At 46.1% G+C, this 281462-nt stretch overlaps 6 protein-coding genes, 1 long non-coding RNA gene and 2 pseudogenes across 22 annotated transcripts; 7 read left to right on the top strand and 2 right to left on the bottom strand.

Annotated features, from left to right (window-relative positions):
• Positions 1-28190: 28190 nt before the first annotated feature.
• LOC128778037 (uncharacterized) lies at positions 28191-38066 on the top strand. Its single transcript, XR_008423361.1, has 2 exons — positions 28191-28506; positions 37921-38066. It is a non-coding gene; the product is annotated as an uncharacterized LOC128778037 (long non-coding RNA).
• An 8636-nt stretch (positions 38067-46702) lies between these two features.
• LOC109251583 (holocytochrome c-type synthase-like) lies at positions 46703-47668 on the top strand (annotated as a pseudogene).
• A 34308-nt stretch (positions 47669-81976) lies between these two features.
• PDCD5 (programmed cell death 5) lies at positions 81977-88147 on the top strand. The gene is made up of 6 exons (XM_019423327.2): positions 81977-82147; positions 83000-83037; positions 85667-85728; positions 86547-86638; positions 87569-87640; positions 87958-88147. The coding sequence occupies exons 1-6, from the start codon at positions 82082-82084 to the stop codon at positions 88003-88005; spliced, it is 378 nt and encodes a 125-aa protein (XP_019278872.1). The 5' UTR covers positions 81977-82081; the 3' UTR covers positions 88006-88147.
• A 2149-nt stretch (positions 88148-90296) lies between these two features.
• On the bottom strand, positions 90297-141871 carry ANKRD27 (ankyrin repeat domain 27). Of its 5 annotated transcripts, none has more exons than XM_019423320.2 (29): positions 141737-141870; positions 131037-131168; positions 124796-124906; positions 122784-122940; positions 121660-121814; positions 121170-121229; positions 121027-121080; positions 120858-120923; positions 120693-120769; positions 119902-120023; positions 118209-118287; positions 117573-117705; positions 113181-113273; positions 111952-112079; positions 111311-111393; positions 110832-110947; positions 110338-110430; positions 108568-108765; positions 106849-106908; positions 106634-106750; positions 105265-105309; positions 102793-102915; positions 97928-98125; positions 96294-96413; positions 95795-95956; positions 94446-94557; positions 93176-93254; positions 92916-92988; positions 90297-91650 (listed from the first exon to the last, which is right to left on the bottom strand). In XM_019423320.2, the coding sequence occupies exons 2-29, from the start codon at positions 131136-131138 to the stop codon at positions 91414-91416; spliced, it is 3153 nt and encodes a 1050-aa protein (XP_019278865.2). In that variant the 5' UTR covers positions 131139-131168; positions 141737-141870; the 3' UTR covers positions 90297-91413. The 5 variants fall into 5 exon arrangements, with proteins under 5 accessions (XP_019278865.2, XP_019278864.2, XP_019278866.2 ...); XM_019423319.2 differs by having other exon boundaries at positions 97928-98122; XM_019423321.2 differs by having other exon boundaries at positions 91532-92281; positions 141737-141871.
• Positions 141872-142021: 150 nt separating this feature from the next.
• Positions 142022-144981, top strand: RGS9BP (regulator of G protein signaling 9 binding protein). Its single transcript, XM_019423326.2, has one exon. The coding sequence runs from the start codon at positions 142929-142931 to the stop codon at positions 143634-143636; it is 708 nt and encodes a 235-aa protein (XP_019278871.2). The 5' UTR covers positions 142022-142928; the 3' UTR covers positions 143637-144981.
• A 9087-nt stretch (positions 144982-154068) lies between these two features.
• NUDT19 (nudix hydrolase 19) lies at positions 154069-163607 on the top strand. Of its 3 annotated transcripts, none has more exons than XM_019423330.2 (3): positions 154069-154972; positions 155358-155412; positions 160698-160845. In XM_019423330.2, exons 1-3 carry the CDS (start codon positions 154271-154273, stop codon positions 160721-160723), a joined length of 783 nt encoding a protein of 260 aa, XP_019278875.1. In that variant the 5' UTR covers positions 154069-154270; the 3' UTR covers positions 160724-160845. The 3 variants fall into 3 exon arrangements, with proteins under 3 accessions (XP_019278875.1, XP_019278874.1, XP_019278873.1); XM_019423329.2 differs by lacking the exon at positions 160698-160845 and adding an exon at positions 162315-163607 and having other exon boundaries at positions 154074-154972; XM_019423328.2 differs by lacking the exon at positions 155358-155412 and adding an exon at positions 162315-163607 and having other exon boundaries at positions 154090-154972; positions 160698-160905.
• Positions 163608-168115: 4508 nt separating this feature from the next.
• Positions 168116-168214, top strand: LOC128778128 (U6 spliceosomal RNA; annotated as a pseudogene).
• A 6732-nt stretch (positions 168215-174946) lies between these two features.
• On the top strand, positions 174947-245614 carry TDRD12 (tudor domain containing 12). 5 transcript variants are annotated; one of them, XM_019423331.2, is made up of 32 exons: positions 174948-175268; positions 182956-183114; positions 185281-185417; positions 187093-187212; positions 190132-190187; positions 191492-191577; positions 197029-197218; positions 198003-198095; positions 206572-206669; positions 207498-207574; positions 210003-210083; positions 211842-211902; positions 212235-212342; positions 213997-214182; positions 215747-215903; positions 216365-216492; positions 217864-218055; positions 218305-218433; positions 219330-219447; positions 220074-220213; positions 220347-220567; positions 223253-223352; positions 230592-230779; positions 231540-231750; positions 232750-232842; positions 234715-234887; positions 241858-241967; positions 243431-243491; positions 243580-243693; positions 243777-243930; positions 244015-244084; positions 245345-245614. In XM_019423331.2, exons 1-32 carry the CDS (start codon positions 175245-175247, stop codon positions 245434-245436), a joined length of 3927 nt encoding a protein of 1308 aa, XP_019278876.2. In that variant the 5' UTR covers positions 174948-175244; the 3' UTR covers positions 245437-245614. The 5 variants fall into 5 exon arrangements, 4 of the variants coding, with proteins under 4 accessions (XP_019278877.2, XP_019278878.2, XP_019278879.2 ...); XR_008423360.1 differs by lacking the exons at positions 234715-234887; positions 241858-241967; positions 244015-244084; positions 245345-245614 and having other exon boundaries at positions 174947-175268; positions 243777-243878; XM_019423332.2 differs by lacking the exons at positions 241858-241967; positions 243777-243930; positions 244015-244084; positions 245345-245614 and having other exon boundaries at positions 174947-175268; positions 243580-243692.
• Positions 245615-246345: 731 nt separating this feature from the next.
• On the bottom strand, positions 246346-274578 carry SLC7A9 (solute carrier family 7 member 9). 6 transcript variants are annotated; one of them, XM_019423342.2, is made up of 14 exons: positions 274464-274578; positions 273752-273909; positions 271864-272011; positions 271340-271582; positions 270843-270968; positions 270513-270612; positions 269744-269788; positions 269161-269284; positions 267492-267595; positions 261150-261246; positions 259921-260070; positions 249844-250018; positions 247973-248086; positions 246346-247869 (listed from the first exon to the last, which is right to left on the bottom strand). In XM_019423342.2, the coding sequence occupies exons 2-13, from the start codon at positions 273845-273847 to the stop codon at positions 248022-248024; spliced, it is 1473 nt and encodes a 490-aa protein (XP_019278887.1). In that variant the 5' UTR covers positions 273848-273909; positions 274464-274578; the 3' UTR covers positions 246346-247869; positions 247973-248021. The 6 variants fall into 6 exon arrangements, with proteins under 6 accessions (XP_019278887.1, XP_019278888.1, XP_019278889.1 ...); XM_019423343.2 differs by having other exon boundaries at positions 246346-247626; XM_019423344.2 differs by having other exon boundaries at positions 246346-246514.
• Positions 274579-281462: the final 6884 nt, after the last annotated feature.

The raw sequence follows: 281462 nt of genomic DNA, 5'->3' as shown, positions 1-281462 counted from the left end.
TCATTTTTGAATCACGTGTACTTCTTGATTAAATTGTCAATCTTTAGTAATTCGGGAAGATTGGTGGTAGTCCATTTTGGTCAGAGTTTATAGACAACAAATGTGCTTGACTGTTACATTGTCCAGAGCAGATACTGAAATTCCAAATAGAGAGGCCAGTACACTTCCAAATAGAAGAAACTGTCAGTGGGAACTCAAATACTCTGTGCTGACTCTTAGAAAGCTCTTAAGCTATTGAGTACACCCCGTGGGAATGGCCTCTAGCACCGGAAGTGCTACCAACGGTACAGATAAGTGAGAGACTCAGGATCCGAGTGAACGGAGCAAGTGTAATGTTGGCACGTGACACCAGGCACGCAGCAGTCGAAATGCTGTTTCTCTCGCCTCTTCTTTCAAAAGCGGTATCTGAAACTCATCTCAAACCTTTTCATCTAATTTAATACTTAGCCATTTGCTTTATAGGATTGTTTTTCAAAGTGCAGATAGAACTATAGTGTAATGTGAAATCAGCTTAGTGGGTTGCAACCAGCATCAGAAGCTTGAGAGAAAGAAAAGAAAGGGAGAGGAGAAGGGGAAGGCACAGTCCATGTGGGAAGTGTAAGGATTGCTTTGTGAAGTAGTTGTTTGTTTTTTTAATTTTCTTAACGTTTATATATTTTTGAGAGAGAGACAAAGTGCGAGCGGGGGAGGAGCAGAGAGAGAGGGAGACACAGACTACAAAGCAGGCTCCAGGCTCTGAGCTGTCAGCACAGAGCCCAATCTGGGGCTTGAACCCATGAACCGCGAGGTCATGACCCGAGCTGAAGTCGGACGCTTAACCGACTGAGCCACCCAGGAGCCCCAGTAGTTGTTTGTTACATGTGAAAGCATTATTGTACTGAGGTGCCAAATAAAATGTATTTCTTACTGATTGAAAGCCACACCCTTACAGCACAGAGTAATCTGAGAGGATTGCATCTTGAATTTGGCTCTGTCCTTGTCCCCCCAACTCTAGTAAACCCTTCGAACAGTGATGATATTGAAGAAGTATTATATATTTTTAGGTGTGAAATGGACATTGTTATTTTCTGAAAGTCCTTATCTTTTAGAATATATGCAGCCATACCTTGGAGATACTCTGGGTTGGGGTCCAGACCACCACAATAAAGTGAACATTGCAATAAAGCAAGTCAAATAAATTTTTTGGTTTCCTACTGCATATAAATGTTAAGTTTACATCGTACTGTAGTCTACTAAATGTGCAACAGTATTATGTCTAAGAAGGCAGTGCGATCTGAACTTTCATCAAGTCCTACTCATTGATCACAGATCATTATAAAAAATACGATGAAGGGGCGCCTGGGTGGCGCAGTCGGTTAAGCGTCCGACTTCAGCCAGGTCACGATCTCGCGGTCCGTGAGTTCGAGCCCCGCGTCAGGCTCTGGGCTGATGGCTCGGAGCCTGGAGCCTGTTTCCGATTCTGTGTCTCCCTCTCTCTCTGCCCCTCCCCCGTTCATGCTCTGTCTCTCTCTGTCCCAAAAAAATAAATAAAAAACGTTGAAAAAAAAAATTAAAAAAAAAAAAATACGATGAAAAGTTTTTAATATTGCAAGAATTATCAACGTGACACAGAGACACAAAGTGAGCAAATGCTGTTGGAAAAATGGTGCCAATAGAATTGCCCAAAGCAGGGTTGCCACAAACCTTCAATTTGTTAAAAAAAAAAAAAAAAGTATCTGCAAAGTGCAATAAAACAAGCTCAATAAAACGAGGTGGGCCTATACTCAAATATTCACAGATTGAAAAGACTAATAAACACCTGGTAAATCTGATTAAGAAAGATAAAAAATATATGATTTAAGAATGTGAAAGGAGGGGCACCTGGGTGGCTCAGTTAAGTGACTCTTGGGTTCCAGCTCAGGTCATGATCTCAAGGTTCATACGGTCCATGAGATCGAACCCCACATCAGGCCCTGTGCTGACAGCGCAGAGCCTGCTTGAGATTCTCTCCCTCCCTCTCTCCCTGCCCCTCCCCGGCTCTTGCTCTCTCAAAAGTAAATACACATTAAAAAAAAAAAAAAATGTGTAAGAAGATACAATCCCAGAATCAGAACTGTAAAAGAATTATAGGAAATAATGTCTGCAATTCTGTGGCAAAAAATGAATCGGTAGCAGAATTACTTGAATTACTGTAGTGGCAGGAGGCCAGGAGCTCCTGGAGGCCACATCTCTTCATTCAGTTTACACATGGCTGGTTTCCTCTGAGGCCTTTCACTTGAGTAAATCACACCCCCCCAGGATAATCCCCACTTCTATTAAAATCAACGGACTTGGGACCTGAATTACATCATCAGCAAACTCCCTTCATTTTTGCCATACAGTGTAACACAATCATGAGAATGACATCCATCATAGTCACAGGACCCACTCCTCTTCAAGGGGAGGAGATTATATAGAGCATGTTACCGGGGGGAGCGGGGGGAATGTTGGGGGCCATCTTAGGATGCTGCCTACCAGAAAGTTAAAAAGAAAACTAGGGTCTAGCCAAAACTGAGCATTTGATAGCACCTAACCCAGGACTACAAACTTATGAGAAGGGAGGCACACAGGAGAGTGCCAATCTCACCCTGGCTTTCTTCCTTGGAGTCTTTCAAGCCATGGCACGAGGAAATGGAGCTCAAGCAGAGAGTGGCAAATGGATTGGAGTTCACAGCTAAGATGGCTGGGATCTGGTGGGATTTGGTAGGAGCTGGAGGAGCAGGGCACCAGGGAGGAGGGAGTTGGAGGAAAAAAAAAAAAATCCGAGAAGTTCCCTTCAGGTCCTCCGGTAATTCCTAACCTTCACATGTGTGGCTTAGCAGAGAAGCTGAACAGAGGTTTCAGAGGTTCCACGGTGCTGAGGAAACATTAGAATTGTGGTCCAACCAGTGTGGAGAGATTATGGTGAACCTCTCTAGCCAGTGAACTGACACACCAGAAAGGCTATACCTTACCTAGGAATAGAAGCTGTTATCCTGCCTGTCAAAAGCAAATGTAAGACAGCCTTGAAGGGTGATAAGCTAATCACCTCAAGTTATCTCTACGTTTCCAAATATATAATATATAGCACTCAATCAAAAACAACAAGGAATATGTGCTTTGCAGATACTGTCTGATTTCGGCTCAGGTCATGATCTCATGGTTTATGAATTCGAGCCCCACATCAGGCTCCCTGTTGTCAGCACAGAGACTGCTCTGGTCATCTGTCCCCCTTTCTCTCTGCCCCTCCCCCACTAGCACTCTCTCTCCCAAAAATAAACATTAAAAAACATTATAAAAAAACAGGAATAATAAAAAAACAAGACAAACAATTGAAATAGAAACAGCCACAGTCTAATCAGATATTGGAGATTAAAGCACAGACTGTAAAATAACTACACTTACTATATTTAAGAAATTAAATGACAAAGAGAATTGAGGTGAACTGAAAACCATGAAAAAATAACAAAATGGAAATACTAAAACTGAAAAGCGTAATAAATTGGAGCATCTGGGTGGCTCAGTCAGTGAAGCATCTGACTTTGGCTCAGGTCATGAGCTGGTTCATGAGTTCAAGTCCCGCATGGGACCCTGCACTGACAGAGCTGAGCCTGCTTGGGATTCTCTCTCTCTCCCTCTCTCTCTCTCTGCCCCTCCCACACTTTTGCATGTGCACTCTCTCTCAAATAAACTTTGAAAAAAGTAATAAGTTAATCAGTAATAGCAAATTAGATGCAGCCGAAGAGAGAATTGATCAACTGGACAATAGGTTAGAAGAAAATATGCAGACCAAAGCCTGGGAGGAAAAGATGAAAATGGAAAGAGCATGAGTTGTATTAGAGCATGTCACTTTATCCTGGAAGTGTAACCGAAGTCCCACAAGGGAAGGAAAGAGAATGGATCTATATGACTTTGGGCAAGCTACTTATACTCAGCTCCAGTTTCTTTTTTTTCGCAAATGCAAGTGCAGTAATAATCTACAGATGGGGTTCAATGAGTGGATTGAATGAGCTAACACTTAAAACACTAGGCCCAATACTTTGCCCGTGGTAAGTACAGTAGTGGGAGCCATAGGATATCATCATTGTCCTCCTTATCATCAAAATTAGAACGTCAAGGAAAACTGAAGAGCAAACTTATATGAGTCATACAGATACTAAAGGGCCCTTAGTAATTTTATGTGAACTGTTCTTGCTGTAGAAAAGATATTAAAAAATAAATAAAACCCTTTACAGGCTTAGAAGATTAACAAGAACAGTTTGTCAGGAAACCAACTTCTCAGTAATCTTTCAGGTATGTATTTACATCACAAAGAGAGATGTGTCTGTGTCTGCGTGTGTATATGGTGGGGGGGGGGGGGGGAGGCGGGGAAGCCATGGACAAAGACTAAAGCTGTTGACTGAATGGTTTTGGAAGAGACGTTATCATTGTTGAAGATAAATGTCAAAGCCCTGCCAAGATACACATATAAAGAACGTAGAAGCATCTGATCTGCTTTAGGGAAGAGAAAGAATAAAATAACGTGATTTCAGGGCTGGCACAGTAATTAGAGCAGCAGTGTGCTAATTAGGGCTCATACATTTAATGAAACTATTAGCATTTCCTCCTGTGAGAAAAGGCGGATTTTCTTCCCCAGGAAATGACACCTGTAAACAATTATCTCTCTTATCATTGCTATTAAGATTATTTACATAAGTTGTGCTCATTTAGCATTCACTGCTGTTAATTATTTTTTTTACAACACCTGATCTCACAGTAGATTCCCTCTGGCTAGAGAAGTACTTTGGGATTATTGATAATTAATGGTGTAGGACAAATAGTTAAGACCATTATAGGGGACCTACCGTCCAATTATTTTGCTCTTTGTGGGCAGCATTTTTGTTTCTTTAATACAGTATGTTTCAGAATCTGAGTATCTGTAAGAGCCTGGTGAATGACAAACATCACAAACACAACCCTCCCTGTGTCATTCAGCTCAGCGATTCCTTCCAGGAGAACTTACAGAGCACCTACTCTACAGAAGGGTGAGACCGGAGAATAGGAAAGGCCCTGGCTATAAACACAAATTTTAAAATTTCTGTCATTGTATTGAATACAAATGTTGTGGTGACGTGTTTTGACAGAGTTCTAAAAACTCCTCTAAGAGAAAAAGAAAGGATGTGCCAGTTAGGAATTTTCACGTTGGGAGTTCCAGAATACCTAACTCAAATTGGTTAAAATCATAAAAGGATTTATTAGCATGTTTCACTATTTTTTTAGGCCTTCAGGTGAGACTTAATCTAATGTCCGACTGACTGAATTCATTCACGCGATATTTATTGAGACCTCTAGGCCCTGGGAACACATCAGTGTACAAGAGAGACAAGGTCCATAGGCTCATTGAACTCACGTTTTAGTGGAGGATACAGACAACAAACACATAAGAAAACGCCAAATGTTTGAAGGGAATTAAAATAAGGCACTGTGACAGAGTGTAACTCAGTGGTTACTTGGTTCTAAGTGCTCAGAAAGCCTTCCCGACCTTTGGGCTCTAAGCTGACTGGCAAGAAGGACGTCGCCATGCTAAAACCCGAGGGGAGAAGGGTTGCAAGTAAGTGGGAGGAGCTTGGTGCAATTAAGGGTCAGAAATAAGAATATGGGGAAGGGAGAGAGGAGTCGAAGTATGCAGAAGTCAGACCACGTGTGCCTCAGTAAATAGGTTGAATTTTACTCCAAATGCGATAGAACAACACATTTTGGAGGATTTTGAGCAGAGTAGTGGCATTATTTATGTTTCATAAAACATGGCGGTGGATGCTGTATTCGTTCATTTTCTATTGCTGCCATATCAAATACCAAAAGCTCCTGTGCTAAGACATTACAGATATATTGTCTCTCCGTCTCGTAGCCAGAAGTCAGCATGGCTCAGCTGTGTCTCTGCCCGGAGTCTCATGAGGAGGAAAACTAGCCCCGCTCTGAGGACTGGGGGGATGAGTCTACTTCCAGCCTCATTCAGGTCACTGGCAGAACTCAGTTCTAGGTGTTTGTGGAGCCAAGGTTCTCGTTTCTTTGCTGTCTCTCAGCTGGGGACCATCCTTAGTTCCTAGAAGCCTTCCCGGGGTCCTGGCACACAGCCCTCGACCTCTCAGACCAGCAACAGGGATCGGGTACCCACCTGCTGCACCTCTCCTTACCCCCCCCCCCCCACCCCGCTGTATCTTTTTAAGTACAGCTGGGAGAAGTTCTCCACTTTTAAGGGCATGTAGCATTAGATTGGACCCACCAACAAAGACGGGGTGATCTCCTCATCTCAAGGTTTGTAACCTTTGTCACATCTGCAAAGACCCTTCTCCCAAGTAACATGACAGAGTCACAGGTTCTGGAGATTCGGAAGTGGAGATTGGGGACGGGGACAGATTCAGCCTCCCACAGATGCTGTGTGGAAATTAGACTTGGGTGGGCAGAGGTAAGATTGCATTAAGGGTCTCTCAGTCATCCAAGTAAAAGGTTATGGTTTGGGGAGCAGAATGGTAGGGGCGGAGAAGGAAGAGAACCAGGGTTGATAGAACTTGCTAGAGGGTTATACACTGGGAATAAGGGAAAGTGAGATCAAGGGTAACACCTCGATTTGTTTTAACTTGGGTAACTGGGTATATGATGGTAGTGCCTTTTCTTGAGATGGAGAGGATTGGCCTGGGAGTCATTGGTGTTCAACAAGTATTTCTGGTTCTCTCTTCCTTCCTCTTTCTGGTTGAATGTGAACTTATGACTAGTTCTGGCCAATGAGATGTGTCACTTCTGGTCAGAATGGCTCAAAATCCTCAAGATTCTTTCTCTCCCAGATGGTGGCTGCTTCTCCATCAGCCTGGGTCCTGGAGGAAGGGTGACGTGGAACAGAGAACTTCCTGCTAACTTGCATTCAACATGCAATTTAAACATTAACCTCTGTTTTAAGTAACTGAGATTCAAGACTGTTTGTTATTGTACCTCAACCTTGCTTATCCTGACCTAACATATGGAGGAGGAGCCGGCCTTTTTACAGGAACAGGAATCAAGTGTTATGAATTTGCATGTTAAACTTGAGATGTTGGGGCGCTGGGTGGCTCAGTCAGTTGGTTCCATCAAGTACCCCCGTTACCCTTCCGATAAATTGCTTCTTTGACTCTTGATTTTGACTCACGTCGTGATCCCAGGTTCATGGGATCGAGCCCCACATCGGGCCCTGCACTGACCGTGGCGTCAGCTTAGGATTCTCTCTCCCCCTCTCTCTCTCCCCTTGCCCTTTTTCCCTTCTCTCTCACTCTCTCAAAATTAAAAGAAGAAGAAAGGTGAGATGCTTAACCAACAGTGTGTCCAGGACGTGTGTGTGTCTCTGCCCAGTTCACTGCTCTGCTTCAGTGAGTATTAACATACTCCCTCCATTCTCATAGACTTGTTCCTGTTTCTAGAATAGCTGCCAGCTGCTCTCAAGGTCTATATGCTCCATGGTCCGGGTTCAGAGGGGAGAGAGCGTACTTCCCAGATAACTCAAAGGTCTCAGAGAATCTTTCTGACGTGACCTCCTTCATGTGTCCACCTTACGGCCAATCACTAAGACCACGGGGATGAGTTATGTTGACAATTTAGGCCAATTTCTCCCTCTGGAGTTGAATGTGAGGCCAACCCCACGTAAACCACATGGCTAGGAAAACCAGAGTATTATTAGGAAGAGAGAAGGTGGGAATTGATGCTGGAAATGCACGTCCCATTTTCAAGTTCCTGTTACAGGTCTGGCACCATCCTTGGTACTTTGCATGTATCATTTTATTGGTAATCCCATCCTTCATGGAATCCATGTGAACACTGGTAATCTCAGCTAAAATTGACAGAGATGCCATGCACGTAGCCTTTATTCGCCTACAGATTTATCTTGACAAGCTCAAGGTAGAAGCTGTGAAAATAAGTAATTTTTCTCCCACTGTCATGACTGTAACAGCCCTATGGAGACCCTGCAAACCCAGGGCCTGCCCGTCTGTAGCAAGTGTGTGTTGCCTGCATGGCCCATATCTCCTTCCCAAAGAGTTTGTCCCCTCAGCCTCTGCCTAATAGGCAAGAGACCACATTCGTGACCCCTGCCCACAGCTGTCTTCCCCAAAGACTCTTAGCCAGATTCTTCTTTTGGCCTTTGGCATAAGACTTAAGGACCCTGATCACTCTCTGGTGACGACGTGAATTACCAAATCACAAGACCGGAGCAGCTGTGTGCATGCCAAAGCAAACAAAGCCAGCCTGCTGAATGCGAGAAGCAGACACAAAGAAGTAGTGAGAAGAAGCCATGTGTCGTTCTCTACCCGCCCCCCCCCCCCCCCCGGAGAGGAAAGAGAACTCCAAAGTTGCACACTCCCAGCACCTACTCACATCGCCTTCTGAGGCTGGCCTCCCTCACTGTTCCTGGGTTCCGTGAAGCACCCGTTACCTTTCCAATACACTATTTCTTTGACTTGACCTAGTGTGAGTGTCCATTCTTTATAACCAAATGATCCCTGATGAAGACACTAATGAAGGCCAAGAGGTCTCACGAGTCTGGTTTTCTTGAGGCAGGCATCTTTTTTTCATGTTCTTTATTCTCATAACACCCTTTCCACCTGTTTCTCATGGCACTTACCACCCTGAATGCTGGTCAATTACACACGTTTCTACCCTTCTCCCTGTGCTGTCAACTTCCTGAGGACAGGGCTATTTCTTTTTCATCTTCAAGTTCCCAATGGACGCTTAGAACGAGTGTGTCATAAAGGTTTGTTGCATTGGATTCTGCGGTGGAGGTAAGGGTCATCTGATTAAATAATATTCAGTGAGCTATAGTCAGCCGACTCCTCCCAGGGAGAGAAACGGAATGAGAGCATGAGCCATGATGCCTGGCAAGCTAACTTTCCTTTTTCGCTACCACCTGAAGAAACTGATCCACCATACGTTCCAAGAGGATTGTACGACATGGAAGTTCCACTCAAAAATTATCCAGGCATTCAAGCCAACAGTCGGCAAAAATAACCAACCCTGCTGGTGACAGCCTATCTATCCACTTAAATAGGAGATCTATTATGTCATGATTGGGTGCACGGCTCTAATATTTATTAATTAGGCCAAATTTAATTTTTATATTTTATATACTTATATATACTTATATAATTACTTATTTCTTTATTATTTCTTATTTGTGGTCAGTTGTTGAGAAAGGTGTTAGAAGCTCCCATTGTGATTATGGATTTGCATATTTCTTGGCTTAGTCCCATTAATTTGCTTTATATGTCTTGAAGCAAAGCTATTGGATACATTAAGATTTAGAATTGCTATTACTTAATGGTGGACAAACCTCTTTAACATTGTGAAATGCTCCACTTAATGTCTGAGGAGTGCTTACTGCCTTAGCTCACTTGGTCTGACATTAGCAGAGCCATACCAGTAGTCTGCATGTAGAAATATATATATTTCTACCCTTCTTCCTGGAACTCTTCTGTATTCCTATATTTGTGGTATGTCTCATAAACATGTAGCTGGAGGGGATCTCCATTCTGATTATTTTTTCCCTTTAATAGGAGTGGTAGGTCTGTTTAGATTTTAATGTAATCATGGATTGATACATTGGGGGTACCAACTTTGATCACTTAATTAAGGTTGCCCAATTACTTACTATATAGTTATTAATTACAAGAGGATCAGTAGTTAAGTGGTGTGTGGAGACAGATTTTGAGATCAAAACCCCTGTGCTTCGCCAAGCCCCGCTCCTCCTACTAGATTTACCACCCATCACTGATCTTATTACTGCCATGTTCACATTCTCCCAGATTTGAACAGTGGGAGTCCTTCAAGCTGGCTCTCGTGTCTTTTTTACATCATTTATCTTAGCCTTTCCTCTCTTTCCGGTACAAGACCTCCCATGCTTATTTCGTATATTCCTTTCTCTAGCCCTGTAATCAACCATTTCTCCAAGAAGCCCTCACCATTTTAGTGGGAAATAATATTTAGAAATCGAAATCTGAATGCTAGATGGCTCACTGCTATGAAGTGTCCTGGGGTTCTAGGCATCTTGGTGGACGATGTGAGGAAATTGACAGAGACATACATCCAAGCACAAGAACATTTGTATACGTGTATGCATCCACATGGATACATACATGCATATACACACACATATGCACACACCTAAGTTTGCGTTGATGCAACTCCACAAGATTCTTCCTTGACTTCTCTAAATAAAAAATCTCTATTTGTATCTCCCTATTTCCACATCAGGAACCCTGGCTCCCAATACTATCAATTCAAAATCACACAAAATAGGGGCACCTGGCTGGCTCAGCACAGCAGATGACTCTTGATCTCAGGGTCATGAGTTCGAGCCCCATGTTGGGTGTAGAGACTACTTTAAAAAATTTTTGGTGGTGGGGGGCTCAGTTGGGTGTCTGACTCTTCATTTTGGCTGAGGTCATAATCCCAGGATCGTGGGATCAAGCCCCGCATCAGGCTCTGTGCTCAGCAGCGTGGAGCCCACTTGAGATTCTCTCTCTTTCCCTCTGCCCCTCTCTCCCACTCGTGCTCTCTCTCTCTCTCTAAAATAGAAAAAAATATTTTTAATGTCTTTTTTAAAAAGTCACAAAATAGTTTCATAATTGCTATCCTTATAAATCATTATGAAAATCACACCTACTAGGGGCACCTGGGTGGCTCAGTCAGTTGAGCGTCCGACTTCGGCTCAGGTCGTGATCTCACAGTTTGTGGGTTCGAGCCCTACATCGGGCTCTGTGCTGACCGCTTGCTAGGCGCCTGGAGCCTGCTTCAGATTCTGTGTCTCCTTCTCTCTCCGCCCCTCCCCCGCTCACGCTTTGTCTCACTCTGTTTCTCAAAAATAAATAAATGTAAAAAAAAAAAAAAAAAGATCACACCTACTCAAAAGAGTTCAATATTTTGCTTTTTTTTTTTTTAAAGTTTACTTATTTATTTTTCAGAGAGAGAGAGAGAGAGAGAACACAGCAGGGGAGGGGCAGAGAGAGAGGGAGACACAGAATCGGAAGTAGGCTCCAGGCTCCGAGCTGTCAGCACAGAGCCTGACACGGGCTCAAACTCATGAACCGTGAGATCATGACCTGAGCTGAAGTCGGACACTTAACCGACTGAGCCACCAGGGCACCCCTGCATTTCTTTTATTATTTCTTCTTCTCCTTTTTTTTTTTTTTTTTTTGAAGTGAGGGTGTATAGTCAAAGTACTATGTTTAAATGTTAACTTGAATTAATTCTACTCCCCCCACTTCATCTAATTATTTAATATTGAGAACATTAAAAGTCAAAAACAATCAAAACAGTATACTCAGAAAAGCGTCAGTCCCTCCATTACCCCTTCCGTTCCACTCTGCCCTCCTTGTACACAATCCATTTTACAAATTTCTGGTTTATCCTTTGTTTCTTTTTGCAAAAACAAGTAGATGCATGTATATTTTCTTATTTTCCATTTTTCTTTCCACAAAGTAAGTATGTATTCTTTTGCACTTTTCTTTTTGTGTACCCAGTATATCCTAGAAATCATCCCGTATCTTCTCAGATTTTACTCATTCTTTTTAATAGCTGTTTAGTCAAATTAAACTCATTAACATTTACTGATATGTTTTGTCTAATGCTCTCATGTTGTTTTGTTATTACTGTGTGGATCGTATTTACTGTGTTTCATTATGTGGTGTGTCAGCTTCTCTCTAAGATTATTTTCTATATTTAGGAAAACTTGCGTTCGGGTCCCCTGGTTACCTTGGTGTTTGTACCTTTGGTGCTGTTTATTAGGCATAAGTGAGAAAAACTCATGGAACTTTTGCTATCCAGTACCTCAGTTTTAAAGATTTGTGTCGGGGCGCCTGGGTGGCTCAGTCAGTTGAGCGTCTGACTCTGGATCTCAGCTCAGGTCATGATTCCAGGGGTCATGGGATCGAGCCCCATGTCAGGCTCCACACTGGGCATGGAACCTGCCTAGATTCTCTCTCTGCCCCTCTACCCTGCTCACGCGCGCTCTCTCTCTCCCTAAAAAATAAAAAAATAAAGATACATGTTGATTCTCACCCATTATCTACTCGCCAATCAGTGATCACATCCTACTTTTCCCTTTCTTCTTTCTCTTCCAATATTTAGCTGTTGGTCTTTCTACTTTGCCATAACATATTCCATTTACTGCTCTTTCTCCGCCCATGTCTCCACCTGTTGTAAGGTTCTTATAATCCACCTGAAGTGATACAGTATTATTTGAAGGTGTAAAGATGCATAGTGTAAACCTTAGAGCAATTTCTCTCTCCCTCTCGATAGACAGATGATATAGATAGATGATAGACGGATGGATGCAGACGTAGCTATGCACCGTACTTTGAGAATCAGTGTCTTCATAAAATTGCATTTGTTATTAACAACCTCTGCAGAGGGTTCTAATCCCACAGAGGCAGCAGGAGGAATCTGCGAACCTGCTGCTCAGTGACACGGGCGTAACTGGGAACATTATTTTTAAAAACCAACCTTTTAAAGTCTTACCTGTATCTTAAGGAGATTATCTTAAGGGCCTACAGAAAACAAAGATTCATTCGAGAAAATCTATTGAAACTTGGCGTTTGAGCCACAGCCGGTTCCCCCTCCTCCCTCCCAGTTCAGAGTGACAGAAGCCGCTCCAGGCAGGTGCCGCCAAGACCGCGGGGCCCCTTGTCCTCCGGCTCCCTTCCTGCCGCGTGTCTTTCCAGGAGGGGCAGCTCACCAGGATTTCTCACCTGCAGCCCCAGTGACAGGTTGCAGAGTTGAAGTTCCAGGCAAGCGTGGCCAAGAGGGTGGAGGCTCAGGACGACACACAAAACGCCAGGCCCTGTTTATAGGCAGAGGTTCCATACCAGGAAGGGCAGGCTGGGAAGACCAGAAGCTACTCCCCTTACCCGGTGTCCTGCTCCTAACGCAGGGGTGTCACTCAGAAGTGGGCCGCTCTCTCTCTGCCTCCCAGTCCCACCACCCAGCGCACACGCGCCTCGGTGTTTACCCAGATGTGTCGGCAACTTATGTCCACGCACAAACCTGTGCGTGGAAGTTTCCAGCAGCTATATTTGTAGTTGCCAAAACCCGGAAGCAACCGACACCAAATGTGGCACATCCAGCCAATGGAAGACTATTCAGCGCTAAGAAGTGAACTGCTGGGGTGCCTGGCTGGCTGCATCAGTAGAGCACGTGACTTGTAATCTCAGGGTGGCGAATTCAAGTCCCACGTTGCTCGTGGAGGGAGGCTTCTTAAAAAGGAGGGGCACCTGGGTGGCTCGGTCAGTTCAGCATTTGACTCTTGGTTTTGGCTCAGGTCATGATCTCACAGTTCATGAGTTGGAGCCCCACATCAGGCTCCATGCTGACAGTGGACTGAGATCTCTCTCTTTCTCTCCCTCTCTCTTTGCCCTTCTCCTGCTCGTGCTCTCTCTCTCTCTCTGTCTAAAAATAAAATAAAATTGGGACACCTGGATGGCTCAGTCAGTTAAGCATTCGACTTCGGCTCAGGGCATGATCTCGTGGTTCGTGGGTTCGAGCCCCACGTTGGGCTCTGTGCTGACAGCTCAGAGCCTGGAGCCTGCTTCGGATTCAGTGTCTCCCTCTCTTTCTGCCCCTCCCCAGCTCGTGCTCTGTCTCTCTCTCAAAAATAAATAAACATCAAAAAATTAAAGAAAATGAAAAAAAAAAAAAAGAAATGAGTTATCAAGCCATAAAAAACATGGAGGAACTTTAATGCACGTTACTAAGAAAAAGAAGCCAGTCTTAAAAGGTTACATACTGTATGATTCCAACTATATGACATTCTGGAAAAGGCAAAACTACGGAAACAGCAAAAGGGATCCGTGTTTGCCAGAAAGCAGGTGGGGAGGAAGGATGAATAGGAAGAACACAGGGAATGTTTAGGGCAGTGAGACTCCTGCATGATGCCGTAATGGTGGATACTTGTCATTACACATTTGTCCAAACCCACAAATGCACAACACCAAGACTGAACCCCAACGTAAACTATGGACTCAGGGTGATCCCTGGGTGGTGGTGATGTGTCGTTCACCTTGTGTAACAAGCGCACCTCTCTGGTGGGGGATGTTGATGGCTGACGAAGCCGGGGGGGCGGGGGGGGACGGTGTTAGGGGGAGGGGGTGCTGGCCAGGGGAGGCGCATATGGGAAATCTGTACTTTCTGTTCACTTTCACCATGAACCTCAAACGGCTCGAAAAAAGTGAAGTCTATTTTTTTTTTTTAAGTTAAATGAAAATCAGTCATTAACAGACTGAGCTCAAAACTAACAAAGAAAATAAAATGCACGGTACTGGAACCTGATAGGTAACAGCAAAAACTATGAAACATTAAGAATTTGGGGCGCCTGGGTGGCGCAGTCGGTTAAGCGTCCGACTTCAGCCAGGTCACGATCTCGCGGTCTGTGAGTTCGAGCCCCGCGTCGGGCTCTGGGCTGATGGCTCGGAGCCTGGAGCCTGTTTCCGATTCTGTGTCTCCCTCTCTCTCTGCCCCTCCCCCGTTCATGCTCTGTCTCTCTCTGTCCCAAAAATAAATAAAAAAAAAAAAAAAAAAAAAAAAAAAAAAAAAGAATTACTGCCATCCATGCTCAGTTTGAGTTCTTCCAGATTGGCAGTATTTTATTTACTTATTTTTTATTTTTTTTTAACGTTTTTATTTATTTTTGAGACAGAGAGAGACAGAGCATGAAGGGGGGAGGGGCAGAGAGAGAGGGAGACACAGAATCGGAAGCAGGCTCCAGGCCCTGAGCCATCAGCCCAGAGCCCGACGCGGGGCTCGAACTCACGGACCGCGAGATCGTGACCTGAGCTGAAGTCGGACGCTTAACCGACTGCGCCACCCAGGCGCCCCTGGATTGGCAGTATTTTAAAGGATTCAGCATATTAGCTGAGATTTCGACATAAATCATTAGCCCATTAATAACCTAATCTTTTAGGGTAATATGGAAACTCAGCGTGTGATATTTTAAGAATTCTAACACAAAACAAGTAGTGAGTCGTCTGGAAAATCTAAGCTGCCTTCTGACTACCAAGAATCTAACAGTACTTGTTACATTAAGATATTTGAAATTAGGTTTCCCTTCACATATATAATGCACTCCCTCAAAGTTATAATGCACATTATTTGCTAATATTTTCTAATATTATCCCAAGAGATTTGGAGGAAGGCAACGCAATGGTGAAGGATTCTGCCCTGCGTGATCTCTTGCCAGCAAGGTCCCGGTGACCTTGGGCACACTATCTGTGTCTCAGTTTCCTGAATTGTAAATAGATTAGATCAATAGTCTCATCCCATAAGGTTTTTGAAAGGATTAAATTAGTTAATAATTTAAAGCTCCTAGAACAGTGCCAGGCACGGACTAAGCACCTAATAAATATTTATTGCTGTTATTAATGCAATTTTGACACTTCTTAAAAGGCAGCCTGGCTCGTGTGATTATTCTTTTCACACTATGGTATAAAATGTTTACCCCTCATGTGGCTGAACCGTCCATTCATAGACACTTCTGCCTGCCCCCCCTTCCTACTCCACGACCACTCTGAAGCGCCTCGCGCCATTAGTGCAGAGCAAATCTGACTTCCCAGAGCACTGGCCACCACGGGAACCCTCCGAGCCTGGCCCCATCCGAGAGCACTTCCACGGGCCAACCCCTCCACCTGTGATTACCTTCCCTCTCACTTGCCGGCTCCTTCCCCCGCTGCACTCACCTCTGCTCAGACACCGCAGCCTTCTGGGAGAGGCCCGCCCTGCTCAGCCCAAGTCGGCCCCCTGCCATGGCTCAGCGCCTACGAGTCCGCTTGGCTTGTTCTATTTTCTGTTTCCTCTTCTAGAATGTAAGTTTCAGCAGGCCAAGGACTTTGTCTTGTTCACTGCTCTTTTGTCTGTTTCCGGATCCCACTGTGGGCTGTCCTGGCCCTCGAGGACACAAGACCGCCCCCCCTCACTTTATCCCTTATTCTCCTTTTCTTTTTAGCACGCATTACCATCTTGCTTCCTGAGAGCTATTTTCCATGCCCCATGCTAGAATGGTGTCCAGAATGCCTGGCACCGGTTAGTCACTCCATAGTACTTCTTGATGAATAAAGAGGGTCTGGTACATAATAGGTCCTCAGCGAATGTGCTGAATGAATAGATGTCCCTAAAGAGGTCACGGAAGGACTAAGGGGGCTGTATTTCCCGTGGCCCACCAAGGCATAGCAGAAGTTCCCGTTAGAAAAAACTTAATAGCAACCCACGATATCTGACATGGCAAGCTGGTTCGACCCGAAAGCCACGATGGCTAAGCGCATATGGAATCTCCTTACAGCCGAGAAATCCGATTGTGTTACACTTTGTCTCACTTTGCACAACCACTTCAAGTCTCCCCTCTTTTTTTTTAAACTTAATTTTATTTTAAGTAAACTCTACCCCCAACATGGGGCTCAAACTCACGACCCTGAGATCAAGAGCCACAAGGCCTATCGACTGAGCCAGCCAGGCACCCTTCAAGTCTCCCCTCTTTAAACTTCTAGCCACCACCGCCGCCCCCCTGCCCCCACTCCATCCTACACTCCCAGGAGATAAAACTGTGTAGCAGTTATCTACTGCTGTGTAACAAATGACCCTAAAACTTAGTGGCTTAATGCATAAAAATCACCTTGTCGTCTCATAGTTTCTGTCCTTCATGAGCCCAGGCCTGGATTAGCTGGACGCCCCCCGCCAAGGGCTCACGAGGTTTCAGCCAAGCTGTTGGGGTCCGTGGTCTCCGCCGAAGGTCTCTTCTGGGGCAGGATCCTCTTCTGCGCTCGATCCCATGGTGTTTGGCAGTCTTGCGCTCCTTGCAGGCTGCTGGCGAGAAGTCGCCCTCAGTTCCTCGCCGTGTGAGCCTTTCCACAGGGCAGCTTACGACACGGCGGCTGGCTTTCCTCAAGCGCACATGCACGTGACAGAGTCGGAGACAGAAGCCCCCGCCTTGTAGATTACCTGCCGTCGGAAGTGGCAGCCATTACCCTCCCACACTGTATTTGGTGAGACCAAGTCACTAGGTGCAGCCCACACTCCAGGGAGGGATCAGACAGGCCCACAGCGCCCGGAGGCCTCACTGGGGGCCTCCCACGCCTCACTTCCTATTTCACAGAAAAGACAGGAGCCTCAGCCCGAGAACGTTCTCCTCTCCTCCTTGCTCCTCTGCACCACCAACCTACTGTGCTTTCCTCCTGCGGCAAGAGCTGCCCTTCCTTCCACCTGTGGCGCGGTTCCCGTTTGGATCCTTCCTCTCAGGACGCCGGCATAATCGATTATCCCTCTTTTGTTACACGGTCAGCCCCTCACGTCAGCTGGGATCTTCTCCGTCAGCTTTTCCACGTGCTCATGACTCTTCCCGCGGAAACAAACAAACAGAAACCGCAAACCAATCTAAACCCTCACTTATCCTCTGTCTCCAACATCTATCTCTTTCGAACCTTTATTTAATGGTCCGAATGTCCTCTCTCTCCCCCCAGAGGGCCTGCCTGTTGTCACTTTCAAACCGCTGCAAGATGGCAGCATTACTTGACCAGCAGAGATCTTGCTGGTGTCACCGACTTTATGAGATCTAGTGACCATTTTAAATCTTTGTGTTCTCTTGTGTTTTGTTTTTTGTTTTGTTTTGTTTTGTTTGAGAGAGAGAGAGAGAGAGAGAGAGAGAGAGTGGAGGAGAGGCAGAAAGAGGGAGACACAGAATCCTAAGCAGGCTCCAGGCTCTGAGCTGTCAGCACAGAGCCCAGGCTCGAACCCACCAACGGTGAGATCGTGACCTGAGCCGAAGTCACACGTGTAACTAACTGGGCCACCCAGGTGCCCCGTGTTCTCTTCATTTAAAACGCTGGCACCACTCCATCCTTTCTGAAACACCCCTTCCCTTCTATTTCTAAGACCATGCTATTCTGCGTCTTCTTACCTCTCTGGCCTCCCCTTCTCCAGCTCTTGTGCAGGTGCATTTTCTACTACTCACTCCTTCACATGTTGGAGTCCTTCAGGCGGTGGTCCTAGGACCTCCCTTCTCACTCTGCGTTTCCTCTCCCTTGGTGCCCTTCCACATCCTGGCTCACAGACTGGCTGCTCCAGCCCAGACTTGCATCCGTACTGGCCCATTTGACGTCTCTTCCCTGATGTCTCAACATTTCAAGTTCGACATTTCCAAAACCAAGCTCATTATTTCTTCCACCAACCTGCTTCTTTTTCAGTGTTCTCTAGTGTATAGTGTATTGTTTCCTGGGGCCGTTGTAACAAAGCTACGAATTTGGTGGCTTAAAACAATAGGAGTTTATTCCCTGATGGCTTCAGAGGACAGAAGTCTGAAATCAAGCCTCCTTCCACAGGCTAGATCAGGGCGGGGGGGACAATCCTTCCTTGCCTCCTCCCACTGCAGGTGGCTCCAGCGTGCTCTCGGCCTACAGCTGCTCCTTCCATCATCACATGACTTTCTCCTCTCCTCCTTACATGTCTCAAATCTCCTTCTTCCTTCCTCATAGAAGGACCTGGGAAAACCCAGGAGGATCTCATCTTAAGATCCTAACTTGGGGCACCTGGGTGGCTCAGTCGGTTGAGTGTGCGACTTCGGCTCAGGTCATGATCTCACGGCTGGTGGGTTCGAGCCCCATGTCAGGCTCTGTGCTGACAGCTCAGAGCCTGGAGCCTGCTTCAGATTCTGGGTCTCCCTCTCTCTCTGCCCCCCTCCCGCTCATGCTCTGTCTCTGTCTCTCTCTCAAAAATAAACATTCAAAAAAAAAAAATTAAGATCCTAACTTAATTACACCTGCAAAGACCTTTTGTCCAAATGAGATCCCATTCACGGGTCACATGCAACCCACCGCGTCCAGCTCTGTGAATGGTGCCTTCTTCATCCATCCTTTTGTCCAAGCCAGAAACCATATGACCATCCTTGTTCCCAGGATCCAATGTACCCATAAGTCATTTTCCTTCCTCTGCATCTCTGGTATCCATCCACTTCTCCCTCTTCCCCACAACTTAGAATCCTCTTTACCAGACTAGTATCCCCTCTTGCCTGGAGTTCCTACAGCAGCCTTCTGTCTGTCTGCACCTACTCCTGAGTCCACCATCCAGCCTCCACACTGCAGAGCTGTTTCTAAATGCAAATCTGATCACGCTCCCTCTCCAGCTTCTTCTCCAACCTTTCACTGCTCTTAGGAACATGGTCTTTATTAAAAACCACATGCAGGGGCACCCGGGTGGCTCAGTCAGTTGGGTGTCCAACTTGGGCTCAGGTCATGATCTCCAGGCTCGTGAGTTCCAGGCCCACGTCAGCCTGTGCTGACAACTCAGAGCCTGGAGCCCACTTCGTATTCTGTGTCTCCTTCTCTCTCTGCCCCTCCCTCGATTGTGCTCTTCTCTCTCACTTTCAAAAATAAATAAACATTAAAAAAATTTTTTAAACCACATGCAGTAAGAGCATCGACCTTACAGAGTGAAGCCTTTAAGAAGACGGTGCATAGCAGGCAAAGAAACATTTTGTAGGGCAGCTGAGAGGAGTCACTACAAAAATTGATGACTTTGAACTTGGCCGGCTCCACACCCAACAATGGACTACACCATGACCTTACTCAGCCCCTTCTGTAGTGTACAAGAAAACCATCCCTGGACACTGATGTGCTAAAAAGCATTTGCCTTCCTTCAACACTCATCATGTAGTAAATGATGGCTGGGGTCCCCTCAGGGTGACGCCAGCAGAATTTAAACTCGACACGTGTGCTTTCCGCCCCCTCCTCCCCATCACTTCTTATAACTCTTCTGCTGTAACACCTGAATGGGAGCTGTCCGAATGGCTTCAAAATGAAGTGCCTCTAAGTTACCAACTTTTATATTCCTTGTCACCGCAAAGCAGCCTATTCCAATTTATGTTCTAATAATAGCTAAGTGGAGACCTTACAGGTCCAACGGAAGCAAATCTCAAGCATAAAATATATGACGTCCACCAATCATACACCAGCTTCTGGGTATCCACAGTGTGTTCACCACTGTGCGAATTCCACTCTGGCGAGGGTCTGGGCCCCAAAACGGGGAAATGGAGAGCAAGGTAATCTTATACAAGTGGAATGTTCCCTTCACAATTTCTATGTCTTCAGGATAGAGTTGATTCTGCTGCAGAAGCAAACAACCCTCAACTCTCAGTGACTTAAAGCGACGAATGGTTATTTCCCATTCTTGCTACATATCCAGCAGGTTGACTACTTTCCGTCATGCTGTCCCTCCTCCTAGACCAGTCGATGAAAAGGTCCTGTGGGGATGTGGCTGGTCACTTTGGTAGAGGGAGAGGGGCTTCGGGGGGGGCTTACACTAGGAATAAATGCTCTGCCCATGTTTCTTCTGCTCACAACTCATTGGCCACAATAGTGCCACGGCCCCATTCAACCACCAGGGGGCCCCAAAGTGCACCTTACAGTGTGCCTGGAAAGGGGGAGATGTGGAATCCAAAAGTTCCATCCAATCAAGTCCAGAACCTACGCGTGGTGCGCAGGAATTTCTAAGTTGGGTCAAAAGAGGCACTGTCTCCATCCAGAGAATTAGGAACTAAACACCAGGTTCTCCATCTCATCTCCAAAGTTATTCCTTCACTCTCAGTATATAAAGATAGAACAGCCACAGCCTGACGGAAATCAACACACCCTCTGGGAGGAGAAAAATGGAGGGCACTCAGGCACTAATTCTATTTCCTCTTCTCTGTTGTATTTACTGCATTTAACATTCACATGGCATCATTTATCTGCCAGGGATCCCTCTAAGCACCGTACATATATTAACTGATTTAATCCTCACCACAACTCTATGACAAAGGTGCTATTATAAATCCCATTTTCAGATGAGAAAACTCAACCACTTCCTTTGTTCAAGGGCCCGCAGCTAGTCCGGGCTGGAGCTGGGGTTCCCACTCAAGCGGCCTGACTCCAGAGTCCGCCGTTAACCATTAAGCTGCAGTGCCTTTGCAAGACATCTGCATCTTTCGAGATTCCTTTACGAGTACAAATTCTGAATTAAACTTGCAACCTCTGAGCGGGGAGATGTTTGTTATAAGAAGAACGTCTTAGCCTTGAAGGGAACAGATTTGTCATTGGAATCACCATTCCCTACTACTCCTTCCTGCCGTTGTCTCCACCCAGGACGAGCTGGTCGGACGCTCGGACCTCTCACAGAGGGGTCTCGCTGTCGGCTGGAACACAGATGGAACATTCCTGCTCTTTGCGGTCGGAGAGCCCCCACGTAGGGAGCACAGGCTGCACTGGTGTGTTGCCGGCAGAGTAAAATGACCGCAAAGGCGCGCGCACTGGCATGAGTAGAAATGGAAATGGAAATTCTGGATCCAAACCAGGAAGTCGGTTTTGAAGACAGACCTCATACGTAGCCCTTGGTTGCTGGCTTCAAAGGCACGAGCACAGTGCTGCCTGAGCCCACGCTGTCGTCCAAGGGAAGGAAGCCAGGGAGAAGTCAGAGCCAGCATGCAGAGAGGAGGTGGAGTGAGAGAATCCTAGCTGCATTTGTGACTCAGGTTCCAGTCCCACCTGGGGACCCCCACAGGGTGGTGAACCCTTTCCTTCTAAAGTTCCTTCAAGCTGGAATTCTTCCCCTTGCCATCAAAATGGTAGCTATACCACAATTCAGTTAACCGATCTTTCAATTTTTCTAATGTTTTTTGCTCATGCAAATAATGCTTGAAAAACTTTCTTGTTCTTTGAGCATGATTGACTACAAGAGCATGATCCCAAAAGTAGAATTGCTCTCTAATTTTTTTTAATGTTTGTTTGTTTGTTTGTTTGTTTGTTTGTTTTGAGAGTGAGCAAGCAGGGAAGGGGCAGAGAGAGAAAGAGAATCCCAAGCAGGCTCCGTACCGTCAGCGGAGAGCCTGATACAGAGCTAGATCTTACAGACCACGAGATCATGATCTGAGCCCATATTAAGTGCTGGACACCTAACTGACTGAGCCACCCAGGTGCCCCCACCATCATGTACTTTCGGGCACCAAATAACAGCATTGGAATGTGTGAAGAAAATCCACAAGGAGACAGTGGAGAGCGATGAGGATAGCAGCAGACAGGGACAATTTATCTCTCTCAAAACCAGTCAGGCCGAGTACATAAATGCATATGAAGATGGAGAAGCGATTTTCTTCTATTATTTCTACATATGTGGAAGGAACTTCTTAAAGTTTATGATTGTCTAAAATTAGGGTTTGACGGGAGCCTGGCTGGCTCAGTCGGTAGAGCCTGTGACTCTTGATGTCGGGGTTGTGAGTTCGAGCCCCACGTTGGGTGCAGAGATTATTTAAAAATAAAATCTTTAAAAATTTTTTGATTTAATAAAATAAAATTAGGGGTAGGTATGAAAAAGTCAACGCATATTTATTAGCTTTCAAAACCAACTACTAGCTTTGGATTCCCTGCTCTGGCATGAATGTTTGTGTCCTCCCAGATTCCTGTGCTGCAATCCTAGCCCCCCGAGATTAAGGTATTAGTAGATGAGAACTTTGGGAGGTGATTAAGTCATCAGGGTGGAGCCCCCATGAGTGGGATCCGGGTTCTTATCAAAGGGACATCCGAGAGCTCCCCAGCCCCTCCAACCATGTGGGGACACAGGGAGAAGAGAGCCTTCACCCAGCCATGCTGGTGCGCTCACCTCAGATTTCCAGCCTCCAGAACTGTGACCAAAAACATGTCTGTTGTTTATAAACTACCCAGTATGTGGTACTTTGCTATGACAGCCTAAACAGACAAGACATTCTCCTCCTAGAAAAAGCAAAGAGGCTAAGCTCTTCCCATTCTCTCTCCTTCCACTACTCCTGACGGCACCAGCAGGGAATTTTGTGATCTCTTCTGCTTCTTGAATTAAGTGACAGAATGTCAAACTGGTAACATTTTCACAGGAGATGCCGGTTTATGGCCATGACCGCCAGTCATGTTAACCTAATCATTTTGTTTATTTCTACTCAAGCCTCACCACAAACTTCATTCTCCAAATTCATAAGTTCTTTATTTTGATTCCTCTTCTAATATGTATTCCATCAACGCAAGCATGTCGTTCAAGGAGCATTTGCGAGTTGCCAGCTCGAAGGCCTTCCCCCGCCGCAGTCTGCAGATGACGGTTCCATCCTCTTCTGGCATCTTGAGTTTCGGAGGGAAGTCTGAAGCCCGCCGGAAATTCCCCACGACGAGCTGACCTTATCCTGCCCTGATGCTTACAGAATTTGCGCTGGGCCCGATGGCTTTATGCTGATTTGTCTCATTACAGGAAGAGAATCCTTTCTAGTGTGCAAACTACGTTCCTTCCTTCCGTCTTATCTGTACGTTTGGTTTTGCTACACGTGTCCTGCTCTGTCCAGGAAAATCTAGGGCTGTTGTCTCATCACATCAGCTTCTAGGCCGGCCACCCATACGCCGGCCCCGCCTTGGCCCCTTGCCCTTCCTGGGTTTCCCCCCCATCCCCGTGGCAGCCGCACAGATGTGATTCCGAGGCGCTCCCGAGGCAGTTTTCACCTCATAAAGCTACCCCCCCTCCCAACTCATTCTCCAAGATCGCTTTCCTTCTCTCTCTGCTGTTTGATGCTCTTGTATTGTTCCCTCTCTTGTTTGAACTCCTGCTACACAAACGCGTGTGCCTTGCTTAATTTCTTGGAGGGTTTGGGGAGGTTTCATCTCAGTGTCTCTTCAGTCGTGTGATCTAATTCCTGTTCAAGGGTGTGTCCTCGATCTGCACTCCCCGCCCCCATTTTCGTAACATGCATGCCTACGTCCCACGTGGGGTCCTTTCTGGTCCTCGCGGAACAGGTGGCTCTATCTGCACCTGCCCCAGAACCGCATGACATCGTCACCCTTCTTTCCCCGATAACCACAGCACTGTTTTCCCTCTTCCGGAAGAAAGAGAGGTGAAGAACTAGCTATGGGCCACTGACAATGAAATAGCTGTTCATTCCTTCCACTGCCGGAGCACGGGCGCGGGGGACGAGGAGTGGCCTGGAGCGACGGTCGGCGGTGACCTGCGAGTGCCACCTGCAGATGTTTCCACTGTTCTCTGATATTTCAGGCATTTCTCTCTTTGAGGGAAGCAGAGCAACTCTGCAGGTGTCCCCAGAACGCGGTAAAGGCTGAGAGCCCTGGCCTGGTTATCTGATGCGGCCTTACAGATCCCCCCCAGTACTGAAGTGCACTGAACAACTATTTATTTCTATGTCTCACAGTCTGTGGGCTGACTGAGCTCAGCTGCCTGGTCCTCCAGCCCCACGCTGCTGCATGAGGTGATGTCTCGGGCCGGCATCTTGTGAGGACTTCTCCACTCGCGTGTCTGGCAAACCTGGGCCAGGATGGCTACGACAGCGAGGTGCTGGTGGGGCACTTCTCTCTCCAAGTGGCCGAGAGGCTCCACGTGGCTCATGGGCTTTCTGGCCGTTCGGTGGTCTCCGAGTAGTTGGACTAACATGCAAACCGGCTTCCCGCCTGAGCAAGATCTCTAAAAAGCACAGGTTGGCTTTTGGACTGATCACCTGAAGGGTTCCTGTCCTTGATGTGCCAGTGACCCAAACTGGGGTGACAGGGATTGGAGGGATGTGACAGTTGATGGTTGGACAGGACCCTTCTCCCTCTGTCCTGGGGCTGCCAAAGAGGGGCAGGGCGCTCTGGGGATGTGGGTCATGGTGAACCTGCACTTGTCAAACTTAAAAGTGGACAGAAACCACCTGGTGGTTTTTGACAAATGCAGAGTGTCATATATCGACCCACTACCATTACAGTGTCACACGGAAGAGTGTCACGCCCTAAAAATCCCCTGCGCTTCACCCGTCCCACCCCCGACTCGAACCCCTGGCGACCACCGATCTGCTCACCATTTCCATAGCTTTGCTTCTTTCAGAACGTCACGCAATTGGGCTCATTCGGTATGTAGCCTTTGCAGACTGTCTTCTCTCAGCGATAAGCCTTTAAGATTCAGCCACAGCTTTGTCTGCTGGATAGTACGTTCCCTTTTACTGGTGAACAGAAAGGATCCCAAGTGGGTTGCTTCCAGTTTTGAGTGATTATGATTACAGTGTGCTATAAACATCAGTGGGCCAGCCTCTGTGTGGGCAACCATTCTCGAGTCATTGGGGAAACACCTAGCAGCACGATTACTGGATCATATGGTCCATGTTGCTTTGTTTTTGTTTTTTGTAAATTCTGTAGGATTTTCTTTTCTTTTTTTTAATGTTTATTTATTTTTGAGACAGAGAGAGACAGAGCATGAACAGGGGAAGGTCAGAGAGACAGGGAGACACAGAATCTGAAGCAGGCTCCAGGCTCTGAGCTGTCAGCACAGAGCCCGACGCGGGGCTCGAACTCACGGACTCAGAGATCATGACCTGAGCTGAAGTCAGACGCTTAACCGACTGAGCCATCCAGGCGCCCCTGTAGGGTTTTCTACATAGACAACCATATCATGTGTGAATAAAGATCATCTCATATCTTCCTTTCCAATCTGTATCCTTTTCTCCATTTGGGTCTTACTGCACTAGCTAGGACTTCCAATATGCTGTAGAACAGGAGTGATGAATGAGGTACCCTTGCCCTGTTCCCCATTTTAAGGCGGCAGGTGTCCAGTTTCTCCAGCGTCATAAGTATCATGTCATCTGTAGGTTTTTTGGTAGATGTCTTTCATCAGGGGGAGGGAGTTATCCTCTACTAATTTACTGGGAATTTTCATCATGAAAGGGTGTTAGATTTTGTGAAATGCTTTTTCTGCATCTGTGGATATGATCACATGATTTTGTTTTCTTTAGACTCTCAATATGGCAAATAGCAAATACCGTTGATTTACTGTCAAATGTGGAACCAGCCTTGCATACCTGGAGTAAGCCCCCCCTTCGTTGTGCCGTATAACTTTTTTTATTTATCGCTGAATTTGACTTGCTAATATCTGGTTAAGGATTTTTAAGTCCATAAGCATGAGAAATATTGGCCTACAGTTTTCCTGTTTTGTAATGTTTCACCTGGTTTATTTTGTTTTGTTTTCGAATGAGCTCAAGCGGGGGAGGGGCAGAAGGAGAGGGAGAGAGAGAATCTTAGGCAGACTCCATGCCTAGTGCAAAGCCCAACTTGGGGCTCAGTTTCACAACTGTAAGATCATGATCTGAGCCAAAATCAAGAGTCAGACACTTAAGCAACTAAGCCACCCAGGCTCCGCAGACCTGGTTTTGATATTAAGTTAATGCTGGCCTCGTAGAATGAATTACAGTGTTTCCACTACTTCTGTATTCTGGAAGAGATTGTTGAAAACTGGTATCATTTCTTCCTTAAATGTTTGGTAGAATTCACTAGTGAAATTTTAGACCAGCTGAAATTAGTGAACACATCAGTGAAGAAAGATACTAACACACAATACTAATACGCTAACACACGTAAAGTCTCAATTAAATTAATGTTCCCTATGACCTTAACAGGACAGGAAGGAGGAAGTAAAAGCTTCCAAGAGTCGTAGCTTGAAAGAGGGAACAATATGGATACTGGTGAATTTAATAATTCTCTTGGATCATGGATCCCAAGGAAGCCCAGATCACCAAGGGAGAGGATGTCTGCACAGTCTTCTGTTGAATGAGACAGTCATACTGAAAGCCTAAAGCGCTACGGAGACATCGGCCCCTGGCACAAAATCTTCTTAAAGTTAAACCAAGAGTATGCACATGAATGTGCCCAGTCAGGTGAGCTCTGCAGCATTGGGAGTTATTCAGTATGAGCCCCATCTGTCATGCCCTCTGTTTCTAGACCAGGTTCATGCTCTAAATCTTGAACTGAGCACGGGACAGAGCCCAGCCCTGTCCTACCTCAGCCACTTCCCATACTGCACATAGAAATAGCCAAGCAACCCGGAAAAAAACCTTCCACAAGGTTTTTTCCTAATTCTTGGTGACATGGGGCCATCTTCTTCCTATCAAATCATGATTTAAAAACATATGAAAAAAATGTTTTAAACATAGGTCAGTAAAACCTGATAAGTTGCTAAACATAGAATTTCTGGATCTGATGTATCATAAAACCTTAGCACAGCCATAAAGTAGTACAGAAAAGGGTAGTGTGATGGTAAATTTTATCTGTCAACTTTGAATTTCCAGTTTATAAAAGGATTTATAGCTTCATAATCACCAAACAGGTGAAGCACTTGTAAGACAAAAAAAGTTGACCTGGTTAAGATTTTAAAATTAAGTCCTTTTCTTTTGGCCAACATTCCAACATGGAACAATAAATGGAAAAGACCTTGATTGTAAGATTTCTTTTTTTTTTTTCTTTTTGGCACAAAATTCTCTTAAGTTCTTAGTCTCTGTATAAGATGGACCTGAATTGGCTCTATAGAGTTTTAGCTGAATAATTAACATAGAATTCAGTTTCCTATTTGTAATAAGATTGAAAAAGATAAGTAAATCAGGCCTGTGACCATTTTACCCCAAAATGCAATTTCTTCATTATAAGGAACCAAACACAAAGGAAGTTAAAGAACTTCTTTAATAAAAGCACTGAACTGCCACCAGTCTAATAGACTATTAGAGTCTAGATGAAGATGGAAAATTGCCTAATAAAAATTGCAATTTGCATAGATTTGCCCCATAATTACAAAACTTATTAAGCTCCATTTTGCAGATACTATAATGGAGTTCACCTTTCATTTAATGCGATTTGTGATCACTGACTACTGCAGGCAGCAAACGTGGGTAAAATCAAATCCATAATTACATTTTTGGTTCATATGTGAAAGACTGAAATATTCATTAGCTGAGATATATACTATTTGTTAAAATTAAGTAGAATGAAAAATTCTGGAAAGGGTTTTACCCAGTCCTTTAAATACCTTTTCCAGGGCTTGTGGTCCATCGAGGGTGCAAGGTAAGGTTCTGGAGGTTAGAAAACAAGAAGAAACACTCGGTTTGGGTCTAAATTCATTCAGTCTGGTTCAGTACAGTAAAGGTTTATTAAAATCCTCCCATATATGTGGCCCTGACTGAATTAAGCAGTAGCCTAAGTGCCTAATGCCTGGTTCATGGTCAACCCCATAACCACCAACTGGCGAGGATGAGACCCCCGCCCAACCCCGAGAACCGGGTCTTCCTCCCTGGGGCCACGCCCCCTCTCCATGTGACTTCGTGGCTCCTCCCATCAAGCGGTGGGGTCTATTTTTCCACCACTGAGACGTAGGCTGGTTTTGCAAGCTTGGCTGATGGAATGCAGCAGCTGTAGGGGGAGGGGGCGGTGGGGGAGATGCCTTGCAGCTTCCTCTTCAATTCTTGGGACGCTCCTGCTGCCACGTGAGCAAGTCTGCAAGAGACTCCCAAGCGACGCGGGACCCAGTGGAGCGAGACCCCCGCTGACAGCCAACACCGAGGCCCCAGCCGCTGAGGAGGCCATCTGGGACCCTCCAGCTGCCAGAGAACTATAGCACGTGGGAAAGCCCCGGTGACACCGGGAGAAGAATCCCCCCTCTGAACGCAGCCGACCCCTGGAACTATGAGAAATAGTAAGTCATAGTGTTGGGGGCTGGTTTGTGAAGCCGCCCTGGTAACTGACACCATCCCATAATGCCCGGTTTCCAGGAGAGAGTCTCTGTGGTAGGAGAAACCACCACACTGGGTGTGACTATCAAGAATAATTTATGGGGGCGCACGGGTGGCTCAGTCCGTTAAACATCTGACTTCGGCTCAGGTCATGATCGCATGGTTCCTGAGTCTGAGCCCCATAGCGGGCTCTCTTCTGTCAGCATAGAGCCCACTTCGGATCCTCTGTCCCCCTCTCTGCCCCAACCCCGCTCACTCTGTCTCTCAAAATGAATAAATAAACTTAAAAAAAAAAAAAAAAAGAATAGGGGCGCCTGGGTGGCTCAGTGGTTGAGCGCCCCGCTTCGACTCAGCTCACGATCTCATGGTTGGTGCTGTGCTGACGGCTCAGAGCCTGGAGCCTGCTTCAGATTCTGTCTCCCTCTCTCTCTGCCCCTCCCCTGCTCACAATCTGCCTCTCTGTCTCAAAAATAAACATTAAAACAAATTTAAAATAAGTAAATAAAATTTTAAAAAGAATAATCTCTGAAAGCACAAATGTGCCTCTTTCTCTTTTTATTTTTGCCCTAGTAATTATTGCTGCTAGTTCTCATAAAGTATCTCATTCTCTCCCTAAGTTACAATAACCTCTATGATTATAAAGATTTCTAGGACAAAGCAACACACTTTTTTTCTCTTTTTTTATGTTTATGAGGTGTCACATGTTTATTGCTGTTCGCAGATGGGGTCATACACCGAGCGTGCGCTCCTGGGCCCCCTCTACTGAGGACTCTGTAGAAGAAGCCTCTCTTTGGTTTGGGAACTGGGTGACACAGTTTCTCTTCTAGCTCTAAGGCCACATACTCTTCAGTGTCACTTTCGTTGATGTCCTTACAGCAACCCGGTTCGATCATCTCGTTCTGCCAGGGGATGGAGACAGAGCCTGTAGCAAACTGGCCACAGAAAGTATCATCCGTGGAGTCCAGGTGGACTCGTCTGACCGTGGAGGTCTGGTCCATTTCCACGACATCCCTGCCATTCGGGCAGAATGAATTTCAGGGTGTTTGTTTACCCGGGTGAAGTCCTGCAGAGCCGTCTTAGAGAACTTCCACACGGGTACACAGTTGACCCTTAATGCAGATTTGAACAGCATGGGTCCGTCCTACTAGGATTTTTTTCTTTTCTTTCTTTTTTTTTCCATTCAGTTTTGAGAGACAGCGAAAGACAGAGGACAAGCGGGGGAGGGACAGGGAGAGAGGGAGACACAGAATCCGAAGCAGGCTCCGGGCTCTGAGCTGTCGGCACAGAGCCCGACGCGGGGCTGGAACCCACGAACTGCGAACTGCGAGATCACGACCTGAGCTGAAGTCGGCCACTTAACCGACTGAACCACCCAGGCGCCCCCGGATTTTTTTAAATAAATACGGTACAGTCCTGTAAATGCATTTCCTTTCTGTTCTTTATGATCTTCTTAACAACATTTTCTTCAGCTCACCTTATTGTCATAATACGGTATGTAACATACGCAATATGTGTACGTGGACTGTTTATGCCTCATCGGTGAGGCTTCCAGTCAACAGTAGGCGATTAGCAGTTACGTGCGGGGGAGCCACAAGTCCTACGTGGATTTGCAACCGCATGAGGGTCAGAGCCCTGCCCCCGTGTTGTTCAAGGACCGACTGCACTTCCAACCTGGCTGTAAACACGAGGCGCATTCTCAAATACACCAGTTGCTTGATACTTTGATGGGTTAATTTATAATGACCTAAAAACCACTGATATTTGTCTGAATGTTCTCTTGGGGCTGGTGCTGGGTCAGCTGAGAATCCCTCTCCCTTCAGAAAGTCTTTGGTGCCTGGCTGCCTTGGCTGCTGGCTCCCCTTCCGTCCCACCAGTCCTGTAGGCTCTGAGCACCCAAAGTCCTCTCAGGTAAGATTAAAGGGGGGATTTATTTTTAAGCACTATGAAAGCTACTCAAAACTTGAAAATAGATGAAAGAGATTTGCTAGATGTCCTTCTATTGCCTTTCTGTTGAACTTGACTATTTTACAGCTCTGCTCGGGCAGATGTGAACTCAGAGACTTTTCTCAGTTAGATACGCAAATAATTGCCGACCAGTGGAAAAATCATCCCAGGGGATATGGCTATGGCCCAGTAAGAAATTAACCAGATAACTATCTAAACCAGCAATCCTACCCTAATTCCGTTATTAAAATCGCCCAGGGGAGCCTGGGTGGCTCAATCAGTTAAGAGTCGGTCCGACTCTTGATCAGCCCAGGTCTCGATTTCAGGGTTGTGAGTTCAAGCCCTATGTTGGGCTCCACGCTGGGCATGGAGCCTACCTTAAAAGAAAGAAAAGAAAAGAGAGAGAGAGAAAGAAAGAAAAAGAAAGAAAGAAAATGCCTAAAGTACCTGGTTCCTCAAATGCACTTTGAGTCACTTTTAGCATCTTCCTGGTCCCTACACTAACTAAGGTGTTAAAGAAAATCTTTGACACTGTTCTTTTTACTGTTATTCTATTATTTGATCTTCCATAAATGATATGTTAACATATGGTGAAAATGGGTATCAGACAACCCAAGGATGGGAGGAACCACTCTGCCTCCAGAAGCAGCCTCTGTCTGGGTCGCTCTGGGACATCATGTCTGTCTGTCTCTCCCTGTGGTCCCCACACCTGCTGCCGTCTCCCCTGGGAAGAATGGCTCCCTCCACACCCTTATGGAAATTGGCCATCCACGGCTCTCCGGTTTGCATGTTCTCGATTTCCAGGAAGAGCCCAGACTGACCTGAGCCACAGAATCTTAAATTCACTTCCAGGAGGGAGGCTGTGTCCTCTCCAGTTCTACTCCAGCCTGTGGCCTGTGACGACTGGAAGATGAGGACACTGCTGTCCCTGCCTGTGCATTACGACATACGGGAGTGGACCTCCCCCCAGAGCAGCAGAGGCACCCCAGAGCTCTCTCTCTCTGCCCATGCCCCAGAGCCAGGCCCGAGTACAGAATGGGACAGGGACCAAGACTGTGTTGAAATGCCATTCATTCCCCTTTATTGCTGTGGTTCATGCCCCTTCACCAATGACAGTGCTTTCTCTTTCTTTTTCTTGATTAGCATTGCCAAAATTTGAGTCCTTTTTATCTTTTCCAGAGAACCATTCCCTGTATTAAAAATTCTACTCTTGGGCACCTGGCTGGCTCCATCACTGAAGCATGTGACTCTTGATTTCGGGGTTGTAGGTTCAAGCTCCATGTTGGGTGTGGAGACTGCTTTAAAAAAATAAAATCTTAGGGGCGCCTGGGTGGCTCAGTCAGTTCTAAGTGTCCGACTCTTGATTTCAATGCAGGTCATGATCTCACGGTTCATGTGTTTGAGCCCCACGTCGGGCAGAGCCTGCTTGGGCTTCCCTCTCTCCCTCTCTCTGCCCTTCCCCACTCACGCTGTCTCTGTCTCTCTCAAAGTAAATAAAAAAAAAAAAACTTTAAAATTAAAAAGTAAAGAAAAAATAAAGAAAATCTTTAAAAAAAAATTCTACTCTAGTTCTTTAATCTCTCCTTCTCTCGCTTTGTCTCCAGTAGTTACCTTTGTATTCTTCTTGGCTTTAGTGCTTTCCTAGGCTTTTGTTGAATCGTTCATTGATTTTCACCCTTTCTTGCCTGATAATGGAGACCTTTCATTCTCTTACTCAGAGCTAAGTGTTGGCCGCACTTCTCCTAGGTCTGGGGGCTCCGTGCTTTCCATGTTCCTAACTTCTCTACAGGAGCCCCTAACTGCTTGTTGGCAGAGGTTAACCCTTGTTTGTTTAACTTCCAGGTCTTGAATTTTTTTAATAAACTTTTTGTAATTGATTGCTAGTTTTATTACATCATTGTGAGAACATGTGCCCTGTCCTGCTCCCGCTGTGTGGAACTGGGGAGTTTCATGGGTTCTGAGGCAAGAAGGTGATTATGCACAGGGCACAAAGTCTGTGGCTCTGTAAGTCAGACTATTATGAAGCCTCGGACTCTGTTTTTTTGTTTTTTGTTTTTGTTTTGTTTTGTTTTGTTTTGAGAGAGAGAGAGAGAGTGTGTGAGCGGGGGAGAGGGACAGAGACAGAGAAAGAGAGAATCTCAAGCAGACTCCACGCTTAGCATGGGATCACAGGATCCTGGGATCATGACCTGAGCCAACATCAAGTCAGATGCTCAACCAGCTGAGCCACTTGGGTGCCCGTCTGACTCTTCTGTCTTCCCTGTTTGACCTGTCAAAGACTGAGAACAGTGTGTTCCAGAGTCTCACTCTGATTTTCCTTATGACAATTTATTCTTGAATTTCTTGCACTTTTGCTTTATGTATTTCAACTTCAGTACTTTGCTACATCTGTGGGAGGGGTATGATCGTCATCATGAATCATACCTTCTGTATCATTCGGACATTGATCCAAATCCATATCACATATTAATAACACAATCCCAGTTATTTTTAGTTGCATCTGTCTGAGTGTCATTCATTCAAATATCTGAGCACCTACCATTTGCCAGGCACCAAACCTAGTGCTGGGGACAAAGCGCTGAACGCCACCAACAGGGTCCCTGCTTCTAGTAGAGGAGAGAGACTCGTGAGCAAATTTACCAATGATGTTAGATTCACACTTGCACGCACACACTCACTCACACATCCTCACACACTCCAATCTGTAAGAGGATTCCTGTATTATTAGGAAGGGAATTTGGGAGTTGACAGTCAGGGGCATTTTAAATGGATACAACCTGCCACATTTACCATTCCCAAAGATGGGAAATTCTCTAGATTTTGACATTTAAGCTGGCCCAAGAGGTGACAATCAGATCTTTGCTAGTTTATTCATATTTGATTCATAAATGTAAGTACCTTTTACCACATATTTGTCTTATCTATATTCAGAAGCCCTTCAGGGGTGCCTGGGTGGCTCAGTCGGTCAAGTGTCCAGCTTTGGCTGAGGTCACGATCTCACAGTTCACGAGTTCGAGCCCCACGTTGGGCTCTGTGCCAACAGCTCAGAGCCTGGAGCCTGCGTCGGATTCTGTGTCTCCCTCTCTCTGCCCTTACCCCGCTCACACTCTTTGTCTCAAAAATAAATAAATATTTTTAAAATTTTTTAATAAAAAAAAAGAAGCCCTTCAGACATTATGGATACTACTACGTTGCCAAGTATCACAAGCATGTTTTCAGTTTTGTTATTTATTAACTGTATAACGTGGTTGTGTACACAAGTTTTAAAATATGGGATTCCCCTCTTTTTTTCTTCTGTTGCTTCTAGATTTCTTTCCAACTCTCAGATTATGAAAACATCCTCCTAGATCTTCTTTGGCTACTTTAGTTCTTTTATGTTTAAGTGTTTATTTATTTGGGGGGTGGGGGACAGAGAGGGAGAGAGAATCCCAGGCAGGCTCCGTGCTGTCAGCACAGCACGGATGCAGGGCTCAAACCCACAAACCATGAGATCATGACCTGAGCCCAAACCAACAGTCAGATGCTTAACCGATTGAGCCACCCAGGTGCCCCTAGTTCTTTTATGTTTGGATTTTTAACCCAGACAGACTTTTGTGAATAATGTGAAAGCAGAGAAATGACTTCACCCCAATGGGGAACCAGCTGTCCCAAGAAAATTGCTGAATAACCAATGGACCAGTCCACCAAGAGAAGTGAAATACTATTCCCAGAGAAAGGGGGAGAGGAGAAGGAAGAGAGGAAAAAACAACTGTTTGTCCCAGTGCATTATATTTTCTTTCCACTCTAAGAGCATATAGTCCAAGGGGAAGTGGTAACGACATAATGAGCCATACCCAGCCAACAGACAGAAAGCTTTATTTAGGGAAGACAGCTCTTGTTTCATGGAAGACACCAGGCTTCTGGCCTGAGTCAAACATGCAAGGAGGTGGCCACCCAGTCATGAGTTGAGCCCCCAGATCTTGGGAAAAATATACCCCAGGAGCAAAGGCGGCTGATAAAGCATGCATGCTGTGACGAACACTGCCATGGGGACCGATTTAACACAAAGCCAAGTCCTTCGTTTTGATAAAGCTCAAATGCTTACCTTGAAGAGGGAGGTTGTCATGGTAACTCTTTCAAAGACAATGTCCTCACCATGGACCAGCTGTCTAAACTCTGGAGAATAAGCATTCTCCTCTGTGATGACAATTAAAAACCCAATGGGGAGGCTGAAGCTGGCAGCCCCCGGGGGGGGAACCACAGAGAGCCTCCCTGGTTTTCAAAACACTTCAACAGTGGTACAACAAGAACTTAAAGTTATATGACACCGTTTGAAAAAGATAGTTGCTTAGATCAACTATTTTACTACACTGATATGAAGTGGTAATAGATAAAATGGCACAATGAATAGTGTGATAATTATAACAATGTTAGAACAACTTTTTTTCTTTTTTAAAACAAAGGGATATTCAATACTAAATTAAAATACACCCAACTAGGGGCACCTGGGTGGCTTAGTCAGCTAAGTGTCCGACTCTGGATTTTGACTCAGGTCATGATCTCACAGTTCATGAGTTCAAGCCCCACATTGGGCTCTGCACTGTTAGTGCAGAGCTTGCTTGAGAGTCTGTCTCTCTCTCTCTCTCTCTCTCTCTCTCTCTCTCTCTCTCCCTCCCTCCCTCCCTTTCTCCGCCCCTCCCCTGCCCATGCACTCTCTCCCCCCCCCCCAATAAATAAACTTTATTTTATTTTAATTTTTTTAATTTTTATTTCTGCACTGTCAGCACAGAGCCCGATGCAGGGCTCGAACTCATGAACTGTGAGATCATGACCTGAGCCAAAGTCGGACACAACAGACTGAGCCACTCAGGCTCCCCTAAATAACTAAACTTAAAAAAAAAATACACCATCCTAAACTTTCTCGATCCTCATCTTCTATGGCTTCTCAACTATTGTCTTCTTATGTCTTTAATCTATTTCTGGGTAACAGGCAGGCAGAGCCTGCCAGAAACAAACTGAATCCAAGCCCTGGCCCTCCCCAGACGTGACAGCATTGGTCACAATCTCTGCTGGGTGCTCAGAGTTTAAGGAAAGCAGTTTAATGAACTCTTTACAGAGGTGTGAGCTGGGTTGTGCGGAGCAAGCAGGGCGGGGGGGGGGGGGGGGTAAGGGGGGGGTGGTGGTGAAAGTATGGGGAACCAGCAACACTAGCAAGCTGTTATTCCGGGGCCCGAAGAGGGCAGGGGAGGGAGTGGTCTTTCCGGAACCCTGTGAGAATCAGGCTGTAGGTGGGGGGTCCTCAGCAGGAGCTGTCGCCTTGAGTAAAAGGTTGCCTTCAGAATGCATGTCCAGGGGCTCAGATCCTGCCTGGATGAGCAACACAGCTCTGTACCATGTGGATAATAATAATCACACACTTCACAGGACAAAGGATTAAATCTGATACTCATTAAAACACTCGGAACCGTGGTTAGCACTGTTCCGATCGGAAGTACTCAAATGTGAGCTCCAACGCATGGACCTTATCTGGAAACCAGTTACGACAGATGAACTAAAAAAAGCACTTGAATCATCTGAGCATGTGCTAATTAGATATTTGATCTTAAGAAATGGCAGAAGGGGATTAATGGAATGATGGTTCTGTGAATTTTTGTTTACAAGTCCTTCTTTTTTAGAATTACATATTGAAATACTTACAGATGAAATTGCATATGTCTGAGATTGCTCCCAAATCATCCAGGGAGAAGAGGGTACAGATGAAACCAAACCGGCTGAAAGCTAATAGTTACTGAAATGTGGGGCTCATCCTATTTTCTTAACTTGTGTGTTATGTGTGAAATCTCCCATGTTAAAGACAGACACAGAATAGGCATGTGTACACTGAGCATCAGACACATCTTCACATTTTATACTTCTTATTAAAAAATATAGGGGCACTTGGGTGGCTCAGTCGGTTAAGCGTCCAACTTCGGCTCAGGTCATGATCTCGCGGTTCTTGGGTTCAAGCCCCGTGTCGGGCTCTGTGCTGACAGCTCAGAGCCTGGAGCCTGCTTTGGACTCTGTATTCCCTCTCTCTCTCTCAAAAATAAATAAACATTAAAAAAATAATAATGCTTGGAGGGGGCACCTCAATGGCTCAGTCAGTTAAGTGTCCTACTCTTGATTTCTGTTCAGGTCATGATCTCACGGTTTGTGGGTTCGAGCCCAAACAGCGGGCAGCTGTCAGTGCAGAGCCTGCTTGGGATTCTCTCTCCTCTCTCTGCCCCTTAGCTGCTCATGTTCTGTCTCTCCCTCTCTCAAAATAAATTAATAAACATGAAAAAAGTTTTTTTAAATATAATGCTCGAGGGGCTCCTGGGTGGTTCAGTCCGTTAAGCATCCGAATCTTGATTTCCATTTTGGCTCAGGTCATGATCCCAGGGTCATGGGATTGAGCCCTGTGTTGGGCTCTGCACTGAATGTGGACCCTGCTTAAGATTCTTTCTCTCTCCCTCTGCCCCCGTCTCTCACTTGCACTATCTCCAAAATTTAAAAATAATAATAATAATAATAATAGGGGCACCTGGGTGGCTTAGTTGGTTGAATGTCCAAGTCTTGATTTTGGCTCAGATTCTTGGGATCAAGCCCCACGTCAGGCTCTTCACTGTCACACGTCAGGCTCTGCACTGACAGTGCAGAGCCTGCTTGGGATTCTCTCTCTCCCTCTCTCTCTCTTTGCCTCTCCCCTGCTTGCAGGCATGCTCTCTCTCTCTTTCAAAATATATATATATATATATATATATATATATATATATATATATATACACACACACACACACACACACACACACACACATACATACATCTGGGTCTTAAGATAAAGCCCTAATTAGGGCAGATTCTCCCCTTCTGAGGGATTTGCACATAAATTTCTGAACTGAAGGCTTGAAGTGTGGGCTTCACTGGCAGTACTCTGGCTCTTGGATAATGTGGAACAGAGACCAAAGCTCCAAGGAGCCTCCTGAAATAGCCCAAGTGCCCCCACCTCACCCCTACCCCTAGGGTCCAGCTCGATTCACTTGTCTGCCTGGCTGGCTGTGTAGGGCCAGTATGCCTCTCTGGGTGAGGACAGGAAAAAGAAGAAATAGGAGAGGGTGAGGGGCAAAATTTGGGAGCAAGAACCAGGGTGCAACAGTGCATCCAGTGGGCACTTAATAAATGTTTTGCCAGAGGGGATGGGAACCCAAAGCGCAGATACTGAAGAAAGGCAGTAACATTCTCCCAGAGGTGAAAGAAGAGGTGTGTCGAGAAAAGCCATAAAAAAAATCTATGTCATTTCTAGCAAAAAGCCAAGGGTTCCCTGGCAGGAGTGAGTGTCAATAATCCAAATACACTGTCACTCCTCTGAGTGAATTTTCCTTAAAGGAATTTCTGGGGCTGTTGTCTAAACTCATTTCTCATTGTTTACCTTTCAGATTTTCCATATTATTTTTCTACCGCATTTATTTGTTGACTTGCACGGTGTGGCCACAGCAAACTACCCAATGTCATAAATATGCACAAGGCAGCCACAATCATATTGAAGGAATTTAAGAAACGAAATAAAAAATCAAAAATGTGACTTTTTAGACATCAATGCATCGCAGACACGGCACAATTCCGAACGAATTGCTTCAGCTGAATTTAGACACTCAATTGGGCACTCAATTATCCTGAAGCTTTATTGATGCCCTATTAGAAGTGGCCCCACCCCTTAGAATCAAACGGAAGGGAGGCAGGTATCATTCCACCCACCGTGCACAGCCCCTCCGTACAAGCACGTTCCCCCTGACAGCCTCCCAAATCTGAATTTTAAATGTGCATTTTCCTCCAGGACTCCAAGCACACAACCACTTTGTGGCCCTGCTCTAAGGATGTCAACCTTCAGCGGCCTCGAACTCTCAGACCTTGCAGGGGTCACCCTTGAGCTGCTCTGTTAAGTGGCTGCAGGTGGGGTCCGACTGATGGGAGTCAGGAGGCATCCACGCCCCCTCCTCGTTAATAACTCCAGATCTCAGGCAGCCGGCAGCAGGTCCCTGCCCGGGTACCACATTATATGATAATTATGCTCAGATTAGTTTTTCATACCCTTTGGACAGAGACATGCTAATTTGGATTCTCAGACATTAAAATCGTATAAAGTTCACTAGTGATTTTAAGTCCCATTTCCTAATTCCAGCTCACTGATGGAGAGAAAAAGATGTGGCTATTGGCTTCCTATCAAGAGCTGATTCCTCAAGTGAGTTTAATCAGAAGTTCCTTGGAGGGGTGAGGATGTCGTGTCTCACACCGGATTGAACACCTTATTTTAAAATGTCTGTAACCTACTTACTGTCTGGCCACCTGCTCAACAGGCTTCACCTTCACAGCCCCACGTACAACATAAGCAGCAAGGACTGGAGAGCAATCAGCCGCCTCCGTGAATCATTTTTTTTTCCAAACTCATCACCATCAGAAACTGAACAGGACTGTCAAAAGTACCCCTGAATAACCTGCACAACTAGGGAAACATCAGCCACTGCTCTTTGTCCAGAGGAGCTGTAAACATCTCAGCCCCTAGAGGCAATACCAACTTCTCCTATCGCCAGCTGCTCAGCCTCTCTGGACTCCACTTCCTCATCTGTAAAATGGGACTGTGATAGGATTAAGGAAATAAAGGCTCCGGAAGCACACCACACAGTGCCTGGCCCACAGAGCCTTCAATAAATGTTAGGTATCTTCTATGAATATACAAATAGGAAAAAAAATGTGTACTGAATCATTCTAGACTGGTAAAGTATATATATGTATATATATGCGCATATATATGTACATATACATACATATACATATATACGTGTATATATACGTATATATGTGTATATATGTATATGTAAAGTATACATATGTATATGTATGTATACATATATATGTACATGTATATATACATGTATACATATATGTACACATATATATGTACACATGTATATATATACATATGTATACATATACACATATAAGTACATATACACATATATATAAGTATATATACACACACATATATATAATATGTATGAATATATTATGTAATACTATATATTATAAATGTATGGAATATGCTTCTTTTTTTTAAGTTTATTTATGTTTATTTTCAGTTAGAGAGAGAGGGTAAGGGGCAGACAGGAAGAGAGAATTCCAAGCAGGCTCCACACTGTCAGAGCAGAGCCCGATGTGGGGCTCGAACCCACGAACCGTGAGATCATGACCTTAGCCAAAATCGAGAGTCAGATACTCAACCCACTAATCCACCCAGGTGCTCCTCTGAACAGATTTTTTAAAGACACTTGAGGAAAACAAAGAAGTTAGGAATGCAGGAAGGGAGTGGAGAGGGCATGGAGGATGCTGTCAGGGGCGTCCCAACACAGATGACCAGGACTAAGAAGCTGGAAGGAACAGATCACAGAAGGTAGAATCTTCAGGACTTGTTTCGTGACCAGGAAAAAGGAAGGAGGGAAGGGAACCTAGGATACACCGGCCCCCCACATCATGTCTGGGGATACCGTGATTTGTAATAAGGAAAACATACTGGTCTTCTTCCCTTTTCTGCCTCAGAGCTCCTAAAACTCTTAGAATTTCCTAAGTGCTGAGAGAAATAAAGGTGTCTTTTGTTATGCTAATGAGGCAATTTGGGGGAACCGCCTGAGGCTGGAAGCTGGTTGCCAAGGGAACCACTCTGGTGAGAGGGTTGGACCTTTCAGCCCCACCCTCTGACCTTCCAGGAGAGGAAGGGGCGGGGCTGGGTGTTGAATCAATACCCAATGGTCAATGATTTCACCAATCTTGCCTATGTAATGAAGCCTCCATAAAAACCCTAAAAGGATGGGGTTCAGGAAGCTTCTGGGTTGGTGAACAAGTGGAGATTTGGGGAGAGCGGCACACCCATCCCCATACCTTGCCCTATGCGTCTCCTCCATCTGGCTGTTCCTGAGTTCTATCCTTTTATAATAAACTGGTAATCCGTTAAGTAAAATGCTTCTCTGCATTCTGTGAGCCACTCTGGTAAGTTAATCAAACCCAAGGAGGGGGGGGCGTGAGACCTCTGATCTACAGCCAGTCAGAAGCACAGGTGACACCCTGAACGCTTGATTGCGTCTGAAGGAGTCAGGAGGCAGTCTTGTGGGACTGAGCCCTTAACCTGTGGGATCTGATGCTGTGTCCAGGTAGACAGTGTCTGAATGGAGTTGAGTTTTAGGACACTCAGCTGGTGTCGAAGAATTGCTTGGTGGTGTGGACAAAAACGCACATCAGAACCAGTGCAAGAATCGGAGCAGGTAAGGAATGTGGTTTTAGACTTGAAGGCTTTGAGACACCTGCAGAAGATCCATGTAGAGAGAAGTCCCACAGGCAAGTGGATCTTCGGCTGGGAACCAGGAGCAAGACAGAGCTACCGGCACAGGTGTGGAAGCCATCAGCATCACAAGTGGCACATCATAGGCGATACCCTGTGCTAGAGATGAGACTTTCCAAGTCTGTTCAGGGAGAGAAGGCAGCCAAGAACAGAGCCAAGGTGGGGGTTTCCACCTGGGCATCCAGGTGAAAGCAGGTCGAGAAGAGCCCACCAAGAGACAGAGAAGAAACAGTGAAGCAAGAGGCCCTAAGGTTGCAGAACAGAAAGTGGAGACAGTGGTCAGCGGACTCACAGATCTCAGGTGTCGGGCAAGGTGAGAAAGGTGGGGACCTCAGCCTGAGCCATTTCTCAAGAACAAACCCAGGAATCATCCTTAGTTCCTCCTTATCCTTCACACCCCACATTGTCACACTGAATCCATCATTGGTTTTATTTCCAAACTGTAACTCAAAGTCATCTATTTCTCCTATTATCCTGATCCTGGACACCCTGGACTTAGCTCCCTAGAAGATACTCTATAGCCAATATCAAATGGGAAATTGATTTGAATTCCGTGAATAGATTTCTGACTATGGGAATTGTTTTCATGTCATTGAACCTAAGGAGAAATTATGATTGTTTCCTAAATGCTCAAAAGATACATTCATTGAATGCCATTCTTAATAAACACTGAAACAAGGGGATATCCATCTACTTCCAAAGTGATTTTTTTTAAAATCTCAACCCAAAGCCAACCCAAGTATCAACATAGTGCGGATGCACTGAGAACATTCCCACTAGAATCATGAAGAATATACCATCACTGCTGTCACATAGCATTGTCTTGGCAGTACTAGCCAATGAAATTAGTTAAGAGAAAGAAATCTGAAGTATAAAAGTTAGAAAGGAAGATGTATACTATCACTATTTGTAGATGGTATAATTGGAAATTTCAAGGGAATTCACTGAAAACTATAAGAATTCAATAAGCACCTACCAGCTATGCGAGAACGAGGTCATCTTAGACCATCCAGCCTCAGTGGAACACCAGATAACTACAACCACTTGAGTGACCCACAGAAGAACCACACAGGGGAGGCCAGCCCAGTTGCTAATCCACAGAATCATGAGCAAATAAAAGGTTGTTGTTCTAAGCCACCACGTTTGGGGGTGGTTCATTATAACTGATTCGCTGGGGAAGCCTGATATGATGGTCTGTTAACTATGCTTCTAGGCAACATTACTTACGATAAGAATGATCCCTGGTGGGTAAACTGCATCTGGACTAGAAAGAACTATAAATGAACTACAGATTCCCAAAAGAAAGCCAGACCTTTAGACTTTTCAGAGTGGGTCCCACCAAAATTCCTATGCTGAAACTCCATGCCCAGTGTGACAGTATTTGGAGGTGGAGACTTTGCGAGGCTCCACCCTCATGAATAGGATTATGTAAGAAGAGACACCAAGCTCTCCCGGGCTCCCTCTCCCTCCCTCTCCCCTTCCCCTCCCCTCCCTTTTCTCTTTCTCCCTCCTCCTCTCCCTTCTATCCCCCTCCCACTCAGGTTCTCTGTCCCTTTCTCTCCACCACTTGAGGACGCAGCATGAAGGCAGTCATCTATAAACCAGGAAGAGGGGCCTCACCAGGCACCAGATCTGCCAGTGCCTTGATCCTGGCCTTCCAGCCTCTAGAATATGGGAAATAAACGTGTGTTGTTTAAGCCACCCCATCTATGAATATTCCATTAGAGCAGCAGGAACTGACTACAATAAGCAGTGAACCTTGTATCTCAGTACTTCAGTTACAGGGCACCAAAGGTGGATTGTGACTCAGAGAAGAGGAACGAACATCACCTAAAGATGGGTACATGAGGGATAGTTGCTGGGTGACCGTGGTTCTGTTCCTCTTTGAGACTTAAGTGTAGGGAAAGGAAGTGCGTACGGATGCCAAGATGACAAAGAGAGGGGACGTGCTGGATATTCTCAACTTGAAACCACCAGTCTGGTCTAAGGCTGGGAAACCAGTTTCCTGCATGGCCCAGGGTTAAAGGTGGCCCAGAGAGGTTCGAAAGGACGGAAGTGAAGCAGACGCCATTTCCCTTGAAAGGTGTCGTTGGTGAAACACTTGCCGGTTTCGGGCACCATCAGCCAAGGGCCAGCCCGTTGCAGAGTGCCGGGCTACAGTGCCCGCACAGCCTGGCTCTCTCAGACCTCCTCCTTCACACACCCAGCTTCAAGCACTTTCCCGCAGGCTCTGATCCCCCGGCTGCACCAGCGTTTCTGCCGGTCGCCATTAGAGGCTTTCAACACCTCTGGTCCAGGCCTTTATCTTCCCACACATTTGAGGAAGTTCTAATTCCTCTACTAAACTCCTCATTCCCATAAGATATAATCAGATAACAAAGAGGCAAAAGATGCGAGCAAACAGCTCACAGAAAAGGTACTGCAAGTGCTTCTTCCACACAGGACACGATGCTCAACCTTACAGCAAAGGCAAATGAACGTTTCCTGAGATACACTTTTCCTCCATCCAACTGGCCAAAGTCCACAGCTTTGGCAGCAAGTGCTGTTGACAAGGCTACGGGGAAGGCAATTTTCCGCACTGGGGGTGGAACCGTATGTGAAGGAGCGCCGTGTCTCCGTTGGCGATAGCCACCGAAGTTGTAACAGCACATCCTTTGCCAGTTCCCATCTGATTGTTTCCCTCTGCGGATATTCGTGCCAGCAAGTGTGTGTGAAAAGGTGTCCGTGCACCGGTGCTGACTGTAGTATTGTTTGAAATGGCACAAGACAAGAAGCCATCTAGAGTCGGTCAAGAGCGAAACAGATGACGGCATGTTAGTACAGTAGATGCTACGCAGCTACAGGAAAAGATGCAGATGACAAAGCTCTCTGTATTTACACGGAATGATAGCTAAGATCTAAACAAAATTTTTTGAATGTTTATTTATTTTTGAGAGCGAGAGACAGAGATAGAGCGCAAGTGGGGGAGGGGCAGAGAGAGAGGGAGACACAGGCTCCAGGCTCTGAGCTGTCGGCACAGAGCCCCACGTGGGGCTTGAACTCACAAACCCCATGAGATCACGACCTGAGCCAAAGTCAGACGTTTAACTGACTGAGCCACTCAGGTGCCCCAATATCTAAGATACTGTTAGGTAAGATCCAGAACTATACGTAGAACGAGCTATCCTGAACAGCAAAGGAAGAAAAGCAAAATTTATGTTTCGTATTTATGTATACCCAATCTCTAAAAGGGTCCATAAGAAACCAAAGGCAGAGGGGCAACTGAGGCAGAAACAGAGGAGCTGGGGGTAAGGATGGAAGGAAATTTCTCTATGTACCTTTTTGTAAATCAGGTGAGCATATTTTTGCCCTAAAATTTAACATGCCTAGAGACGCCTGAGTGGCTCAGTCAGGTAAGCATCCAGCTATGGCTCAGGTCATGATCACAGGGTTCGTGGGTTTGAGCCCTGCATTGGGCTCTCTGCTGACAGTGTAGACCCTGCGTCGGATCCTGTCTCCTGCTCTCTCTGCTGCCCTCTCTCTCTCTCTCTCAAAAATAAAGTTACAAATTTTTTTTTTTTAATTTAACATGCCTAAAAATTTGTTCATTTAAGAAAAATAAGAATGAATTGCAATCCTATTGACATTAGTTTAAAAATGTGATTGCACCTAAATTCATTCTTTTTAAATTTTTTACATTTATTTATTTTTGAGAGACAGAGCACAAGTGGGGGAGGGGCAGAGAGAGAGAAGGAGACACAGAATCTGAAGCAGCACAGAGCCCGACACAGGTCTCAAACTCACAAATTGTGAGATCATGACCCGAGTCGGTCGCTTAACCGACTGAGCCACCCAGGCGCCACGAAATTCATTCTTTTTACTTAAAACTCATCTAACATAGAATCCCACTGATTCGGCTCACTTTTCTCCCTCAATCTTTACTTTTAACCATCTTCAAACCTTCAGAAAATTGAAATAATAGTATCATGATCAGCCACATATCCTTTGCTTAGGTTCACCACTCGTTAATGTTTTACTTTTGCTTCATCACTCTCTCGTCTTGTGAGAACAAAATGAGCCCTGTGCCTGCTCGCCAGGGCAGGATCGCGTGTGTGAGTCCATGGGATGTCCTGTTACGGGCGCTGTGGCCGAGAATAAGGAGCACCTAGATACTTTAGGGAGGCTAAAGTATCCAATATGAGTTGCAGACATCCACGACCCTTTACTCCTAAGGACTTCAGCCTGTGAATCCTAAGAACAAAGGACAGTTGACTATCTGACTTTTGATTTCGGCTCCGGTCATGATCCCAGGCTCATAGGATCAAGCCCTGCTTCAGGCCTCACGCTGGCTCTGGCTGTGGAGCCTCCTTGGGATTCTCTCTCTCCCTTTCTCTTTCTCTTTCTCTCTCTCTCTCTCTCTCTCTCTCTCTCTCTCTCTCTGTCTCTCTCCCCCTCTAAACTCAGTGGTTTAGCATCCACCAGTATAAGTTTTCTATGAATCCATTATGACAAAAACTTGTTGCAAAAGAGTGATTTTCTAGTTTTACCATTTCTTCTACATTTATTCATTGTCATTCATTTTAGGGGCATGAGGATCAGGATTAGTATGACTCAAACTATTTTTCGTCCAATGTGTTACAACCCCCAGATCTGCCCAGTGGGGATGTCTCCAAAGCTAGTTCCTGTGTCCTTTTGCCATGTTCTCATCAATCCTGGGGCATGTCCTTGCCTTTGGGAACAAGGCATTCCAGGTTTTGTTTGTACCTTTTCTGCTCCAGACCTGGAATCCACTATTTTCCAAGTAGCCTTGTTTCCTTTAGGTAGGGAATGGTATTTAGAGACCACAATCTGGGTGCTAGGGTTTTCACTGCTTCCCAGCCCCTCTTACTTACTCTGGTGAAGAACTGGTCTTTGCTGTTTTACCTCCCTACCCCTTCTCTACCCCACCCTCGTTTTCTTTTCCCCTTTCTCTGGCATCAATTCCTTGATGAAACGTCGGAAGCTCGAAAAACTAGCAGCTGCGAACATAAATGGTACAATATTTGAAGGGAGACAACCTCTTCATTTTTTTTCCCCAGTGTGTCCCCATCAAACTGAGTGGGTTACAGCTGAGCTATTTTAAGGACTACCTGTAAGATAAGCAGCCTCTGGCAGCCGTTTCCCATTCAGATCTTTTTCTGCGTGGGGGTAAAGAAGTGGAGAAATTTCATCTAATACAAATATGATTTGAATTTTAAAAGTCTATGTCTAATTACTACTTATGACTATAATAAAAATTGATTTTATACACTGTAATTTTGTGGTTTGAATATGTAATCAGAAATGTGAAGCTCGATGCCTTTGATTTTAATTTCCATAACCGATGCCTCTCAGTTCGCATATTTCAATGGTTTCTGGGCTGAAACACCTTTTTCCAATTAGCAATCAAGATGTGCACAGTAGTTCAAGACCTTCTCAGGGTTTGGACCACCCTGCATAATGCATTTTATTCTACGTCATGATTATGCTTGGCCCTTTATTGAACTGGTCATTACCTTGACCACAGAAAGACATCCCCCAGGGAATTCATTCTTGAATTCTTAAGCGGCCTCAGATTTGCATCTCTCTGGCAAGTAAACGGGTCACATTGAACCATCAATGAGCCAACATTTTCAGAAGACAAAAAAAGCTAATTACGGTTTGCCACAACTGGAGCGGTGCTCCAGTGTTTCCATAAAAGGTTCTTCACTCATTAAGAGTCCAGGGACACCACAGAAATCATGACACAGGACCAAGGACAAGCCATGCAGTCCCTCTCCTGTGAAAACTAAACTCTGGAGAGGTGTACTCGAGCGCCAGCAGTGACTGCGACAATGGTGACCGAGAGAGAGAAGGCAGTTAGAGGCTCCCGACAGCGGCCCAGGACAGGAGTCAGAATTGTTTGGATTCAGCGCCACGGTTCCAATCGTGGATTTGTCTGCATCTACCCCACTGTTACAGTTCAGACCTCACATGCTTCAGATCATCGGATGGCGTCCCCACCATCAGGATGTCCCATGCATGAAGGGAAAATGAAAGGCTGTCCAGTGCAGAGCATGTGACCCATCTTGTGAGAACAAAATGAGCCCTGTGCCTGCTCGCCAGGGCAGGATTGCGTGTGTGAGTCCATGGGATGTCCTGTTACGGGCACTGTGGCCGAGAATAAGGAGCACCTAGATTCTCATCTGATGCCACCACCTGATCGGACGCTGCCCTCCCCCACCCCCCCCACCCCCCACCGATGAGCCATTTGCACTGTTTACTCTGAGAGAGGACTCATCCATTCCGAGAGCAGATTCGGAGAATAAGTGGGTTTATCCTTCAGAACAGGTGCTCTGGAATGCGATGGTACGGGAAGGGTGGAAATGGAAGGATGAGGGTATTAGTCAGAAAGACAGCATAATATCATCAGAATTCACAATCAGAATAACGAGCAAGCCCGGAAGGAGATCCGGAAGTAGGAAGCCATTCATGCCGCCGAACATCCTTCGTGCTCCATCACTCATCCGGTTCGGAGGTATTCACCAAGGGCAAGAATTCATTCCTGGGTGGGGTACAAGTTGGCTTTTGACAGGCACGATTGGATCATCCACCCTTGTGGGCCAGAAGTCAGATAGGTCATCGGCTACTGCGATGGCGGTGAGGTCAAACGGGACTACCAGTTCACCACCCTGGACGCCCGGCCCGCTCCGGACCCTCTCTCGTGAGTGTGGGACAGAATGGAGGCTGCATGGCGGCGCTGGACCTCAGAGCCACCGCCTTGTTGGAGATGGGAAGACAGAAACAACTTTTGTTTCTGAGCAATACATTAAACTATTTTCCCCAAACTTGAATTGCTCTCATGATGTAGTGGGAATGTCAAGTGGGTAATGACACCTTACACTTCACTTAGTGAGGGTACCGTGCACGGCGCTCTTTGGTTTTTTGCCTTGCAGTTCGTAGCAGATCGTTATAGGTTTTCGTCCCACTCGGCTTACGTGGGAAGCAATCCCTTGGTTTCTCCTGCAGCTGCAGTATTGCCTCCGTATTTAATCTAGAAAAGCGAGCAACCTCTGAAAAAGAATTTTTCTTATAATGTGAAGAAATCTAAGAAATAATAATAAGAAAGAATTAGAAATGATTCCTCACTCTTTCTTATGAATACTTGAGATATAGACCTGAAGGCCCATGTGATGCTGAAGAGGTATTATCTGGCCAAATATTTGAACTAATACTATTCATTATAAATAAGTGGTTCTGCTTTTGAAAAAGTCACCAGCATTCCATTGTCCACACAACATAGTAGCTCACCCTTCAGAATCCCTACTATTCTGATACGTAACTGTGCTCCCAACAAGGTCTCGTTGCCTGTAGCATTTGCCAAGTTATCCCACCTCTAAGTCCCATTCCTTCTCCTGCCTGAAGCCCTCCCTCCAGTCAACCTAACCCGAACCTTGGCACAAGTCACAGCACAGGATGGTCCCTCTCAAAAGCACAATTTTATTTTGTTGAGTGTTAGAAGTCACAAGAAGAGTATTTTTCCCGGATACAGAATGTTTGCATCAACTCACTGTCTCAATGCGGATTTTTTTAAGGCAGCTCTAAGTTTGACATTGAAATTCTTTCTACCAGTCATTCATAAACTGTTTTTTCTACTTAGAGCAGTATGTTACAAATGACTGTTGGGTTCGTTCCTTCCTTCCTTCTGTCCTTCCTTCCTTCGTTCCTTCCTTCCTTCCCTCCCTCCCTCCCTCCTTTTCTTTCTTTTCAAAGAGTGTGTGCATGAGCAGGGGGGAAGCAGAGAGAGGGAGACAGAGAATCCCAAGCAGGCTCCTCAATGTCAGCATGGAGCCCAATGTGGGGCTTGATCCCATGAACCAGGAGATCATGACCTGGGCTAAAACCAAGGGTCGGATGCCCAACCGAGCCACCCAACTTATCTCTTTGGAAATAAGCCCTCCTATTACACTGGTTGTGATCACTGTTTTTTAAAAAAAATTTTTTTTAATGTTTATTTATTTTTGAGACAGAGAGAGACAGAGTGTGAGTGGGGGAGGGGCAGAGAGAGAGGGAGACACAGAATCTGACACAGGCTTCAGGCTCTGAGCTGTCAGCACAGAACCCGACACGGGGCTCGAACCCACGAACCGTGAGATCATGACCTGAGCCGAAGTAGGACGCCTAACCGACTGAGCCACCCAGGCGCCCCGGTTGTGATCATTGTTAAGAGTATAAAACACACGTACCTCCCCCCTACTCCAGAGATCCTCCTCCATCCCCAAATGGAAACCATTTCTTGATTTCTTTTAGCTCCTCCTCACCTACCCAACATAATGCATCCCAAGCCTGCCTGCCACAAGAGTCCTGTAGGAAAGTGCCAGGATACACTAGACAAGTGGATATAGGATATTTGAAAAATATAAAGTGATAAATCTATCAATTTCCTTATCTCTTCAACAACAACAAAAGACCCACAATCTTTTCAAAAGTCTATGGTAATAGACAAAAAATAACCATATACTATGCTACCAAAAACAAAAACAAAAACACCTAAATTAATTCCCCCAAATAACAGGGCTCATGCTCTTACCACTATGGAAAAAAAAAATAGCAAAATGATTAGTTAAACCAACAAAAATACCAGTAACCTGTAAACATACAGTCACTTCCCTGGTCCAACTGGAAACCAACAAAAGTCACCAGCTATAAACAGAGGACAGTAAGAGCATTATATGTCAAAATTTGGGAACATAGCTATACTTCGAAAAAACAGCTGTCCGGACTAAAAGCAAAGCCACAATATTTTATGCCTCCTTCCATAAAGAGGTAGTGTTCATTTGCTCAGCTCTTCATACCTGGGCTGTCCTCTAACTTACTTTGGCTAATAGAATGTGTGGGAGGGACATTGTGTGATTCTTGAGCACAGCAATTTCAATATTTGTTCTCCTGGAAGGTAGCTTCAACACTGCCACTTAAGAAAGACAAGCCACTGGATGGGGCCACTGGAAAAGAACCGAGGGGCCAGCACTAACTGCTTGACACTCGCTGGCCGTCAGCACACCTGACTCACCAGCTGAATACAGACCCATAAATGGTCTCAAGTGAAATCAGCGAAAGTACCAAGTAGTCAACCTAAAAAATTATAAGACATAATAAACTATTGAAAGTTTAAGCCGTAACTTTTACAGCAATAGTTAAACAAGTGAGAACTCTGTTTCTATTATAAATTATGGAGATTCCAAGAATTACGGTGGACATCTGCTGCTTTGGCCAATAACCCAAGTTGGTCCAACCAGTGAATCCTGAAACTTTTCTGGACACTTCCTAGCATCTGGCTTCACCTCAGGGCAAGAGGGCTGCAGCAGGTGCAGCCCTCCCAAGTTCAGGAAAGCCTCACCTTTCCTCCTTGGCCCCAGGAGGGTCCCTGTGGCCTGGACACCTGCAGGCTAGCTCAGTCCTAGGCTCTGTGCACTCCTGGAGTTGAGGGTGGAGTTCTTAGCTCACAGCCCATCAAGTAGTTGACCTTAATAGTGAAATAGTCAGGCTAAATAAATAAATAAGAACAGTTATTTTACTAGCAAAAAAAAAAAAAAAAGGGTTTATTCAGGAATAACAGAATCTGTAAGAGATGCCATGTACGTCTTTCCCTGATGGGACCTGTAATTGATCATTCTTTCCTGTTGAGGATTTTTCTGTAGGGCTCTGTAATTGACAATTCTTCCTGTAATTGATGTTGAGTGGTAAAGCTCCCCCTCCCAGCCTCGCTGCTCCATTTTACTGAATTTTAGGTCTATACAGTTTCACCACGTATTATTATCTATATGATCTTACTACCTGGAAAACACTTCGTTGGTTTTCCAGGCAACAAGGAGGTCCCTTTCAACGCGTCCCTGACTTTTACCTCTCTGGGGGCTGGGACACGGGACTTACATGGTGGGTGGCATCACTCCACTTCTGGTAAAACAATTCCTAGACAAATATCTGCTATCTCTAAAATGCGGACGTACCGGGAAAAATACTTTTGTCTTTTTCTTTTCTTTTTCCTTCCGAAAAGGATGTTTATGTAGCTACCAAGCAGCCAAATAATACTGCCTCTCTCTGGGTTTCCTCCCTGAGTCTCCTTACAGACAAGCCTGTGCCCCATATGGCTGAAGGCTCCTCAAAGAGCAAGAAGATGGTCCCCCTGTGTGCGGCAGGGCTGTGGGAGGGGGGCACCCACTCACCTGCCCAGCCTCTGCTTCCCCGACCACAGCAGAACCCTGGAGAAGAAGAAAGACTGGAAGGAGCCATAATTCTGAGGACAACTCAGAAACAAGAGTTTAGCCAGAGAAGGTTAGCCCCGATGTGAAAGAGAGACGTTTGGGGGCACCAGGGTGGCTCAGTCAGTTAAGCGTCCAACTTTGGCTTAGGTCACGATCTCTTGGTTTGTGGGTTCCAGTTCTGCGTTGGGCTCTGTGCTGACAGCTCAGAGCCTGGAGCCGTTTAGGATTCTGTGTCTCCCTCTTCTCTGCTCCTCCCCAGCTTGTTCTCCCTCTCTCTCTCTCAATAACAAATTAATTTTTAAAAATTATTTAAACAAAGACAGACCTTTGGACATTTCTGTGTGTTAAGGTCTCTATCCTCTCCTGCCCGTTCCTGCAGAGAACTGCGGATGCCGAGCCCAGGACAGAATCAGGGTGGCACCCACAGAACCTGGCTCCCCAACTTGGTGAGCTGGGGTTCCCACTGGAGGGAGGGGGCATTGTGCAAAACCTCTGACCCCCACTTGGCGGAGGGAGGGCTGAACACGGAAAACTGAGCACCACCCACATTCTGGAGATTCTGTCCGCAGAGCGTTTGTTAACCCCAGTTCATTTGAGAGGTCTGGATTAACCACTGGCATTTTGGATCTTATGACTTGGGAGAGTAACAGGTGCTACATAAAACTTAATGTGCTTTCTCCTCCCCCCCCCCCCCCCCCGCCCCAACGTTTGTTTGTTTGTTTGTTTGGAGAACAAGCGGGGGAGGGGCAGAGAGAGAGGGAGAGAGAGAGAGTCCCAAGCAGGTTTCAGGCTTCAGTGCAGAGCCCGAGGCAGGGCTCAAACCCACGAACCTTGAGATCATGACCTGAGCCGAAATCAAAAGTCAGACACTTAACTGCCTGAGCCACCCAGGTGCCCCCCAACGTGCTGTCTACTGTGCCAATGCCTCTGTTACAAAATTAATCCCATAAATGGCTGGTAAAGAGAAGTGCTGAGCGTGTCTTCCAGGTAAGTGACACCAGCGCTTTATGTCACTGTGCAACTTGGGGGGTGTCTGCTTGTTCCCAGTCCCCTCAGTCCACATCCCACCACTTCCAGCACCTGGCCAAGGGTCCCGGCCCCTTCCCTCTTCCAGGCCTTGCCAAGGTCCTAGACCACACACCTACGTGCCCTGGGCAGAGTCCAGGGAACCACTAGGCACCGCCCCTGCCTAATACCATGTGACCCCTGGGGGAAAGAGTCCTTACCACAGAGGAAACTAACTCCCAGTGGGGTCTCTGGCCTGGCATGCACTGAGCTCTCCTGTCCAGTAGCCAGAAAGCAGGAGAGCCAAGGATCTGAGACCTTTTGTCCCTCATTCAGCACTTGCTTCCCTGTCCTCAGTGGGTGGGAGGTGAAGGGAAGACAAGAGGGGGCCTCCAGGCAGAGGTGGACAGTGAGAAAGACTGTGGTGACTCCTCAGGCCCCACCCCTTTGGCCGTGTAACCTACCGCTTCCCTTTTCGGGGACCTGAAGACTAGGGCAGGCAGGAGACCCACACCAGACGTCACCTTTCTTGAGCACCTGGGCGTGGTGGATAAATAGGTAGCTTTCCAAACTGATACTCTTTTATTTTTATTATTTTTTATTTTTAGAGAGCGTGGGAGCAGGGCAGAGGGGCAGTGGAGGAGGGAGGGAGGGAGGGAGGGAGAGGGAGGGGGAGGGGGAGGGAGAGAGAGAGAGAGAGAGAGAGAGAGAGAGAGAGAGAGAGAGAGGATCTTAAGCAGGCTCCACACTCAGCACAGAACCCCACACGGGGCTCGATCCCATGACCCTGGGATCATGCCCTGAGCCGAAATCAAGAGTCGGATGCTCAACTGACTGAGCCGCCCAGGAGCCCTCTCTGATTTTTAAATAAAAAATACGAAATTTCTGTAGAAACAGAAATAAGTTCATGTCTATTTCCAAACCACACAACTTCTTTGGAGGCTTATTATACCAATTAAAATGTGGATCATAAATAACTCATTTGTTTCCAGCGAAAGGGGCCCCATCTGGCATGATCCCAGATGAGTGCAGGCACCGTCCAGCTGGCCTCAGGGGGCTCTGCACCGACAGCTGCAAAATGGGAGGCTGCCCCTGCATCAGGCGGATTCCCTCCACGACAGAAGCAATTTACATGTTGCCAGTAATGTGAAGAATTAAGTTCGCTGGCAGCACATTTCTGATGTGTTTCAGTGATATCTTCCCATTGCTTTTGGACTGGTACCTGGGAAGCTTCCTGGGCTATCTCCAACCCTTAATCAAGTTCTTATCCTGGGATGACTCTCCAATGTCTTCCAGATGGGTGTTCTGAGAACACCAGCCCAGCATTCCAGGCACACAGAGCACTGACCTCCCTGCATATTGGAAACCATAACAAAGGGTAAACACATCCTGGAGCCTCCACTAAGGCGGACAGAAAGGGTTCCAGGTGATAGATGTGAACTATCGCTCCTGAAAGATTTTATCACATAATATGTTCAAACGGTAGGATATCCAATGACCTCAGGCAAGGGCCAGAGAAAGCCCTCTGAAAGCTGGCTGTCCTGCTAGGCTGAGTTCCTGGAATAAGACTCGGAGCCTGTCAGAAAAACACAGGATAAAGAAAAGTCTGTGCATATTTCCAGTGCTCTGGTCCAACTGAGAATATCCCGGTTTTTCTTTGTAATACTCCATTCACATTCATTTTGCCCAGAAATAGATAAAGGGACAGAAGAACTGGATCCATCCAAGCATCTCTTGCCTTCAGGAAAGAGGAGAATGAAAAGAGAGAGGATCCACTTTCTTGGAAAGTCACTCTTTATAAGCAGTCTTACCGAACAAAATTCTTGAAATCAGAGAACGTGTCTGACACATGCATACACACAGGAGCAGAATTTAACTCGCTTTACAGACATTATTGCCATCCACTATAGACGCCGTGCTTAATGGAAACCCACAAAGGTGAATATGACACTCTGTTTTCTTACCGTCACCATGTCCCATTCTAGGACCTAACAACAAATCACTGGGAAACGATGTTTTAAAATAGCATCAAAAATAATCTATAGTGACAGGAATCAGATCAAGATAACATAAAATACTTAGGAATGAAATTTGTGCTGGACACCTACGTTGAAAACTGCAACATTTAAAGAAGATTGGAATACATGCAGAAATCCCTACCTCTAATGGGTGGGGAGACCCAATATTTGTTAAGATGTCCATTCTGCCCAAATTGATTTACAGACTCATGCAATTCAAGTCAAAACCCCAATAGGGCCTTTATGTAGAAATTTATAAGCTGATTCAAAAATTTATGTGGATATTCAAAGGATCTAGAAGAGCCAAAATAATTTTGAAAAAGAACAAAGTTGGAGGATTTATGGAGGCATAAAGATAGATGTATAGATAAATGGAACATAACAGAAATCCAGACATAGACCCACATGATGGTGATAAAATTGGGTATCTGAAGCTCTATCCTTACCTCACATTGTCCATAAAAACTGACTTGAAACGCATCAGAGACCTGCATGTAAAAGCTGAAACTAGAAAGTTTCTAGAAGAAAATACAGGAAGAACCTTTGGGACCATGGAGTAGGCAAAGATTTCTGACACACAGAAATCTCTCTGCCTGGAAACGGGCAAGCTTTACAAATCATGCCTTGATTTAATTTTTAAAATTGTCTAGACCAAACAAAGCGTTGGGGAAAATGCTAACCATGCCATTTGAACTGAAAAGTGAGTAGTGTGTATAGCTGTTACATTGTGACTTGCACCGCAAAATTGAGAAAATAGTCTTCCAACATTCAGAACTTATAATCTGATTCGGCAAAGAAGTTGCTTGTGTCATTGACAGACAAGCGATTTTTCCAACAAACGTTGTGTTTCCCTTTTGTCTTACTCCTCCTCAAAGTAAACGAAAGTGGCAACTACACCAGTTCCCTGAAACCACTGGCTGGCTAGAGATACAAGACTCTGGCAAAACTCAGCGAAAACAGTTTGTGATAATCAACTGAATATGTACAATTTACAATGAAGAATATCATACAGTTTATTACTATTTATCAATTATGGAACAAACATCCTCTACATCAGTAAAGTTTATACTTTTAGTATGTTCAATTATTTACGTTAAAGAAATAGATGTTAAAATAAAACATTTTTTCCCAGAGCCTGCTGTTAAATATTTACCAGTATACCACTGGACACAAGGCATATTTTAGGCGATGGGAGTGATCTATATATTGATTAGAGTGATGGTTTCATGGTAGATGCATTTGCCAAAACTCACCGAACCATGTATTTTAAATGTGTGCATTTTCAAACTGGTGCAGCCACTCTGGAAAACAGTATACAGTTTCCTCAAAAAGTTAAAGATGAAACTACCTTACGACCCAGCAATTGCACCTCTAGGTATTTACCCAAAGAATACAAAAACACTAATACGAAGGGATACATGTACCCCAATGTTTATACCAGCAGTGTCTACAATAGCAAAACTATGGAAACAGCTCAAGTGTTCACCGATAGATGAATGGATAAAGATGTGGTGTGTGTACAATGGAATATTATTCAGCCATAAAAGAGAACGAAATCTTGCCATTTGCAACGACATGGATGGAGCTAGACGGTATAAAGGCAAGTGAAATAAGTCACGGAAAGACAAATAACCATACGATTTATTTCAGTCATAGGTGGAATTTTTTTTGAGAGAGAGAGCGTGCAACTAAGTGAGGGACAGAGAAAGAGGGAGGGAGAGAGAGAGAAGCGGGGCTTGTGCTCACCCAAAGTGGGGCTCCAGCTCACCCCAAGTGGGGCATGAGCTCACCCAATGTGGGACTCGAACTCATGAACCATGAGATCATGACCTGAGCCAAAGTCAGATGCTTAATGACTGAGCCACCCAGGCGCCCACTCATATGTGAAATTTAAGAAACAAAACAAACAATCATGGGGAGGGTGGAAGCAAGAGAGAGGCAAACCAAGAAACGGACTCTTAACTACGGACTGATGGTTCCAACCAGAGAGGAGGTGGGTTGGGGGATGGGTAAATTAGGTGATGGGGATTAAGGAGTGCACTTCTGTGATGAGCACCGGAGGGAAGTGTTGAATCACTGTATCGTACACCTGAAACTAATATCACACTCTGTTAAATAACTGCAACTTAAAAACTAAAAAAAAAAAAAAAAAAAAAGTGTCCATTTTATTGTATGTAAATTGTACCTCAATAAATTTGATTCTTGAAAAGTAACACAAAATGAGGACTACCGACTGATAAACTCATGAACCTCAGCGAATTCCATAGTAGCTCGTCCTTGAGAAAACATTTCAGGGTTCATAACACACTTTATTTCTTAACTTGATGCCTAGAAAAGACAAAAGTCAAGGGGTGCCTGGGTGGCTCAGTCGGTTTAGCATCTGACTGCAGCTCAGGTCACCATCTCCTGGTTTGTGAGTTCGAACCCAGTAGCTGGCTCTCTGCTATCAGCACAGAGCCTGCTTCCGATCCTCTGTCCCCCTCTTTCTCCGCCCCTCCTCTGCTGGCACTCTCTTTCAAAAATAAACAAACATTTAGAAAAAAAAAAAAAAAGAAGAAGAGACAAGAGTGGAAACTGCTCCTCCCACCACCTACTGGTCCCGACGCCTACACGTTGCTGGGACCCTGGGTCGTTTGGTCCGGCCCAGCACACCTTTGCCTCATCCTCTGGAAATATCCAGGAACTCACTCGTCTATTAAAAGAATACCTGAATAAAAAATAAAAAATAAAATAATACCTGAGAGGAATGCCTTTGCAGGAGCTGGGAGTAAAGGAAATGTGTGTGTTGCACTTTCCAAAGCCTCTCTTATCTGGGTCTTTATGAATCACCCACAGAGCGACCCTTTGGTCCCAGCACATGGTGCAGGGGGTGAACAGGCACGAGCCCGTTCACCACGGAGGTGCCGTGGCCACCGCACGGACAGGAAAGCTGAGTCTGAAAGTCAAAGCCACAGATCTGGATGCTCTGTCTTCACGAAGTGAAACATTCACAGTGTGTTTGTCAGGAGTCGGCTCACTGAAGCTTTCCTTTTTTCAACCAGATATTTCACTGCCCCCAACCCTCTGTCCTACATGTTTGTACATATGTGACCTATACGTCATATACATATGTATGTAAGCATACATATGATCCATATCATACGTGTAAGCATACGTATCAAGATAAATGCTTGTTGGGAAAGAAGACAAATTGGTTTGCCCACGGTCCCTGTGAATTAAAATCCTACACTTGTCCCCAGCAGCCCAAGCTGAGAGGCTTGAGGTTTAGTATCAGTTAATCAATGAGCAGGCATTTATAGAATACAGGCTACATGTTTATGATGCCTTCCTGGAAAGATGGGCATTTATGGCTTTGCGTTTCTTTAATTGACGCAGGTAATCCCAGCCTATTGTTTCCATCATATTTCTTTTCTAGACCCAGCAGAAGTACGGGCCTTGAAATTGTGGCTTTATTGCTATTAATACATACTGGCTAAGACTGGTTTATATATACATATATATACATTTTAATTACGGGCTGCTCTTTGGATTTTCACTGTGACACAATTCTATCACAAAGGGAATCTTTATATTTTTAATTAATAGCAATGATTTAATATACAATTATGAATTTGGTGAATTTACAATAGCCAATTTTAGTAAATGCTCTGTTATGTAAGGAATAAGGGATAGATTTATCCTGAATAAAGCATTTTAATGCAAGCCCGGGAAGAAGCAGATGGGTGGACTGCTGGGAGACAAGTCAGTCCGGAAGTGACCCTGCTCTGTGGCATCACACAGGAGAGTGGGAGAGCCCAGCACAGAGCGTTGCTGCTCCTTATGGTTCAAAACCAGTCCTGCACAGTGTCCCATGTGTTCCCTGGGCCCGTAAACTCACACAGGCCCCGGACAAAGCCCAGGCTGTCCTATGGCCACCTGGATAGAGACGAGCACCCGGGAGTCCACCTAGAACTACGCGGAAAAACGCACCATCAGGGCATGGTGACAGGGCTTACAGCTGTCTAGGTATCAGGCTGTGGCCATAGGGCTCGTTCAAAACAGCCACTGTTGGGGTGCCTGAGTGGCTCAGTCAGTGAAGCGTCGGACTTAGCTCGGTTCGTGATCTCGTGGTTCGTGAGTTTGAGCCCTTCATCCGGCTCTGTGCTGACAGCTTAGAGCCTGGAGCCTGCTTTGGATTCTGTGTCTCCCTCTCTCTGTCCCTCCCCCACTCGTGCTCTGTCTCTGTCTTTCTCTCTTACAAAAATAAACATTAAAAAAAATAATAATAATAAAAAAACAACAACCCAGCAAATGTTTCATGGCCCTGGCACTGTCTCCTCACTCTGTCCCACTGGAAGCTTCCAGATGGTTCGTTTGTTTATTCACAACTCACAGTCTTACAGACCAGGGTCATTTGCTCACCATGCCTGCCCCTTCTGCTGCATCCACATACCGTTCTATTTCACCCAGAGGGCTGTTCCCCTAGCTGAGTGCTGGACCCAGCCCCTACTGGCTTGGAAGAGTCAACTGTTAAATTTCTGGAAAGTTTACGAGCTGGTTGTTAAACACGGTCATTATTAAAAATTAATACGCTCATATGAGCGTACAATTAAATTGTATTAAAATACAAAGGTAAGAAAGACCCCAAACATCATCCCTAGTTACCATGTTTCACGAAGTCCTTTCCTCTTGAGGCCACTTATGACTGTTGTCGCAGCTACTAGACATCTCTTCCCAATTCAGCTCCCCGTTCAGTGACCTCACATTGGCCACAATGGGTGTATTTACACCATGAAACGTGCCAAAGGAGACAACTTGGGGTTTTATTTTGCTTGGTTTTTTGAAGAGCCTTTGTCACACATCCACCAGCCTGTTGGGCCTTAGGCGTATCTCTCGTGGGACAGTTGCTGGCTGAGCAGCTGATAGGCTGGTGAACGCCAGAAGACACTCATAGCAGAGGGGACGGTCTGAACAGACCCTCGGAGCAGCAAGAGGCACCAAAGGGCAGGAGCCAGCCTGAGAGCTTTACAGGACCCGAGCACTGCCTGGGGGGTCAAGGAAAATGAGAAGTGAAAGTTCCCCCCAGCCTCAGCTGCAGGGGAGGGCAGCCCCCTCTCCTCAAGGAATAACAAAGAGGAAGCTCTAGAGAGAACCATGACTGTCGCCAAGGAAAGGGTACCCGGACCCAACCCAGTATCCTCAGCAAAATCCCCCAGGCACTACTAATCTGTCTGTCTACACCTGCAGGAAGCAGACCGAGAAGGAATGAGGCTGAAGAAGGTGTGGGCAAGGGCACCATGGGGTTGCCTTCCGGCAGAAGCTCTTGCCAGATGGAGGGGGAGCTGGCTGAGCATCCTCCTCCTTCTCTTGAGAAACACCCCAGTGTCTTCTGGGCCTCCGAGTGGGCTGGTGTGTGTGAGGCAACTCACTGTTGTGAGCACCACAGGCCGAGTGGTTTCAATAACAGAAACTTACTTCTCACCATTCTGAAGTCTACAAATGTAAGATCAACGTGTCCACAGGATGCCTTCCTTCTGAGGTCTCTCTCTTTGGTTTGTAGATGGGTCTGTACTAATTTCTCCTCCTAAGGACACCACTTTTGTTAGATTAGGGGCCACGTGATGACATCATTTAACCTTAATTATCTTTTTTTTTTTAATTTTTTTTTAACGTTTATTTTTGAGACAGAGAGAGACAGAGCATGAACGGGGGGAGGGCCAGAGAGAGAGGGAGACACAGAATCCGAAGCAGGCTCCGGGCTCTGAGCTGTCAGCACAGAGCCCGACGCGGGGCTAGAACTCATGGGGCGTAAGATCATGACCTGAACCGAAGTCGGGAGCTTAACCGACTGAGCCACCCAGGCGCCCCACCATAATTATCCCTTTAAAGGCCCTATTTCCAAATACAGTCACATTCTGAGGTACTGGGAGTTAGGACTCAAACATATGAATTTCTGGAGGATACAAATCAGCCAATAGCTAAGGGTGTCCGAGAAGGCTCTGGAGGCATAGGTGGGATCCTGAGGGCTGACTGAGAGCAGCCAGCTCTGGGAGAGAGGGACTGAGGGACTCTGGGCTCCTCAGGGGAGGCACTATGTCCTATCTGCCTTTGTTTCTTGAATGCCCAGCACTATAACTAGCACTTGGTAGTTTTTCAATGAAATGTTTCTTGAATGAGTCAATGAGTGAGTGAGCTTGCTGACAGAGAAAGAAAAGGAATCTCCTTCTCAGTACGTTTTTGCACACAGGTGAGAGTCCTTCCGGTTTACTGAAGGGCAGGTAAGGGTTTTCTTCATTTCCTCTAAGGTTGGTTCATTCTGGATCAGAGAGGTGAGGACTAGGGCCTCCGACCATTCAGGCCCCACCGTCTGCGTCAAATCCCCAAGAAGTAGGACCCAGAACCCAGAGCTCTCCAAAGACAACGCCTGGGAGGAAATAATGTACTGGGGCAGAACCACAGAGAAAAGAATTCAACGTCAAGATGAAGGCACTTGATGACACATAATATGTCAACTAGTTTCCACACCCATGTATTGTCACCTATTATTCACTCATATATCACCATCTTGCTGTGGGATGGCAGTGCATTTCTACATTTTTGACATTTTATGTCCCAAAGTAAAAGCCCCTGGGGCCCAGGAGGCTCTTAGATTGGTCCTGTGCCTTTTAGCTTTCCAGCTATGAAGAGCGTCCTAGATAGGGTGACACAGCCGAGGCCTCCAGCACAGAGGTTTCCTGCTAAGAAGGAAGCTGCCATTCAGCAAGTGGTCACAAAAGCCTGAGGGGGACCCACTCCTGCAGGAAAGGGCTCTACAACAGGCTTTAGATGAGAAATGCTTTTCTAAACATTTCCTGTTGCCCACCCCCGCCCCCCCGTCCCCACCAGGTATGGCCACAGCTGCTCTGTGGCTCAGGATACAGGAGTTGAGGGTTGTTTTTTTTTTCCCTCCTAAGAGTGCTTTCAGAACTTGGCCCGTCATTCTGAGAAGGAGATGAAGTGGCAGGAGTGTTTCATTAAAAAAGCGAACGTTTTCCTTTGCCCAGGAAGAGCACAGTGTGAGGAACACCCGCGGTGCGGCTTGGCCACAGCAATAACCCCGAATCCTGATTTCTGACATCAAGCCTAGCTTTAACAGTTTCCCCGAAAGGGGTCTGAAAAAATGCCATTCCATGTACCACATGCAATTGTATGTAAAATAGGCCTGCGCTGAGCAAAGAAGCATCAATATCTATTACTTAGAAACAGATGAGAAGGCAAATCGGCAGCTGCTAGGCAATGAGACGAAACCCCACTCTGTTGTGTTTTGTGCCTTTAGATTTTTTTTAATGGGCCCCACTTTCCTTCTGCCTCTGGCATCTTGTAATTGTCAGTGAGTCTGGTGGTACCGTCCCATGATATAACTAATCAACTGTAGGATCGTGGCTAATACACTGGTATAAAAGAACTTATTAAGACATAACCCTTAAATGTGTGAGTAACAATGTGCAATCCAACATGAGGCATAAACAGCTCTGGAGCCCAAGCTTGCCGTCAAGCTCGCTGTGGCTTTCTCCAAGCGAATCCGGGCATATGGTGCCATAATGGAGCATGAATTTACAGCAACAGAGATGTACGAGGGAGATTAAAGCATCATCTGTAAGGACATACTGCGTGGCAAAAAAACAACAATTATTGTATTTTCTGCTTTGTATTATGATGAGGAACTCAATCCCTTTCCGTAGAGTGTGGGCTCCCTCTGCTGCTGACAGGAGACACCAGGACTCCAGGCACACGGGGAATCCTTGGGGACTGCAGCAGAGCAGGTGGCCTGTCCTGGCAGGAGAAAAGAGGGGGCTGAACGTTGCGGAGGGACAGACTCCATTCGATGGTGCAGCTCCCGCAGGAAGGAGCAAGAAGCGAGCACAACAGAAAAACACAAAGGAGCCATCAGCTGTACTGACCACATCACCTGTGACCCTAGTGAAATGTGGCACAGAAGTGATGACATGGCACCCACCCAGGGTGGCCCCTCTATCCCGTTCTCTCTCTCTCTTCTTGTCTCTCCACACGGCCTTACCAGGAGCCCCTCCGGTTCCGTTTCAGACTGCTGCCGATACTTTTGCTAGTTCCCTGCGTTCTGCTTTGTCCGAGGAGGACTGCCTCACTGCACCAAGGAGACTGTACCACCCAGGTTTATCGCCTTCCACGCAACAGCAGGGGATGTGTCCCAGAGAGCCTGGCCTGCTCCCTCCCAGCCCCCACCATGGTTCCACTTCAATGGTCGCTTCTCAGCAACACGACTCTTATTTGTTTTAATGTCTTATTTAAACACTAAAGCCCCAATGTGGGGCTCGAACTGATGACCCCGAGATTAAGAGTCGTGTGTTCCTCCGACGGAGCCAGCCAGGCGCCCCTCGGCAACAGGACACTTTAATGCATCAGTAACCCCAGGAGAGCAGAAACGTGTTATTTTTTTTAATTAATTAATTAATTTCAAGTAATCCATCCACCCAACATGGGGTTCCAACTCACGACCCGGGGATCAAGAGTTGCATGCTCCACCGACTAAGCCAGCCAGGCACCCCTGTGGGTCAGAAACATTTTAATGCCACACCTTTGATATGTCCGTTTTGGCCAAACCAAAAATAAACGCTTAAACTCCAGCTGTTCCTATCAGCACGAGGTAAGTGACAGATCATAAAGCCTGTGGGGTCAGGGGAGATGGACTGGCGTGGGGTAAGTGGATGCGCTCAGGGGTGGGGGCAGACATACCCTTTGAAACAGGACCGCGCTCGCTCCTCCGAGAACTGTCAACCATCCTAAGCAAAACGGCTCCTTCTCTGATAGTTTGGTTATTTGCATGGTCGGTATCTCGAATTCTCTGATTTCCCTCTTATAATGGCCATGCTAATTTCCTTTCAGTTAGTCAGTAGAGATGCCATGTGTGTTTGCAGACTTCCTGGTGACACCAGCACTATTTTACTGGGCATAATTAGATGCTGGGTGACAGGGGAGCAGAGATACTGGCTAGTTCTCTGGGGTATATATGCTGACATATATAACCTGTGCATATATATATATATATATATATATATATATACACACACACATATATATATATATACATATACATAAATATATGCATACATACACATACATATTTGCACGTGTGTGTATATATATATATATACATATTTGTGTGTGTGTGTGTGTATATATATATATACACATATATATGCTGACACATGACACCTGTTCTCACCTGCAACCTGCATAGAAAAATGTTCAATTACATTGTTGACGGTGTCCTCAGGAATGTACATTTATATCTTGTATCATTAATTCCAACACCTATAGCATTTATTCATTTGTTTATTTAGGAAGGAAGCCACCACAATCATCCAGAAGAGAGAAGAAGGTGGTTTGGCCAAGGCAGGTAATGCAGGAGGAGGTGAGGAGGGGTAGGATTCTGGAGAGATTTTTAAAGAGAGAGAACACAGGATATTCAAGTGAGTTGGATGTGGGGTGAGATGGGAAGAGGGGAGTCAGGTGTGCAATGATGGGGGTGCCTACTTTTTGACCTGGCTGCAAGGTGGTGCCATTTACTGAGAGAGCGAACAATGGACGTGGCAGATTCTAAAGAAGTCAAGGGTTTACTTTGGGCATGCTAACTTTTGGATGCCGGTTAGACATCCTCATGACAACGTTGAGTGGGCAGGTGGCTGTCCCAGCGTTAAGTTCCAAAGGCGGGTGGGGCTGGAGATGGGACTTGAAACTCACCAGGGTACAGCCGGCGCTGGGTGAGGTTGCCACAGAGTGAGTGTGCAAAGTCCGAGGCAGAGGCCTGGGGTATCTCACAGACAGAATCAGGAGGAAGAGCAAACCACAACCAACAAGGCAGAAGCAAGAGGAAAATCAAGAAGCCAAGGGGCAAGTATTTCGAGAAGCGAGGGATCCAAAAAAATGCTGATGGGTCGGAGTTTCGGCAATGACTCACAACATAGCAGTTTCAGAAAATCCTGACTGGAATGGATTCAAGGAAAAAATGAGAAGTGAAGAAGTAGAGACAGCAAACAAACTACTCCTTCCAGGAGTTTTGCTCTCAAGCAGGGCGGAAGAATAGTGCCACGGTAGGAGGGGTGTGTCGCATCAAGGGCGGTGTTCTGTTTTAACTGTGGTAAAACATACATAAAATATACAATCTTAACCATTTTTAAATGTACAGTTCTATAGTGTTAAGTACATTTGCATGGTTGGGCAAAATCAATGTCCAGAACTCTTTTTGTCTTGCAAAACTTAAATACCCCCTAAACAGCTCCCATTCCTTTCTCCCCTCAGCCCCTGAAAACCAGCATTCTACTTCCTGTCTCTAGAAATTCGACTACTCTAGTGTATGAGTCTGCTCATGCTGCCATAACAAATTACCACAGGCTGGGGGGGGGGGGGCTCTTAAACAATAGAAATTCATTATCTAACAGTTCTGAAGGCAACAAGTCCACAATCAAGGTGTTTGCAGTGTTGGGTTCTCCTGAGGTCTCTCCCTTGGCTGCCTTCTCGCTGTGGCCTCACACGGTCTTCCCTCTGTGTGTATGCCTCTTCAGTGTCTCTTCTTATTAGAAGGACGTTCATCATACTGGATTAGGTCCCCACCAGTAAGACCTCGGTTAATCTTAATTACCTCTTTAAAGAACCTATCTCCACATACGGTCATATTGAGGATTGCACTTCCACATATGAATTCAAGGGGGACACAATTCAGTCCATAACATCTAAGTATCTTTTATAAGCGGTATCATCCTGTATTTGTCTTTTTGTGACTAATTTATTTCACTCCGCATACTGTCCTCAAGGTTCATCCATATTGTAGCCTGTGTCAGAATTCCTTTCCTTTTTACAACTAAATATACTCCATTGCATGTACATAGCACATTTTGTTTACCCATTCGTTCATCAATGGACACTTGCATTGCTTCCATTTTTGGCTATTATGAATAATGTTCCTATTAACATGGGCGTACAGATATCTTTTTGAGACCCTGCTTTCAATTCTTTTGGGTATATACGCAAAAGTGAGTTGCTGGATCATATGGTAATCCTGTGTTTAATTTTGTCCATAGCTGCTTTCCATAGCAGCAGCAGCATTTTACGTTCCCACCAACAGTACACAAGGGTTCCAATTTTTCCACATTCTCACCGACACTTGTTATCTTCTGGGTTTTGTTATTTGTTTGTTTTCATAGCAGCCATCCCAATGGGTGTGAGATGGTATCTTATTACAGTTTTGATTTGCATTTCCCTAAGGATTAGTGATACTGAGCATCTTCCCATGTGTTTGTTGGCTATTTGCATATCTTTGTACAAATGCCTATTCAAGTACTTTGCCCATTTTGGAACTGGGTTGTTTGGGGTTTTTTTTGCTGTTGAGTTACAGTTCTTTCTGAAGTCTAGATATCAACCTCTCATCTGACATATGATTTGCAAACATTTTCTCCCATTCTGCAGGCTGTCTTTTCATTCTGTTGATAGTGTCCCTTGATGCACAGATTTTTAAAAAAAAATTTTTTTAATGTTCATTTATTTTTGAGAGAGAGACAGACAGAGCATGAGCAGGGTAGGAGCAGAGAGAGAGGGAGACACAGAATCTGAAACAGGCTCCAGGCTCTGAGCTGTCAGCACAGAGCCCGACGCAGGGCTTGAACCCACAAACCATGAGATCATGACCCAAGCCGAAGCCGGACACCCAACCGACTGAGCCACCCAGGCGCCCCTTGATGCACAGATTTTAATTTTGATGAAGTCCAGTGTATCTATTTTTACTTTTGTTGGCTATGCTTTTGGTGTCAGATCTAAGAAGTCATTATCAAATCCAATATCCTGCAGCTTTCCCCCTAAGTTTTCTTCTAAAAGTTCTATAGTTTTAACTCTTATGTTTGGTTCTTGGATGAATTTTGAGTTAGTTTTTGTTATCTGGAGTAAGGTAAAGATAGGTTTTGGTTTGGGGGGGCGGAGAGAGAGAGAAGGGGGGAGGGGCAGAGAGAGAGGGAGACAGAGAATATGAACTGGGCTCTACACTGACAGCCGAGAGCCCAATGCGGGTCTCAAACTCATGAACCGTGAGATCACGACCTGAGCCAAAGTCGGACACTTAACTGACTGAGCCACCCAGGCACCCTTTTGCTTTTTTTTTTTTTTTTAACTTTTTTAATGTTTATTTTTGAAAGGGGTGGGGAGGGGCGGAGGGGTGGAGGGGTGGAGGGGCAGAGAGAGAGAGGGGGAGACACAGAATCCAAAGCAGGCTCCAGGCTCCAAGCTGTCAGCACAGAGCCCGATGGAGGGCTCAAACTCACGAACTGTGAGATCATGACCTGAGCCGAAGTTGGACACTTAACCAACTGGGCCACCCAGGCGCCCCTGTTTTTGTTTTTTTAAAGAAGGAACGTATTATAGAATGTCTCTGTGCTGATGGAAGTGACCGAGTAGAGAGAAAAACTATATGCAGGAGAAAGGGGAGTGTTTGTAGAAGAAAAGTTCTGGAGTGGGTGAGAGAGGATGCAATGCAGCGTTTAACAAAGACTCTCTCAAAAAAAAAAAAAAAAAAGACTCTCTCCCTGAGCACCTGTTAGTCAGGCTCCTCTGAGCCCTCTTTTTGACTAGGTCTTGAGCTTGGCCCCCTTCCTGTCTTTGACCTGCCCAGCCCAGTCTTAGCAAAGAATCCTGCTAAGTCATCACTTACCTATCTTATCAAATTCCTCATCTCCCATCCTTGCTTTCTAAGCCCTTGACCTGCACTTGGCCAGAATCCTGTCAGGCCAGTTTAATAAAAATCCCCCACCCTCATTGTTTCCTCTTAAGAATTCCCATCCATTGACCTCCTCACAGTGCTCCTTGGCTATAAATCCCCACTAGTCTTTGTTGTATTCAGGGTTGAGCTCGAATTTGCAATAATAAAGTCCTTACCATTTTAACAAGTATCAGAATTATTTTTTCTTTAACACATTCAAGTCAGGGGGAGGAGTTGGTCTAAGTAGGAGTATCAACAGTTAGTTCATCCATTGCTCTGAAAATTAGCTGTTGCAGAATCCAGAAAAATAATTAAGAAGCAGTTGGAGATGCTAATAGACTACAGAAGGCACGTAGTCAATGGAACAAAAATTTTTTAAGTCCTATTAATTGGGACAAAGAAGGTTATTTAAACAAAATAGAAAATGCACATCTACTATGAGCTGTTACAAAGTAAAAAAGGTGTAAAACTATTTATAAAAACAAGGAGAGGGGTGCCTGAGTGGCTCAGTCGCTTAAGTGTCTGTCTGACTTCCGCTCAGGTCATGATCTCACGGTCCGTGAGTTCAAGCCCGGCATTGCGCTCTGTGCTGACAGCACAGAGCCTGGAGCCTGCTTCAGATTCTGTGTCTCCCTCTCTCTGCCCCTCCCCCTGCTCACATTGTCTCTCTCTCTTAAAAATAAACATTAAAAAAATTAATAAAAAAAACAAGGAGAAATCTATAGAAACACAACTCTATCGTAAGAACTTTCAGTACTTCCTACTTCTTTAGTCTTTGATAGATCTAGTAATTAAAAATTAATAGATATGTAGAAGATATAAATAGCTTCCTATTTTGTATCAAACCTGTCCACAACCAATAAAAGAATCCTTCTTGTTTTCCAATCCCATAAAACATTCAATCCCATAAAACATTCATCAAAATTAATGATAAATAAGATAGTGGGAAAAAAACACCCTCAGGATTTTATACAAGCTTACATTCTCTGACTCCAATGCCATTTAAAAAAAAACAACCCAAGAGTTCAAAGAATTCAGTCCCTTGAAATCTTCTGGTGGGCCATAGTATTTTTCAGCAAACATTCCCAGCTTTCCATTTTCCAGGCACAGAGTAGGACTGCATGTTACCCCCCTTTCATGGGCACCGTCTAATGATTTGGTCAATGAAATGTGGAGCGAAAAAAATCATGGACATCATTTGGGGCGGAGTCTGAAGGGGACAGTGAGCAGTTCCCCAGGCTGTCTCCACCACAGCAACTGGTATCATCACGATACAGCCGCTCGGTTGGCCAGGGTCTCACCGTGGGGGGACGTGGAGCAGAGGCCCCAGCCAATGTCGGTGCACAGACAGAATGAGCAAGAAAGAAACTTCTACTGTTTTAAGCCACTCGGATTTTGAGAGTTTTGTCACTGCAGCATAGCCAGCCCGTCCCAACTGATACGGGCCTCCTAAGTGAGCCCTCAGCCAAGAACATCAAAACTGTGAGCAAGAGACTAGAAAATTGGTGCTATTTTCAAAACGATGGACTGACCCCTCGATTTTTCCCTTCTCCCTCCTCAGACCCTACACAGATGGTGGTAAAGAACTAAAACGGAAATGACATCCGCAATGACAAAGAATAACAGAAAGTTGCCAATCTGTGGAGGGAGCTTAAAAGAAGTTTCTGAGACCATGTCAGGCTGATACAGAAGGGACAACAGATGAAACACCGCTGAGGGGGTTGCTGATCTTCCCTATGGAATTCCGGAGAAGTGCAAGACATGGGGTACAAGACACTGGGTCAGAAATATGGGGGTTACTTGAAAGACTGCCTTCAACAGTCCAGTCCCGTCCCCTCCTCCCCTTGTTCAGAACGCAGGGCCATGAAACATCAGAGAGTCCCTCCATGAGGAAATGTAATAACTCAAGAAAAAAGGAGAAGAAAAGGAAAAAGGAGGAGGAGGGGGAAGAAGGGAGAAGGAAAAAGAGAGACAGATGTGTATTAGTTTAATAAGGGGTGCTATAAAAAACAGTTCCGCTAAAAGAAAAAACAAATTCAACTAAGGAAAGAGAACTTATTCAAGAAATGGCATAATAATACATAAAATAATAAATAAAATAAACATATTTTCCAATTATTATCGTAACTATATTCAATGTTATTGCATTCAAAATCAAGAATAAAACACTCTGGAAATGGTGCAGAGAACAGGAAAGGGCTCTTATAAAATAAAAATATGCTGAAATAAATTGACCAGAAGGTTCAGAAGATAAAGCAGCAGAAATCTTCCAGAATGTAGAGACCAAGAGACGGAAGACATGAAAGAAAAGAGACACAGAAGATCTATCCCGGAGGTCCGGTTTGACAAGCGCTCCAGAAAAGTGGAAATCAGAAAGAAGAAGGGGTGCCTGAGTGGCTCAGTCAGTTAAGCGTCTGACTTTGTTCGGTTCAGGTCATGATCTTGTGGTTTGAGTTCAAGCCCTACATCGGGCTCTGTGCTGACAGCCCAGAGCCTGGAGCCTGCTTCCGATTCTGTGTCTCCCTCTCTCTCTGCTCTTCCCCCACTCACGCTCTGTCTTTCTCAAAAATAAATAAACAAAAAAAAAACAAAAAAAAAAAGAAAGAAAAGAAAATCATCAGATGAACAATATGACAAAATTCTGCAAAGGTCCAGGTTTTTTTTTTTTTAATTTTTTTTTAACGTTTATTTATTTTTGAGACAGAGAGAGACAGAGCATGAACAGGGGAGGAGCAGAGAGAGAGGGAGACACAGAATCCGAAACAGGCTCCAGGCTCTGAGCTGTCAGCACAGAGCCCGATGCGGGTCTCGAACTCACGGACCGTGAGATCATGACCTGAGCCGAAGTCGGACGCTTAACCGACCGAGCCACCCAGGCGCCCTTGCAAAGGTCCAGGTCTAAAAGACCCACCAAGCAAACAGTCTACGTACTTGTAGTAGACCCATATCTTTGTAAAATTTTAGAACACTGGGAAAAAAGGAAAGGATCCTAACAACTCAAGAAAAAACCACCACTTCTGAAGGAACATACATCAGGTTGTCTTTTATCACCAACACCAACTGTTAAAAAACAGAGGAGCCATACTTTCATACTTCAGGGGAACTGACTGCCGCACACCACTGAGTCATGGATTGACAAGAAAAGAAACACCTCTCGTGAAGGCCACTTGAACAACTGGAGAGATATGAAGGTGGGTTGTACACCAAGTAGAAGATATTGTTTTATCTATATTGATTTACTGGGTACAATAATTGTACTTTAGTTATGTATGAGATGTCTTTGTTTTTGGGATATGCATACACAGGAGTGACGTGACATGATATCTGCAAGGTAGTGGGGTGTTTTTTATGTTTATTTATTTTTGAGAGAGACAGAGACAGAGCGTGAACAGGGGAGGGGCGGGGAGAGAGGGAGTCACAGAATCCGAAGCAGGCTCCAGGCTCTGAGCTGTCAGCACAGCTGACATGGGGCCGAAACCCATGAACCAATGACATCATGATCTGAGCCAAAGTCAGATGCTCAACCGACTGAGCCACTCAGGTGCTCCAGTTCCTTTTTTTTTTTTTTTTTAATTTATTTATTTTGGAGAGAGAAAGAAGGCGGGGGGTGGGGCGGGGGGAGAGAGCAGAAAGAGAAAGAGAGAAAGAATTTCAAGCAGGCCCCACACTACCAGCGCAGAGCCCAACATGGGACTTGAACTCACAAACTGTGAGATCATGATCTGAGCTAAAATCAAGAGTCAGATGCTTAACCAACTGAGCCACCCAGGCACCCCCTGCTAGATACGTTTAAATGGTGCAGAAAAAGTGTGTGTGTGTGTGTGTGTGTGTGTGTGTGTGTGTACACGCGCACACAAATGCACTCGTGTGTGTAGACAGAAAAAGATAAAGAAATTTGGTAAAACCTTAATCTTACAGATTAGTGAATCTATGTGACAGATACATAAGTGTTCTTTGTATCACTCCTTCCATTTTTTACAGATTTGATATTTTTCAAACAAAAAAGTCAGGACTTTTATTTTATTTTGTAAGTGTTTATTTTTGAGGAAGAGAGAGACAGCAAGAGTGAGCAAGGAAGGGGCAGAGAGAGAGGGAGACAGAGGATCCAAAGAGGGCTCCGGGCTGTCAGAGAAAGAGAGAGAGAGAGAGAGAGAGAGAGCGAGCAGTAGAGAGCCTGATGCAAGGCTTGAATGCACAAACCATGAGATCATGACCCGAGCCAAAGTCAGACACTTAATCGACTGAGCCATCCAGGCACTTTTTCATTACCCAGAAAAGTAAGGAATTTAAAAAATACTACCAATACATAACAAATATGGAAAGGAAAATATCAAATAACTCATTTTTAATTATTAATTTAAAATAATTTGAAGGGAAAATTATTTTATCCAGACACCTATAACCAGCCAAACAATCAGTCAAATGTAAGGGTTGATTCAATATTCAGACATATAAAAACATAGAAAATGTACCACCCTACTTTTATTTCATTGAAAATTACTTGAAGATGTGCTTCAACAAAATGAGGGGTTGAACCAGGAAAGAAAACCAGAAATCCAAGAAACAGAGGATATGATCCAAGATAGTAACAAAGAGAAATTCGGAATGACAGGTATGCAATAGGCCTAGAGAAAAACACATCCAGATTAAAGAGGGAGAGGAAGGCTTTTATAAGACGGGTCTCTGATCATAAAAGTGGAGCTTGCAAGAATATGCTATATAATGGAGAGTTCAGAAAACAAATGTTCAATGATCTTTGATAAAGAAAAACAAAGGGCACCCCCAAGTTCACTGCAGCATTATTCACAATAGCCAAGAAATGGAAACAATCCAAGAATCCAGTGATAAAGACAATGTGGCATGTATGTACACACACACACACACACACACACACAAATATTATTCAGAAAAAAAAAGAGGAAGAAGAAAAAGAAGGAAAACCTGCCTTTTGCAACAACATGAATGAGCCTTGAGGACATTATGTGAAATAAATTAGAAAAAGACAAATACTGCATGATCTCCCTTGTATATACAATCTAAAAAAACCAAATTCATAGGAACAGAGTAGATTGGTGGTTTCCAGGGACTGTGTGTGTGGGGGGGGGGGGAATGGGTACAAACTTCCAATTATAAATTGAATAAGTTCTAGGGATCAAATGTACAACATGGTGACAACAGTTAATAATAGCGTGTTATATACTTGAAAGTTGCTAAGAGAGTAGATCTTAAATGTTTTCACCACACACGCACACACACACACATAAAGGCAATTATGTGAGGTGATGTATATATTAACTGACCTTATTGTGGTAATCATTTCACAATATATACATGTAGCAAATCATCACGTTGTACACCTTAAACTTACAAAGTGTTATACACCATTATAATTCAATAAAGCTGGTGAAAAATACTTTAAAAAATAATAGGCAGGGGCACCTGGGTGGCTCAGTCAGTTGAGCATCCAGCTCTCGGTTTTGGCTCAGGTCATAATCTCACAGTTCGTGGGTTCAAACCCCGCGTTGGGCTTTGCACTGATAGCACAGAGCCTACTTATGATTCTCTTCCCCTCTCTCCCTGCCCCCCCCCCCCACTTGCTCTGTCTCTCTCAAAATAAATAAACTTAAAAAAAATAATAGGCAAAGCTTAAAAAAAGAAAAGGAAAATAGACACAATTAGAAACTCTAGCAAATGCAAAAATTTGAACAAGAAAAATAGTACACTACTTGGCTCTGTGTTGAACAATATTTTAAAATCATAACTGAGGGAAACAAAATGTGTCACTACAAAAAAAATCAACTGAACACAAAGGAAAGCAGTCATGGAGAAAATAAGAAACCAAAATGTTGTAAAACATACCTGAAACAAAATGTAAAAGTAAGTGCTAAACAAAAAGCAGGATTCAACTATATGCTACCTGTAAGAGAGTCACTTTAGAGCTGAGGACATAAACAGGTTGAAAATGAAATGATGAAAAACACATCCCATATAAATAGTAACCAAAAAGGAACAGGAGTGGCTATCAGACAAAATAGACTTGAAGTCAAAAACTGTTATAAGAGACAGAGAAGGGCATAATCCGACGATAAAAAGGTCAATTCACCAAGAAGAAATAACAATTATAAAAATACATGTGTCAAACCCGAGAGCTCCTGAATATTTGAAGCACACATTGACAGAATTGAAGGGAGATAGCTCAACAAGAATGGAGGACTTCAATATCCCATTCTGCAGAATGGAAGTAACAGTCAGACAGAAGATCAATAAGAAAATAGAGGACCTGAACAACACTACAGACCAGCTGGACCTAACAGAGAGACACAGAATACTCTAGCCAGTAAGAGCAGACAACACATTCTTCTCAAGTGCACCCAGGACATTCTCGGGATAGACCATATGTTAGGCCACAAAACAAGTCTTAATACATTCAAAAGACTGACATAATACAAAATATCTTTTCTGACCACAATAGAATGAAACTAGACATCAACAGCAGAAGGAAAACTGGAAAGTCCACAAATATGTGGAAATTAAACAACACATTTTTTTAGAGAGGGAGCGTGTGTGTGAGCAGGGAAGAGGGGCAGAGAAAGAGAATCTTAAGCAGGCTCCACACTCCGTTGGGAGCCCAACACAGCACTCGATCCCAGGACCCTGGGATCATGAACTGAGCCAAAATCAAGAGTTGGATGCTCAACTGACTGAGCCACCCAGGCACCCCAAACAATGCATTCTCTCTTTTGTTTTTTAATGTTTTTATTTATTGAGAGAGAAAAAGAGACAGAGAGAGACAGAGCACGAGTGGGGGGCAGGAGGGGCAGAGAGAGAGGGAGACACAGAATCCAAAGCAGGCTCCAGGCTCTGTGCTGTCAGTACAGAGCCCAACGTGGGGCTTGAACTCACAAACTATGAGATCATGACGCAAGCCGAAGTCAGACACTTAACCGACTGAGCCACCCAGGCGCCCCTCAAACAATGCATTGTTAAGCAACCAATAGGGCAAAGAAGAAATCGCAAAGGAAAGTAGAAAATATCTTCAGAAAAATAAAAATGAAAACCAAAACTTACGGGATGCAAGAAAAGCAGTTCTGAGAAGGAATGAAATCTTGCCATTTGCAACAACATAGACGGAACTGGAGGGTATTATGCTAAGTGAAATAAGTCAGTCAGAGAAAGACAGATATTATATGTTTTCAATCATATGTGGAATTTGAGAAACTTAACAAAGGACCATGGGGGAAGGAAAGGGGAAAAATAGTCTCAGAGAGGGAGTCAAACCATAAGAGACTCTTAAATACAAAGAACAAACTGAGGGTTGTTGGGGAGGGCGGGGAAGAGGGGGAAATGGGTGATGGGCATTGAGGAGGGCACTTGTTGGGATGAGCACTGGGTGTTGTATGTAAGCGATGAACCACAGGAATCTACTCCCGAAGCCAGGAGCACCCTGTACGTTAGCTAACTTGACAAAAAATTATATTTAACAGGGGTGCCTGGATGGTTCAGTCAGTTGAGCGTTCGACTTTGGCTTGGGTCATGATCTCACCATTTGTGGGTTCAAGCCCCGCATCGGGCTCTGTGCTGACAGCTCAGAGCCTGGAGCCTTCTTCAGATTCTGTGTCTCCCTCTCTCTCTGCCCCTCCCCCACTTGCACTCTGTCTGTCTCTCAAAAATAAATAAATGTTAAAAAATTTTTAAATTATATTTAATAAATAAATAAGAAAAAGAAAAGCAGTGCTAAGATGGAAATTTATAGCCATAAACACATTTAAAAATAAGAAACGTCTCAAATCAACACCTCGATGAAGTAGAAAAAGAACAAACTAACCCCAAAGCTAGCAACAGTTAGGAGATAATAAAGATTACCGCAAACGTAAATAAAATAGAGAACAGAAAAACAGTAGAGAAGATCAACAAAACCAACAGCTTGGTCTTTGAAAAGATCAAAATTTAAAAACCGTTAGCTAGATTAACTAACTTAAAGATTCAAATAACTAAAGTCAGAAATGGAAGAGGGGACATAACTAGTGATTTTACAGAAATAAAAAGGATTATAAGAGAGTACTATGAACAACTGTACACGAACAAATTGGATAGCTTAGAGGAAATGTTTAAATTCCTAGAAACACACAACGTACCAAATACTGAATCATGAAGAAAGATAAAATTTGAACAGAACAATAACCAGTGGGGAGACTGAATCAGTAATCAAAAAGCTCCCAACAAAGAAAAGTCCAGGACCACATGGTGAATTCTGACAGATACTTAAAGAAGAATTGTAACAAATCCTTCCCAAACTCTTCCAAAAACACTTTTGGAGAGAACACTTCCTAACTCATTCTATGAGGCCAACATTATCCTGAAACCACAGTCATTTGTCTGACTTTGTCACAGCAAAAGAAAAACAAACAGAAAACTACAAATATCCCTTATGAACACTGAAGCAAAAATCACCAACAAAATACTAGCAAACAGAACTCAAAAGCGTATTAAAAGGATTATACACTATAACCAAGAGGGTTTTATTCCTAGAATACAAGGATGTTTCAGCATATGAAAATCAAAGTACCACATACCACAGCAAAAGAATGAAGGGGAAAAACCCACATCATTATCTTAATTGATGCATAAAAAGCGTTTGACAAAATTCAACACCCTTTCATGATAAAAATACTCAACAAATTAAGAACAGAAGGAAACTACCTTCACATAATGAAGGACGCATATGAAAAACCCACAGCTAACATACTCAATGGTGAAAGACTGAAAGCTTTTCCTCTAAGATCAGGAATAAGACAAGAATGTTTGCTTTTACTATATCTATTTAACTTAGTATTGGAAGTCCTAGCCAGAGCCATTGTGCAAGAAAAAGAAATAAAAGACATCCAAATTTGAAAAGAAGTAAAATGATCTCTGTCCACAAACAATATAATCTTGTCTGTAGAAAAGCCTAAAGAATCCATTTTTTAAAAAAACTGGTAGAACTAATGGACAAAGTCAGCAAAGTTGCAGGATGCAAAATCAACACAAAAATTAGTTGCATTTCTATTCATTAACAGTGAGCCACCAGAAAAGTAAATTAAGAAAAATAATTCCACTTATGTTAGCATTAAAAAAGAATAAAATACTTAGATATTAATTAAACCACGGAGGCAAAAGACTTGTACACTGAAACTTTAAAATGTTGCCAAAATAAATGAAAGGAAACACAAATAAGTGGAAAGACATCCCATGTTCATGGATTGGAAGACTTAACATAGTCAAGATATCAATACTCCCCAAAGTGACCTACAGATTCAATGTAGTATCTTTCAAAATCCCAATGATGTGTTTTTTCAAAAACAGAAAAATTTATTCTAAAAGTCATATAGAATCTAAGGGGACCTTGAGTAGCCAAAACAATCATGAAAAAGAACAAAGTTGAAGGTCTCACACTTGCTGATTACAAAATTCACTACAAAGCTACAGTATTCAAAACAGCGTAGCACTGGCACAAACACAGACAAATAGAGCAGTGGACTAAAACAGAGTACTGAAATAAACTCTCACATACATGAGAGTTTAAATGTATAAATAACTTTATACAAGTATATATATAAATGTATATATTTATACATATACAAGTATATATATAAATGTATATATTATATAAATGTATAAATAACTTTATACAAGGGTGCCAACACCATTCAATGGGGAAAGGATAGTCTTTTCAACACATGGGGATGGGAAAACTGGATATCCACATGCAGGAAGGAGGAGGAGGAGGAGGAAGAAGAGGTGGAGGAGAAGTTGGACCCTTACCTTACACCAGACACACAAAATAAATCAAAACAGGTCAAAGACCTAAACATAAAAACTAAAAGTATAGAACTTCCAGAAGAAAACAAAGCAGGAAAGCTTTATGACTTTGGATTAGCAATGATTTCTTTGGTATGACATCAAAGGCACAGGCAACACAAAGTAGATAAGTGGGATTTCATCAAAATTAAAAACTTGTGTGCATCAAACAACACTATCAACAAGAGGGAAAAGGCAACCCATATATTGGGAGAAAATATTTCCAAATCATATGTTTACATATAAATATATAAAGAACCCCTACAACTCAACAACAAAAAAAGAAACAACCCAGTATATAAAATGGACAAAAGACTTAAACATTTCTGAAGATATACAAATGGCCAAAAGCACATGAAAAGATGTTCAGCATCACTAATTTAAATGCCTATCAAAACCACAATGAGATACAACTTCAGTTAGATAGCTCTTATCCAAAAACAAAAAATAACAAGTGTTGGCAAGAATGTGGAGAAATTGGAATGCTTGTGAATTGCCGGTGGAAATGGAAAATAGCACAGCCACTGTGGGAAATTGTACAGTGATTTCTCAGAAAAAAACTAAATATAAAATTACCATATGATTCAGCAATTCCTTTTCTGGATGTATACCCAAAGAAGTGAAAGCAGGGACTCTTAACAGATATTTGTATGCTGTATCAGCAGCATTAATCACAATAACCAAAAGATGGATAATAACCAATACAAGTGTCCACTGACAGATGAATGGATAACTCAAATGGAATTTTATTTGGCCTTAAAAAGGAAGGGAATTCTGACACATGCTACAACATGGCATCATGCTAAGTGAAATAAGCCAGTCACAAATGTATGATTCCACCTATAGGAGGTATCTGGAGTAGTCAAATTCATAGAGACAGAAAGCAGAATGGTAGCTGCCAGGGGCTGGGGGAAGGAGGGAATGGAGAGTTCATGTTTAGTGAGTGTCGGGTTTCAGTCAAGAAAGATGAAAACGTTCTGAAGATGGATGGTGGTGCAAAAATGAAGAAAGGGAAACCTCACTAAAATGCAGCAGGGAGGTTAGATGGCGGGGGTGGGGGCTGGGGGGTGGTACAATGGGAAGTCTTACCACTAAACATCAATTATAGGAAGAACTGTCAGTTAAGGAACCCAGCAGAAGAACCCTCAACAGAAAAGAATCATTAATTGCAGGCATCAACTCGAAAAGATGTACATTGCGTCTCCTGTTAGAAATCAACCCCCTATAATTCAGCCAAAGAGAAACCATCATCACCCTGGACTCATGATCTTTTGTTCAAAACAACACATCTATACTTTATCCTTCTTCTCTATCAAATAAGATTCCTCTCCTTTGTTTCCTGGACTTGTCTATGGTTTTGCCATAGCTTATTGGTCTCGAATTGAGATTCTGTCAGTCCTGAATAAACCCACTTTTGCTGGTAAAACAACTAACCCCCGTTTATTGTTAAGGTTAACAGTGGTGAAGACTGCACAACAGTCTGAATGTACTTAATGCCACTGAATTATACACTTAAAAATGGTTAAAATGGTAACTTTTATGCTATGTATCTTTTACCGCGATTATAAAAGAGCAAAAGAACTGGAAAAGCTATTTATTTTTAACTTTTAGAATCAACCTACATACAAAGCAAAAAGACTTAATTATCATTGCAAATCAGAATATCAGTAAGATATAGAAATATACGCACAGATAATAGAAGATGAGAATGTACAAAAAAAGATATGAGCTTACCGTAGGGTAGAGATGCTAATATCTTTATCTTTTCAATCTGAGAGTGAAGAGACACCATCTGTCCTTGATAGAATGAGAAATAGAAAGTGTAAGGATACTGCTTAAAGATACAACAATAACCAACTTTAGAACTAAAAACAGTAATACGTGTATTAAGAAATTAAGAGGAGGGCACCTGGGTGGCTCAGTTGGCTAAGTGTCCCACTTCAGCTCAAGTCATGATCTCAATAGTTCGCGAGTATTGAGCTCTGCATGGGGCTCTGTACTGACAGCTCAGAGCCTGAAGCCTGCTCAGATCCTGTGCCTCCCTCTCTCTCTGCCCCTCCCCCACTTGTGCTCTCTCTCTTTCAAAAATAAACAAACATTAAAAAAAAAAAAAGAGCCAGATGCTCAACCGACTGAGTCACCCAGGCGCCCCAATGCTTACCCATTTGTATTCCTCTCTGTATATATTGGTGCTTAGAGCAGGTGCTTGGCACATAGGAGGCACCCAGGCGCCTCTAAATAGATAGCCTTTTAACTCATGTCCTGATTCTGCCTGTGCCATAGTTATTAAAAGAATAAATCGGGCACCTGGGTAGCGCAGTCAGTTGAGTGTCAGACTCTTGATTTCCGCTCAAGTCATGATCCACCACCCCCACCCTGCCCGGGGTCATGGGACTGAGCCCCATGTTGGGCTCCACATTCAGCATGGAGCCTGCTAAGGTTCTCTCTCTCTCCTTCTGCCCCCTCCCCCATTCACACATGCTCCCTCTCTCTCTCTCTCAAAAAAAAAAAAAAAAAAAAAAAGGAATAAATGAGGGCAATACTAGAAAGACACCTCAGAAGCCAAGCTAGAGGCAAAAGTTTTTACCTTTGAGGATCTGAGACTGGGTTGTGTAGGAGTGGACCAAGAATAGTTGCCCCCTATATACCACTGACATTAAAAATATATATATATATATATATTTTAGGACACTGTGAACAAGAAAAAATAAGAACACTGAATACACTATATTTGGGATGCAATCAAACTTCGCCCACAAATTCATTCCTTTAACGTTTTTATTATTAAAAAACAATAAAAATAAACAATAGAGCACTGAAGGAACCAGAGAGAATATAACAATGAAAATTTTAAAAAGAGGTAGAAATAAATATAAAAATAGAATGTAATCAATTGCAAAAGAATACTGATAAATGTGATTTTTTTGTGGAAAAAAAAAGCAGCGAAATATTAAAATGGCTAGAAAGTATAATCGAGAAAAATAATAATGTAAACAAACACATCAACAATCCCTAAAGGGATGGAACCACAGACACAGATGTGACAGCCATACATTTTTAAAATGTGAAGCCCTGAATGAATGGTTCTCTAGAAATTAAAATTATCTTGAGCAGAAACAGAAAACTTGAGCAGGCTGATGACCCTAGAAGAAAATGAAAAGCTGCCAAAATGATATATTTAAAAGAGGGGCCTGACTCAGATCTTTTTATGGAGAATTGTTTCACTTCTGCTCTCCAGTTGTCACATAACTACAGAAAGAAGTTATCGTAATTCTGTGATGTGTTTTTTCAAACTTTAAATATCTGATCCATGGGGAATGCATTTAGATTTAAGGAATGAGGTGAGGATCCCTATCAGTTGATTCTGGTTTCCTCATTTCCTCGTGGGTGAGGGCCACTCAGGCACCAGCCCAGCTAGGGCCGCGTCCTCTCTAGCCCTGAGAAGTGAGTAGCTCACAGATGGTCCACAAAGGGTCTCCACTGTGACTCCCTCAAAACTCCAGACTACCATGTTTATAAACTATCCCTCTTACATCTTTTTCTTAAAGTTTATTTATTTATTTTGAGAGAGAGAGAAAGAGAGCACTAGGGGAGGGGCAGAGAGAGAAGGAGAGAGAATCCCAAGCAGGCTCTGCACGGTCAGCACAGAGTGGCTCGAACTCAAGAACCATGAGATCATGACCTGAGCCAAAATCAAGAGTCAGAAGCTTAACCAACTAAGCCACCCAGGTGTCCCAAATCTTTTTTTTTTTAAGATTTTATATTTAAGTTATCTCTACACCCAATGTGGGGCTCAAACTCACAATCCCCACACTCTACCGACTGGGACAGCCAGGCACCCCTTTCCCCCCTTAAATCATGCTTGCTTACATATTAGAGAAGAGGATCATTAATGTTGAAATTCAAAATGTCTAATAAATGTCTAATTCAAAAGACAGATTCTCTGTACCTAAATTGAAATATTTATACGCTAATAATGTTTACAGCAGCATTATTCACAATATCCCAAAAGTGGAAACAACCCAAGTGTCCACTGGCAGATGAGTGGGTGAACAAAATATGGTGTGTGTGTGTGTGTGTGTGTGTGTGTGTGTGTATAATGGAATTTTTTTCAGCCCTAAGAAGTAAGGAAATTCTAACACACCACAGGCTACAAATGGATGAACCCTGAACACAGAATGCTAAGTGAAGTGGAAAGAGAAATACTCTAAGATTCCACTTACCTAAGGTAGTCAAAATCTTAAGATAGAAGGTAGAAATTGGGGAGTTGTTATTGAATGGGTATAGTTTCAGTTTTACTAGACGAAAGGAGTTCTAGAGATTAGGTGCACAACAATGTGAATGTATTTAACATTATTGAACCAAATAATGGTTAAAATGGTAAATGTTATAATTTGTCACAACTGAAAAAAACAGCAAGTGGATAACCCGGGGGTTAGGGACTGAGCATTACACCGCCTCCCCCTCCACACACAAAGCTTCTATTCTAAAGGCCACCTGCCAGGGAGTTCACCCAGCATATCTGCCCCCGAAAGTTCTCCCACAAGCTCTTGTGTGCCTGTGGAGTGGGGGTGGGTGGGAGTGTCTATGGGGGGTAGGAGGGGGTGTCTGGGTGAGGTGGGGAGGTCTTTGGGGACTGGGGTGGTGTCTATGCGGGCCAGGCTGGGGTAGGGTGAGGGGTAGTTGTCTAGAAGTTTACACCACGCCCCACACCCCAGCTCCAACCTCTGAGCAAAGGCCTGTCTGGGCCAAGTGGGCTGAGTCTCGTTGTCCAAGTTTGCTTTCACTTGGCTTAATGGCCCAGTGGCAGGGACTTTGTCCCCAACTCCCCGACCCCCGACTCATTTTAAGTGTACAATTCAGGGTCTTTTTAGCAAATGCAAGAGTGGTGCGACCATCACTGCAATCCAGTTTTAGAAATTTCCCGCAGCCCACGTGGCTTTTCTGAGCCCCTGCGTTCTCAACTGTAAATGGAAATAGCATGAGCCTAGCACGGATCGGCCACCAGCAGAGTTTACATACTATTATTATGCTTGTTGATGACTGCCCTTTTGTAGACTACTATCCTTTTCCTCTGGCAGTGCGGTCACAGCCCGCCGTGAGCAGCGCGTCCAGCGTGGGCGGGGAGGTGGGATTCGCGAAGATTTGCGTGGGGTTATGCCCAAACGCCGCGGGGCACCCTACCGCCTGCGATCGAGCAATCGGGCCTCTCCCGGCGCCCTGGCTGCGGCTGGCGGCGCGGCTCCGGGCTGGATTGGTGATGCCTGGGCGCTGCGGGCGCCTGCGCAGTGGGGAGGGTCGCCCTCGCGCCCGGGCGCCGCTGGAGAGTCCTCGGAGCTTGGCTGCGGCTGCTCGACTCAGAACCGCCGCACCATGGCGGAGGAGGAGCTGGAGGCGCTGAGGAAGCAGAGGCTGGCGGAGCTGCAGGCGAAGCACGGGGTGAGCGCCCCCGCCCGGCCCGTTCCTGGCGGGCACCGCCCTCGCCCGGGGTGGAGGGCGCGGCCCCAGGCGGAGGTTCAGGCACCGCGGCTGGAGCTCGCCCCGCGCGGGCCCAGGACCCCGTCGCTGGCCCCCGAGGCCGGCCTGGGCCCCTCTCCGGGCGCGTGGGCGCTGGGCCGCGGAGGCCGACCGCGTGCGGCCCCCGGGCGGGCAGGCGCTGGGCCTCGCCGGGCCGGCGTCTCTCCAGGACAAAGTGCTCAGCTCCTCGGTTATCTCCGTCCCCTTAGCTTTCTGGCCGAATTGTTTCCTAAAATTAGGGTGTTCCGACCCAAGTAGTCAACATTGTTTGAGGGTCTGCGGTGTGCGAGGTGCTGCGGGTACAGTGGGGAACATCCTCTCTGGCGGAGTTGCGGGTCCCGGGGAGGAGCCACGCGCTCAACACTAATTCCGTAGATAAAGTGCTCAAGTTAAAGACTGCCGAGGGACCACCGTGATAGGGCTGGAGCGGGAAGGTCTCCAAGGAAGCGCCCTTTGAATCCGCGTCCCCAATACCGAAGCAAATATCATGACCTCTTAAACTCCGGTTTCGTAGGACAGGGACTCCCCTCCCTCATGGTTGTTTGTATTTAAAACATTCTACTAGATTGTGATTTTAGAAGCTTGTCAAAACATTGTAGTAAGTGGAAACTATCCTATTGATTTCCGTGAGGCCCAGCTTTTAGTTATTTGGTGATAATTTGATTCTTACCGCTGCTGGAACCTATTAGGTATCAGAAACAAGAAAGTAGTTCCTACTTTCTTCTTAAGTGAAATTGACTAAAAGATACAATTTTTACCCCCCCCCCCCCCCAGGATCCTGGCGATGCAGCACAACAGGAAGCAAAGCACAGGTATGGGCTGGAATTCTGAACTTTTTGAAGGATGGTTCAAAATGGTAAAAAACCACCAAATGGTTTTTAAAATTTAGTTATTATATTATTACTTTTTTTTTTTTTTTTTTAAGTAATCACTATACCCATGGTGGGGCTCACACTCAAAACCTGAGATCTAGAGTTGCATGCCCTGGGGCGCCTGGGTGGCTCTGTCTCTGAGCATCTGACTTGACTCCGGGGTTCTGTCAGCAGAGCACGCTTCAGATCTTCTGTTGCCCTCTCTCTCTGCCCCTTCCCCATTTGTGCTCCCGTTCTCTTTCTCAAAAATAAACGTTTAAAAGAAAAAAAGTCACATGCTCTTCCAGCTGAGCCAGCCCAGGCACCCCTAAGTTTAGTTATTTAATAGATGTGTCCATCTTAAAGTTTTTCCTGGCATAGAGATTTTCCCATAAATAATCAGGGTATTTTCGTTATTAATTTGCTAATTAAAGAAAGGTGTATGGAACTCTGCATACTTCCCTTGTAATTGCTGGTTGATGTTGCTTCTCTGCTAAACTGTGATTACCTTAAAAATGAGCCTAATAATAGGGCTACCTCATGGGGATGTTGTAAGGATTACGTAGGTACAGTGCTTCACATTTAGTAAATTTCTCTGCACATTAACTGTTAAACTCCTCTTATTTTATCCCAGCACGTGGCTGGGCACCTCACACATAGCAGATTTAGTGAATGAACACCCAGTTACTTCACCATGCTACCTTTTTTTCCTAACGGTGATTTAAACACACACACACACACACACACACACAAAATTTACCGTAATAAATATTTTTAAGTGTGCAGCTCATTCGTGTTTACTGTAGTGTTATTATTATGCAACAGATCTCTAGAACCTTTTCATCTTGCAAGATGGAAACTCCATACCTGTTGAACAGCATTTTCCCCTCTCCCCATCATGCTGCCATTGAACTCATTCATTCATTCAGCAAGTATTTATTGACCACCAGGTCCGAATCAGGCACTGTGCTGGGTCTAGAGAAATCGGCAAGGCAGAAAAGGTTCTGTCCCTCTGGGGCTTATTAGTGGGAGAAGAATGGTGCTGAGAAGAAAATAAAACTACGACGTGAATTTCATTGATTGTAAGACATGTATTTTTTCACATTTAACAGAGGTTAGATCTGTCTCATAATGGATCACACTTGTCCGGGATTCTTCCAGAGAGGATTTATTTTTGCTTCTGCCATAACTTGGGTACATTTCTAACCTGAGACCTTTTAAAATTAAATTCTGTGCTTGAGGGGCATCTGGGTGGCTCAGTCAGTTGACCGTCTGACTCTTGATTTTTCTCAGGTCATGATCTCGTGGTTTGAGGGTTCGAGCCCCTTGTCATGCTCCGCACTAGCAGTGTGGAGCCTGCTTGGGATTCTCTCTTTCTGCCCCTCCCCGCCCCTCCCCTACTCTCTTGCTCTCTCTCAAAATAAATAAATAAACTTAAAAAAAATTCTGTGCTTGAGATTTCACTCACCCCCAAGCAGTGTAAATTCAGACAGAAAACCTGTAAGACTAAAGCTTGAAGTTCAGACTCTGACAGGAACTTCTTTCTTCCTTCACTCGACTTCCTTCACTCACTAAGACTAAGGCTGATGGCATGCATCCTTTCTGTCCCTCTCTGCATGGCGGGTTTATTTTTTGTTTACCTTGTACTGTGGGTGTTACTCTTTGATACCCAGCTTTGAGTAGGGATCTCTTATTAGACTCGCCCATTTTGTTCTTAGAGGTACGTAAACTATGGCGCATCTTACAATTGATGGCATTCTTTGACTCAGTGAAATCTAGTCCCAGTAAATAGCAGGGTTGAAGTACTCGGGGGCAATAAGGAAATGGCCTGTGGAGGTGGGCTGTGCGCCGCCGCCGTGTGCTTAGCCACCTCAGCTGGGGGTGGCCCGAAGGCACAGCCAGCCCCGGCTCCCCTTCTGATTCAGCCGGAGGATCTGCTTTTGTCTGTGTTGTGTAGTAAGTTCCCTAACGGATTTCATTTGGGAAAAACTTTTTTTTTTTTTTTTGCTGCTTAAAGTTCGAAACCACTGTCCTGAGACCTAGTTCCCACTTGAATCGGTAGAAAGATGCAAGGATGGTTGCAAGGTTATAATTTCACTCGCCCTCCCCACTCAAAAAGTGGAACTGAGAGTCTTGAACCATAGGGTCTGGTTCCAGCTTGGCCAGGTTTACCTGTGTCCCCGTAACATAGCCTTCCCAGGTCTCAGCTTCATCTCTAAGAAAAATCACAGATTAATCATTTGGTCCTTTAATTGCCTGGAATCTTAACTACCAATTTCTAGAACCTGTCACACACCGGGTACTTTATGTATGTTGGTAATAGTGGCGGAACTAAAACCCCACCCTGAATGATGAAAATCTAAAGTTTTACCTTTCAACCTGGTAGGTTGGTACCCACATAAAATAAAGCTAACTTTTGAGGGCGGGCCTGGACTCCTACTTGAGTATGGGAACTGCTGCCCGCGCGGCGCCTGCCATAGCGCAGTCTGTGTGCGCGGCAGGCTTCCATCTTGGGAAACACGGGAGTTGTGTTTTCAGTAGGAATGCTGACAGCATGGGTTCTAATTGTGCTGATCTGTTTGTGTCGTAGGGAAGCAGAAATGAGAAACAGTATCTTAGCCCAAGTCCTGGATCAGTCAGCCCGGGCCCGCCGTAAGCATCTTTAGTTTCCTCTATCTTATTTCCGTAAAATGGACCTGAGCTACTGGAATAGGGCAAGGGATCTAGGATATCGTTGCTGTCTCTGGGTTAAATATTTGTTTAACGTAAAAACGTGATGCAGATAAAGTTGTAAGAAATGTGAAGTTAATAAACCTAAAGAAATGTAATTAAACCGTTGCTGAAAATACCAGCTCAGTTCTCGCTTACCAAAGAGATGATCTCCAAGTGCATTTTAGGTCAAATTTATAGGAAACCACTCTTTAATCGAGTCAATCACAAAATGTTGCTGGTAGTTTATGTGGGTGATGGGGATTTGGGAGGTTTATTGTCTCTGTTTTAGTGTATGTTCATAATTTTTCACAGTAAATTCCGAAACATATAGAAAAAACTAATAAGCCAATTCAAATGAGCTAGTATCTTTTGTATTGTAACTTGAAGCCCGGCTTAGAAGAGGCAGGTTTCTTAGATGGATCAACAATTATATATGTGTGGTCATACAGAAATTGCTTTCCATTTAAGTGGAAATCATTAAAAAATGATAGTAATAAAAACAAAAGACCTCAGGCTTAGAATCTGAGGACCCAAGTTGAATCTTGGCTCTCTCACTACCTCTGTGTGGTGTTGACTGAGATTGACATGGCTGCACTTGAGTTTCCTCATTTTTAAGACGGGCTGTTGTACAATCTGCCCTACCTGCCTACTTTGCTAGTCTCAAAACACAGGTCTGTGAAGTGCTTTGGAAATGTTGGTGAATAGTTGTAAGTTCTCTAAGTGTGCATTTAGTTTTGACTCCTTCTTTTTCTTTTTAGTAAGTAACTTAGCACTTGTAAAGCCTGAAAAAACTAAAGCAGTAGAGAATTACCTCATACAGATGGCAAGATACGGGCAACTAAGTGGGAAGGTAAGCTTGGACTGTCTTGAGGCCATTTTACCTGTTGTTATTGACTTCATCAAAACATATCTTCAAAAGGTCAGTTTCATCTTCTGGTTCAGAAGTTCTTGTTGACTATTTCAGTGAAGCAATTTATAAAGGAGAGAATACTTGTGTCTACCGTAAATCCTAAAAGATAACTAATTGCCTTTCCTAAAATCCTCTGCTGCCTTCCTTTATGACGCTGCTATGGAACCTTGATGTGTGTGTGTGACCCAGGGACTGTTAGGGTCAGCATCTAATTGCTTCTACACTGGAAACAGGTTTGTCAATGATACCAAATAAAATACTACCCATGTACGTAGAAGTTAAGCGTGTTTTGCAAAGGAGGAGGTGCTGAAATTCCTGGTTATTACGTGCGTGGCTGTGATGCCCTGATGAGCTCTGGTGAGCCTGACCTTCCTTCAAGATCCTTCCTTCAAGATGAGCCCCACCTGCACTGGAAGCTGGCTGTTGCCTCCATAGCCTGCGGAGCTCAGGCCTGCGCTTGAACCCCTTACACTAAGAGCATGTGTGGAAGAGACAATGACTGTTCATCTACTTTGAGTGACTTCTCTCCTTCATTTAAGCTCTTCAAGAGCAGAGGCTGTGCGTCTCCAGCACAGGTATAGGGGGTTGTCATTGTCTGTCAGTGGTGCTAAAGGTGTTCTTAAGTACTCTTAACGTGGAATTTTCCTGAGAGAGCTAATCGATGGACACCTTCCCCTCTCCTCAAATGAGGCTAGCAGAGCAAACTTGATTTGGAACTTAAACCAGTAGTTAGAACCTCCTGTCTTGCCTCTCCTTCCTTGCCTCTTGACCTCTGCCCCCGTGCCCCCAGAAAGATGAAAACCATTCAATCTGCTGAGGTATAAACTCTTTGTTTAAAAAAAGTACTGTTTTTCTTTCTGGTTATCCTAGGTATCAGAACAAGGTTTAATAGAAATCCTTGAAAAAGTAAGCCAACAAACAGAAAAGAAAACCACAGTTAAAGTAAGTTTCCCCAAATGTGCATGGCAAAAGAAAAAGATTTTAATGATAAGTGTTAAATATCCTGTATTTACTGTATCAAAACATGTTTCAGCCCATAAACATTTTCCATTTGTAACAGGTGAAAATTTGGGGAGAAGGGCTGCACTTGTTGAGGGGTCTAATTATTAAGGCTCTTCTGTTCCCCCCACCCCAATCGATACAAAACCCTAAGTTGTTTCAAAGGTCTAATGTCTTGTAGTAGTAGACCTTGTTCTTGTCAGAAAGTCTGAGTTCTGCTTTATTAAACCTGTTATGACACTCCTTTACTTTCCCCCCAGTTCAACAGAAGAAAAGTCATGGACTCTGATGAAGAGGATGATTATTGAGTTTAAGATGTTTAGAGACTGGAACTTGATGGAACAGTTCTAGGACAGATAACACTTGGTGGAAGTAAAGATCTGATTGTTTACTTTGTTTATTGTCTATATGCCTTTTAAAAAAATAAACTTGTTATGCAAAATAAAACAATTTGGGCAAAGTTTTTTTTGTACCATAGCCGAATGAACAGATCTGCGTTTGGAATTTTTTCTTTCATACCAAAAGTTTATAAACGTGTAGCAGCATGAATATATTCTTTGTAACTGTGACATTAGTGTTAGGAAAATGGCCTTTGCAGACATAGACGCTGGCTTACTCTTCAGTGAGAAGGAAATAGCATCCAGTAACATGGTAGTTAAAACCCATGGATTGAGAGGGATCAACTTTTAATGTTTAACATCTAATATTTCCAAAATCTAGGCTCTGAAACCAGGTACACTATTTTTCTTCCTGAAGATAATCTGTATGTTTAAGGTAAGGAAATTCCTCACTTTGGTTTCATTTATAACCTACTTTTCAAAGGCACTGAGACTATATTATCTTAACAAATATTACCCCAATCCAAGACAGTGGTACTTGCATTGCAGAAAATTACCAAAATAACTAGGAGACACTGATAGTAATACTGGAACGATAACCAACATGTTTGAAACTAAGTGCCTTCTAACTTTAGCAATTAAACATTTTGGTAGAATTGTTGGAGTTCTTCACCGATAAAATTGCAGGTAATCGAAAGCACATGTCATCTATTGTGCTTTCCTCCCACTAGATTTTGAAACCTTTACTCATAAATTTACTTCTCAAGTGAGCTGTTTGGTGTAACCTTTTAGAGGCCTCAGCCCAGGAGTAAGTTCATAACATTTAATATGAAGGGAATAGGATTGGTGACAGGAAAGTAACAGGAAAAATGGTTTAGAATCCCAATCTCTCTAATGAGCATACTGCTGATCTATATCTAAACTGTGTATTTGAGATGTTACTCATTTGGGGACTTGAAATTTGGAACTGTGGCCAATAAAGTCCGTGTTGGAGCATCTAGCATTCCTGAATAAACAAACTAATGAGTAGAACTTTTGACATCAAAATTTTTTAAAAGGAACAGAATTAGAGTCAAATAGAAGTTTTGCTCAGGGATTTTGGCGGGGGGGGGGGGTGGGGGGAGAAAAAGCACATCCCAGTTATAGGTAAACTTTGCTTTAGGTCTTATTTACATAAAAATGCTGGAAGGAGACTAGAGGATTCTCTGCAAGTTTTGTTACATGCTTCCTCCTACAGAATAACCACTGTCCTGACGGCATCTGTCCTGTCCTCGAAGGACACTTGAGGATGGAAAGTGGTTCTGTACACAAGGATAAAAGTTCTGCAAGGCAGCCTAGGAAATGGGGCGTGGTTATTCTAAGCTTTCTAATTTAATTGACAATACTTTGAATTCAAAGCATTCTCACACAGTATAGAAATTGGGGCATTACCAATTTCTGAGTGGTCAAATGAAGTTTTAAGTGGGAAAGAATTGGAGAAAAACAAGTTTTAAAAAATAATTGAGGTAGTCACTTCAGACAGCTCACCCTGCTAATCGCAGAGTAGCTCAGGAAGAAGCTTCTCCCCTAAAATCGACCATCTCATTCAAGGTACTTGCATCTCCAGAAGACACACCGCACTGGAAACTGCCAGTTCAGATGACAGCACCAAGCAGGCCGTGACCCCAGATCTGATAGTGCCAGCAAATCACCCTTCTTTCTCTGAACCTATTTCAACATTTGACAATTCTACCAGTCGGGGCGACCGTTAGAATTAAATAGTTTCCAAAATTCTATCGTACCACCCAGAAAATGAGGGGATATCAAATGCGTGTATTTGCAGCTTGGCTGACAAACTGCACAGGACACGATTTCTTAACTAGGAGGGCAGCACACCGCGACTTACGTCAGTGAGGTCGTTTTGTTTAATACTGTGGAAAAGGAGGAAAAATAAACCTGAATAAAGAAATTCGCAAAGCAACAGTGCTTATTTCCTGTTGGGGCTAAAAAGCTCTATCGCATTCACTTCTGTTCTGGTTTTTTAAAAAATTAAAACCTTTTTCTGGGCATCGCACCTGCTAGCCTCAGTCAGTCCTAGGGAGGCGAACGGGTGAGGGTCTGCTCTGAATGATCCGGTTTACATATTTCAGTGAGAAGTGTGTATCCATCCAATGGGGGAAGATCTTTCCATACACAAAGCACACGTTTATAGCGGAGAGGATGAGAAACACACATCTCTCCAGAGCAAAAGACCAACTAAAGAAGTGTACCATGACACGCTCAAGAATCATAGAATTTACTGTTTTCTTTCCCATCATTTGGCACAGATCCAAGGCACATTAGAAAATTAGAAATCATAAATTACTTTGTAGAAAAATAATCAGTCCCTCCCTTCTATACATACACAAGTATTTCCAAGAACATGCACAAAACCATGTCCCTATTACAAAGTTATTTGAAAATGTACTCAGGACAAACCCATGTTTGCAGCTGTAGGCCAATTAGTAACATAAAAAAATAAGTATAATCTATAGAAATTTATAAAAAGGAATAAATGGCAATAAATTCTAACCGAAAGTAACTCTGACCTGGTTTGTGCTGTAAGTTTTGAATCTGAATCAAAAGACTAAGGAAAGATGTGCCAAATCTCTCTAGCTCAGGAACCATCCGGCAGGTGTGACATCCAAGGGAGGTTTTTAACGGGAGGGGAGGTTTCGAGAGACACTGATACGGGTGCGTATGTGCGGTGACCAAACACCTGTACTTACTTTGTTGGAAGAAAAATTACACCCAACCTTCCCCACATACATAGTGCCGAACAGGTCATAAATGTCCTTTTCACTAAAATGAACGCCACACTGGCACGGGGACATCTTTGGGCTCGAGTGCTGCTTTGCAAAGGAATATCTTCCAGGCCCTCTTTTCTCCAGGCCAGCGCGTCCCGTCCGCCCGGTCTCCACGGTGCCCTGGAGCCCACGCTGCTTCTCCACAGCCTATCCCAGAGGGCAGGGTTCTTTAGCCGGTGGTTTGCTAATCTGTACACACGGCAGAGGTTAGCACCTTGCGGTGGGAGGACAGAACCCGGTGATGAAAGCCATCGCTGCAGCCAGGTGGCGGGCTGCTTCAGAAGAAGCCCACACCCGGTCTCGGGGATCGGGACACCACTGGAAACTGTGTATTCCTTTTCCAGTGCATTCATGAGCTCTGAAGAGGAGAGAGATGGTGGTGGTTTTCTTTGTTGCATTCTTTCCCTCGGCCACAGAAAAGCTTTCGGGAACTTTCTGCTTTACTCTCAAACCAAACGCAAAGTACAGGTCAGTTCTCAGCTGCGTTCCTGCTCGGCACCTTCTTGTTGAGGACTCACCTCCTGGCAGCCGACTTAACAACCGCTTACCGCTGTTAAGACTGGGAAGTAATAGCAGCCTCTCGGGGAGCAGCTGGGTCTCCGGCGGTCCCGGGGCTCTTGGCTGCGACCGTGTCCTCGACGGTGTGTCTGCGCAGCATCCGCCGGCTCGCAGGAACGCTTTGTTTCAGCCCGGGCCTCTCGGGCTGACTGCTGCTTCCTCTGCCCGCAGTCTCAGGTCCCCTCTGGTCTGGCGGGCTGTTCTGCTCCCGTGTAACCTTTTGCCTCCCTGGCTGAAGAAACGGTACAATTCAAGCAGTTCGTTCACACTGCGTGTAAAACAAGAACCACACAAGAACGGCGTCCTTGGGTGCTTCTGTGTGTCACCCAACGTGCTCGCTACTTTCTGGGCACAACTTCAGCTCTGACATCCCTGTGGGACAGCATGGGTGCCACTGATACTCTCTGTGTGTCAGACGCAACGTCAGGGCTCTACCTGATCTCACATCTAATCTTTATAACAAGTACGCCCTGATGGCTACACCGTGCACGGCTGAGGCACAGGGTCAGCAAGTGGAAGCAACCTGCCTAAGTCCCCGTCGCTCACAGGGGAAGAGCTGGCAGCCGACTGAACCCAAGCAGATTTCAGTTTGTGGGTTTCCCACGCAGCGGCGGGACGGTCCGTCAGCAAGTCACGGAAGATTGCGTCGGAGGCCGAAATCGGCCAGGTTGACAAAAATCACTTCAGTTCTCTAAAGCAAAGACTTAGCGCCTGCGCAGACGTGCTTCGACAAGCCTGTGCCACCGCACGTGCTGGCAAGTGTACCCATCCGCAGTCATACTGCCAGGAGCAGGCAGGAAAGTCAGGTTTCTGGGAAGAGGCACCATTGCACCACCGCACCCAAAGCAGCCTCCCTTTTGTAACTGAGCGAGGGAACAGGCTGTCGGAAGGCGGCCACACGCGGATCTGTCCACGTGAGCAGCTTCCGACCGTATTCGGAGAAGGGTTTTGTTGAACCCATCCGGACACAAACTTGGTTTCTTCCTGACATCGGTGATTCACACGCTAGCGAATCCTAGATGGCGTAACCCGAGCCATCTCACTGAGCACACACGCCACAAGCTGCAGGGGCTCTCCGCGCCCACCCCTGTTCCCACTGTCCCCTCGCTCTCCTTTCTCAGTAAACGAAGTCTGTGCCCTTGGCTGTGCCGCTAACGAACTCATCTTAGTTGTTACTGACTCTTGAAAAGAAGGAGATCGTGACATGAGAAACGTGTTCACCACGGGTTCGTTTTGGAAAAGCCAGGCTTTAAGAATACGATGAGGGGCGCCTGGGTGGCTCAGTCGGTTAAGTGTCCGACTCTCGGTCTCGGCTCAGGTCATGATCTCACAGTTTGTGGGATCGAGCCCCCTGTCGGGCTCTGCACTGATGGTGTGGAGCCTGCTTTAGATTCTCCCTCTCCCCCCCTCTCTGCGCCTCCCCTGCTAGCTCTCTCTCAAAAATAAATTAAAAACAAAAAAAGAAATATGATGATAAGCCAGCGTTTCATGACTCACCTCATGCAAACAGTCTTCAGTAAAATTAGGGACACTTCTCTCCCTCGCCATAATCTCCCTTGAAGTCCTTCCCCTGAAACCCAAACCAAAGTGACATCAGTGTTTGGGACAGTGGTGTCGAACACTCTGGTTGGCCACAAGGTGGCAGCATTTGACGAGCGCAGATTTTTCTGTAACCCATCAAAGGGGCACATACCTGGCTTTAGTTGTAAGTAAAAGTCAGGTCACAGCCCAGAAATCAACGCAAATTTTATACTCACTTAAACTGACCACCTGAGTGGACGAAGTAAAACTGTCTTGTAAAAGGTTCATCTGGTAGATCATACATTTTTGAGTTCCCTGTAGATAAAAAAGGATAAACATTTGAGAACTTCTGAAGTAGTTTTAAGGATTTTTAAAGTTGTAGCACAGATGCAACCTTTCAATTTTCTTAGCTTAACAAAATTGAGAAAATTACACACTGCATTTGCTTAAAGAGACATATTAGTAGCTATCTATTTATTACCGGTAAGCCCCCATGGAAAAGAAGAAAGAGCATCCTTATTAACACACAGGACACTTTGTGAGACAGACTCAGGATTATCCAGACATGGAAATGGGTTTACTCACATTATTACACTACAAACTATACTGTAATTTTCAACAAGAATAGAGGGGCGCCTAGCTGGCTCAGTTAGTACAGCGAGTGAATCTTGATCTCAGGGCTGTGACTTTGAGTCCCACGTTGGGTACAGAAATTACTTTAAAAACAATAAAATCTGAGGCACGTGGGTGGCTCAGTCAGTTGAGCATCCGACTTCGTCTCAGGTCATGATTTCACAGTTTGTGGGTTTAAGTCCCACGTCAGGCTCTGTGCTGACAGCTCAGAGCCTGGAGCCTGCTTCGGATTCTGTGTCTCCCTCTCCCCCTACCCCTCCCCCACTCATGCTCTGTCTCTGTCTCTCTGTCTCAAAAATAAACATTAAAAAAAAATTATAAAATAAAATCTTTAAAAAAATAAAAGTAAAGAGTAGAACATGGGACCTACCTAGACCATAACAACTGGAAAAAAAAAATACTTCAGCCCCACCCATGATTGGCAACTACTGTTCTAATTACCAATAAATTCTGTATACGTGCAAATTAAAAACAAACAAACAAAAAACCTTTAAAGTTAGCAGGAAACACAGCCCCAGAGGTCCAGGAAACGCTTTTAAAAAGGCCTGGATTGGGGACAGGCGGCAGGAAAGAATCTCCCGGCGGCTGCTCCTCCTCTCCAGCTGGCGGAGGGGAGGCCCGAGCCTTCAAGGTGAGGCTGAGAGAGGCCACCTCACTTCCGGAGGAAGCATCATCCCGATCAGCCAGAAAATCAGTAGCAAAACAAGCCGACGAGTTAGGCTGTACCGTCCATTTCTTTGGTGCCCATATCCCTGCCCCAGTCACCAGTTATGATGACATTCGACATTTAAAATTAAACGAACACCAGCAACTACTCATGGATTCCCAAAGAGGCCCATGCTGAGAATTACAGAGAGAATGTTAAGTTCTTACATTTTTTCCGGATCTTAACAGTAACGTACTCCTTGTGGTCCGTCTCGTCAGCGTCGCCTGACGTGGCCACACAGCTCGGTACCACCTGAAGTAATTCCATTATTTTTGAATTCTACAATTTGAGAGGGAAAAGGTTACAGGAACAGTTTTCATTCTTAGCAGGTTCCTGCTTGCTTTTGATGTAACTGTCCACATTGGTGCGGCCGGACAGAGAAGCAAGGAGCAGCCACAGACGGGACGGTGACGCCACGGAGCCTCGTGCTTCCGGGCAGCCCAGCGCTCGGAGCCCGGCTCCTCCTCTCCCAGGTACTGCTGCTCCGTGCGCTGGGTTGCCCATAACGGGCTCTGTTATTGCACAGTTATCATGAGGTCATGGACGGCCCAGCACACAGTGACTACGAGATCAAAAACACTCATCCTTGTGATCATCGGAGAAAGTGCTAACTGAAGGTTTAAAATATTTCAATTCCAGGGGTGCCTGGGTGGCTCAGTTGGCTGAGTGGCCAAATTCTGATTTTGGCTCAGGTCATGATCCCAGGGTTGTGGGACTGAACCCCCACATCAGACTCCGCACTGAGTGTGGAGCCTATTGGGGAGGCTCTCTCTCCCTCTGCCTCCCTCTCCCGCTTGCTCACTCTCGCTCTCTCTAAAATAAAAATAAATAATAAATAATAAATAAAACAAAATGTTTCAATTCTGTTAAGAAATGCCACTGAAAATTAATACGATAAGCCCATGAGTACGTTGGGTTTATAGTGACTTTTATGCGACACCAGTGTCGTTTAACAGCCTACTGGCTGTCTACCCAGAGTCAAAAATGAAAAGATTCAACAGGAAAACAGGAATAGACAGCTTGCTTCTCCTAGGAGAGGAGAAGAAGCCTTTTCCTCGCCACTGCTCCGTGCCAACACCCACGGCACTGGAAGGAGGGGTGAACTGGTCCCCCCACAGTTCCCCTCGCACCACTCAAAGAGTCTTAGAACTGCCAATTGACCAAACTTTCTCCATGGTGCCGTGAAGACCACTGCAGGCAGGGTGAGCCCCGAACTTCCCTGTGAGCACATGATGGCTTGTCCCCGGGCCACCCCAGGGCACCGACACCCGCAGTTGCTGGGGGAGCACCTCTACTCAGCCCATGGAAAGCGAGCCCTGAAGGACTGACTCCCAGCTCCCCAAGCAGGACCGGACACCTGACCAGGGGACCAAGGACCGGACATCTGACCACACTGGCCATCTTCTGGCACAGCCACCCAGCCCAGCACGGCGAATCCAAGGTCAGCTATATCTATTTCAGGTGCGGTGTAACCACAGGGGATCCAGAGGGAGCTGCGAGGGGGCCCCCCGCTCACCTGTTCAGCACAGTCTAGAGCCGTGCACTGCCTCTTGTTCAAGACCTGAACCGATGCCCCGTGAAGGAGAAGCAACTCCACCACAAAGACATGCTTTTCGATCACAGCCTCGTGCAGCGCCGTGTTGCCCTTGTTGTTACAGACGTTAATGGAGGCCCCGTGCTGGAAGGAGAGACAGTGCGGTCAAAAGGAAGGGCGGGGACGCCTGGGTGGCTCAGTCGGTTAAGCATCCGACTTTGGCTCAGGTCATGATCTCGCGCTCCACGAGTTCGAGCCCCGCGTCAGGCTCTGGGCTGACAGCTCGGAGCCTGGAGCCTGTTTCGGATTCTGTGTCTCCCTCTCTCTCTGACCCTCCCCCGTTCATGCTCTGTCTCTCTCTGTCTCAAAAATAAATATATATTTAAAAAAAAAAAAAAGAAAAAAGAAAGGAAGGGCGGACCACAGTGACGCAGACTCCAGGCGACGCGAAGCCCGCCCCGGACCGGGATCGGCAGCTCACCTGTAACAGCAGCGCCGCGACTTCGTGGTGGCCGTTGGAACAGGCGTAAATGAGCGGTGTGTTTCCGCTTATGTCCTTTTTATTGGGTTTTGCGTTAGAATCCAGGAGATACTTCACCACCTAGCCCAGAGAAGGCAAATTTTTCAACCGTAATTAAATTTGTGGAGAGAGATCCTGTAACTTGATATCCTTTGGACTTTTCTCTAAGTGTATTTAGAAGGCTCTTCCCACATGTGTCTGACTCTTGGGAGGGGACAGACCAACGGAAGTGGGGTCTCCTCTGCCCGGCAATGTGCTAGGCGCGATTTTTCCTGTTTCATGGTTAGACCCACCCTATGGAGGGCAGAATTATTACCCCAGTCTTAAGAGATTAGGAAACTGATGTTCGGAGTGCTATGCTAGGTGCTACGAGAGACATGGAAGGCCTGAGGTGGTTCCTGTCTTTTATTCTTTATTTTTACGCTTTTTTTTTTAAGTAGGCTCCACGCCCAACATGGAGCTTGAACTCACAACCCCGGGACCAAGAGTCGGAAGTGCCACTGACTGAGCCAGGCGGGCACCCCTATTTATTTTTTGTTATCTTTTTAAGTAAGCTCTATACCCAATATGGGGCTTGAACTCACAGCCCTGAATGAGCCAGCCAGGTGCCCCTGATTCCTGGCCTTTAAAAGCTTACAGGGGCACCTGGGTGGCTCAGTCAGTTAAGCGCCTGACGCAGGATCAGGTCATGATCTCACGGTTCATGGGTTCAAGCCCCGCGTCAGGCTCTGTGCTGACAGCGCGGAGCCTGGAGCCTGCTTTGGGTTCTGTGTGTCCCTCTCTCTCTCTGCCTTTCCCCTGCTCGTGCTCTGTCTCTGTCTCTGTCTCTCTCAAAAATAATGATTAAAAAAATAATAATTAAAAAAATAAAAGCTTATTTTATTTAAGTGAAGCTAGGGTCCCAGGGTGGCTCAGTTGGGTGAGTGATCTCACAGTCCATGAGACTGAGCACCACAACAGGTCCTGTGCTGACAGTGTGGAGCCTGCTTGGGATTCTCTCCCTCTCTCTGCCCCTTCCCCGCTTGCGTACTCTCTCTCTCTCTCAAAATAAATAAATGAACTTTTTTTAAAAAATTAAAAAATTAAAATCTTAGAGTAGAGCTAACAGGGAGACTTTTTTTTTGTTTTTAAATAGATAATTCTCAAAAAGAAATACAGGACTTTGAAAAAGTCAAGCATTTCACAATGGTCTCCTGCACCTCCTCCATAAGGCCATTCTCTATAAAGTACTAAGCTGTTGACACAGACCACGGGCTGTGGGGATGAAAGGTGCTAATCGCAGGCAGAGCCCTCAACGACCCACACCCACACACCAGAGCCAGCTCCTGGTGGGGTGGGAATCAGAACATGGGCCTCCGTGCCACTGGGATGTGAATGCCAGCGGTGTGGCGGGGAGGAGGGACGGGGGAAGGGAGAGGGTCCTCACCCAGAAGCACCAGAGCTCTGTGTTCTGTTGCTGAGCTATCCTGCCACGTGCCTCTCAGGATCCCAGAGCAGGGAGGAAGGAAGCGTGTCTGTCCTCCGGGCCGGCCCCCAAACCCGCCCCCTGCAGCACTCCCGCCAAGCAGCCTGTGCCCAGGAGCCAGAACCCGTACCTGAAAGTGGCCCTTCTGGCAGGCCAGGTGGAGCGGGACGGCTTGGTTCACATTTCTGGCACCTGCGTTGGCACCGTGCTTCAACAGGAGGGGGACGAGGTCCGCCCGACCGTGCAGGGCAGCCACGTGCAGTGGGGAGAAGCCGTCCTGGTTGGTCACATTCACACCGAGCCCACTGGCAGGGATCTTTGCCAGCTTCTAGTAAAAGCGGAGGATGGAGTCAGAGATGTCATCAGTATTTAAGAAACTGGGCTGAAGGAATTGAAACCAGGCGCCCCCCCCCCCCCCACTGTCCCTGTGCAAAATTTGGGGTCACGGTGGGATCCAGAATCAGGTGGCCCACAGGTGAATTCCTACAACTGGAGAAAGGTAAGATATCCCCAAGGAGTAACTTCTATTTTCAAGAGACCAACCCCCCCGAAATGATCCCTTATTTATGCCAAGGCAGTTCAACGGGAAACAGAAAGTCTGTTCAACAAACGGCGCCGAACCACTGGATCCCCACATACGGAGAAAGTGCACATCAGCCCTTACTCCACCACACAAGAACTACAAACGCCTCATAGACCTAGATGGGAGAGCCACGACTGTGTCGTACTTCACTTTCCTGGAGTGAACGCACGAGGAAATCCTTGCAACACCGGGATGAGCAAAGATCTCTTAGGGAAGACACAAAAAGCAAAAACCATAAAGGAAGAGTTCGACAAGCTGGTTTTCGATGGTTCTTCTTGGAAAGACACAATTAAGAAAATGAAGAGGCAAGTCACAGAGTGGGAGAAAATATGTGCGTTATGTAGGTCTGATGAAAGAGGTGCACCCCACCAGAATTTTAAAACAACAGGTTCTTACAACGCAATTGGACAATCCGACGTTAAGAAAAAAAAAAAGGCAAAAGATCTGGGGGGAAAAAATCTGTATTTGTATCATGGAGATACTGTGTACTGTGCCGGTGGTTACATGACCACGTGTTTGTCAAGCCTCATAGAGCTGTTTGCTGCTTAGCTCCATCGTTCGTCATTTTTATCACGAAACTACCTTATGAGTCGCAACGGTTTTAAAATCAATCATGCCAATGTAAGAACAATCAACTAGTAATTTCTTCTTGAGAGAGAGAGAGAGCGTGCATGCACACAAGCAGGGCAGGGACAGATAAGGAGGGAGAGAGAGGATCCCAAACAGGCTCCGTGTTGTCAGTGTAGAGACTGATGTAGGGCTCCGTCTCACGAACCGTGAGACCATGACCTGAGCCAAAATCAAGAGTTGGACACTTAATTGATTCAGCCACCCAGGAGCCCCTCAGTCAATAATTAGCAGGACAAACAAGGGGCGCCCGAGTGGCTCAGTTGGTTGAGCGTCCGACTTCAGCTCAGGTCATGATCTCAGGGTTCGTGAGTTTGAGCCCCATGTCGGGCTCTGTGCTGACAGCTCAGAGCCTGGAGTCTGCTTCTGATTCTGTGTCTCCCTCTCTCTCTCGGCCCCTCCCCCTGCTCATGCTCCGTCTCTCTCTCTCTCTCTCTCAAAATAAATAAACATTTTTTAAAAAGGACATTTATAAACGATATAACCGAAAACAAACATTAAATTAAGATATCAAATCATACATTTTGATAATAAAATCATTATGTCAGCGTTTTACATGACTGGCCAAGAATTAAAACTGGTTATCTAGTTCACTTTTTGCTGATTAAGAAGGTTCTCTCTCAGAAAAACTGCATGCAAAGTTAGAGGGGTGAATTTTGCTGCATGTAAATTGTACCTCAAAACTAAAAAACAAACGAAGGAACAGGGAGAAAAAACGCAATGAAATACCACTGCACACCTACGGGAGCGACTACAGTTAAAAAGTCACAAGGATATGGAGTAACCAGAACTCTCACACACCGGTGGCAGAAATGGAAAATGCCATAATCACTCTGGAAAAATGGCAGTTTCTTATGAAGTTACACATGCACTTACTACAAAATCCAGCAATTATAACCTGAGGTCTATACCCAAGTATATGCATATTTATACAAAGACTTGTTCACAAATGTTTACACTAGCTTTCTTCACAAAGCCCAGAGCAGGGAACTACTCAAATGTTCATCAAGGGGTGATTAGATAAATTGTCGTATAGTCAACACTACCCAGCAACAAAATGAAATGAACTGCTGATCCAACATGGATCTCAAAACATTCTGCTGAGTGAAGGAAGCCAGACTCAAAACAGTGTGTACTGTCTGGTTCCATTCACACTAAATTCTAGAAAATGCCAATGAGCCTGTCATGATGGACAGCAGAGCGGTGGTGCCTGGGACAGGGGAGGAAAGGGGAAAGCAAGAGTTTCAAAGCAGCCCAAGAAAACCCTCAAAAGTGATGGTCATGTTCTGTATCTTGCTGTAGTAAAGGTTTTTAGGTTTTTTTTTTAATGTTTATTTATTTTTGAGAGAGAGAGAGAGAGAGAGAGAGAGGGAGAGAGAGAGATGGGTTCAGAGGATCTGAAGCGGGCTGTGCACTGACAGCAGAGAGGCTGATGTGGGGCTCAAACTCATGACCCGTGAGATCATGACCTGAGCCGAAGTCAGATGCTTAACCGACTAAGCCACCCAGGTGCCCCTCAATAAAGGTTTTTTCAACAAACACCCTAAACACACCAGTGGGCTAGAAGATGGTGGGGTCCAGGGGTGGTTAACTAAAGCATAGACGGGGAGCAACTTCCATATAAATGTATTTCTTATGTCTTCTGAGTCTTTTTGAGACATTTCAAAATGAGAAAAAGGTAAGAGGTTTTCAAAAAGCAGAGAACGTAAGATTTTATTCGATAAATCCAGCAGTTATTTTAATGTGTAATTCAGTTTCTTGTTACAACTAGCGAACCATGAGGCGGGGAAGAAGAGAGTGTAGGAAAATGGCAAGAACAGGGACGGATGCAGTAACTGCCTCTAGGCACACACAGTCACTGACCGGGCCTGAAGTATTGTCACCTCACATCGTATTCTCTGAAACACCGTCCGCCTTTTTTATTTTCATAGCAGTCTGTAGAGGGGGAATCATTCTCTGGGCTGTATATATCCAGCAGCATGGGGACAGGACAGAAGTTGCACATTCCCAATGTGCACATGACCCTGCAGCTAGATGAAAAGCTACATGTGAATGAAAGTTTAATCTTTTCAATATCATTGGGTTAAAATAACCCACACTGAAGGGGCACCTGGGGGGCTCAGTCGCTTAGGTATCTGACTGTGGCTCAGGTCATGATCTCACGGTTCGTGAGTTCAAGCCCCGCATCGGGCTCTGTGCTGACAGCTCAGAGCCTGGAGCCTGCTTCAGATTCTGTGTCTCCTTCTCTCTCTGCCCCTCCCCCACTCACACTCTGTCTCTCTTTCTCTCTCTCGAAAATAAACAAACATTAAAAAAGAAAAATTAAAAAAAAATAACCCACAGTGAAGCTTTTTTAAATAAGGCAGCATTATCTTATAATACAAAGGACAACACCACTATCCATGTTTTGTAGAGTCAAATTAATTTTCTCAGTATGGGACATACACAATCAAGTTAAATCACTAGCACACAAGCACATACTAGATGCACAATACCATCTACAATTGCTCAAAAGAAGATGAAATATTTAAGTGTACACTTAAGAAAATATGGACAGGATCTCTATGCTAAAAATCACAAAATGATGAAGAAATCGAAGAAGGCCTAAATATTTGGAGAGATATACCATGTTCATGAAAACACAACACAGTAAAGATGTCATTTCTTCCCAACTTGATCTACAGTTTTAATGCATTTCCTACCAAAATCCTAATAGATTTTTGGTAGTCATAAACAAACTTATTCTAAAATATATACAGAAAGGCATAGGCCACAGAATAGCTAAAATGATCCTGGCAAAGAAGAGTAAGTTAGGGAGAATCACTCTACCCAATACTGAGACTTCCTATAGCTACAGTAATCAAGACAGTGTGGAACTGATGAAGGGACAGACACACAGATCCACGGAACAGAACACAGAGTCCAGAGATAGACCCACAGCGTATATTATCTGAGGTAGAACAGCAAGTCTTTGGAGAAAGGATGGTCTTTTCAACAAGGGGTGTGGAACAGGTGGACATCCATAGAGAAAAAAGGGAACCTCAACCTAAATCTCACACCTTGTAAAAAATTAGCTCAGGGGTTATGGGATGGCAGGGAAACAGGAGGGTGTGGGAAAGGGCAGCACGGGTGGCTCTTCCTATGGCAAGGGAGCTGGTTAGTACCTTCACTGTGGATGCACAAAGCTATGCGTGTGATCAAAGTGAACACGTGTGCACATGTGGGTACAAGCAAAATCGGAGAAATGTGGATAAGATGTGTGGATGGTTTCTATATCTATATCCTAGTTGGGATACTGTTCTATGGCTCTGCAAGCTGTTAGCACTGGGGGAGACTGGATAAAGGGCACAGGGAATGCTCTGTACTTGGAGGGAGGATCCTCCCACAGGGGGTACCAACTTGAGCAAAGACAGCGGGCCATGGATCTCGAATGCAGCTTCCTCAGGGGACTGGCAGCCAGGTGGACAGACACCCTCAGGCGCGTCTGTTCATGAACTCTTGCCTTGTGACTCGGGGGCCCAGAGAGCAGTTGAAACATTTGAGCACGTGGGCATGTCCCTGCTCACTGCCCTGCTCGTTCAGAAGGCAGGCCGCCCAAGCCAGATCCACCCTGGCGTTGGCTTTTCTCCTCCCGGAACTAAATAACGAATCCCCACCACATCTCAGGGATACCAACTTCCAGCCACTCAGTAACTAGCTGGCTGAGAAGCAGACAACTTTCCTAAGGGGAAAGAGAAGAATCTGCCTCCCCACCCTCACCGCCACCAAGAGAAGCAAGGCCAAACCTTTTGAGCCGGAGCACACTTCGGGCACTGGCACAAGGGGTGACAAAAGTCAACATCTTCTGCACTGACGGTGTCCTCCACCTCGTCCAGGTCCTCCTCTGTCCACTCCAAAAGGTAACGCACCTGGTGTTGGGCAGGAAGGAGAACAGGACTTAAGACTCATCCTTGGTTCCTTTACAAGCTACGGTATCTCCCCCTCCCTCCTTCTGTCCCACGTACACACACACACACACACACACACACACACACACACACACAGCTGCTCCCAAATCCGGGCCAACACGTCCTCAACCACCACCGTGACCGACACACGACTGGGTTCACAGCACGCAAACCTTTCTCAGTCCTTTTCCCAGCGAACCAGAGAACTCACGCTACCATTTCTCCAGCTTGCGTCAGGCATTCGTTCATCTTAGAAAGGGAAGAATGGTGCCACTGTCACACCCTGGTCCCGGAGCATTTACTGAGCGCCTTGCCTGGTGTCACCTAACTGCACACTCTCAACACCAAGCCGTCCCTTCTAAGCTGGGAGAAAACTCAGGAAACAACCTGTCCAAGGCCACACAACTAGGAAGTGGTGGTCGGAACCTCCACACAGGCTCCCTGACTCCACGCCAGCGTCCCTTCCACGACCACGTGCTAGCCCGTAGGTGAAAGTACTGCAGACCACCAAGAGGTCAAATTTATGCTCCAGTAAAAACTGGTGTCTAGGATATTAAATCTGAAAAACGGAAACAACGGAAGTACATTTCTAGGCCTAGTTCTGAGCACTCTAAGCACGTGCATGCAGGGAGTGACAAAGGTTCCAAGAAGACCCCCTTCCAACCCAAACGTCTTTCCTTCAGGTCCCTTCCACGTCCTGACAGCAGATACTCCACAGGGTGGAAACACCAAAGGTGTCGACTCAGGGGCCTCACCTAACAGGCCACCTAACAGAGACAGATGAGGGCCGGTGACAAGAACGGGGGGAGTGGAGGGGCAGGTGCCTTGGGCAGGGGGTCAGAGGCTGTCACACGTGTAGATTAGTTTGGGTGCTGACCCCAAGACACTGGCCAGTCTGCCTCTGCTCACCTCCTTCACGAACGGCCTCAGCCCCGTCACCTACCCACAGGAGGAAGAGGAGTGGGTGTATCATGATGCAGGGACGGCCGTCATCTCTTCTCCGCACAGACTATGTCACCGGCCCACACCATGGCTCCCAGGGTGCCTGAAGAAGTCCTACTTTGCTTCCTCCAAAGAATGCTGGGTTCTCCCGGGGCCAGTCTCACAAGAGGACAGACAGAGATACAGACACCATGTCCTGCCCCCCAGAGGAACCATGTGCCAGTCTGGTGGATTAGCAGTGGTCTCTGGATAGAAGCTAATATACCAGTAACTACATTCAGATTCTTCAATTTTTTTTTTTTAATGTTTATTTATTTTTGAGACAGAGAGAGACGGAGCATGAATGGGGGAGGGGCAGAGAGAGAGGGAGACACAGAATCAGAAGCAGGCTCCAGGCTCTGAGCCATCAGCCCAGAGACCGACGCGGGGCTCGAACTCACGGACCGCGAGATCATGACGTGAGCTGAAGTCGGACGCTTAACCGACTGAGCCACCCAGGCGCCCCTACATTCAGATTCTTAACATCCCGAGCTGGTTATAATCAGATCCCCGTAACCTCTGTGCGCCACCTCAAACTCGACCATCAGCAAAAGGCACTCCTGAAACACATCACTGCAAAACTCTCTCAGAATATGATCTCCTCAGAGCTCCTAATTTGGTAAGCACCCAATTTACTCCTCCTTTTAAAGTGGAAGACATAACAAGTTCCTTTCAGGAAGCCAGAGGCAAGCTAGGGAACACTGCCTGTGGGAATCTGAGGAAGGCTGTGTCCACCCTCCAGTGACGTCGTCAGATGTTCTCTGTCACCTGACAGTGAGGCTCGGGGCAGACACCTTCTCCCAGCAGGGCCGTCCCCTCCCCATGCCAGCCCAGAGCAGCCAGCACCACCTATTCGGGACACCTGCCTGTGACTCCTTGGAGCCCCAAGCCTCAGACCTCAGCCTCCTGCCCAGGCGCCAGAGCCACCCACAACTTCCACAGGGCCACACCGGCACCTCTGGGCTCCGGCCCTCCATCCTCCACCCCTCCATCCTCCACCCCTCCTCTCTGCCAGCCCTGCCCACACATCCTGTTCCCCGATAGCGGGCCAGGCTCTGAGTCCACACTCTGAGCTCCGGCACACGGGAGGGCTGGCCAACACCTCATCAGCCTCCGGGAACGTGAATATCTAAAAGGCTCGCTATGCGACTTTACATCCACCTGCTTGTCACGTGAAGGGAAACTGCCAACATCTCCATTACCACATAGTCATTCAATGCAGCCCTTCTGAGTGAAAGTGAACAGAACTCGGCTCCTGGAGGAACCACAGACAAGAAACACCCATACAGCTCTTTTCAAGCTTTTTCAGATGCGCTTCTCAAAACTCACCATTTCTAGATCTCCATCAGCAACCGCTCTTAAAAGTTTGTCTACCTTAATTAAAGGAAAAAGAGTGTTAGAAAATGATTTCAATAATAAAGCAATAAAAGAAATAACCCCTGGGTGGGCGCCTGGGTGGCTCAGTCGGTTAAACGTCTGACTTCAGCTCAGGTCATGGTCTCGTGGTTTGAGTTTGAGCCCTGCATCGGGCACTGTGGCTGACGGCTCAGAGCCTGGAGGCTGCTTCTGATTCTGTGTCTGTGTCTTTCTCTGCTCCTTCCCTGCTCATGCTCTGTCTGTCTCTGTCTCTCAACAATAAATAAATGTTAAAAAAAAAAAAATTAAAAAAAAAAAAAGAAATAGTAACCAAGTCTGAAAACCTAGTAGTTCTGGTTGGTCTGTTGGTCTATTGGAGTTTTAACATCTCATTCAGTTTCTTTCAAACGTCCCTGAGACTGCCCCAGTAGGATGTCCAGGAGGGCGCCAGCATGCACCGAAGCCACTACCACCCGAGCTCTCTGAAAGGTCTCTGCTAGTGACATGGCCAAGTGACATGGTGGTGCTTCCTAGGAGCCCAGCCACCTTCTAGAACCACACGTGTTCAGCCCTCAGCATCTGACAGCTGAGGGGACACCAGGGGGCACACCCCTCCCAGGAACAACTTCAGGTCTCCGTTAGACTTTGGAATGTGTCTCTTGGCTTGTGCTGCTGTGCTATCGACTCGAGCTAAGCTTATCGGGCCCTCCAAGAGCAGATCACGGCATGGGGGCGGCAGGGGACAGATGCCCTGGGTGGACACAGTGAGGTTCCCATCCACAGGGGAAGAGGGGAAGGAGTCGTGGCACATGCATGGGATGGTCTGCTCTGGGGGCTGACGCTGGACAAGCTCTCGGGTAGATTAAGTGGAGAAAAAAAAAACAGGCTATAAACCACCTTTTACAGAACACAATGTGTTCGCAAGAAGTCAGAAATGACGCATCAGGTTGACGAGGATGCTTATGGAGTGGGTAGTAAGGGGAGAGAATTTAGCTTGTAAAATGGTCTTAAATCTGTGGACCGACAGGGGAATTGACTTGGGACTTTTCCTAGAAGGCTCCTTCTTCTCTCCCTTTGCCACGCGCGCGCGCGCGCGCGCACACACACACACACACACACACACACACACACACAATCCCTAAGGCGAAGAGCTGTTTCAGGAGCTGACCATGCAAGAAGCAAGGCAAGAATTGGCTGGGCTCCCTCCAGGCCACGGCAGACAAGTTGGCCCAGTAGTGCCGGTGGTGGCCCGCTAGGCAGCTCTCATCACGCCGTGGCTCTTTAAGTAGCAGCCGTGACACAGGGCCACCATCCCGTCCGCCCTCCCGTCTGGGAGCCTCACCTCTCTGTAGTCCTTCTTGGGCTCCTGTACGGAGCGTGCCAACACAGAGGAGAAGCTGGAGGTAGAGGAGGCCTGGCTGATGGAATCCACAGGGCGCTGAGCGGGCTGCACTGGGACCTGCAGCCAGGGGGCCCGACAGGAGAAGGGCCTCGTGAGGGCCAGAGAGCAGGCCCTGGGCTCAGAGAGGGCCACCAAGCCCAGCCCTGTCCACTCACCTCGGAAGACTTCCTCCTCTTCTCGAAGGACAAATGATGGGCTTCCATTATTGACAGAATCTAGGAGGAGAAGGGGATACGGAAGATACTGAACGAGGAAGGCTGCCAGAGCATCGTCACCCATGTGCCCTGCTGCCTGCCCATCCCCTCGGAAGGTCACGCGGCCCAACCACACCCTTGGAGGGACAGAGAAGCCACAGCCTGAACGGGCAGGAGCTCACTCAGCATCACACTGACTAAGCGTGGGCTTCCTGCTGCCACCCCTCTGCTCCTGCTGTCTACCAGCTGGGGCTTTCCATGAATGGGCTCAGAGGACAAGAGAAGCCCAGGAACAGAAGGGGCCCCCGGGCTGTTTGTCCACAGACACAAAGTGTGACCTTCCCACTGGCACCCCCGGGTCTCGGGCAGGAACCGATCACAGCTGAGCCAAGAAGGCGGTCTGCCCTTCTCTCTACACATATCCTTCTAGAAGGCAGTACAGCGGCGGGAGAGCTCTCTGCTGCTCACGGACACCTCAGGCCAAGGGTGGCATCGCCCATCCCATCAGCTCTGGTCGCCACAGAGCCCGAGACCCCGCGAGTGCACGGGAAGCATGGCTGAGGCCCCCTGGGGTGAGAAGTGGGGATTTAAACCTTCAAAAACTGCTCCTGATCTTACGTTGTGTTTTTATGACACACACAAAATAATGACAATAGTAACAACAAATAAAGAGGGCGGGAGGAAAGATCTGGAGGTGATGAGTACGTCCATGGCATGGGTTACAGAGCCGGTCTCCACACAGGTGTGTACCCCACTGAATTGTATATATTAAAGAAGTTCAGCTTTTTGTATGTCAATTGTACCTCAATAAAGTGGCCGAAAACCAAAAACCGCTCCCCTAGAAAAAGACCGGAACACTGAGAGAACACCCTGGAAGACAGATGGCAATTGTGTAAGAAGCCAGGGAAACGTTAAGGGGCAGAGAGCAGAGCCTGGGCAAAGGGAAGTGGCTGGAGACCCGTATTAACACAGAATCGCTGACGTGACTGCAAATCCGTGGTGATGTTCTGGGTGCAGTGTGACGGCCTCAGCCTTCAGCTGCCCTGGCCAGCGGGCCAACCGTGCTTCTCTGAAGGTGTCTCTTCAGCCAGAGCGGCTGCGAGAGGAGAGGCACAGAGAGCCGGCCTCTGTACATCCCTCGTTCCCCACCTGCCCACGAGCTGAGCACTCTGACGACACTCCGTGTTCCCAGAAATTACTAACAGGAAAGGATTCGCTCATTCGTGAGCCATTGAGGAAAGAAACCATACCCAACGATGTTCAAAATTGGCCAAAAGAGAATAAAGCTGTTAGGATGAAGTAACAGGAAGACAGAGCTCCGAGGCTCACTGCCTCCATGCCCCGGGCCCCCTGTCCCTGCTTCTCTCGGCCAGAGCCATTGTCCTATTCCCCCCCGCTCTGTCTGCTCATAAACCCACAGCACTCAGGGGTCGGGGCAGACTCTGCAGCGAGCAGCTCTTGGAACGATATGGACAAAATACGCGAGTGACGCTCAAAACAATATCAGTAAGTAAGACCCATTAGCCACCAGGCCCCAAATGCAGCAGAGAGGGTGCAGGCCAAGCTCTGTTCTCAGGCACTAGCGTGCAGTTTGTCCAGCGCGGCCAAGAGCTAATCTCTGGGCAGTGATTTTTTTTTTGTTTTAAAGTCATATTGATGCTCGGAGATGAAAAAAGCTACCTTTGAGTTTAGGGCACACTTGAGGGGTGTTTCTTTCAGTCTGTTCTGGATCTCCGTGGATGCTCCATTTTGTAGCAATGTCTCTATGATGCCTTGGTAGCCCCAACGTGCAGCTATGTGGAGTGGGGTGTCTCCTTTCTCGTTACCAATATCCAGTCTGCATGACTGCACGTCATAGTAGACCAGAGCCTTCACACACTGCAAAGAAAGCGGGAAATGCCACATTGAGTTACACGCTGAGCCTCGGGCGACGTCTGTGGATTCCACAGCCTCAGTCCACGTCCCAGGGGAATCTGGGCTCCGCTCACCAAGCAAGTGTGCGGGAACAGACAGACCTCAAAGGTTCCTTCCAGGTTACCTCATCAGGACACATCATTTTTTCTAAAGAACCCAACTGCCAATCAGTAAGAAAAGGCTGAATAAATTGTGATGTGTCCATGTGCAGAGAGGAGTGACCATAGCAGGCATGAGACCGCTATCCCTTGAATGCTTGCAGCGTTGGCCCTTGACTTGCAACGTTCCTGGAGGGCTTGGATTTGGGGAGTGTTCCCAGTCCCCTAATGCGTAAGAGTGGCTCACTGCGTCTAAATCGTGCAACGATGTGGTTTATGCTGAACACCTGCTTTCCTTCCAGGAGTCTGGAATTCAGGTATGTGCCAGGCAGAGGGTATTCACCTGACTGGCTTCCAATAAAACCTTGGGCCTAGAGTCCCTAATGAGCTTTCCTGGTAGACAGCACTTCATATTTGCTGTTGTAACTCACGGCTGGATGAACCAAGTATGTCCTGCGTGTCTCCCTGGAGACAGGACACTTTGAAGCTTGCACCTGGGGTCCTCCAGACTTCACCCACTCACATTTCCCTGTGGTGACTGTGCTTTGTGTCCTTTTGCTATAATCAGTCATAGCAATATGACCATAGGCTGAGTCCTCTCAGTCGTCCTAGCAAAGTACTGAACCAAGGGGTGGTCTTGGGGACACAGACACCACACATGTAACAGATCACTGGGTAGTGATTAAAGAACGGGCTGGATCTACATTTACTGACTTACAGGATTTCCATGATGCACTGGTAATGAAGTAAGTTGCATAGGGGCACCTGGGTGGCTCAGTTGCTTAAGCATCTGCCTCTTGATTTCGGCTCAGGTCGCGATCTCATGGTTCGTGCGTTCGAGTCCCGCGTCGGGCTCCGCACTGTCAGTGCAGAGCCCGCTTGAATTCTCTCTCTCCCTCTCTTTTTTCCCCCCTCCCCCTGCCCTCTCTCAAAATAAACAAACTTAAAAAAGAAAAAGTTGCATAAAGACGTGTAGGGTATGATCTTGTTTTTGCACATCAACCACCTAATCCGGCCTCAACCTGTATAAACCCACCCCCGTGTTACCACACAGAGAAGACGGAGACAGAGTGGCTATGGCAAAATAACAGTTAAATGTTAAGTGGAGACAGAAATGATAGAATTTTTGCTATTGTTCCAAACCCCAAAACATAAAAACTGAATATGAACAAAGGTAAGAACCAGATGGCCGTGGGGATGAGTGACAATGATTTAATTTCAGGATAAGCTAACGGGCAATTAAAGTTTAGATTTCTGTTATTTCAGTAGAACATCTGCAATAAATTTAAGATGTTTTTAATTAAAAAGAAATTGCACGCCAAATGTTCCAATAATGATCGACATAAACTAACGATGTTAAACCCATCGGAAGTGCACCTCTCTCCAGGAGCGAGAAAGGGAAAGAACAGCTACTCTGGGAGTGGGAAGCGCCACTTACGTCTTCGTGGCCGTAGGTGCAGGCCAGGTGGAGAGGCGTATTGCCGTTGTTGTCTTGCACCTCGGGGCTGGCTTTGTAGTGCAACAGCAGCAGCTTCCAAAGGAGAGGAGAGATCGGGTGAGCCCCAGCCCCCCTGGCCGCTGCAGGTGCACGCTTCCCACGGGAGGTGTAGCCTGGAGCCCCACGGGGAGGTCACCTGTTTCCAACAGCAACCACGTCTCCCTACACTACAGTTAAAATGATCCATCACTCCCAGCCTGCCCTGCGAAGCGCTGAGACATTCAAGGAAAAGGCCTAGAGCCCCACCCTCCTTCCCCGAAGCCATCCTGTTGTGTCAGGTCTACACCGAAGGGTCTTGTCCCATGGACCCACAGGGAGACCCCGGAGGCTCAGACGCACAGCCCTTCCCTGAGGCTGCAGCTGACCCAGGGTGCGACACAGGCGCATGACCACAAGGTCAGCACGCTGAGCCGGGGGGTGGCGCCCCTGCTCACCGTCACGCTCTGATAGCCCTTCTGGCACGCGAGATGAAGCGGGGCAGACCCGTGATAGTCCGTGGCGTTTACCACCGCGCCTTTGGAAACCAGGAGGTCAATGAGGGATGCCTGCCCTGGGGAACAGAAGGATTGCACCACAGAGAAGGAAAGAGCAGAGGCTCTCCAAACCCTAAATGTGAAGCCCCGTTATTTTACTCTCTTCTCTGGCAGGAGACATGCCAGGAAGTGTTTTTCTGCTCGAGAGGAACCAGAGCTAACATCAAGTCAGACTCTACAGATTCAGGACACTGTAGGGTGTCTGGAGGGGGCTCGGCTCCGGTCCACCCCTCAGCAACAGAAGGTGGTGAAGTGGCCCATGGCACGGCCCCTTCCACCGCCAACTCCCCCGCCCTGTCCATCAGGCCTCTGCTGAACTACCCCCCACTCCATCCCTCTGCCTTAAAAGCCCAACCAAAGGCCAACCCAAAACCACATACCACAGAGGGCGGCCACATGGAGTGGTGTATGACCCCTGTCGTCTCTGGAAAATGGAGTGACAATGGAGGGATCGTTCAGCCTCCTAAAAGAGGAAGATACAGAAAAATATATCCTTGGAACGGAAGGGCAAAGCCTCTCCCTACCATGCTGGACATGCCAGGGTCCTGGGGCTAGCAGACAGATCTCAGGGTGTGAGCCAAGCTGGGTCTCTTTAAGAGCTTCCCAGAGATCATCCAGTCCCTGCTTGACCTCAGGCACGGTGAGGTGGCTGGTAGACTCCCTCCCCCCACCCACCCCCTCTAGGCCATGACATCCAGCGACACAGCCTGGAAACAGCCTGACGAAGGGAAGAGAAACCCAAAGGGTTACTGGGAGAAACTGACATCCCTCCCATCCTAAGATCTACTTTCTGAGGCTTGGCAGGCTCTGTGCCTGCCTACTCTGGCATCCCGCCCAGCAGAGTGCCAAGTATTTTTACGAACTTTATCCCATCTGATTCTCCAAAGAGGCGGGTGTTTTTGTCTCCACTTTACGGCAGCAGAAGCGGAGGGCAGCGAGGGGAAGGTCTTTATTCAAAACTGCACGACTAGTGTGAAAGCCCTGCCCTGCCACTTGCTGGCCTCCCCGGGGACCTTCTTACCCGGAGACCAGTTTCTCACAGTCATCGCAGAAGCACAGAGGATGACACATCCTTTGGACGGCATCTTTATCTTGGTCACCTTGGCTCAGAAGTCTTTCCACTTCTTTCTGGTTACCTGAGGCAATGTGCTAAAAAGTGACATCAAAAATACTGTCAATCGTAAGGAATTACTTGCTTCTTAAGGCGTGAATTTTTGGAGCTTCCTTGCAGAAGCCAGGATCTCTGTACAGATAAATGACACGACTTGCTCTTTGGGATGTGTTTCAAAATAACCTGGCGGACAGGGCAAGCGGGTGGGGGTGGAGACAAAACAAGACGAAGATAGCCCCGTGGGTGTGCATTTCTACTCTGTTCACTTTTGGAAATGTTACAAATCTTCTGTAATTGAAAACAACAACGACCTGACAAAATTCCCAAACCAACAGTGGGGGGGACCACACCTCCTGAACCTCAGTGTGGACGCTGACTCCTCACTAGCACACCCCTCGGTGCTGTCCCCTTGTATTCTAACAGAGCCTTGGTCTGGAGGGAAAGGGAACGGCTGCAGTTAGCAAGAGATCCATCAACCAACAGGCCTACAGGGCTCACCCCTGCAATTCCTGGATGTGCCCCTCTCAGGAGATGAGATGTTCTTGGGAGCACGTTGCCCCCGGGGAGGCTCAGGGGTGCTCCACCAACACAGTGTGGTTCTGGGTAGCCAGAAGCACCCACAGGCTCCCGGAGGTGTGCCTTCACTCAGCCCTCGCCAACTACCCAGCAGGGCACCTTGTCAGCCTCCCAGGGCTCAATGCATGAGTGATGAAACCACCACCGGGCGCTGAGCTCCCAGCCTGGGGCGAGCTCCCACAAACACTGGCGACACGGGGCTCCTGGAGCCCAGGAGAGGTGTCAGCTCCGCAGAGGCCACCAGTGAGGCTCCACAGAGCAGACCACGGAGAACAAGTCGTATTTTGCCGAGGGGAGAGAGGACAGCCGGGCAGAGGGCTGTCGGCGAGGCCCAGTGCCCTTGGTGTGCTGGCCCCTCCTGGCTGTGGCACAGCACACCTGGGGGGAGGTAGACAGACATAAAAGCTCAGTATTCCGGCCACCCACCCGCCCGGAGCACAAAAGGAACCGTGGTGTTTCACCAAGCAGACCGCCCTGACGGATTCTGCAGAGACCCCAGAGATGCAGAAAGATGAAACGTTCCTCACACACCTGCGCCCACAAGGACGTCTTGGGTGTCTTACCTTAAACAGACAATCAATGGGAGTTGAAGTCATCTGAGACAGTAAGCTCATTCTCTGCTTCAGGAACAGCCTGTCACCGAATCCTTCAGACTCCTGCAGGAAAAACCCAACAAGCTGTTTTATCAACTTGTCACAAGATGTCAGTGCAGATCCTTCAAAATGGAGAGCCCGGGAGCAGTCCTTGCTACTTCGCACAGAACAGGATCGGCAGTTCCTCTCTCCCTGAGCCAGACAGCAGATCCGCATCCGGCTGGGAGAAGCGCTTCCCGTCTGTCCCCACAGGAAGCGGCAGCTGTGATGGTCCCTTCCCAGTGGGGACGTGGGCGAGGGGCGGCACGCTGCCGATGCGCACCCGTGTGTGGAATGTGTCCTCGCTAAGTGTGGAATGTAGCGTGCACACACCATCACCCTCCAGATCGAAGCGTGGATTGTCCTGCCCTCCTCCTCCTCCTCTCAAACTGCTGTGCTAACGCCTGCCTAGCCCTATCCCCTGCTACTTTATCTGGGCATACAGACGAGAAACCCATTTGACAGGCTGTTCTGCGCCTCCCAGTGTCAACCAGCAGGAGAGAGAGGGGTCTTGCCTTTCTAACATAGTTCAGAAAATAGCAGACAATACGGCCACTGTTCCCAAATCCTATAACATACCGGGGGCCACCCCAAATAATAAACTCAGGTCTTCGTATTGCAGGTAATATCTACCTAGCTACAAAAACCTAAAATTGCATCCCTACTTTATGAAATAATCCCTAGCAAGACACTTCAATGCTCACCGGAGCACCTGCAAATTGACTAATGACAAATTAACTTCCTCAGAAGTTTCAGTGGGAAGTAAAGGGAGATGTCTTCCCCAGCCAGTTGCTGCTAGAAGAACTCCCCAAACCCTGACAAAATTATGGGAGAAGGCCCTTGATGGCCCTATAAGTTCCGACTTTAGAGATCCAGCTAAAGACAGAGCCAACAGCACCTCAAGGGATGGCCCATATCTGGGGTCCTCTGTCAGACAGAGTCCCTCACACCAGCTGCCCTGAAAGGGTTAACCCGGCAAACACACACCAACCCCTCAGGGTGAGAGCCATTTTGCTCCCACCTACCATCGGCGATATAAGGCTCTAACAACCTGATTTTATTCAGTGATTTATAGGCCACGCAGCTTAATGTCAGAGAAATGTCAAAGACATCGTTGCTCAGGTCAATCTGGGGGCCCTTCCTCGACTCTGGGTAACTACATGAATGGCAGTGATGAAGAGGGGCAAGCCCTGAGGTCCTGAATCTTCAAGGAGAAATGAGCTACCAGAAGAGACCACATATCAGCTCAGATCTATTTGGGAAAGGGGTAAATACTATTTATTAGAAGCTCAATAAAGAGACAAAGACCAGAAGCCCACAGAGCTGGAACAGAGTGCTCCCCGTTTTCTGGTCTACAAAGGTTAAACTAGAGTCATCTCAGTAATGCTCCTTTGCAAGAAGCTAGGCTTTATTTACGAGACTTTTAAGTCTTTATGCTTAAAGAATATATATAAGGTCACCTCAAGTACAATGATATCTTGGGGGGTAAACTTTCTGTGAAACAACATCGTGTTATATAAAGAAGGAATAGTAAAACATAATTTGATTTACTAATACTTAGTCCTTAATGCTTTTCAGAAACCTCACCCGCCGTGTGCGGATACACTTAAGCTCCTTCCCCAGGAAAGGACACCAACACAGGGCAGTGGCCTCCCACGTTCCAAGATGGAACTGCACTGCTGACAAGAATCCAGTCAGCAGCTAAGGCCGAGGCAACGCCACCGGGAGAATCTCAGTGCCGGCGTCACAAAAGACAAGGAAGCCGCACTACCTGCTCTGTCAATAAAGGTAAGGATCTCTCAGGCCTGACCCACTCAAGACCCAAGGGACTGGCTTCACGGCCAGCTGTAAGGATGATGCACACCTTGTCCCGACATCTGACAGGACCAACCACCCCCCACCCAGGAAGGCAGGACCAGGACCAGGGTCAGACACCCCGGACAAGAGGGGCACACTGGGCTGTGTCCCTACCTCGCCCACCCAAACTAATGGCCTTCCTTGGGGCCATCCACGCAGGATGCACCAGAGGACCAGGAAACAGAGATGCCCGGATGCAGGGGTGTTGGAAGAGCAAGTTAAGGGCACCAGGATCGTCTTCTGCTTCACAAAGGCACTTTCAAATACCCTATTTGTTTCTTGTAAACTCCCAACAAGAGGTCAAACATACAGCATCGTCTTCAGTGTAGACAAGAAATGGACATAAACTTAGAGAGACAGCCTTGTCCAGGGCAAACACAAGTTATCAGGCTCAAGCCAACACCAGCACAAGAAGGGCCACCCCTCAACACGCCCCCCAGTCCAGGGGCGCCTGGCTGGCTCTGTCGGTGGAGCATGCGACTCTGGATCTCGGGGTTGTGAGTTCAAGCCCTGTGTTGGGTGTAGAGATTACTTAAAAATAAAATCTTAAATAAATAAAAATCAAAAAAACAAACAAACAAAAACCTCTCCCGATCCCACTTGGGACATTGTATGAAGTCAAAGTGGATGTGGGAAGCTGACTGCTGCTCTGTGGTCAGCCACCTCCTTACGCTCTGGTCAAAGGCTTCAAGCATTGTGCTTCCTGCCTACACACCACAGAAAGTAAGCAGTCAGGGTGGCCATGGTGCAGGACGGGGACGGCAAGGGGAAAGCTGCACCCTCAGGAGGCGGGCACCTCCCTCCAGGTGACCAGGAGCACCCCTGACCCCACGAGGGACGTCAGGCAATTCCTACCATCAGCCTACGTGCCAACAAGAGGAGCATAATCTCAAATTTTCCTTAAAAATATAATTGCATAGGCACAGAAAAAAGATACGTACCAAAAGGTTAGTAAGTCATCTCCAGCTAGTGAGTTTATGAGAGGTATTTATTCTCTTCACTGCAACTTTATACAGCTGGTCTGGCCCTTGAACAACACAGGTTTGAAGTGTATGGGTCCACTTATATGGCGACAGACACAGCACAGTACTCTAAATGTATTTTCTCGGCCTTGTGTTTTTCTTAATAATGCTTTCTCTTCTACAGCTTACTTCAAGGATACGGTATAGAATATGTACAACATACAAAATATCTCTTTTTTTTTTTAGGGTGTTTTTTTCTTTCTTTTTTTTTTTTTTTAGGTTTTTAGTTAATTATTTATTTATTTTTGAGAGAGAGAGAGAGAGAGAGAGAGAGAGCGCGAGCACGAGCAGGGGAGGGGCAGAGAGAATGGGAGACACAGAATCTGAAGCAGGCTCCAGGCTCCGAGCTGTCAGCACAGAGCTGGACGCGGGGCTTGAACTCGTGAACCCGGAGATCATGACCTGAGCCGAAGTCGGACTCTTAACTGACTGAGCCACCCAGGTGTCCCCCAAATATGTCTTAATTGACCCTTTATATTATTGGTAAGGCTTGTGGTCAACAGTAGACTACTCGTAGTTAAGTTTTTGAGGAGTCGTAAGTTATACACCAATTTCCAACCACGCGGGGGGTCAGCAACTCTAATCCCTGCGTTGTTCAAGGGTCAACTGTATATTGCAAATATTGTTTGTAAGCAAGTATTGGTTTTCTCATCAGAAAAAAATACGACCACTGTTTTGGGGAAAAACAGTGTAAAATGCCATATATGATATAAATTATGTGAAGTATACACGGATGGGAGGACAGGAAAGCACATACACATGTTAACAATGAATGAAGTCAGGGGAACCGTTTTTACCCAAGTGCACCTGTCTGGGCAGGCCTATGGGTATTTTCCAGATATATTAACTTATCATTACTTTGGGAGATTCTGACATCAGCAGAAAATTAAGATCAAGGGAGTGTTTAATCCTCAGGACTCCTCGTGTGTAATACAGGAATCTCTTCACTTTACTAATTTCAACTTTGTGATTTCTGGGGGTACGGTCACATTTTGCTGGCTGGTGAAAACAGGCCAGCAACGCAACCCCGGTTTAAGATTCTCATATTTCACGTAGAAATATAATCGCTTCCCCTAAGCAAAGCTCGCCAAGAAAATAATAAGACCACTGAGTCCTAAAATTGCATTTATTAATAACCTCATCTCTTGCCTACATACCCAAACTCATGGTTTCTAGCTTCCCCCTCCTGCCTACGCTTTTGAGGATGGTGACGATTAACGAAGCACGATTTTAACCACGCGAATCCCGGTCGTAATCTGCCACTTCCACAACCAAGTTTAGCACTTCAGTCTGCTAGGTGACTGTCAAGTCTCACAGCCCTTAGACAACAGAGGCCTCGTTCTTGGGGGACATTTAAGAATCCCCTTCCTCACCCCCCAACCTCAGAACCCTATCGAACATGCCCTGACACCCACAAAGAAAGGCCAGGCAGGAGGGACCTTACAGGCGGCTTAACGGAGAGGCTTCCTTGCCGAATGTATTCGATTGCAGCCTCGATGGAGGTCAGGCAGTATCCCAATTCATCTTTTGCTGAGCTGCTAAATCTGAAGTTTTTGATATAACTCAGGTTTGCCATCCTATCAAAAGGAAGAAAAAAGTTTCATTGTTGTACATCCCATTCACACCTCTCCACAAACAATGCAGTCACTCAAGCTGGCGTGAGTGACTGAAGTCCGCTAGCTCCGGGGACCTATGACTGCTACCCCCTTAACCTCTAGCGCATGTGCAATTAGGAAAATAAGTAAAACCACCTGGTCCTTTCCTGGAGTATGCTAGTTTTTAAAAAGCTGATTACTGTAAAGCGAACCAGAGGTTCCCATCGGAAGAGGATGGGCTTTGGAGTCGGAACTGAAGCCAGCTTCCTGTTCCATCACTGACTAGCTGTGTCTTCCAGAACAAGAAACATAAGCTCTGTGGGCCTCAGTTTCCCCATCTGGAAGTGGAATGATAGCCACCCCCCCCCCCCCGGAACGGGTGTAGGGCAGGCACAGCAACGGACTCACAAGGGGCGCTCAATCTCCTGCAGTTAGACTAAAACCATTTTGCCATTTTCAAAAAGTATTTCAACAGAAAATATTACCAATTAGGGATCTCCGTTTTCACAAGCAAATATAACAGGACTGATAACAGATCATCAGCACACATGGTCTCCAAGTTAACTGCAGGAAGGAAACACATGTTCGAAGCCAGCATGAGATTCAAACAGACCAGCAAGCATATCAACTCCCCACCATCATCCAGCCCACGAAACCACAATCCAGTAAGGCTACGCCTCAGGGAGCGGTTCAACTCTATGATTTTCTTTACAGTGTCCTAAATAGACGTCACATTTGAGGGGAATGCCTAGCATTCTCAGAACACGCGCAAAAGAAGGGGGTTCCCAGCAGACTACCCCTCGCCACCTTCCAGGATGGTTAGAGTCAGTGAAGGTGGGCAGAGGTGTGCCCAGAGCCACCTCGAAAAGCCTCTTCCCTCCTGAGATTATTTCCGTTTTACGTACTGCAGATCCTAATGCTCACACTTAGCCTGTTTCCATTTTCTCCCCTTCGAAATTTTAAGGACTCCATTCACTCATCATTCTAAAAACTCGAATAGCACAAAAGAGCAACCTGTGACCGTCTCTCCCAGCCCTGCCAGGCAGTCTTCTTCCCCCAGACGCTACTGCTGTGGCTTCCCACCTGCCTCTCCAGAGACAGTCTAGGAACTCGCCGTCGTGCACATACAGCCGCCTCCTTTTTCTGGAATGCTGTTAGAAGTGCACCATATACACTCCCATTTATTTCACTCGACGTGCTTTGAAAATCATCCCCTATCTGGGCACACAGATATGACTCCCCTTCGCTTTTTTTGTCTTAGCTTATTTTGCTTTACTTTTTATAATGGAAAATTTTAAGCATACACAAAATTAGGAAGAGTGGCCTAATGAACAGTCGAACCCCCATGTACCCATCACCACCTTGGCTCATTTTTCTTTAAGATTAAAGGTGTTTAATTTTAGCCAAGGAATGTTATCAACCAAACATTGTCAGACTGGAACACAACTGCAGAAGGGGCCAGTGGACAATTCGGCACTGGACCAAACGAATACCACCCCCACCCCAGTGCTGTGACAGGTTCAAGAGAACACACAATAGGAAGTTTAAAGTCAATCATACACGCTCCTGCACCCAGGCAAGTTCAGACTCGAGCAGACAGTGTCATTCACTTCGCAAAGTCAGGTTCTCAAAGGACCTGCGCAGCTTGGATTCTGATTTATATATCAGCTGCATGATGTCCATGCAGGTGTGGGGCAGCCTGGCTCATTTTTGAGGTCGCTGCTTCTCTGCCACCATTTTCTTACCCGAATCATACCTACCTCTTCACCCCCATTACTAGGCACCCACGCATCAGAGCAGACTCCAGGGGGCTCATGCTGGAACACTCTGCTGCACGTGAGCCCATCTGAATGATCCTTTAAGATAACACTGCTCCGGGGTGCCTGGGTGGCTCAGTCGGTTAAGTGGCTGACTTCGGCTCAGGTCATGATCTCACGGTTCGTGGGTTCAAGCCCTGCATCGGGCCCTGTGCTGACAGCTCAGAGCCTGGAGCCTGCTTTGGATTCTGTGTCTCCCTCTCTCTCTGCCCCTCCCCAGCGCATTCTCTCTCCACCCCCCTCTCAAAAAATGAATAAACATTAAAATAAATTTAAAAACAAATAAGAGAACACTGCTCCTTGACAGATCTGCATGTGGATGTATCTACGCCCCGGCCGGCCCCCTGCCCCAAGCACAAACCTCTCTGGCTGGGAGACTGTGTAATTAGCTGTACCACCTTCCGCAAACAAACCAGCTTCTGCTGCGGAGAGGTGCACTTGTTCAGCTGAGCCAGCTCTCTCTTTGCACGAGGTATGTTGAAGCTGTGAAAAAATTTGGAAAGTGACAACTTAAGACCACAGTGTAAGGGCACTTCTTCCCTGGCCTATTACACTGCTTCCCACAAACTGTAAGTAACGAAAAACACGCACAGAAACTCAGAAGCAATTTGACTCAGGTCAGTGGCAAAACTCAACACCTCTGAATGTCCCACTCAGTATGCAAAATGATATTATAGCTGCACCAGAAAATTAGGGGGGAAAAAAAGAGTCTTCAGCCCCAGAGTGAAATAGCTCCAAGGGGTTAAAACAGTTTAAACATAACCACTTTAGATAGTTTTGTATCCTAATGGAACGTAAATTAACTCAAAAGCCAGTGCCTCTCTGGCAGGCCTCCCTCAGACAGGCAGGTGAGGAGAGACGCCCGCACACAGGACCCACCTGGGCGAGCGGTGGGCCTGCCAAGAGACCAGCTGTGCCAAATCCCACCCTGGAGCTCCCAACCAGCTGGCATGACAGGTGCAGGACGGTGACAGCCACAAAACACTCATCTGCCAACCTCGGCCCTTTATCTCTGGTCACAAATACCCCGCACTGCTCCTCAGTATGAATTAAGTCAAACCAGCATGCGGTCCCTGCCACTGAGAGCCCTGCTTCCAGAAGAAGCGGCCCCCGCCGCTGAGGACGCCGAGCTCCTGCAGCACATACCCTTACCTGCACTCAGGTTTCACACCAATATCCTTCTGCTGAAGATCCTGAAGGCTTCTTGTGATTTTGTTAAAGGCAGCATCCTAACAACAGATTTTTAACGAGGCTTCAGATTTCTTAAAAAGTTTCGAAGGCGGCTTCCAACCGGGATGACAGCGATTTAGAACCTACCTCGCTTGCCTCCATGGTCCCCACATATTTAAAGATCAGGTCATAAATATCGTGCTGGACGTACATCTGTGGAATCAACGAACAGACCCCCGTTTGGGGTGTGCAGAGGTGACAAGGAGCGCCCCCTGGCACCGCTGCCTTCTCGCCCCTCGCCGCCCTGACCTCTTACCTCCACTGCCTGCTTCAGCAGGTTCATCTGGGCCTCCTGCTTGGCAAGCATTTTCTGCGGAACAAGAAGGTACCACCGTTAAAGGGCTTAGATCGGCATGTGGGCAAACCGTAGTTCTCTCTCTCGGAGGTCCTGCTGCTTACCAGGTGAGAGTCCCTCAGAAGCTGCTGGAGGCATTTGGTGTAGAGAGCATTCACCGAGTCCTGTGCAACACAGAGAAACCGGTCACTCTCACAGTCCGAGGCCACGACACAAAACCCAGAACGTGTAATGTGTCCCGGAGTGAGAACATCTCGCAAGATGTATTTCCTGCATTGAGGTCCTAATACAAGCTTATCAAATAAATTATGTGATTTTTTTTCAATTTTTTTTTTTTTTAGCTGTATATGCATGAAGGGCAGGAGAAAATTTCCTTTGGGGTTAACATAGGTGATAATAATATTCATCTTTATATTTGTCATGTTCAAGCGTTCTCCGGTGGCTTGTACTACTTTTACAGTTAGAGAGAAACATTTAAACAAAACTCCCAACAGCGGAGGCAGCAAAGTTTCAGAGTGAACTGAGAGGGATCCCCGTGCTCTTGAACTGGCCTGAAACAGAGCATGTCTGGCAAAGCAAGACACAGCTACTGACTATGTGATGACGCAGGCTCTTTCTTTCACATTCCCGGAATGTTCGCTGGAAAGAGGCAATGCTCCTATCAAATCTCTCCGCGTGTCTTCCCAAAAACTCTCTCACATCTTCGATGGTTTTCAGGGAAAAGGGATCTGAAGATGTTGAAGGCTCTTCTGAAAAAGAAACAGAGGGTCAGAATGGCTGAAGCCTTCACAGTTTCCTAATGGGGCAAGTACCACATCCTTTGCCCTGCTTCCCCAGGATCTGGAGCCCCATCTCCCAGAGGAGGATAGGAATTATTTCAAGATTCTACCCAAGAGCAGCCCAGTTACAGGACAGCTCAGGGTCCAGAGAGCCCGGTCCTCTTGAAGCCCTTTCCTTGGACAAAACAATTTGGGACCATGGGCATGACCCATGAGGCTCTGGTGAGGAAGCCCTGACTCCTGACAATAAAGGCCTCAGAGCACATCTGGCACACTGTTATCTCGATTTCCTGGAACAACTGAAGAATTATTATTTATTAAAAATAATTAGCTCTCTTGGGGTGCCTGGGTGGCTCAGTCGGTTGAGCGACCGACTTCGGCTCAGGTCATGATCTCACGGTCCGTGAGTTAAAGCCCCACGTCAGGCTCTGTGCTGACAGCTCAGAGCCTGGAGCCTGCTTCAGATTCTGTGTCTCCCTCTCTCTCTGCCCCTCCCCCACTCATGCTCTTTTTCTCTCTGTCTCAGAAATAAATAAACATTAAAAAAATTTTTTTCTTGAATGACTCTCAGAGAGGCACAATAGTGAAGCTGGAGGGCAATAACGGTAAAGAGCAGCTCTAAAGCTGAGGCCCAGTCAAAGCCAGGACTCCCGTTCTGCACAACTCCAGGGGGCAACATTCACACAGAGATCTACATCAGTATCGCCTCCTGGAGTTGTGTAACGTCCAACCTGTGCAACCATACATGGCAGACCCAAGCCACATCGTCTTGGCTCTGGATGACTTTTTGATTAAGTCCTGGGGGAGTTACTATAACGTTATGCAGGTTTCCAGTGGGCTCTTGAATAGTTTATAGGATGTTAATAACAGCTTTGTCAGGAGGAAGTTCAAGAAACACAATTCTCCAGATCAGGAGAAAGGGGTTTTCTCCCAGAATACCTGAACTCTCTCTCTTTTCCAAAGGGTGGGCTATACACAGTATGCTGAAACTTTCTTCTTTCTCATTGTAGAAAGTTTCTTCAAAGAGAATGGGCACTGAGAGAAGACAGGCGAAGCCGGCTCCTAATTTGATCCTGTTTCCTTGTATAAAGACATCCTGGAACAAGAAAGGCGTCCCTGCACCCACAGCCGGTGGTGCCCGTCCATCCGCTCTCAGCCTGGCCCCTACAGCGCACTTCTAACCTTCCGGCCTCCACTCCAGTGTGGGTTTGCAGTGGGGCCCGGTGGGGGGGGGGGGGGGGTGGTACCCATGAATACTCTTCTGTTTTGCTTTTTGATACAAAACTGTTTTCTTTCCCCTTTGCTCACCCTGCAGCTGCGGCTCCTTAGTACTCTGATCCTTTTTAAATATTGTGGCAGAGAAACATGCTGCTCTCAGAGCAGAAGAAAACCTGTGCCTCTGGGAAAGGAGGAAGGAAGAAGGCTCTTCTAGAATGATCCAGCATGCATGCGGCAGTCCTGCCCACATTCACCACTCTGGCCGTGGCCGGGGTGCCCGGGCAGACAAGCCATAAGCCTGACTCCCATGTTTTCTGTGTGGATTTGGGTTCCTCAAAGACAACAAACTCACAGTGACCAGCAGGGCTAACAGGGCTGCTGACCCCAGGCTGGTGCACCGGTGACCCTGTGTCCCCTCCCTCCCCTCCCACCACAGGGCTGACGAGCCCTGGCTGCCGGGTCCGAGGGACCAAGCCATAGCACCAACACCAGTGCACCTGGACCCACGCCAGGCCTGGCGAGGAACGGACCTCCCTGTCTCAGAATCTTTCTATCTCAACCTAAAAAATAAGAAAATGCAGGGCATTTGGGTGGCTCAGTTGGTTTAGCATCCGACTCTTGATTTTGGCCCAGGTCGTGTCTCATGGTTGGTGGGGTCGAACCCCGCGTCAGGCTCTGCGCTGACAGGATAGAACCTGCTTAGGATCCCCTCTCCCCCTCTGCCTTTCAATCTCTCTCTCTCAAAATAAATAATGAACGAAAACATAGACCCCAAAGTTAAATATCAACAATGAGACAGACGTGTCTCCTGTCACGATACACTGAGAAAGATGAAACACCCTTCCCACCATGAGGAAACCTCTGAGAACCCCATGCTGAGGAACAGTCTACAAAGCAAAACATAACTGTCAATGTCACGAAAGACAAAGACAGCCTGAGGACTGTTCCAAATCAAAGAAAACTAAAAAGACCAACAACTGAATGCATTGCATGATCCTGGATCTAAAAAGAAAAAAAAAATTTTTTTTCTATAAAAGGGAATAACTATTTGTATCATTAGCACAGTTTGTATGAGGACAGTATCCTATTGATGGTAAATATTGAACAGTATCGTATTATTAAATTTCTGGAGTGTGATCACTCTGCTGTAATGATGCAGGAAATCCACGTTTTAGAATAAAGGGACGTGGTGTCTGTAACTCACACTTACTTTTTCTGAAAAACGTTCAGAAAAAGTAACGATAGTGTGTGGGGGATGGGAGAGAGGGACAGACGAAACAAATGGGGCCAAAATGCTAACAGTTGAGCTGGCTGGGGGAAGAGTATATGAGAGTTCCTTGTACTTCACTGAAACTTCCTGTAGGTTTGAGATGATTTCAAAACCGTGTTTTTTAAAGATTTAAAATTCATCCCTGATGTCCAGTTTGTGGTCCGGAAACCAACGAGCGCTCAGGAGCACTTATCAGCAGGAGGCCCACGGGCTGAGGGAGAGATGCCCGCCCTCCCCATCCCCCCCCCCACCCCCACCCCCCCGTCCCAGGCAGAGGTCTAGCCAGGCCCTGCTCGTGACTAGTATCTCCTCCCACCCCACGGGGCTGCTGCTGTGTGTGTCAGAGCCATCACTTAACACAGATGGGACAGGGTGAGAAGCAGGTCTCCCTGCCCTCCTCCCCCCCTCCCCCCTCCCAAGCACTGAGAGAGTGATTCAGGGTGACCCAAAAAGAGATGAATACCTTTCCATTCAAGGTCTGAAAGTGTTCTTCCACTGGTACCAAAATATAGGACTCAAACTGACATGTAGACTGAACATTGCTTGACAAGCTTCCCTTGCAGGGCACCAGGACCTGGAAAAAACAACGAGGGTGAATGCTAAGAGATGGGCCACGTACAGCTTTGGCAGGACGGGCTGCATCCAGCTGTGGGGACCTACTGGCTGACGGAGCCGAGTGACGGGGGTGATGAAGTCCTGGTGACAAAGCTGCGCTCCCCACCTGGGAAGAGGGGCAGGCGGTCACAGGCGCCCTGGGTCCTGCCCCACGGCCAGTGCCAGGTGCCCCACTGTATTCTCAGCAGGCTCAGGGATGGTTCCAGATGAAGATGGGGTAGTTTGGGAAAGTGAAACTAAAAAGGCACACGTAGTCCCGCCACCTGAACGAGAAACCCTGCACCTCAAAGACAGCTTCCTTCCTGTCTTTTTTCTCTGCCTTTTTTTTTTAAGCCTAGTCATGATCATAGTTTGTAATGTGAGCCACAGAAACACAACTTCCTGTGTAGACTCTCACCGTCACCAAGGTGTCTTGGCGTGCCAGACTCTGTCTTAGGGGGAGGCTCAACATGAGACGTGAACTTTGGCCCGACCGTGGCCACCACACCGACTGGGCACCAACAAGCGAGTCTGCATGGCTCAGGGACTCTCTCAAACTCAAGTGTACCCAGAAGGAAGATGAGGGCCTAGTCCCTCAGAGCCCCCTCTCCTAAAGCAACCCAGCACAAAGCAAATGGCTTCTGCACATATCCCCATCATACATACATCCCCAAGGAAACTGAGGCTCAAGGGAGCTGAGGAACCTGTCCAGGGTCACACACCCAGTGAGTGGCGGCGCCATGACTCAAAGTCCTGCCACTTCCTGGAGCCAGTGCTGGGAGCTCAGCCCGGGGCTGGCTGGACGTCCCCCTGCAAAGACACCGTAAAACTGTGCAGCCGTCGAGAGCGGCTGTCATCAGGGGCTTCCTCAGGCAGGGTAGAAAGAGCAGCATGGCCTCGCCCCCCATGGGGGACACGCCAACTCCTCGCAGCAGAAAAAGGAGGCACTTGTTGACAAAAGAACGCAGCCCTGTCGATGAAGTGGCTCACCCCTCCTAAACAAATCAAGACTGAATCAGATCAACGTCTAGATTTAACTACCAATTTCAGGAAACGCAGGAAACAGAGGACCACCGTCAACACCACCATGGGACTGCAACTGGCAAAAGTCAAAATGCAGGAAACTACAGGGTGAATGACCCAGGGGAATGAATCTCAAAGAAAGAAAGGAAGGAAAGGAAGGACAGGACAGGACAGGACAGGAAAGGAAAGGAAAGGGGAAGGAAGGAAAGAAAGAAGGAAGGAAGGAAGGAAGGAAGGAAGGAAGGAAGGAAGGAAGGAAGGAAGGAAGGAAGGAAAAGAAAACAAGAAAGGGGAAGATAAAACTAAAAAGACACACAAAGCTGTGGTGATGGTTTCAGAAGGCTACACAAATGTCAAAACTGACCGCATCTCACACACGCAGTATGTGTGGCTCTGCGTGCTCCAGTTTAGCTCAGCAGTGAGGAGAAAAGACAGACTTAAAGACTCCTCAATCCAACATAACTTGTGGACCTCCTCTGGATCCTGATCTGAACAAACCCACTGCAAAACAGACAAACAGACAAACAATTACGAGATGGTTTGGGAAATTTGACTAGATAGTTGACAACACTGAAGAATCATTAAGGAAATTTTTTAGCTGTGATAATGGCATTGTGGTTACATTTTTTAAGAGTCCTTATCATTTAAAAACACATCCCTAAATATCTGCAGACAAAACCACATGACAACCTGACACAATTTTTCTGGGATTTGCTTCAAAAGAATCCAGTAGCTGAGAGCGGAGGGCAGGAGGGAGCAGAAATGACATGTGACCAGCCACTGAACTGATCACTCCTGAAGCTGGGTGACAGATGCATGGGGCTCTTTATATTACTCTTTCTTCTCTTATCAAATGTTTGATATTAAGCTTAGTTGGTAGAGCATGTGACTTTTTTTTAACGTTTGTTATTTTTGACAGGAAGAGAGAGAGACGGAGTGTGAGTGGGGAAGGGGCAGAGAGAGGGAGCGTCAGAATCTGAAGCAGGCTCCAGGCTCTTAGCTGTCAGCAAGAACCCAACGCGGGGCTCGATCTCACAAACCACAAGATCATGACCTGAGCCACAGTCAGACGCTCAAACGACTGAGCCACCCAGGCACCCCATAGAGCATGTGACTCTTGATCTCAGGGTCGTGAGTTTGAGCCCCACGTTGGGCACTGAGATTACTTAACAAAAGATATTTTTAAAACACATATAATTTTAAATTTTAATACAAGTAAAACTTAAAGAAAAGGAAGGCCATCAGATAGAAGCATGAATTGAGAAACAGCCTCATGGTCGCAGGGAGCACAGAAAGTAGAGCCTGGGGACCTGAGAGCTGGCACAGGCAAGAGAACACCATGAACCAGGAGGGGGACTGTTTATCGCCCAAACTCAGGGAGGCCCAGAGATGGTCCCATGCCCGCTCCATGGATGAAGGAGTCCCACAGTCCCACGTGAGAGACCAGGAACTTTTGAGGTACCTCGGAGAACCTCACCCCAACTGTAATTCCATTCTATTTAGCTGTTTACGTGCGCCTTCTCTGCCTCCCTGATTTGAATAAAGCGTGACCGGCTCCTGCTGTACTGGATCCCCATTCCTGCTCACTGTTCGACAATACAGTAGGCACCCGATGAGTGTTTGTTGAGTGATCAGGGGTCCTCTAACATCAAGGGCCCCCCAGTTTCAGGTAGATGCTGCTGCCTGGAGCATTTCATTACAGGCAGAAGGCAGGAGACGGGCTCCCTGGCCGAGAGTTGGGTAAGGAAGCCAGCCCCTGGAGGGCAGAGACGAGGAGCAGTAGTGAAGCTGCCCACAGGACGCAGGGTCAAGTGCAAGCGCCTCGGGGGGCCCTCCCAAGACAGAGCTTGAGACTTCCTGAGCAGACCTCATGGAGATTACAGTCTACGTGGAGGCCACAAAGTTTAGTGTCTCTGAGTAGATCCTAGGTTGGGGACCTGCTTATTTCAAAGATTAACAATAAAACTTTTTACTCTAGCCCCTTTATAAAGAATTTTTATACAACAGTAATTAAATAAAGGACAGTAGAATAAAAGCAAGGATCAGCATTAGCGTGCTGCTACTCCAGGGTACGCTCCGGACTCCTCTCCAGGCCACGTTAGGCACTTCACGGGAGCCCAGGATGACCTCTGTCCTGACACTCATTCCTCTGAGCTACCAACAGCCTGCTTCTGGAATTCCCTGAAGGCGTGCCGTGCTCCCCACCCACCTGTGTGATCGTGGAAACCCAGCACAGTGCTGGGCTGGCACGTAGTGGGTGCTCAATAAACGTTTGTTGGCAGGATCTACGCTAAACAAGAGCTGAGAACTGGAATACAGACCTCAGTGCCCTCAGCTGGCCTGTCTAGGTATTTTACTTGGAAGTCAGTTCTTTGGAACTCGGAAGACATGCTGACAGGCTCCCAGGCGGGCCCTCAAAAGCCTACGTACCCCATAATTAAAAGATCGCAAGGAGAGGAACAAATTTAATCTCCCTTTGAAATTTGTGTTTTTCCTGTAGGCAAATGGCCCCACCCCTAATCCACCTGGGAATCCTTGATACCCCACGGACAAGAGCCCCAGGGAAGCAGCGGGCCTGCCCAGCCCACTCTGAAGAATCCACAGTATATAATTAGCTGGGTGCTAATTAAATAGAAGCAGTGTGGGGGTGTCACAGGCCTCTGGGGTTGGAATCTGGGAAACACGGGGAGTAAGAGCTTCCTGTCCAGTCAGAGAGCAGGTGATGGCAGGAGGCGCCTGCCTGGATGCAGGCATCTGAATCATGGGAAGGTTTTGAAAGGAGTCAAACTCAAGGAGGGAGGAGGCAGGGGAGGGGGGCAGTCAGGTGCACCCTCAGCTGCCACACACTGTCACAGGAGGATGAGGTGGCCAACCAGCTATGCTTTAGAAAGGAGTGTGAGGGGCAGGTAAACCTGACTGGGGGAACACATGTTCAAAAGTGATGATCACAGTTTTTTAGAGCCCAATAAACAACTCTGATGCCCAGGGCTGATTCAGGGGCAGCCAAACTTGGCCTGATGGCCAAACCCCATGGGAAGAAATTCAGCTTTCACCCGCTGGGGCGGCAGGGATCCCTGAGCGGTGGCAGAAACAATTAAGTACTCTTCCAGAGGCTACTGGAATATTCTTTTCTCATTCCACCAACAGAAGTGGACGGAATACTACTATGGGTTAGCCCATCACACAGCTGAGAGGGGCAGGAGCGAGCCATCAAGATGGGACCGGGCTGAGGCAGACAGCGGCGGTTAGCTCCTTCCCACTGTGACTTCTGCTGGCAAGCTGGCCTCACTGATTCTCTCCCATCTACTGAAGGCCAGAAAGTCAGTGCTGCGAAATGTGGGCCCCAGACAGCTGCTGCCGGACCCTGCAGATCTCAGGAGCGGCTGGAGTAAGGACCTGGGGGCCACCGGGAGCTCGGGATGACACAGTTTATGAAGAATCTCCCGTTCCTTGGGGTAGCCAGAAGGAAGGTGACCGAGATGCCGGAGTTCACATTCAGGATTTCCCTTTCGCTGAACTGAGCTCGAGTGGGAGTCCACTGCTTGCAGCCAGAAAAGCATCTACCTGGGGACAGGAACCGTGCTACGTGCTGGCAACACAATCTGGCAAGACAGACGGGTCCCACAGGGTATTCACAGCATGGCATTCTTAAAGAGCAAGAGAAAGTTACACGTAGTATGCTCTTATCTAGACAGTATTTTTTCAAATATAGGACAGAGATGGGGAGGACATACATCCCATATTCGGTCAGTTAACGTGACTGCTTTGTGTCCTGTACTTCTTCCCTGTGACATGAACCACAGCTGTAATTAGTACGTATTTGCCATCTCCCCCACTAGAATTTAAGCTCCATAAGGGTAAAGACGGTGAAACATATTCCTATATATTCCTATTTATTGCTGAACCCTCAGCATTAAACATGGTACCTTGCTCAGAGTAGCATTTAATAACTGCCGTGAAATGAACAGATGATAGTGTCTCTGGTGAACTTTAGAAGCTTCTTATTTTCTTCTTGGAAACAGCTATAGTCTTCAGTTGCTTTTGTGTGTGTGTGTGTGTGTGTGTGTGTGTGTGTGTACGCGAACATACATATATAGACACACACACGTGTATACATTATACATAATGAACTTTGTGACTTCTTCAAACCAAAGTAAAGTAACTCTGGGACAAATCTATGAATCACAAAGTGGACCCTAAAACCGGGGAGGAACTTGGGGAAAGCAGGGTGCGGTGGCCGCGGGACAGAAAGGGGAAGGTGAAAGTCAGCTCCCGTTTCCCAGACAAGGCAGCCAACAATGAACGTGCAGTGAACCTGAGTAAACTGCCTTCTCCTCCAGCTCAAATCCTTGGCCGCAAAGCAGGAACCCGGTCTGAGAAGAGGGCAACACACGTGAAGAAGCACAAAGGCAAGAAAACGAGCAGGCAGCAGCCCGAAGGCACCGAGCATTCTGTGTGGCACAAGGCCGTGTACACAAGAGGCCGCCGCCGTCACCACCCGAGCACCGGAAAGGTCTGCGCTGCGGGGCCTGCCTCCCTGCAGGCAGCAGGCGCCCCAGCGACAAACCGTGGTTTCTCTTATGTGCTTCCCTCCTCCTGCAATCTGGATGCCTCGATTATTCCACCAGGTCCTCCCCTTTAGGAAATGCCTTCCACAGCAACGTACGAATGCGTTTATAGCTCCCTTATTCCATGCAAGTGAGCACACACCTCACAGACAAGGAGCCTGAGGCCCTGAGGGAAATATGACATCTGCCCCCAGAGGCCTTCATGGTCAACATGGAGACAAGAGAAACAGAGGTGAATACCATGAGATCAACGTCATCAGGGGCAGTCAATAATGTCATCAGAGAAAGGATTACACCCGAGGCTGGTGCAACACCAGGAGGCTTCCTGGAGGAGGCAGCTCGTGGTGGTCCCTCTCTGTTTGTTCACATACTGAGCGCGGCCAGGGGCTTGTTATACTGAGCAAGTTTGTAACTGACTCCCTCTATGCTTAACCAAATTCGACAGTATGTCTGGCCTCGTCGGCGCTGCCTGGTCCACGCCTAACAGTGAAGGATGACCCTCAGGCTTGAGGCACTTACAATGCCATGGATTTGGGCCACCTTGTTGCATAAGTCAGGACGCCACTTCTGAAGAGCCAGATAGAAAGGATTTTTCAGGAGATCTTCGTCATATAGAGCCATATGGACTTCAGATGGGGCAGAGACCGTCTCCTGGGACAAGGAAAGAAAAAGCAGTAAATGACCACTTTCAGATTTATATAACACAGAAAAGTCCTGTTCTGGCAACTTCTAAAAAGCATCTCTGACATGTATTATTCTACTCTACAGACTTAACACCCCATCAGGAAATATCAAAGATAACCCACCAATTCCAAGATGAGTTGTTTTACTGGCTAACTGTATACATTACATCCTGAAAATCTTAAGCTCCAAATCATCGCAAAAAATAAAAATGGCTATTTTTAGAACATCCTCTGTGACCAAAATTATGACATTTTAAATATATGTGTGTATTTTGAATGAAATACTTTAAGCCTACAGGAACAATGGAAACCTGCCACCCCGGATTATCAAATTTAACACTTTGCGTATTTGCCTCAGAGTTTCTTTTAAGAAGCCTATCAGAATAGACTGGAATCCCCCTATGCCCCTCTGATCCCATTCCCTCCTCCTCTTTCAGAACCAACCACTATTCTTGTTCACGTTTCTATTCCTTTAAAACGCGTGCATTCATAAGTAATATAAAATATTCTTTTAGGAGCTTCAGAATTTCCATACTTGGCTTCACGCTGCAAGTATCCTGGAACACGCCTCTTCCAATCAACAAGTTTTCAAATCCTAGCTATGCTGATCCATACAGATCAGACGTTCCTTCACTAACTTCTGATGTCTAGTATTCTTTTAAGGGAACATGACACAATTTATTTATCTGATATCCTATATATTGCATCCACATTTTCGGGATTACAAACCATGCTGGAATAACTCGCTTATGCCCTTATGTGTATAGCCTGAGCACATATGTGGGAACGTCCCTAGGAGAGGCAGTCTAGGGTACACCCACCTGCTTTCTACTTCCATGAAAAGAGCATGGGTGCACCCCTCCCTCACACCACATCCTAGCCAACCCTTTTTAGTATTATCCAATTATCTCATTTCTGCCAGTCTGGGAGTATAAAATAGTATTTTGCTGTTTTTAATTTTCATTTCTCTAATGTAATTGAACATCGGGACTCCTGAGTGGCTCAGTTGGTTGAGCGTCTGACTCTGGGTTTTGGCTCCAGTCATGACCTCGCCGTTCATGGGCTCAAGCCCCACATCGGGCTCTGCGCTGACAGTGCAGCGCCTGCTTGGGATTCTCTCTCTCCCTCTCTCTCTGCCCCTTCCCTGCCCACGCTGTCTCTCTAAATACACTTAAACAAAAAAAGAAAAAGAAAAACAAATTGAACGTCATTTCCTTATGTTCTATAAATTGCCTCATCACGTCTTTCGCCCACTTTTTACATGGGTTGTTGGCCTTTTTCTTACCATTTATAGTTCTTTATGCATCTGGATACTAAAAGGTCTTGCAAATATCTTCTCCCGATCTGTGACCTGTCTCCTCATTTTTTCAAATGGATGTTTTCAGAAATAGAAGTGTTTGATGTTAATGTGGCTGAACCTGTCAACCCTTGCCTTAATGGTCAGTGCCTTGTGGATCTTAGGAAATCCTATCATCTGGAGTACCTTTCTGCAAAGTGACTTCATTCTCCCTTTCAGAAGGTGGAGTCTACCTCCCCACCCCTGTGAATCTGAGCCAGCCCTGTGACTGCGTTAGCCAACCAACAGACAGAAGTGATGCTCTGGGATTTTAGAGTGTCAGCCTCAAGAGACTGCAGATTCCACACCCTTTCTCTTGGCACCCTAAGACCACCACGCTATGAAGAAGCCTGTGAGGGGCGCCTGGGTGGCTCAGTCGGTTAAACATCTGACTTTGGCTAAGATCATGATCTCACGGTTTGTGGGTTCGAGCCCTGTGTCAGGGTCTGTGCAGACAGCTCGGAGCCTGGAGTCTGCTTCAGATTCTGTGTCTCCTTCTCTCTCTCTGCCCCTCTCCCATTCATGCTCTGCCTCTCTCAAAAATAAATAAAAACATTTTAAAAATTAAAAAAAGAAGAAGAAGAAGAAGCCCGTGGGATGAAGGACCATGAGGGGAAGAGAGGCCCATGTGGTCCAGTGAGTACAGCCAGCCAGCCCACCCACCAGCCATGTGAGTCCAGGTGAGACTAGCAGAAGCAGCAGCCTGCCAGCCCATGAATAGTAGGAAATGATAAATCGTGGCAGTTTTAAGCCACTAAGTTTTGGGCTGGTTTACTATGCAACACAGACTACTTGAAATCACATCCTTTCAACTCCAAAACCATAAATATAATCACTATAATTCCTAAGAATCTTCGTTTTTATATATACTATAAATTAGGCATCTAATTTAATTTCTTTCCTGTATGGTGAGCTATGTTGGGCTGTTTGGGCTACTAACACAAAAAGTACAGACTGGGCGGCTTAAATTTACTTCTCATAGTTCTGGAGGCTGGAAGCCCAAGAACAAGGTCCTGGCAGATTTGGTTCTTGATGACCCACTTCCTAGTTTGTAGACTGCCACCACCTCGCTGGGTCCTCACATGGCAAGAGTTCTCCTGTCTTTTCCTCTTTTTACAAGACTGTTCACTCCATCACGAGGGCCCCATGACCTAATCTAACCCCTATGAATCTCAACGCCTGACCCCCAAATACCATCACATCAAGGATTAGGATTTCAACATATGAATGGCAGGGTGGGGGCACAAAAATTCAGTCCATAGCATAAGCCAACTGTCCCATCATGCTTTTTTGAATAGTCGATCACTTTCACACTGGCCAATAATGCTACCTTTGCTATATTCCAGCTGTGCTGACCGCTCAGAGCCTGAAGCCTGCTTCCAATTCTGTGTCTCCCTCTCTGCCCTCCCCCTCTCGCGTTCTGTCTCTCTCTCTCTCTTTCTCTCTCTCTCTCAAAAATGAATAAACGTTAAAAAAAATTTACTTTTTCAGGGCGCCTAGGTGGCTCAGTGGGTTAAGCATCTGACTTTTGTTCTTGTCATGATCTCACAGTTCATGAATTCGGGCCCCACACTGGGCTCCATGTTCACGGCTCAGAGCCTGGAGCCTGCTTTGGATTCTGTGTCTCCCTCTCTCTCTGCCCCTCCCCTGCTTGCTCTCTCTCTCTCAAAAATAAACATTAAAAAAAATTTTTTTAATTTTTTTTTTTAAAGAAACAGGTGAGGGGCACCTGGGTGGCTTAGTCAGTTAAGCATCCAACTTTGGCTCAGGTCATGATCTCGCGGTTCGTGGGTTCAAGCCCCACATCGGGCTCTGTGCTGACAGCCCAGAGCCTGTTGTCTGTTTTGGATTCTGTGTCTCTCTCTCTGCTCCTCCCCTGCTTTCACTCTCTCTCTCCCTCTCTCAAAAATAAATATTAAAAATTTTTTTAATATAAGGTGAAATTAATTTTAATAATATATTTATCCTAATATATCCAAAATATTATATTTTCAACATGTGGTCAATTTTTAAAACTATTAATGACACATTTTACATTCTTTTTTACTCTTACTAAATCTTCAAAATTTGGTGTGTACTTTACATTCACTTTTCAATTCATATTAGCCACATTCAAGTGCTCCATAGCCACATATGGCTAGTGGCTATTATACTGGACAGAGTAGGGCTACACCACATTGTTTTACATGACTATAGCTTCATAATAAGCCTTGCTGTCTCATAAAGGCCTCCCTCCTTGTTCTCCAAAATTGTCTGGTTCTTCTTAACTTTTTGCAATATCATATAAATTAAAATCAGTTCATCAATTCCATGAAAAATCCTCTTGGGATTTTTATTAGAAATGCACTAAATTTATGGACTGGAAAGTCAACATCTTTATGATAATGAATCTCATCATCCATGGACATGGTATGTCTTTCCCTGTATCTCTTCTTCTATGTCCTCCAATTAAATTTTCTCCATAAAAATCATAGATTGTATACAACGTTTATTAAACATTATTTGTATATTCTGTATAGATTTTCTCCTGTTGTGAATGGAGCTTCCATTGCCCCTGTCTACTCCATTTACCATACATCCGTGTGGTGTCCCTGAGCTATCAGAGAGGAATATGAAAAACGGGCACAGAAAAAGAATCTGAGCCTCCATCTCAGGCAGTGCAATAAATATAAACACCTGTCTTGCAGGATTCCCATTTACATGCCGCTTTCAGTATTTTTGCCATACTGCATACCAGTATACCACCACTTACTGCTGGCCCATATGGTGTGTTTGTGAGAATCAGAAAAAGGGACCCCATCCTCCCAGTGGGTATAGTCCTATGCCACGGCACATGGCTTGGTAAGTAGCTCACAGGCTATTTATCAGCCCCAGTTTGCCAATATCTCCCACCCCTAGGCAGGGCACCTGTGTAGTAAATAATCTGCATAATTATACACAATGACTCTACTGCTAATCTTTGACATATTCCTTTAAACACCTACAGTCTTTTAAATTTTATTTTATTTAGGGGCGCCTGGGTGGCTCAGTCGGTTGAGCGTCTGACTTCAGCTCAGGTCATGATCTCGTGGTTTGTGAGTTTGAGCCCCGCGTCGGGCTCTGTGCTGACAGCTCAGAGCCTGGAGCCTGCTTTGGATTCTGTGTCTCCTCCTCTCTTTGCCCCTCCGATGCTCATGTTCTGTCTCTCTCTGTCTCTTAATAATAAATAAACATTTAAAAAATTTTTTTATTTTATTTTTATTAAGTTTATTTATTTATTTTGAGAGAGAAAGAGAAAAGCACAAGCAGGGAAGGAGCAGAGAGAGGCGAGAGAATCCAAAGCAGGCTCCTTGCTGTTGGCATAGAGCCCGATGTGGGGCTCTATCCCACTAACAGTGAGATCACGACCCGAGCAAAATCAAGACTTGGACGCTTAAATGAGCCACCTACGCGCCTCTAAAATTTATTTTAAAAAGAACCCTTATTACAACTTTAAATATAAAAACAGTATCACTCCTATAAAATATGTAATCTTAAAAATTATAAAAACAATTGACGTTAAAACCTTGCTAAATACCACTACCTGCCAAACACTCTGAACCCGAGCCTGAGACCCCTTCACTGAAAAGGGAAAATTAGCAACTATCAAAGAACATCAAGTAACTTACCCCTGATACAATAAGATGAATGAAATAGGAGTGAAAAACTGAATTACTTTCTTACTATATAACAATATTCCAAAATGCCTTCTTGGGAAAATACCAGGACAGTTGACATAAGTACATACATTATGAATTCTATCAGTTTCAGCTAATGATAAAAATAGCAACTATTTGATGGGGCACCTGCGGGGCTCTGTAGGTTGAGTGACTTTGGCTCAGGGCATGATCTCGCAGTTCATGAGTGTGAGCCCCACATCGGGCTCTCTGCTGTCAGCACAGAGCCCGCTTCAGATCCTCTGTCTCCTTCTCTCTGTCCCTCCCCTGCCTGCACGTTCTCAAAAATAAACAAACATTAAAAAACAAAAACAACTATTTGAAAGCCTCTTTCGTTCAGGCACTGTGATAACGTCTATGTACCTTCATCCCATTTTAATGTTCATAATAACTATAGGTAACTAACTATAATTAATGCTCAAAACAACTGTTGGTATCATTAGCCCCCATATGCTGCAGATGAAGAAACTGAGGCACGTTTGGCCCATTCGAGGTTACACACATGTCAGAATTTATTCTAACATGCACCCCTTCAACAACTACACTCATCGTGTAAAATAAATAAGCCTGGATTAAGGGTTATTTCATGAGTCACAGATGCACAGATTCCCCCAAAGGAAAAGTCACCATGACAGACAGCCACACAGGCCCTACACTGAACTCCCCCGGTCTGGTCCAGCCAGAACAGTCTCTGCTACAGGCCCTCCTGGGGACTGCCTCAGGGGACAGCCCCACCCTGGGGACTGCCTGAGTTCCCTGCAAATCCCCTTAGGGGAAGAGCCTAGCATGAAAAAGGCTACATATAATCCCTTCCTGGACCCCAGAGACGGCTCTGCAACAATTCAGATACCTGAACAATTCAGGTATCTGAATTGTTGAATTCAATTATTACCGGAGTCCAAATAATCCTTTTACGAGTCCGGAACCACTGGATAATGTGACTTTGCTGGGACAGAGTCACAAGAAAACAAAAATTCTTCCTGGTTTCTGACACAATTGGTTCTACGCAGCAGAGTGCAAAAGTAAACACCCCTTGGACAGAAACCGCATGAGACAGGATGAGATACGGGCAGAATGAAGCTGGGAAGGGACACTCCTGCTTCTCAGACAAGGTGCTGGCTCAGCGTCCACACCTCGACGCCCAAGATGGAGGCGACAAGGGCAAACTCTGATGGAGGAAGTGACTACCTGGCTGGGAGGCAAGGAATGTGTATCAGCAGAGTAAAACCAACCCAGAGCAGCGCTGCAGCAGGTAAGGACCAGACAAGAGAAGGGAGAAGCAAAGAAAGGGGGTGGGGTGGGGAGCAGAGAAGGCCTCCCTGGCAAGGACCAGAGTAAGACAAGGGTTTGGGAAGCAGGAACAGAAACCCAAGAGTAAACTTCTCTTGACAGATGACTGAGTCCAGGAAAATACAAGAATCCAAATAATGCCAGTCAGAGAGGGGCAGCAAGGTAAAGGAAGGCCCCTGAAGGCCACATCAAAACATTCCATTCAGGGGCACCTGGGTGGCTCAGTCGGTTAAGCGTCCAACTTTGATTTCGGCTTAGGTCATGATCCCAACATCGTAGGATCGAGCCCCATGTTGGGCTCTGTGCTGAGCATGGAGCCTACCTGAGATTCTCTCTCTCTCTCTCTCTCTCTCTCTCTCTCTCTCTCTCTCTCTCTGTCTCTCTCTCTCTCCCCTCTGCCCCTCTCCCACTTGTGTGTTCTCTCTCTCTAAAAAGAAATAAAATGAAAAAAACATTTATAAAAAGAAAAACATTCCATTCAAATGCACGAAACACACAAGACTGAACAAGCATTGCTGGTGAATGGGACAGAGCTTGCTGTGTTTCAGTCCCAAGTCATCTGTTTTCTCTTGGACATCATTCCTCCTGGTTGCCAAGGACTGAACCCTCTGTCCAGGAGTAAGGATTCCAAGAGCTCTGTCCAGAACTGTTGTCCACCTTTTCGTCCCAGTGTTAAAAACATGTAATAATCTGATGCAGTCTGGTGCTTAATGCCAGAATGGAATTCTCATACAGAGGTAAATACTTAAAGTAGGTTAACATCCTGAACAAGTTTACTTGCAAGAATTAGCTTTAGATTTTAAAATAACATGCAAAGTAAATGGATTCTTCCTCATAAAACTGGAAAGAGGAGTAAATCCTCTTATAAAACTCCTTTAAGAAAAAAAAATTCCGTCCCTGACAAAGCTCAAATGATGGGATGATTTACAGCAATTCCAATGTGAAATTAGTCACAGATAACAAATACCCCTGAACATGAGTTATCTGAGGTGACCCTATGAACAGGAGAGCCAGGCAAGGTCTCAAACTACCACCGGACATTTCAAGACGTGGTGTGCACACTTGTGGTTTTGTGGTCTTCAACCGTCCCATCAGCCTAGATGAGGCTGGGTGGTCAGGGACCATCTGATGACAGCGTGCAGCTTCGCTCAGCAGAATCCAACACGGGAATGTCTGTGCCTCCCAGAGATAAACTCCCGGCTGAAATGTCACTGCTCTGGCTGCTCCCACCCTTACAGGGCCCTCACCAAAGGTCTTGATCAGGCATATTTTCCAAATGATGAGCAACATTCTCCAACTAGTTTCATCTGTGATTCAGAAGGGAAAGGCAAAAGGGCAAAACTTTCTAATTCATCTATATTTAATAGCAAATGGAAGCAGCTGGATGGTGTAACGTATGGCATTACAGTCACTTATGTCCTTCCGGCCTGTAACATCTGTGGATCCTATCTATACTTTTCTCAAAGCTCTCCTTCAAAGCTTCCAGCCTGTTTGTGGCCAGCTGGCTCTCCGTAGGCATGCTGTATCTGTGTCGTCCACTTGAACAAAATGATAGCGGGGTGTTAGAGGAAGCTCAAGCTCCCCGGGAGGCGTCATCTCTCATAGGAGCTGAAAATCTACTGCCCATATCCAGGGGAGGGTGAGGAGCTGGCCCCAGGCAGCTATGCAGGCACTGGCAAAAAGCCACAAACAAACTGTGCTCAGAGCTGGCCATACGCAGTGACAGCTGGAATGTGGAGGGCCACACAGGGAGAGAAGGCCTCAGAGCTGGAAGAGGGGTGTGACCACTAAGCAGGAGAGTTCGGAGGAGCACAACCGCCCCTCAGAACACCACTCCATCACCCCGCTCCAGAAGTTACCGGAGGAGGCACCAGCACCCAACTCCTGCCAGAATCCTGAGCAGAAAGGCGGGAGTTCCGAGGGCCGCGTGTCGGTGTCTCGCAGACGTAGAAGGTCTGGATTTGGGTCTGAATCCTTTCGAGGTCTGGTATCTATCATCACATGGCCACATTCCTCTGCTCCTCTAGGAGAGGATTAAGTTACTGGCCACCAATCTAATTCTGACAATTCACAAATGGAGGGAGAGCCCCCACAGAAACACTAACGGTGCACAGACCCAGCGGTTGCCCTCACGAGGGCAATGCAGTCCAAGAGCCACAAGGAGACACAATCAAGAAGACCTTGACTGCAGACACTACTGCTTGCTCTCCCGGCAATGATGCCAGGCAGGAAGATTTCAGATGGCAAGCCAAAGTCAAGAGAGCTCACCCCGGTAGCTTCTCCACTTCAGAGCCCCGACTGCTTTCCTGTCGCTGGGGCTAGTCACAAGTGTCTGTCCCTGCTCCCATCCTGCACTTCTCCCTCAGGGGCTTCTGCCTCCTGACCTTACTCATACTGGTCCACATGAAAAGATAACAAAGTGGTCTTTGCAACACTGAGGTCTGTATGGTACAGTAGTCCCCCTTACCATCAGTTTCATCTTCCAGTTTTGGTTCCCCATGGTCAACTGGAGTCCGGAAACAGAAGATCCTCCTTCTGACGTACGGTCAGAAAGTCAACAGTAGCTAACACAGTATCATAATAACCCGTATTGGGTCCCCTCACTTCATTTCATCACGTGGGCATTTTATCATCTCACATCATCACAGGAAGAGTGAGTACGGTACCATAAGATATTTTGAGAGAGACCACATTTACATAACTTTTATCACAGTGCCTCATGAATAAGTGTTCTATTTTATTATTTTTGTTAATCTCTTACTGTGCCTAATTTATATATTAAACTCATCATAGGTATGTAGGTATAGGATTGGGTACTATCCAAAGTTTCTGGCATCCATTAAGGGTCTTGGAAAACATCCCCCACAGATTAAAGAGGGCTACTATATTCTTCAAGGACTTATGTACTTGAACTCCCTACTAGACGAACTCTCAATTTCTCCACCTGGCATTAAGGACCTCTCATTCTGGCCTTCCACCGATCTCAGTAGCCTCGCCTCCCTCCACTGTCCCCAAAGCTCCCCAAAGTGATGGGTTCTCCCTCCTGTCCATTTTGTCTTGAAAACTACTCTTCCCTTGCCATGGCCCCATGTGGCCAGTGGGCGGCTAAGAGCCACACAGCAGAGAATGGCCATGGCCTGGATCATCCAAGCCCTGGCCCCAAATGGCCCCAAATCAATAGATAAAAGGACAGAGAGCTCAGGGAGAGGGAACCCTGGGGTGAAGCGCTCTGGATCCTCTGGACTGCCTCAATACCATGCTGGGGGAGGCGGACTCAAAACGCTAATATCTCACCAAGATTCCCTGCTCTTCTCTGGGGCTGGCGGGAGGCTTGCGCTAATCAAAATAGGGTACTCTCCCCCACGAAACCCATAAACTTGGAAAACGCCAGTTCGCATGCAAACATGCGATGTAGTAGTCCCTCCAGTCTCGCCAGCCCCTCCCTCCCTGTATGTCCTAAATTCTCAAGGAAGACGGGTCACTTGCTCCGTGATGGCCCAGCACAGGCTTCGGTTTCCAGTGCCCAAGTCCCCAACATCTCCAGGGGCCATGCCTGGCTCAAGAGCCCACAGTATTCTACGTTCAACGAAAAGAACTGAACAGACCCAGAATCTGGAACATCTCTTGGTGCTTAAGTTTTCCTGGAGTAAATTTTACCCAGCAGGACGAAAGACGACTGACTGACAGGGATTCCCTCCTCCTTCCCTGCGCCTTCACCACCACCCCCCCCCCCCAACTCCCCCGGGACCACAAGGCCAGAGGCTCCGGACCCCCACCCACATCCTCCCCCTCCAGCCGCCGAGTCAGGCAGTCAGCAAACCACCGAGGCCCCTCAGCGCTGGGGCGACGGCCCCGCCCACTGCCCCCAAGTCCGAGCTCACAGCCCCCGCACCCGCTGACCCGTCCCGTAGTCATGGGGATCAGAGGGCGCATTCTTCGCCATCCCCCACTCCGCACACGAAGGGCAGAGAGAGCCCGGCTGCCGATCGGACCCGGAGAGCGCGGGCGGGCGGCCCAGCTAGCGAGGGACTGGGGTCTTGGGGTGGCCGTCCAGGGGCAGCCAGCCCAGCGTGGGGCGCCGCGGGGCTCCCGCGGCGGTGAGAAAAGAGCCCCTCCCCCTTCCAGCTCTGGGGCCCCGCCCGGCCACTAGGCCCCGAGGCGCAGCCGTCGCGGAGGAAGGGAGGCGCGGAAGGAGACAAGAGGGAGGACACTTACTTAAAAGGCTACATAGTTTCACTCCCTGCCCTTCCAGGAGCGGCGGCGACACCTCCCGGGCCCTCGACTCGGACCTCGGTGCCCACCACCCCAGCGCAGCAGTTCAGCTCCACCGCCCACCCCTTTACTCCGCCGTTGGGCGGAGCCGCACCTGGTCAGGCCAATGAGCGACAGCCCTTACCCAGAGTGACGTGTGCACAGAGCAATCACTGAGCCCGCCCAGCCGGGGTGGGGCTCAGGCGGTGCACAGCACTTCCTACTCAGGCGGGACCAGCCTGGAGCCGCGGACTGCGCGTGCCCGGAACGGGAGGGGGCGGGGCCGAAAGCTGATCAGACACTAGAGGTGGGGTCCAAGCTTGGTCCCTAGAAAGCGGGCGGGATCTGGATAAGGAGCATCAGGGAGTCGTCCCGCCCTGTGGATCACCCTTTACTGCTAGCTTCGGAGGACGAAGTCCTCCTGTCCTACAAGGGACACCACTATGTCAATGAAGGGGTCTAGGAATTAGGGTCCCTGGGTTCTGGTTCCCCCACTTGTACGGACGTCGCGTGATTTAGGCTCCCTTTTACCTGTGCCTCGGTTTCCCCATCTTTACGATACTGGAGGGTTGGAACTCCCGAGGGCTAGTCTCCAAATCTGTAATGGGGTGCAGAGGAGGGGGAGATGGGGGACCTACACGTGACCTCCCCGCGCGGGGCCCCGCCTATCCCAGATCCAAGGGTTGCAAGCGCTCCGCGAGGATGGGCGGGGGTGGGCGGATCCTAAGAAACCCGACCCCGCAGCCCTCGGCTGTGGCTAAGGCGCCGCGCGCGGCTCGGCGGCCGCTAGCGCTGGCGACGGCACGGGAGAAGGATGGGGACCGCAACCCGGGCTTCGCAGAGGACCATCGTGGAGGCGAGGGCGGTGCAGAGACTCGGCGTGTGACTTGGAGTGTGGAGTGCATCAGGAAATGATGGACGAGGGGATGAGAGATAGCTAACGGGGTTCTGTCTCTGCGTCCGGTCCGCGGAGGCGCACGTCGTGGGGCTGGAGAGGTTCTGTCTACAGTGGCAGCGCCGAGCTTGTCTCGGGCCATGAGAAGCGCGCGGACCGCCCGGCCCCAGGCTGCCCTCGTGGCCGGCCGCGTCCTGCCGCGCTGAGAGCTTGGGGGCGAAGAGGGGTGTGGGCGGCCGGGCTGCGCCCGAGCGCACCGCCATGGCAAGGGAGGAGTGCAAGGCGCTGCTGGACGCTCTCAACAAGACGACCGCATGCTACCACCACCTGGTGCTGACCGTCGGCGGCTCGGCAGACTCGCAGAACCTACGTGAGGAGTTGCAGAAGACGCGCCAGAAGGCGCAGGAGCTGGCGGTGGCCATCCGCGCCCGGCTGACGGCCGCGCTACGCGACCGGGGCCTGGGCGCCGAGGAGCGCGCGGAGTTCGAGCGCCTCTGGGTGGCTTTCTCCGGCTGCCTGGACCTGCTGGAAGCCGACATGCGGCGTGCGCTGGCCCTGGGCACCGCGTTCCCGCTGCACGCGCCGCGGCGGCCGCTGGTGCGCACCGGCGTAGCGGGCGGCTCCGCGGGCGTAGCGGCGCGCGCCCTGAGCGCCCGCAGCCTGCGGCACGAGGCGGAGCGCGACTTCGACGTGAACGACCTGCGCGAGCTGGAGCGGGAGATCCTTCAGGTGAGCGAGATGGTCAACGACATGGAGATGAAGGTCAACGTGCCCCGCTGGACCGTGCAGGCCCGCCAAACGGCGGGCGCCGAGCTCCTGTCCAGCGTCGGCGCCTCTTCGGTGGGCGTCGTGTCTGTACAGGAGCGCACCGGGCCTTGCGACGTGAGCAAGGCCCTGGCCGCCACCGTTTTCAGCGCCGTGCTGCTGGCGGCCGTGGCCCTGGCCATCTGCGTGGCGAAGCTGAGCTGACCGACAGAAGACTCTACCCGCCGCCGCTCCCTGCCCGAAGACATCCTTCAGGAACGACTGCCACTGCCTGCACTCTGGATGGGAGTGGGATCTGGCATGTTTAAGGGAAGGGGTTCTAAAGCCGTGTGTGTGTGTGTGTGTGTGTGTGTGTGTGTGTGTGTGTGTGTGTGTGTGAACACATCTGCCTGGGCAGAACATGGTTGCCTGGTGCTGGCCTGTGAGGAGTTAATTTTGCGCGGGCGGCCAGGGCATTACCGCTAATGTATGCAGCAGCTTTATCCCCTATTAATAGAAAACCGTCCACAGTGACCCTAGATTCCAAGTTAATGGGTTACCGCTTGTGCAGCTGGGGCGCGTTTACAACGGAGTCTGAGTCGGATTACCCCACCTCTACCAGCGATTCCCACTGTCCGCGCGGGGGGCAGTTTGAAAGGGGGGTGAGGTGAAATGAGTGGGGGCGGGGTTGTTTTGCTCTGTGTGGGTGGTGACTTTGTTTCCTGGACAAAACTGTAAGAAGATGTAAGCAGGTTTTATTACCTTAATCCTTTGGGGCCTAAGTTTAGGAGAGTGTGCAGAGACATTCATGCAAAGTGCTATCTCTATGGTGCACGATTGAGCTTCTTGGCAGAGTTTATCCATTAGTTACCAAAAGCAGCGGGAAGAGGTTTGGGATGCTGACCTCCCCCGCAAGTTATGACCCTACTTAGGAAACCAGAGAAGGCATGTCAAGCCTGCCCTCCCATGCTTGGATCCATTGCACACACTTGCCTATTAAAAAGGGCTCTCCCCAGCCAGCCTGGAAGGGGCACGAGCTTTGGGAAGGGACACATGCTGTTTAAAGACGCACTTTCTCCTTTGCTGGGGTTTATTTTTTGTTCCAAAACTAGACCAGTGTTTGATCCTCCTTTGGGGGAGGGCTGCAGAATCCTCTTTGGAGCCCTTAATCCTATCTATCCCTTGGAATTTGCCTGCTAGCCAGTAGGAGAGCTGGCTCTGGAGGAAGCTGCACAGCTCCCTGACCCTCACACTGACCCTGAGAGGGAAAACCTCACTGTCTCATGTCAGTTTGAGCCAGTTAGCCCTGAGACTGGGTTAGAATGCAAAAGCTTCGGCTCAGAATTTCAGCAGCTTTTTAAAAACAATAACCATTTGAAAGAAAAACCATATAATATTGTTCTGTCTTATCAAAGCTGGGTTTTTTGGTAAAGGACATTTGGCCACGAATCCATACGTGCCAATGAGTCAAACATAGTGGTCTTTACTTACATGTTTAAGTTAGTAAGTCTACATCTATTATTAAAATAGATCTTCTCAAAGGCAGGTTATAGCATAAACTACCAGAACGAAGCTGAGTGGCCCCTGCTTCTTTCGCTCAATAAAGAATGTGGAAAACCCTGGGACCCAGGCTGGAATTTACCTGAGCAGTGCCACCACCTCTGCCTGTGGTGCAGAGAGAACATCGTTGGGGAAATAAGGCTGAGAAAACGCACGCATTTAACTCTCCAAGGGTAATTTGGAATAAAACCCAAGGCTTTGGTTTGGCTGAAAACTGACAAGGATTTTTTTTTTTTTTCTTTTGTACCCTAAAGGTGGGAAAGGGGACCAGAGAAGGGAATTGACAGTTTCACAAGGACAGCTTGGAGGGCCAAGGAGCAGGGGCAGATACAAGTATTGCAGCCTTGGCGGTCCTAAGGGCCAGCCTCCCAGCCCAACTTCCTCCCACCCTTCCTGAGCACACAGATTCCAGCACCTCACGGTGAAAGCATGGGATCTGTTTGCGTGCGTGTCTGTGATAATGGTTTTAAAACACCCACGAGGTCTTAAGCCGATTAAAAGTTTTATGACCTTAGCTAATAAAAGGAACACCTTCTGCCTCATCTGAATAGGGGCCAGCTCAAATTCTTTTGCATCTGAAGGTTCAGGGTACCTTCAGAGACAACCCAAAAAGTTCCCTAAGTACCCTCCCGCTCCTCCCATACACACAGGCAACATGGAATCTCTATTACCTTCCCCAAACTCTCAGTTCTCCCAGACAAGAGGAGGCTGGGGCATTCTGTGACCCAATGTTGGAAAATATCCTTTAAAACCATGCCCTAAGTATATTCTTCTGTTTCTAATACAGTAACTCGTCTGTTCTCACCAAACTGTTTTTGCTTCATGACAACAACAAAAAAAATTGTTCGGCAGAACCTATTGGAGAACAAAATCCATCAGACGTTGTGTAATCCATAGAAAGCAACTAGGACACATTTCTTTGTTCTTGCCATGGTCTGTGGGCCTTTCACTTGGCAGATCCTTGGGTATTTAATTATATGTGCAATCAGATATGTACCTAATTCCGAGAGTCCTCTGCTCACTGAAATCAGTGATTAAATGTTGCATCTGCACACACAAAAAAGCTGAATGGACCTGTTAGCCTAAACAATTCTGAGTTTGGAAGTTTTAAGCATTAGGAATATTTGGTATTATTTGGAGTTAAAACATTGCCTACTAGAACTTTTGCTATGTGAGGCAAGCAAAATCACTTTCTGTTTGAGCTATAGGCTGCTCTCACTATAGCTCTCTGCTCTCGTTTCTATGTATATAATGCAAGGCATCGCTTTCTGATAGAAGCCTGATTCAATTTAGATGTATGATATCAAAGTCATTAATTTTCTAAAAACATTTGGTATTTCATACCATGATACAAGCGTAGGGGAAAAAAAACCCCAAATTCAAGATGTTTAATATAGGGTATGCATGATGAGGTCAGTGCTAGAAACTATGGCAAAAAACAGCTAGTTTCCCAAATTACAGGTACAAGTTAAAGGATAGATCTTTATTTCCAGAGTTAAATGTTTATGATAAATATCTGTAAGGAGAAAATATCACTGACTTCTCTTTTGGGAAAACAGTACAGTTTTATCTGACTGAGAAGAAAGACAAATGGAACATCATGGCACTTACAGAAACTTTGAACTATTGTTAGTAGTTTAAAAAAACAGGAATGTTTGTAGGAAAGAAAAAATATGCCTGGAAAATTCTTATGTATTCTAAGAACTTAGGCTTTTCAATGCTGCAAGGGAAATATTTTTGGCAAGTAAAATTCAGAGTATAACCTGCACGATTTACAGTAGGTTTACCTACAAGGTTTACAGTAAGCTACATAAGACATGTATGATGTCAAATGACAAGTAGTTTTGGTTAGAGAGTTTGGGTTTGCATGAGGATCCTGGTAATGCTGCATTTTCCTTTGCAACCTGCACATGGATACATTTTTAGCTGTGCCGTTAGCTTTTCAGATGCACCTGTCCTTTCTGTAATGAATGCTTGTTCAAGGTGCGAGCCTCAAAGTGTGAGCCCGTATGTCAGCCTAAGTAAAGAACTGAAGGACTGGCCTCTGTCTTCCTTTGGGGACTGCCTCGGACTGGCCTCTGTCTTCCTTTGGGGACTGCCTCCTCCCTCAAGGCCAGACCAGCTGTGATGGGCAGGGGCTCTGCCTCTCTCTCCAAGTACCTCAGATAAGTCGCTGACCTCCCTGTGCCTCAGTTCCCTCAATGGAGAAATTGGGGGAGTCCTGGCTGATTGTGGCAAAGGTCCCTCCCAGAGTTTAAAACATTTAACAGAATGAAGTTCAACAAGAAAGCGTTACTTTGTTTGGGGATTTGGGGTTGTTGTTGGTCTGGTACACATTGAAACAAAATATCACAGTGTGGTGGTTATTTTCTAAAATTAGTCTGTTGGTAAAATTCCCTAGACATTTTAAAAATCAGAATGAACTGAGCTTACTGTTGTTTTCGTACATATCAGGATTAGTGGATGGACTTAAAATAAATTCGTGTAAATGCTACTTATGTATACTATTTAAATTAGATTCGGAATTTAAATTCCGACTATAAGCCTGAGTCCAAGAAAGCCTAGTTATTTATATATTAAACACTTTGTTTTACCCAGCAGTCAGGCCACCTAACCTGATTCTGCGACGTGACAGATGTGAAACCCTGTCACTTATCAGGGAGGCTGGGAAAATCCTGTTCTGTAAGTAACCTGGTGCCCTCAGCACTGTAACTGCATTGGCCACCTGATGTGAAATGTGAGCACAGCACGGGTTGCTTTGTACGAGGCATCAGATCCACGTGGAATTAAAGGCTTCATGTCAACTGTTTGAATGATGATCTAATGAAAATTGTTAATTAAGTAAAATAGGTAATGTGAAGCATTTATAACTTAGTCATTAAAGGAATCTTCAAGGGGTGCTTGGGTGGCTCAGTCAGTTAAGCGTCTGACTTCGGCTCAGGTCACGATCTCACGGTTCGTGAGTTCAAGCCCCACATCGGGCTCAGTGCTGACAGCTCAGAGCCTGGAGCCTGCTTCCGATCCTGTGTCTCCCTCTCTCTCTACCCCTGCCCTGCTCACACTGTCTCCACCTCTCAAAAGGTGAATAAACGTTAAGAAGAGTATTTAAAAAAATAGGCACCCTCAAATGATTCAGCTATCAACTTTTATGATTTTAAAAATATATATATATTCTTAATCTTTTTTATGCACATTTGAAGTGAATGCCCTGATCAACATTCTTACCCTTCACAGATTTCATTACATATAAAGAGATATGCAGAAATACTCCAGAATTATAAATTTCCAACTGCTTCTGTACAGTTGGCACTCCACGGCACTCCTCTGAGCTCTTGGCCATCCTTGTTGGTTGGCGTTTAGGTTTATAACCTAGGCTGATGTGACAAAGGTAAAGAAGCCAAATGAAAGCCCCCATTGGTCGAAATGATTTTGAAGAGTCCATTTGCTGTTGCCAGAAAGCAAAGTGAGTGTCCCCTGTCCGTATGGACATGTTAGGCATATGTGTGAGGCATATAGAGAAAATCTGCAAGGAAATAAAAATGAAACTATTCGTGAAGGTGTTGGGATTATGAATGGTGTTTTTTTTTTCAATAATTTAATGTTATATTGTTTTTACAATAAAATTTTGAATGCTCTTATCTGCTGGAACATATTGTTGTTATTAAAATATAAATCTTAACAGTTAGGGTCTCAAACTACAATGAGAAACAATTTCAGAAACTTCCCCCCTAAAAACAAAGCAAAACTCTTTTGGAATCCTACCCCAGGGAATCAAGTATGTTTTGAATTGCAGTGTCAAGACACTATAGCGTTGAGGTTAAGAGTACCAACAGTGGGGGGCGCCTGGGTGGCTCAGTTCGTTGAGCGTCCAACTTCGGCTCAGGTGATGATCTCACGGTTCGTGAGTTCGAGTCCCGAGTTGGGCTCTGTGCAGACAGCTCAGAGCGTGGAGCCTGCTTCCGATTCTGTGTCTCCCCCTCTCTCTGCCTCTCCCCCACTCATGCCCTGTCTCTGTCTCTCAAAAATAAATAAATGTTAAAAAAAAAAGTACCAACAATGGAAAAAAGTACACCTGAGTCCAGATCAGATCTCATTGAAGTTCTTAAATCTCTCTTACCTCAATTTACTTAATCTTTGCAATGGGAGTAATAATAAGGCATATATGCTTCATAAGGATATCAAGATAAGACTTTCTCCGGGCACAAGACTCAATAAATGTTGGCTGCCACTGCTGTTATTATTTATCAAACTACTTTAGAAGTCCTGAAATTGGATAATTGGGGGAAAGAAGCTATATGAAAACAAACTATATGAAAACATTTAACTTTCTGTAACTCAGGTAAAATCTAAAAACCCATCTGAAAGTCAAATTTAGATATACTTGTCAAAATGAGAAAAGGTATGTAACAAAAAGGTCAAGTACAGATGGTTTCTCTGGAAGTTGGAATCTATGAATTTTTAAAGCCAAACTTTTTGAGGTACAAGTTAAATATGGTCACATTCTCCCTTCTCAGATGAGTTTTGGGTTTTGACAAAGCTGTGCAATCAGGTAACCACCACCGCAAGCAGCAAGATGGCAGTCTTCATGGCCCCCCCATGCCTTACTAGTCAGTCCTTTCCTTCAGCCCCAGGCTCTGGCAACCACTGATCTCACTTCTGTCCCTTCAGTTTTGCCTTTTCCAGAATGTCACATAAATGGAATCCATTCATTTTTTTAACGTTTGTTCATATTTTGAGAGACAGAATGTGAGTGGGGGAGGGGCAGAGAGAGAGAGAGAGAGAGATGGAATCCGAAGCAGGCTCCAGGCTCTGAACTGACAGCATAGAGCCCGACGCGGGGCTCAAACTCACAGACCATGAGATCATGACCTGAGATGAAGTCAGACGCGTAACCAACCGAGTCACCCAGATGCCCCGGAATCCATTCATGTTTGAGAAAACAATGCTGTGAACCTTTTTAAAATCCTTCTCAAAAAAAAAAAAAAAAAGTTTGAGAAATAATTTTTATCTGGCGATTCGTGGCGCACAGGATGTTACTGGTCAATCACAGGTGGGTTTTGTTTAACCCTGGTGACGTGCCTTGACTTCTAGGAAGGCTGAATGTGCTTTCCTGCTACCGTTGACCGTCCAAGTTGAAATTATCTCTCCGTGGCTAGTCCCAAAGTTCTCTTCCTTGCTTCCCTTTTTAATGGAAAAACCTGATAAATAGTGGATGACTCAAGTGAATTGGGGCTTGCTGAACTTGATAGTGAACTAAAAGACTACAGGGAGCTATAGGTAAGAGGCAGGACATGTTTGGAAAGTTTTTATTTATTTTCAAGGTTTCACATGTTCTAATAAATCCGATGAGGGATTTTTTCATTGTAAATAAAGCTGGGGAGGACCGGAAGAACATCAGAATGAAGAGTCAACTGTCCTGAACTGTGAAGTAAGCAACTGACTCATAAACAAAGTGACTCGCTCTCTCGTGACCAAGTGGCCCATTGTAACTGCTGATGCTACTAGGGAATGACCGTGGGCACTTACTGTTAGGCCTGGAGCAGCTGGCATTATGCCCCTGGCAGGACAGGGCTGGGCAGGACACTCTGAGAACATGCCAATAGGTTTGGAGACAGTTTCCAACACTTGCTGGATGTGTGACCTTAAATTACTCCAAACTGTTTTTTCTTGCCCATTTTTCTATATAATTAGAGGTTTTTTCTTCTCCATTTTTTCCTAACTCTTAATCCTTTGTGACAGACATTACAGATAATTTTTCCATTTTATTATGTCTTAGACTTTATTTTTTTAATGACATTTTTAATTTTTTTAATGTTTATTTTTGAGAGAGAGAGAGAGAGAGAGAGAGAGAGAGAGAAATAGAGTGTGAGCAGGGGAGGGGCAGAGAGAGAGGGAGACACAGAATCCGAAGCAGGCACCAGGCTCTGAGCTGTCAGCACAGAATCCGACGTGGGGCTCGAACTTACTAACTGTGAGATCATGACCTGAGCCGAACTCAGATGCTTAACCAACTGTGCTACCCAGGCACCCCATCTTAGACTTTCTTACAGTGTTTTTGGTCATAATAAAGTTTATAAATATGGAGAGAAGCATATGTCAAGTTACCAATCTTTTCCCTTACTGCTTCTAGATTTTGACCCAAAGATTATAGAGGAATTTACCTGTTTTCTTCCAATGCTTAGATGGTTTCATTTTTTGTCCACTGTTACTACAGCCTCCAGGATGACCCACAATGATCTCCAGCCTCCTGGTATTTTTGAGTAGTCCCCTCCCACATTGAATAGAGCAGACCAGTGTAAAAATAGGATACCTTGGAAATGGAGTGTGACTTCTGAGGCTAAATCATAAAAGGCATTCATGGCTTCCTCCTTCTTCTCTCTTGGGTCACTCTCTCTGGGAAAAGTTAACTGCCCAGTTTCGAAGACATTCAAGTGGCTCAATGGAGAAGCCAGTGTGGTGAGGAACTGAAGCTTCCTGCCAATAGCGATATGAGTGGGCCATTGTGGAAATGGATCGCTCAGGCCCAGTCAAGCCCCGGCTGATAGGCTGACCACAGTCTCATGGGAGATACTGAGTCAGAACCACCCAGCTAAAATGTTCTCAAACTCCTGATCCACAGAAACTGTGAGGTAATGTTTGTCATTTTAAGCCACAAAGTTTCAGAGGCGTTTGTTAATAGCAGTAGATTAATAGATCTGTAATTTTTCCTCTGAGCAGAAAACATTAGAACAGTGCAGATAATAGGTTATAGGATGTGATCTGTGGATACATACATAAACTGGTATTGCATTGTCACAGAGCCTCCTGAATAAGACCAAAATGGCAGCATGCAGTTCTGGAGCCTGTTCTGCATTGGTTAAGATCCAACCCAAGGATGCCACTTTGCTATGTACTGTAGAACTTGATCATCTCACTTAGGAGTAAGCAGCCTTTGGGAAAACAAGCTGATCTCAAAATAAACATTTTTTTAAAGTTTACTTATTTATTTTGAGAGAGAAAGAGAAAGAGCTCAAGCAAGTGTGAGCAAGCTGGGGAGGGGCAGAGAGAGAGAGAGAGAGAGAGAGAGAATCCCAAGCAGGCTCTGCACTGTCAGCGCAGAGCCTGATGTGGGGCTCGATCCCACAAAGCGTGAGACCATGACCTGAGCCAAAATCGAGAGTCAGACACTCAACCGATTGAGTCACCCAGGTGCCCCCCAAATTAACATTTTTATCTACAAAACGATGGTGTTATTTTACCGCGAAGAGAATAGCATGTCCTTTCTTAAGAGACTTAACCCCTCCGTGAATAGTTTCTCTTCTGTGAAATGGCAACGGCTATTTCCACCTTAGAAGGTTTTGTGAGGATTATGCAGCGAATACTTACAAAATTCCCAGAGCCTCACACACAGTAGGTGCTTAATAATATCACTATTAATTACTGCCTCTAGGGTTGAATAACTATTACTTCAATCTCCCAAGCTAGACCTTAACTCCTTCCTGTCCCCTGCTCTGCATTCAACCAATTACCATATTACATCAAGTCTACCCCCTCAATACTCTGTAAATCATTCCCTTCTCCCTCCTTACCCTCTCTCCACAGCCACTCTCCTAGTTTAGGCCTTCATAATTTCTTGCCTAGCATACCCCATGGGTCTCCAGTCCAGCTCCATCCAATTGAGTCACCATGCTGGTGTCACAAACTTGAAGATATGAACTTGATCATGTCACCACCTTTCAGAGCTTCCTATGGCTCACAGCACTAGAACCACCTGCAGCGTCAGGAACTGTTAAAATACAGGCTCCCGGGTACCACTCCAGATGCTACAACGGGTTCTGAAATGATTGTCCCAGTGCAGAGAGCCACATGCATTTGCGAAGCAGTTCAGGAAAGGGTTCCCCAACTGTGGATTCTGCAGACTCAAGGTAGATGAAAGTTGGTTGGCCCTCCAAGTGGGACGTGTGTCCTTCTTTGGCTTCCACCTGTACTTTTCTCCGTGTGTGGTCCCATTTTTTTGTTTGTTTGTTTCTAGGATGCAGTCAGTACACAGGGAGTCGTACCTGTAGAAAACGATGTTAAGAAAAACCATTCTAGGAGTGTCTGGCTGGCTCCATCAGTAGAGCATGCTACTCTTGATCTTAGGGTTGTGAGTTCAAGCCCCATGTTGGGCGTGGAGCATACTTCCAATAAAAAACAAAAACACAAAAAACACAAAAAAAACCAAAAACCCCTATATTTTTTAATTAAAAAAACCCCCCTAAAAACCGACAGTGCCATGTCCAGATCCTCCCCCACAAAATAACCCACATTAAAATGACAGTTCTTAAATGAGGCCCACCAAAAGAACAGTCTCTGTTTCATCCCCAAATGTAACAAATGTGTGATCAGGTGTAATAGCAATCGTGGGAGAAGCTGTTGGCACGTGACAAGGAATCGAAAAGAGAAGATTCAGATTTAAACAGGCTCTAAGAAACAGGAATGTTTCTCTTGGACATGGGAGTATTACAGCCACTGAGAAAATGAAGTGGAGAGAAATTCCTATCCCTAGGCCTGGATTAAGCATCTCTCATGAAAGTGGAAATCATCCAATGACCTAAAGGGCTTAAGGTGGTCCCAGGTGCCCTGACAATAAAAGGCTTCCAGAACACAAGACAAATTACCCGGGGGCAAGAGTGCCTTTCACGTCCAGGACGTGCGGTGGGGAACCCATAATTTGGCATCTGGTTCATCCATCAGTTTTTCATTGGTGGAGTCATGTGAGCCTGCAAAGCTCAGAGATCTACCCTTCAGGTCTCCTTCGCTGTCAAAGACAACATACTTCCGTGTAGACCGGTGGTTTAAGGATAAGTCCTAGTTCTCGGGGTTTGGTGGGCTAGGTGTCACCTGGCCTGGTGAAAATACTGCATCACGTTTTAACGTGGCAGGTCATGTATGCCCCTAGGCATTTCTGCTCTCGGTCCGAGTGTCCTGGGTGGGAAAGATGAGGCAGGCAGGCCCTCCTGTCAGGCGGCTGTGAACAATCCCTCGCCGGGGACAGTGACAGTCCTAGTCCTGCCAGTGACCCGGCTGGGAACTAAGGCACTCCAGGCATGTGCAAGCCCTCCCCGGCGCCACGCTCCTCCCACAGGCCGACGCGGGTGTAGGCCTAACAGCCAGAATTCACCCGGCGCCCACCGCGCGCGCCCCGCCTCGAGCTCGCCATATATGACACGGGCCTGGGTCCCCAAGCCCAGAAGACCTCTGGGGGCGGTAGGAACGGCGCCCGGGAGCTCCCGCCGCGCCAGAACCCAGAGCCCGGAAGCCTCACGCCGCCGCCCGCCATGAACGGCTCCCTGCGGCCGGGCGCCAGCAGCTGGCGACGGGCAGCCACCATGGTGCTGGCCGCGGGCTGGGCGCGCCCGGGCCCCGCCGCCCCGTCGCCGCCCCCGCCGCCCGCCGAGGGTTTTCGGCTGCTGCTGCTGCAGCGCTCCGAGAGCCAAGGCTTCTTGCCCGGGGCGCACGTCTTCCCGGGGGGCGTGCTGGACAAGGCAGACCACTCGCCCGACTGGCTGCGCCTCTTCGCGCCGCACCACGGGCCGCCGCGTTTCGGCCTGGGCCCGCCACTGTCGCGGCCAGCCTCCTTCCCGGGGCTGCCCGACGCCGCCGACGAGGACGGCGCGGCGCTGCCGGATGACGTAGCCTTCCGCATCTGTGCCATCCGCGAGGCCTTCGAGGAGGCGGGCGTGCTGCTGCTGCGGCCACGGGCCGCCCTGCCCACGGCGGCCGAGCCCGCACGCGCCCTCGCGCCGCCGCCGGGCCTGGACGCCTGGCGCGACCGCGTCCGCCGCGACCCGCGCCACTTCCTGAGCCTGTGTGCGCACCTCGACTGCACGCCCGACATCTGGGCGCTGCACGACTGGGGCGGCTGGCTCACGCCGTTCACGCGCTCGGGTGGCCGCCGCTTCAGCACCGCCTTCTTCTTGTGCTGCCTGCGGGAGCCGCCGCCCGTCTACCCGGACTTGACCGAGGTGGTGAGCTGCCAGGTAGGGCCTGCGGCGCCGGCGTAGGGACTCACAGGAACTTGAGAATCAGGGCCCTCCGCCAGCAGCCCAGGCCTATCTGGAACTTCCCTATAAGCCCAGCACGGGGGCTAATTACAGGTCTTCCCCCCGCCCCCGCCCCCCCCCCCCATCTGTGATGGGGTTACAACCCCGGGACCTAACCTACCTAACCTCTTAGCCTGACCTACCTTAAACGTGCTCAGAACACTAACATTAGCCTACAATTGGGCAGAATCAACTAACATAAAGCCTATTTTATAACAAAGTGTTGAATATCTCATGTAATTTATTGAATGCTGAAAGTGGGCAACAAAGGTGGTAATGGTACAGAATGAGCGCAAGGGTATCATCAGTTGTTTACCTTCAGGATCACACGACTCACTTGGGAGCTTGCTCATTGCTGCTGCCCGGCACTACCAGTGGTGAGTACCTAGCTGCGGGAAGACGTCAAAATTCAAAAGTAACTTTGCTGCTTGAATGTGTATGGTTTTTGCAGCATCCTAGAATTGCAAAATTGTAAGTAGAACCAAAGTCGGGACTGTCCGTAGCTTCCTCAGAGCCATACAGCCGGTAAGTGACTGAGCGAGCAAGGCAACCAGGTAGCCCCACTCTCAACCCTGCAGGCCAAAGCCAGGACCTTGGTGAAGTGCTCCTCTGCTTCTTCAAGAGGCCTTGACTCTGCTTCTCAGGTGCTTCCCTCCAAGAGAGCCCTTGGGGAGATCCCAGGAGTTGTGCAGTGCTGTTCAGGTCCCAGGCTCCTTCCTGAGCACGTTCCCTGCATTAACTCATTTCATGCCCACTCCATTTCATGCAGTATAATTATGTTCTCAGAGAACATACTTTATATGATTTCAGTCTTAAATTTATTGAGGCTTTTTCTATGGCCACAAATATGGTCTATCTTGGTGATTGTTCCTTTTGCACCTAAAAAGAATAATATGTTCTGTGCTTGCTGGAGAGTTTGGAAAAATGGCAATTAGGTTAAATTTGTTGGTAGTGTCTTTCAGCTCTTCCATAGTGTTTTCTTGTTCCATCCGATACTGACAGGAATGCTGACATTTTTTTTTTCAGATTTGTTTTCTTTTAAGTGATCTTCATACCCAACAGGGTGCTTGTACTCACAACCTTGAGACCAAGAGTCGCATGCCCTACAGACTGAGCCAACCAGGTGCATCCCAGGAATGCTGACATTTTTAATGAGAAATTGTGAATTTGTCTTTTTCTCTATCAGGTTTTGCTTCGGGTATTTTGAAGCTTCCTTGTAAGGTGCTGCCGAAACATATAGGACTGTTAAAGCTTGATGGATTGACCGTTTGGTTATTATGAAATACCCTTTGGGGCATCTGGCAGTTAGGCATCTGACTTAGGCTCAGGTCTTGACCTCATGGTTCGTGAGTTCGAGCCCTGCATTGGGCTCTGTGCTGACAGCTCAGAGCCTGGAGCCTGCTTCAGATTCTGTGTGTGTGTGTGTGTGTGTGTGTGTGTGTGTGTGTGTCTGCCCCTCCCCTGCTCACACACTCTCTCTCTCTCTCTCTCAAAAATAAATAAACATTAAAAAATTTTTTTGAATAAAAATAAAGTATGTTTCTTGTAGGCAGCACATAGTCTTCCTTTTCTTATCAGTAGTATAATTTCTGCCTTTTAGCTGGAGTGTTTAGATCATTTATATTTATATATGTTTATATATTTAAATATTTATATTTAATTCAAATCTACCATCTTTTAGTTTGTTATCTGTCCTATCTATTCTTTGCGTGTTTTTCTTTTCCTGACTCCTTTTGTATTATTTGAGTATTTTAAGGACTCTATTTTACCTCCATTATTGACTTACTAATTATACTTCTTTGTGGTTACTCTAGGGTTTGCAATACATAGCTTTCATCATGTATCATGTTGGAACCTGACAACAGTATACCTACATTTCTCCCCTCATGTCCAATAGCTATTGTTGTCATACATTTGACTTTTATTATTATTATGAACTCTATAGTGCATTGATTAATTTGCCCTAAACAGTCAATCTTTGAAAGACTGCAACAATGAGTAGAAAATGTCTTTTATGTTTACCTGCATATTTACCATTATTACTGCTCTTCATACCTTTGTGCAGATTAAAATCTACACCTGGTTTCTTTTGGCCCAAAAAACATCCTCTAATATGTGTTGTATTTCAGATCTTCTGACAATGAATCTTGTAAATTTTGTTTACCTGAAAAATACTTTATTTTGCCTCCATTTGTTTGAAAGATATTTTGGCTGGGTATAGAATTCCAAGTTAACATATTTGTTTGTTTGTTTGTTTCTCTCAGTGCTTAAAGATGTTGCTTTGGTATTTTCTGGTTTGTATAATTTATGATGAGAAATCTGCTTTTAACTCTTTGGTCCTCTGTGCCTAATGTGTTTTGTTTTGTGTTTGTGGCTACTTTAAATATTTCCTCTTAGTCATTGGTGTTCATCAATTTGATTACAATGTGCATGGTTTTCTTTTTGTTATTTGTTTCTTCAGATATTTTTCACCTCCCCCTCTTTTCTGGGACTCCAATTACATTTATGTTGGACTACTTGAGAATGTAACTGGTAACTTGTTCATTTTGTTTCAAGTATTTTATCTCTGTGCTTTATCTTGAATAGATTCTACTGCTACATTTTCAAGTTCTTTTTCTCTTTTCTTATGTAGCATCTAACTTGCTGTAAATAGCATCCTGTGTGTTTTTCATTTCAGATACTTTTCATTTTTAGAAGTTCCATTTAGTTTAAAAATATTTTCTATTTCTCTTATCCTGTTCATATTTTCCTTTATGTCTTTGAGTCAATGGAACATACTTACAACAGTGGTTTTAATGCCCCTTTCTACTAATTCCATCATCTCTGTAGTGTCCATGGACCAATTTGTCTTCTAGTTAGGGGTCACATTTTCCTGCTATCCTGTCATGGGTCTTGCAATTTTTTATTGGATGTTGGATATTGTGATTTTTATGAGTACTGGATTTTGTTATGTTCCTTTAAAGATTGTTGAACTTTTCCTGGCAGGAAGTTAAGTTATTGCAAATTAACTTGATCTTCTTGAGATTTTTTTTTTTTTTTTTAAGTTTCTGTTTGGAGAGAGAGGAGGAGAGAGAGAGAATCCCAGACAGGCTCTGGGCTGTCAGTGGGCAGAGCTCGATGTGGGGCTCGAACTCATGAACCGTGAGATCATGACCTGAGCCGAAATCAAGAGTTGGACGGTTAACCAACTAAGCCACCCAAGCACCTCTTTTTTAAAAGTGGTTTTAGAGTAGTTCCATGATAGCCTATATTCTATCAGCTGCACTTCTACTGAGACCCTTCTGCTGAATGCCCCTTATATTCAACAAGTTCTCTCCACTGTGGTTGGAGGAAGTTTTTCCTGGCCCTAGGTGAGTCCTAGAAATTATTAGTCTTAAAGCCCCCAAGTAACTTTTCTTTTCTTAGAAAGCATGTTTTCCAACGTCATGTGGTTTCATCTTATGCTGGCATAGATTAGTGTTTCGCAAAGACTAAGGGCATCCTATACAGATCTTAGGAGCTCTACTCTATATAGATCCCTCCTCTCAGGTACCATGTCTTCCATATTCTAGCCTGTATGGGCCTTTCCAAACTCTGTTCTCTGTCTCCTCAGTAAGTCAGTGAGAATGGTATAGGTTAGGTTCTCTTTCCTTTTGCTGTGGTCTGACAATTACCTTTAGGCAGAGAATCTTGGCAATGGTAGAGTTCACCTCATTTGTTTTTCTTTTCTCACAAGTTACAATTCTGCATTTTTCAATGTCTGAAAATGATCGATTCATAGATTTTGTCCACTTCTCTATTGTTTATATCATGTTGGAGAAAGGTAATTCTAGCACTCATGGCTGGAAGAGGAGATTTTTTATTTTTTTTAATTTTAGAGGGACAGAAAGAAAGAGTGAGCACATGAGTTGGGGAGAAGGGCAGAGGGAAAGAGAGAATCTTAAGCTGGCTCTATGCTCAGTGCAGAACCTGATGCAGAGCTCGATCGCCTGACCCTGCTGCGATCATGACCTGAACTAAAGTCAAGAGTCAGATGCTCAATCGACTGAACCACCCAGGCGCCCCTGGAAAGATTTCAATAAGCAGCAGTTCTTAACCTAGTCAAGGCTGGTGATTCTCAACAGGGGATGATTCACCCACCCGCCCCTAGATACATTTGGCAATGTCTGGAGATGTGTTTGATTTTCCTAATTTGGGTAGTTCTACTGGCTTCTACTGGGTAGAGCTCAAGGATGCTTCTGACCATCCTTTAGGGTACAAGACAGTCACCCACAACAAATAATTATCTGGCCTAAGGTGTCAAAGGTTTTGTGAGCAGTGCATTACAAGTAACAAGTAACCAATAAATGATAACCTATGGTCTGGACTAACCTGAATAGGTTGAATTAAGCGAGTTGTACCTATTGTTTAGCTCTTCATCTTGATTGTTAATCACTGAACTCATGTGGAATTGATCAAAGAGAGTTCTATGTAAATAACTTACAGAGTGGGTGGTCCTTTGAGGCCCGAGCATTGTTTTCCAAAATGCAGCCTTGGCAAGTTGAGAATAGCCCGAGGTGCTTCTTATAAATAGATTGTTTGGTCCCATAGATTAATCATAAGCATTCCTCAGGGGGAAGTTTAGGCACGTACAAGCTTTTACACCTTTGGCCTATAGTTATCCGTGGCAGAAATCGATTTCAATTTCCTAGATTAGGCATGAGAATCAGTTTCCATTAGTGTAAATGGATATTTAGTCAGTCAGTTAAAGAAAGACCCCTTTGGGGTTATTTCATATTCGCTGAATCAACTCCTTTTATCAAAATGTGTATGGAAGTAAGGCTTGGGAAGGAGGAAAGGTCACAGCAGTCAGGTCATTTAAGTTAAATGGGCAAATGCTGTCTGGTTGGTACTGTGCTGTTATTATTAGTTTTTAAGTTTATTTATTTTGAGAGGGAGAGCGAGAATCTCAAGCAGGCTCCACGCTCTCAGCATAGAGCACAACATGGGGCTCAGTCCCACTGACTATGAGATCAAGACCTGAGCAGAAATCAAGAGTCAGATGCTCAACTGACTGAGCCACCCAGGCGCCCTGATACTCTGCTGTTATTACATTCCTGAAACGATAGGCTGAGTCATGCCTCCTGACCTTCCTGAAAGCTCCTTTTGCTCCTCTTTACCCCATCATAACATGTGAACTTGTCATGCTACTTTCTGATTGCTGAAGGCCCCATAGGGCCTGAGAGAGCTTTGTCTTGTTCACCACCTCCCCAGGGCCTACCCAAGGCACCCGTTTGTGGGTGGAATGAATGGGCACTGAATTCTCAATCTGCTTTCATGAATTAACACCGGACAGGCTTCTTTTTCCCCTGGGAGTGACCAGAACCAGCTTGCCTTCTTGCATCTTCTGCCTTCTCTGCTGAACACCCCCCCCCCCACCACCCAAGTCAATGCTTGGTGATCTATCCTAGTTGATTTATTGGTCCTTAGGATCAGCGTCCCATTAACCAACCTCTTGTGAGGGTGGAGGGTCAGCCCACATTTCATTAACCAAATCTTTTCATGTTGTCTTAGAGGATTCTAGCAAGGCACATTAATACATTAATTGTACGACGTCAGTTAGATTTGGGTACTGATCTAATGATTTCAAATCTTCCATTGCCTCTGGAATAAACCTTAAAACCCTGGCCATTGTCTTCCACAGTGGTCATCTCCATCAGAGGCAACTGAGAGTTTCATATCGAAAAAAATTTGGTTAGCACCCCCACAGTTCTACGAAATAAGAAGGCTTGGAAACTTTGCCTCTCTCTCTGACTTGCACAAATTTTGTTTGGATGGTGCATTGGAAGAGATGGAAACATGGCTGCCGATCACATTTTTAACTGCTGATGCAATGCTCCAGCTTTTACCAGGTAAGTCAGTGAAGCACAGTGTTCTTCTTCTTCTTTTTTTTTTTTAAGTTTATTTATTTTTGAGAGAGAGAGAGAGAGAGAGCGAGAGAGAGAGCATACAAACTGGGGAGGAGCAGAGAGAGAGGAGACAGAATTCCAAGTAGGCTCCACACTGTCCGTGCAGAGCCCGATGCGGGGCTCAAACCCATGAACTGTGAGATCATAACCTGAGCTGAAATCAAGAGTTGGATACTTAACCAAAGCCACCCAGGTGCCCAGCACCGTAGTATTCACATTTAATGCACTGGGCTGTATGGCAGTATTGTGCAACACAGAGACATGAATTACCATCTGTTTTACACAATACAGCAGTTTATTAAGTAATGTCCAAGTCTATAAAATATCCATGGTGTTTATTATAACCAAAAGTTCTAAGTAAGTCATTTTGTATACACACATACGTTTATTTAAATATGTTTCCTAGATGTTTACAAAACTCTTTCTCATGTTATTTCACTTTTTTACACTTTAATTTTGAATTTTGAGAATGAGTTATGAAGTTGAAAACTTTTGTTTTCAAATACGCTCTGTTAAGAACTTGGATTAGGAGAAATTGTCAACTTATTTGAATTAGGGAGTTTGTTGACAGGATTGTTGTTGGGTAAGTGCTAGGTGGGGGTTTTGTGGCAGTTTACCTTTAAAATTTTTTTTTAATGTTTATTTTTGAGAGAGAGAGAGAGAGAGAGAGAGAGAGAGGCAGGCAGAGCATGAGCAGGGGATGGTAGAGAGAAAGGGAGACACAGAATCCGAAGCAGGCTCCAGGCCCCGCGCTGTCAGCACAGAGCCCAACACAGGACTTGAACCCATGAACGGTGAGATCATGACCCGAGCCGAAGTCGGACACTTAACCGACTGAGCCACCCAGGCGCCATAGTTTTATGGATGGGGCTTTGTGACCTGCTCATGGCTGCTTGGCTCAGTTCTCACAATAGCGACAATAGTTGTTACTCATCCTACAGTCATACGTTTTAGCAGTTTTGATGTGTAAATGATAATTTGTGTAATTTAACCTTAAAATTATTAGAACAGCTCACATTGAAACCCAAAAATGTATGGATGTCAAGGCCAATATTAATACCAACTAGGATAAAGAGTCAGGTTAGCCTAAAAGTTATAATTCGTGATGAAAAATACCAAGTCATAAATACTTATGTGCCCAAAGAAACTTTTTGGCTGGGGAATGGGGAGTTGGGGGGTGTGGGTATTAAAAACACAAGAAAGACATTGAGGTAGGCTCATAAAATCGGACTTACTTAACACCTATCTCCGTTCCAAACACATGACATAGATCGATACCGATGTGCATGTCACTAATATTTTGGAATGTTTTATAAAATAACACTTTGTGGACTCAAAATGTTATTTTTCAGGAGATGAACTGTACTTAGAAGATTCAGACTTTGTAGAGAATGTTATGTCCACGGAAAAAAAGACTGGAGAAATCATGAAGGAAGGCAAGACATTTCACCGAATGGTGTTACACAGCCGCCATGTGTACAGTGTCCACGTGACCGTCCAGTCAAAGCATAAACATGTTTATCCCAAGACCTACGTAGTAAGTCAGAGCCATCTATAGAGGACTGCTCGTTTGTAAGCTGGCTTGCTTGAAGTTGTCCTGCTGAATACCGGAGGTCGACTGGACTTGCTTGGAGCATAAGGACCTTTGTACAATCTAGTACCAGTAGTCTAATCTGATATAGTATAATATACATTTCAAGCGTAATATAGTGCTCTCTTGCTTATTTCATCCTTTAAACCTCATGGTATCACACAAATGTAATTAATTATTAATAATCCTGTTCCCGGAATGAGGGGGGAAGAAAACCTCACAAGGGTTTCCACTTCTGAATTATTATTTTATTTACTTACTTTTGAGAGAGAGCCAACAGGGGAAGAGTGGAGAGAGAGAATCCCAAGCAGGCTCCGTGCTGTCATTGCAGAGCCTGACACGGGGCTTGAACTCACAAACCGAAATCAAGATACTTAACCAACTGAACCACCCAGGCACCCATCCACTTCTGTATTATTTTATTATCAAAAGTTTAAATAAGATGTTCTACTGCCGTTGTCTTTTAACTGTCCACTGCAATAGCGCTTTCCTTGACGTGCTGAGGAGGTGCAGCCATGAATTCCTTAGACTTGCCGGTGAGATTAGTTGAAGGGAGTCTGATTACATGTGAATAGCACACTGAGATGACACTCAGGTGACGTTATTTTCTTGTTATGTCTTTAGCTTGATGATTAACACACAAATCTGTTTGATACAAAAGGCATTAGTGATTAGGCCTACCAAATTGGAAACCTTTTAGTTCCCATTTTAAAGAAGGATGAAGCCATAACAAAAACCCTATTTATTTTTACTCTGGGGAGCAGTAGCTAATAAATACAGAGATTAAAGAGATGTAGAACTATTCATCATTTAATGGTGTTTTATTAATGATGCTTATTTTCAATGGTTTTTAATATGGGTCATTTTTTCACCTCCTCTTAAGAGGAATAATGTTTATTGATTAAAGATGTGAAATGGTGAAGACACTAATTCTGTTTCAGATCTTTGACTATATTATGTATCATATGATGGACTTTATTTTTCATGAAATGTCTTATTTTTCCTACCTATAAAATAGTGGTATTGATCAATAAGGTATGTGTGTATTACTTAATCTTTTTTTGTTAACATTTTATTTATTTTTGAGAGAGAGAGAAACAGAGCATGATGCCGCGGAGGGGCAGAGAGAGAGAAAGAGGGAGACACAGAATCGGAAGCAGGCTCCAGGCTCTGAGCTGTCAGCACAGAGCCCGATGCGGGGTTCAAACTCACAGACTTAGAGATCATGACCTGAGTCAAACTCAGACACTTAACCAACTGAGCCACCCAGGTGCCCCTGTATTACTTGACCTTGACTAGAGGAAACCATCTAGATAAGTGGTCCTCCATCCAGGGAGGCCACTTTTGCCCTTCAGGAGACATTTGGCCGTATCTGGAAACATTTTTGGTGGTCACAACTGAGAGTGAGATGCTACTACCGTCTAGTGGGAAGAGGCCGGGGATGCGGCTAAATATTCTACCATAAATAGGACAGCTGTCCACAGCAATCATCTGGCCAAGGTTGAGAATCTCTGATCGAAAGGAAAGTCTTTCTTCAGTGAATGTTTCCAACATGTAAACTGTGAGAACCATATACTGTTAGCATTCCCCCGGCTCCTGCACCTACAAAAGTCCTCCTTACTGACTTGGGCTTTGGGCATCATATTCTTTCACTCTCACAGGAACCAGAATGTAGCTGGAAGAGAACTCCGTGAACACCATTATTTTGCCAGTTAGAAAACTGGGGACAGATCCACACAGCTGATGAGCGCCACAGCTGAATGGCGCCTGATTCTCTGTTAAGCAAGTGACATCTATTACCTATCGCCAAAAGCAGGAGAGCTAACAGTTCTGCCCACTGCGTCTGGGGATTCCAGTCGCCGAGGAAACCACAACACAGCCAAGCATCGGATGGAATAACGCCCTACTCACAGAGAGCAGAAGCAGAGTAAAATCAGCTCCAGTAGTGCGTCAGTCCCCCGTGGCCCACAGGTGTTCTCCCTGCAGCCAACACAGGGCAAGTGACCTGCACGCACGCCTCTTGTGCTGCAGAAGGACCCCATCTCGCTGCAGTGGACACGCATAATACGGGGTTGGCCAGGTGTCATCTGATGCACACGCTTGTGCAGAGCAAAGGAGTACACGTTGAGTCTGAAACAGGGAAAGACATTCCCACACGAAGGTGATGAGGCCAGCACGGGCTGTGAGGACTCTTTCCTCAGTAGGGAAGCCTTCCGGGCTCAAGGCCCATACTTAGGCAGCGGGGGGAGGGTCAAAAGACCGCATGACACCGCCTTTCCCAACCTTTCTAGTCCTGCACCCTTTTTGCTGGAGTTACATGGTTCAGTGGGTGATTTGGGGAGATGCGACAAGTAACGTGACTTAACTTTTCCGAATAAAGATGTATTTTTGTTGTCGTTTTCATCTGAATGAAACTTTTGTCTCCTTTCCAAGGATGCCTTTTGGGAGACTGTCACATGACTTCCAGCTGTCACAATACCCTAGTGCCCCGGCACAAAATAGGGCCACCCTCCTGAACTGAAAAAGAGTGTTGTTTTGGAGCCTAGCTTGTGAGTGCTTGTGGCATTTACCATATGCTCTCTCTTACCTCCTGTATTCAAGCTATCTGGGCTTCAGATGCAGAAACAGAAAGCTGACCACTTGTCCCCACGGCTCCTCCTTCAAGTCCCCTTCCTGCCCATGCTCGTATCCCTACTGCCTGCCATCTTGTTTGGGACACAGCCAGGAAAACCCATTTTCTACGATACTATACAGTTTCTTGAAACTGAAGGGACAAACTCAGGAATTAATACTAAGTCAGTATTTATTTTCACTACCTACATCTTTTTTTTCTGATTCCTTTGAACAACTTCCATGGGAATCCCAAACTGGGCTGGCGTCAGTATTTCAGGTTAACATGGCTTGTCCTCATGGTTCTTTGTTTGTAAGAGTGCGCTGTACTGTGGGAGACACAAAGGGCTCAGATATAAGGGGGCTTCTGAGGGATAATTGTGGGGAAAGGGCCCTCATATTTGGGCACACGTAGCTATTTTATTGTTTCTTCTCAAACCCCTATTTTGTTTTTAACTTGTCTGCAACTTTGGCGTTTTCCACTTCCTCCTCGCTCTTTAGCCACTCGTCTTTTCTCTTTAACTTCTTCTCCTCTAACTGACCTTTAGCTGTTAGAGCCTCTCAGGACTTGTTCTCAAACTCTCTACTGTCCTTGGGTGAGGTAAGCACCCAAGGTCACAACCTCCAGGTGCTGTCCTTTGAAAAGGAAATTGCTTGCCCTGTGCTTTCTCTCTTTCCTTCTCACTGGCTGGACATTGTGGCCACTGAAGCAGTTCCCTGGGACCCAGAAACAGAAGCCAGACGGTAGGGCATAACTGCCTGCCAGGCTTGGACTGCTCACCTCTTGCTTGTTACATGAAAGAAAATATAAGTCATTAATTTGGGGGTCCCTCTGTGAAAACCATTAAGCTTGTTTCCTAACCTATATAATTTTCCCTTTTTTTTTAATTAAAAAAATTCTTTAACGTTTATTTATTTTTCAGACAGAGAGAGACAGAACATGAACAGGGGAGGGTCAGAGAGAGAGGGAGACACAGAATCTGAAACAGGCTCCAGGCTCTGAGCGGTCAGCACAGAGCCCGACGCGGGGCTTGAACTCACGGACCGCGAGATCATGACCTGAGCCGAAGTCGGACGCTTAACCGACCGAGCCACCCAGGCGCCCCTATAATTTTCCCTTTTAAGGTTTCCTCAGCAGTCTTCCCTATACCAGAAACCTACCAGTTATTTAGGCCAAAAATATTAGTCGTTCTTTTCCTTTACTCTTATATCCTATATTCCTAAAAGTCCTCCTTTTCCTTTATTCCTATACCCAGGTGAGTAGCAAGTCCTGTTGATTCGATTGCCCCCAATTGTCTCGGAATTCCCGTCGTCTGTGGTCTGCACTGTTATCACCTTAGTTGAGCCACGGTAGCCCTGTAACGAATGTAAGGGCCAGTCTCTCCATTTTCATTTTTTTTTTTTAGAGATTTTTTGTGTTCTTTTTTAAGTTTATTTATTTTCAGAGAGAGCGTGTGCAAGCAGGGAAAGGGCAGAGAGAGAGAGGAAGAGAGAGAATCCTAAGCAGGCTCCACACTCAGCATGGAGTCTGATGCGGAGCTCGAACTTATAAACTGTGAGACCATGACCCGAGCCAAAATCGAGAGTCAGACACTTAACCGACTGAGCCACTCGGATGCCCCCCCTCCATTTTCATTCTTCACCTCATGATGCATTCTCTCCTATTGAACTGGAAAAGTGCTCTTGCATAGAAATGTAAGTCATGTCCTGTCACCGCCTTCATCAAAACCCTTCAGTGGCTTTTCTTCGCCCTTAAAACCTAAATTCACTGTGGCCTGCAAGATCCCACCTTTCTCTCTGATCTCATACACCCGTCTCCTTCTACACTCCCGTCAGAAGGTCTTCTTTACTTACTCAAAGTTCTTTCCCACCTCAGGATCTTTGCACATGTTGTTGCCTTGAAGCAAACCTGGATCTCCGAACTATGTTTGTTCTTGGGTCTCTGTTACTACCACCTCAGGAAAACAGATGAAGATGGGCGCCCAACATGTGGATTACTGGCATGAATAAAAGAAAATTCCAGGACAAAGGGAAGCAAAGCCTTATTTGTTTATTTAATGTTTTTATTTATATTTGAGAGAGAGAGAGAGAGAGAGAGAGAGAGAGAGCATGAGCGGGGGAGGAGCAGAGAGAGAGAGAGAGACACAGGACCGAAGCAGGGTCCAGGCTCTGAGCTGTCAGCACAGAGCCCAATGCGGGGCCGGAACTCAAACCATGAGATCATGACCTGAGCCGAAGTCAGACACTCAACCGACTGAGCCACCCAGGTGCCCCTAGGAGAGCCTTATTTAGAGAAGGGAATAAAGTTTCCTCGAGCTGAAGAAAAATGTTGATCTTCAGATAAAAAGATCCTGCTGCAGCCAAAGGAAAATTAACAGAAATTGTCCAGTACCTGGATGAGTATTGAATTTCAAAGATAATGCACAGATTTTCAGGAAGAAAAACAGAAGGTTGCTCACAAAGGCAGAGAATCAGACTTCTGAGTGTGTGTCACAGAATAACAGGATATACTGAGTGGGGGACAAGGATGTATGTACTCAATAATTCTATTGCATGAAAGCCACCGATAAATTTTCATTTACATCTGGGCTCTGAAAATTCCATCTGTTCTGAAAAAACTCACTTGATAGAAACACTATGGCTGAGTGAGAGATTAATCAAAATAAAAACTTTTAAAGTAGAAGGATGTGGTAGAAGTCTAAATGGTGAGTGTGAAAATCAATTAAATATAGGAGGTAAGTGTGAATAATATGTCTGTAAAATAACTGCATTAAAAATAATTCATATTTTAACCTATTTTAGAAACAAAAAACACATCTTTTTCATAAAAATAATTTGGTTAAATAATCCCAGATTATGTTATCTGAAACAGGAAGTGGCTATGGGAGGAATGAGAAAAAACAGGAGAGGATGAAATCAACAGCCGCAGCTTTGTGACAAATACCTGTGTAGGTGCTCGCTTCAGCAGCATGGGTACTCAACTTGGAACGATGCAGACAAGTGGCCTCTGTGCAAGATGACACAGAAATTCATGAAGGGTTCCATATTTTTGTGGATTAAGGAGTGCGCTTGTGATGAGCACCAGGTGATTACAATAAAAACTTACAGGGGTGGCTGGGTTGCTCTCAGTTGAGTGTCCGACTCTTGATTTTGGCTCAGGTGGTGATTCCAGTGTCGTGGGATCAAGCCCCGCGTGGGGCTCTGCCCTGAGCGTGGAGCTTGCTTGGGATTCTTTCTCTTTCTCTCTCTCCCTCTGCCCCCTTCCCTGCTTATGCACTCGTGCTCTCTCTCAAAAAAAAAAAAAAAAAAAAAGTAACTGAAAAAAATACTCGCTGTTTTTAAATGCAAAAGTAGCTAGTAGAGTTAAAAATAGAATAGTCACTTTTCAGATCAGTCAAAAACAAAGCATAACCCCTAATGCAGAAGACAGAAATCAGTGTGAGTGGCAATGAAACAAAACCCAGAGGCTTAGAGTAAAACAATTCAAATAGGAATGAAGGGCAACCATGGCAATACACAAAAATGGGTTAATTTTATTCAGAGGGAAAAACTGAGATTAAGTGTATTAAAACCTAATTAGGAAAAGAACCAACTAAGCCCAAAGTTAGCAGAACAAGGGAAATAACGAACTGGATAACATTTCTAGAAACATACACTCTACAAAAACTGAATCAGGAAGAAATACACAATCTGAACAGACCAATAAGGGATGAGTTGAATCAGTAATCAAAAACCTCCCCAAAAAGAAAAGCCCAGGACCAGATGGCCTCACTAGTGAGTTTTACAAAACATTTAAAGAATTAACACTAATTCTCAAATACTTACAAAAATTGAAGAAGGGGGGATACTCCCAAGCTCATAAGGCTAGCATTGCCCTGATATCAAAGCCATATAAGGACACCGCAAGAAAAGACTACAGGATAATATCCCTGATAGATATACAGTAGATACAAAATTTCTAAACAAAATTCTAGCAAATGGACTTCAGCAGCACATTAAAAGGATCATACACCATGATCAAGTGGGATTCATCCTTGGGAGGCAAGAATGGTTCAACATATATGCAGATCAATAAATATAATGCATCATACTAATAGAATAAAAAGTAAAAAACCACATGATTATTGCAATAGATGGAGAAAAGCATTTGACAAAATTCAATATCCATTCATGATAAAAACTCAATAAATTAGGTACAGAATGAATGTACCTCAACATAATAAAACCACAGATGACAAGCCCACAGCCAACATCATACTCAGTGGTGAAAGGCTGAAACATCTTCCTCTTAAGATCAGGACAAAACAAGGGTGCCCACTTTCACCACTTCCATTCGACATAGTACTTGAAGTCCTAACCAGAGCAATCAGGCAAGAAAAAGAAGTAAAAGGCATTAGAATTGGAAAGGACAAAGTAAAATTATCTCTATTTGCAGATGACATAATTTTATATACATAGAAAATATAGGTATATGTAAAAAATCCTAAATATTCCACTGAAAAACTTGGATATAATAAATGAATTCACTAAAGTTGTAGTATTTAAAAGTGAACATAAATCAGTAGCATTTCTGTACACTAAAATTATTTGAAAAAGAGATACAACAGTTTCATTTACAATAGCATCAAAAACAATGAAGTACTTAGGAAAAAATTTAACCACCGAGGAGAAAGATCTCTACGCTGGAAACTATAAAACATTGATGAAGAAAACTGAAGAAGATGCAAATGGAAAGAGAGCCTGTGTTCATGGATTGGAAGGATTAATATTGTTAAAATGTCCATATAACTTCAAACCATCTGTAGCTTCAATCACTCCCTATAAAAATTTCAATAACATTTTTTAGAGAAATAGAAAAAACAATCTTAAAATTCATGTGGAAATACAAAAGACCTCAAAATAGCAAAAGCAGTCCTGAGAAAGACAAAAAGGGAGGCATTACACTTCCCGACTTCAAACTATGTTGCAAAGCTATCAAAACGGTATTTTACTGGCATGTAAACAGATGTATCAGACCAATGGAATAAAATCAAGAGCTCAGAAACAAACCCATGAATATATAGTCAACTAATATTTGACAAGAGAGTCAAGAATGGTCAATGGAGAAAACATAATTGCTTCAATAAATGGTGTTGGGAAAATTGGATATTCAAATGCATGAAATGCATGAAACTGGACCTCTGTCTTACATCACTCACAAAAATTAACTAAAAATGGATTAAAAACTTTAGCGTGAGACCTGAAACCATAAAATTCCTAGAAGAAAACATAAAGAAAAAGCTTACGGACGTGGGTCTTGGCAATGATTTTTTTAGGTATGACACCCAGAGCACAAGCAACAACATAAATGACAAGAGGGACTATATCAAACTAAAAATCTTCTGCACAGCAAAAGAAACAGAATGAAAAGGCAAACCACATATCTGATAATGTTAATATCCCAAATACATAAGGAACTCTTTTAACTCAGCCAATAAAAAATACAGTTGAAACACGGACAGAGGATCTGGATAGACATTTTTCCAAATAAGATACACTGTATTCAGATGGCCAACACACATATGAAAAAATGCTCAACGTCAGTAATTATTAGGAAAGCACAAATCAAAACCACAATGAGATACCACCTCACACCTGTTGAAATGGTTATTATAAAAGCAAAAACAAAAATAAAAAAACCCAAGAGATAACAAGTGTCGGTGAAGATGTGGGGAAAAGGGAATCCCTGTGCACTACTGGTGGGAATGTAAATTGGCACAGTCATTAAGGAAAACGGTATGGAGATCCCTGAAAACTTAAAAATAGAACTGTATGGTACAGAAATCCCACTTCGGGGTATATATCCAAGGGAAATGAGGGTTGCCAGGGTGGCTCAGTTGGTTAAGCGTCTGACTCTCGATGTCAGCTCAGGTCATTAAGGAACTAATTTAAAAAAAGGAAATGAAATCACTATCCCGAAGAGATATTTGTACCAGCATGTTTATTGCAGCATTACTTACAACAGCTAAGATGGAAACAACCTAAGTGTCCATAGAACAAAGAAAACGTGAAAAAAAAAAAAAAAAGAACAAAGAAAACGTGGAGCACGATCATAGTCACATATATTCATATGTAAATGTCTATGTTCTAATATATATTATATATTATGTCGTGTTAAATATTTAATTACATTAAGTGTTAAATATATAGTGGAATATTATTCAGCCATAAAAAAGAAGGAAATCCTACCATTTGTGAAACATGGATGGACCTTGAGGGCATTATGCTAAATGACATAAAGCAGACAGAGAAAGACAAATATTGTATGATCTCACTTTTATGTAGAATATAAGCAACAACAACAACAACAAAACCCTCATAGAAACAGAGATCCCATTTTTGGTTGCCAAAGGTGGGTGGTGGGTGATGGAGGAATTAGTGGAGGTGGTACAAACGTCCAGTTAGAAGATAAGGAAGTTCTAGGGATGTAATATACAATGTGATGAGTACAGTGAACTATATTGTGTATTTGAAAGTTGCTAAAAGAGTAGATCTTACGAGTTCTCATCACCAGGAAAAAAAAATTGTTAACTATGTGAGATGATGTATGTTAACTAAACTTACTGTGGTGATTATTTTGTAATATATACATATGTCAAATCACTATGTTACACACTTTAGATTTATACAATATTATACGTCAACTGGATCTCAACAAAACTAAAAAAACGAAACCTGATTATGAGTTGTTTAAACCAATTCTGCAGGAGGGCTAAAGGTGAAAAGAGAAAACAAGAAAAGCTTACAGCGTATTAATCAGATGAAGTAGAATTCAACATACAAAGCTAAGTGGGACAAAGGTTAATTTAGTTTGATAGTGTACAGTTCAAAGTGAAGATATGAGAATGTTCTTGCAGTGAATAACAACATTGAGCTATTAAAAAATACATAAAAGGGGGCGCCTGGGTGGCTCAGTTGGTTAAGTGTTCGACTTCGGCTCAGCTCATGATCTCGCAGTTCATGGGTTCGAGCCCCACGTCAGGCTCTGTGCTGATGGCTCGGATCCTGGAGCCTGCTTCAGATTCTGTGTCTCCCTCTCTCTCTGCCCCTCCCCTGCTCATGCTCTGTCTCTCTCTCTCTCTCTCTCTGTCAAAAATAAACATTAAATTTTTTTTTAATTAAAAAAATACAAAAGAAATAAGGATAATCTTATAGATACATAATACTAGTGGGAACCACAAACAAGACATTCTCTGACCAAGTCCATGAAAGGTAACAGGCGTCTGGGGAAAATGCTGGGCAAGCATCAGGCTTCTACCTTTGGGGTGAATGCCATAATCATAATGTCCACTCTCTCTCAATTGATTCAAGATGTGTAAGAAATAAAACCAAAAAAGTACTTTTCTAAAAAAAAAAAAATCAACTGACAAATGATTAAGGTAGCTTTTGGGCTGAACTTGTTTTTCATTGCTTTTTGTAAAAAAGATGGGAATATTTTATTTTTAGAGTTTATTTATTTATTTCGAGGGTGGAGAGGGACAGAGAGAGGGAAAGAGAGAGAATCCCAAGCAGGCTCTGCTCTGTCAGGGCAGACCCCAACGTGGGACTTGAACACACAAACCGTGAAATCATGACCAGTGCCAAGATCAAGAGTCAGATGCTTGACCGACTGAGCCACCCAGGTGCCCCAAGAATATTTTAAAACTAAGGAAGTGCAGACTTGGCAGCATTTTATTTGGGATTTCAGTATCTATGTTGATAAGTGAAATTAGTCTGTAGTTCTTTGTGTTATCTTTGTCAGGTTAAAAAAATTTTTTTTTTAATATTTATTTTTGAGAGTCAGAGAGAGAGGGTCAGAGAGAGAGGAGTCCAAAAGATCTGAAGCAGGCTCTGTGCTAACATCAGAGAGCCCAACGTGATGAGGCTTGAACTCAAACCGTGAGAACATGACCTGAGCTTAACAGATGCTTTATCGACTGAGCCACCCAGGCACCTCTCAACTTTCAAATATGAAATACAGTATTATTAACTCTAATCACCATACAGTACATTACATACCCATGACTTATTTATTTTGGAGTAATTTCTTTTTTTTTTCAAATTTTTTTTTAACGTTTTATTTATTTTTGAGACAGGGAGAGACAGAGCATGAACAGAGGAGGGTCAGAGAGAGGGAGACACAGAATCCGAAACAGGTTCCAGGCTCTGAGCTGTCAGCACAGAGCCCGATGCGGGGCTGGAACTCACGGACCTCGAGATCATGACCTGAGCTGAAGTCGGCTGCTCAACCGACTGAGCCACCCAGGTGCCCCTATTTTGGAGTAATTTCTAAAACAGTACTTCTCACTAGCTGGTGGGGATGAGGGGGAGATAGGTTACAGGTACAGATACTGATTCCCTTCAGCCTCAAGGAAACCAGGTGGCTCAGCCCCAGGGCAGTGAGCTCTCATTGGCAGTGAGACCAATCTTGACTCTTGGTCCCAGTGTGATGGACAAATACTTCCATTTTCTGTAAGCTGTGTTGTGAAAAAGTTTGGGAAACACTGTATGGTAGCATGGCTTCTAGTCCAAAAAAAAAAAAAAAACAAAAATGTTGAGTCCCCACTAAGAACTGGGAAAAAGCTGTACTCTGTATCTTTGGGGGTTGGGAACTGTCCCTTCACACCTCTTTTTGACAGAGTCTGGAGCTTTCAGGGGAACTGGTCCTGCCCGTTACCTCCACTCCGGGTGAGGCCTGGTTAGCCCAGTTCAGCAACAGCTGAACTTCATGCACTTTGCAGCTGTCTTTCTCCTGACTCTCCACCTCTCCTGCCTGCCACTTTCAGCAGATGAACTTGTTTGACCTTGTGAAATTTAACAAACTTTTAAAACCCGACGCTTTTGTGAGCATTCTGTTTCCCCAGAACACAGCCCCACAATTGCCACGCTCTCTCTAAACTGGTGCAATTTTTTTTGCCATCTTGTTGGTTCCCCTTACTAGCAAATGAATGCTTTTTGATACCGCTTAAAATTTGTTTCTTCACAATCAAGATATTAAAGAATTTACCTGTAAAACCACATAGGCCTGGCATTTAAAATTTTTGTTTATGTATTTTAGCTGTGGCTCCTTTGATTTTCAAGGTCTTCTTTTTGCTTCTTGTTTATTGGCTTATTCAAGTGTTAGAGAGGGATTCCTGAGATAGTAATAAAACCCAATCCTCCCTGAGTGCTTCTTGGGTGTCCCTTTATTTCACATAGTGTGACCTCATCTACTTTGGAGTCTCAATTTTCAGGTGAGAAAACCAAGGCCTCCAGGTGTTCAAAATTTACAGAACCCTTTGGTGCCTTAACAACAAATACACGTGGGGGGCGGGGAAGAGAACCCGGCCAGAGGAGGCTGCAGTTTGCAGCCTTTGGTGGTGACTAGAATGACCAGCGAGACTGTCTGGGGAAGCCCTGCCAGCTAAGGGCCAGGTGGGAGAAAAGCTGGAACCCGAAGCAGGGGGTGAAGTGGGGGAAGGGGATCTGGGGAGGGGATGTTGCCAGGAGCGCCCTCCCCCCCCCCCCATCAGTGACGGGCCGAGCCTCTTCCTCACCCTCAAGGCCTAGAGGTGGAGGCGGGTCCGGGTCACCTCCAGGTAGACAATCACGAACTGATTCGGGATGGGTGGGACGCCGGGGTGGGGAGGGGTGAACCACGTGACCAGGGGCCCGGCCCGCGGAGCGCCCCCTGCGCGACTCTTCCCTGCGGCCCAGCCCCGCCCCGCCCCGCCGCTCCCGGCGCCGTGCGCCTGGCGGCCGTCCGTTGTCCCGGCCGTTGGCGCAGCGCGGCTTTCTGGAAGCCTCGAGGCTTGCGCGGCCGGGGATCCGGGCGCGGTGTCGGAGGACGGAGCGCGCCCGTGGCGGCGTGGGCTGGTAGGGCGCGGAGCGTCTCAGGTGGTGCGCTGCGCACGGGCCTGCCGGGCCGTGTTCCCCACGGAGGGCGGAGGCTGGCCCTACCTCGGGTTTTGCCCCCAACGTGCCCTCCTTGTGAGTGGTGACGGGAAGATCCGGGAAAGGGCGCGGCCGCGACGGTGCTTGTCTCCCCAGGGCCGGTTCCCCGGCGGCCAGCGGCGCGGGGAAGATGCTCGAGGTGCTGGTGCTGAAGGTGAGCGAGCGCCCAGCCCCTGCCGGCCGGCCTTCCTTCCTCTCCACGCGGAGGGGCCGCCCGGCTGGCCGCCAGGGGCTTCGGACCCTCGGGTGGGCTTGCCGGATGGCATCCCGGACCCCTGATTGCAGATACACAGCACGGGATTTCGGTTCAAGTGTGCCCTTGCATTGTTAGGGACACAGAGCAAAAAGTTGTTTGTCCGGAATTCGGATTTTACTGGGCGTCCTGTATTTGCCAAATCTGGAACCTTAGGGGGAGGGACGGACCGTAACCCCTTCTCCCACGTGGACCCTCAGCCCGTTCCCTCCTCCTACACGGGTCCTTTCCGCCGGATCCCCACCTTGGGGCCCCCTCGTGGCAACCACCCCTCCACGCAGAAACCCGTACCGCTCGCGCCGCGGGACTCTGGCGGCCCCCTCCCCACGCGTGCGTCCCGGGGCTCCGATCCTCAGTTCTCCGAGCGGGGGCTGAAGGGAGGTCGGGCCTGCAGACAGCTGCAATTTCCTATTTCAGGTGAGTGCTGGCTGGGGATGCAGGAGTCTGTGAAGTCATGGCGTGTTCACAAGGTTACTTGGAGGGAGGAATTTATAATTTTTTTTTTTAATGTTTATTTATTTTTGAGACAATGCGAGAGAGCGAGTGCAAGCAGCGGAGGGGCAGACAGAGGGAGACACAGAATCTGAAACGGGCTCCAGGCTCTGAGCTGTCAGCCCAGAGCCTGACATGGGCTCGAACCCATGAACCGTGAGATGATGACCTGAGCCGAAGGTGGACGCTTAACAGATTGAGCCATCTAGGTGCCCTGCCTTAATTTTTTTCCAAGCACATTTCCTGAAGGTGATCTTTTGAAGATTTTCAAATATAAAAATAAGTTACAAAAACTATGTTGAGAATAACCATATGCCCTACACCTGGACTCAATAACTAATAACATTTTATTGCATTTGTATATTTCTTTATAAATATGTATGTATAGGGGCGCCTAGGTGTTTCAGTCGGTTAAGTGTCTGGCTTTGGCTCAGGTCATGATCTCGCAGTTCGTGGGTTCAAGCCCCGAGTTGGGCTCTGTGCTGACAGTTCAGAGCCTGGAGCCTGCTTTGGATTCTGTGTCTCCTCCTCACTCTGCCCCTCTCCCACTCTCTCTCTTTCTCAAAAATAAATACTAAAAAAATAAATATGTATATATAAAACTTTTCTTTTTTGCTGAACCGTTTGAGAATTAGTTGAGAACTCTGAATACTTACATGTATGTTTTCTATGAACAAAGAGTTTCTCTTACGTAATCATGATTTTATTATTTCACTGGAGAAGTGTAATATTGATATAATACTATAAAATACAGTCAATGTTCAGATTTCTCCAGTTGTCCCAATAATGTCTTCTAGAATTTGTTTTCTCTGCTTTAGGATCCAATCAAAAATTGTTCATTGCATTTAATTGTCATGGTCTTAACCTAGCCTCATTGAGGTCAGTTCCCTGGCTTTTTCGTGTCTTTGATGACCTTGAAACTTAGGAAGAATAAGGGCAGTTTCTTTGTAAAATATCTTTCAATTTGGATTTGTCTGTTTCCTCATGATTCTGTTTGGGGATTTTTAGTAAAAATACTGTAGAGCTGATCTTACATCAGAGGACAAGAAACTTAAAATCATTACTTGTGGTGAAAAGTAGTTTAAAAGTCTAACTTTTTATTAGGGAATATTCTGGACATACAAAGAAGTATTAAAAAAAAGTCACAAACACCTGGACATCCACCACTGAGCTTTCTCAAATCTTTTAACATTTTGCCATACTTGATTCACATCTTTTTTTTTTTAACCCATAAACTATTTTTAAAAAAATTTTTTTAAACGTTTATTCATTTTTGACACAGAAACAGCATGAGCGGGGGAGGGGCAGAGAGAGAGGGAGACAGAATGGGAAGCAGGCTCCAAGCTTTGAGCTGTCAGCAAAGAGCCCCACACGAGCCCGACGCAGGGCTTGAACCCACAGACCGCGAGATCATGTCCTGAGCTGAAGTCAGACACTCAACCGACTGAGCCACCCATAAACTATTTTAAATTGAGGTATGATTTTAGATGTAGTAAAATACATTATTTTTCCTGTAGAAGCCGTGACATTTTTTTTCAAGTTTTATTTTGAAGTCTAGTTAGAATTCGGTGACATTTTGAAAAATGCAGACAGTCCTGTAATTGCTACAATAACAATGGACAGCAGTCCGCCGACCCCCCATTACCTTATGTTCCTTTGTAGTCATTTCTTTGCCGAACTCCTAATCCTTTGCAGCCACTGATCTTTTTCTTCCCTGTTTCACCTTTTCCAGAATGTTGTAAAAATGGACACGTGCACATAGAATCATGCAGTAGGATGTACCCTCTGAGTCTGGCTTCTCTGACTTAGTCTAATGCCTTTGAGCCCTGCCCTGGGTTGTTGCATGAATCATAATGTCTAACCTTTTTACTGCTGAGTAGTTGTCCATTGTATGGATATGCAACAATTTGTATCATCACCAGTTGAAGGCGCTGCTTGAGTTGTTTCCAGTTTGGGGAGATTATAAATAAAGCTGGTGCAACCTTTACATGTAACTTTTTGTGTGAACACAGGTTTCATTTCATGGGCAAATAGGCTGGGATTACTTGTCTGTTTAACTTCATGAGAAAATTTTCTACAGTAACTGGACCATCTTACATTCCCATGAGCAACGTACAAGATTTCTAGTTGCGTGGCGTCTGGCTGGCTCAGTTGGTGGATCGTGGGACTCTTGATCTTGGGTTTGTGAGTTCGAGCCCCACGTTGGATGTAGAAATTACTTAAAAATAAAATCTCGGGGAAAAAAAAAAAAAGAGTTCTAGTTGCTCTGCATCCTCACCAGCATGTGAGATGGTCAGTTTTATTTATAAATTTCAGCCATTCTGGTAATGTTTAGTGTGTAGTGATATCTTTTTGTGGTTTTAACGTGCATTTTCTAATGACAAATGGTATGTTAATCGTCTTTTCAGGTGCTTGTTTGCCATCCTTCCATCTATTGGGGTCAAGTGTCCATATCTGTCCATTTTTCTAACTGGTTGTTTTCTTATTGAGTTTTAGAGTTTATATATGGTGGATGAAGTTCTTTTTTGGATGTGATTTGCAAATATTTTCTCCCATTTTATGGCTTTTTTTTGTCTTAAACAGTATCTTTCAAAGAACAGAAGTTATGGGGGCCCCTGGGGGGCTTGGTTCAGTTTCCAACTCTTGATTTTGGTTCAGGACGTGATCTCACAGTTCGTGAGATTGAGCCTTGTGTTGGGCTCTGTGGTGACAGGGAGGAGCTGGCTTGGGTCTCTGTCTGTCTGTCTGTCTGTCTCTGCCCCTTCCTTGCTTGTGTACACTCTCTTTCTCTCAAAATAAATAAATGAAAAGTTAAAAAAAGCATTAGTGGGGCGCCTGGGTGGCTTAGTCGGTTGAGTGTCCGACTTCAGCTCAGATCGTGATCTCACCGCTCATGAGTTTGAGCCTCACGTCGGGCTCTGTGCTGACAGCTCAGAGCTTGGAGCCTGCTTCAGATTCTGTGTGTCTCTCTCTGCCCTTCCCTGCTCATGCTCAGTCCCTCTCGGTCTCTCAAAAAATGAATAAACGTTAAAAAAATTTTTTTTTTAAAAAGCATTAGTTTTTAATTTGGATTAAGTCCAGTTTATCAATTTTGGTTCATACAAATTATACTTTTGGTGTTATATCTAAGAAATCTTTGCCTAAGATTTTAGGCAGCCCCCATGTATTTCACAAAATTTCCCCCATGTATTCTTTTAAATAAAAAAAAAATTTTTTTAATGTTTATTTTTGGAAGAGAGAGAGGCAGAACGTGAGCCGGGGAGGAGCAGAGAGAGGGAGACACAGAATCTGAAGCAGGCTCCAGGCTCTGAGCTGTCAGCGCAGAGCCCGACGTGGGGCTCGAACGCACGGGGCCACGAGATCATGACCTGAGCCGAAGTTGGACGCTTAACCGACTGAGCCACCCATGCACACCCCCCCCCCCCAAGTTTTTTTTAAGTTTATTCATTTTGAGAGAGACAGAGGGCACGGGAGGGGCAGAGAGAGAGGGAGACAGAGAATCCCAAGCAGGCTCCATATTGTCAGCGCGGAGCCCGATGCAGGGCCCAAGCCTACGAAACTCGAGATCATGACCTGAGCTGAAAACAAGAGTTGGACGCTTAACCGATTAAACCACCCAGGTGCCCCTCCCCCATGTGTTCTTTGAGAAACTTTATAGTTTTATATTTTACATGTAGATATATGATCCATCTGAGCTCATTTTTGTATCTGATATGAAGAATGGATCAAAGTTCGTTTTTGTGCATATGGGTAACTAATTGTTCTAGTGTCATTTGTTAGAAAACTACCCTTTCTCCAGCAAATTGCTTTTGTTCCATTATTGAAAATTATTTGATCATATATGTGTGAGTGTATTTCTGTTCTGTTGCTGTGTCTGTGCTTTCTCCAGTGTCACACTTTTCTGATGACTGTAGCTTTATGGTAAGTCTGGAAATCAGATGTTATGAGTTTTCCAACACTGTTGGTATTTTCCAGAATTATTTGGGCCATTCTAGTTCCTTTGCCTTTCCAATAAGAATTTCATAGTAAGTTCATCAATTTCTCAATTCCTGATGGAATGGAGTTGTATTTATAGATCATCGAGGGGAAAATCGACATTTTAACAATCCATGAACACCGCATATCTGCATTAGAGGTCTTCCTTGATCTAGTTCATTAGTTTGTATACCTTTCACCACACACGTTTTGTAGTTATTTTGTTAGATTCATTTCTAAGTAATTCCTGTCTTTTGGTGCTGTTGAAAATAGCATTATTTTTCTTTAAGTTAAATTTCCAGTTTTCATTGCTGGAGTATGATGTACATACAGTTGAATTCAATATTTGACCTTGTACCCTGGAACCTTGGTATAATCACTTAACTAGTTCTGACATTATTGTTGGTAGATTCCTTAGGATTTTCTTTTTCTTTTTTTTTTTTTTTTAATTTATTTTTGGGACAGAGAGAGACAGAGCATGAACGGGGGAGGGGCAGAGAGAGAGGGAGACACAGAATCGGAAACAGGCTCCAGGCTCCGAGCCATCAGCCCAGAGCCTGACGCGGGGCTCGAACTCACGGACCGCGAGATCGTGACCTGGCTGAAGTCGGACGCTTAACCGACTGCGCCACCCAGGCGCCCCTCCTTTAGGATTTTCTATGTAGATGTTCTTGTTTGTGAATAGAGACCGTTTTCTTTCTTCATTTCCAATCTTCCTGAAAACCTTTTTCTTATCTTATTATACGATGTTGAATAATTGTTGAGACCATATACCACTAGTACTTTTTTTTTTTTTTGTAGGTTTTACTTTTTAGTTCTGGAATTCACCTTTTCCAAAGGGTTTTTCTTTAAAGTTTCCATTTTTTTTACACGAGATTCTCCTCTTGGGAAAACAAACTCAGTATAACCGCTTATTCTTAAGTTGTTCTGCATATTTATAAACAGCTGCTTTTAAGTCCTTGCCAGTTCATGTCAACACCTGGGCAATCTTGGGTTCACTTTCTTCTTACTGTTATCTTCCTTGGCCACATAACCACCTGTTCATGTCTTTACATGTCTAGTAATTGCTACCCTGGATATTGTGGTTATGGCAAAGTGTGCTGACCTGTGCCTTAGTCACTTGCTACATCTGGCCTCTGGGAGGCTTGGTTTATGCTTTTCAAGCACCTGTTGGCCTGGGGCAAGCTGGTAGGGCACATTTCCTTTGCCCAGTAGTGTGGTCTTGTATTCTCAGGCCTGGCACCTGGGGGTTTCTGTGGAGGGCCTGCGGTGCATCCTAAGCCTCTTTAATTTGGCAGGACTGGTGCCGCAGACTGTTTTCCTGTGATGGGTGCCAGGGACAAACAAAGGCCGACAGTAGTTAAAGCCTTGGCTGCTGGCAGCGAAGGAGCTCAGAAGGGCAGAGGTGGCCGAGCATGGTAAAGGAAGGCAGAGGAAGAGGAGGGGAGGGGCTCTGGTGAAAACCAACAGGGCTGGTCAGCGTCCTGTGAGTAGGCCAGCGTGGCTGCTAGCCGAGAAAGGAGGCTTCTGTCCCTGCCTCCCGGGTGATACCATGTCGCAGGAATGGCTTTTGGGTCCTCGAGGGAGACTCCTGAGTAGTGGGAGACGCATGCCCATCTCAAGGGGACAGGAAGCACTGGCACTTGAAAGCCCTCTTTAGGGAATGCTCACAGTAAGGGAGGCTGAGGGGCTCTGAGAAGCTGGCCGGAACAGACAGTGAGTTCTCCTGGCAGCCTTGAGCTTCCTTCCCCAGACGAGGCGTTGTAGAGGGGCTGGGGTCATCCTGGGGACATGGCCTCCAGGTGCAGAGGTCCGGGGCTGTCGCATGCGCATGCGAGAGTTTGCAGTTCTCATGGGCGGCAGCTAAAACTGTGTAGTGCTTCTGTCCACCCTGTAATGATTGCTTTTCTCTGGACTGCAGGGGTCTTAGCTGGGCGATGCAGGCTTGCCAAGGACTTGGCTCTGCCCAGCGTGGCTCTTTCAGAATTTCTCCCTAAACTTAACAGCTACTCCCATAGCCGCAAAACTCCCTTCTCTGGTTCCTCAAGCCACACTGTCTTTCTGTCCATGTTGCAGCCCCTCAGCTTGGGCTGGAAAGCTGTACCCCAGGCCCACCCAAGGCTCCCCGCCTTGCAAGCATCCGGTGCCTCTGTTTCTAGTCTGTTCAGAGCCTTTAAATTGTTACTTTGTGTTTTTTTTCCCAGGGCTTATCATTGTTGCTTACAGGGGGGTTAGTCCATGGAAATTAGTCTGCCATGAACGGGAGCCAGAATGGCCCGCTGTTCTTTTTCCCAACTATTTCCTATTAAAATAGTCAAACATTTAGAAAAAGAGAATACTTGAAGTGAACACTGGTACATCTGCCACCTGCTACGTAGGATCCAAAGTCTTGGGATGGCATTGCTTTTAGGCCCTTTCAGTAGGCAGGGTTAGGAAATAAGTGCATTGAAAAAGTCATGGGTTCCTATTGATACTTTCAATTCAAAGTTAACTTTTCATTTTACATTTGTGTCTTCTCTCTAACAATGAAAATCTTAGTTTTCAAGAACACTGATACATAACAAGCTGGCTTCCTGTAGGTAATAACTTGTGTTCGTTCTGGTTTATCTGTTGTCTTCCTTTTAATATGAGCAGAATATACGTGTATTCATATTTCCTTCTCTTTCTTACAAAAGACAATATTGGGAACATTATTTGGGACCTTGCTTTTGTGTTTTATTACAAATACTTAAATATAGGAGTTCGAGGGCTTTGATCTCAGTTTACTTTTTGACGCACATAATTAAAAATTACATATTATTGGTTATGTGTTTTTTTATTTTTCTTTATGTGTTTTAGAATTATATCTTTGCATCTTCTACCTTTTTTCCCCCAGCTTTATTGAAATATAATTGACGTATAACATTGTGTAAGTTTGAGGTATACAGTGTGATGAGTTGATCTATATCTTTTTTGTCTTTTATCTTTTACCTTTGCTGTGACTATTTAAGACAGAGGTACTCATCAAGAATTCGGTAGATCACTTAAGTTCATAACAGTTATCATGCCTCTAAGGTTTACCATTTTATGGTTCTACTTTTAAATCATGCATTGTTTTGTTTGTCTTTTAAAATTTTTACAGATTGAAGATCCGGGATGCTTCTGGGTTATTATAAAAGGATGTAGTCCCTTTTTAGATCATGAAGTTGATTATCAAAAACTAAATAGTGCCATGAATGACTTCTATAATAGCATGTGTCAAGATATAGAAACAAAGCCGTTAATGTTGGAAGAGGGGCAGGTATGTATCTCAATTTGCTTTAAGCACTGAGTCTTGAAATACTACTTGAAATGTCTGCTGTTTTGGTGATAAAAAGCTTTTAGAGTATTTTAATTGCTTATTATCGTCACCTTGTGTTAGGTTCTTCTGGCTGCACAGGATTCAGGCTGGTCCTGGAAAGCAGACGTTGTAGAAGGTTCATGTGAGGCATCAGGAGATGAAATGTCATCGAAAATTGAGGCTTTGGGTGGTCCTCCTGGGGCGGGCAACCGGAGGGTTATTCCAGTTCCATCACAGGTGTGGGGGCCTCAGGCAAGAGGGCATGGGGTTTTCAGTCTAGGGCCTATGACTCCCTTTTGTTGCTCATGACTTTGACCAACTCACGCTTGTTTATTTTCCTTACTTGATGTCATGGCCCCTCCTTCCTTTCTTGCCACTTTGGCTCCCAGGCCCATTGTCTGATTCTCTCTACACGTCAGTCATGTTTCAGGAGAGTTTGAATTTTTCTAATAGTATGACAAGAGAAGATTATTAGAAATAATTTGAATTCTTTCCCACTTCCAAAGAAATCATCAGTAATAACATTTATTATTTTTCTCCATGCCATCGACTTGTTGGAGGAACAAAACCCAGTCAGTTGCCCTTTTAAAATATTCCACATTTTGGATTGCCCAAGTGCCTCCTTGTTTGTGGTGGTGGTGAACTTTCCCTCTATCCCCTCTGTTTTATGTGGGCTGTTAGTTAAAGATAAAGCTTTGATTGGATTTAGGGTCACTCCCTACGACCCCCCCAGAATGATTGGGGCTGAGAGCTTCATCCTGTGTTAAATTTGGAACGAATATCACTTTGGGTGAAGACCAGCGGATTCAGATGGTGAAGCCTGAGCCCCACCTCGGGGTGGGGGGCTGCCCTCAGCTCTTCCTGCAGTGGCAGCACCGTGCAGTGACCAGCACGGCCCAAATCCGTCCTTCCGGTTAAGCTTGCAAAAAGGTCGTTTTCACATTCCTTGTGTCTTCATGAGTCCGAATTCATCTGCAGAGAACTTTCCCTCCCCTATTGAGATGGTTTGGCTACCCGGAAATAGTACCGATCGCACTGGATAGGTAGAAAAGTTGCTTGATTCTTTCCCTTACCAGTTTTCCACCTCGTGATGGGCCCAGTTGTCTACAGCGGTGTCCGGAGGTTTATGTTGTTTTTCCCTCCTTCTTTTCATTTTTTAAGTACTGTATTGAACTCTTGGCTTTTAACGTATTCATCAGTAGTAATCCCTGTTCTTGATGCTTAAGTTACCCCACTTCGGGCTAGCGGAAGCCCTGTAAGTCACCAGTTCAAAGCCGACCGGCTGTGTGAACTGTTAAGTGTTCCCACCATTCCTACAAGTTGCTTTGAACTCAGCGTTAAACAGAAATATTCTCCGTCCTTTTGCAAGATTTCTCTGGAGTCTTTTGACTTTGGAATTCTGTGAGGCTCCCGGGAACCCAGCCCTTGCAACATGGCTGCACCTAGTGTCCAGCTTCAGGTCCCGAGGGCAGCAATCACGTCTTCCCTGTTGGGCCCTTTGTGAGCCTGTGCTCAGCATCTGGTTTGCCTGTCTGGGTTGCAGTCAAGTCTGCTCTGGCCCGGCAGTCCTGTGGGACGTTCTGGGTGCCAGGGGGCTATCACTCCTGCAGGGCGGTTTCCCTAAAAACAGGCTGCAGGCGTTTAGGTGGTTTTTGAAGACTTAACGCCTGGCAGGCACCGTTCTAGGTGCTGGAAACCTGACAGTACAGAAAACAGACGTCCGCATCGTCCTGGAGCCAACGTTCAGTTGTGACAGAGTGAACCAAAGTTGGAGAGCAGGAAAAGCCCCGGGAAGCAGGATGGGGAAGATGAGCCTGGGGCGCGGTGTCACAGAGGCGTAGCCATGTCATTGACAATTATTTGTAAGCTTTGTTTCCGATTTGAGAAGGCAAAGTGATGCACTTTCCTTTCAAAAAATTGTCCTTGGTTAAGGCATCAAAACGTTAAGAGAAGCAAGGAAAAGGGACTCGGGTGTCCTGTGTTCTTGTTCCCCGCCCAGCAGCCGTTAGCGTGGGCAGCCCCGCCTCCGCACATGCCTTCCTCCTGTGAGGGGAGGTGTAGGTGGCGATGGTGCGGGAGTACCCTTCCGTCGCTCGAGGTCTTCACACTGCAGTGGTTACTTCGCAGGTGTGTGTGGTTTACTGCCAGGAACTGAAGTGCTGGTGCAGGGCTGTCATTAAGTCACTGGTGTCTTTGGCGGACCATCACCTGGCGGAGTGCTTCCTGGTGGACTTTGCCAAGTACATCCCAGTGAAATCTAAAAAGTACGTATGGGCCCCTGGGTGGTTCAGTCTTTAAGCATCTGGCTTCAGCTCGGGTCATGATCTCGTAGTTTGTGAGTTCGAGTCCCGCTTCTCTCTCTCTCTCCCCCTCTCTCTCTCTGCTCCTTGCTCACTTGCGCCCTCTCTCTCTCAAAAAAGTACCTACGTATTTATTTAGCCTTCCGCTTTCTAAGGAGACAACTATTAGTTTTAAAGGAGAGTGTCAATAAAGTAAGGGGATACCTGTCACAAAACTGGGATTTTTTTTTTAGCTTCACCTAGGGAAGGCTTGCCAGGTTCCAGTTCTACATGCAGTCATTGTAAGAGCAACTGGGCAGAGTGAGGATTCATCAGGGAGCTGGGCCCTTCTTCCACCTTCCTTCCTGGCCTCCCCTCTCAGTGTGGTCAGGTGATGGGGTGGGTCCTCAGGGAGGCGGAGAGTCATCTTGTCCCCACAGAGGGGGCCTGTGGTGGTGCAGCCTCCGGTTGGGGGTTGGGGTTGCGGGGGATGAGAGCACCTGTCTGAGTATTCCTGGTCATTTTACTTAGGAGAGCGGGGGCGTGACCATCGGTCACATTAGGTGGGGAAACAGTTGAGAAGGAGCCCTCATTGACTCTAGGACCACCCACTAAGAGTTCGTTAGAAAACACTATCAACAAGCGAGGCTTTGTGGCAATTTTTTTTTATAGTTTCCTGCCTCCGAGTAAGAGGATATTGGTTTGATAATTAACTTGAGGACCCTTCTTCCAAAAGACTTTAGTTGCAGTGAGAGGTTTATCTTGAGCGGAAGAGTTTCGTGGCTAAAGGACTTATCGGACATTGGGAATTGGCAGACATTTAAGAAAAAGATGCCTTTCTAGCTTGTGATTCCGCACCTTTATAAGAAATCAGAATTGTTATAAAATTAAGTGTGTTGAATTCTTTGGAAAGATTTTTAGTGTTTGGAGTTTTCAGTTTTGCTTTTTTCGGGCAAGAGTGCTCTGTGATTAAACAGAGCACAGGGAGACCTGGAGGGGGAGTTAGGACGGCCACCTTTTTGTGAACGGTTGAGACAAGACGTGGTGAGGCTGCCCATACAGGGCATCGAGAACCTGCTTCTGTCGAAATGGTGATGCACGTGGCCTGTCGTTTGCCTGAAGAATGGAAATGAAACTGCTGAACAACGTGTTCATCAAATCTGAGTCCCTCTTTTGTGCAGCGTTGATGAACATTAATTATAAAAACACCTCAAAAAACCCAATGAGTTTCTGCTCATTTACAGAAATTTTAAGATAATCCTGGTTGTCTGTTGAAATTAATGTTTAAAAATCTTAAGTTGAATTGATTTCACAGGATTGTGCATTATTTCCTAGTGTTTCTCAGTCTGAGGAGCCATGTTAGACATAATTTTTCTGGTACCTCCCGCCCCCACACCATGAAGTTTTAACGACAGATACACTGAATATCCACCTACGTGCTAGTCACGTATCTGTGCTTTACCCCCACCTTGAGAACCAGTTCCCTCCCCCTGACTTGAGCAGATGTCTGCCAGTCACTTCCTGCTGTTGGGGGCTCTCTTAGAAACAAAGAATTGGTTTTTGTGTATTTTAGGTATGTTAATTGCATTGGTGTACTTTAAAGAAATACTTTATGTGTAAGTTTTCTTTGTAATGGAACTGTTTCTGTTTTGCTCTTAAGCATCCGAGTTGCAGTAGAAACTTTTATGCAGCTTCCCTACCGAGCGAAAAAATTCAGACTGTACTGCACGAAACCTGTTACGTTACACATTGACTTCTGCGAAGATAGCGCTGAAATTGTGTAAGTACCGCCTGTAACAGATGCTGAATCGTGGGTAAAAGTGACGAAATCAAGTGGATGATGTTACAGTGCGTCTCTTCCCCTTGAGTAGTGCTCAGTGATTCTAGAGGCCTCTTTGTTCCTCAGGAGGCATCTTCTGAGTTGGTATGTGTGGAACCTGGCACCTGGCCGTGCGGCCGAATTCCCTGGGCAGACCCCTCTCCAGAGGCTGCAGTTGAGGGGCTTATAGGCGAGCCTGAGCTCCGTGCTCTGCGATTTTTTTTTTTTTTAAGTTACAAAAAGTAGGAAATTAAGTGTGAAGAGAAACATTGCCAAGTATAGGCTCATGGAGTATTAAAAAAAAAAAAATTGCCCATTGTATTTTTCTCCAGCCCCTCTCTCCACCCAGGCCTCTGCGACCTGTCTAGGCTCTGAATTTGCAGAGCTCATTCAGGACTTCCTATGTGTTCATTTGCTCGGAGCCTTTCATGAAAATAGAACATACTGCCTTATTTGCAAATTTAACCTAAGAATGTGTGCTGAAGCTCTTTGCTAATACAATGTAGTACCTTCTGCTGTTGGCCTTTCTGTGGTGAACATAACTGGCTGTTTGCTGTACGTAACCACTCCTGTCTTGAGAGCCAGCTAGAGTGTTCCCAGAGCACTGTGTGCTGAACGTTGCTGTGAGAATGCGGATACGTGCGTATGCAACATAGGGGTATGGAGATGTGTACACGCAGGCAGTACGTGTGCACATATCACCGCCCCCCCCCCCCCCCCCCGCCTCTGCCTCGTTTTCCTAGTGTTGGGCCGCATTGCCAATATTTGTGCAGGATGGGTCCCTGCACTGGGCAGTACTGTGGCAGGAGTATGGCTGCGATCTCTGCTGTCTTGACCAAGTGCTACCTGAGGTCCTGAGGCAGCCCTGCCCTTCCACCTGGTACCTCCCCACCCTGGACTGTGGCATTGTGGGAAGAAAAAGTGTAAGGCCCAGCACAGTTCCGGCTTAAGTTACACGTCCTGGTGATGTTGCATCGTGTTCTCTGAACTTGGAAGCTACTCTTCTTGTGGATGCTTTCATGGGATCTGTGGGGACCCTCCATTCCCACTCCCTGCACCCCCAGCACCTACAGTTTCCTTGAGAGGGTGAGTGCATCGCCCTGTGGCTGGCCTCAGAAGCTGCACTATAGATGCTGAGCCATCTTGTCCCTGCCGATGCCCCGCCAGGCTCCCTGCGGCCAGCCCACACCGCTCTGGCCTCAGAGACTGTGGGAGAGTGGGTCCCACAGGCAGCAGCAGCCCCTGCCTCCTCCCGGTCCTACTTCCAGAACAGCGAGCTCCTTCCCCTCCAGGGCTGCCTTTGGTGCGGGTCTGTCCACTCCCAGCTGTCCCTCAGAGGCAGACTGTATCTCGTTCTTCCCCGTCTGGTCACCACCTTCCCAGGACTGCGGTGCTCCTCAGGGAGCTTTCTCAGCCTTGGACGCACCCTCCGTGCAGGCACACGTGGTACCTTTGTGTTTACACTTCACCTAGAACTTCTGTGACAATATGTATTTTACGGTTTCTGTAGATTTTGTCACGTGGTCCTCCAGGAGGCCTAGCAATTTATACTCGCGTCACTGGGGTATAGAGTGCTCTTTTCCTGTGCAACGTTAATTATCACCAGGCTTTTTAAATTTTTGCTTGTTTCCTGGGTGAAAATGGTATTTTGTTTTTAATTTGTATTTTTCCAACTTACAAAGTTGGGTATCTCTTCATGTGGTTATTTTTTGTGTGAGAGAAAGAGACAGACTGTGTGATTGGTTTACCTGTGAAAGCCTAGATCGATTTTTCTTTTGGGCCATTTTCTTTCATTCTTAAAAACTTACTAGGTAATTTTTTTGTGTGTAGCAAGGTTTTAGAACCACTGTCTTAAATTTTTTTTTGCCTCCTTTTAGAAACCCTTTGTGATTTTCTTGAAGTAATGTGCTTAATATCTATTTTAGTAAAAACAACATCTTAGCCCAGGCATGGGGCTGGGTGCTTTGTGTATGTTACCTCGTTTGATCCTTTTTTTTTTAAATTTTTTTTTTAACGTTTTTATTTATTTTTGAGACAGAGAGAGACAGAGCATGAATGGGGTAGGGTCAGAGAGAGGGAGACACAGAATCTGAAACAGGCTCCGGGCTCTGAGCTGTCAGCACAGGGGCCCGATGCGGGGCTCGAACTCACGGACCGCGAGATCTTGACCTGAGCCGAAGTCGGTGCTCAACCGACTGAGCCACCCAGGCGCCCCTCGTTTGATCCTTAAAACAGCCCCTGGAGCGTGGTGGTGGCATCTCTGGGGAATCAAGCCAGTGGAGACAGAAAACTGGTCACTCTACCTTTACTTCCATTATTTTTGTTCCTTGCTTCCAAATACTGGTTTCTCCTTGTCTTCCACCGCCTACAGCTCTTCTTAGATTTTCTTTCCAAAGCAAGCACAGGAAAGGGCAAGGTGATAGGTAGAAAGCAGGAGACAGAGGCTGTGAGGCACCGATGGCCAGCTTTCCCCCAGCCGCTCTTACCATATTGGTCTAACCAGTCACGTGTGGAGTGCTGCACACGCAGCGTCCCTGCCCCAGGGAGCTTGCGTTCTGGCTGGGGAGACAGATATGTCCCAGGTCACTGGGGACACTGGTGTTGGGAAGGCGATGCACCGGCCACTCTGGAAGCCCCAAGATGGGCCTGTTCTCCGTGAGGTTCTGCACTGGGTGCAGGCGGCAGCGGCAAGAGGGCCCCCTGCAGGGCGTGGCTGGGATGGTCACCCCCAAAGCCAGAGCCGGGGCCGAGCTCCCCAGCATCCGTGTCATATGTTCACCACGCAGTGTCAGAAACGTCCAGCTTGTGGCTTACAAAATGATGTTGGTGTCCTAGCCTCAGATTTGTGTTTGATAAGGTGGCATCTGTTTCCTGTTCCAGACCTGCCAAGAAGTGGGACAGTGCAGCTATTCAGTACTTTCAGAACATCCTGAAAGGTAAGGCAGGTGCAGCATCACCGCAGCTGCTTTGAACTGACACTCAGGGGGTTTATCCTTCCGTTGGTGAGGGGGTTTGAGATGTGCGTGTTCATCTGTTACCTGGAACTCCGTCCACCCTGTGTCACAGTGACTCTGCACCCCTGAAATTTTGGGAGTGGGTGTGGATGTCAGTCATGGAGAGTGAGAAAGGGGCTGTTCGGGTGAGGGACCCTTCCCCAACAATAGTCCTGCCCCTTGGTTTGCATGGAAGCTGTGCACTACAAAATAAATGTCCGTGCATTTCACTAAACCTGCAGTTGATGGAAAGCCTCTCTTTTTTCAGTGATGTGTAATGATCATTGTTGCCTATTTAAGATGCCTAGGCAGTCTCAGAGAAGCTATACAGTGTGCTCTCTTTGTATTGTTGACCGTAAAGTACAGTCTCGTGTGACGTCTGTCCTGACCCCTGGCAGTCAAGAGCCAAATGCCTATGCCTGCCTCCCAGAGCTGTTCTGAGGAAGAGTGGGGGTGAAATGCCTGGGCTGCTGCCTGGTGCCTGCTGGGGTCCCGGCCCCTCCCCTGTGCCGCTTACAGGGCTGGGGAGACAGATATGGGGCGGCTGGGGAGACAGATATGTCCCCCCACTGCCGCCCCACTGTCTGGGCGCCCCACTGTCTGGGCCGCCCCACTGTCTGGGCGAAGGGAGAGCCAGGTGCTGGGGCCTGGGAGACAGGAGAGGTTGGGAAGGTCTCCGGTTGTGGAGTTTGGGCCCTTGCGAGCCCACGGGGTGGGTGGGGGGGGGGACACTAGGAGATACAGGTGTGGAGGGAGCAGAGCTCCTGGGATTGCATCCTGCCCTGCAGCCTTCTCTGAGCCCGGTCTCCTCACCCGGAAATGATGGTGACAGTTGTGAAATGAAACGCGTTTGTGACGGACTTCGCGTGGGGCCTGAAGGTGCCCAAGCCTGGAACTGCAGCGTGGCTTCTTGGGTCTCAGAGAGGCGCCAGGAGCTCTGTTTGCCGGGGCGTCGGCAGTGTGGAGTGACTCGGGCGGGAGACTGAGCGGGAAGTGGATTTGGGAGGCACCGGAAGGGAAGAGGGCCAAGAGCTGCTCAGGGTGTTCGCAGGCAGGGGCAGCGTGGGTGATTCCACGAGGGGAGAGCCTTGGTCTCCGCCCACCCACCGTCCCTGGTGGGGAGGCCGGCAGCCCTGGTGGCTCTGGGTGATGCTAAGTGGTGAGTACAGATTGATGGGTGGAATACGATTGTTCCAAGTACACTTTTAATATCAGCTCTTTTACGTCTGTTCATTCGTGCTGTTTAGCGACTACCCAGGTGGAGGCCAAATTGTGCGCCGTGGAAGAAGATACTTTTGAGGTCTACCTTTACGCAACCATAAAAAATGAGAAAGTAAGTGAACGAATTGCATTTGGAGAATGTTTTGTCGTTGCTTAAGTGTTTTATTTTAATAAAGAGTAAACACTAAAGGGGCGCCTGGGTGGCGCAGTCGGTTAAGCGTCCGACTTCAGCCAGGTCACGATCTCGCGGTCCGTGAGTTCGAGCCCCGCGTCAGGCTCTGGGCTGATGGCTCGGAGCCTGGAGCCTGTTTCCGATTCTGTGTCTCCCTCTCTCTCTGCCCCTCCCCTGTTCATGCTCTGTCTCTCTCTGTCCCAAAAATAAATAAAAAACGTTGGAAAAATAAAAAATAAAAAAAAAAAAGAGTAAACACTAAAGAAAAGGACGTCATTCACACCTAGGGGCCCCGGGGTGGTCCAGTCGGTTAAGTGTCCAACTTGATCTCAGCTCAGGTCATGATCTCAGATCATGGGATGGAGCCCCACATCAGGCACCGTGCCCCGCGTGGAGCCTGCTTGGAATTCTCTCTCTTCTTCTGCCTCTGCCCCTCCCCCCCCACGCATGCACGCTCTTGCTCTCTCTCAAAATAAATAAACTTCAAGAAAATAAAAAAGTTGGGGTGCCTGGGTGGCTCAGTCTGTTGAGCGTCTGACTTCGGCTCAGGTTATGATCACGTGGTTCATGAGCGCAAGCCCCGCATCAGGCTCCCTGCTGTCAGCACAGAGACCAGCTTGGGGCTCCATTTCACGAACCGTGAGATCTGAGCCAAAATCAAGAATTGGATGCTTAACTGACTGAGCCACCCACGTGCCCCCCAGGACGTAATTTTTATAAATACACATATTTGTATGGCTTTGAGTTCGTTGCTTTTTTTCCACCCATAATTTTCTCACTATGTGTAATATGTGCTCATTGTAGAAAATTGAGATAACCTAAGTAGAGAGGAGGTGGGCATAACGTGAACTCCCTACCCCCGTTATCAGCCATTACCATTAGGATGGCTGCCCCCCTTATGGAGGGTGGCACAGGGCAAAAAGATGGAGCAACAGGAGGCATCTTAACTGTGGATTTATTTTATTTTTGGGGCGCCTGGGTGTCTCAGTCGGTTAGGTGTCCACCTTCAGCTCAGGTCATGATCTCACAGTTGGTGAGTTCAAGCCCCGTGTCGGGCTCTGTGCTGACAGCTCAGAGGCTGGAGCCTGCTTCCGATTTTGTGTCTTCCTTTCTTTCTGCCCCTCTCCTGCTCGTGTTCGGTCTTTCTCAAAAATAAATAAACATTTAAAACATTTTTATTTTGAGACAGAGTGCAAATGCACATGCCGAGTGGGGGCGAGGGGCAGAGAGAGAGGGAGAGAGAATTGTAAGGATGCTTGGCACTAGAAGCCCAGAGCCTGACACAGGGCTTGAAACCCACGAACCGTGAGATCGTGACCTAAGCTCAAATCGAGGGTCAAATGCTTAACTGACTGGAGCCACCCAGATGCCCCTAAAATGCTGTTTCGGCAAATCCATGGACCTAGTTTGAGTTTTTCCCATTTTCCCACTAAATTGCTTTCTCTGCTCTAGGACCTGATCCAGGATCTCATGCTGTCTCCTTAGTCTCCTCCTGTCGGCGGTAGTTCTCGGTCTTTCCTCATCTTCTAAGACCTTGACACTTCTGGAGTGTTGTCCAGTTATTTTGTAGAATGTTGCTCAACTTGGGTTTGCCTGATGTGATTGGACTGAGGTGGTACATTTGGGGCAAGAATGTTACAGAAGTGACCTTCGTGCCCTTGTCTGCATCCTCGCAGGGGGTTTCTGATGTTGGCGTCGGGTTCACCTCCATCACCTGGTTAAGGTGGTGTCCGCCGGGTGTGCCCTGTGCAGTTACTGCTTTTTCCTTTTCAAATTGTGACGTATCTTACGGGGAGATATTCTGGGGCTGTGCAGATATGCCTCAGTGATTCTTGCCTGCAGGGCTTATTTCCGTGGTGCTTGCCCCTTTTGTGTCAGGCCTTCTACATTTTGAAAAAAAATTGTTTTAACATTTGTTCATTTTTGAGAGACAGAGACAGAGCACGATTGGGGCAGGGGCAGAGAGAGAGAGGGCAGCACAGAATCCGAAGCAGGCTCCAGGCTCTGAGCTTTCAGCACGGAGCCCGATGCGGGGCTCAAACTCACGGACCACAAGATCGTGGCCTGAGCTGAAGCTGGACACTTAACCGACTGAGCCACACGGGCACCCCAGGCCTTCTACGTTCTTTAATTGGAACTGTGTAAAGAAGAACTGGCTCTTCTCCCCTCACTTATTAAATTGATTCAGTAATTTATCTTAGTATGGACTCTGGGCTGTTTGTTTTACTCTAAGGGATATAATCCATTGCTGTCCTTATTTTCTTGCTCAAATTGTCACCGATTTGGCCATTAGCAGCTTCTTCAAAGTGGCCTACGTGTCCTTTCAGTGTACCCCATCATTGTTGAAAACTTTCTACATTTTGGTACCATGAGGTGCTCTAGGCCAATTTTGTCATCTTCCAGCCCAGCTCTGGAATCAGCTGCTTCTTGCACAAGAATGGTATTCAGATAGCAAGACCAGGGCACAAGGTGTGCTCTGTGGCTCCCGGGGGCCGGTGATTGTAGGCCGTCTCTGCAGACAGTTAGGAAGTATGTGCACGTGCGCTCGCTCGTCCATGCACACACAACTCCGAATCTCTCATTCTAGTCCGGCATCGCAGGTTTCTTTCTGGCCCTCCCCATTCCTTATCGTGACACCTGTTCCCAACAGCAGGGAAACCTCTTGTTAGCTACCACATACTTGTTTGATTAATGCTAGTATTCGCATGGAGTAATTCTGGAATTGCTCACCCACATTCGTATGAAAAAGAAGTTTGTTTTTAGCCTTACAGGTGCAGCCGAATCACTGTTTCGGCTATTCCAAAGTTACTTAGGTGGGCTGTTTTCTTGCCCAGCCCTCTTCCTGGTGATGATGTTACTCATTTGCAGTAAGGTTCCCTTGTTACTCTTGGTGGTGCATTTTGGGTTTCTCCCACATCCTTGTCAATTTCACATTGCTTATTTTTACACTTCACTGCTTATTTTTCACTTTGGTAAAAGTAACAAAATGTTGGCTCTTGGGCGAGTCTTGTAAAACATCTTTGAACAAGTTCTTTACCAACTTCTTTCTTTTTGCTTTTCCAGTAGGTCTCTTTTCTTCTGTGTGGTGGTGTGCAGACGATAAGTTGTTCTTACTTCAAGGGCGGGGAGTGCAGAAGGCATGCTTACTAGCAGAGAGAACTCACAGTGGGTGCGTGAGGTCGTAATTGTCAGGAAAAGAAAAACAGGACCCACCATCCCTTTTCTGGCTCTCTAAGGAAGCACAGGGTGTTTTCTTTTTTACCTGGCTTCTTTTACTCAGCAGAATGATTTTAGCATATGTCCACCTTATCCCTTTTATTGTCAAATATGCTGCCGTTGTCTGGATATATTACAGTGTGTTTATCTGTTCACTTCTTGGTGGACATTTGAATTTGGGAACCGTTGGGGACTGTTAAAAAAACTGCTATGACTATTCACGTACAGTTCTTCCTGTGAACCCATGCATTCATTTCTCTTGGGAAAATAAATACGTGGGAGTCAAATTTCTGGGTGGTAGTGTAGGTATTAAGAGATGGCCTGTTGTTTTCCAAAGGGATCAACTATTTTACAATTCCATGAACAACGTGTGACGCTGGTTCCTCCACTTCCTCTCCAACACTTGTCTGGCCACTTTGACGGGTGTGTGGTGGTATCTCATTGTGGTTTAACTGTGCATTTTCCCTAACGACTTATGATGTTACATATCTTTTCATATGCTTTTGCAATCCATGTATCTTCTTTGATGAAGTATTTGGGTATTTTGCCCATTTTTGATGACTTTTTAAATGGAAATATATTTGATACATAACATTACGTCAGTTTGAGATGTACAACATAGTGATTTAATGAGCCTGTACCATGCTATGGTCACCACAAGTGTGGCTCCCATTTGTCACATGCAACACTATTATAATACCATTGACTATATTCCCTGTGAACCTTTTTTCCTTGTGACTGTTTCATTCCATAACTGGAAGCCTGTATCTCCTACTCCCCTTCACCCATGTTGTACCTTCCCCTTCCCCCATCTCCTCTGGCAACCGTCAGGTCTCTGTATTTATGGTTCTGTTTCTGCTGTTTGTTTATTGTTGCTTTTTACATTCGACACATAAGTGAAATCATACGGTGTTTGTCTTCTGGCTTATTTCACTTAGCATAATACCCTCTAGGTCCATCTGTGGTGTTGCGAATAGCAAAAATCTCATCCTTTTTTATGGCTGTGTAATATTCCATTGTGTTTTCCCCATTTTTAAAATGGGTTATTTGTCATCTTTTTACTAAGTTTTGAGAGTTCTTTATATATTCTGGATACATGTCCATCCAGATAGAAAATTTTAAAAATATTTCCTTGGGGTGCCTGGGTGGCTCAGTCAGTTGAGCTTCCAATTTCGGCTCAGGTCATGATCTCACAGTTCATGAGTTCAAGCCCCACGTTGGGCTCTGGGCTGAAAGCTCAGAGCCTGGAACCTGCTTCAGACTCGGTGTCTCCCTCTCTCTGTCCCTCCCCTGCTTGTGCTCTTTTTCTCTCAATAATAAGTAAACATTAAAAAAAATTTTTTTTCTCCCTATCTGTAGGTTGCTCATCTCTCTTTTTTAAAAATTTTGTTTATTTATTTATTTATTTATGAGAGCACGAGTGGGGAAGGGGCAGAGAAAGAGGAAGAGAGAGAATCTCAAGCAGGCTCCAGGCTGTCAGCACAGAGCCCGATGCAGGGGGCCTGATCCCAGGAACCATGAGGTCATGACCTGAGTCGCAATTAAGAGTCGGACACTTAACCAACTGAGCCGCCCAGGCCCCCCTGCTCTTTATCTGTTAACAGTATCTTTTGAGAAGCGGAAAATTTAAATTTTGATAAAGTCTTACTTATCAGTTTCTCCTTAAAGTTTATTTTAAAGTTTCTTTATTTTTAGAGGGAGAGAACGTGTGCGTGTCTGTGCGCGCAAGCAGGGGATGGGCAGAGACAGAATCCCGAGCAGGCTCCACACTGTCAGCACAGAGCCGGACTCCCACGGACCATGGGATCATGACTAACTGAGCCACCCAGGCGCCCCTGTCAGTTTTTCCTTTGATGATTTGATGATTTGTGCTTTGTCTTGCCAACCCCCCAGATCTCTGCTTGGCAAAGTGATGTTAGCTCTCCAGTGCTTTCAAGAAGATACTTCTTATATTTTGTGCAGATTCTTACTGTTTTCCTTATCAGGTGGGCTGGTCAGAAATACCTAGTTCATCATCACCAGGGCAAAAGTCAAGAAATTGGTTTCTATCAAATTATGTCCTATAAAATAATTTTTTCTGAAGGTTGAAATTTGGGGTCAAGTTGGGGATATTTTCTGAGCAGTCACTTACTTGACTCTATTTGTCTTATTTCTGAAACGTCCAAAATTGTGCAGGTCTGTGTTAATGATGATCTGGTTGCGAAGAACTTTGCTCGTTACATATCACCCAAGGAGAATAAAAACCTTCATTCTGTAGAGAAACCACGATTGAATAGAAAGTCTGCATCTTTTTCCAGTAAACTCAATCCAGCACTTACTCTTTGGCCAATGTTTTTGCAAGGAAAAGAGTCTCAGGGAATGGAAAGTGAGTGCATCCTCATCGATACAGGTTGTTGTTGTTTTTTTAATTGTCTTATTTGTATGAATCTTACTGAACTGATGTAAGCTGTGCATACTTTCCCTATACGGAGGCAGAGACTGGGACTCTGAATTTAATATTTTAACTTTAATCCTAGTGATTTTGTGGCACGTTTTGAGGTCCTATCAACAGGATGTTTGTTTTTATGAGACCAGGAAAAAACTGTTCTCCATTTCTTATTACATGGAAGTACATTTTCAGAAGTCCATAAATTCATAATTTAAAGATATTATTAAAACAAGGTCATAGCCTACCATTTTAGACACTTTTAATTTTTTTTTTTTTTATGTTTATCTTAGACAAAGTGCGAGCAGGGGAGGGGCAGAGAGAGAAGGAGACACAGAATCTGAAACAGGTTCCAGGCTCTGAGCTGTCAGCACAGGGCCTGATGCAGGGCTCAAACCCACGAGCTGTGAGATCATGACCTGAGCTGAAGTCGGACGCTTAACGTACTGAGCCACCCAGGCGCCCCATTTTAGACACGTTTTAAAAGAGCTATTTATTAGCACGGAAATCTAAGAAGAGTCTGTGATGGACAGTGGAAACAATTTTAAATGTTTCTCTCTCAATTCCGTTTTCCTTAGCTCCTTCACTCTGCTTTCCTGCCCCAAGTTAGGTCCCGCCCTGACCTTCCAGCAAAAGTGAGAGCTGAAATAGTAGGCCAGTGAATTTGCATTTGTAGTTTGGGTTTATTTCATGCTTTAATCCTGAATTGTGTTCTTTCCATCAGATTCACATGGTTTAACTTTTCTGGCTCAGTCTCTTCAGCATCCATGGCCCAAGGGTGTTGTTGGTGACCTTGGGCCAACTGCTGTGATCCTGGGTAAGTTTACTTGCTTGTGGCATTTCATAGGCAGCCTAAGAGAACACTCAACTATCTAAAGAGTATTAAGGGTTGTGCAGAAGGGCTATGGTAATTTTCTCTCTTTCTCTTAATTTCATGGAACCCGTGTATGATGGAGAAGCTGGCAGAGATCATTTGCCGTGCAGTCCCTACCTAGAGGATTTTATTGTAATGTAAAGAGCATGTATAAGAGGCATTATGCGTAAAACTGATTTTTTTCAAGCCCAGCCCCACACCAGTGATTATTATTTGTTCTCTGAGTATACATATGGGTTTATGAGCAATTTTTAAGCAGCAGCTCACCTAAAAATGAGTGGCATTTGTAAGGGTGAAAACACCCGGTCTTTAATTCCCTGTCTCCAAGGTGCATAATGGGTTGGAAATGTTGGACAAGAGCGGAATCTGCCAGCTTCTTTGATTCTTGGCTCACCCCCTGTGGCAACCCTCCACCACTTACTCCCTCTTACGTCAGGCACATGTGTACCTATGGGAGTGTTGTTTCATGCACGTACATTGTAAACCTCAACTGAGTTAAAGCTGTGGCCAATGAAGTGATTCCCTACATTTAGCGTTATTTTTAATGACTTCAGTAATGTTGTTTATCATAGAGAAATACAGATATGCAGAGTTTTAAAAACCTGCCATCTTTGATAGCCACTTACTAAGGAGTTTCCAGAGTCTTTCTTTCCAGAGTGTCCAGTTTTGAGATTGGGTATACCACTTTTATCTTACAGAAATGGGATTCTACTACACATAACTTCTGTGTACTGTTTTGGTTAACATATGGGTGAACTTCTTTCTAGGTCAGATGTGTCCAGGATCATGTGGGTTAAAGGTATGAGCTGTGACATGAGAGGGTTATCAGTGTCCCTCCCTCCTATGTGTCATGGAGAGGCACGGTTCCCATCCATTACTCCCATACAGAGCGTATGTGGCCCAGCGCCTGGCCTGTGGCAGACTCGGGCACACGTGGCCCCCACCCCGTGTTGTGATGTGCTTCCTGCTGGGGTCCCAGATGAGAATTCCTGCTGAAAGGAGCCCCTTTTACTGATGGAAGAAATACAAATGGAAGTAAAAATATGTGCCCATTTCTACCAGAGTAGGAAAATACCAGGCATTTGATGTTACGCTTAATCACTGCACAGCTTTCCGTCATATGGATAGATCATTGTTGTTTTAAGTAGCCCCAGATTGCCGGACAAAACAGTTTCCCATTTTTTCCTTATTGTAGTCAGTGTTGTAATGGACTATGCATGTCTTTGAAAAGGAAAAGATTGATGGTAAACTAAAGAAATGCTAATGTGAGATGTCACTGGTTGTCATGTGAAAAACAAAATTATTAGATATTACTTGTCCAAGCAAAGATTTCCTTTTCCCTGTGATCATAGTGAGGTGGTATTTCAACTGTATTTTTTTTTTTAAGTTTGTTTGTTTATTTGAGAGAGAGTATGAGCAGGGGAGAGGCAGAGAGAGAGGGAGACAGAATCTGAAGCAGGCTTGAGGCTCTGAGCTGTCAGCGCAGAGCATAACACAGGGCTCAAACTCATGAACCATGAGATCATGACCTGAGCCAAAGTCAGAAGTTTAACCAACTGAACCACCCAGACGTCCCTCAATTGTATTTTAATTAATTTTTGGTACTTCTCCTTGAAGTTGCCTTACATTTTTTAAATGAAAGTACAATACTTTGTTAATACTTGCTTAAACAGTCAAATAGTACAGGAGTAATGGAAAGTAATTTTCTCTTTCCAACCTCTCCTCACCCTAGGCCATTCATTAGAGGCAAGCCTTTATCTTACCCCTTAGCTATTTATTTTGGCAGTTATCTCCAAATTTTGAAACAGTTATGATTAATTTACTATTTCTAGGCTTATCAGTTCTAGACAGACTGTCTTGACTTCGGTGACAGACTAGCTCACACCCCTGATCCATGTGTATTTATTCATCAGATGGTCATTACCACTTAGGTGTCAGGACTATTCTAGGGACTCAGGGAAGGAAACAGGTCTCTGTTTTCAGGGGGCTTACATCCATTTTCTCAGTGAGATTTTTATTTTAGGATAATCACAGACTTACAGAAAAGTTAGCTTGACAGAGAAGTCTCTTTCAAAAACACGTGAGAATTAAGTTGCTGACTGGATCACTCCCCAGTACTTGAGCGTGTTTTTCCTAGAAACAAAGGTATTCTCAAAGATATTGACAATACAGCCAGAAAAATCAGAAAATTAACATTGACACATCGTGATCACGTAAGCCTCAGGCACCATTCAGGTTTGGCCACTCGTCCCGCCATTTCTTTATGGCAGAGGGTGTGGCTCGCCATTCCTTATTGTGCTTGGGCGATTACGTCTCCTTCTCCTTCAGCCTGGAATAGTTTCTCAAGTCTTCCCTTGACTTTCATGACCTTGACACCTTTGAAGACTATAGGCCAGTCGTTTTGTAGACTGTCTCTCAATTGTAGTGGGTGTTTTTGTCATAAGATTCAGCTGATGCACCTGTGGCAGGAATACCTCAAAAGAGGATGCTGTGTTCAGCTTATCTCATCTTACCAGGTGACACAAAACTTTGATTTGTCCCATGACTGATGAATTGTATCCTTTGATTGCTTAATTAAGGTAGCATCTGCCAGGCTTCTCCACTGAAAGCTCCTCTTCACCTTGTAAATACTTTGTAGGCAGCTATCATGAAGCATAAATATATCATTCCTTTTTATTCATTAATTCATATTAGTATCGATTCCTATTCGAAACCCTGGAATCCACCATTTCTCCAAGTTGCCCTGGCTTTTTTTCATGGAGAGTGGCATTTTGAAACCAAGATCTGGGAGCTAGGGGTGTTTGTTTCTGTTGGGGTGTTACTGCACCCAGGCCCTTCCATGGACGGAGTTGAGGAGTATGTGTACATGTGCCTATGTATGTTTACATCTGTATTTTATATGTGTATTTTATATGTGTATTTTATATATTTTATATGTGTATTTTATATATGTGCCCTGCAGTTCCGCGCCACCCCAGGGACTATCGAAAGTGATGAAACGGAAGAATTCTCCTCAAAAGGAACTCCAGGAAGTAGCAACAGCTAACGAATTGATCAAAAACGATTTAAGCAATATAACAGAACCAGAATTTAGAATAACAGTCATAAAATTAATCGCTGGGCTTGAAAAAAGTATACAGGACAGCAGGGAATCTATTGCTATAGAGATCAAGGGACTAAGAAATAGTCATGAGGAGCTTAAAAATGCTATAAATGAGGTGCAAGGTAAAATGGAGGTGACTACAGCTCAGATTGAAGAGGCAGAGGAGAGAATAGGTGAATTAGAAGATAAAATTATGGAAAAAGAGGAAACTGAGAAAAAGAGAGATAAAAAAAATCCAGGAGTATGAGGGGAAAATTAGAGAACTAAGTGATGCAATCAAACACAACAATATCTATATAATAGGAATTCCAGAAGAGGAAGAGAGAGAGAATGGGGCTGAAGGTGTACTTGAACAAATCATAGCTGAGAACTTCCCTGATCGGGGGAAGGAAAAAGGCATTGAAATCCAAGAGGCACAGAGAACTCCCTTCAGACGTAACTTGAATCGATCTTCTGCACGACATACCATAGTGAAACTGGCAAAATACAAGGATAAAGAGAAAATTCTGAAAGCAGCTAAGGATAAACATATAAAGGGAGACCGATAAGACTAGTGACAGACCTATCTACTGAAACTTGGCTGGCCAGAAAGGAATGGCAGGAAATCTTCAATGTGATGAGCAGAAAAAATATGCAACCGAGAATCCTTTATCCAGCAAGTCTGTCATTCAGAATAGAAGGAGAGATAAAGGTCTTCCCAAACGAAAACTGAAGGAATACATCACCACTAAACCAGCCCTACAAGAGATCCTAAGGGGGATTCTGTGAGTGAAATGTTGCAAAGACCACAAAGTACCAGAGACATCACTACAAGCATGAAACCTACAGACATCACAATGACTCTAAACCCGTATCTTTCTGTAATAACACTGAATGTAAATGGACTAAATGCTCCAACCAAAAGACATAGGGTATCAGAATGGATAAAAAAACAAGACCTATTTATTTGCTGTCTACAAAGAGACTCATTTTAGACCTGAGGACACCTTCAGATTGAAAGTGAGGGGATGGAGAACTATCTATCATGCTACTGGAAGTCAGAAGAAAGCTGGAGTAGCCATACTTACATCAGACAAACTAGACTTTAAATTAAAGGCTGTAACAAGAGAGGAAGAAAGGCATTATATAATAATCACAGGGTCTATCCATCAGGAAGAGCTAACAATTATAAATGTCTATGTGCCGAATACAGGAGCCCCCAAATATATAAAACAATCACAAACATAAGCAATCTTACTGATAAGAATGTGGTAATTGCAGGGAATTTTAATACTCCACTTAAGAGTAATGGATAGATCATCTAGACATAGGATCAATAAAGAAACAAGGGCCCTGAATGATACATTGGATCAGATGGACTTGACAGATATATTTAAGCAACAGAATATACTTTTTTCTCGAGTGCACATGGAACATTCTCCCAGATAGATCACATACTGGGTCACAAAACAGCCCTTCGTGAGTATAAAAGAATTGAGATCATACCATGCACACTTTCAAACCACAATGCTATGAAGCTTGAAATGAACCACAGGAAAGTCTGGAAAACCTCCAAAAGCATGGAGGTTAAAGAATGCCCTACTAAAGAATGAACGGGTCAATCAGGCAATTAGAGAAGAAATGAAAAAATATATGGCAACAAATGAAAATACAAGAATCCAAACGCTTTGGGATGCAGCGAAGGCAGTCCTGAGAGGAAAATACATTGCAATCCAGGCCTATCTCAAGAAACAAGAAAAATCCCAAATACAAAATCTAACAGCACACCTAAAAGAAATAGAAGCAGAATACCAAAGACACCCCAAACCCAGCAGAAGAAGAGAAATAATAAAGATCAGAGCAGAAATAAACAATATAGAATCTAAAAAAAACTGTAGAGCAGATCAACGAAACCAAGAGTTGGCTTTTTGAAAAAATAAAATGGTTAAACCTCTAGCCAGGCTTCTCAAAAAGAAAAGGGAGATGACCCAAATAGATAAAATCATGAATGAAAATGGACTTATTACAATCAATCCCTCAGAAATAACAAGCAATTATCAGAGTATACTATGAAAAACTATATGCCAACAAACTGGACAACCTGGAAGAAATGGACAAATTCCTGAGCACCCACACACTTCCAAAACTCAAACAGGAAGAAATAGAAAACTTGAACAGACCCATAACCAGCGAAGAAATTGAATCAGTTACCAAAAATCTCCCACAAATAAGAGTCCAGGACCAGATGGCTTCCAAGGGGAATTCTACCAGACATTTAAAGCAGAGATAATACCTATCCTTCTCAAGCTGTTCCAAAAAATAGAAAGGGAAGGAAAACTTCCAGACTCATGCTGTGAAGCCAGCATTACTTTGATTCCTAAACCAGACAGAGACCCACCAAAAAAAGAGAACTACAGGCTAATATATATCCCTGATGAATATGGATGCAAAAATTCTCAGTAAGATACTAGCAAATCGAATTCAACAGCATATAAAAAGAATTATTCACCATGATCAAGTGGGATTCATTCCTGGGCTGCAGGGCTGGTTCAACATTTGCAAATCAATCAACGTGATACATCACATTAATAAAAGATAAGAACCATATGATCCTGTCAATCGGTGCAGAAAAAGCATTTGACAAAATTCAGCATCCTTTCTTAATAAAAACCCTCGAGAAAGTCGGGATAGAAGGAACGTACTTAAACATCATAAAAGCCATTTATGAAAAGCCCACAGCTAATATCATCCTCAATGGGGAAAAACTGAGAGCTTTCTCCCTGAGATCAGGAACACAACAGGGATGTCCACTCTCACTGCTTGTTTAACATAGTGTTGGAAGTTCTAGCATCAGCAATCAGACAACAAAAGGAAATCAAAGGCATCAAAATTGGCAAAGATGAAGTTAAGCTTTCACTTTTTGCAGATGACATGATATACATGGAAAATCTGATAGACTCCACCAAAAGTCTGCTAGAACTCATACATGAATTCAGCAAACTCTCAGCATACAAAATCAATGTACAGAAATCAGTTGCATTCTTGTACACTAATAATGAAGTGAGAGAAAGACAAATCAAGAAACTGATCCCATTCACAGTTGCACCAAGAAGCATAAAATACCTAGGAATAAACCTCACCAAAGATGTAAAAGATCTGTATGCTGAAAACTATAGAAAGCTTATGAAGGAAATTGAAGAAGATATAAAGAAATGGAAAAACATGCCGTGCTCATGGATTGGGAGAATAAATGTTAAAATGTCAATACTACCCAAAGCTGTCTACACATTCAGTGCAATTCCAATCAAAATTGAACCAGCATTCTTCTCGAAGCTAGAACAAGCAATCCTAAAATTTGTATGGAACCACAAAAGACCCTGGATAGCCAAAGTAATTTTGAAGAAGACGACCAAAGTGGGAGGCATCACAATCCCAGACTTTAGCCTCTACTACAAAGCTGTAATCATTAAGACAGCATGGTATTGGCACAAAAACAGACACATAGACCAATGGAATAGAATAGAAACCCCAGAACTAGACCACAAAAGTATGGCCAACTAATCTTTGACAAAGCAGGAAAGAACATCCAACGGAAAAAAGTCTCTTTAACAAATGGTGCTGGGAGAACTGGACAGCAACATGTAGAAGGATGAAACTAGACCACTTTCTTACACCATTCACAAAAACAAACTCAAAATGGATAAAGGACCTGAATGTGAGACAGGAAACCATCAAAGCCCTAGAGGAGAAAGCAGGAAAAACCTTCTCTGACCTCAGCCGCAGCAATTTTTTACTTGACACATCCCCAAAGGCGAGGGAATTAAAAGCAAAAATGAACTATTGGGACCTCATGAAGATAAAAAGCTTCTGCACTGCAAAGGAAACAATCAACAAAACTAAAAGGCAACCGGCGGAATGGGAAAAGATATTTGCAAATGACATATCGGACAAAGGGCTAGTATCCAAAATCTATAAAGAGCTCACCAAACTCCACACCCAAAAAACAATCCAGTGAAGAAATGGGCAGGAAACGTGAATAGATGCTTCTCTAAAGAAGACATCCAGATGGCCAACAAGCACGTGAAAAGATGCTCAATGTTGCTCCTCATCAGGGAAATACAAATCAAAACCACACTCAGATACCACCTCACGCCAGTCAGAGTGGCTAAAATGAACAAATCAGGAGACTATAGATGCTGGTGAGGATGTGGAGAAACGAGAACCCTCTTACACTGTTGGTGGGAATGCAAACTGGTGCAGCCGCTCTGGAAAACAGTGTGGAGCTTCCTCAAAAAATTAAAAATAGACCTACCCTATGACCCAGCAATAGCACTGCTAGGAATTGACCCAAGGGATACAGGAGTGCTGATGCACAGGGGCACTTGTACCCCAATGTTTATAGCAGCACTTTCAACAGTAGCCAAATTATGGAAAGAGCCTAAAGGTCCATCAACTGATGAATAGATAAATAAATTGCGGTTTATATACACAATGGAGTACTACATGGCAATGAGAAAGAATGAAATATGCCCTTTTGTAGCAACGTGGATAGAACTGGAGAGTGTTACACTAAGTGAAATAAGTCATACAGAGAAAGACAGATAGCATATGTTTTCATTATTATGTGGATCCTAAGAAACTTAACAGAAGACCGTGGGGGAGGGGAAGGAAAAAAAAAAAGGCTAGAGAGGGAGGGAGCCGAAATATAAGAGACTCTTAAAAACTGAGAACAAACTGAGGGTTGATGGGGGTGGGAGGGAGGGGTGGGTGAGTGATGGGTATTGAGGAGGGCACCTGTTGGGATGAGCACTGGGTGTTGTATGGAAACCAATTTGACAATAAATTTCATATTAAAAAAAAAAGTGAGCATCTAGGAGAACTGGTCATTAGTATGTGGCGTTCTTGCCATCTAGCTTTAGAAGTCTCATAACACCACTTCTGTGTCGTTTACAGCTCCCCACCCCCCAGGCTCATGAGAAGGGAATACAGAGCCCATCTGTCAATGGGACAGGTGTTAGTGTCACACTCTAAGAAGAGCACACGTGTTGGGGGACATGTTGTGGCCCTCTTCGAAAAATATAGTCCACCAAGTGGGGAAAGTAAATTATGTTCAATTGTTAGTAAGCCAGTAGAAGAATTATTTAAACTTTTTTTTTTATGTGATAAGGGTTGAAACAAGATTTAAAAATTTAATACCCTCAAGGTTCAGTGTAAAACCCTATTCTATAATAATTTCATGTATTAAGGTTTTATAATAGTATGGTAAAAATTCTCCTTTGTGTCCTATTTTCTATTAATAGTACTTTCTAAGCTCTTTTATCACTTTTTATTTTGCAGATAAAAGTGTAAAATGTAATATGGATTCATTGAGAGGTTCACCTAAAAAAATATCTGAAATGAAACAACAGCGCATCTCTTTGAAAGATATAAATAAGGTTGTGTTTTTAAATATTCATTAGATACAAAGTTCATATAATGTTAATTTTAGAATAGTCTCCTTTGAAATCTAGGAACCAAAAATATATTTTCTAGTAAGAAATCCTTGGCTATGATAGTGATTTTTTTCAGGAAAAAATACGGTTTGTGAATTTGCTCTGTTTCTAAAGAACAAGATAACTGCAGCTTCCTTCTTGTTCCTGGCCTCGTGGCTTCTGTACAGAATTGGGTGTTTATGCTCATTTAGCAAGGGTGTGAAAACCTGAGATTACGGGACATTCTAATAGTTAAGTAAGTGTAACCCGTCCTTCCAGTTCCTTTGAGAAGACAAGTGAAATAATTACAGGACATTTGTAATACTGAGTATCTGAAGTGCCAGCTGCTTGCTACTTGGACACTTTAATCTAGTGGTTATAGCAATGGCATAATCCCCCCAGTTTTCCAGTTCTTTGTCTCTCTGTGTCTGTGTTGCCTGAAAATTACCTGGGATGGTTGTTATGAGAGTAGTTCCCATGGAATTTTGGTTCCTTCCTTAAGACTATATATCTTGGGGCGCCTGGGTGGCTCAGTCGGTTGAGCGTCCGACTTCGGCTCAGGTCATGATCTCACAGTCTGTGAGTTCGAGCCCTGCATCGGGTTCCGTGCTGACAGCTCGGAGCCTGGAGCCTGTTTCGGATGTTGTGTCTCCCTCTCTCTCTGACCCTCCCCCGTTCATGCTCTGTCTCTCTCTGTCTCAAAAATAAATAAACGTTAAAAAAAAAACTAAAAAATTGTTTTAAAAAAAAAGAATATATATCTTGCTTGCATACATATTCTTTTCTTTACAGTGTGCTGAATCTTCAGCGTACTGGCCAACAAAGAGGGGAATAACCATATACGCTGAGCCAGATACACCGGCAGCAAGGTATGATTTGAAAATTCAGTGTAATTGGATAGATACATAAGTGTAATACTGTCTTACACAGTGTTCTGTAAGATTGATGATAGGAAAGGAGCCAATTTCAATAAAGACTGGCCCTGGAAGTTTTGATTTACCTTTGTAGTTACTATCAGTGCTTTTCACTCTTTGTGTGGATCCAGATTTCCATCTGGCATCATTTGCCTTTTCCCTGAAGGGCCTCCTTCACTATTATCTTGTATTGTGAGTTTGCTGATAATGAATTCTTCTCAGCCTTTGTATGTCTGGAAAAATTATTTCAGCTTTGGTTTTGAAAAAAAGTATTTTTGCTAGGTATAGATTCTAGGTTGACAAATTTCCCCCCCTGTATTTTAAAGATATTGCTGTACTCTCTGCTTGCCACATCGTTCCCGTTGCAAATCCTCCTGTCACCTTTTTCGTCGTTCCTCTGTTTGCAACACGTCTTTTTCCTTTGACTGCTTTTGAGATTTTCTGTTTCTGGTTTGAGCAATTTAATTATGATGTGCATGGGTGTAGTTTCCGTCCTGTTTCTCATGTTCGGGGCTCATTGCGGTTTTTCATTTGTAAGTTTCTGTCTTTCATCAGATTCGGAGCGTGTGCGGCTGCTATTCCACAGATAGTTTTTCTGCACCCCCCCGTCTCTTTCTCCTCTCCTTTTGAGACCCTGATGAGACAAATGTCACACTTTTTGATACTGTCCAAAAGGTCCCTGAGACTCTGCTCATTTTTTTTCAACCTTTTTTTCTTGCTGTTCTTCAGGTTAATAATTCTTCTGATCTATCTTTAACTTAATTCAGTCTTTTTTTATCTCCATCCTGCTGAATTTCACCATCTGGTGAACTTTTAAATTTGATGTATTTTTCAGTTCTAAAATTTTCATTTGAAATTTTTTTATAGTTTATATTTCTTTGCTGAGAACTTAAAAAGATTTTAATAATGCTTATTTATTTTTGAGAGAGAGAGAGACAGAGACAGAGACAGAATGCGAGCAGGGGAGGGGCAGAGAGAGAGGGAGACACAGAATCCGAAGCAGGCTCCAGGCTCAGAGCTGTCAGCACAGAGCCCGACATGGGGCTTGAACTCATAGACAGTGAGATCATGACCTGAGCCAAAGTCAGATGCTTAACTGCCTGAGCCATCCAGGCACCTCCCCCCTGCATTTTTTAAATATATTTTTTAAAGTCTTTGCTGATAACTTTTATCGTTCCACTTAGGAGTGCTCACCCCTCCTTCTCTTATGGACCATGGTTATAATAGTATATGACAATTCCCATTTCTGAGCCATCTTGGGGGTCATACCTACTGATAATCTTTTCCCTTGACAATTGATCTGGTTTTCCTGATTCTTTGTGTATTGTGTACTCTGTTCTGGATATTTTAAATATTGTAGTGTGAGACTGATTTCTTTTTAAATCCTCTGGAGAATGTTGACCTTGTTGTTTTTGTTGTTTATTTTAGCAGGAAGTCAGCAACTCCCTTTGTTCAGGCCACAGATTCTGTCTCAGTTTCTGTGGGTGGTGACTGCTACTCTGTTTTCCATCTGTTCTGAATATGCTCAACTTGGGGCAAGCCCAGCTCATGTTGGGTCATAAATAGAAATGGGGAATGCCCTCCCTCTGGTACACTCTCTCTTTTTTCCGGGATTTTCCTCACATTCACCATTTTCTAGATGCTCTAGAGGCCCTGTCCCCGGGCCTCTGTCCAGGTAGATTGCTTTTCGTGGAGAAATGGCCATGCAGTTCTGTGTGTTTAAGGCCACTTATGGGGCAAAACAGCAGCAGAAACAGGAGAGGAAAAAGATGAAGGTTTCCCCTGCATCTTTGGACTACAGGTCCCGTTTCCCAGGTCCTCTAGAGGAAGTGGGAGGGGGTTTCCCCCCGGGGTTTTGGGTACTGGTGCTACCTCTGCTACTGCAGCTGTCTGATTGGAACCGGCCTTGGGACAGGGTTGGGAGAGAAAAAGGGACAAGAGAAAATCAGTCGTGATTACCCTGTCTGGCGAATGGCTCCTTCTCTGGCTTAAAATAGAAGGTTTCTCTCAGTGTTTGGTGTTGACATCCACTGTGCTATTCCGCATCTCAGGCCAGCCTTGGGCCAGCGCCAGGAGATGGGAAGGTAAAAGCCCAGGGAGCTCTCCATGATTTTGGTGGTTTGCACGTTTTGACTTCTCTCCCCTGTGATTCTGTACTTCCTGTGGAGTTCCTGGCCTGTGGAGACACAGGCTGTGTGCCAGTGGGGCTTCATCCTTAGACGATGCTTAGGGCTAAGCAGCAGTTTGGACAGAAATAAATCTATGTATGTGGAGCAACTCACTCCTCAGTGCTCCTTGGTGAGTTTTCTCCCTGAAAAGAAAGGCATTTTCAGGATGGGGTTAATGGGCTCAGAGACTCTAATGAATGTTTTTTGGTTTCTAGCACTTTATGTCAGAAGCCAAGTAAGAAGCCACTCAGGTTGGCCGAGAAGAAAGAACACAATGAGAAGAATGGCTGTGTGAAGTATGAGTTTTTTCCTTGGTCTGCACTTTTTATCGAAGCAATTGTAATGCAATTATAAGCAGGAGGAATTTACGTATAATTTTATTATTGAAACCTGTGATCCCACTTAGAAAATATACATGCACTGTCTGCATGTGTAACTAACTTTGAAGGTTTTTTTTTTTTTTGCCTCCCCTTCCTCATCCTCTTGATGAAGTAAACTGTTTTAAGAAACAAATCAGATACGGTTGATCTTTGGGGCCGTCGATTTTATATGGATTAATGTTTGCTTTCTTCCCACTTCTCTGCGGTAAAGAGGCCTTCCACCTGCCGGAGAAGCTACTCTTTTGCAGCATGGAACTGAGTTTTTGTGGGGTTTTTTGTCTTGCCAGATTCCCAGAGTATTCACCAAGTTAATAATAGAGTTGTGACTTCATTTTATACTTATTTACTCCACAAAACGTTTTCCTACCCGTTTTTACGATTTCTCACCACCCCAGCCTGAAAACACCCTTATATTCCAAGTAACTGGCTGCTCTGAAGCCACCAGAGTGACAAGGAATTTACGACCGTTCAGAAGTGGGTCAGGCGCACTGTATCCACTGATTGGCCTGGGATGCCTGGGGAGAGGGTGTTGACTGTGCCCGCCTCCCAGAGCCCACCTTGGGCCCCGTAACACCCTCTCACCCAGCAGGAGTGCCCCACACAGCTCTGGGTCCGGGGCCTCCAAAGGCTGCCCCGGGGCCCACAGATGTGGGGGTGGCTGTTAGTGCCCCTGTGTTGGTGTCCTGAAAGCCATGGGCATCCCTCCACCCTGATACCTGCAAGCCATGGGTCGCACGTGGTGGTTTTCCCTGGGACAGGAGACCTTGAATTATCCGTGCTGCTCATTCCTTTGATTACATTAAATTGTAGTTAATAAATTAACCCTGAGATACTCTGTTGCCTTTTATTTTTGTATTGGAAGGTTGTATCTTCTCTTGGGCTAAATGCCCTTTACTTAGAACTCATTGATTAGACCTGTCAGTTATTCTGACAGTTCCTCCGCGTTCCAGGGAAACTTAAAGTGGTTTAAGATCACAGCAAAGAAGGGAGGAGGCAGCAGCAACAGGAGGTGACCTAGTGATCATGCAGTCTTTCTCCTTGTTCAGAACAAGTGCCCCTGGGATGGGTGACACTGTCCGTAGTCTGGGGGTCAGAGTTCGGGGGCAAGCACGGTACCGGCATGGCCTCTGTAGCCTTCGTATCACAATAAACAGGGAAAAACAGGATAAGCAGTAATTTCACAGCTATGCCTTGGGATATACAAGTGACCCTTGAACAGACACGGGGTTAGGAGTGTCAACTACCCACACGGTTCAAAGTCTGTGTATAACTTCTGACTCCCCCAAACTCAACTGCACATAGCCTACTGTTGACCAGAAGCCTTACTGATAACACAGCCAGTTAACACGTATTTATTTGTAGGTTATCTGTGTTATATACTGTATTCTTACAGTAATGTAAAGCTAGAGAAAAGAAAATGTTAAAATCATCAGAGAAAATGCATTCTCATTAATGTACTGTAAGTAGTCCACGTAGAAGAGGATGTGCACAGTTCAAACCCAGGTTGCTTGGGGGCCAACTATATATTTCATTTTACTTCCGTCAAGGAAGATTTAAAATTGTAAGTCAGTCGAGGAAATAATAAATATAAATAAATATAAATATAAGTAAGTCAGTTGAGGAAATATAAATAAAACTTCTTTTCTTCAAATTGTCCTTTTAACTATTTTATAGATTACTGCAGTTTTTAAATCCTGATCCTTTGAGAACTGATGGAATCTCTGATCTTCAGAAGGTATTACAACCCTAAAAAAAAATTAAAAATCAAAACCAACTGTTTACTCTTTAAATCCCTCTCCTTCCTCGTCTGGATTTGAGACTAGAAGAGAAACCCCTTTAGGTGGGGGACTCTACCTGAGAACATCCCTTTAGAAATTCTCCAGTGAGTTACTACTGTTTCAGACGAATTGTTCCTTTTTTCATTTTAATTTAATTTTAATTTTGGGTTTTGATAAGCACATGTACCTAGGCTTTGACATTGCAGTCAGACCCTGGCATCTCCCTCCTTCCCGTAAAGTGGTTGACCTCGTGTGCCGGGGTGGGGCATCTAATGGGCTGCTGTCTTAGCTGCAGAAGCTTCGGTCGGGGTCCCCGCAGCCGTTTGCTGTGCTCCGGAACAAGATCGAGCCTTGCTTGTCGGTTGACATGTCGCCACTTTCGGCTGACCTGAAAAAGGTAAAAATGCTCCTGAAGCCGCACTCACAAAGGAATACTGACCTGTTCTAACACAGGAGGATTTTTAATAAACAGTTCCAAGGCTGCACTTGTATAATTTCTTTGCTTTTGAAATTCTCTCTTCAGCTTTTCTTTTTTATTACTGATGTCTCATTTATTCTTTTTTTTTTTTTTTTTTTTTTTTTACATTTATTTATTTTTGAGAGACAGAGCCAGAGCGCGAGCAGGGGCGGGGCAGAGAGAGAAGGAGACACAGAATCTGAAGCAGCCTCCAGGCTTTGAGCTGTCAGCACAGAGCCCGACAGGGGCTCAAACTCACGAACTGTGAGATCATGACCTGAGCCGAAGTCGGACGCTCAACCAACTGAGCCACCCAGGCACCCCTCAGTTATTCTGAAGTTCAGGTTACCTTCTTATAAGTGAAGAATTCTTTTGTGGAGAAACCACTGTATAAGTCTTACTGCTTTTCTGAAATAAGTTTTCAAATGTGTCTCTGCAAAGGTGCTTAGAAGGGCAAGTTGCCAGGGCAGTTACAAGATTACTTCCAAGTGTTCTTTTCAGAATTATTGTAGAGACCTGCCATTGATCGTATGTGTTTATGTATTTTCTTCTGGATTCAAAAAAAAAGAAGAAGGAAAACAAGCTAAAACCAGGAGGAGGAACTAAATAGGAGTGAAGCCTTTAGTGGCCTAGGGATTTCCACAGGCTTCCAGAAGATGGAGAACGGGCAGCGGAGTGTGGCTGACTAGCAGAGGAAGGAGCGAAGTGGGGGGTACTGAACTTCCCTCTTCCGCTTCCTGAGAATCCCCAGCCAGCCTCTCAGCAGGGAGCTTGGACGATCTAGAAGTGCCCTTCAGATGATGCTGTTTGGAATTCTTCCAGTAAAACTGCCTTCTTACTGCCCTGGCTTCCTGCAGGGCTATGATGCTCCTGGGAGCGAGCTCTGCCCGGCCCATGTGTCTTCAGTCAGCTTTTAGTGCTCCTACTCCGTGCAAACACACATCCAGGATCCGTGGGCATTTGAAGAAAGCTCCCGCCTAAAAACAAAATGCTTTTTTTGAAAAGACCAAAAGGAACTCTGAAGGAAACAAACTGTAGGCAGTCAAGAAAATGTTACGGGGTGCCTGGGTAGCTCAGTCTGTTAAGTGTCCGGCTTCGGCTCAGGTCATGATCTTGCCATTCTAGAGTTGGAGCCCCGCGTCGGGCTCTGTGCTGACAGCTCAGAGCTTGGAGCCTGTTTCTGATTCTGTGTCTCCCTCTCTCTCTCTGCCCCTCCCTCACTCACGCTCTGTCTCTCTCTAAAAAATACAGAAACACTAAAAAATTTAAAACAAACTTTGTAAGTGAAGGTGGTGTACTCAAGATTATTAGGAGGAGGAGGAGAAGCCATGTCGTTGCTCTGACAAGCTCCAAGCACCTGGTCAGTCCATGGAATGCCTGTTCGAACCTTTTGATTTGGAGCCCAGGAAAGCAAGTGCCTCATGGCAGGAGTTTGGTGCTGAGAAAAGATTCAGGGGGACTTGTCAAGTTAGGCGTTAGAAAATACCAGATTGAGCAAATGTATAGTGGCTGTTGGGGGTGAAGTGAGCAAAGAGATGGGAGTTTTTGTGGTCTGTGCTTTATTTGTGGGGTTTCGGTTGTTGGTGTTTTGTAGGCTCTCCAAAGAAACAAGTTTCCGGGACCTAGCCACACTGAATCCTACTCTTGGCCTCCCATAGCGAGGGGCTGTGACGTGGTGGTCATTTCTCACTGCGGAAATGACCCTCTGCTGTACCTTCCGCCACTCCTTACGATTCTGCAAACGGGGGGCTGCTACAAGTCTTTACCAAGCAGAAACGGAGTAAGTTGGAGACAATTTTGTTTCACGGTAAAATGGCTTAAAAATTTATTTTTAAAGTTTTAAGTTTAACCTAACCTTTGGTGAAGTTTGCATTACATTACTCATTTGATTTCCATGAGAGGACAGGGACTTATCAGAGTCATTGACTCTGACAGTGAGTCTCACCTTGAAGTCCCATGATGGCCATTGGCTGCCAAGAGATTTCTGGCTTTTAGGGATGGATGTATAGCTTATAAACTTACTTCACTGATTAAATTCCTCTAACTGTCATGGTACCTGTGTGAGATGGGCCATGTATGCTTTTTACCACTTCATGGATGAGAAAATTAGCCTCATGAAAAGTTACTGGTACAGATGCTGAACAGCTGAGAAGTTGACAAGAAATGGGATTAGAGTTTAGGTTTTCCTGTCATCTCGTCCCATATTCTTTTAATTATTTCTGAACACCCCCCACTGTTGTGTAATCTTTTGTTTTCCTGTATGCAGGAATCCGCAGGTGGTGGAAAGGAGAGAAATGGGGTGTGGGCATAGGGGATGGTGGGGTAGTGATACCTGCTCTCGGGGTCTGGGTGGTCAGGGGGACTCTGGCACGGAGCACCTCTGTCTCAGACCCGTCTCAGAGGCTGTGCTATGGATGGTTCTGTTACTCAGCAGAATGGTGAAAACTGGCAGTAAGAAAGGACCAGTCGTGCTTAGAAGAGATGCTCATTTTTCTGATTCTGCCACATCATGTCATTTTAATGGTTTCCTTTTCTGTACTAAGTTATTATGTGTTGGTTTAAACATCTACATCCCTCAGTTAGTGGTTGACCCCTATGGACGAGATGTTGATTGTTCTCGAATAGAACCCTGGCTGGTCAGAAATTATGTCCGGGTCTTGCCTCTCATTCCTTCTGCTTTTTCCACGTCTCCATGGCCAGCCTGCTTTCACACCTGCCGCCCGGAAGCTGGCCCCCACTGGATCTACATAAAGGAAAGGGGAGAATTGTTCTTGTCTTCGGCAAATTGACGCCGTATGTCCAGGAGGGTGTTGGGCAGGTGGTGCACCTTCAGGAGAGAACTATGGGATGGTGGAGGTCAGGGGTCACACGCTGCTATAGCAAACTTAATACCCTAAGGAAGAGATGTTAACCTTTTCAAGGCCCCCTTCAGGGGGCAGTTAGTTCCCTGGTACGTAGGAGCAGGAGCTCTGGGTCCAGACCGCCTGGGTTCAGATCCTATTGCTACCACGTATTAGCTGTGCAGCCTTGGACAACTAACTTTACCTCTCTGTGCCTCAGACTCCTCATCTGAGAAATGAGGTAATAGTAGGTCCTACCCTGTAAGTGTTTTAAAGAAAAAACGAAATACTTGTGACATGCTTAGTGTAAGCCCTAGGAAAATCTGAGTCAATGTGTCTAAGTCTGTTTCAATCATATCTTTTCTGACCTACATGACAATGGAGAGAGCAAAAAAATTTACGTATTGCTTACTCTGTAGAAAGAGATGTTCTGCATGCTGCGCATATACTCTGTTCAGTTCCTAACTTTTGTCCAAGATTATGTGAATTTGTTTGTCTTCGCAGCCTCTGGCAGTCATCGTGTGCCCTGGGTGGAAAAAGGCCCAGTTTATTTTTGAATTACTGGGGGACTATGGCATGTCCCCCAGGCCTCTTCACCCAGTGCTGTTAACAATTGGACTCCACAAAGATGAAGCCAAAAACATGAAGCTTCCAAGGGCCTGTAAGCATCCTCTTCAAGCTGTTTGGTTTTCCCTGCAGAACACAGCGGAGCCCTGCCAGGCAGGCGTGTGTGATGATGCAGCCACAGTCATCACCGGTCCAGACCGCACTGTGGGTTACGGGTGGGCCTGGTGGGCGAAGGCGCTCTTGGCTTACAGCTGTTTCACTGAAAAACGACATGATTTCATTCACTTATCAACTGTTTATCGACTATCTCCTGTTAGATGTTGACTAAACTCCCACCCCCTGCCCTCGAGGAGCACGAAACCTGGTGGGTGCCCAGGTATTTAACTAGATACAGACAGGTGTTAGCCTGGACGGGCGGGCCGCACCCACGTGAGCAAGAAAACCCAAGGTTTTGTGTCCTTAGACGGCAGTTCTACAAAGCGTGTGGCATCTTAGCAAAGGAAACATGGGAAAAACCTGTGAAAAATCTGAAGTGTTAATTTTTCTTAAACGTAGGTGATATAATTGTGACGACACCGCACAGCCTCCTGAGACTTCTCCAGTATCAGAGCTTGTTATTTCTCAGACTCTGTCACCTCATTTTGGATGAGGTGGAAGTATTATTCTTTGAAGCTAACGAAGAAGTAAGTACGGTGTCCATCGAGACGTCATTATCACTTGGAAATAGATATATATATATGATGAAAGTCTCACCTGCTTTTAGGAATCTGGAAAAGCATCTAGTTGGGGAAGAAGCCAGTTCATCTAAAAAAGTTTTCCCTTTAGAACTTTGATCATTGTGAAGAAAGAAAATTTGTCTGAGATTGTCTTCCCACATTTTAAAATTCTCTTTGAAGAGCAAAAATTCTTTTCCAGAGAGGGTTTTCTAAAATACTGATATTTTTGCGATTATGGAAGCAATACGTTATATTTTAGAAAATTTGGGATGCAGAGAAGAGTACTTGAAAAACCCCAGCGTCAGTAGTCGGACACTCAGAGCAATGACTCTTACTGTTTTGGAGTAATTCCTGTGTCAGTACATACAACTAACAACATCAGGCCTTATTTTATGGCTAGTTTATAACTTGCATTTTCCAGTAAGCAGCATCATGAGTATTATTAGTAATTATTCTACCGCACGATTGTTCACTGGACATAGGGAGTTCTGTGGGTGTAACATAATTTTTTAAATGGTCTTATTTTTGGACATTTGGCAGTGTGTGTGTGTGTGTCTAAAGAACATACATCTTTCTTGCGTGTTTCCCTTAGGTTAAATTCCTAGGAAGAGGATTAATGGATCAAAGACTCTGAATTCTTATAAGAAGGCATTTCTGGGGCACAGCATAACATGATGACCACAGGCATTTCATTTGGGAGCAAGGACACCCCCAGGTTCAAGTCTGGGCTTTGTTACTTGCTGACTGTATGGCCTGTGCAGGGTTTCTGAATGCCTCTAAAGCCTCAGTTCTTATTTGCAAAACTAATATCCAGAATACTGCATCATATAGTTGCCTTTCTGAAAGCAGAGACCGATTTACGCTCCCATGGACAATGCACCACCACACCACATGCCCTGCGGCCCCCGGCAGTGGTCCGGCTTGGTCCGGCTTTCATTTCCAGTCTCCTCGTTACATATGGTGTCTCGTGAGCGTAATCTGTACTTCCTGGCTAACTTGTATACCGGCCACTCCTACTGTTCTTCTGTGAACTGCTTGTTCATTTTCTCTGCTTATTTTCTGTCGGCAGGATCACCTTTTTCTAGTCCATTCGTAGAACTTTTTATGTAAGGATATTAATTCTTGGTTGCATATGTCACACGCATTTTACCCAGATACCATTTGTGTTTTGATTTTGTTTATACTTAACATTCTCTCCTTTGTAGTTTTCTTCTTTTCTTTGGAAGGGCCTTCTCCACTCTGAGAACAGAAAGTGTGCAATTCTTTACCACTTATGTTCCTGTCAACCATTATTCCCTTTTGAAATAAAAATGAAATTAATTATACTCACTTTTTTAGATGTTCGCTATATTAGATAACTTTAAAAAAAACATTGACGTTGAAGAAAGGGAATCTGCACCACATCAGATTGTTGCCGTTGGAGTTCATTGGAGCAGACATATAGAACAGTTGATGAAAGAGTTCATGAATGACCCCTACGTTGTGGTCACGGCCATGGAAGAGGCTGCTCTCTATGGCAGCGTCCAGCAGGTGCGGGCTCGTGGGCGTGGGGTGAGGGCGGTCAAGGGCTGAGGAACACAAGCAGGTAGCCTCCATTTCATGGCTTAATAAAGTAAAATTTTGCAGCTTTCATCTACACGAGTCTATAATCGTGTATTTAGATTTATATTGTCGTTCTATACGTTCTTTTCTGTTAAAATCCTAACTTAGCGATGAAAAGTGAAGCTGGGGCACCTGGAATGTGTTTAAAACCACACTGTTTCTGCCTTTCGTTACCAGGTAGTGCACCTTTGCCTGGAATGTGAAAAAACCTCTACTTTACTCCAGACTCTAGATTTCATTCCAAGTCAAGCACAAAAGACCTTGATCTTCACCAGTTCTGTAGCTGAAACAGAAATCGTGTGTAAGGTGAGCCTTCCACACATAAAATGTCTGTATTTTTTGTTTGAACCATGATTGAATCTCAAAATCATCAGAGAATTACCAGGTAGTTAAATATTTGCCAGGGGAATAAAACTGGACAAGTTTATCAGAGGAGGAGAGGTGGCTGGTGCTGCAGAGAATAGACAGCAGTGAGAAAGGACAGTGTGGGGGGGGGGGGTGCTGGGGGTGGCCTGGAGGGAGGAGCTAAGTAGGTGGGACCATCCTTTCCATGGAAGCAGACATCCCCCAAGGAGGGTGCTTTGTGCTTTGTCGTTAGAAGGATCTCATTCACGAAGAAATGCCAGCATCTTCTGTAGCCTCTGTTTAAAAAACCAGAGACAATAACACCAAGAGATCACATCATATGGCTAGAAAAGCCAAATAAATTGTCTACAGATTTATTTAATTAATCTAATTCTACATAAATTAATACTAAAATGTGTAAATGAAGCCAAATACAAATTAAAATACAAGAATCAGTATATCCGCCTTTCAGCAATGATGAACTGGAGGTCTTGTGAAAAGATGTGACATGTGTTGGCACATAAATTTTGCTGTGTGTATGTGTGTGTGTGTATACATGTATATCCACGTGTATAAATACACACATCTATATATGCGCGCATTACTTAAAAGGAAGGAAAATGGTTTTAGCAAGATAATGTTTGTTTCACTTGAGCAAGCTTTTAGATACAAACTGTAGAATTTTGGAAATACATTTGTTTAAACTTACAGTCATCTTGTTCTTACAATTAGTGGATCGATGAGATAATCCCCTCACAGATAATTTTAAATGTTTTATACTGGTAATTATTGATGGAACAGTTAACTTTAAGCTTATGTTCCTGACTGTGAACTGGCTTATTTGGTTTCATCTTTAGGTAGTAGAAAGCAGTTCAATATTTTGCTTGAAAATGCATAAAGAAACGGTTTTTAATTTAAAAAGTGTTTTAGAACAGTGGAAGAAGAAGTTAAGTTCTGGCTCTCACGTTGTATTAGGTAAGTGTTTTAATTTCTACTTCTGTTTAGAGAAGGCTGCTGAGCCAATGGGAATCATGTCTTCAGCTTATTTGAATATCTTGTCTCCAAATTTCTCATCACTTCGCAGATCTCCTGAGAATTTATTAGTAACGTCAGTCCCAAAATGAAAGTTAAACTCCACTAAGATTTTGGTGTTGAGGCAAATGCGGGGGCCCCCGGAGCACTCGTGGCAGAAGGCAGCAGCCCTTAGCGCAGACCTTGTCCCTGGGGCTGCAGGTTGAGGGCCACCATCTCCTTTGTGTGTGTGTATGCACGCCTCTGACGCAATCTATCACAGATGGTTGTGAACAATGACGTTAGAGATCTGAAAGTCAAACTGTAAGATAAGTGAAAAATAGATGGGCAGCCTAGATTTGTAATAGAAAGGGGCATTTTCCAAGCTAAAGTTAGGGAGACGACTTTTCTCTGGAATGTGATCACGGGGCTGTGACATTTGGGGGGAGGGGAGTCGGGGAAGGAGTTTGTTGGCACCTACACAGTGAAGTGCGGTAGAGACACGTGTTGAGGCACGATCACGGAATTGCTGTGTAGCATCAGTGCAGGGAGCTATGCCTCATCTGTGGTTGTCGGATCCTTGTCTCCAGCCTTAACTGACGACTGCATACCGCTCTTGACCATCACCGATGCCACGTGCGTGATTCACTTCAGCTTCCCTTCCTCACCAAAGATTTTTGGTGGGCGTCTGTATTGCATGTCTGACCATTTTCAGAGTCCAACCGAGCAGGTTTGATTAATTTTCGTTATCTCTAAATATTCCCCTGGCATTTTCTGTGCAATGAGAAATGCAGAGTCCGCGGGGTTTTATCAGTTAGACTGGGATGGACGACCTGCTTCCTTTATTCGCCCCCGATTTTAAGGGTTCTCCTGCAGAACAGGGAGATAAGAAAACCAAATCTGTCTTGCTGCTGACGGAGAGAAATGCGTGCCACGCGGTCGGGGTCCTGCGCTACCTGGAGCGAGCCGATGCCAAGATTCCCGTGGAGCTGTATGAGTTTACTGCGGGGGTTCTGGAAGCCAAAGAAGATAAGAAAGCCCGAAGGCCTCTTTGTCCGTATCTTAAGTCTTTTGGTTTTTGCAAGTAAGCCAGTCATTTGTTTAAAACCTTGAAATGTACAGTAAAGTGCACAGTGATATACTTTTACTGCTGGAAGACCTTTACATATGTACGCACAGTATACACCGCCACCCAGTCCTAGAGGTTCTCCCCCTGCTCCTTCCCAATCTGCCCTCCCCTGGAGGTAACTGCCCCTAAATATCTGTCAACATTGATTAATTTTGCTCGTTTCCCAACTTTATATAAATGGAATTGTACGTTCAGCTTACTATCTGCAACATTCATCTCTGTTCCTGTGTGTATTGGGTGGATTTATTTATCTGTTGATTTAATGGCTCGATACTCTATTGTATGAATATATCACAATGTATACATCCATTTTCCTGTTGATGGGAGAGCAGTTGTTTCCAGCTTTTGGCTATAATGTATGAAACTCCCCTGAACACTCTTGCACATGTCCCTTTGTGGAAACACGCACCCATTTCTCTTGGGTGTAGACTTTGGGATTGCTGGGTCATGGGGTGAGCGCCTGTCTAACCTTCCCAAGGTGTGTGACGGGTTCATGACCCCGTCAGCAGTGTGTGGGAGAGCAGAGTTTCTCCATATCCTCACCGACAACACGGTGTTGGCGGGGGGTGGCGGTTTCCATTTGTATTTCCCTAGTAATTTATGATGTGGAGTGTCTTTTCATATGCTTGTGGGACATTTGACCATCCTTTTCTTGTGAAGTGTCTGTTCGGTTCTTTTGCCCATTAAAAAAAATGTTTGTTTATTTGGTGGGGGAGATGGGCAGAGAGAGAGAGGGAGAAAGAGAGAATCCCAAGCAGGCTCCACACTCAGTGCAGAGCCCAGCCCATGGCTTGATCCCTCAAATCACGAGATCATGACCTGAGCCGAAATCAAGAGTCTGAGGCTTAGCCAGCTAGAGCCACCCAAGCGCCCCTCTTTTGCCAATTTTTTAAATTGGGTGTTGTTCTTTTTCTTATTGCTTTGTAGGAGTAGTTTATTTATTCGACATATAACTACTTTGTCAGATACATGCCTTGAGATCTTCTCCCAGTTCATGGCTTGCCTTTCACTGTGCTTTTAAATTTTTATTTACTACTTTTAATTAATTAATTAATTAATTATGAGAGCAAGGGAGGGGCAGAGAGAACAAGGGACAGAGAGAATCCCAAGAGCCAGAGGTGGGGCTTGAACTCCCTAACCATGAGATGATGACCTCAGCCAAAATCAAGAGTCAGATATTTGGGGCACCTGGGTGGCTCAGTCAGTTAAGCGTCCGACTTCGGCTCAGGTCATGATCTCATGGTCCATGAGTTCGAGCCCCACGTCAGGCTATGTGCTAACAGCTCAGAGCCTGGAGCCTGCTTCAGATTCTGTGTCCCCCTCTCTCTCTGCCCCTCCCCTGCTCATGCCCTGTCTCTCTGTCTCAAAAATAAATAAAACATTAAAAAAAATTAAAAAAAAAAAAAAAAGAGTCAGATATTTAACCGACTGAGCCACTCAGGTGCCCGCCTTTTTATTGTAAGTCTTTTGGTGAGCAGACCTTTTTAATTTTGATGAACTATTTCATGGTTACTATTGTTTAGTGTCCTTATGTAAGAAATATTTGCCTATCTCTAGGTCATGAAGACATTCTTCTGTATTTTCTTTTAGAAGCTTTATGGATGGTTTCACACTTAGGTATATAATCTAGAGTGAGAATTTTTGTTTAAAGTGTGAGGTACGGGGCAAGGGTTACTTTTTTCCACGTGGGTAATCATTTGCTCCAGTGGCCTTTATTTAAAACATCAATGTGTTGTCGCTCAGTTGGTGCCTTTGACATAAACCAGATGATAGCATACGTGCTCCGTTTGTGGACTGTGTTACATTGGTCTCTTTGTTCTTACACCGGTACCACGCTTTCTTAAGTACTGTAGCTTATACTTTAGCAAGCCTTGGAACCTGGTATGCAAATTCTCCAACTTTGCTCTTCGTCAAGGTTGTTTTGACTTTTAAGTCTGCTCCATCTCCACATACATTTTGGAATAGGCTTGTCAGTTTCTTCAGAAACATTGTCTGAATTTTGATAGCATGTGTGTTGACACTATAAATCAATTTGGAGAGGATGGTTATCTTAACAGTCACGGGAGCCTTCTCCCTGATCCGGACATGATGCCAGTGCTTGATCTGTGATCACTGGGACTGGGTAGGAGGAGTCTAGTATCTATCAGATAACTATTGACATTAACTTTTTTGAATTATGGTACGTTAAACTGGTTATTAGTGGCAGTTTCTTCTATTATGCCTTTAAACAGAATATTGACTTTTGAAACAGAAGCTCTGTTTTCTCAGTTTGGGTTACAGAGTGACTTCTGGTTTAGAGGTTATTAGTAGCCTTTGTTGTGGGTTGTGGGGATGAATTTCTGATTTCAGGGTCTTTGTTTCGGAAGTACATTTTGTTCATTTACAGACTGTCTAGAGAAGTAATGAAGTAACTCTTGAAGTTTATTTAGTGTTAATTAAATTTTAGGACCCTTTTTCGGTAATGTGCATGTTGTTAGTGTCTAAAGTATTTAAAATGGTTACTTAACTTTAAAGTATTTGGGATAAAAGTTCTCTGATTTCAATTACAGATTAATTTTCCTGAAGAATACTTTAAAATACATTAAAATTACTGTTTTTTTGTTTGTTTTTAAAACCCAGTTACTTTTTTTTTTTTTTCAGAGACAAAAGGATCTGTCCTGATCGACACCATATTAATCCAGAAATAGACATGCCAAGGAAATTATCCAACCAAACTCTACCAACATTTGGATACATCAAAGTAAGTTTTGCTGAAGATCCTTTTGTCCAGTAATTAATGACCATTTTAATGAACATATCCCATTCATAGGAGCAGAATAATTATGACATTATTAATGTACCACCATTAATGTGACAGTAGCCATGTGTCCTTACGAGATGCCTTATTTCAAGACCCCAGTTTATTTAGAAAACCAACATCAAATGGAGAAAATAGATAAACCAACGTCAACAATCAAAGGGGTTTTTTTAGTTGTACTTTCAGAAAGAAAGTTGTTTCCATTGGGGACTATTAAAAATAGTGCAGTGATAACACATGTCTCTTCACGATATCCATGGTCCTTTGAGGAAATTCTGAAATGTAGATAAAGTTGCTGACTTAAGAGTTTGTCACTTTCTTTTGAATCCTTTTTAATACTTCTTCTTTTCTTCTTTTTGTTTTTAAATTTTTTTTGATGTTTATTCATTTTTGAGAGAGAGCACAAGCAGGGGAGGGGCAGAGAGAGAGGAAGACACAGAATCCAAAGCAGGCTCCAGGCTCCGAGCTGTCAGCACAGAGTCCAATGTGGGGCTCGAACCCACAAACCGCGAGATCATGACCTGAGCCGAAGTCGGACACTTAACCGACTAAGCCACCCAGGCGCCCCTCTTCCTTTCTTCTTGAGTTCAGGACTTCTTTTTACCTTCCCTTTTCCCTAAAGCAACTATGTTCTGCTCATTTGTGCCGTTCTGTCTCCCTAGTTCTGTTACCTCATTTCTGAGTTTTTCTGGTCTATGTTCCTTTATACATGTTGTTTATCATGTATGTCTCTCTCTCTCTCTATGTGTGTGTGTGTGTGTGTGTGTGTGTATATATATATGTATATGTGTGTGTGTGTGTATATGTGTGTGTATGTATGCGTATATATGTATATATTCTCTCTCCCTCTCGAGAGGATTATATGTATATATACATATATATATATATATGTATATATACATAATATATATGTATATATACATAATATATATGTATATATACATACACACACACACACACACACATATATATATATATATACACACACACACACACATATATATACACACACGTGTGGGGCTTGAACTCACAATCTCAAGATCAAGAGTCGCATGCTCCACTGACTGAGCCAGCCCGGCTCCCCATTATTTTCTTAATTAACAAGAGGAAAGGTAGCTTGTTTTCAAGTTGAAGGGTACAGTTTTGATCTAGGTTGTGGATACATCTTTCCCAGTGACTCCCATTATCTGCAGGGACTGTTACTCTCCTTATTCTCTTTTTTGTTATAACTTAATATGGAATTTGGTCTTAATACTTTGCTACAGCTCCTTTTCAGATAAAATATATCTCCCTTGAATTTTAGAATGTCTGAGTCGGGGTAACATTGATAATTTCCAAGTTTCCTTTTCTGCTGTTTCTTTCTCGTAATTAAAATAGGTGGGGACATAGTTTCTGAGATTGTGCAGATTTCCTGGCTCCATTTCCGTCTCCCACATGCATCTGGCCCTTCATCTCTGTTGTCTTTGGATGGATAGTTTGCAGACTTCCTGGGGCTCCAGCCTTCACCCACTGTTGGAATGGAAGAAAACCTGCCAGGCTCAGTTGCTCCCGTCTCAATGGCCCTCCCCCCACCCCGCCCCGCCCCCGCCCCCACCCACGGTGTTTCCACTGAGTACCTGTAGCCGCTTGTGGACTCCTGTGTTTAGGCCCATCTGTGTTGAGGCTCTTGCATGTGCTTCTTCCTGCACAGACAGTGATACACGCAGGCTTCGTGATGCAGCTGGGTTTGGCTCATCTGCTTATTTTGTTGTTGTTCTTGAAATTAATAGATACTTTACTTATGTATTTTTAAATGATTATTATTTTTAAGAGAGAAAGCACGTGTATGTGCACGCTCACGAATCAGGGAGAAATAGAGAGGGAGACAGAGGATCTGAAGCGGGCTGTGTGCTGACAGCAGAGAGGCCGATGTGGGGCTTGAACTCACAAACAATGACATCGTGACCTGAGCCAAAGTTGGACGCTTAGCCGACTAAGCCATCCAGGCACCTCTAGATATCTATTTTTTAGAGCAGTTTAAGTTTACAGAAACACTGAACGGAAAATACAGAGTTCCGATACCACCCCAACAGCTTCCCCTATTAGTAACATCTTGCATTAGTGTGGAACATGTGTGACAATAGATGAGTCAGCGTTGATACGTTTAGTTGTTAACTGAAGTCTGTAGTTTACATTAGGATTCATTCCCTGTAGCGAACATTAGGTGGATTTTACCAAATGCAGAGTGACACATGACTCTACGTTGGTGCCACAGAACTCTTCAACGGCTCAGGACCCCCCTGCTCCACCCTTCCTCTCTTCCCTGAAACTCTCAGCAGTCGCTGATATTTTACTGTCTCATATTTTTGCCTTTTCTAGAATGTCATACAGTTGGAACTGTACCTTATGTAGGCTTTTCTGGCTTTTTTCATTTTTCAAACTGGCTTCTTTTTATCCCTTAATAGGTCATTTCTTTTTATTGCTCAGTATACCATAGTGTATCCATTCACCTTTTGAAGGACATCTCACTTGCTTCCATGTTTTGGCAATTATGAATAAAACTATGGTAAATATTTGTGTTCAGGTTTTTGTGCAGACGTAAGTCTTCAACTCATTTGGATAATGACAAGGAATGCGATTGTTGGCTTGTATAGTAAGGCTGTTTTTCTCCGTAAGAAACTGCCCCACTGTTACGTGAAGTGACTGCACCATTTGTATTCCTACCAGCAAAGAATGAGAGGTCCTGTTGCTTCACCCCTCTCCAGTAGCTAATGTTGTCAGCGTTTCGGATTCTGGCCATGCCAGTAGGTGTGTAGTGGTACCTGATTGTTTCAATTTGCAGTTCCCTGATGATGTTTGATGTTGGGCATCTTTTCGTGTGCTTACTTGTCACCCGTGTGTCCTCTTTGGTGAGCTCTCTGTTCAGGGTGTTTTGCCCATTTTTTAATTGGGTTGTCTGTTTTCTAATTGTTGAGTTTTAAGAGTTCTTTGTAGATTTTGGATACCGGTCCTTTATCAGATACGTGGTTTGCAAAAATTTTCTCCTAGTCTTGTGGCTTGTCTTTTCGTTCTCCTTAGAGTGCCTTTTGCAGAGCAGAGGTTTTTAATTGTAATGAAGTCCCAACTTTCCACTTGTTTTTCTCATGGAATCATGCTTTTGGCATATCCACAGAGTCATCATGAAACCCAAGGTCAGTTAGATTTTCTCCTTTGTTATCTTCCTCATCTGCTTTTATTTTGGGGTCTGTGGGGATATTTTGTCGATTAGCTTTGTTGTAAAGTATGCCCCCGGTATTTGGTTTTGCCATCTCATTGCTCTGTCTTTACATGGGGATTCAGAGTCAAAACACATGACACTTCACCACTGTCACCTTCCCAGAACCCCTCTAACCAGATCCTCCCTTTTAATCTGCTCTATTGAGGTTCAGTGTGCATACAGTAAAAATCATTATTTTAAATGTATAGTTTGTTGAGTTTTGAGAAATATGTACAATCATGTAACCACTGCCACAGTCAAGATATGAACATTATTATTGCCTCAGAAAGGTCTCTCCTGGCCCCTCATCCCCAACCCCAACTCCTGGCAGCCACTGGACCTGCTTTCTGTCACTAGACCTTTGTGTTTACTAGAATTTCTTGTAATGGAATCATACAATACATAGTCTTTTGAGTCTTATCTCTGTTATTCAGCGTAATGCTTTTGAGATTCACCTTTTTCCTTATCGAGTAGGATTCCCGTGGATTGCCTGTCTGTTCACAAGTTCATGCCATTTGAGTTGTTTGCAGTTTCTGGCTGCTGTGAATTCTGTGTTGCAATCTTTTTAGATCTGTATCTTCATGTTTTTTGAGTGAGACAGTGGAATTGCTGGGTCATATGATGTGTGTGTGTGTGTGTGTGTGTGTGTAAGAACTCGCCAAACAGTTTTCTATAGTGGTGGTACCATTTTACATTCTCACCAGCATTGCATACAAGAGTTCCATTAGGTGCATATTCTCAATACATGGTGTTCTCAGTCTTTAATTTTTGCCACACCATTGCATTTGCACAGATAATCTTATTTGCATTTCTCTGGTGATAATCTTGGACCTCTTTTCACTGCTCATTTGGCCCTTTGTATCTCTTTTATGAACTCTCTTTTCACACTTTTTGCCCATGTTTTTGCCTATTTTTAAATTTGAGTTGTTAAGAGTTCTTCATGTATTATGGGTATCCTTTGTCAGATAAATTGCTAATATTTTCCCTCGGTTGAAAAGCAGAAGTTTTTAATTTTGATGAAGTCTTCTTTCTCACTTTTTTATTTTACATTTTGTGCTTTTCATGCCATAAGAAATCTTTGTCTATCCTATGATTGCAAAGATTTTTCCCTATTATTTTATTCTAGAAGTTTTATGGTATTACATTTAGGTCTGTGATCCATCTCAAATTAATATATGTGTGTGTGTGTGTGTGTGTGTGTGTGTGTGTGTGTGTGTGTGTGTGTGTGGTATGGATAAGGGACAGGTTTTTCCCTTATAGATAAATGGTTGCACTAGCATCATTTATCATAAAGACCTTCGTTTCCCCTTAAATTACACTAGTACCTTTGACATAAATTAGGAGACCATATTTGTGAATTATGAATTTTTTCTTCTATTCTTTGGTCTGTTTGTGTACCCTTGTAAGGTGCCACATTGGTTTGACTACTGTCGCTTTATAAATAATCCTGGAGACTGGTAGGGAGGTCTTCCCAACTTGCCTGTCATCTTTAATATCCTTCTGACATTGAAAAGTTTTAAAGCAGCTTGCTAGTTTCTACTTAGAAGCCTGATGGGATTTCAAAGGGCATTGCATTGAGTCTATAGATTAATATGGGAAGAATTGACAATAAGTATCTTAACAATACTGAGTCATCTTGTCCATTTACATGGTATAGCTATCACTCCATTTATCTAGGTCATCTTTAATTTATCTAGGTCATCTTTAATTTCTCTAAGCAACGTGTTATAATTTTCGGTAGGCTGATCTTGTACTTTGTTAACTTTATCCCTCATAGGTCATGTTTTTGGACATTAATGTTATTTTTCTTTAAACTTCATTTTCTGATTTAGAAATGCAGTTGATTTGTGTGTCCTTACCTTGTATCCTGCGACTGTAGCAAAGTGAATTAGTTATGTGCAGGACTGTTGGTGAGAATGGAGTCAAAACAGGCAGGGGTGTGACTAGAAGGGACCCTTCTGGTGTGCCCAGGACCAGGGATTTTCTGGGCACATGGGATGTTTAGTGCTGAAAGCAGGAAAGCCCCAGACAAACCAGGATGAGCTGGTCACCCTTTCTGGAGGCCTCCTTTGGTCCACAAGCTTCTTTTTGCCCCCTCTATTCTGCCAACTTAATGTGTCTTCAGATGTGCTAATGCCATGCAAAAGTGATAACGACAGACTGCCACATCTGGGGCCTGGATTTTGTTCACTGTGTGTGCTGAGGTCTGTGAGGCTTAACACAGAGGCTCCTAAATTGGGAAATATGGGGGAAAAGAAACTCTCCCCTTTACTCCTGTCACCTTAAAACAATCATCATTAGCATCTTAGTACATTTAGTTTGTCATTTTTCTTTGTGCATCCTTTATTTCGTCTTAATTTTTTAAAATATTTATTTTGGAGAGAGAGTACGAGCAGGGGAAGAGCAGAGAGAGAGGGAGACACAGAATCTGAAGCAGGCTCCAGGCTCCGAGCTGTCAGCACAGAGCCTGAATACGGGGCTCAAACTCGTGAGCTGTGAGATCATGGCCTGAGCCGAAGTTGGACGCTTAACCAAATGAGCTGCTCTTTGTGCCCCTCTTTGTGCATATTTTAAAAGATTTGTCGTTAGTGTATATATTATGTCCTGCTTAGCTCTCGGAACGTCATAGCGGGCATATTGTCCGTACCACCGTGTGGTCACTGTCTGCCATCAGGCAGTGGGCCTCTGAATGGTGGGGGAGAAGGCTTCCCTGGCAGAGGCCATCTGTCATGCAGGAAGGGATGCCGGGCTCCCTGCCTGGGATGGCGGCGGGCCTGAGTAAGCACTGAGCGTTTATTCAGGCAGCTTCCTCCACGGTGCTGCAGAATGGCTGGCTCGGGACCCGTGACAGACATGCTACCTGTCCTCCTGTTGGGAGGGTCTGCAGTGGACAGGTGAGTCAGAAAGATGGTGACACGTGCTGTGGAGAAGGTGAAATGCAGCAGAGTCCCAGGGGGTATGCTGGGTACACGTGCTGGAGGACAAGGGGCCTGTGGAAACTGTGGGCAGGGCGGGACTCCGAGGGGTCAGCTACACTGAGAGCCGAATGAGAAGAAGGATCCGGCCACGAGAAGACCTGGGGAGGATTATTCCGGGGTGAGGAACCAGCGAATCTCCCCACAGCAGAGTTAACATGGAAGTGTTTGTGGCACAGGACAGGGCTCGTTGGCAACGAGAGGGGGAGAATGGCCAGCAGTGGAGCCCCGGGGGCGCCACAGAGGAGGGCCGTGGGCTGCCAGCCCCATGACATTGATCGCTCCTTGCCTGCCCCTGCCTCCCAGTGAGCAGCACCTTCTCCGCCAGTAACTGTTCTGTCCTGGTGCCTGTTGCCGGTAGCTCGTGACTCCCCACCTTCACGTGGACGTTTTGCTGTGTCTAGACCACCTTCTCCATGCTTTTGCTAACATAGGTGCTCCCCGGCGTTGCTCCTCGTGCATTGCCCACCCCGCATACGCTTGCCTGCGCAGAGCTGTCTTTCCGCTCATGTGCCGGCTGCTGCACATCTGTCCGCCCGTGGGTTGCTGGGGGTCCCTCTAGGACATGGCTCGTCTTGTATCCCTAGCGCCTCATACACCGTAGGCCCTCGATACGGTACTGCCTGTTACCGGAACACAGATCAGAAAGAGCTCCAGACCCAGGGATGCTATTTAAGAACAACTTTTGCAAAGTGCAGTTAAGTAAACAAAGGAACACTTACAATTTATAATGAAGCTTTAAAGTAATGAGGCTAACAGAAAGTCTTCCCGTAGGGCTTAAAGTGAAACCACACTTACTTGTGAGTCCGCTAAGGTTTCCTGTTGTTTGTTGGCCTGTTTCCTTGTTTGCATTTCCATCCCTGCTGGCCTGCTTTGGGCCCTTCGGTCATGTGCTGATTTCGGCAGGTACCTTTTTGGCTTAGATTGAGTTTGTTTTCTAGATATGTTTGCTGTTTCTTTTTGTTCCCCCAGATAATACCCTTTTATATTTTGAATGCAACGCATTACTTTGGCCGTATAGTTGATAAGCACGTGGATCTTTATGCAACCCTTAATGCTGAAATGAACGAGTATTTTAAGGGTAACAGCAATAACACAGCTGTTGAAAAGGTGGAAAAATTTGGATTATATGGATTAGCAGAAAAAACACTTTTTCACAGGTAAAGGTCTATTTATTTCGTCTCTAAAAGTTGGGAAGCATTTGTCCCAGTGGTTTCGAATCCCTGTTTTGACCTGTGTCCATGTGACCCAGTGTGCACGTACGCAGCCTGGCTGCCGGCCGGGAGGGTGGTGGCAGCATCGCGTCCCCCCGCAGCTGCCTGGCATGGTGCCGTGCCTGTGACTTACCCAGCCCTGGGCTCCTGAGCACAGAGCGTGGAGGACAGCGTATCATTCACACACCGGTTCCTGAGCCGTCGCTCTGTGCCCCCTACAGGCACACTTACATCATTCCTGTAAAGCTGTAAAGTGGGTCCCATCTTACAGATGAGCAAGTTGAGCCCCGGCGGGGTCACCTAGATTATGTGACCTCAGCTCAGTAAATGGCACAGTCGGTGTTCCGACACCGGCAGTCTGCCTCAGGGACCTGCTCACACCCGTGGTTGGCAGTCCAGACTCCGCTCGGTGGAGCCTAGAATGAGAACCTTCGAAAGTTCACCTTACTGTGTTGATTTTCGTTGTGTTGTCAGATAAGGGGATTTACTCTATTCAACGGTACTACCCAGTTTTTATTCTTTTACGTACTTGAATTAAACCACTCTGAGTACTCGTGACAGCTCCAGTTAATTTTTATTTCTAGTTTGGAATAAAACTGTGCAGTTAGGGTCTTTTTATTCGTTTTGGATGTAATGACTAGGTTGAGGCAAAGATTGTGTTCCTTTGGGATCTCTGTGTCAAACTGAAGTCACTGTTGTTCTCCAGGGTTGAGGTGTTGGAGATGGGCCAAAAAGCAGATAGCTGGGGCCCGGACAGCGTCCTCGTCAAGTTTATAGACGAAGGCCGGACTGGACTCGTCACGAGACACCAATTGCTGCCTCTCCCAGAAAATTTCCACGCTCTGCCCCCGCAGGCAGTGGAGTTCATTGTTTGCAGAGTGAAACCCGCTGACAACGAAGTTGAATGGAACCCAAAGGTAAGTTATTTTGGCTCTTTATGTCCTGTTGACTTTGAGAATATACACAGAATGGAGGTTTATTTGAGTGTAGGCAGAATGCGTCCTGGTCCTGGCCAGTTAACGCGGCAGTTGCTTGGGTCCCTGCTGGTGCGGGAATGCGCTGACAGCCGCCGTCCCAGAGCCAGCTCCCAAGCCCCAGAGAACTGCCTGGCACCGTCGTCATCATTAGCGCTCACGGTCTTGGAATTGGTATAAAATATGCATTGCTATGCAATAAATTGGCTGTCAGCTCGAGAAGAAACAGTGTAAGCACCAGGCGAATCCCCCTGGCAGATGGGGGTGGGGCCCCCGGGGGCCCGGGTGATGGATACTCTCTGACCAGGCGGGGTGGCTCCCCTGCGGTTGGGACGATGGTCAAGGAGAGAGAGTCTGGAAGGGACATTTCCTCTGGGCCCCTCAGGAGGAATAGCTAGCATGTCACCTCGCAGACCGGATGAGGCACTGAAGGTGAAGGTGCACGGAAGACTGATCCCACGTGGGCTCACCTGGCTGTCCAAGGCGGGTGGGCTTTCTCGGAGGTAAAATGTGCCTGAGAGAGTACTCAGGCACGTCTGGTCTGCCGTGGGCTCACGTGAGGGAAAAACAGCCACGTGCCTGGGAAAGGGTACACGGAAGCCCGGGGCCCCTCAATTCCAGGGCGCTTCGTTCTCATTGAGCTTCCAAAGAAATGGGCATCCATACTTTGAAGACTTGTTCACAGAGGAGAGAGGATACTTGGCCACAGTGGGAAACATGCAGCTTGGGAGTCCAGAAGTGCCGTGTGCACTGTCCTTACCAAGCCCCACGGCTCAGTACCCTTGTCCACAGAGGGGCACCGTGGCCTCTGTGACCCCCCTCACGGGGAGGTGGGAAGGCACAAGGAAATACACGGAACAGGTTTTTGCAAAAGTACACAGCATAAACCGGATAAGAGATTTTCTTAAAGCTTCAGATAAGTTTCCTCTTTTACTTTTTCAGATCACTAGGTACATTCATCATAAAATCATTGGGAAATTGCATGATGCGAAAGTGATACTGGCTTTAGGAAACACAGTGTGGGTCGACCCCATGGTGAGTGTGTGTTTTTCTTTAAAGAAATCTGTGTTTGAATGGGCCCCTGAAATTATTCATATTATTCTAATTTGTGGCTTGAATAATTGTTTGCCTTGAGTAAATGGAGGTTTTGGGGGATCTCTGTGTTAGGGAGAGTTGGTTTTTTACATATTATTTGGGTCATGAATTTGGTTGTAGATTTCTTGTGTAAGAGAATCCTTTACGCTATAACCCAGCACTCACGATGGAGACCGGCGTTTTGAAACTCTCCTTGCTCCATCTGACAGTCTCTGATATTTATAATTCTGTTCCACTTTTTCAAGGTTTGGTTGTACACTATTAAGCCAGTTTCAGAGTCCTCTGTCTCCACTGGTGGGGAGGCCCTACATCAGGACAGTGGCCCCCACGTGGGATCGGTCATGTCGAGGATTCTTGGGCTTTCAAAAATAGGTTTCGGGGCGCCCGGGTGGCTCATTCGGTTGAGCGTCCGACTTGGGCTCAGGTCATGATCTCACAGTTCGTGAGTTTGAGCCCCACGTCGGGCTCTGTGCTGACCGTTCAGAGCCTGGAGCCTGCTTCAGATTCTGTGTCCCCCCCTCCTCCCCATCCCCCATTCACTGTCTCTCTCAAAAATAAATAAACATGTAAAAAAAATGTTTTTTTGAAAGGTAGGTTGAATTATGGTTACAGTTTCTGCCTCATTCCTTCAGCAAATATTTATTGAGCACTAATATTTACGTGTTAGGTCCTGTGTGGGAGCGCTTGGCTTCTGTCCGTGAACAAGAACTCCTATCCTGAGAACCCTGCTTTTCAATTTGAAGTTTTGCTCCATTGGACTTAAATTAGCATGATGATAAGATTTAAAGGAATCCAGTTCTTAAGAACTGTTCCACTGGAAGTTATTTTTATGAGACTGGAAAAGCCTAACACTTACAACAAGAAGCTTGGGTGTAAGATTTAGGGGTTCAGAAGAGAAAATGATTTTCACTAGAGAAGGTAGAGGTTGCCAATTTAGGTAAATGAAGATTTGGGGTCTTCAGTTTCCGTAATAGTCAATATTCTGGTTGTTTAATGGAGAGGAAAAAATATGGAAACTTGATTAACTGATTGTGAAAACTATAGCTGAGAAAATGAAGAAGCTAAAACAGAAAACCCGCCTGGCGTCTGCTCCCGCAGCTCCGAGGTGTAGCGCTGTCCGTGGCTCGGTGGAGGGGAGACAGACCCCCACACCTGCTTCCTTCTCCACCCAGCCCAGCTCGGCCCCCAGTCGAGTGGAAAGAGGCGCCTGTGCCATTCCCAGGTGGGAATGTGTTCTTGGTGTTCACTTCGGAAAGTGCTCCCGCTGCTTCCCCTGCCATGAAAGGACCACACGGTCCTGGGTCTGCACCTCCCATCAGCAGGACTCAGGATGTTGCAGAACTTCATATTCTATCCACATTAAAATTGATGAGAGTATTTTGGTCGCAGGAAAAAACCCAGTGGAGGAAACTGTCCAGAACATGGGACTAAGGGCCTTGGCGTAGCCCCTCTCTGGGCGCCAAAGTCTCCGAGCCTTGGGGTCCTCCTTGTTAGGAGAGGTGAAAATACTCAAGTAATTAAGTTAGAAAGTTAGAAAGTAAGAGTTGTGTGTGTGGTCCTTGCATTATAGATTGGTCTCATCTGGGGGTTTTACTCCAGGATTCAGTTTTGGGCCTCCCAACCCCAGACCTCACCATACTTCTGCAGTGTGGGGGCAGGTTCTGGAAGCATCTCACGTGTGACTTCTGATGCGGCAGAGGGAGGCCTGTGTGCACCAAACATTGCACGGTGAATCGCGGGGTCACCGAGAGCATGTTTGATTTAAAAGTTCACGGTGTGATTCCTGCAAATGTGCTTTTTCTTTGATTCAAGGTGCACGTTACAAAACTGTCAAATCTGAAAACTTCTGTCATTGATTATAACATTCGTGCTGAAATTCTGTCAATGGGAATGGGCATTGACAACTCAGAGCATATGGAATGCCTGAAGACGTTACAGGAAGGAGCTAAAACACCACCCGGTGAAGAAAGCTTAAGCCAAGCCCCGTAAGTGGACTTTTTTTTTTTTTTTTTAACTTGAGAGACAGAGTGTGTGTGAGCAGGGGAGAGAGAGAGAGAGAGAGAGAGAGAGAGAGAGAGAGAGAGAGAGAGAGAGAGAGAGAATCCCAAGCAGGCTCCAAGCTCAGCGTGGAGCCCGACGCAGGGCTCAAATCCCACAACCCTGGGATCACAATGAGCCAAAATCAAGAGTCGGATGCTCAGCTGATTGAGGCACCAGGCACCCTTGTAAGTGGATTTTTGTCTCCCTTTTGGAAGAGCTGCTTTTGGGGACTATAACTCACAAGTGTTCGAGATTCTTTCTTTCTTTCTTTCTTTCTTTCTTTCTTTCTTTCTTTCTTTCTTTCTTTCTTTCTCTCTTTCTCTCTTTCTCTCTTTCTCTCTTTCTTTCTTTCTTTTTTGAAAGTTGACTAGGTTACTGAGTCTCCATGTTTCCATCGCTCAGCTTCGATAATTTCTCAGACTTGGGAATCTTATTTTATCCACACCCCAAAGCCCATTTTTGCTTTGGTGGAATATTATAAAACAGATGCCAGACGTATCGTTTTACCTGTATCTCTTGCCAAATCAGCTTTTGTTATCTTTTCTCCTGACTGCACACACACAGAACAGTATATACACCGTAAGTGTAGTTTGGTGGGCTTTTTGAACACAGAAACCAAGCCTGAATCAGAAAGAGGGCGTGAGTCTGTGCCACCCCCTGCCCCCTCCCCGAGGGCAGCTGCCATCCTGACCTGGAAGAGCATGGATCGCTCTACCCTGATTTGTACTTTGTTCGAAGTCAAGCAGTATGTCTCTGGTCTGGCTTCTTGGGCTGGGCACAGCTTGTGAAAAACATCCGTGTTGTGCATGTGGCTGTAGGTCGTAAAATCTTACTGCCACATGACATTCCATCGTGTGAATGTACTGTAGTTTGTTCACCCCGCCTGCTGTTGGTGGGAGGAATCTCCCCGCTCTGAGCCGCTTCTGGTGGTGGTTAAAACACATCCTCCTGCCTGTGTTTTGGTGCATGTATAGGTGTTACTCCTTGAGGCTGGTATTTTGCAATCTGTGTGTGTTGTATGAATGAGCCCGGGTTGCATTGTTTTCACTTCTCTTCCTTTTATGCAAATATACCTGAAAAAAAAAAACAAACTTGGATTCTTCGACACTTTGTGGGACTGTTGCTTTCCTCTACCCAAAATTCCTTGACTTCCTGCCTCTGAGACTCCATCACAGCCCACACACCCCGCCACGTAAACGGGACAGTCTGTGTGTCTGGTAAACATCAACGTCCCACAACTTCATCCCCACATTTGTTTGGCTTTCTTAACCTCAGGAGAGAGTTACTTTGTACTGTTTCAGTTTAATTTTTGTGCCTGTGCGCCTTTTAAAAATCCATTTTTTAAGGGCAGTTGCCACCTTCATTTCTATTCATCCTCTCCTTCATGAATACAAGGACCAGTAATTGCTTTCCATCTTTTCCTAGTGTAGGGCTTTCTTTCCCTGTTTTTTTCAGAAGAAATAGACAAGCTTGACATTGTAGGGTGTAGTCTTTATTATAACCAAGATTAGAGACATAATCTGATTTTTTTTTCAGATGGGCTTTAAAAAAATTGTTTTTAATGTTTATTTACTTTTTGAGAGAGAGAAACAGAGTGTGATTGGGGGAGGGGCAGAGAGAGAGAGAGAGAGAGGGAGACACAGAATCTGAAGCAGGATCCAGGCTCTGCATTATCAGCACAGAGCTCAACGTGGGGCTCAAACCCACGAACCAGGAGATCGTGACCTGAGCTGAAGTCGGATGCTTAACTGACTGAGCCACCCAGGTTGCCCCAGGGCTTTTTTTTTTTTTTTTTTTTTTTAATGTTTGAGAGGGAGAGCAGGTGCATGAGTGGGGGAGGGACAGGGAGCGAGGGAAAAAGAATCCCAAGCAGGCTCTGCCGCATTGTCAGCACAGGGCCTATCGTAGGGCTCAATCTCTCTCTCTCTCTCTCTCTCTCTCTCTCTCTCTCTCTCTCTCTCTCTCTCCCTCCCTCCCTCCCTCCCTCTCTCTCACACACACACACACACACACACACACACACACACACACACACACACAAAGAAAGGAAAAACTGGAATTGCTGAGGCAGAGTTAAAGCTGCTGCCCAGTAGTGTCCCAGACTGGGAGGCCCAGTTTACACTTCCACAGGCAGAGGATGAGAGACTGTGGAAGTCACTGCGAAAGTACCTGGCACCCCCATGGGGAAGGATGGACTCATCAGGAAGAACGTTGCAGCCACCTGGTGGAAAAGTGGGCAGAAGACTGAGCACCTGAGCAGACACTTCACAACGTCTAACGAATGAATTGCTCAGTAATGAATATGTGAAAGGGTGCCCAAACTCCCTAGTCTTCACAGAAATGCAGATTAAAACCACGGTGTGATAATAGCACTTCATACCCCCCCCCCCCGAAGTGAGGGAAAGAAAATACCAGGTGTTGGTTAGGCTGTGAAGTAACAAAAGTCTTTTAGAAACTTGACTAGAATGTTGTTATTACGTCTAAAAAATTAACAGTCATTTCCAAAATTGCATGTGTTTCTTATTGTGTTAAAATATGCATAACAGAATTTCTCGGGTTTTTTTTTTAAGTTGTGAAATACACATAAAACCTGTTGTGCTCTTCTAAGCGTCCAGAAGTACATTCACAGGAATGTTACAGGAGGGCTGGAGAGACTCCGGTCCTGGCTTCCCAGTGGAAGAAAGGATCTCGCAAACAACAGACAGCAAAGGGATAGAGTTTATTGAGGGAAAGTACAGAGCTGTCAAAAGTGAGGGGTCCTGACTGGGGAGCCACCGAGGATTTTTGTCCCTGACTTTTTATTGGGACCTTATCAGAAAGTCTGTGAGACTCCTCTCCTGGCACCTAGTCCAGGCAGGTCTGGAATACTTTTTTCCCTTCCCCCCGCCCCCCCAAAATCCCACCGCCTCTTCAACCTCTCGCTTGCAGCTGCAGCCTGCCTCCCTGAGGGTCGAGGGTCACTGATCGACCCCTGCCTGACGTTAATGTTCCCTGCTCATAACCACCACCACCGTCCACCTCCAGAACGTTTTCATCTCCCCGAACGGAAACCCTGTCCTCACGAAACTCTAACTCCCATCCCTGCCCCCACGGCCCCTGGAGACCTTCATTCTGCTTTCTGTTACTCGGCCTATTCTGGGCACCCCGTATCAATGGGACGATGCAACGTGGGGCCTTTCGTGTCTGGTTCAGCTCACTCCGTGTGAAGTTTCCAGGGCTCACCCGCATTGCAGCACATATCCGGATTTCCGTCCTTTTGAAGGCTGACGAATATTCCACTGTGTGGATAGACCCCATTTTGTTTGTCCTTTCATCTGTCAGTGGACGTTTGGCTGTCGTGAGTAGTGCTGCTGTGAACATGGCCGTACGAACCTCTGTTGAAGTCCCTGCTTTCACTTCTTTCTGGGATACACCCAGAAGTGGCATTGCTGGATCATACGGTAATTCCGTGGTTCATTTTCTTCAACTGCCGAACTGTTTCCCACACAGCTGCTCCACTTGACATTCCCAGCAGCGATGCACGAAGGTTCCCATTTTCTCCAAATCCTTGCCTAGAAATTAGCCCAAGGTGAAGGCTTGAGGTCTCCTCAGGACGTTTCTGAACACGCATCTTGCCTCGGTATGCGTGTGGCTTTCTGCCCCTGAGTGCGCTGGTTGTGAATGTCCTGATTTCCTAGTGTCACCCAGCTTCTCCTCTGGGCCTTAGGTGGTGTGTGGTCTGCTGGGTCCCTGATCCCTTCTCCTCAGCGTCTGCGGGCTTGTGGTCTCCTTTTCTGAGCAGTGCCCGCCATTTTCCGTCTGTGTTCCAAGTTTGGTCCCTCAGGTCCCCCACCGGACAGGTCAGAGTGGACCACACAGTAATCTGTGAGTAAAGTCGGCTCTGTTACCTCTGGTTTAAGGTGGGGATGGGAATCGGGCTGCTGCTTGCCCAAAGCAAGACCACCACACCGTGGCGGGTGGGCCAAGGGCTGGTTGAAATGCCAAAGGCCCTTCCTCCGGTTTTGAAGCTGGCTTTTTCTTCATCGGGCGTTTGCTTTGTTGCTGTCAACCTTTGGGTGTTAGCTCCTGGAAAGTTGGTTCCAGCAGCACCTGGTGGTGCTTTCAGGGCTTCTGTGGGGAGATGGGAAGCTGGCGCTTCCTTGCCCACCATTTTGTTCTGCATGTCTTCTGGTGGCAAGGCGCGGGAATATTTGTTCAGTCTGATTTTGTTTCCAGTTCATCTAATTAACAGATAATTACTCTTAACTGAATTACCATTGGGCCACTTGAAGCTTTAAAGTTCATTCCGTAAATTTTTATTGTCTACTGGGGATACAGCAAACAGATGAAGGGCCGTCTTGTGTTTTAATAGAGCAAGACAGACCATAAGCAGGTACCAGAGATACATCGATGGTGACAGGTGAGAGGCAGCAAATAAGCACTGAAAGGAAGTTAGGGTGGCTGTGGCTGAGGAGGGTGAGCAGTGGCCCAGGCACTGGCCAGGACAGTCCTCCTGAGGGCATACAGAGGGCTCCATCATCCCGTGATTCTGGGAACGGGGAGGAAGGTGCAGCGACTAGAGCAGAAATGCGGCAGGGTGGGGGACCGTAGGTGCTGAGCAGTCCTGGGACATGATCTTGTGGCCAGTTTCAAGGACTGGGCTCCTGCTCTAAGGAGGCAGAGCCATGAGAAGGTTTTGAGCAGAGGGATGATTTAATCAAAAGATCCTTGGCACCGGTGTTGAGGATAGGCTGGGGTGAGGGATGAAGGCTGTGCTGGGAGTTCAGGACAGGGTGACACTGGCTTGGGCAAGGGTGGCTGTGTGGAGGTGGTGAGAAGTGGCTGCTTTCTGGATATATTTGTAGTGAGTGTGTGGCCTCACGGAGCCTTGTTGACAGGTCCTGGGTACTGAGAGCCCGAAGGAGCAAGCGCTGAGCCCTGGGGCCCAGTGTTGAGAGGCGGGGGCCTATGGGGACACCGGAATGGAGCCTGAGAAGGAGCAGCAGCAGGGTAGGAGGAGGCCTGGGAGGGCGAACACCCAGACGGCAGGTGAGGAGGTGTCTCAGAGCAGGAGCCGTGAGCCTGCCAGATGCTGCCAGGAGGCCCGAGGAGTGAGCACAGGAGGCTGGCCATGGGGGCGGCCATGGGGCTGCCGGTGACCTGGGAGGACTCCTGCTGACTGATGAATGCAGGAGAATTTGAAAGAACATGGCAAAGGTTGAAATACTTCACCGTCTGAGGTTGGTAGTTTTTATCTTAACGAATTGGGTGCCCTGAGATCAGGATACATGTCAGTTTCTATACGCTTTCAGGAAGCAAAAAATGCCCCATGCTTGCTTATAAGATATTCTTCTAAAAACAGACACCGCATTAGAGTTTAGCAGATTTAATGAAAACGAGGCTTGATCACTTCTGTGAAACACAGCAACTCCTGAGCCCCAGCTCTGTTCTCCGCTTGGCCCTCTGTTCTCTGATTGTGTGGTTGTGCAGGAGTCTTGCCCACCTGTGACCACACACGTAAGGCGGAAGTGCAGAGGACCGTGAACTAGGTTCTACAGATGGACCTGCCCAGGAGAGACTCCATTTCAGGAGCCGAATGGCGCCATTCTTACAGCAGGTTGGGAAAGAGGACAGATCTTGGGGACGTAAAAGATCTGGAAGCCATATGGCTTGACAGACATAGGGAGTGTGGTTCTGTAGTTCTGAGCCCTGGGCGTGGGAGGGTATTGGCATGGCGGACAGTTCCAGGGTGCTTCCCAGAGAGCATCTAGCTCTGGAGGGGGAGATACTGAGTTGGTTTGGGACATGTTAAGTTTAGGGTTATCAAAAGCAGAAGCCTAGAGCTCAGGAAAGCAGCTGGGAAGACTAGTCTGCTGGTATTAAAGGAGAGTCACAACTGGGAAAGTGTGTGATGAGGAGGGATGGAGCCCCAGCAGGTGAGGGTCTGGTGAAGGAGAGGAGAGCCCCGGTGGCGTTAGGGGGGGTGATGGAAGGCCTGATGCTGCATGGTGTGGGGGACGAGGCCCGAGGAGGGGGTCCCTGCCTGGCTGGTTGGAACACGGATGTGCCTTCACCATTTGGGGGCTGCCGTTCACAGGCTTCATGTGCGTCAACCAGAAGTCCCCTTGGAGAGACACATACACACTCCCCACACCATGGATGTGTGTGTGTGCACACGTGTTTGTATAGTTTAGTATGGGTTTGCTCCTTTAGGCTTGGATTCTCTCTAAAACAATGCATAAAAAATGAATTACGTTGTCACCCATGAGGAAGGCAGCGGGATGTCTGGGGAACAGGGGTGAAAGAGATTTTTCACTGTAGACCTTTTTATTTATTTCAAAGTATTGAACTGCATGGATGTGGTTACCTGCTCAAAAAATGTAAACAACTTAAAAATGTTTTAATTTTAAATTGTACCGATATGGAGTAATCTGTCTCTAGTTAATTGGATAATGGGCAGAAGAGTGAATTTAATAGGATCCCATATCATTAAATGGTGTGTGTGTGTGTGTGTGTTTTAGATACAGATGGCAATATTTGCTTATTTATCCAAAGAATGTTTCTAGACAGAGACCCACACTGGTAAGGGGATGTCTCAGGGAGGAGAAGGGGCTGAGGGACTAGGGCAGGGAGCAGAGATGGCTTTTACTTCCTGCCCTTTTAACTCCTCTGGTGAATGAGTTACTGCATTTATCTAACAGTCTCTGTGGATCGCCTGCTCTGTGCTCGCTGCAAGGTGGGCGGCAGGGAGCAGACCTGGCGGCCCCGCCCTCCATCCGGAAAGGGGCCCTAAGCTGTGTGCAGGTCTGACTTGTGGCAGTAGGCACCTCACAGTCCTTTGCCGCCTGCCTTCCTCCTCTTGCTGGGGGGATCCTGGAGAGGGCTAGAGTCTGCTCTCTTTCCATCCCGGAGCTGACCTTCACCTCCTCCGTCCAGGGCGCCTTCTTCAGCAGAAGATGCTGCTTGTCTGCAGAGCGCGCGGCAAGAGGACAGGGGCTCGGGAGGAGGTGCTGACTCCGAGACAAAGCCAGAAAGCCAAAAGCATGGTTGGTGATTTAAAACATGGCTGACTTAAAATCATGAAAGCTTGGAAATTTCACAACGTTGAGGCTATCCACTTTTAGATGAATTATATAGAAGGTGACATAAACTGCTGTTATCTAAATTCCTATTTTTGACAGTTCAACCTCCAATGGTTTTATTTTTCAAAAGGAAGACTTTTTTTTTTTTTTAAAGAGTGTGAGCTGGGGACAGGGGCAGGGGGAGAGAGAGAATCTTAAGCAGGCTTCACGCTCAGCGCAGAGCCCAGTGCCGGGCTCCATCCCATGAGCCTGGCGTCATGACCTGAGCTGAAACCAACAGTCTGACACGCAACCAAAAGAGCCACCCAGGAGCCCCCCCAACGTTTTTTAAATAACTTTTTCCTTTTTGTTAATTGAGGTATAATAACGTTCATCCAATAAAGTACACAGCTCATCAGAATTACTTAACGTGTGTATACGTCCATTGACCGCACCCAGATGAAGCTGTCGAACATTTCCAGAAGCCCAGGAATCTCCCTCATGCCTCTTTCCCACTTGAAACCCTTCCCAGGAACCATTGTCCTGACTTCTGTCACCACCAGTTTTGCTGAGTTAGAAGCACAGAGTGTATACTCCTGTGGCTTTCTCACTCAGCATCCTATCTGTGGGATTCATCTAGATTATCACGAGGAGTGGTGATACTTTCTTGCTGCTGAGTTGTATTCTATGATACGAATATACCACAACTTATTTGTCTGTTTACCTATTGATAGACACTGAGGCTGTTATTAAAGCTGCTGTGAACATTCTCGCTCAAGTCTTCGGATGGAAGATTCAAGTGTTTTAGACTTAGAAGTTCAAATGGCATTGTTTCAGAAAGTGTTGTGTTTAGCACTGGTTCCTCGTGTATACTGGCTACAGATGACTTCCCATGTGGCAGGCATCTTTGGTCCCAGCAGGGCACGGTAGCCCCAGAGAATCCTGTGGCTGCAATAATGCCATTCCTTTTCAGACTAACTTTCCTTTCCTGATTGTTTTTTTTTTAATTTTTTTTTTTTAACATTTACTTATTTTTGAGAGACAGCACAAGTGGGGAGGGGCAGAGAGATAGGGTGACACAGAATCTGAAGCAGGCTGCAGGCTCTGGAGCTCTGTCACCGCAGAGCCCAACGTGGGGCTCGAACCCACAAACTGTGAGATCATGATCTGAGCTGAAGTCGGACCCTTAACCGACTGAGCCATCCAGGCGCCCCCTGATTGTTTTTTTTTATAGTATTTGTCAGAGCCCATTTTTATTAGTTCTACTAAGTGTTGTGCGTTTTAATTTTTTCTAATTATTCTTTGCAAGCGGATACTTGAGTTACTGTGGAATTTGTGCTCTTCAGTTCTCAGCTAAAAGTTGCAGGAAGTGGGAAAAGTACATATGGGTACGTAGATTATACAGTTGCGTATAAATAACTTATTGGAACATTTGACCTTCTGCCCAGAAACTCTACCTGAAAACACGAGAGACTCTTCCTTTAACAAAACCACAGAACCTCTGCAAAGGTATGTCCATCCACCGTTGGAGTTGTCTTCCCTTCCTGCCTTGTGAGTAAATAGTGATGCTTGTGTAAGTCTTCTTCTTCTCTCTTAGCTTCCACCCACAAATCAGATGGTTCCAAAAAGACGACGTGGTCATACTGAAGATAAGAATAAGGAACGTAAAGGATTACAACTGTAAATATTTCAGAGATAGAGTCGTCTTCAGGTACGTTCGTGTGTGTCTTATAAAGGACAATAGAAATCACTTCTAACACGTGAGAAGACCGACCTCTCCTTCTGCAAACCTAGTGCCTGGGCGGGAGAGAAATTTTACGTGGCCGATATGGAGCTGCAGGCCAACATAGTAAGAGATGGCTGCAAATGCACGATTACAGACGAGGAACCTGTCATCACTCTCACGAAGGAGAGAAAGGAGCCTTGGTGCAGCTTACTCAAACAGAGGGTGAGTGCACATTGGCCCCGGCTGCTCTCAGCACCCCGAGCGTCACCTGTTCTCTCACTTAACGTCACCTCTTCTGTTGAACAGAATCCTAATGTGGCTTTCGATTTCGATCACTGGGAAGAACGTGAAGAAGAGGAGAGCCCCTTCCCCAAGGGTAAGATGGGGCGCACCCCTTCCTGGGGAGGGGCAGGTGCTGAACCCCACAGGGCGCACCTGATCATGCCGCTGGCTTGACGACTGAGGCCTTGGTGGGAATCGGTCGTTAACAGGAAGCCCTTAGGAATTCATTTTCTCCTTGTGGTTGATCTTGGTGCTAAATGTTCTGGTTTGAGGAAGCATCAGCTCTTAATTATAAGGATACCTTCTTATAACACTTGTGCACATCTTCCCAGGAGAGTAATTTATTTATAAGCAGGCCAGTTTTACCTGTTAATTTCTTGCCTATTTCTTCACTGTTTAGTGAAAATCTGAAATAAGTTATTAAAAATAGAACTACCCTACAACCCAGCAATTGCACTAGGTATTTACCCAAAGGATACAAAAATACCGATTCAAAGGCTCACAGGCACCCCAGCATTTATGGCTGCATTATTAACAACAGCCAAATTATGGAAAGAGCCCAAATGCCCACTGACTGATGAATGGGTAAAAAGACGTGGTATATATATACAGTGGAGTATTACTTGGCAATCAAGAAGAATGAAACGTTGCCATTTGCAATAACATAGATGGAACTAGAGTGTATTATGCTAAGCAAAATAGAGAAAGACAAATACATGATTTCACTTGTGGAATTTAAGAAACAAAACAGATGAACATAGGGGAAGGGAAGGGAAAATAAGATAAAAAGAGGGAGGCAAACCATAAAACTCTTAAATACAGAGAACAAACAGGGTTGATGGAAGGGGGTAGGCGGGGGGATGGGTTAAATGGGTGATGGGTATTAAGGAGGGCACTTGTTGGGATGAGCACTGGGTGTTATATGTATGTGATGAATCACTAGATTCTATTTTTTTTTTTATGTTTATTTTTGACAGGGGGAGAGAGGGAGTGTGAGCAGGGGAGGGGCAGAGAGAGAGGGAGACACAGAATCTGAAACAGGCTCCATGCTCTGAGCTGTCAGCACAGAGCCCAATGTGGGGCTTGAACTCACAAGCTGCGAGATCATGACCTGAGCCACAGTCGGACTCTGAACCCACTGAGCCACCCAGGAGCCCCACTAGATTCTACTTCTAAACCATTATTACGCTTGGATTTCAATAAAATTTAAAAATTAAAATAAGTTGCAAAACAGCGCTCTAGAACCTAAGGGACTTTTTTTTTTTCTACATTGGCCAAAATAATGGTGGGGCTGGGGAAGGGAGATTTGCTAATCAGCCTGTAGTTAAAAGGTTTTCAATAATATCTCTTATAGTTGTGAATTGTAAAAACCTGCCCTTGAAGGTGGCAGAGGTGGCTGAGAGCAGTGACGGGACATCGGAGGATGACGGAAGCGAGAGTGAATGAGCAGAGTCAGACCCAGAAGGGTGGCCGGAACCACACAGAGATGGACACACCGTGTGGCTGGGATTTCAGGAAACAAGCCGTCACGGCCAACCTCTCCTTGACTCAAGGATAAATTAGGACCTAGCGTTATCCTGTGCACTGGGATTGGTATTGGCGAGAGATGGGCTGCAGGGGCTCTGGGGGAGGGGGGCGGGCACTGCTGTCACTCGGGCCCAGCCTCCTCCTGAGCCATCCATCCCACACTGGTCACACGCAGCCCGTCCTAACACTCGCCTTGAATGACGGGGAGCACGGTGTGCATTTGGGGGATGAATTGTACTTTCTGGAGCTAGTCTGTTTGCTTTTTTGTGTAGACCTGTTTGGTACATTGCTTAAAAACCTGGTGTGCTGCATAGAAATTGAGGTTTCCAGCTTACAAAGTCATGCTCAGCACTGCCTAGCAGCTCTTTCAGCCATGAGCTAGTTGGGATTCAGCAAAACTCGGAGTGAAGCTCTAGGATAGACCAAGGGTAAAAGCGGGGTGGCCTCGGCAACTCCCAGCCGGACCTAGGGCTTTCTAGAGGAAAAGCTACTGCTTCTGAAGAACCACCTGGGCTGCAGAATCCTGGGCGAATGGGACAGAGGTTTGTCTTTAGTGGAATCTGGAAAGGACCTGTGGGGCCTTGGAGGTGACCCTCAGGACAGCTGGGTGTGAGGAGCCAGGACATTCACGATGCCATCCTGGGGTGGGGCTGCGGCCTGCAGGGTCGCGAGGTTCCCGGAGAAAGGTGTCCTGTCACCACCTGACTGTGGGGGCGCCCCGAGCCTGATGCCCACGCCAACTGGGAGAGTTAGAAAGGAACAGAATGTGAGCCCCACGCACGGCTTTGCTGTGCCTCGAAGCAGGAAAGAAAAGGGACAGAACATGACTCGTGATTGTCCCCAAGATTTTTATTCTTCGTGTACGTCAGAAAGCACAGGTGTCCGCGTTTGTGTTTGTCCCAGGTACATAAGCCGCCTCTGGAACGATAGGTAAACTCTGTCATCAGGCTGTCCCGTGAGTAGGTTTGGATCACGCTCTGGCTCTCAGTTTCCTCATCTGTAAAATAAGACATTCTGCTCATGGTGTGGCCTGCCCTTGCTTCGGGCATTGCCCCAGCACGCTGCCAGGCAGGGGCCTCTGTTCCGCGCAGCGCCTCGGTGATGGAGGTCAGACCCCTGCCCACTATGGGGAGCGCACCCTTGCTGCTGCCGTGACTCCCGTGGGTTGACTGGCAGGTGTCACGTGGACACGTGGGGTACAGTGGTGATTGTCCTTTTTCTTCACTAAATTGTGCAGGCTCTTCAGGAAGTAGGAAGTCCTGGTCTTTGCTGGCAAAGGTTTTGTAATGTCCTCAGCAGGTGTCGGTTTCTGTAAATAGAACTTTTGCTCCCACTGGGGGAGCCTTTGGACTGGTGGCCGGGCCTCCTGAGCTGCACTGGCTTTTTTTGTGATTGTTGGCCACCCGCCGTTGATGCTCGCTTATAATCACTCTCTTTTGTAAAACGTAGCCCATAATAAGAGCAAGTAATAGAGCTGCATAAATGGAGGGTTTGGGTTCTGGTTCTTGCGTGTCGTTCACAAACAGCCAAAGGGAAATGGTGGGGGAGCAGGGCTGTAGGTTTCAATCTTGCCTTCTTTTTTCAGACATTGAAATGTACTACCTGGAGTCCTGGATAACATTTTGTAGGATGTAGGCACCGACTTGTGAAATGTAAACAATGACCAGTTGTTTTTGTTCTATTAATACATATCGATTTCACGTTTGGGGAAGATTTCCGAAATGCAAAGTGAAAGTGCTTTTGTCTCTACGCTTCTAAAATTGCTCTCATACTTAGTCGTGGAGTGAATATTTTTTGTAGTATATCAATAAACTGTCAGCGTTTTCACAGAAATGCCATTTTACGTTTTTTTAGACAGTGTTTTCCCTGAGTGCCGAATGCAAACTAGAATTTTATTCATCACCCTTTCTGGTTTGACCAGAGTGTCTGTGAGGGCTGAGGTGGGGCCTGTCCTGGGCACCAGGCTGCGGATGGTTCTGGATGGTCCGTCTTGCAGTGGGGGCCTCGACATTCAGCCTGGGATAGACCTGCCTCGGACACGGGGGTGCGGGACTTCTGGGAGCGGCGAGGGTGGGCAGTAAAACATCTGTACTTCAGTGTGTTAAAAACCTGTTTCGATCAGAGCAAAACGTGTGTGTATTTTTACACACCTTAGTGGTCCCTGGTTTAAAGAGTGCCCTTTATTTAAGTAGATGTGACGTGCCTCCCCCCGCTGAAGCATCACAGTCGTAAGGTGGTAGTTTTCACTGAGCCCTTGGCTGGCCGCCAGCCTTCAGTTAGGTCGCATCTTCACTGCTAACTTCGGCAAATGCCTGTCCGTTTTCTCTAGAACCCCCACCCAGAGAACTGAGGCTATGGAAACATAACAGCGTTATGAACACCTGAATACGTGTTTTTTTTTTTTTTTTTTCCTTGAGGAAGACACCAGGTAGAAATAACCACAAATACCGCTTACACAAATAAATCCATCGCAGCTTGGACTTGGCTCCGGGAGGCCGGGCTTGCTACTCTGGAGCTTCCTCTGGCGGCACGACCTCCATCAGCATCTGAAGGTGCATGGTGACGGGCTCTGGAGCAAAAGCCAGTCAACAAGTGCGGTCAGAGGGGCGCAGAAATCTGGCTCCCGCCTCCTGGGGCCGTGTCCTCTGTTCTAGCCGCGCTCAGGGGTCAGGGGCCCGAGGGGTTCAGAACCATCCTGGGAGCCACAGTGGCTCTTTGGAGGTAAGTTACTTCCCGGAAAAGCATTGGGAACCTGCTATCTTATTGCCACCAAACACCGTCCTCTACAGGGAAGATGTGCAGGACTCACTTATGTGTACACATTTAACTACCACTGACCAAGAGTTGAATATGTGGCTGGAAGGCACCGGGCCTGCATCTTGCCTAAAATCCAGATAGTTTCTTCTTTCCACCTCCTCAAGCCCAGCTTCCTACCAGTTTTTGCAGGGAGCGGGTGGAGTAAGTTTTCTAAAGCTGAGAGGGAAGCCCTGCTTTGTCCCTGTAGGTTGTAAGTCGTCCTGGCTAGATTCTCTGTCGGGACGATCAGATCTGAATTCATGCTCCGAGGCCTGGGGAAAACGGCTGTCCTCACAGTAACCACCGGACTTGCCTGTCTCTAGTCGTGTGCCTGCAGCCCTCTCTCAGCTTCGGGCTTCGATCAGAGGAAAGAGGTTGTGCGGTGGGGAGAGCTGCTTCCGGAAAGGAAATTGTCCCCGGTAGAAACAATAAAGCCGAATTTTGGGTTTGGTTTCACTGTGTTAACATGAAACAGATTCGCTCTTGCTGTAACACCTATGTCAGGTTTCCCAGGTGAGGCAGTGCCCGGGCTGGGGAGCGGCCCCTGGAAAGTCCAGGGTCAACCTCACCGCCTCACAGTTGGGTTTTGCTTTCGTACCTCGTACGTCTCCCCGAGTCGCAAGTACGGAAGTAAAACCAGATAGGAGTGCCTGCAGGGACGGCTGTGCTTCCCTGCTTTCCTGCTCGGACAAGCTGAGGGAGAAGGGGCCTGTTTTCATCACATCTACTCTATGGATACTAGGTGGCTGTTGCATAGACCCGGAGTGAAACTGCACAGCCCAATTCCCACCTTCTAGAAACAGTACAGGGAGTGGGGGACCGAGAAAGGGCTGTCAGAGGTAGAGGACCCTTGACGGGCGAGGGTGCTGGGGGCTGGCTCCCTGTGGTTGAGTCTGCAGCACAGGATGTGACGCTGTGAGTGTCCCCCCCGCCCCCAGGTGCGCTGTATGCAGAGGCCCCTTGATGTACTTGGTACCACGACTTTGTTTTTCCAAAGTGAAAGTGGTTAACGAAGCTACGCTTCCTAACAATTGCCCTAAAGCAGCTGAGGGGCCAGGATGGCTGAGTGGTGAGTGAGAGCTGTGGCTCCGGCATTGGAAGGCTCAGGCCCTCGTCCCGACTCTGTCACGTTCTGGGTGTCTCGGGGGGTGCTGCTGAGCCTCAGATGGTGTCTGTGTTTCAGGAGAAAGAAAGTGGGGCTCTGGAGGTTGGATGCACAACGATGTGAATACACTTATCCGTACTGAAGCCTACACTTAAAAACCGTTAGGATGGTCAGTGTTGTGTGTACTTTACGGTGGAAAATAAAAGCAGATGGTGATGTCCCTTCCTGCTTGTTACAGTAATTGATGGGGACAAGGGACGAGGCCACGGGTGGACCCCAGAGGTGTCACACTGAGAGGGTGAAATTTGCTAGCTGCCTGAGATCCTGCGATAAGAAAGTCGGTAGGACCAGGACAGGTGAGGTGCGGGACGCTGTGCCTGTCTGCGCCTCGCCAACAGCACGACAGTCCCCGTGTTGGTACTTACTTAAGATTTTCTGAGCCCATCCAAACTTATAGTGGACAAAAAGGAAGTAAAATATAAGGCCGCTCAGTATAAATAACACACAGTAGAGATATTCCCACGCGGGTTCGCTGATGATTGGGGCCAAAACCAAAAACACGGAGACGAGAGTCACCAAGATGGGGATGAAAATGGGCACCTGCAGGCGAGACAACATGGAGTCATGATTTGACCACGTGCACTCCTGTCCTTCCCGAAAGTTTTCATTCAAAACAAAACACTGAGTGGGAAAGAATGTAATGAACTCTGTGTGCCCCTCCTCCAATTTCAGTAATTTTAATTCTCCCTCCCCCCACCCCGGCTCTCCCTGAAAGTTCTCTGCACTCTGGTAGTTGGGTCTGGAGGCAAGAATACTTGGTCGTTGGAACGGTAGCGCTTCCTTTCCTAACACATCATGAGGCCCTTGATGTCTCATTGTCCCACTTCTGAATCGCCAGGGTCAGTCAGTGGCTTCAGGGGCAGGAGAAGAAGCCAGTGCCACTGGGTCTGGATTCCTCCATTTCTCCAGGGAACGGTTTTCTTTTAGTAGGAAATGGTGTTTAGAAACCATAATCTGGGGGGCTGGAGTACTCCTTGATCTTTTACAGAGACAGAACATACTTCTTTTTTCAAGAAAGGGAAAAATTCACAAGTTCACACTGCTATTTCCAATTCAAAGGTAAGATTTCATTTTTTCCTTACTTTAGACTTTCTTTTCTTAACGCTTCTGAAAATCTTGTTTCTTAAATGGCTTTAGCATAGTTACTTGCTTTGTCCTACGACGTGCCTGTAATAAATACGCGAAGTAACTGTACCAGTCCTATATTCAGACCACTACTGTAAGTAGTGCTATGAAGTGTAAGATGTCCTGTAGTTCTTTTTAATCTCAGAGTATAACCCACAGGGAGATTCACTCAAAATACCGCACTTAGTTTTCCTCCGGGTGCTTTTGTCATTTACTTGTCACAGAGTAAGGTTTCTTTATTTGTTTTCAGTTTTGAGGGATTTTTTTTTCCCTTCTAAATTTTAAAATATTATAACTTAATGAAATAAGCCATACAGAGAAAGACCGACACCATATGTTTTCACTTTTATGGGGATCCTGAGAAACTTAACAGAAACCCATGGGGCAGGGGAAGGAAAAAAAAAAAAAAGAGGTTAGAGTGGGAGAGAGCCAAAGCGTAAGAGACTCTTAAAAACTGAGAACAGGGGCGCCTGGGTGGCTCAGTCGGTTAAGCATCTGACTTCGGCTCAGGTCATGATCTCAGTCTGTGAGTTCGAGCCCCGCATCAGGCTCTGTGCTGACAGCTCAGAGCCTGGAGCCTGTTTCAGATTCTGTGTCTCCCTCTCTCTCTGCCCCTCCCCTGTTCATGCTCTGTCTCTCTCTGTCTCGGAAATAAATAAACGTTGAAAAATTAAAAAAAAACAGAACAAACTGAGGGTTGATGGGGGGTGGGAGGGAGGGGAGGGTGGGTGATGGGTATTAAAGAGGGCATTTTTTGGGATGAGCACTGGGTGTTGTATGGAAACCAATTTGACAATAAATTTCATTAAAAAATATTATAACTTAAAATTTCTTATCGGTTTTGCTTTATTCTTTCTTTCTTTCTTTTTTTTTTTTTTTTTAAGATTTTAAGTAAGCTCTACGCCCAATGTGAGGCTTGAACTCATGACCCCAAGATCGGGAGTCGCGTGCTCCACTGACTGAGTCAGCCGGGTGCCCCTGACCTATTTCTTTTTGAAAATAAATACACACACACAGAAGTTCAACCATACAGGCACATGTTCATCTTCCACTGCCCCCAGATAGAAGATACCAAACATATAAACGATAGTTTTGCCCTTTGCTTTTTTCTTTTTTTTGAAGTTTATTTTGAGAGAGAGAGTGTGAGTGGAGGAGGGGCAAAGAGGGGGAGAGCGAGAATCCCAAGCAGTCTCCGCGATGCCAACACAGAGCCCGACACGTAGCTCGAGATCACGAACTGTGAGATCGTGACCTGAGACTCACCCAGGGGGCGCCTGGGTGGCTCAGTCGGTTGAGCATCCAACTTCAGCTCAAGTCGCGATCTCGAGGTTCGTTGAGTACGAGCCCCGCGTGGGGCCCTGCACTGACAGCTCAGAGCCTGGAGCCTGCTTCAGGTTGTGTATCTCCCTTTCTCTCTGCCCCTCCCCTGCTTGTGCTCGGTGTGTGTCTCTCCCTCTCTCAAAAATAAATAAAAATAAACAACTGAGCCACCCAGGCGCCCCAGCACTTGGCTTTTTTTCTATTAATATGTTGCAGAGATAGGGCCATAGTAATACCATAGTAATACCTAGTAAAAAATATCCATTTTTTACTGCTGCATACCACTCTGCTTCGTGGAGGTGTCAAAATCTATTCAGCCGGTCTCCCATTGATTGACTCCTGGGTTGTGCTGAACCTTTTGCCACAGTAAGTAATCTTGTGTATATTTCATATTTTTGCCCATTTCACCTTGGGGTAGATTACTTCAAAATGGGGTGTCCGGGTGAAAAGGTAAGTGCAAATGTGCTATACCACTTGTATGCCGGCAGCCGTGTACAAGCGGGCTGCTCCCCGAGGAGTGTGGCCAGAGTGTGGGGTGTCTGCCCGACTGATGGGCAACCAGAGCTGTGGTCTGCGTTCTCTTACTGGCGGGAGGTGGAGCTGGTTGGGGTTCGTTTGCTTCATCTTTAAGTATCATTGTAGGTGCTCTCTGAACTGTCTTTTCGTATCTGTTGTTTGTTGATAAGTTTTGTCCATTTCAAATATGGGTGATTCCTGTCCCAATCGTAGGAACTCTTTAAATTAAGGGTATTAGCCCCCTTTCTTTTTGTGATATCAGTGCAGGTATTTTCCCCATCTGCTACGTATACGTGTTTTAAAATTCCCTCTCTTTTTTTCAGTGCATACATTTTTATTTTGTTCGGGTTTTGTTTGTCCATTTTTCCCTTTTCATTTCTGGATTTTGAGTCCTGGGAAAGTTTTTGCCCATTCTTGGATGACAAAGCAATTTACATAATTTAGATTTTCTTCATGCATAGGCACCATCATGTTTAAAATTTAGAACCTTTATATTTCAATATCCTCTTCTCTGTTTTGCTGGCTGTTCATCTTCTTCAGTGTGACCTTTGTAATCAACTCCTCTAACTCTAGAAAAAAGATCTGATATATCATGGCCTCATTAAATGTCTAAGGGGCGCCTGGATGGCTCATTCGGTTGAGTGTCTGACTTTGGCTCAGGTCATGATCTTGCTTGTGTCCACGGGCTCGAGCCCCACATGGGGCTCTTGTGCTGACAGCTCGGAGCCTGGAGCCTGCTTCAGATTCTGTGTCTCCCTCTCTCTCTGCCCCTCCCCTGCTAGCACTCTGTCTCTCTGTCTCTCAAAATGTTAAAAAAAAAAATTTTTTTTTAATGTCTACATTAAAAAACAGTGACATCTTTAGGATACTGATTTTTCCTAACTCAGGACACGTGTGAATCTTCCTTTGTTGAAGTGACCTTTTCCGTCTTTCAGAAGAGGCCTCCCCTCTGAGGTTACGACTAGGCACTCGCGAATTAATGTGTTTGGGGGAATGAAGTGCACTCATGATCTTTTAAGTGGATGCCATTTTTATAAAAAGGCTATTGATTTCAGTGTGTTTATGTCTCATTACTTGACCATATTTCCGTGTAGTTTTTTCTTTAATCCTTTTGGATTTTCCAGAGGCACGATGTGGTGTCTTGGGAAGGAGGAAGTCCGAGACTTCAGAAAGGCTTTCCTAGCTCTGCCACTCCAAGTTGCCTTCTCGTCTCATTGCCTTGTTACTGTCTTCAAACCGAGCTAAGTGACAGCAGACATGGAAGGCGCCTGTGCCTCACTTCAGCGGGACCTCTGTAGTGTCTGTCACCTTCTCAATTAAAACAGCTGTTAGCATTTTGGCGAAGGGGTGTGTGTGTGTGTGTGTGTGTGTGTGTGTTCATGCTAAGGAAATAGTAATAAATTCCTGTTTTTTTATCAGTAATGCATATTGAATCATATCTGGTGAAATCTGTGAGAGGTGATTGTAGGGTTTTCCTCCATAGGTATATTAATATGATGAATTCTATCTACCCATGAACTAGATCCATATTTGATTTTTTTTAAATCTAAGATTTGTTTATTTTGAGAAAGAGAGAGCGAGAGAGCATGAGCACCAGCAGTGTAGGGGCAGAGGAAGAGAGAGAGAGACTCCCAAGCAGGCTCTGTGCTGCCAGTGCAAAGCCAGACACGGGGCTCAGTCTCATGGGCCGTGAGACCATGACCTGAGATGAAATCAAGAGTTGGACACTCAACCGACTGAGCCACCCTCCCCCCTTTTAATGTTTATGTATTTTGGGAGAGAGTAGATTTTCTGATCTTTAGCTGTTCTTGCACAGACATGACTTAGTCATGACATGCTATCTTTAAAAAAAAATTTTTTTTTTAACGTTTATTATTGAGAGACAGAGCATGAGCAGGGGGAGGGGCAGAGAGGAGGAGACACAGAATCTGAAGTGGGCTCCAGGTTCTGAGCTGTCAGCACAGTGCCCGACGCGGGGCTCGAACTCACAAACCGTGAGATGACCTGAGCCGAAGTCAGATGCTTAACTAAGCCACCCAGGCGCCTCATGATATATTATCTTTTTAATGTAATTATGTTCTATTTGTTAAACAGTTTTATTTAAGAATTTTAGGGACACCTGTGTGGCTCAGTCAGTTAAGTGTCTGACTTCGGCTCAGGTCATGATCTGGCAGTTTGTAAGTTCGAGCCCTGCATTGGCTCTGTGCTGCCGGCTCGGAGCCTGGAACCTGCTTCAGATTCTGTGTCTCCCTCTCTCTCTGCCCCTCCCCTGCTCACACTCTGTCTCTCAATAATAAATAAACGTTAAAAAAAATTTTATAGCAGTATTGAAAAGTGAGATTAGTCTATGATTTTCTTTTTCCCTTTTTTTGTGCTAGCTTTGGTATCAGTATTATAGTTGATAGAAATAATTTGAAAAATCAATAAAACAATCTGTAGCTAACCTTTTATTTTTATTTTTAAAGATTTTAAGTAATCTCAGGGCACCTGGGTGGCTCAGTTGGTTAAGTGCCCGCCTTCAGCTCAGGTCACGATCTGACCCTCGTGGTTCGTGGGTTCAAGCCCCGCATTGGGCTCTGTGCTGACAGCTCAGAGCCCGGAGCCTGCTTCGGATTCTGTGTCTCCCTCTCTCTCTGCCCTTCCCCCGCTCACACTCTGTCTCTGTCTCTCAAAAATGAATTGACGTTAAAAAAAATTTTTAAGATTTTAAGTAATCTCTATACCCAACATGGGGCTTGAACTTACAATCCCAAGATCAAGAGTGCAGGCTGTACTGACAGAGCCAGCCAGGTGCCCCTGTGGGTAACCTTTTAAAAAATGAGGGCACAAACACACAAATAAGAAACAAAAATGGGGAAATAATCTCCAGAACATGGGAATTTTTTTTTAATCATAAAACAAATTTGTACAACTCAGTGTAAATAAATTCAACGAAATGGACAATTTTCTAGGAAAATGTAAAGTTACTAAAACTAACCCCATCAGAATCAGAATTCTCGGGGAAATTCCAAAAACCAGATAATCCAATTAAAAATCTTAAAGTCTTTCATGTTTATTCATTCCTTCTACATTCTCGGTTTTCTTTGTTGTTCCTTCTCTTGCTTTTTGAGTTGCCTGTTTTCACGTTTATTGTTGTATTTAATGCAACGAAACTTTCTCAGAGCACCGATCCTAAGATTAGGTCTTATTTTTATTGTCATTTTTAGGAAATTGTGTACTTTCATTTCCTATTTCCTGTTGGGTTGAAAAGTTTAATTTTTAAAGATTACTTTCCTGTGTCATTGCATTATAGATAGAGAATGTGGTTTGCCCTTACTTCTAATTTTTTCAAGGTTTTCTTTGTGGCATCAAAGACTGTCAGTTTTCAGCCCTGTCCCATATGCACTTGAAAAGGTGTGTTTGCTATTTTGGGGCCTCACAGTCTGATATGGTCTCTGACATCTGCCTTGTTCTGCTGTTTAGGGCTTGTCACTTGTACCAGTGCGATGTCTGGGTCTGTCCGGGACTTAAGGGAGACACGTGAAAAATGTGTTTTAATGTTTATTTTTAGGAGAGAGCATGAGCAGGGGAGGGGCGGAGAGAGAGGGAGACAGAGACTCTGAAGCAGGCTCCAGGCTCCGAGCTGTCAGCCCAGAGCTCAAACCCCCAAGCTGTGAGATCATACTTGGCTGAAGTCAGACGCTTAACTGACTGAGCCACCCAGGCGTCCCTGAAGGGAGCCACTTTAAAGTCTCCTGTTAGGGTGTGTGTCTGTGTCTAGCTGTACTTTCTGAGGTTTCTGCTTCATGAAAATGACTACCGTGTGATCTGGTGACTAGGTTTTCATACCTGTGATCTCTTTATTGTGGATTTTAGCCTTCAGCATCACTGAAGCACTTAGCATTACTGAGGACACTGAAGTGTGCTTTGGGCCTTGGTGCCTGTTTGCTGAGATCACAAATCCTGTTGTCTGTGTGTTTTCATTTGCTTGGTATGCCTTTGCTGATATCCTTTTAATTTTTTCACAGCTTTGTAAACCTGCCTGAGAAATCTTTTTTTTTAATGTTTATGTATTTTTATTTATTTATTTTTTAATTTTTTTTTAACGTTTATTTTTTTTTATTTTTGAGACAGAGAGAGACAGAGCATGAACAGGGGAGGGTCAGAGAGAGGGAGACACAGAATCTGAAACAGGCTCCAGGCTCTGAGCTGTCAGCACAGAGCCTGATGCGGGGCTTGAACTCACTGACTGCGAGATCATGACCTGAGCCGAAGTCGGCCACTTAACCGACTGAGCCACCCAGGCGCCCCAATGTTTATGTATTTTTAGAGAGAAAAGGCGAGCAGGGGAGGGGGAGAGAGAGAGAGGGGAAGAGAACATCCCAGGCAGGCTCCGCACTGTCAGCACAGAGCCCGACTCGGATCTTGATCTCAGGAACCGTGAGATCAGGACCTGAGCCAGAATCAAGAGCCGGCCCCTGCCTAAGCCACACAGGCGCTCTCTGAAAAGTCTTTTTCTTTTAATGGTTGATTTCAACTCATTTAAACTGAATAGATTAGCTTATTCATATAACTGACAGGTTTGGGCTCCACATTGTTTTATATTCCTTTATGCAGACTGCTACTTACTGTCTGTCAGTTTTCCGCCCTTGAAGAGTGACATTCTGTGGGAAAACTCTCACCTGAGGCCTGTTTCTCTTATTTTAAATGGGGGAAAAATACCACGTATCACAGGAAATGCCAGATTCCCAACCGGTGTCCTCAAATGTAACTAAAACACAGCAAATGCATATAAACACATGCATTACACCAGGAAGTAAACTGCTTTAAAAGTGATTTCCTGGTGACCAACCAGTGAATCTGGTTGTTAACAAGTGGTTACCGTTCACACAGTAACACGGTCTCCCAACACCTGAGGGCACGTGACTCTCACTTTTCACTGTGCGCGCACACGATTCTGACTTGTGTTGGATTTGGAGCGCAATTTGAAACTTTGCTCACACGTCTTGAAAATATCGTATTACATTTTGGGACTTAAATATTAATTTTCCCACATAGCTAGCAGCTGGAAATGGGACTATTAAGAGATTTATAGATTCTAGAAAGTTTGGGGGTGTTAAAAACTTGTAATAAGCAAAAAAACAAGAGTAACAGCAAACAACCCTAATATGGCTCCTACCAAGAAAATGTTAACCAGGAAGATATTCTGATTTGTTTCAAGTCTTTCTAGAGAGGGTCTTTTACAATATGGTCTGTGTGTGTGTGTGTGTTTATTTTGGATATAACTTTTGGGATCTATAAATGCTGTTTTTGTTCCGAGAGTTACCATTATAAATAGAAGATATCACACCGTACCCTCCTTACAATCTCTTTGTTCCATATTGTCTATAATAAGCAGTAATGGAATTAGCTAGAGATTCCTCTCTTTCCTCCCCGCGTCTAATTCCAGATGGCACCCCGGGGCAGTCTTGTTGGCGTGATTTCCTTACCCGGCACACTTTCATAGGCTTTCTCTTCCATCTTGCATCAAATTGTCAGGGCTTGATATTAGCATCCCTCTTTTGTCTCCCTGTCTGCCATCACTGAGTCCAGTTCTGGGCCACAAACTTTTTGGTCTCTGAAGCTCGTTCTCTAGGTGGTTCCTCCCAAAGTTCTCATGCAACGGTCCATGCCTTGAGGTGTTTCATATTGGTAACCTTATTCCTCGAGGTCAGTTTGGGTATAAAATCTTTGGCTTGGGGCGCCTGGGTGGCGCAGTCGGTTAGGCCTCCGACTTCAGCCAGGTCACGATCTCGCGGTCTGTGAGTTCGAGCCCCGCGTCAGGCTCTGGGCCGATGGCTCGGAGCCTGGAGCCTGTTTCCGATTCTGTGTCTCCCTCTCTCTCTGCCCCTCCCCCGTTCATGCTCTGTCTCTCTCTGTCCCAAAAATAAATAAAAAACGTTGAAAAAAAAAAAATTAAAAAAAAAAATCTTTGGCTAATATTTTCTCTCTTTGAACGCCATAAATTGGTTGCTCCACTATCTCGGGATATGAAGTGTGGCTGATGAGAATTTTGGTGCCCGTATTAATTTCTTTCCTTTGTAAGTGGACTGGGGTGGGGGGAGGAAAGAGGAGGGGGAGTGGACACCCACAGCATGATCTTCTAAAGCTGCAGAGTTCAATCAGAATACATTTCCCGGTTGCCCCTTCTAGTTCTGAGTCGGTAAGTGATGTCCTACGACTTCTGGTATGCTGATTCCAATCCCTTCCTCTCTCGGTCCCCCTTCTATTTTTCCGTCCCTAATACACGTTCCTGGAATTACAGTTCCTAAGAATCCTGTTGCTTGGGGCACCTGGGTGGCTCAGTCGGTTAAGCATCTGCCTTTGGCTCAGGTCGTGATCCCACAGTTTGTGAGTCTGAGCCCCCATCAGGCTCCCTGCTGTCAGCACAGAGTCCGCTTCAGATTCTCTGTCTCCCCCTCTCTCTGCCCCTCCCCCACTCTATCGTGTGCCCTCTCTCAAAAATAAATCTAAAACAAATTTTAAAAAAGAATTCTGTTGCTTTTATTTCATTCATCAGGGACTCCAACTGTACGTGTGTTAGATCCTTTTTCCCCTACCTCCTTTGTTATTTTCTGTCAAATACCTTTTGTTTGAGGGATTTTGTACAGATGAAAAATCTGTTCCACCAGCAGACAGCCTCTGCTTTGCTGACCTGCCCGTTGCTCTCTTGTGCTATAGTCAATAAACTTCAATTTCCTTTAAAAAAAAAAAAGTCTGTTCTACCATCATGATTTTGCTTGCCAGATGACCTGACAGAAGTGGAAATGCCAAATTCCATGTCTCCGCTGACTTCAGAGACTTGGCCACAGGCAAGCTTCAGTGCCAGAAAGACCACCAGGCACACTTCTGAAACAACATCCTAAAGCTAAAGACAGGATCCTGTTCTTGCCCTAGTTACTTAAGTCCTCAGCTTTCCTACCTTGTTTTTTTTTTTTTTTAACTTTTTTCTTTTTTTGAAAGAGAGCACAAGTGGGGGGGGGGGTGCAGACAGAGAATCTGAAGCAGGCTCCAGGCTCTGAGCTGTCAGCACAGGGCCCGATGTGGGGCTCGAACCCACGAACTGTGAGATCGTGACCTGAGCCGAAGTTGGACACTTCACCGACCGAGCCACCCAGGTGCCGCGCCATCCCCCCCACCTTTTTCTTATATCTGCATTTGCTCTTATAAGAATTCAATCGTTGTTTCCAAAGCAAAACAAAAAGCCCCTAACATAAGCAAAACAAAATAAATTCTTCTTAGACCCACCTCGGGGAGCTGTGCAGGGAGGGAGCCCCAGACAGTTTGCAGATGTGGACTATTAGAGGCTGCCTGCACAGGAACGGGTCTGGGGCCAGAAATCAGGAGCAAACTCCACTCCGGTTGGAAATAGAAAGCATGCCCCTAGATTTTAAAGTGTAGTTACCTCTAATCCGTTTCAAGAAACCAAAGCCACTTGTGACATTTGAGGCAACGGAACTTACCTTGATAGGCCTCTCCAGGTCTTTCTTTGTAAACCTCATGACAACCAATCCCAGAATCGTCAGGCCATAAAACAGCCATGCAGCAAAACTGAAGTAATTGACCAATGAGTTTATGTCACCAGGGATGATATAAATAGTTGCTATGATGCCCTAGTGGAAAAAAGAGTGAATTCTTCGGTCACTTGTACATAAAAACGTGGTCCCTGTCACTTCACAGGAGGCTAAGGAAGCCGTGCTTCCTGTGGATGGAAAGGTCTGCATGACAGAAACCTACATACCCCATATAGGTGGGGTTAAACTAGTCTTTGGCTGTGATGGGTGTTCTCCCCGAGGCCTGATGGAAAGAACTCGGTGAAGTTGCAGTTTCAAGCAGGGGGAGAACAAAACACACATGTTTATCACACCAGATTTCTTTAAAAAAATTTTTTTTTGTGATAAGATTTTACTTTTCTGAGTGATCTCTATTCCCACTGTGGAGCTTGAACTCACAACTCCCAGATCAAGAGCCACAGGCTGTACCAGCTGAGCCAGCCAGGCACCTCTCCAGTTTTCTGATACGTTTTCCCACTGGAAAGTCTTTGCCAGGGGAAAGGGCCCGGGGCTGCAACACAGCCTTAGTCTGACCCCGCCCTGCCTTCGGCTGTGTGGCCTAGGCTTTGTGATTTGGGGCCTCTCCTCATCTCCAAACATGTAGGCTTATGGAGAGCAATGTTCTCCATAAGAGGTGGAAGGAGTCTGGCCCCGAGGCTGGGCTTGGATGGTCCATAGAGACCATAGGTACTAGACACAGTTGCACAGGACCAGGGACTGTCCCCTACTGAGAAACTCCAATCAGAAGATGTCAGAGGGCTTCCTCTACTGCTCAACGATGCCATGCCGTCTAAATTCCTGGGTCATAACAAGAAGCAGTTACCAGGCACCTCATTAAATGCCTTATTCTCCTTCCCTGTAAGCTAGTGGGCTTTGGTATAGTTTGCTAGCAGGGATCCAGACATACAAATGTACCTGTAAGATGCACGGAGGGTACAAGGTTGGAAGAGTCCAACAGTATCTCCTGGATCAACTCAGAAGGAGGAGCAGGCGTTGGGTAACTTGTTTCATATACCTGTTTCATGCTGAGGACTAACGGAACCTGGGCCTTTGGAAAACCACTAGGCTTAGCAATACTGATTTACTTCAGGGCCCCTCTGTCTTTAAGGGGGTGTTTTCATGGCGGAATTCATACTTACATAAAAGATGATGGCAGGGGCTGGAGTCAGGCGCCTGACGCTAATGTAGGAGAGCACTTTAAGCATGTGGCCTTCCCGGCCCGCCACGTACACAAGTCTGGAAAAGTGATAATACGGCACCCGTGGATGGGCGTGCAGACTGTCGTGCCATCACTGGGCTTCACTACCAAGGCCACGGAGGAAGGGACTGAATCGGAACCTGGTGCTGTCAGTGGGAGTCGGTCTCTGGGGGTGAGTGAGTTTGGGGGAAGTAGGTGAAGTGGTTAAATGCTCCTGAGAGCAATGCATCCTGGTACCATGGGTCACATGAATGGGGAAGAGCAGGGGGCTGCCCTGGGGGGGGAGACTCGACCTGCTCTGTGTCCTCAAAAGTTAGGCAAGAAGCAAATGGAAAAACCAGTCTAGGGGCAGTGGACCCTGGTGCTCAGAGCACCCGACAGAAGCAAACACAGGGGAGCCTGGCACTCCCTAAATCCAAGCTGTACAGAATTTCCATATTTCAAAACCTGAACCAAAACACGTTAAGGGTGGGTCAGCAGACTGCAAACAAGTAGCTTAGACTCCCCGCCCCCACTCCTGGTGATTCAGTAATCTGAAAGATGAGGTTTAAAATGTTGAAAAAAGGGGAAATGCCAAAAATTTCTAAAAAATACAAAATTACCATAATTTAAGAATCAACAACTGATACACGAGGTGCCAGTGAAAAAATAAATTAGAAACTAGATCTGAGTTACGAAGTGTAGAGAAATGGAAAATGCAGACAGGAAATTAAGAAACAGGAAGAAGCCCAAATATATTAAACGGGGTAAGGCAAACTCAAAGAAGGGCAGAGAGCTTTCATGGAATTGAAAAACAACTTTCAAATTAAATCCAGCTCTAGACAAAAAAAAAAAAAAAAGCATACCCAGATACAAATATTAGAGTGGAAGGAAAAAACAATTTTTTTTAAGCTTCCGAATTTAAAAGATTAGCTACAAAATTAGGACACGCAAAATCATAACAGACGTGGAATGAGAATCTTTTCGGCGATGAGGGAAATTGGTTTTCAGATTCCTGTGCTGTGCAGCTAAACTACCATTCAAGACGACTGACTTAGTACATGTGTAGGTAAACAATGACTGCTCATTTTCTGCTCTCCGTTCCTCATCGGAGACTATTAAGAAGTCTACTCCAACAAACAAACAGGGACCGAACTCAGAAGGAGTTGATTGAAGAAGCAACGTTAAGGAAACAGCAATAAAACACGTTGGTATGTATGTGAGTGACGAGGGAGACAAAGGCAAGAGAAACGTAGCTTCAGTGAAATCTCCTTACAGCTTGCAACCCACTGATACACACAACCGATAGAAACGTGCAGAGTGTGACCTTCCTCGAGGAACTCGTGGCTGCCTTAGTGCCTTCACGTTGATGTTCGATTAAAGACTAAAAGTAACCTTATCTTAACAGCAGCTAGCCCCTCAAGGTCCTGAAAGCCTTGCTTCCAAATTCCTTCGAAACTTGCTTAAAAGTATATAATCAGTCACTCCTCCCAACCCCGGTGCAGCTCTTTCTGCCCTTGGGTCCTGTCCCCGTGCTTTAATAAAATCACCTTTTTGCACCAAACGCGTTTCAAGAATTCTTTCTCAGCCATTTGCTCACGAACCCCATCATAAGTATTGGATTTTTAATTTTTGTCCTGCACGTGGCAGGTTGACAGACGATGTGAAAGGGAGAGCCCTTGCGGGAGAGGGGAGAGAACAGAGAGGCTAGTAGACTCTTAGGTGTTTGAGTTCAGTTTGCTGGGTAATTGCTAAAAGAATAGAAATACAACTTACACGTCACAGAAGAAAAAAAAATGACATGTGATGGATAATCAGAATATGATTTTTTTTTTTTAAGCCAGAAAACCCCATGATATTTGGAGATTAGTCCCACTGCAATAGTAATCACATCAACTGTGACCAGAGGCCGCTGGCCTGGCCCGAGATGCCCCGGGGGGGCTTGTTGAAAGAGACAAGCCAGAGCCCGCTTTCGCCGCCGTGAGTGTGGAAGATACAAGGGTTGGGGGATGTGTTACCAAAAGCAGCATCTTAAAGCTTGCAGCGACCGCAGTATCAGTATCGGACAATACAGAACGTAAGGCAAAAAGAGTTTTCTCTGAAAACGGAAGCCGTCTACCCAGAAACTACAAAAAACAGGAGCCCGTGAGAGAGAGGGCCGAACTTGACAAATCCCCCGAGAGCAGAAGATTCGAACAGTCAAGGCACAAGCTTGATGATGATATAAAAATCGAGATGGCGGGAACACAATACACCTTATTTTGCAGACCCTAGGAAGCATTTATAAAAACTGCAGTAAGCCACAAGGAGAGGCTTAAAGCTTCCGAAGAAGTGAGGTCATAAAGATCCCACACTCTGACTACAATACGATAAAATCGCAAGTCAGGAATACAAAGGCCAAAGGGCCCTGTCTATTAAAAGTACGTATTTGAACTTTGAAAACGACATAAACAGGGCGTCGGATTAGTTCCCAGAACAAGCCAGTGAAACTGGGAATAAAGGAGTCGCCAGATGGAAGGAGACAGACAGGTGGCTCTGTGACCTCACGCTGTAAACCCCTCAGTGTTTACAGCCCTCCGTAAATTCCAACTGCTCAGAAAGCAAGCAGGACTTTTGGAACTGGAGACCATCATTGCAAGTGTGGCTGGAAGGCTGAGCAGGCAAGGAGGAGTGGAGCACTGACATGGGAGCACTGATTCTCCCCAGTGTTGTGTGGCCGGAGCTGGAAGCGTCTGCACGTGGTGATAGCCCAGGACAGGGCCCATGGGTGATATGGAGTGAACCCAGCATGCTGGGCATAGCGGTATCATTCAAATCAGTAGGGGAAAGGACGGACTATCGACGGGATCTGGGACAACAGGTAGAGGTTGGGGGCGGGGGGAGGAGTGAGATTTATGCCTCATATCAAAATACATTCCAGATTGATCAAAGAGCTAAAGTAAAATGCTGGAAGAAAACACGGGTAGGTGTTGTTGAGAGGCGAAAAGTTTGTCTATGTGAGATAGGAAACTCAGAAACCAGGAAGCAAAAATCTTAGATTTGACCCCACAATAAATTCTCTCCAACAGAATTCAATACAGCACGAGTCCCAGGCCACCCCCAAGCTGCACAGGCACATGAATGATACATAATTAACTCAAAATGGATCATAAACCTAAATGTGAGGGTTACGCCTATAGAATATAGAACTTCTAGGGTAAAACAAGAGAAAAAATCTTTGTGACTTTGGGTTGCGCAAAGGCTCTTAGATATGGCAACAAAAGCGTGACACATGAACGGTACAAACTGGGCTTTGTCAAAGTTAAAAACGTGCATTTCAAAAACACCATTAAGAAAGAGAAGTTGGGGAGCCTGGGTGGCTCAGTGGGTTAAGCGTTGGACTTTTGATTTCAGCTCAGGTTATGATCCCACAGTTTGTGAGATCAAACCTTCCATAGGGCTCTGTGCTGACAGTGTGGAGCCTGCTTGGGGTTCTCCCTCTCTCTCCCTCTGCCCCTGCCTCTCCCCAGCTCATGTGCATGGGTGTGCTCTCTCTCTCTCTCTCTCAAAATAAACATTAAAAAAAAATGACAAGCCACAGACTGGGAGAAAATATGTGTAAGTCAGATACCTAATAAAGGACTTGTATCCATAATATATAAAGAATTCTTACAACTCAATAAGATGACAAATGGCCCAATTTAAAAAGTGTACAAAAGGGGCACCTGAGTGGTTCGGTTAGTTAAGCGTCCGACATCAGCTCAGGTCATGATCTCACAGTTTGTGGGTTTGAGCCCCATGTCGGGCTCTGTGCTGACAGCTCAGAGCCTGGAGCCTGCTTCGGATTCTGTGTCTCCCTCCCTCTCTGCCCCTTCCCCACTCACAATCTGTCACTGTCTCTCTCAAAAATAAACAAACACTGAAAACATTATAAAAAATAAAAATTGGACAAAAGATTTGAATAGATTTTTCATCAGAAGATACATGAATGGCTAATCACATAAAAAGATGCTCAGTACCATTAGTAATTAAAGAAATGCAGTTAGAACCACAATGACATAACTAATATCCACTAAAAAGACTGTAATTAAAAAGACAACACCAAGTGTTAGTGAGGATGTAGAGAAACTGGAATGCTCATGTATTGCTAATAGAAATCAAAATGAAACAACCAACTTGGAAAACAGTTAAGCCATTTCTGTACAAGTTGATCGCGGATCTACTATACGAGCCCGCAGTTCTAGTCCTGGGAATCTAAGAGAAATGAAAACATATGTCCGCACAAACCCACGTGTGAATTCATAGCAGCACTGTTCATGATAGCCCAGACTCGAAGCAACGCAAACCTCCATCTACCTGTGAATGGATAAACAAAATGTGGTATATCCAGACAGTGGCAGAGGATTCAGCAGGTGAAAGGAACGAGCAGGTATATGCTATGCCATGGATGAACCTCAAAACTAATATGCTGAGTGAAAGAAAGCCAGATGCAAACGGCATATTGTATCATGCCATTTAAGTGAACTGTCTAGAAAATGCAAGGTTATAGACACAGGAGCCGGTCAGTGGTAGTCTAGGGCTGGAGGTGGGAGCAGGGATTAACGGTAATTAGGCTGGAGTGAACTTTTGGTGTGATGGAAATGTTCTAGAATTGAACTGTGAGGACATTTGCACAGCTTAATAAATGTACTAAAATCATTGAATTGTGTAATTACAAAGTGAGTTTATGGGATTTAAACCTCAGTGGAGCTACTGAAATTATGTTTCTATTAGCAGCAAACTAGTTTATGGTATTTAAACCTCAGGAGAGCTACTGAAATTATGTGTCTCAATATTAGCAGCAAACTCTCAGAAACTGAAAAAAAAATTTTAAATACTATTTACAAGAGCACAAAAAATGAAATATTTTGAGGTGAATCGGAAAGAATATATGCAAAAGCCACATACTCTCAAAACTACTCAAAAACTATTCAAACAACTGTATTTGAAAAAAATTAAGACCTGGGGCGCCTGGGTGGCTCAGTCGGTTGGGCGACCGACTTCGGCTCAGGTCATGATCTCACAGTCCGTGAGTTCGAGCCCCGCATCGGGCTCTGTGCTGACAGCTTGGAGCTTGTTTCAGATTCTGTGTCTCCCTCTCTCTCTGACCCTCCCCCGTTCATGTTCTGTCTCTCTATGTCTCAAAAATAAATAAACGTCAAATAAAAAAAAAATTAAAAAAAAAATTAAGACCTAAATAAAGGGAGCGGGTCCTTGCCCCTAGATTAAGAAAAATCAATACCATTAAAACGGCAGCCCTCTCCAAACTGATCTGCAGGTTCCACGAAGCCCTGATCAAAGTCCTTGAGGGCCTTTTTGTAGAAATTGACAAGTAGATTCTAAAATTCCTAAAGAAATGCAAAGAATCCAGAAGAGTCGAACGCTTTTGAAGAACGAATGTTGCTGGACCAGCACAACCCGTGCTTTGGCGGCGGCTTCAGAAGAAAGATTTTGTGGCATAGAGTGTGTAAGCATAGAAACTTTGGCAATTCCACTCTCAGGAAATCTATCCATTCAGAACACTGGACACTGGGGCAGAGACGTGTTCCAGAATGTTCCCTGCGTCAGTGTTTGTGACCACCACCCCTGCTCAGCCCGTGAGCCAAGGTTAAGTCGTGCCACGTCGCAAAATGGAATACAACACCGCTGTTAACTGTCTAGGCCAGGAGGGTCCAGGAGGGTCCAGGGGATTGGCAGGGGCTGGTGAGCTATGCCTGCTTTGTGTGGATACAGTTTGGGCAGAACGGAACCCCAGCTCTTAGCCTTCGAGCTACACTGGCAGAGTTGAGTAGTGACAAAGGTGGCCTGAAAGCCTAAGCTGGGACTACCCGATCTAGGTTATGTGTATGTTCACATGGGAAGATGTTCAAGAAATATTTTTAGGTGAAAGACGGGGCGAGGTGAAAAGTAGCCCCAGCGTGCCTGTCACCCTGTGTCCCCAAACTGCCTTGTGAAGTTGGCAACATTTCTCCCCGCCGACAAGGAAGCCAGGGCCTCGCTTCAGTGGGGCCACCGGGTCCAGCGCCAGTGTGCAAGCTCGGCCAAGCTTTTTGCTCCCTTTCTAGGACTTTGGGTTTTCTTTTCTCTTTTTTTCTTTTTTTTTAAAGCTTCTACTCAAATTCCAGTTAGACTTTGTGTTTTCTGTTATGCCATGATGTGTTAGCCTGGCAGAGCCCTAAGGACTTTCACCCTGGGTCTTGTTTTCCTCAAGTGTGGAATGGGCCCTGCTGCCACCGCCAACCCCCCCCCCCACCACCACCCCAGGGTGAGTGCTGGGGTCCCCTACCTGCCTGCCGTAAAGCAAGTCCCGTTGGCGGCACCGATGGTGGAAAAGGCCACGAACAGCGGAACCACCCAAGAGGCCGGGTAGAGAACGCGGTCGCCGAACGTCTGCAGAGAGAAGCAGAGGAGTCCTGAGGTCTCGCACAGCCCCCAGGAGCCACGGGTCCCAAGGAAGCTGCTGGGCTCTCCCCGGGGGGGGGGGGGGGCAGGCCCCCACCCCTGGGTGGGCACTGGCTCTGAATCCCTCCGGGAGAGAGAAAGTAGAGAACCTCTCCGGAAGAAAACGACTTATTCTTCCCCACCCCCACCTCCTGAACTGTAGCGGAGCTGATGACACTCCATCCTTGGCCCTCCGTCCGTCGTGTGCAAGTTTTCTGGGTGATCTCTGGGGCTACGCGTTCCCGGTAACCTACATCCCTTAGAAATGCCTGCCAAGGGGGCGCCTGGGTGGCTCAGTCGGTTAAGCGTCCGACTTCAGCTCAGGTCACGATCTCGCGGTCCGTGAGTTCGAGCCCCGCGTCGGGCTCTGGGCTGATGGCTCGGAGCCTGGAGCCTGCTTCCGATTCTGTGTCTCCCTCTCTCTCTGCCCCTCCCCCGTTCATGCTCTGTCTCTCTCTGTCTCAAAAATAAATAAACGTTAAAAAAATTAAAAAAAATAAAAAAAAAAAAAAGAAATGCCTGCCAAGGTTGGGATGGGAGGAGACTTGTTTTGCCCTCCCAGGACTCTGTTAGAACACGGTCTTTCCCCTTCCTGGTGCACAGGTGGTGCCACAAGGTTGTCATGAAAGGTTGGCTGGCAACTGGGAGCATGCTAGCCCTTTGATCTCACTCCAGTGCCCTTCTGCGCATCCCCTCGCTCTATCAAATCTGTGGACCAAGGCCCAGACTTTGCAGAGAATAACTGCGCAGAGCCTTGGTCAACCTCTGCCGGATTCCCCTGTCAGGAAGTTATCCTGAATAGAACGCTGTGTAAACTGTGTGGAGTCAGCTCTTTGTTTTGGGATGCTTTACTGTCCCCCACCGTCTGACGCTGAGTAACAGAAGTCTCCTCTCCACTCCTCCCTGTCCTCATTCTTCGTCCCAGTTTCTTTCCAACACCGTGGCCCCTCACCGACGTCAAGGGGTCAAGGAATTGACCGCCTTGCTCAGCAAGACCCTGTCTCCTCAGCCACCTGTCCTGGTGGTCAGTGACCTCATCATAACCAAGATGGCGTCTCTCCCTGCTCCCTGTCTCCTGTTTCCAGTTCATTTCCTGTCCCACCCCAGCTCCACAAGGTCTCAAGCATGTGGGGCCCTCCCCACCTTTTCTGCGGACCCTCACACCCATCCCCCTTGTCATCGAGACCCTCCTTGACCAGCTTAACTTGCAGTCTGTTGTTCTGATTCCCTCCTTCCATCCCTCCCTTGTGCTTTCTCACGCACATGTGTGTCTGTCAAAACCCCAACCCCGGGGAAATCCGGCCCTGCTCCACCCGCCCTCAGTGCGTGTGCCCAGGTCACAGACAGAAGCTTCCACCTGCCGGCGGCCTTCCATGGCATTGGGTCTTTGCTGCTGTCCCTGACAGCTATCCCTCCCTCTGCCCATGTCCTAGACGATTATTTCCCTCATCTCGAGCGGGTATCTCAGCTTCCCACAGACCCTAGCACCCTCCCCACAGATTCCGGGTCCTCACCACGGCCACCGCCTGGGACTGCAGGAGCTCGGTAGGAGTCATCACGGTGAAGTAGGAAACGTTCATGAGGATGTAGCAGCCTGTCACCAGTGGGATCCCGATGATGATGGCCAAGGGCAGGTTTCTGGGGGGGGGGGGGGGCAGGGACCCAGGGTCAGACGGAGCATCCCGTGACAGCCTCACAAGTCTGTTGTCTCTGTCCAGTCCTTTCTTCCCACCCACCCAGCTGGCCTTCCACTTCTCCCTGCGGTGGGCTGGGGTCACTGCTGCCTCCGGAGGCCCACCCACAAGCAGGGGCTGTGGGACGTGACATTTTCAAATGAGAAAGAACCCTCCCGCTCTCAGACTCCAGGGTGGGGAGGTCGAACTGTTCATAGAGCAAAATAAGCCCAGGATAAAGTTGGGGTTCATTCATCCTCTCTGCTACGATTCCACTTTCCCACAGCAAAACCGAGCTCTGACGAGCGGATATACATGAGCTTATAAGGAACAATTCGCAGTATGGAAGGGGGTCCACTCGGTGCTTGGGGAAGGGAAACGTGCTTGCTGGCCCACCGTCTCCCGCCTGACTCAGTTCTCCTACCTGAAAGGGTTCCTAAGTTCTTCTGTGATGTAATTGAGTTGATTCCTAGAGAAAGAAAAGGCACACAAGTAACATAACTTCAACTTTCTTTGCTAAGGTTGTGAAACACAAAGTAAAGGTTGGCCTCATTGAAGACCCTCCACCACAGAGAAAATTCTCCTGCAGGAATCCAGGATAATGTCATTTGGAGAAAGCCCCACGATGGTGGGGCTCCCAACGTCTGCACGTCTGTCAGTGATAAGTCTTTGCCCTCTGTGGGAATCATGGGAGTTTTCAAGAATTACTGGGGAGGCACGAGTCCCCAGGCTGCTTTGAAAAACCGTTAGTGTCACTGTCTAGAAGGAGAATGAAATCTGCTTTGCACAAGGGAAGGAGCAGCGTCCTGGGGGGCCACGCTTCTTCCTCACAGAACATAAACGGAATCTCGTCGACTACACCTAGTATTTCCCAGGGTGCAATGGAAGTGCCTCTGAGAACTGGTGCCTCATCGAGTGCCTGGGCAGCTCTGACGGCCTCCAATTCGGCCGAGCCTGTCTGTGTCCACTGAAGCTTCTAGCTCAGGCCTGCTGCGGGGCTGGGTAAAGGTTCGGGGTTTCAGCGTCTGTGGGGTCCGAGGAGAACAGAAGCAGGGGGGTGGGTGCTGAACCAAATGGAGACGTGGAGGTGAACTTTAGGGTCCCCCCCGCAAGCCCGAGGAAGGGGAGGTCCTTGCCTTCCTTGGTTTCAGCATCGTACCTGAGAAATCCCAACCAGATGGGGGGCACCTTACCATCCATCGTACGCCCAGAGTCCATTATAAAATGCCAGACTGATGGCTCCCACAGACAGTTTTGTGCCCTCAAAAGAATTCTCAAAATTCCTTGTGTTCCCTGTAATTAAGTCAGACAGTGGATTGTGGGTGTCAGAGGACCACACTGGGATCCCGCATCATCTCCGTGTGACAGAAGGACAGGAATTGTGGCCTCAGGTTATCAGACAGACTCTGAAAAGCAGAGAAACCACAGATGCTTCCTGCTGAACTCCTGCCAGGCTTTCTGAGACACAGGCCTCAGAGCACAACCTCCGAGTGGCACCCACCCTCCCCTCCAGCCGCCGTCACCTTGGGCCAGGAGGACCAGCCCGCTGATGATGATGATGGCCACGATCACCAGCTTGGCCCCCGTGAACACGTTCTGGACGTAGCTCCCCAGCCGCACGCTCAGCGAGTTCACTGTGGTGATGAGCACTGGAAGGGGCCAGAGTGGGGGCGATGTCGTGCAGCCCTGGGCTCAGCACCTCCCTCCTTTCCCGGGGGCCTGAGAGGGTCTCCTGCCCCCGATCCTGTCCTCTCCACTGCCTCATTCATCAGGTGTGCCCGGCGAGGACCCCTGAGTCCCACGACATGGAGAAGCAGCCAGTCCCCAGGTGAGTGCTGCCTTGAGGGACAGACTACCGCCAGGGCTTTGGGCCCCCACCAGACCCTGCCCTGCTTCTCGCCAGTGCCTCCAGGCCCACCGGCCTTCTTCTGGGCATGGTGGAGCCGAGGCCTGTCTCCCCACGTCCCCTGTGCCAGGTCTTTCCTGACCCCAGCCCGGAGCGTCACACTCGGGTACTCACGGATGGCAGCGGCAGCCAGGCATTTCACGACAACCGGAGGGGGATTGCAGCCGGAATAGAAGGGCGCACAGACATACTCCGAAAAGCTGAGGCAGATGATGGCAAAGGATGTGGGCTTTATGACGAACAGGCTGGTCCAGGAGAAGAGGTAGGCAGGGATGGGCCCGAAGGCCTCCATCAGGTAAGGGTACTCGCCCCCCGACTTGGTGATCATCGTGCCAAGCTCTGCAAAGCACAGGGCACCTGGAACACAGAGAGGGGGTCCCCTCAGGCCCCTGGTGAGGAGTGGCCCTGGTCACCCCCTCCCTCTGGGCCACGCCCACGCGGGCCACCATGGCCCTCTCCGCAGACCGCCCTGAGTTCTGGCCATTGCTCATTCCAGAGCAAGCCCAATTTGCACCTGGTTGCCTGCGGGCGTCGAAAGGAACCCCCGGCAACAGCAAGGCCAGGACACAGATTGTGCTCACACAGCCCGCCCCCACCTTCCACAGGGAGAGCTCGCCAGGGAGGGGCGTCTTTGTTACCCAGTGTTGCGAGGACCCCACAGGCCGCCCATATGATGAGACAGGGCCCCACGGTTTCCGTGTTGCTGAGCACAGACTTGGGGGAGATGAAGATCCCAGAGCCGATGATGGTGCCCACGATGATGCAGATGCCGCTGAGCAGGCCCACCTTGGATGTGGGGGAGGGGGGGGCATTAGTGCCACCACCCAGGACGCCGCGCGGCCCGCAGACAGCAGCCCTCAGCCCTCTCCCCCCTCCCCTCCCTCAGCGCAGCCGGCGCAGCCCAGGTGAAGGCGCTTCCGGCCTGTGCTGTTGCAGCAAAACACCAGGCTTCACTTACATCAGGTCCATGCATCCTCACCACGGCCTCATGACCCCATTTGACAGGGGAGAAAATAGAGGCACAGAAAGGTCACGTGACTGTCCAGGGATCTACAGCCAGAGTGGGTAGGTTCCAGTCTCCCAACCTCTACTCTTATTGACAAAGGGGCCCAGACAGTGAAGGCTGATTTAGCAAATAGTGAAATCAGGGCTGGGGGTCCTGACCAGGGGCCCTGGCCTCTCGGGAGCAGAGGTGGGGACAGGCGGGAGAAACCCAGGCCTCTAGGCGCAGAAACATCTGGGGGCCGTGAACTTTCTCTGATGCCGTTTTGCAGGGTATGAGCTTCCTAGCGACAAGCCCCGCCTCGGACACGTCCCGTGGAATCCCATTCCTATGAAATTTAAGAACAGGCAAAACTAACCTATGGGAATAGAAACTCAGGGCTGGGGTGGGGAGTCCACCTGGAAAGGGGCAAGAGGGAGCTTTCTAGGGTGAGGAGTTTGTCAGTACCCATCAGACTGAACACTGAAGATCTGCACGTCACGTACGGAATTACACGGGTTGAGTCCAATGATCACGGAAGCCCCCGGCCGCGGGTGCCAGCAAGGGTCACACGCAATCGGGGAGGGGCCCGGGAGCAGGGTCAGCTCCTGTGTTGGCCTCGGGGCCGGGGTGCACTAGCGGGTTAGTCTCGGCTTTTCTCCTCTAATGGCCCATGTGGCTGACCAGCCCAGAGGCCAGGAGTGACTTGAGGACCACCTGGAGTTAGTTCTGTGCTGTTCGGTGGGCAGGAACATGCATTAGCCACTCCTAGGGACCCCAGCTCCCAGGCCAACCCACAGTCAAGTGGTGCTGTCCCCCAAACCCCTCCTCCATCCCCTCTGCCATCAGGCATGGGAGCTCTCGGAGGCTCCGCCCAGAGCTCAGGCCACTAGTTGGGCCCTCGAAGCCATTCTGATCTTGTTCTGGAACTCTCCTTCCTCATCCTGTGAGTTTGAAGCTGTCCTTCCACACCCATCCACCTGCATCGAGCTCCGTTCTGTCTCCACTCCCCCCTCCCCACAAAGCATCCCTTCCCTGCAGCTCAATTACCAGCCCCATGTGACACTGACCCCCTCTAGGGCGCAGGCACCTCCAATTCCAGCCATTACTACATACATTCCGTCTCAGAGGGCTCATCCATGTCAGACCCACGGCACACTCACCACCCCTGCTAGACTCACTGAAGCAGAATGAGTTTCCCATTACTGAAGGAATACGAGGGACACACAAGGGGCAGATTCTTGGTAAAGACACTATAGAGGGGATCCCAACATCAGAAGGTCCTGTCTGACCACCCCCCCCCCCCCCCGAGGCCATCGGTCTGAGCAAACACCAGCCCCTCCAGGTACTCGCCAGGCACACAGAAGCACATGCGTTAACCTCGCAAAAAAATGCTAAGTTCACTGGCCAGAGGGAAAGAGGTGCATCCAAAGAACTGCTCACTTAGAGATGTGCTTTACAACGCAGATCAGCGGGGACTTCACCGGGGCCCCTCCTTGCTGCCCTTGGCCTGGGAAGGGCCGGTGCCCAGGGACCAACCTTACCTCCTTCTGGAGACTCGTGGTCTTGGGTTCCTTACTCTGGATACTCCGGATGGACTTCTCATCTTCTCTCCGATTCCTCAGGCTTGTCTCCTCCATGTTCTCCTCCTGCCAGTTCTAGGACAGCTGCAAGGAGGGCATGGGCCTCGACTCAGCAGATGCTGTAGTGGACAGGATGCAGACCGGGCTCAGCGAGGGCTCTCCTTCTCAGCCCTCCGGGCCCGTGGGGCCTGACTCCAAAAGCAGATGAGTAGCTACTGTTTTAGGGTAGACTTGCTCAGTCCCAGGGTTAACAACCCATGCCGACCGCTGTTGATGCTGCGGGGAAGGGGGGTCCCGGGCTCTTTTCCAAGGCCCCCCGCCCCCACCGATCAGCTCCTGCTCGTCAGCAACGATGCACTCGAAAGTCATTCTACCTCCACCTTCTTTTTTTCCAAAAGTAAAAAGAAGTATTTTAGAACATACTGGAATACACTCAGTGGCATCAATGGCGAGGAATGACCGCTTTCCTCGTAGTTGTTGCCCAAGAGTAGAGGCGCCTGGGGCACGCCAAGGGGATGCTTTTCATTGAGTGAGACCGGGCATGGAATGCTGAGGAGATTCGGCTCGAGGCTCTCTAGCTGGCGGTCATTTCCTGTCCCCTTTCTCTAAATAAAGTCCCTCTCAGCCTCTGGCCAGGAGAGTAGCGAACCTTCCCATCGCCCTTCAGCCTTACCTTCCTGACCTCGCGGAGTCCAGGAGCCGCCCAGCGAGGCTGGCGGCTGCGTCTGCACTGTCGCACCCTAGGAATGGCCATGTCTTGTGCCCAGGAGTGGAGGAAGCCAGAAGGTACAGAGGTCAACAAAGGTAATTATTAAACACATTTTTTTTTTTTTTTTTTTTAAGCAATGAAGCTTGGACACAGCACACAAAAAGGGGAGGGTCAGGCAAGCCAGTTTCTGTGCACAAATGTTTTTGTGTTGTTCATTTATGTCTAGAACATTGTTTTTGTCCTTAACCAGATTCCCCCAAATCAGCAACATCCTGTAAGGACAACTCCCTCCGAAGACTGGCATCCGAGGGGATAAACTTTGGAACCAAGTCTTTTATTGCCTTAATGGGCTGTATTTACAACCCAGGTCAGGCGGCACAAAGAGGAACCGCCGTGCGTGTCACTTGCTGGGCTGGGCAGGGCGGGTGCTTTCCTCCCATCTGCTTCTGGCCAAGCCCGGAGGAGGAGGGGGCAGGTCTTTCCCACTCACGTTTGGCAGTGACCGGGTTCCGGCACCCCTGGAGCTGCAGAAGAGTTTGCCAGAATGTGGACCCAGCCCTGAGGCCTCCCGCAGGCACCTGCTGTCTGCATGTGCAGCTCCAACACCGGGACTGTTCCACTTGGTGGTACTGCTGCTCAGGTGGCCCAGTCTGTGTGCCCCTGCCCGTGGAGCAGTAAGGGGATCCACTGTGTGGCCCTTACCCGATGGGGAAACTGAGGCCCCAGAGATAATGGAGTGCGTGAAGGCCACAGAAGTCCGGCTCACTCAGAGAAGGAACAGAGGTGCCTCAGATGTGCTCAGGGGGCTGGGGACAGACCCACCCTCCCCACGAAGGCTGACTCAGGTGGCAGCTCTAATCCCTTGTCTCAGATAAGTTTTTTCTTTGGATGGAGGAGCCCAGCCTGGAGCATTGTGCTGTTATCATGACCACATCCTTCCGGTTGTTTTGCTTTGGAGTAAACACGACAGCATCCCCGATATCCAGAAGAGACCAAGGGTCAACAAGAAACAGCAGGGCAAGCCACGGGTGGCCACACTTCCGGGCAGGCAGATTTCTCAGAGTTGTCACTTGAAGGCATCTGGAGAATGTGGGGACCCTCGCTGTCTCAGAGTCAGGGTCCCACGCAACTCATCAGAGCAACCGCTCCCCTGACCTCTGAGCACAAGGCTCACCTGTGGGCCCATCCACCTTGAGCATGGATGCCACAGGCCGGGGCAGGACGTGCTGCCCCACACAGGACCTTCCCACAGGTTTCTTTGTGTCATTCCTGAAGTCTCTGCTAACACAGCAGCGCTCAGAGTGTAGTTGCTGGGGCGTCTAGATCTGCAAAACACTGCAGAATCCTCCCTGGGTCAAGGTTGCCTCCAAAGGGCTGATGTTCTAACAGAAATCACCTGAGAAGGGCAGGGTGGGGTGGGGGGTAGGAGGGCCCCCGCCCGGAGCCGGCCACGTGACCACAGGTAACTCAGCCTCTCCCCAGGCACCCCGCCCTCTCTTGGAACCGTAAGGACTGCAGAAAGTTAGCATTCAACTGCGGTGGATCCCCTGGTCTTCTGGGGCCTCTGCCAAGTGCTGAGTTTGGAACATCTGGGCACGCGGCTCCTTCAAGGGTCAGAAATCTACCTGGGTTAAATTGGGGTCCATGGTGAGCATTTCCTTGCATAAAGCTGTTGTTCCTTCTTTTTCGCTGTTTTCTTGGCAGAGTCCGTGTTCAACCAATTAGCAGAAGTTCTTTTCCCCCTCAGGGAAAATCATCTGGATTTGTTTTCACCCACCCCCCACCCCCACTCCTGCCATTCGTCGTGACCTTTGGCTTCTTGTGTGTCCAGCCCTCCCACCCCACCGCTGGGGCTTTGCTCCCTGCAGCGGTTCCCTCTTACGGCGCGCGTCCTGGGAAGTTTCAGGTTTCCTTCATACAACTCTGTTATTTCTTAAGTTTCTGCTGAGGCTCTTGACCCTCACTTTCAAACGGTGCTTTTTCCATTGCAAAGATGATGCTATTATCACCGTCTGCATTTTATGTTATGTTACGGTCTCATATTTGGTACATATGGTCTCGTATTTGGGTTCCCTTGTCCTGTAACGGTTTTTATGGACATGCTTGGCCTGGCCGTGGGACTCCCTTTCTCCACAGCCTCCTAAAGTCTTGTGTTCTGATTCACCTTCCTCCTCAGAGGGTCAAACCCTCACACAGACGCTGGATCTGCCTTTACCGGCCTCAGCTGGTTCCAGGCGTGCCTTCGAGTTTTTAAACTTTCTTCTGTTCCTGAGTTCACACGGTCTTCTGTCCCTTCTTGCCGCTGCTGCTGATGGTTCAGAGCCTCTGGGCAACCACCAAGACCTCATGGCAGGTGTTCACCTACTACCTGGATTCTAAGCAGAGGAACTTGTAAAGAGTCAGTGCAATGTGCAACATCTTTAAATGCCAAGGACTTACAGTCTAACCATAAAACAATTAGCAAGGGAAGCACAATTTATAAATTCTTATCTGGGAAACGATGTATATCCAAGAGCCATTGGGATAGTATAATTCTACCTTAGGACTTTGTCCATTTTTTATTAAAATTTTTTTAATAGTATTTTATTTTTTAATTAAACATTTTTCTAACATTTAAATTTTTAATAATTTTTATTTATTTTTGAGAGACAGAGTGCAAGTTGGGGAGGGGCAGAAAGAGAGAGGGAGACACAGAATCCGAAGCAGGCTCCAGGCTCTGCCCTGACAGGCTGACAGCATTGAGCCTGATGTGGGGCTTGAACCCACAAACCACAAGATCATGATCTGAGCAGAATTCAGACACTTAAACTGACTGAGCCACCCAGGCGCACCTCTTGTGATGAGAACTTTTAAGGCCTACTCTCTTAGCAGCTCTCAAAGAAGCAAATCTGGAGATTTCTTTTGTAATCGAGGCAAAATATATAGAGCAATAAATTTCTCCTTGTCACCATTTTTAAGTGCTCAGTTCAGTGGCATTAAGTGTGTTCACAGTGTTGTGCAACCATCCATCTCCTGAACTTTGTTGTCATCTTCCCAAACTGAAACTGTGTACCCTTTAAAGTTTTTAAAATTTTATTCATTTTGAGAGAGAAGGAGCATGAGTGGGGGAGGGGCAGAGAGAGAGAGAGAGAGAGAGAGAGAGAATCCCAAGCAGACTCTGTGCTGTTAGCACAGAGCCCAATGTGGGGCTCGGACTCACAAACTGTGAGATCATGACCTGAGCTGAAATCAAGAGTCGGATGCTTCACCAACTGAGCCACCCAGGTGCCCCTAAACTGTGTACCCTTTAAACACTAACTCCCCATTCGCTCCTTTGCCTCAGATCCTGGTAGCTACCATTCAACTTTCTGTCCCTCTGACTTTGACCAAGTACAGTAGATCAAGTGGAGCCATGCCATAGCTGTCCTTATGTGCTGGAGAGGTCTTAAACAGTTAAACATATATGCATTCCCACGATGCAACAAATCCAGCCCTAGCTGTTTACCCAAAACGAATAAAGCCGTGTCCATGGGGATGCAAGCTGGTGTAGCCACTCTGGAAAACAGTATGGAGGTTCCTCAAAAAACTAAAAATAGAACTACGCTAACAGGCCCAGCAATTGCACTACTAGGCATTTATCCACGGGATACAGGCATGCTGTTTCGAAGGGACACATGCACCCCCATGTTTATAGCAGCACTATCAACAATAGCCAAAGTATGAAAGGAGCCCAAATGTCCATCGATGGATGCATGGATAAAGAAGATGTGGTATATCTATACAATGGAGTATTACCCGGCAATCAAAAAGAATGAAATCTTGCCATTTGCAACTACGTGGATGGAACTGTAGGGTATTATGCTAAGTGAAATTAGTCAGAGAAAGACAAAAATCATATGACTTCACTCATATCAGGACTTTAAGAGAAAAAACAGATGAACATAAGGGAAGGGAAACAAAAATAATATAAAAACAGGGAGGGGGACAAAACAGAAGAGACTCATAAATATGGAGAACAAACTGAGGGTTGCTGGAGGGGTTGTGGGAGGGGGGGATGGGCTAAATGGGGAAGGGGCACTAAGGAATCTCCTCCTGAAATCATTGTTGCACTATATGCTAACAAATTTGGATGTAAATTTTAAAAAATAAAAAATAAAATTAAAAAAAAAACCCTGAGAATAAACTGAGGATTGATGGGGGGGGGGGTGGGTTGGAGAGAGGGGCAAGTGGGTGATGGGCATTGAGGAGGGCACCTGTTGGGATGAGCACTGGGTCTTGTATGGAAACCAATTTGATAATAAATTTCACATTTAAAAGAAATAAAAAATTAAAATCAAAATCAAAATTTAAATTCTAAAAAAAAAAAAAAGAATAAAATCGCATCTACACAAAAATTTGTATACAAATATTCACAGCAGCCAGGCTGTGTAGTGAGCAGAGGGCCAGGGGTCAGGCTCCCCACGGAGGTGGGGAGAATGTGGGGTCTAGGAGAAGGTTCTCGTTTAGAGAGAGGAGAGACACCTGAGGGTCTTTACTGCTGATGGGAAGCCTGTGTAGAGACAGAGAGGTTGTCCAGAGTGACCCACACTTCAGCTCTAGGAATATCTAGGCGTGTGTGTGTGTCCTCCTGGAGGGAGGTAACCCCACCCGTTGAGCCCAGCTGCTTGAGGAACTGAGGGGTGACCGTTACCCAGTCAGCTCAGTTCTGAGAGGAAGTGGGTCCAAGCCAGACAGTTCACAAGCTCTGGCTTCTGGGAACAGTGTTGGGGGTCTGTGAGGCCCGGAGAGCTACCCAAGGCTCTCCTCTGCTCCCCCTCCTCCTGCCCCCCACAATTCACTCACGTGCACTGGGTGGAGGCTTATAGGCTTGGCCGCTGGGCCCCAGCTCTGGCTCATCAAGGTCCAGTCTTACGTCTCTGGAATCCACGCATTTCTCTCCCTGCTCCGGCTTCTGCCCTCTTCTGCCGATTCTGCTGGTTCCACTTTGCAAACCCTGCATGCACCCCCACCCCGGACACCAGTACCGAGCAGTCACAGGTGGTCGACCGAGGCGAGGGACAAGCCAGAGCGTGGCTCCAAGGCAGGCCCTGCAAGGCAGGCCCTGACCTCCCTTCCCTCCTATTTCCTCTGACTCCTCCTCCCCTTCCACTGGGGCACAAGTGCCTTCACCTGGAACATTCTTGCTCCAATAAGATGGCCCTTCTTCACAGAACCATTTTCTGTGGTTTTTTGCCCTTCCCTCACAGGAATTCGCTCACTCCTCAATACAGCTCATCTCCCCCTCCCCCCCTCAGTGCTTGACCTAAGTGTACCCTGTCCTCAACTTCCACAAGAGACTCGTGCCCCTGGGAGCCGCACCAGGTAATGGTCCCGCGCGCAGTGAGAAACATCCCCCTCCAGGAGCAGGCAGGGCCCCTGCAGAACCTCCGGAGGGCCCTGCTCTGTGGGCGCTCCACCCCTAGACCAGAGAGGGGCAGGTGGAGACAGGGCTGGGTCACAGTCTGCCCCACAGCACGGGGCAGGCACCCAGCCTGGCCTCCTTCCCGGGGCTGCAAGGGTCCATGCAAACCCTGGAGGCCGGACTAGACGCAGAGCCCCCTTCCTGGCCTTGCCCCCAGAATTTGGGTAGCTGGGGCTATGGTGCAGTCCAGGGCTTGATGAGGGGACCAAATGGACAAGCTTTTTGTTAAGAATGACAGAATAGTTAGGAAGCGGCGGGTGCCTCTGAGCAGGGGAGTCCTGGGGGCAGGCATCGCACTGGCTGTCTGCTTCCCTCCGTGGCCTCTGTTACGCCCCCGCCCGCCACCCTCCTTGCCCCATCTGAGTGGTCAGCCGCCTTCTGGGCACTGTCACGGGAGAGAAGCCCACAGCAGGCTGAGTGGGGCGGGGGTCCTATGGGTTCCCAGTGAACACGCTTTCACGGTCCCCAAGCCTCTCGAAGCCTCCCTCTTCTGCACGTGTTCTGCTTCTACTTCCAGAGTCTGGACCCCTCCAGCCTCCCTCCTGGGACCACAGCCGTCCCAGCGTCCACTTTGCTCTTCCGTTTCCCCAAAGACAGCCCCCGGCCTCCAAGGCTCCCCGCCCCCGAGTCCTGAGAGTCCTCAGTGCCACCCGCTTCTCCCAGTGCCGCATGGCCACACTGGTCCAAAACGTACCTTCCGTCTACAGTCTTATGTCCCATTGAATTTCTCAAAACTTTACTGGAATTCTGTGATTAAGCAAACTTCGACTCATTCTCTAAGTGCCCATACAAAAATGGTCACCTGATGCCTCCCGTACGTTTTCAAAGCAATCAACGGCCCGTGCACGGACCCCTGAGCTGAGGAGCGGCCGTTCCCATGACTCCAGAGTCCGCGGGAACCGCATTTTCAGTTTGTGACAGGCGAGCTTTTCTCTGGAGCTTTGCCACACACCCGCGTCCCCGGAGAACACTCCGCTCCGTTTTGCACGGTTCGGAACACCGCACGGCTGGATCCACACCGCGTTTCTGCGCGGACTCGCGGTGTTGGTACGACAACGTGGGGAAGACGCCCGTGGATGTGCGGGTTTCGTTCCTCCACGTGCTCGCCGGCCCCCGGCCTTGGGGACAGAGCAGGGGTTTCCATCCGGGGGCTGAATGGACGGGAGACTCTGGCCCCGTTCCTACTGCCTCTCAAACGTGTTAGGTTGGCTTTGTCACACACTTGGCGTTTTTGATGGGCTAGACGTGTGTCACTTGGCTTCCCTGTCTCCTCCGCACGTACTCATTTAGGTTACTCCCTCGAAACGCCTGTCCCTGCCTCTCCCGCTGTTTTCTCTTGGGCTGTCTTCTGCTTCCCGGCCTCCTTCACTCTCTCTGGACGAAGGGCGTCTGTCAGCCGTGGCACACGCTCCCCACTACGTGGCTTGTCCCGCCACGCGGGCGAAGAGCTCTTCATTGTATTGTCGTCAAATTGTCATGTCATCCTCTGTGGTGAGTGCCTTCTGGGTTTTGTTCAAGAGATC

Source organism: Panthera pardus, unplaced genomic scaffold (genome assembly GCF_024362965.1).
Source record: "Panthera pardus isolate Hobbes unplaced genomic scaffold, ASM2436296v1 HiC_scaffold_18, whole genome shotgun sequence".
Lineage (NCBI taxonomy): Eukaryota > Metazoa > Chordata > Mammalia > Carnivora > Felidae > Panthera > Panthera pardus.
The sequence above is the reverse complement of the archived record's forward strand: the minus strand, read 5'-3'. Positions and strand labels throughout refer to the sequence as shown.

Coding starts and splice junctions, on each gene's coding strand:
- TDRD12 (XM_019423331.2), top strand. CDS start 175,245: ATGCTCGAGGTGCTGGTGCTGAAG. Junction 206,670..207,497: donor CTTTGAAAGATATAAATAAG/GTTGTGTTTTTA, acceptor TTTTCTTTACAG/TGTGCTGAATCTTCAGCGTA. Junction 223,353..230,591: donor CAACATTTGGATACATCAAA/GTAAGTTTTGCT, acceptor TTGTTCCCCCAG/ATAATACCCTTTTATATTTT.
- ANKRD27 (XM_019423320.2), bottom strand. CDS start 131,138: ATGGCTCTATATGACGAAGATCTCCTGAAAAATCCTTTCTATCTGGCT. Junction 113,274..117,572: donor GCCTCTCCGTTAAGCCGCCT/GTAAGGTCCCTC, acceptor TTTTTCCTGCAG/GAGTCTGAAGGATTCGGTGA. Junction 94,558..95,794: donor CTCTAGACTGTGCTGAACAG/GTGAGCGGGGGG, acceptor CTCAAATTGTAG/AATTCAAAAATAATGGAATT.
- NUDT19 (XM_019423328.2), top strand. CDS start 154,271: ATGAACGGCTCCCTGCGGCCGGGCGCCAGCAGCTGGCGACGGGCAGCC. Junction 154,973..160,697: donor CCGAGGTGGTGAGCTGCCAG/GTAGGGCCTGCG, acceptor TGTCTTCCACAG/TGGTCATCTCCATCAGAGGC. Junction 160,906..162,314: donor AATGCTCCAGCTTTTACCAG/GTAAGTCAGTGA, acceptor GTTATTTTTCAG/GAGATGAACTGTACTTAGAA.
- SLC7A9 (XM_019423342.2), bottom strand. CDS start 273,847: ATGGAGGAGACAAGCCTGAGGAATCGGAGAGAAGATGAGAAGTCCATC. Junction 271,583..271,863: donor TGGGGTCCTCGCAACACTGG/GTAACAAAGACG, acceptor TCTGTGTTCCAG/GTGCCCTGTGCTTTGCAGAG. Junction 269,789..270,512: donor CTCTGGGCGTACGATGGATG/GTAAGGTGCCCC, acceptor TTCTTTCTCTAG/GAATCAACTCAATTACATCA.
- RGS9BP (XM_019423326.2), top strand. CDS start 142,929: ATGGCAAGGGAGGAGTGCAAGGCGCTGCTGGACGCTCTCAACAAGACG.
- PDCD5 (XM_019423327.2), top strand. CDS start 82,082: ATGGCGGAGGAGGAGCTGGAGGCGCTGAGGAAGCAGAGGCTGGCGGAG. Junction 86,639..87,568: donor ACGGGCAACTAAGTGGGAAG/GTAAGCTTGGAC, acceptor TGGTTATCCTAG/GTATCAGAACAAGGTTTAAT. Junction 87,641..87,957: donor AAAAGAAAACCACAGTTAAA/GTAAGTTTCCCC, acceptor CTTTCCCCCCAG/TTCAACAGAAGAAAAGTCAT.